The sequence below is a fragment of the Accipiter gentilis genome, chromosome 11 (assembly GCF_929443795.1).
Source record: "Accipiter gentilis chromosome 11, bAccGen1.1, whole genome shotgun sequence".
NCBI lineage: Eukaryota > Metazoa > Chordata > Aves > Accipitriformes > Accipitridae > Astur > Astur gentilis.
Window position 1 is genome coordinate 9,450,313 of NC_064890.1, and position 288,358 is coordinate 9,738,670.

The following is a 288,358-nucleotide window of genomic DNA, read 5'->3' on the forward strand; positions in this document are numbered from 1 at the left end:
AAAGGTACAGGATATATTGAATGTAATGTCAAAAAAGATACAGTCATACTAGAGGAAGTACAGAGAGGGACAGCTGATGATCATTGATTTCTGTATGAGAAGTGTCTGAATAGACAAAACCTATTTGTCATGAAAAACACTGAAGGGAAGAATATCACTGAGTTCTGCAAAACCATAAGCAGTATGGGAAAAAGTGAACAGGGAGTGACTGCTGACAAGCTGCCATGATACAGAAGCTTTGGGGCATCAAATACTTTAGCAAGATACATGTTCAAACAATCAAAGGGAGATGACTATTAACAGATAATTAAACAACGGAACTCATGAAATGTTGTGGACAATCAGTTCAAAAAGCACAACCCACCAATTCATGAAAGGAATGGACCATGGGAGGTTTTCTCACATGAATACACTACGGTCAAACTCGAGGAGGCTATTTTAGCTGTGAATGAGGTCTTTGGCACAGGTTCTTCAAGAGCATTCTTGCATAAAAGTACCACCTGCTTGCCTATTTTCCTGTGACTACCCACTGTTGGAGACCAGATACTCATATGGATGGGCCTTTTTTCTGTTCCAGGAAGATTCTTTTTTTTTTTTTTTTTTTTTTTTTTTTTAATTAGGCATGGTGTTCAATGTGTTAAATCATAAGAGGCCTTGCAGTTCAGATAAGGTATGAAGGGTGGAGCTTAAGGAGGGAAAAAGTCAAAAGTAGACTTGAAATTCTGACTCCCTGGTTGTTTATATGGTAGTTTAACCCAACCTGTGAATTAAGTAAAACAAAGCTAGCCTGGATGTGGGCTGTTTGGTAGGCCGGACGTGACCTTGGGAACCAGCCTAAACAGATGGCCACTATGCACTGGTGCCAATGGAGGAAACTGGCCATTTAGAAAAGTTTCCTCCTGCCCTTCTTCCCAAGCTTGCTAGCGTGTTTAGAGTCAAAGGGAGTAGGCCTTTTGAAAAGTCTCATTTTTGCATCCCTGGAACAAATAGCATGCTCTGACCACTTAACTATAATAGCTTATGGGTTCAGTGCTCCAATATGAACCACCTCATCTGGTGCTTTAATCTCAGTGCTAGAATAGTGCATTTGGCTTAGACGGCAAGAACAAAAGAAAGTGTCTTGAGAGTGTGGAGCTATGAAGTAACCACATGTAACATTTCTGAAGTAAAGCACATTTGTGAAGCTTCAAACTGATCTCTTGCTAAAAAGAGAACACATTCTTGTAGAAACGGTATTCCTTTCTTCTTAAACTTGAGTACAACTGTCCCAGCCTTGACCTTATCCAACCGTATAGAAAGTTTTCTATGTGATAAGTATGACTTAAATTCAGATGTTGAAAATTTTCCCCCCATTTTTTCCAAGCCTTGTTTTTAACCACATGTATGAAACATTAAGCCTTCAAAACTTTATACCAAAATTCTGGGAGCAGGTAATTTTATCATTAAATGGTTATAAGGAAGCACATACTCAGATTTAAAAACTGTGTGCCAGGAAATTCCCTATGCAACTTGAAACAAAAACAGTTTCCCTGAAGTTAGTATTCACAGCTACAAAGTGATGAGACGTGATCTCAGAAGGCATTTTCAGCATCTGAATGCTGCATTAAGGATCCCAAGCCATCATTTAGGCGCCACTAACATTCATCAAATTCCCACCTAACCCTGTAGGTACCTTAAGGGCCTAATTTAACAGATTAAGGGGTTAGTCACAGAACTTTAGCATCGTGATGCTTTTTCTGTTCTTAATGGACAGAAAGTAGCTCCTACAGGCAGACTCCAAGTGGCTGCATTAGGCTTCTGCTCCGAAATGCCCTGCAAGGCAGACCCTTTTTCTCAGCAGGGAATGAAAAGGGAGCGGTGGACATTAGTCTCCCTCATGTTATCCTTTGTGATTATTCCACATAATTTCCCGTGTGACATCTAAATGGAGAAACTCCAGAGCAGAAGAAGGTTCCCGATCTGAGTGTAAATCTTAGCCTGTCCTAACTCCACATGAGAGTGGGATTTAAACACACCCCAGACATCTCCCAAATCTTGTTTACTGGGGAAAGATAACTGAGGCACAGGCTGGCTGTTGTCTACGGTGAACTTTTAAGAGGTCTTTGTTTTGAAACACTGCAGGGTTTTCTTTGGTGCAGAGCTACAGGTCAGTTTAGGATCAGCCCAGTACATTTGCATTTCTGTGGCAGGAAATGTCTATTTTGAGGATGTCCAGGAGCAAGGTGCTAAACTCCTGCCTTCATCCTCCTGCATGACTTCAGCCTCTTGCCTTGCCTAGCCCACCTGCTGACCTGAGCCAATAGACCTGCTTACAGCATGTCTAACTCCGAAACAGACCAAGAAATACAATGTTGGTACCTTCCCACACACTCAATATATTCTAGGTTGTAGATTTCTTTCTTCTGCCTGAGATTAAAACTCGTTTTGTATGAAGTAGTTGACTATTCATTTGAGCGGCAAGTAGAATGTAATTTTCTGTACAGTCCTGTTTGTGTTTTTGTTAGAATTAGCTATAGGTTAATTAAATCACAGGGAGATGCGTGTTCAAGGCTTTTCTTAAAGAAAATCTGTTATACGTCTAAATCAAACTGAAAGATTTCTTTTCAAAACCTCCTGCAAACTGGAACGTGGAGAAAGTTTTTCTAAAATTATTTTTGACAAAACTTAGGGTCTTTTTAATGATTTTTTTGTTGGTGGTGGTGGTGCTTTTCTTTTTCAGAAAAGAGAAAGTTTCCTGAAATCCTGAAAACAGTCTTTGAAATTAGAAAAGGGAAAACTAGCAGCCACCTCTCTCCCCTTCCTCAGCACTTCCCCGGTGCCAGAGCTATCCCCACCACCCTCCAAGCCCTCCCAAACCCTTTCCTCTTCCTCACAGGAATGCTCCAATCCCAAACCTGTTACTTCCTTCCCACTGCCCCTTCCAGGCTCCTCACCATGAGACGTAAAGTGACTTTTTCTACAGGACTGGGCAGCCCAGCCAGCAAGGCGGGCTGGCCCTGCCGTGCCCACCGGCCGAGCAGACAGGGTGCTCAGCAGTGAGCTGGCTACTGCTTAGCAAGGAGGCTGAACAAGGAATTTTAATAGTGAAATAGTGAAAACATGTTGTTTGATGAGGCCGAGCTGTTAATAACCTGTGTGTTGCGCAGAAGTGAACCGGATGACTCCTCTGCATCCTTTTCCCTCCTATTTTCAAATATACTCGCCCAGAGACAACTCAGCCTCTGCTGTTCCCAAGTGCAAACCTGATGATGAAAGAACTGAGCAGCATTCAGGATGGGCTCCAGAGAAGTCAGGGGCACCAGAAACCTTGCTTGCTTTGGAAACAAAAAAGTCTTACTTACCTATTTAGCAAATACAACAAGCAAAACCAATCCAAGAAATCACCTAGCAAAACATTGCACAGGGCGTTTCATTCTCCACCTTGGCAGAAGACAATGGTGGAGATGACTTGCATATGAGAGGTGTTCATCGTATCTAGAAATGGTTATAAAAATGTTGTCAGCATGTTTTCATCTGAAAAGGCTCTTTTAGCAACGGTGATATATTTAAATACAACATGTTACACTGTTTCCAACAGGAGATGCTCTGATCTAGATAAATAAACATTCCATATATCTCTTAATTAAAAAATGTCCTTAGTAAACTGCTATTTTTCATCTTGCATGTTAGTTTTGGCATGGCATTTTACAGAATTTTGTAACTAGCACATATGTAATTTTATAAAAAGTAATATTAAAGGAAAAAGTATTCAGGGCCTTTCAAAGTTCTGTTCAGGTCCGGTAATGCCCTTTAATGCACTTAGTGCATAGTTACCCTTGTAACTATACCTATATACAGGTAGATATATAACTATCCTTATAAAGGTGGACAAGTTGTCTTCTGCTGATTTTGCACCTCTTCCAGCTCTTTCTTGAAACTTAAAAACCTAAACTGAATTTATCTTCTATCAGGTTTAGGTCCTATAACCAAACTTCCTGAAGAGGTTTATTGCACAGGGCATCAGCTGCTGTATTTATAATGGTTTAAAATATATCTTTTATAATTTTGTATATACAAAACTTTCTTCCTCCATTTGCTCAATTTCCTAAAGTTTGAATAGCTTGCTTTGTCTTTTATCCCATCATTTTCCTATGGTTTACTTAAATGTAGTTGATATACTCAATAACTTATGCCCTAGAGTAAAATCCCTTCACAGATTTCTTTTCATATGGAGGAGTTAGATGTCTTTTATGTCCATAAATTCAAGATATTCAAGAATTGTCTTTCTTATAGGCTTAGACTGAGAAATATAGTCATTTTCTTTTTCCCTTTCAAGGTAAAACATAAACTTATCTCTTATTAGCAGCGAGCCAAAAACTTGTCCTGTTCTCATTGTGCTCACACATAATGAATTTTAAGGTTTTCAATAATAATCTTAATGAACAAGTCAGGGAATTAGTTGGCTGTATAAGTGACTGCGATCAGGTCACTTAAAGGGTAAGACAATCTTAAAATTAGTGAGGCACTGGGGAAAGTTATTTAGAACATTTCAAAATGTACATGTTGAGATATTCAAGAAACCTTTTTAACTCCGTCTTTTGCTATAAAGAGAACGTCTCCCACTGGCTGAAAAATCACAAACCGTCCATATGTAATTTGGTTTGTTTTGTATAATTTTACACATTATTTTATTTGGAATAAAAGACACAAGCTTGCAGGGCTCCTCTGCAGGTCTCTACTTTATTTGAATTTCTGCATTTTGGTAGTGCACAGCAGGGTAAATATATGCAGAGTTTTTTTCACCCTTTAAATAATGGAGACTGACAGTGGACTGGAAAAATATGTATCTATGAACAGTGCTAGGTGCAATTCCTTTAGTCAGGCAGGTCAGGGGTGTAGCGGTGGCAGCTGATAACACCTGGTTGTGATGACAGTAACCTGCACATGCGTATGTGTGTCTCTCCCTCTCATGGTTGCTGAGTCCACGGATGACGACCTACTGCTGCTACCCATGACTGGGACTAAACTGTGGGTTCAGCCAGTGGAGACCTCATGCAAAAGTCATTTTTCAGACTCCGACAGCTTTTTTTTTTTTTCATGACCGAAACAAAATGAGAATCCTCAGGCTACATTTAATTTAGTATTTTTTTCTGGTTTTAATTTTTATATATGCTATGTTATTATCAATCAGGACAGAGGGTTAAATCCCATCGAGTATGTACATAAGAAAAATTTTGTGTAGCGTTTTATTCTCATTAGTGGGATTTTTTTATGTTCCAATGGTCTACAGCAGAAATTCTGAGTCTTGTACACATGTGAGTGTGTAAGCATAGAAAAATAAAAATAACAAAAGGAAAAACTGAGATGACAGTGTGGGTTTGTCTGACAAAAAGAAGCAAAATAAAGCAAAGATAGGATCAAACTGGTATGGAACAAAAAAACGTTATGGTTGTGAACACTTAAGAAATGCTTTTATAAGAACAAGAAATACATTGTAAACACAGCTAATGTTTCTCGATTAATTCTCTCTGCTCACAGCTTGAAGAGGATCTGTGGAGAATGAAGATGGTTCAGATTCCAATTCATTAATGAGGGTGAAAAGCCAAAGGCTAAAATCATCCCAAGGAAGTTAATCAAGGTAAAAATGCTTCTGAAGTTTGTATTTTCATTTGTTCTAAAAAAAAACAACCCCAAAACCCAACCCCAAACCAGAACACCCCCCACCAAAACCCCTCTCACTGCAAAATGTTGACACTTTTAAAGTATTTTACGGCTTTCACTTCACATGTCAAGTGGGGTCTGCCTACAGCTAACACAGATTAACCATTCTGTATTGCAACTGATCTCTCTAATGTTATAGCTGGGAACATAGAAGACTAACATGTTTCATATACTTTAGGTCTAACCCAGTCTTGCAATGGAAAATGAGTAATTTATAATATTATTTTTTTTAATAAATCATTTCACCACTTGTTTTGTTGGAGAAAACACAGTGTATTACTTGGCGTAAATGGTAGGATATTGTGCAATACACAACAGAGTTCATACTTTCAGTCCGCTGCAATGTTTCAGCATAGCTTCACCGAGGTCAGTGCTGCTGCAACGAATTACATCAGCCAAGGATCTGCTATTGAACTGAGCTGCAAATTTAGTGTGTAACATACAGGGACAAAAAAAAAAAAAATGCCCTATTCATAATGAAAAAGTAAGAACAAGGGTTTGAGTCCCTAGTCAAAAAACCTCCTGCAACCAAAAAATTTTACAGTTATTGTTGATTTCAATGACTCACGATTCACTCTTCACTAAGCCACACTAGATATTTTTTTGGGGGTATTTTACTTCTATATACTAGATACAGAAAATAACATAGCTTAAGGGTCATGGAAGGGGCAAAGTGACATAATGAAACACAGAAATAGAGAAATCAGCAGAGCTACCTGGGAGACCAAAAATACAACAAAAAACCTCCCAGAAGTCTATTGTTTATGTCAGCAGAAAGGAAAAAAAAAAAAAACAAAAAAAACCCAAATATTTTCCTTCTATTTTATAAATTAAAAAGTATGTTTGCTTTAATCAAATCTAAGAAACTAAAGCATCTAGGTAAAATCATTCTTTCTGGTGCTGGTAATGTAAAAAAGAACGCAACTGTTCAAAGCAATAGCAAATCTTTTCCTCACCCTGGCTCCAGCAGATACCACTTTTTTTCAAGTTTCAGAGGAAGGTGCAAGAATTCCTCTAAAGGACACATGCAAAATAATCTGCTAGAAGGAAAGCTCTGCTTAGAAAAATATATGCCATTTTCAAATGGTGCCCTCAATGAAAAATGGTAGAACTGAACCTTAAGTCTACTTTCACACATCATCTTTCAAAACATGTATCAGGCCATGAAGGAAAAATGTTAGTGCCATTGTGGGGTATCAGTTAAGAAAAATATGTGAGGTTTTTGTAGTACAGTTTCCTTCACAAATTTGTGAGTGTACGTCTGCCAGAAGATTATCTGCTCTTTGGAGAACATATGTAATATGACAGTTTTAAGTTCTATCACATTTTTCTTCTTGAGTGTTCACGGACAGGATGCTGCACTTTAAAGAAATACTGTGAGACTAAAAATTTGAGGTCAATCAGTGTGGTTGGCTGTAACTGAGTAGATTTTCTATATTTAATTAAGTGACTGCTCCTGTGAGAATAGTCATCTGCAGCTTCCACCAACCTGAAGCTGTGACCACTCAAGCCTTTTAAAGTAATTCCCTAAAAGTTGAGATTAGCAGCTGAGGAATCCGTCCTGGGACTCATGGGACCTGATTCAGCCCTCTACAAATCTTCGTCTCCCTTGTTTTGCAGGGAAGTAGTGAAATTCGGCTGGTTCTGGGTATTTTCCCTGGAGCTTTCTATCTTGCCTTAATTACTTTTCAGACTTCTAAGCTGCCCATGTTGCCCTTTGGAGTACCCAGGAAGAACAGTGACATTCTGGGGCTACGGTGCTCCCTGCTTAAAAATAATCTTGAGAGCCCTTATCCTTCTGCTGCAGCGGTATCTATGGTGAAAAAGCGCTATGTAGAGGTCTTCATACAAGGCAAATTTCTGCAGCAGCCTTGAAGGGGGCTCATAGTGCGGTGATTGGAAGGCAGAAATTCCCACCTCCGTGTGGTACACATGCTCCTTCCCCCAACCGTGCCTTTCAGTGAGTCCTGCTAGATTTGGCTCAGGTGTCAATGCACCCCCAGTTTCCCTCCTTTTTGCAACGGTGTGTTCTTCCACACACCCTTCTTCCTCACCTTCAGTACCGTTAGTCACTTTACGCATTGCAGCCCCTGGTGAGAGGTAGATCATTAAGAAATGAAATTGAGAAGAAAACATGTCCTAGACTGAAAAACTACAGAGTGCTAAAGATTGAATCTCTGTAGCTGTTCTGTTTTTCTGATGTTTCTTGTGGATTAAGATGAAAATATGTCTCTCTTGATTGCCTCTAGATGAGAGCAAAATATAAAATTCTGTTCCCAGAGGGATCTTCCTTGGTTGTTTTTGTGTGTGTTTGGTTTTGCATTGAGAAATAATTATAATGACTTCTGTTAATTCTCTTTTTTGTGGAGGGTTTGCAAAACCTCTCATTGTTCTATCCCAGAAATAAGCCTGACGTGCTTGAACTGCTTCTCTTGATGCACAGGACTTGATTCTGATGGCCACATATGAAAGGAGCGGAACTAATGGGCATTGTCCATTTCAAAAATACTAGTTTGATGCATGGTTTGTATTTTGCCTCGTCAGTGGTGTGGTATCACAACCCCAGGCTTAGATTTTTTCAGTGAACTCCAGGCTAACTGTTTTGGAAAAGGAAGAATGTATGTCTGTATAGGCATCCAAAGATATTCCATAAAGCCATGAGCACAGAACCCGTTTCTGCCACAAGCACCACAAAACCCGGGAGTAAGTTGCTTCAGTTCACTCCAAAAACCACCTAGATTCTTGCCAAGTCTGTTTGCCTTTATAGTTTAATTCTAGATTCAATAAACATAAAGAAAAGGCCATCAAAAGAACAGTGGCTATGCAATTTACAATTAGAACATGTAACTGATGTTTCATAAAAATATGGATACAGTTATGCCTCTGGGCTGAATTGAAAGAACCACAAGTTTTGACAACTTGCACCTGCAATATAAATTTGTTGGATTTTTAGAAAAGTAAAATACTACATTACATGTACACAAAGTGCGTATTCCTTAGCTATGGTCTTCTTTTGAAACCTAGCTCCTGAACAATGTTGCCAAAAGAAACAGCTTTTGTGCTTTCAGACGGCCAACATCTTATAAAACCAGGCAGATGAATGATGTTATGTGTAAGGGATGAATAAAAATATCAAAGATCTGAAGTTCCAAACAGGCTCTGCATGCCAAGAAAACTGTATTAAAATTCACCCCATAGAAAATCAAAGCAAATAACATTGGACCAACCTGAGAATTTAATCCTGCTCCAGAAGCTAAAGGCTTGTGAATGTTCCTAAGGCAGAACGATCCCTCATTTTGCAGTCAAATTTCCTAAGCTTTTGAAGCGTGTTGCTATGCTGGGTTTGTTCATTGACAATAAAGGTATGAGCCTATGGTTTATGGAACCTTTATGTTGAATGGGTATCATCTTTATTGTTATTTGAGAGTAATGGTATTCAGAAACATGCTCTTGAATTCTGGCTTTTCAATTTGGGAGAAGCCTTTTACCATCAATGGTGGAAGACTGGGATTTCATTCAGATTAAAGCCAACATAAAGATTTTGATAACTCAGATTGACAGCCTTCATAATTTTAATTGTAGAAATGTATGCAAAAAAAAAATATGCTTGAGTTAGCACCTAATAATTCAACTGAATTAATATAATTCCTCAGTGATCTCTAGAGTTACATCAGTGTACAACTTAAATAAAAAAATATATATTCCCTAATTTATATAAATGAAAGAATTTAACCCAATATTAATCAGCAAAGGCACACACTGCTTTTAAACTTTCTCACGCCAGTAAAATATGCAGGTGAAAATTTCCTCTCTGTTCTTCAAAGCAGTTGTCAGTTCAATCTGCTTTCACTTAAATGCATGTAAAACATAAATATTGATACCATAACTAAAAGACTTCGGAAAGAGTTAGATCTGTTTATCAGATGTTATACAAATGCACAGGCAAATTCATTCTTTTCCTAGGCTACACCTGGTTTTAATCAGAACCTAGAAACTGGCCATCAAAAATGATAAGAAGAATGGCAGTATGCATAAAAAGGTCACCTGTGGGTTAGTTATGGGTGAGAGTCATCTCACCTGATTTTACATATCTGAAGATTAAAGTTCTGAAAATGAACTAGTCACCATAGGTTTCCTTTGTGGGGCTCCTCCAAAGAAAAAGTCATCTGACCTCTCTAGAACTGGTTCACACATTTTTTTGGAGGGGTCTATTTCCCTTCTTGGACTAATTGGTAGTCTCAGGTGACTGCATCATAATTAATGCCTTACTTTTGCCTCATACTGGCATGGTTGAGCTTTCTGCTGGACCAAGGAATATCCCAAAGAGAGGAACAGAAGAAAAGAGGTCACAGACTGAATAATAGGAAGTGAGGGAACAAAAGTGTATTTTCACCGTTTTTTTTTTTTTGAATGCCTTATTTAATCAGCTAACCCTCTATTTTATTTTTTGGTCTCCTCTAGAAAAGGGTTGCTATAATACAGAGTGATTCTGGCAGTAGTCCTCGCTGTTACAACATATATCTTGGAAGAATGTAGGAAGCTGGATCAGTCTCTGTCCCTCAGTCACATAAGTTACAGCTTGGATGTATATTTGAGCTCTTTATGACCTTGCAGATGCGTCTATTGTGAACAATCACTTCATTTCTTTCCCTCATTCTTGTTTATATGTGTTTTATTATTTTCTCTTGAAGCCCAGATTTTTAATCATGGGGTTTTTGTCTGTCTCAACAAATAGCTTCACCAATAGCACAGTGGGATGCTTTGATCCCTTTTGACATCCAAATATAGGATAGATGTAAATACTCCCAGGTAAACTGAGAAGTTATCAGGTACTTTTAGCACTGTTTAGACATAACCTGGAGTTCCCTAACACACATCTGGATCTGCTCTGTTTTTCGGTTTTGCCGACAATACATTAATGTCTCGTAAATGGTCTACAGGGTCTCATGTATTCAGAGACCTTAACCTGCCAAAATAATTTGCTCTTGTACCTTTGCCTTCCAAAAAATCAGGATGATGAAACATACTGCTACAATGTGGTTTGCTCTAACACTACTTTAAAAATCAGTCATCTTGGTAATGATCAGGGTTATTAGCCGTTGGAACAATTTCTCCAGGGTTTTCTCCTCCTTCTAGTTACTTAGCTCAGGATTGGCATTTTTTCGTATGTATCTGTTCTAGCTCAGCCTGAGGTTGAAGGTTGAGCTCAGAGATCATCCACTGAAATTCCTGTGTCAGGTCAGAGATAAATGATCAAATCATAGTTTTGGCCTTAAAGTCTTTCTCTATACAACCTAAGTTTTCTCATCTGACTGACAGTAATGTGTAGCTGTTAAGTAGCTCAGACTGCAAAAAATAATAAGTAATAATGAATTATAGAAATAAGTCTATTGGTATCAGTGAGAGAAGGTATTAGTTAAGCTTAATATATTTTTTTTTTCTACCGCCAATCTAACCAATATTAAATTGTGGCAAAATCAAACTAATAATTTTTTTCTATGCTGAACAAAACTCTTGAAAAGTACCCGATTTGCAAAAATTGCAGTCCTCCTTTTTAATCTAAAGCACTGTTTTCCTTTTTTGCTACTTTTGCCTATATTTCTCTGTGAACTGAAAGCACCTGGAGCTATGCATTATCGTGGTAGGTACAGCAACTTTCCATATACAAATACACTTGGTGTGCAAGCCTGTTCTCAGAAGCATTCACTTGCTGCAGCTTCTTTTCTATGGCCTCAGGTTCTGCTCTCATTGCAGTCAATGGCAAAAGCCCTCATTAACTGAAAGGAGAAAGTTTGAAAGAGAAAATATTAAAAGCCAGCTAACCAAACCAATCTATACAGCACACTTCATATCTGCAGTTTCCTAGGACAGAAGATATCTACCCAAACCGCAGTATCAAATGCTGACTCTGGAATGCACTGGGATCCTTCACGTTTGAGTTCAAGTTAAGAGTCTTCTCATCTGATACAGCCACTGAATATATAAGCATTTTATATAGATGCATGTGGTTTCAATGATGCTAAACTTATTAGTTTATTTTTCTTTTTTTTGGGTTTTTTTTGAATTTTTTAAGCCATAGCTCTGAAGACTGAATGGCGGCCAGGCAGACCCACATCTAGAAATGTTGCTGATGTAAACTGAATTAAACCTAGTATAAACCCGAATAAATGATTTGTACTGAAAGGAGAAATAAACAAAATTAATTAAAAATCTGTTTGTTTAGTTTGAATAAAATGTCCTTCTGTCAGATTCTGAAGGTAATTTTGTTCAACAAGAAACACCAACATGTGGTCACTGTTTCCAGGTTATAATGCTGAGATGAATAGCACCTTTGACAACAGAGTCCTCAATAACCTCTGGACTTGATCCTGAAAACACTTTGTATGTAATTATGTTGGCTTCAGCTGTACTACTTCAGGGTGGGTTTCACTTACTTAACATTAGACATTTAGAAGTAGATATGTAGGCTCCCTCTGCAGTCAAAGGAGAGATATAGAAAGGACTAAGGAAGAAGTTGTGTTCCTTGTCTGAAATATATTTTATTTTTTTTTAAACAGTGGGATGCATCATCATAGAGGGAGATTGGCATCATTCTCTTTTGACTGCATAAGGAGCCTCTATGATTAAAAAGCCTGGAATCCGTGCACCAGTCAAATGAGCTACTTGTGGAGAGAACCAATCAGTGTAATACTCATCACTTTCTTTAGTGTAAAGCATATATTAGTAATGACTGATGCCTCCTCCGACTAGAAAGGCGGTAGCCTAAAGGCCACAGAGATGCTCTAGCACAATCAAACCTGGGTGCAGTTGTGATGTAAATGGGAGTAGCACACAAGAAGGACTCGCTTCATCGTACGGACCAGAACCACAGTAATGGGGTGAGGGGGCTACAGCTCCCACAGAAACCAGTTCATCTGCTTTAAATCTACACCTGACCATATGGGCAAGAGTGAGTTGTGCTCCTGTAAAAAGTGCCATTGAACTGTGAAGCAAAAAAAGACAACAAAACAGTACTGGTGTTTTCCCAACAGCTCCCCACAAAATACACTTCTAATTCAAAATGTAGCTCACTGTGGATTGTCAAGATACTCCAAATATGATGATGTATGGTGCAGAGATTTTGCTAAGCTTTTGGGATTTGGCTTCCATTCACTGGGATTTAGATGCATCACTAACCTCTTTTGGCTAGGCTAGGTTTCTTGTACAGAGAAACCCAGACTTAAACCTTTGAAGTTTCCCTCCAGAGCTCCCCAAATCCTCAACTTCCATGAATATATGCCTGTCTGCATTAGAAATGATGGGGCGACCTTCAAGTTCAGAGTCCATTTCCTTCAAACCTGTTGCACAGGTATTTCGTGAAAGGATTTAAACAGAATATTAACACAGGACAGAGGGAGCATGTAAACAAACGCACTATACCAAGTTACTGTTTTCAGCCTTCTGACAGTGCTGATAACTCCCATCTTCCAGAGGAATTTTGTACTGACTTGGCCAGTTGTATATTGTCTTAAGCTACTAACAACAATCTGTTCTCACTGATGAAGCTATAACGAATCTAAAGTTTACAGTTTAAGAGAGACATTCTTTTAATACATCCAAAATAGCTATTTACCGAGGACAGTGAACATGAGCCCACATAATGTATGCTGTAAATCATTAAGGCATGTGGTTCCATTTAACACTATTTTGCTTGCAAAGTGATCACCTAGAGTTAAGGTTTGCCCTAAACTGGGTAGGAAACAAAAATATCCAAGAATAAATAATAAATAGGGTGTGTTTTGCACAAAGCTATCTTTTAGAGCCAGAAAGAACATTTCTATCTATAGAACCATTGCTTTGATGTTTGTCTTCTGTTAACCACAAGTACATATTTTCACCAGAAAAAAGTGACTTCGGGCATTCACGCAGATTTGTTCATGCTAAGGACAAACAGAACTAGATATCCTGTGTTCTGAGATAAGAAAATACATGGAACCGTTTCTTGTAATAGCACTCATGTTTTATTAAAATGAGGGGGGGTTTATTATTGCTACAGCCACTGCTGAGGGGAACTGGAGTTCTCTGAACACAGCTCAGAGCTGATTTTATTCTAACCCTCCCCTGCTGGTGCTGAAGTCAATAAATCACTACAGCAGTTGCTGCCATTCAGCGAGAGCAGGATAATGCCTTAAACCAATTAGTTCAACCACTGGTTTCATGGGAAGTAGAAACAGGAGGTAGAAATGTCCTTCCTCAGAAGTACAGAAGTATAATTTTTACAAAGCAGGAAAATGAACTTCAGTTAATTTTTTATGGAAATTAATTTCTAGTCTGACTCATAAAATCCATAGAACTGTGGGCTCTCAGGGGTTGCTTTCCTTTCCTATCCAGGAGGTACGTGAAAATACAATTTTTTTTTCTTGTCATACTATTTATTTTGTAGATACTGAGTTCATATCCCAACCACGATCTGTAGATAATTTTTTTATTCTTCCTATCATATTTGGGCCAGATCCCACATGCACCATGCATCAAAGTTGGAACTAAAGCCAGTGGAAATTGTAGGTGTTTCATGAGACAGTTGAAGTTATGAGAGGACAGGGACCAAATAGTGACAAGAAGGTACCTGGGATGAGACATTGCTTGATTTGTACCTAACCCTGTGACGTGCTGAACAAAGTTACACATTGTGAACTCCAATGGAGTTTGAACATGTTCAGTCATTCATTCAGGATCAGATCCTTCATGTCTAAGTTTTGATAATTAACCAGGAATTTGGCAGCAAGACAAATATTGGTATTCTACTTTAGCTAATACTTTTAAGAAAGGTTTTGTCCCCTTTTAAGTAATATCTTAAACTTTTCTCTGCACCTTTCGTAAAACTTTCCCTTTGTCTTTTTTTTTTTTTTTTTTTTGAACATCAACTCAGTGGAGATAGATTATCTCTTACATCTTATAGCAATGAATGAAATGAAATCTGCTCTTATTTGTGAGCCACAGAGGCAAGAAAACCCTCCCTTCATGCACTCTAACCTCCGGTAGGATTTCTGCTGATGCAATCTACAGTGCATGCTGAACTTCTTCACAAACTGGTAAAGTGAAGGAGCCTTGACCTCCTCTTTCTGCTCTGACTTCTTGTTTTCAGTGCTTTAGATCATGTAGAACTTGGGATGACCGGGTAAAAAATAAAATTAAAGGTCTTACAGAAACCCTTGTCAGTAAGGGTTTGCAGGCTCAGTCAGTGTTTGCAATTCATGTTCCTCAAGCACAGTGTGTGGTGGTATTAAGGATGCAATACAGATGCCTGGTTCTGTGATGACCTCCATATATTTATCCTAAGGAAAAAAAAAACAAACAAACAACGCTATTTGAAAAGAAATACAGCTATGAATAAATCAGATTACAACTGCGATGTCAAGGCTCTGTCCAAGATATATCATAAAGAAAAGAAAGGAGCAGATGCTGACTCTGGCTTTATGGGGTGGGAGAAGACACGAAATCAGTGTGCGCTCCTGGGCAGGTGCTGCATTATGATTACCAACACTGGAGTAAAACTGGTTCTCCCCTTCCCAAATTGGTGGGCGAGGGAGTGAGCAGAGTCCCTTGCCTTGCTCTGCAGAGCCCCAAAGGTCAGCCTAGCATCAGCACAAGGCAATGGGCAAACCCTGGCTGTTCCCCTTCAGGCAAGGCAAAAACCCGAGTTGCAGGAAGAGCGCAGAAAAAGAGCCTTTACCTTCTGATGGACTGCAAGGTGCCAATTCAACACCTTACTAATACTATTCTGTTTCTTACTCATCCTCTTTGAAACACCTGACTTTTAGTAAATCTGTGACATTATATATGTAATTCTCTCCTCTATATAGTCCCCCATGAATCTGTGCATTGCTGTGCAATCTGTGCATCCCCCCATTTTTGTCAGTGGAAATAACACCTGCTCTCTTCAGAGCATATTGATCCAGATTCTCGGACAGCGTTGGAGTCTGAATTCGACTTTATTGCAAGTGTGGGACCCAGTCTGCCACTACGCTCGTGCAGTAGCTGGAGGAACTTAGTGACCCAGGGCTCCCCAAGGAGGCACATTTGGCGGCCGAGTCACAAATACAGGCACTCGTGGTTGACTGGATGAGGCAGTTTGTGCCCCCAGCTGATCGCTCCCTCCCCGTCCTTACAAAGGCTTCCCCACTTGGGGCTGAGGACCTGACCTGCACGTGCAGCAGCTCCTTCACTGCTCCAGCTGACAATCCAGCAGATGAAAGTCAATCAGCCCTGGGTTTCAGTGCCTTGATTTAACATGCTGGGCACAGAAGTTGCTCCATGTTTGACGCTTTCATGTCTGCTGCTGGGACATGCACCCAGGGGTGGGTGGCTGGGAATAAGCACTGTCAGACTTCAGGCCATCCCGGTTTGTAGGTCAACACCCAATTTCTTGGGCTTGTCAGTAGAAAGTGGGAGGTTCCTTTGAAAATTTTCAAAGCTGCACAGGAGTTACAGGATCTTCTTCTCATGAAGGCCCTCAAAGGCACCAAATGCATAGTTGTTCAGTTGAAAGAGATTCACTAGGTACATTTTAGCCTTACATTTGGAAAACAGTCTCTCTCCTTAAGAGACTTAAGCAACCTCATTGCACTGCAGAGTGCTGCAGGCATTTCCTTACAGAAGGAATAATAGCGCTCAGCATAAAGATAAATGCCTACAGCGTGGCAGCACGCTGGTGTCTCACATTTCTCCTGCAACCTTTACTAAGAGACCAGCTATCTGCATTGACAATTTATCTCAGGTGAAAACAGTTTTCTCTGCAATATGCCAGTTTGGCATTACAGTACCTGGACAGTGTTCGGACTTCTGATCAAGCAGAAAAGGAAAAGGAATAGAAAGTAACAAAACCAGCTTAACTCTCCTCCTACTTTTAATTATTTGCTAAAGATCTATTTGGTCATTTAATTCATGCTTGCATTATTGTTCAATGAGAAAAGAAAAATGCAGATATCTGATGTTCAACTTCTGCTCTTTTATGAGCCACTCAGCCTTGCAAGGAAATTTGAACAGTTGCCCAGGGCACTGGGTGTGGAATTTGGTTTTAGGGGAGCTTCAAATTACCTAAAGAAGACAAAAAAAGGAGAAAAAAAAGCACTTTTCAAATTCATGTTCATAAGAACCTGTTGAATATTTCTTCCACCCAATAGTCAGTGTCCTTTCTGCAGGAAAAATAATGTCATCTTCATCGCCATCATTATAATCATCATCTCTTCAAAACATAGAAAGGAACCTTTTTCTTCCTGTTAAAAATTTAGGTAATATCTGTAAATTTGTCAGAAATTCCTATAACTTTTGGGGCTTTTTGAACACCATGTAAAGGCCAAATGCAGTCCTGACCAAAAAGGTCACTCAGAGAGGTAGCATTAATGCAGACACTGAGAGAGGTAAAATTCCTTCTAACAGTAAAGCTGTACTTATCTACTCTGGGATTTTCCGAACAGTCGTTTAAAATACAATGCCAAGGAATGCATCGGGTGATCATTTAAAATGATACTGTGCAGACGGTAGATGTCTCCTCAGCCTGTGTCCATGGTATGACTCTGTGTAACCTTGTTTTACAGCCTTAGCAACAAGGAACAAAAAGGCATGTTCGATCTGTGCTGTCTGCACAGAAATTTTATGAACTTTCTCAGTTTTCATTCAGCAAACAGCCACAAGAGGGCATCTTTTTTCTTGGTTTCTTCCACTTCAGTAAATGAAGAGCTTAATTATTTCACAAATTCCTTTTTATAATTCTTGAAAGATGAGTCTTCTGCTATTTATACCACCAAAAAATATGTGTTCTCATAATTTGCAAGAATAAAAAGTAGCTACTAAGATAAAACCATTTCCAAACCCATTTCTTTTACATTTCACAGAGACTGCAGACTGGTTCCACAAATGAGAAAAGGGGACATTCATACTGATTTATTTTTCACAGGAGTCTGAAACATCTCCAGTACATGAAGCAAGCAGTATTTTTCAGCCCATTTTGTCTTGACCAGGATTCATGTTTTCAGGGTATCTCAAAGCCCAATTCTGTAGTTCTAATGAATGCTTAAAAAATCAACAGGGCTTTTTCTTCCATCAACCTGCTCCTCATTTTCTCTTTGTTGAGCTGTTTCTGGTGCAGAAAGTAGTTACCTCACAAGCAGGGTGCCTGCGATGTTCAGTGAGAATGTGGGAACAAGGTAAAGTGCCAGAATCATTCTACAGGAATTTAAAACACAAACTGGGCTCTAATCTCCAGTATACTGATCACAATGGTATTTTTATGAAACACCGCCATCCATCCAGGGATTAAAGCGATGGTGAGTTTTATTGACGATAATGAAGTGAATGTAGAAAATCAGGTATCAAATCCTGTTTCGAAGGCCTTAAACAGCAGAAGTCAATGGCAACTGTGAAACAACCTGTCTTCAAATTCCTCCAGTTATTTAGTGGGAATATAAGACACATGTAGACAAGCAGAGTCTGTGTATCGGTGTGTGCGGAGTTTATAAAAACAACATCAGCTCGGTACTGTAGTAAGAAAATGTTTTAAAAACGTAGATAAAAAGGTGTAAAGCTGGATTCTGGTGAACTTCAAAAAAACCCCATATTTAGATCCCGTCTTGTATGCCCAGACCACCCATCTGACTTCTCTGTGAATGGTAGGTGAGGATGAAGTTCTGCTGAGGTGGGTGACATGGTGGAAACTCCAATATATTTCTCTGGAGTTCTTTGCTCCTGCTGTTATTTCATGGGAGCAACAGTCAGGGTCTGTTCTGCAACGGAGTCGCCAGCTGAAGACTTTCAATCTGAGCTCTTCACTAAGGGAAACACTGTTTTTGAAAGAAGCCCAGTGTGTCTTGTCTGGAAGTGTCTGATATTATCTGTGCCATGTGTTCAATGGCTCTCAGCCTGTGGGCAGAACGGCTCTTCCTCAGGCAGCCACAGAAGGAAATATGTTGGAGAGAAGGGTTTGGTGTGGGAGTGGGTTGGTCCAGGAGAGAAATTCTCTCTTAGGAAGTGGTCTGCAGCATGCGAAAGCTGGAGAACCACCGATGTAGCACATTCCACGGGCAAAACAAATAAATGCAAAGGCAGATGTATCCCTGGCAGCTACGATTTTGCACGTGGGCTACTCTTAAAGGTGCCCGAACCCCTAGCTCTGGGCCACTGCCCAGCTGCTCTCTCCTTATCAGTAAGTGTGGCGAGCCGGCTTTTTGGGGTGGGTTTTTTTTTTTTCACTCCCAGCCTACCGGCCAGCGGCGACCTGCCGTTCAGCCCCAGCGGGAAAATGTTGCGGGAAGAACCTGAGCGGCCCCGAAGCTGCTTTGGACGTTACGATCCGGACCGGCACCTGTGCGGGGTGATGGCCTTACTCTTTTAGGCTGGGATGCTCCCGTGCGAGTGAGCCGGCAGCGTGGGAGAGGTCTGCGGTCCAGGGCAGCGGCGGGGCCCTCGGTCCTCCTGTGCGCTCCGGCGTTTGTGGGGGTGCGCTCGCGTGTTTGTGGGGGTGCGCTCGGGTGTTTGTGGGGGTGCGCTCGCGTGTTTGGGGGGAGGGAGGGGGGTGCGCTCGCGTGTCCGTGGGTGCTCTCCGCTACTTTTCCCGGTGGCCGGGGCCGTGCCCTGCGCCGGGAGGAGCGGCGGTGGGGGGGGGGGTGTGTGTGTGTGTGTGCCTGACACCCGCCCACGCACCCGCCCGCCCGCAGCAGCCCATTTGCTGGCAGGGGTGTGCATGTGCGTGCGAGGGAGTGGAAAGGGGGTGGCGGGGATGGAGGAAGGGAAAGGAGCCAGGGGAAAGGCTGACACGCCGCGCACAAGGAGCGAGACCCTCCGCCGCCGCCGCCGCCCGGGGAGGAGCCGGCCCCGATCGCAACGCCTCCAAAAACCCGGCCACCGGCCCCGGCTGCCCGCACCGGTCTCCCCCCCGCACCCCCGCACCCCGCCGCCGTCTCCCGACCGCCCGGCAGGTACCAGCCAACCCCACCGGGTGTCCCCCCCCCCCCCCCCCCCCCTCCGCCGCTCGGCCGGGCGCTGGGAGCACTTTTCCGCCGCCGCGGAGAACGGGGTGAAGTGGGAGACGGGGGGGGAGGTGGGGGGGTGGAAAAGTGCATGGGGTTCCCCCACCCCCACCCCCCCCCCCCCGGTTTGTCCCGGACCCTCCGCTCGCCTCTGCCCCGACGGCCGCCGGGGTCGCCGCGGAGCGGGAGTCGGTGCCCGGCACCTGGCGGCGGTCCCCGGGCCACCTGCCTTGCTGTCAGCCGGGGGGGGGGGGGGGGGGAACAGCGGAGGTGGGTTTGGGGGGAGTCAGGGAAGAGGTTTTGGGGAGCGGGGGTGGGAGGCTGGGGTTTGGTTCTCTCGGTCCCGGCAGCCCTGCGCCTGTTTCTGCTTCAAGGGGGTGTCTCGGGGGGACGGGAGGGGCGGCGTGGGCACAAGCAGCCCCCCGTGGTCTTCGGAGAAACTGTCGCAAGGCGGAGCGGGGGTAAAAAGCCTTCCTCGCCACCTAAATCCTCCGGGAATTGCCGCGGGGGGCGAGTCCGCCGAGGGCGGCCGGCGCCGGGAGCCGCAGAGCACCTGGCTGGCCCGGGTGGGGGGTGGGTGGGGGGCGCTGGTGGAAGGGGATTATTCGGCCGGTGCCGCTGACAGCCCCCGCTTCGCTTCGTGGGGTAACGCGGGGGGTGGTGAAGCTCCTCGGTTTTGCAGTGGATGTTGCAAAATGAAAGTTGTCGCTTCCCGAAAGGAAGCATTCCTGAACGCGTGAGGTAATCGGTGGCTGTGTGCTGATAGAAGCACGAAGCAGCCACCTATGTTTCCTTTCAAAAAGCTTGGGGTTTATCCGAATTGGGCAAATTTCCCCCAAGAGCGATAGAGATCAACGGGGCAGCGGTCCGACCGTAAGCAGAGAGGACTTTGCTGAGAAAGCAGCAGCTAAACGCCGCATCGGTGGCTCTGGCAGAGGCCACGAAGATGCAGGCACGAATCTTTGCGAGAACTTCAGCGCGGCACTTTCTTTTACTACTTGCTTGCAGATCTAGGGAACAGGCAAAAAGACTTGATTTCACTGTTAACCGTTAGGAGGTGATTTACTGTGCGGAACAACAGCTTAATAATATTTTTCAAACCCGTATTAGCACAGTTGATGCGATTTTCATCCTTGCCTTTTAATTAGTTTGTTTAGTCTGTTATGGGCCTGGTCCAGAAAAGCACTACTCATCACCTGCAAGGTGTGTCAGCATCAAGGTCTTCCCTAAAGCTGTAGAACGTTGGGTGTCTAAGCAGCTTTTTCAAGAGGAATTTGGGTCTTTTAATCCATAATTGTAATCCTGCTGTCAAACAGAGGTACCCAAACTCTGCAGGTGCCACACCTCTTTTTCTGAAAGTTTCCAAGACAAGTCCTGCTCTGAGGTGCTTCATAAACAGAAGCATTTCAGCCTTGATCGGGCTGAGCAGCCTGGCTTCACTTTTATTTGAACTTTATTTTGGCTTCGACATCCAGACTAGCCGGAGAACTAAAGAACTAAATTTACTTTCCCTCTTCTTACCACTGGATCAATCCAACAGGGATTCTCCAGGTACGGTGCAGAGAGTGGACTCCCCATTAGGTGCAGTGCTGAAGCCCAGAGAGATGTGTTCCAAACCAGGCAGAAACGTTTTGAGCCAAAGTCTCCCACAGCCAGTGTGTGGGCTCTGCCCATGGAGCGCTTTAACCAGAAATGGAAATAGAACCTTCACCAGTACCCTCTGCCGCGTCTCAAAATATGAGAATGATTGCAGTTATAAGAGCTGGTGTAAAATGCTTCCAGGACAATAATGCCAGGAAGAGAGAAGTGCCTGCCAGTAGTGCTGAGTAAGGTGACTAAATCTCAGGAAGATATAATTTTGAGTTGTATTCCTGCCCTCAGCTTTGGCTCGGTGGGTAGTGGGTAGTCAGATCCCCGGAAGAGTGGTACCTCTTTTGGACCCCACTCCCAAGTACCAGCCTCCACCTTCTTCTCTCCAGCTGCAGGTTGCGCCATCAGCCGACCTTCCCAAACACTGTCATATCCCTGATCTCACTCTACTACTTTATTTTATTTTATTTTTCTTTTTTTTTTTCTGAGAGGTGATATTTTCACTGTAGATACCACTGTGTTCGTTATGCAAATTATACTGCACCCTTGAAATTATGCTGGGATTTTGCAATTGAATTAAATGAAAGAAGGCCCTAGGAAAAAAAAAAAATAAAATTAATTAAGCTAGAATATTAAATGGAAATAGATGTTGTTCATTGGGAAAGAGCCCTTTAAAGTGTTTGAGGGTACTGCATCATTATTACTCAGAGATTAAATAACGATAGTTAAGTAAATCAGCACTGTAAACACCAAGATATAGAAACTGAAGCCAAAGAATGAAACACTCCCAACAAACCCTGTCCCTATTTTGGTCCTAGCAGAAGGGATATACTCAGCATCTCTTTCCACGTTCTGTCGTAGAACAAGTGGAGGTGCAAGTGTCCCACGCAGTCAGGATCTTTACAGTTTAATCTGCAGAAGGTCATAATCATTCACAGTCACTCTGTGAGCATGCTGTCAGCTTAGGGTGGTCAAAATAATGATGTACTTCTGGATTCTTTTTGAATCCCTGTTTTGCTTTTTTCTCTCATTTTTCTTTCTTGCTGTTAAAAATACACAAGTTGTAATCTCAGGCGTCTCTTCACTGTGCACCACTGCAATGTAGACGTACCGGTTACCTGTGGCTGCGGAGAGGCTGATTCATCAGCTGGGAATCAGCTGAATTCCCAGCACATGCCGTCATTTCTTTGGCTAAAACCCCTGGTGCTGGAATTGGCCACTGAGCCACCTCTATACTCTTTGAGGTTTGCTACATGAGGGAATCCTTCGACGCTGGTTAAGCAGGCTTCCCCACCGCGCTCTCCTGGCAAGGCAGCCTGCGGGATAGCCGGAGCTATATTTGGCCCATTGTCTTTTTAACCCATGGAAAACGCTTAAGGTGCATGCTAAGTGTCGTTAAATCAAATAGACGCACCGAACGTGCGATGTGTTTGTTTTCCTTGCTTTCTGGATATTCTCCAGCTACAAACAAGCAACAGAGAAGCTCATAGCAAAGCCATGTCCATGAGAAGTGAAGTGTGGTAGCTGTATTCAAACTATGTGTGAAGCAAATGTTTGCTGAAGGGCTGTGCTATTTTTATCTTTATTATAGTGCTGCACCTCTGTCGTACTTCTTAACACAGTCTCCCCCCTGCCCCAACATTTCTGTCTGGGTTTTATGTATTTTATAAACTTAGCGATGGCAATGAGTCAGTGCTTAAATTATCCCTGTATAAATCTTTAGTCCTTTTATCTTCTCCTTTCTATCCTTATGTATCCAGAAAGGCTCCTCTCTAGTGTTGTTGTTTTTCACATCCTGGAGACGTGCTGCGTGAACATCCACGTGTTATCTGACAGTGGGTGATAAAAAAAACAACAACAACAAAAAAAAAGGCAAGGAAAAAAGCACTTCTATTCTACTCTCCCCAGCTTAGATGGATCCAACGTCACATGGAGGGGTTCCAGGATGAGTCAGGGAGCAGTGCTGTGGTCCAAAATTCCAGTTTGCATTACAGCTGGGAGGCAGCATTTAGCATCATGTGGATTTATTTTCTTTTAACGGGAACTGCAAAATAAGTTATGGAAGTCATGTAGCCTAATGGGCAGAATAGATAACAGTAAGCCAAGAAGAACCTGGATTCCCATCTGGGTTGAATCATTGACTCAGTTTGACTATCAGAGTGATAGGTGTGGGTTTTAAGCCTAGAACATTATATGGGCCTTAACTAAATCATTGCACTTCGCCACAACATAACTGGAAAATATGATTAATGTTCAGAGCTCTGCTGGTACCTAAGTTTACCTAATAGCCAGCTTCACTGGTCATACTAAACACAGTACATTAGAGGCATTTATTTGCAACCTTAATTTGCAGGACAAATCCTAAAGGGTTCAAGATGTATGTGGCTAAAGACAAATTCATGCTCTAGAGCCTGTATGTATATGGAGACCTGTAACTCTTGAGGACCTTCGGCACTGCATCAATTTCACACTGTATATATTACTCAGCTTTCAGTAACATGGATCCTTTTTGTACATCCCTGCTTATTTTTCTTCCTGTGTTATTATAAACAGAAAGAACAGTCGTGTGACCTTTTTCTTTTAATGTGGTCAGTTTAAAAGTAAAACAAATATCCATAATTAAACCATTTCCAATCTAGTTGGTCAGTGAATCAGGAGACTTGCAGGAAGCAGATGTCATGAAAAGAAAGACTTGTGCCTGTATCTGTGCTTAGTAACTTTAAGGGACTTAGAGCACGTGTTTAAAGACAGACTGCTGCATAAAGTGCTCTCTTGAAAGAGGTACTTTCCTAAAGGCTACATCTAGAGTGAGATCAGCTCTTTTAAAAGTTAAGTGCAGTCCCGAAGGCTGATGTGGCCAAATATTCCAGCTTAATCTTGGCTAGAATTTTAACATTTTGAACAGCTAGATCTAATGGTATGTGCCTACCTAGCTCGTTATATTCCCCTGGAATCTATCAATGACACACTCCATATAATTGTGGTTACTTTTTGTCCGTCTAAAATCCTTTTTTGGTTTTGCAAGGGAAAGACTGCAAAGAGGGAGTATGTAAAAAATTCTTTCTCAACCAAAAGCAAAAATTGATTTTTTTTGTTTCCCTTCCACAACGAAGAATTAAAACAATGTCTGTTGCTCTCATGCTTAATGTCAGAATCTCTGCTAAAAAAATAGTAAGAAGAAATATGATGAATTTTTCATATGGAACTTATTCACTGTAATTTTATAACACACATATGTGTGGTTTTATGAAGACTTACACTAAAAGGCTTTAGAACAGTGTAATAAAGGAAAACTGTCCATAACATCATTTGGTATCAAAAGAGCAAAACAGCTACACTTTGAGAGAAGGAAATAAAATGAAGGGCAAGAACAAATAGTGATAGAGTGCTGCAAACGCAGTTCCTTTTCTTCAAGATTGACAGAAAGAACCAGCCTTAACTCTAAGGTTCTTTGCACTATTTTTCTGACTTTCTTCATAATATATGCCTTTGCAAGATGTGACATTCCTATATCCATTCTCTGACTTCTGAAAGGTATGTCCCACCTGCATATAAAATACCAATCTTTTACTTAATTTCATGACTTATTTTCTTTTTTAAGCAGGTGCCTGAAAACCTTTCCTAAGGACATAAATAAATCTGCAAAGCTACTACAGTATGTCCTACTAACAGTGTGATCATGCTACACCTCTGAAGATCCGTTGTTGTTTAATAGAAATCAGAGGAGACACAGGAACAAATTTGTTTGTATCTGCCTTCCGTATTTCTCAAAATCTTGTTTTTAGTAGGAAGCATACATAAGATATGGATAGTCACGATTTATTACTCCTGTCTGTATGGGCATTAGTTTCAAGCAGTGGACCTTTTGTCATTCAGAGAAGTTCTTATTAATTTATTAGTTATACTGCAGTAGCATCGGGAGGTCTTAGTTAAAAATGAAAGTCCTCTTGTGTTTAGCACCAGTGATGTATCCAATTAAACAAAAAAACGAAAACCACTTTCAACCACAGCGTAGGGCAAGAGTCAGCAAGCACAGAAGACTGAGAGATGTGGCTTCCTCAAGAAGACAGGTAACAACATTTTTCTTTCATAGACTGAACAGAGGTCTCAGCCTGTTTTTCTGTTGTTGAATGATATAAAAGTCAGGGCAAAGTTGAATTTGTAATGGCATTATGAGATCCCCTATTGTGAAAGATAAATAGCAAATTTGGCCTAATGCCTCAATAAATTAATTACATTGAATTAACCTGACTTTTAGTTCCTGTGACCTCTTTAGTTTAGCAGATTAATTTCTGAACAATGCAGCTTCGAGGAATCCACTTTATTCTGGGGAGGTATATTATAAGGAAGTTAGAGGATTTTTTAGAGGCACAAAGTCTCCACATGAATAAATCTGGAATTCTTGGATCCATTGAGCCATGTGATACTTTGAGTCAGAGACTCTAAGCCTTTGTGTTTCAACTGGAGCAGAACTCTCCTCTTCAAAAGAAAGAAAAAAAATCTGCAAGGAATACTATGCAGAAACACAAACTTGTCAAGAAGAAAACATAATTCAGGGTGTTTTTTTTTTTTTTCATCTAGGGAGCAGGCATACCAATTTTTACCTGATCTTCATGTATCTCAGCACATGAATAATGAAGACGGTTGGTGTCATCCAGTTTGCTATCTAAGAGCAAAATATTTTAAAAGTCATTAATTTGTAGAAACAGGTCAACTGAAATGAACAGAAGTCCAAGAATAAAGGGGGAGCTAATAAAAGCAGATATCCTTATTATGTCTGTCACCTTCCTAAAGCTGAAATGTAATACCATTTTTTGGTAAGGATTTTTTTGGACAATGGATCTTTAAATCTGCATGTCTTCGTTTCAGAGTTTGAAGTTAATAAAGTATACTTCCTGAATGGGATCCTGCAAAAGTAGTCCTGGGTGAGGAGTTTCATAATGATCATTAATGACAGGCAAATCATCCACAGATGGGTGGGGTTTAATTTAGCACCAGCCACTGTACATGTCCCATTCATATGATGTACTCGGGAGCTGAGGCACAAACTGCTACAGCTTATAGATAAAACTGCTGCACGGAGGAAGTGGACAGCGTCCATGGGAATGACGGTAGCACACAACAGGTGTTACGTTCCAAAAAAATCAAGATATAACAAGCTGTGTCTTCAGTTGGTGTAAATCAGAGATGCATAACTGAAATTAGGGGAGTGATTGGTAATAGCTAAGGGCAGTGCTATGTCTTTAGAAGAAATGAGCAGCTCCAAAAGCTGAAAGAGAAAAAGCAGAGATTTAAGTTCGCGGTATACGCTGAAAGCATTTGGGGACGAGAGTTGTAAGGAGAAGCTAGAGACCGAAGTACTGAGCAAGTGCTGTCACTTCTCGTGCACTGACTGGGTGATTGTGGTGGGATCCCCAAAAGCCACAAGTCATGAGGAAAAGCCAGCTTGCAGAAAGTTAGGAGGAGCACTCTGCAGCTTAGGCCCTGAGCTGCATATTTAAGTGCCTAAATCCATTTGGGATCGTCAGCCATGAGCTCTCCCAGCAGATAGGTGTCTACATAGGGTCAGTCCTTGTGTCAAAATTTAAAAAGAAAATAAAGTTACAATACATTTAAAAAACAATCTCTAGCATATATTTCAGTGGTTCAGCTGCCTGCTCTTGCCTGAGGTGACCTGGGAGTGCAGTTTTTCCCGTGCGTGCCTGCGCGGTGGCGTTGCTGGTGCTGGGGAGCGTGGCTTTCTCGGCCACCACGGTTCCAATTTGTTGCGAGTGCTCTGTTATCAAAGGCCCAACAGAAAGGGGCTGCGGCTTGCTGGGGCTAGACCATCATCTTTCAGGCGTAAGATTTCTCTTACTGGACCTGCTCCGGTTAATGTTTTGGTATCGGTGTTGATATTTCCTATTGGGTGCTGAACTACTGCCTTGAATGAGTCATTGGGAGTCCAGTCCTATCTGCTCTGAAGGAGCGCACTAACCTTGGGGCTGCAGGAGCAAAGGTGTTGGGAGAGGTAGATCTTCTGGTTTCAGTCTGCGGGAGAAGTGGGCAGGCTTGGAGCCCACCCCGGCTTTGCAAGTAAGGTGGGCAGAGCAATGGCTGCTCTGGAACAGCACGGGCACTGAAGGGGTTGCAATAATCACGACTTTGTTGTGTGTGCACCCGGTGGCCCAGGCGCCGCGGGGGATGTGTTGTTAAGCAGGTTTGGCTACATGCGAAGCCTGGTAACAGCAGAAGACAGGTTTTATACTGGTCTCTAATGCAGAGACAGGCAGCTAAGGTCATAAATCTTTATTAATCTCACCTTTTGGCTAAAACAATTTTAATAGACAAGGATGCTTTACGTAACTACTGCCTGAATCATTGTGGTCTGCTGATCTGATGTCTTCTACAATATATAATGTTGTCGGAACTGAGGTTTTCTCGGACTTGATGAAATCCACGTTTTTTATTTTAAGACTCGATTTATTATTTTGTAAATTGAACTCAAAGTTTTAAAGGCTTTAAGGAAAAGCTAACTGGATGTAAATTTTTGAATGTCGGTCCTACTTAACTGAGGAAAAAGTGAGAGAATTGATGCATCTGAGAGAGTTACTAAGATTGTTCAGGCTTAAGGGTCTTTTAGGTCCTCTTTCTAGAAGAAAAGGTGCATTTTCCTCTGCTGCTCTGTGCTGTCTATCTTTTTAAAATGAGTGTCCTGGGTAATATCATTTGCAGTGTACAGATTTGTTCTGGAGTTATGACTCGATGTTTATAGTCCTCTAGTGAAATCTACAAAAAGCAGACATATATTATCTCATAAAGCTGCCTCGGCTTGAAAAAAGTAAAAAACGAATCTATGGCAAAGAAATATCTTTCCCAATATAACACCCTGACAACCTGTGCAACTTTCAGTGACACTGAAGGACTTTTTGCATGGGAAGATTTTTCACCTTTAGATAAAATCATTATAGACTGCTTAGGCTGAAGATTGATTCAACTCACAAAATAAAATATATGTGGTGGTGGAAATGGTAGACTGATCTTACAGTACTCCTCTGAAAATTCATATATCTGGTTTTTGTTTGTTTGTTTTTTCCTAAGGAGATTTACACTTTTAAGTACAGATCAATTATGCTGCCCTCATGAGCCTGAAGCTCTTGTGTCCTTTGCTTCCTGTGATTTTGCTACAGCTCATTGCTCTCCTAAATGGCAACACAAACACTGTTGTGAAGCCCATAAAACAGACATTGATCTCCTCAATGGTGCTTAAAATCAAATCCTGGCTACTTGCTGATAGATGAATTATTGTGCTTTGGCTCTTACAGCGATGGAAGGGTTGGGGGTTTTTTCTCCATTTGTTGCTGTTGTACATTGGTGTGTAAGGATGAAGAATAAGTACTTAGGCACAAAACACTGCTGAAAGCTCCAATGCCCGGTTCTGTAACAGCCTGACAGAAAAGCAGGAGGTACGTACAGCAAACAGTGCAGGGAGTTTGTCTCTCTTAATCCCATACCTCTGTTTTCAAAGCAAGAGAAAAAGAAAGAATGAAATTGTCATATTCAGTATAACACCCAAGGTGAGATTCTCTGTGGTTTATCCCTGTTTTTTCCACTGTGCTGGGTCTGTGCTGGCTCCCAGCGTGTCCGATGTATGGCACGAGGGCTTGGTCTCTCCTAGCTAGAATTGCCCATCCTCACCTCTTTGCTGCAGCAGTTCTCCAGGTGGTTTTGAGACACGGGGCAAGCTGCTCCCGCCTCCAAATTCTTCTCCCCTCTGAAATTCCATCTCCTTCCTACAGTTTAACTCTCTCTTGTGCTTTTGTAAAAACTTCAGGCACAGTCATCCTGTATCCTGTCACTTCTTAGAAATGGTCCCGACACGATGCAAAAATCTCACTCCCTAGGTGTACTCTACTCGGTAGCAATCTTGCATGTAGGATGTTAAGCTGTTAAAGGGTGAAAATTCAGAGAGATTACAGGTGTTGTATCAGGTTTTCAGGACAATGGTAAACCCGCCTTTGTTTATGATGGCATTGATGCCACCGATACCACAGGCACAGCTGTTCTGCAGTTGGTCAGTGCTGAAATATGGATAGTAATTTTCCTGGTAAAGACAGGCTTTATTTCTATTTTTATCCTTGGTTATCATCCTGTTTTAAGGATAATAAAATGTGCTCTGATGAATGGTATTAAAAAAAAAAAAAAAAAGTACTTTCCATCCTTTCTGTCCTTTCCTTCCTTCCTTTCCCTGCAAACAAGGTAAACGCCACTAAAATGATGTGAGAAGAGCATTTTGGAATGTGTTTGCATTCACTGTGTTTGGTTTTCCATCCAGGAATTCACATGACACAATGGAAAGTGGGATCTGACAACTCCAGGATAAACTATTAGACTATCTATAAAGTGCTACACTCATCTTTACAAGTGAAGTTGTATGTAAGGCCAGAATAGCTGGGAAACAGTGGCTTTGAATACAGGTAGCTTTGTTATCTTTGGTGTAAGCATCAGCAGAGATTACAACAGCCCGTTGCGATGGCCCTGAGGGAATCTCACAAGGCCTTGCAGTAGGCATTGTACTAGTTGTTTTCATTCTTTTCTCAACAAAATAGCTTTTTGATTCTTGGAAGGTGTGACCCTTTTTAAATTGTGCTGTCTCTCTTCGTTCTTCTTTGAGCCACACGGGAGACGAGGTGTGAGCACAAGTGGTTAGAAAAGTTGAGAAGGTGCTGGCAGAGGATGGAGAAATTAATGATTGACACTGTGGAATCAGTTTATTCTGTAGAGCCACCAAGACTCTGTGGGTGTTATGTTCAGATGGATCCAGAATCCTCAGTCAGTGTCTCCAGTGTTTTCTTCTGGAAGATCAGTAGCTTTTTTCCAACTAGTTTTATTAGATCCCACTGATGGGGTCTGGTCTGAGCTACAAATATGTTACGGAAAGCTTCCCAGGCTTAGCCTGTGTGTGCCACCACTCAGAAAGAAAACCCAGCTATATTGTGGAGGCAGCAGCAATTGCTCCGAGCTCTTTTCGGACATGCTCAGGTTGAAGATGTGAGCTCAGTCCCATGGGTGTCTTTTTTGTGGGGCTGTCGCTTCCACCTCCTGCTTTTCTGTTAGGCTGGGAGAAGGTCCCCAAAAAGGCATTTGAGTTCTTGGCAGTGTTTGCTGCCTAACTACTTATTCTTCATTCCCTACAGAGATATGGTGGTGCGTGGGATTCTCTGGTTTGTGTAAAACTTTGAAGTAACTTGTTCCTCGTGTGGTTCACAAGACATATGTTGGAAATCCTGACACAGAAAAAACATGTTTCCTTGTTCTGGAGCTGGGTGATGGGGCAAAACTTTCTCATTTGGGGGTAGGAGTTTTATCTTTTTGAATTTCAGAAGATGGGCAAGGCAATTCTATCAGCAGAATCTTATTTTCTTGATGTCACCAGAAACTGAGTCCTATTTGGACAATAAGTGCTAGTCCATAAACAAGCTACTGGATTCAATATAAGGGTAATTGTGTAAGGTTTCTGTGGTCTGTTTAATACAAGAGTCGGCCAAATGTCCCTCTAATAATCTGAAGTCTGGAAAACCTTCTACAATTATTTAAACATCTTTCTTGAAAGATGCATGATACTGTATGTTTCCCAGAAGCTATCCATACTCTCTGTGTACAGTTTCTGAAAGGAAAACATCGATAGGCTTTGATGATAATTCAAAGTTGATATAAGATTGTTTTGATTAGCTAGAGGTGAAGGCTGCTGTCTTAGAAGGGGAGAACTGCACCTGTGTAGTACCAGAAACAGTGCTTTATCTTGTCATTTGTTTGAATATTGTGAGACTGTCACCTCTCTCTCCCTACAGAAACTTGTTTTTCTGTTTCACATTACTGAGATATTTTAAAAAAAATAAATAATCACAGATGAAATTAATAGAGCCTATTTTGTAAATTGGCCCTTATTGCGACCCAGGTACAAGTCCCAGGAAAGTCGGAGGACATGCTTAGCATTCAGCAGTTCTCCCTAAGATTATTCTAAGAAACACATATCACCCAATACTGAAGCCTGCGCCGGTCTGATAAGGTTTGTCTACATGCGGAAGTCAGCGTGCTGTTAAACTGGAATAACAGCGTACAGCGTGGTATCTTCTTCACACTAACTCTCTGCACGACCAGTCGCAGAGTGTACGTCCTAAGGCTGCTTTCAAAGTGAAGTAAGCTGCTCGCTAATTAAAAGTCTTCCAAGGTACACTTCTGTGTGATGTGATTGCAGAGCAGTCAGTATGCTGCTAATTCACATCTTACTGTATCTGGACTCTCATGTTGACAAGCCCTAAGTATTTCAATTTCAAGGTCTTGGTCAATTATTTCTGTAAGTGCAGCAGACAATATCAGTGCACTGCACTGTGATATGGAGTGCTAGAACTCTGTGCTTATTGAAATGAGTATATTTTCACTGATTTTAATGAAAGATCCAACTTTATGCTGTTGTTTGTGTGTTCACTTGTACCCCAGTAACACCTAAAATCCCACCTGGAATTTTAGCCTGATTGTGCTATTACTGGTAAGTTAACATCTAAGGAGAGCTTAGAGAAGAGCAATAAAAATGAAAAGGGAGTCTTTGAGTCAGGTTTGATTTATGAGGAAAAATTAAAGGATTTGAGTGTGCATAGCTTGTTTGAGTTTGACAAAGAAGACAACATGACTGTAAATACTTCAAAAGTTTAATTTGAAAAACAGAAGAGGATTTTCTTAATGTTAAGGACATTCCAAAGGTTAGAACAGCAGCTCAGGAGACCTGGGGTTAATTCCATAACTTACATCCTTAGGCAAGTCATTTCTGCTTAGATCCCAGCAAATTCCTAAAGGCACCCGACTGCCGCTTCTTTGTCTACATCATTGAGTGTTAGTCAGCTGAGACTGAAAACCACCTAATTTAGACAATTAACTTGCTAAATACCTTTGCAGGTCTGGATCTTGGCCTCTACCTGCCTCAGCTATATATGTCTGTAAATGGGTAAAAACTGCCCTTTGTCATAGAAATAGTGTGAGGTTTGGAAAGTAGGGGTGTTCAGATATTGTAACAAAGGGAGCCATGCAAGTATACTGAGTAGAAAAACTAATTAAGATGGGATTTATTTCACTTGTCCATAGTGTAAGGTGGTCACCTAATCTTCCTCTGTTTTCAGTAGAGAGATGAGGTGCTGCCAAGGGCAATGTGCCCTGTTTGGTGACAGTATCTGAGACGGAGGATGGATTCACCCCAGCAGTGCCTGTCTCCACCTTCTCTGGAGGGAGCCAAGACAATGCCTGAATTTTAGATGGCTGAAATTAGGCAAGATGAATGTTATCTTAAGAATAAAAGGATCAAATAAAATCAACGCAGCTTGATTTTAAGGGGAAAAAAAAAATGTCTTTAATGAGTGAATTTGCTGAGATGTTCTTTTAAAAGAATTCCAGAAACCACCTCAAAGAACTTGTGTTTTCCTCCTGTTATTTCTCATAGAATATTCAGGAAGTCTTTTATTAAAGACTAACTATATGATAGAACTCCTACTTCTGTTTCTGTGAAGCAGTCCTTGTGCAGACTAGCAACATCCCAAAGGTGCTATGGTGGACATACTATTAATGAATGTTGTATCCCGTAAGGCCTCCATGTCCCAAGTTACCTAACACTACGTTTGAAAAGCTAGGCCTTAATAACTAAGTGGGAGCTGAGCTGGTTTGGAAATCTACTCCTGTCCCTTGCTTTAATACAACTAGTTGGAAATACTGTGTTACCTCTAGGTGGTAGCTACCTTCTTGGAAATGACTGATCCTCAGAGAAAATACAGTTATGGGCACTATGAGTTTAAAGAAAGAATAAATGATGTAGGAAAATGAAAGTTATTCAGAGGACAGCTACAAAAATTCTGGGAGATTCTATTAGAGCTGCTGGAGGTCCATGTGCAAAGCAGCTGTAGGATGCTGGGGATCCGAGGAAAGGTTGAGCAATGCAGACTCATGAGGAAGACCAAGATGACCTATCTGAGGTCCCTGCTGACCCATGCAATTGCACAAGTTTGCATTTCAAAGAAAGACGAGCTTAATTAGTTTATCCTGCTGTAGGCAGGACTCAGTGATAGAGACCTCCCTTGTATTATTACAATCATTACCCCGCAGTACAGCAACATCTCTTCATGACTAGTTTACTCTTTGGTTTGCACTCTTCAAATAAAAGGCTCATCTATTGCTGAAGAGGAAGGGATGAGTGAGCAATCAGTCACTTTAGGGACAGGGACCTGGTGTCAGAGAGCCTGTGGCTACATATTATCATGGAATCATAGAATCATAGAATCATTTAGGTTGGAAAATACCTTTAGGATCGTTGAGTCCAACCGTCAACTCCACTGGACTAGACGTATGCTTGGGAATGTGTATAATGTGCTGAATTCAGAAGATCAAAATGTATTTGCAGGAGTTTACGTTTATTGCTTTTTCTTGACCCTGCAGACCCAACACCTATTCCTTTGGGAAATTAGAGATGGACTGTCCTAAGAACTTAGAGGGGGATTTAGGATTTGCACAGAGGATCTAAATGCTGTGGGGATTTTATCTGGGTTTGGAGCAATCCTGACTCACATCGATCAGGACATGAAATAAGAAGTCCCTAATTGGAGAGGTGTATTTGGGTCACAAGGCTATGAGCTTAAAAGCCCATGTTCAACCTGAGTGAGACTTAGTCAGCAAGTTAGGTGGGACATGCGCCTATTGCTGTTCCTCAGAGACCCTGCGCTTGAACTAGGCACTATGTTCTTAGACACTGTAAGGACTCTTGGCTGTTCCTGCCGCAGAAACACAGATATAGATATAGATATGTATCCTGCACTGTCAATGTGTAAGGGAAGAAAGGTGAGGATTATGTGAATTGCACTGAGACCAGCTTCTTGCTGGGCTCCCTTGACACCCCAAAGACCTAATCTCTCCCATGAGTAACTCCAAACATGTGAATTCACATCATCTGCTTTATGCCCTAATTCAGGGGCTCTGAATCATCCTCTGTAAGTACCTACCTCTTTCCCCTGATTTACATCCTCTGAATCTCACCTAGATGCCTGACGTGGGCAGTGGAAGATGCTTCCAAGTGCCCAGTGCTTCGGACACACAGGGGACAACTCTGTGTGTGAATGCTTGTCCACAGGTCACTGCAGGTTCTAAAACACCATACAGAGGACAGAGAGAAACAGGCAACTGTGACAGGAACACCATACGCCTATATATAGCAAAGTAGCTGTTGTGCTCTGCCTGCTACTGTTATTAACAACTATCTCACTTTTTGCTCCCTCTGACTGTTTTATCCATCTGGTGTCATTCATTATATACTTAGACTGTAAGCTGCAAGGAGGAGAGGCTCTTGTATCCTCCTTCATAGTGTGTGCAGCACTACGGGGTCCTGCCCCTGACTGGGGCCTCTAGGCACTATCCCAGTATAAATAAGACATAAAAATAGATCAGCAGTGTAACATCCATCAAGAAGACCATACAGAGACCTAAACAGTGCTTTAGTATTGAATTGCTCTACTGTCTAATGTGGGGTTCATGCAACAGCTTGCTGTAGTTTTCTGAATTAGAAGACAGATCATGCAAAGCCTTATATCTATGGGCAATGTGCAGGGAACTTGGGGGAAATCTATAATTACTAAAATCGGGAAGTGTGCCAAAGATGATTTACAAGTATGGGGAAGAATGCATCTTTTGTGATGTTCAGGACTTTATCAGGTTTATTTTGGAGGCTTTCCAAGATTAATAGCAAAAAACAGCCAAAAATTTTGAAGTGAAGCAATCAGACCAAATTTCAGCTGTAGCAATAGCTGCAATAACCCAGGGGGTTGCAGCAGCTTCCTCTCTCTTGACACAGCACTGATTGTTCATGTTGCACCAGGTAGGATCACATTAAGCAAAACAATTTAACTGAATGATACAGACAGCTTTTGAGGTGTGCAAGAGCAATACACAACAGAAATTATTATTAATATTATCGCCTGTATTACAGACATTGTTGTAAAGTTCATCTGCACTCAGCCCCTCAGTAAACTACACGTTATGTACAAAGAGCTTGAGTTAAAACTCCTCTGAAAAAAAGTCAACAAATATGTTAGAGAACAAAGATATACCTCAGAAATGAGGTATTACTATTCTCATTCAGCCTGGAGTCATGAAGGTGTAGTGATTTGCTCTTGCATAGTTGTAGATAATTGTTCCTTGGGATCAATTTGATGGGATTGCTGAGGGAGGTTTTGGAAGATGGAAGTGGACAAGTCAATGGCCACTGAGGATTCATTTCTTGTGACAGCAAAGCATTGGACCTGTAGCACCAGTTCTCAGATGCTTTTTGAGAGAAACTGATAGCAGTCATCACTTTCAGGCCGCTGATCCACTTTCATTTTAAAGATCCTTTTGTGCAAGTACTTTTCCATTTGACCAATGACTCCACCTGTTAGAGCTCCATGTCCATTTGGTAACCCTGATTGAGGGCTCCAAGGGGCAAGCTCTAAGTATCTCAACTAAGATGGCCAAATAGTTTCTCTGTCTAATCAGCAGAGAGGGAGAAACCTCAGCTTCCCACCCAGGAAGCCTGTAGTGGCTGGGAGTAATAGGTCCGTAAAGTGCCTGTTTTTTTCTAATGACTAAACGGAAACCAAATGAAGTGACACCTAGTTTTCAGATGATTAAATTTAGGATGAAAGAATTGCAGTATTTCTTTAATTCATTTTAACTGCTTTTGTAGACATTGGGATATCAATCACAGCAAGAGCTTGGAAAGCAACATCTCTGACAGTAAACCCTGGTCCAAAATATTTAATTCACTTAGGTTGCAGTGCTCTGAGGCAGCAAGCTAGAGTGAATCTCTTAATTGTCAACATGGGAGCCTGTTTCAGTGCCAGCAGGTTCAGTCAAACTAGGTTCCTTTTTTTTTTTCTTTTTTTTTTTTTCTCTCCCCTTTGTCTTTGGAAAAAACACGCTGTTGCAAACTTGGAGCAGAGGTAGTATCTCCAGCCTCTGCTGCTTAACTGGGATGGGCTTCTATGCTGGTGGACTGGGATGGGTTTCCATGCTGGTGGCTGCTGGCTGCTGGAGGGGATCTCCCCCGTTGCTCACTGACGGTGCTTCAGGAGTGTATGGTATTTAATACAGGAAAACCACATAGGATTTGATTTAGGATCATCACTGCCATGGCTGTTGAGCATCTGGGTGGCTGTTTGTTGAAGGGAGTGTAACAGCTTTCTGAGTGCTTTTATGTCACATCACAAATGACATTAATAAGTAAATCAAAGAGAATGTGATTGAAGAGACCGAGGCGTTTCCCTTAACTTCAAAGAGTTGGATTTGGTCTATTAAATCCAGAATTGTGTCTACAGGCACAGTATACGCATCCAGGAAAACGAAGATAAACCTCCTTATTTATCTGCTTTCTGTAGCACCTGCACCAGTCTTTTATGGTTTAGCTGGAGCCACGGTGGCCATTTTTCTGCTGTCCTTCTACCCAGGTTGGGAGAGGGAGACTTCTCTGTGGCGTCATAGAATTTATTTTTGTTAGCTTTTTGGAGGCCCAGAATCCCTGGAGTCATAAGTGCTGAGAACTGTGCAAGTCAGACTCCTGATTCTTTCTGTATCAGACAAACTAGTGGCTCCTGATTTCAGAGTTTCTTCATACTGAACAAAGTGCTTCAGTTCTGCAGAAGACTTTATATATGCATGTAGGGAGACTATGAGTCCTCGGTTTCCACAGATCCAAATAAACCCATGAAAAGAAAAAGGTTTCTTTCATTGCTCTTAAGAAGAGTTAGGAAAATAACTTGAGCAGCAAGAGAAGAGGTAAGCAGTTGCGCAATCTCCCTTCATATCATTCACACTCACACATTGGGAAAAGAATTCCCAGCTCAAGAGTGGGCTCAAAATTAAAAGAGAAACATCCCTGAGGCTTTTGGAATAGCAAAAAGAAAAGAAGCTGCAGAAGCTCAACTCTCATGAATTGTTAAAACAAAACAAACAGCTGGATGGCAGAAGGGCTGTTCTTTGCCATAAAACATTTCCTGAAACTCTTTCTTCCAAGATCCATGCTGATTATTTATTTGTTTTAGTTTTTCTTTCTCATGAATTGATTTGATTAAAAAAAATAATAGGTATTGCATCTGCTGAATGTGACAAGAGAATGCTACCAATAATTTTGCTCATTTCTTAAGTGTGATCAGTTATTAATCCCTTCTTCTGAGCATGTGGTAGAAGAGAGCAAGGGATTGGTCACATATCCTTCTTTGTCTGTAACCCTACCGTCTTAAAAGTTTATTCCCCATTTCCATTCTCATTTCATCATGAGCCTTCTGTCCTCAGTCCTGCAGATCCACTTCCAGCAAGTACAGCAGCACCGGAGTTAAGGTGTGTAAAGTAAACCAGCCAACGCCGACTGCAGCTGAGAGTGACTCTGTGAACGGGTCCTTTGGCAGAAGAGAAGAGGTGGTGACATGTGGCACGAGGTACTGGCGGTCAGTAATGTCCCCCTGTCACAGCGCTGCCTGCGTGGCTTTATCACCTCTCGTTTCTGAGGTCTGTATCTCACGGAAGGTGAACCAAGAACATCCGTGCAGAAGTCAGTGTACTTCTGCTCTAAAAGTGTGGCCCTGAGCAGGATTTTGTAGGAGGACACTTGTGTGCACTGTAGTGGATATCAGCTGTTTGCTCTTTTTTTCCAAGTTTGTCAAAACTTTTCTGAAAACAGAGTTTCAGTGATCATAGAAACCAGCTGATGTTTTAATCTAGCACTGCCTTTTTTAAAACCAGAGTTAAATTTCGAAGATTTCACCTGTAATTTATCTGTCTACACCCTCAAAAAACCTAGAATCCCCTTCCCTTTTTAATTTCTACCTGACGGTCATGTTAGCCTGATTCGGACATCTGTATTCACACTGTTGGAATATTTTGCATGGTTTTGCCACATCTTGTATTTTCCACAGAAATTACACAATGAAAGGCAGAGGTTTTTAGGTGCTAAAACCTGATGGGATACTTTGCTGGCTCTGTCACCGACTGCCTGTCTTGCTCGGCCGATGGTGTTAGTGGCACGTTTCCCTTGTGGGTGCAGGGACTCTCACGTGGACCGCAGGGGAGACAGATGGGTCACATCAAGTTAAACGAGGCCAAAAGAAGGTGTTGGCCTGCAATAGCCCGGGATATTTGTTAGCGTGCTCACTGGACTGGTTTTTGCTCTTGTCAACTAGCACATTTCCAAACTGCCTTATCGTAAGTTGGGGGGATGCGGAGGGCTCCCAGGAGGCAATATGGATGAGACCACTCGGTTTTGAAGGGAATGAGGGTTTAGCTGTATGGACAGAAGTCCCAGGCCGCTCCGTCTCAGCATCTGCAAATAGTGACTGCCACATTAGATTTATTGATACAGACTAAGGTTTGGGGTCTGGAAGCTCAAGTCAGAGCTGCACTGGGGGTGACTGTACCGTATTCCTGTAATTACACAGGCTTTTCCTCCTCCCATCTTTTGTTTGTTTTGTCTTCTTAGATGTAAGCTCATCAGGGAAGGTATTGACACTTGCTCTTTATTTGTAGAGTATTTAGTACCATGTGGCCCTGACCTGCATAGATTTCAATGCAAATAAAGGCAGTTGAATCTGCTCTTGCCTGTTTGCTTGCAGCTTGTGATGTTTTCCCTGACTATAACTGTACCATTAAGGAAAGAACAAAGGCGAGCTACTTAAGAACTGTAAAACCTGCCTCACTTCAGCCCTGGCTATTCAATTTTGTAGGCTTATGTCAGAGCCTTAAGGTTAAAAATGTTTCTTTTCTTGTCTTGGCTTGAACAACAAATGCAATGTTTCAAAGGAAAAAAAAAAAAGAGTCCATACAATGCAGGCCAGAGTGATGCAGCCTTGCCTGTTTTTCTTGATCTGAAACACTTTATTAGCTGGAGCACAATATGGCCTGTCTGTCTCGGTTTCCATCCCATTTTTGGATGGGAAGTTGCACACCAAACAGGCGCAGAAGCAGTCATTTGCTCATGAACAGGCGGATGTTTGCTCGTTTTCTTTGCAGCATAACGTTTTCTTGGTTAGACTTTTCTTTATCCTTTCCTCCCCCATGAACGCCCCCAAAACTGCAGAGTAAATAATTTTGGCTTACAATGGACAAAGTTCTGAGATGATAATGAGAAGCGGTGAATAAAGTCTCCGTGGTTTACATGATACAAACTTGAACTCTGCTGAAGGGGCCGTATGCAGCAAGGTCAGGAGTGCGATGAAGTCTTAAGTTGGGAAGGGGAATCTGCTGGAGAGGTAGTATAACCCACTGAGTGATAAGTGCTGACAGACTGGCACCCTGATGTTTGAAGTGCTTTCCCTTGCGGCAGAAGCATGTCTCTGATCCTGTTGTGTTATGGCCAGACTCAGTCTGTTTTGAAAGCCTATACTTTCTTCACATTGAGACTCAGAAAGATTCAGGCTGAATGTGTTTAACAGAACCCTGGATTTTGGGCCACAGTTGAAGATACATTTTAAAGATTCGATATGGCCTTCCCAAAAGGCATTTGTAACAATAATCATAAGCATATGTCAGTACATTTACATTATTATTATTACATGTTTACATTAATGTTTTTTTAATACTCCACCATTAAGTTGCTGCGTTTAGCACACTAGTTCATAAAGAATAAAAGCATTATGATTTCAAAAGAATGATAAAACAGTAACACTGGGGAATTTCAGTCATCTTCTAGTGCTTAACAAATTGGGAGCATTATTCAATCTGTCCAGGCAGGCTCTTGCGTGGTTCCTGTTCTTCTCTGTTTCTTTCCTGTGGGTTTAGCTTGTGAGTGCTCCCAGTATGGCCACACAGGGAGAGAAATTGAAACGTGAGTGAGACCCAGAGTGGGAGATGGAAGATGAAGTGAAACATCCTGGGACCTTCCAGGAGAAAGCTGCTCCGCTCTTAACCCAAACCTCAGTGCCAGAGGTAGAATCAGAAGCTAGTCATGGATGGTTTGACTAATATGGGGTCTTAAGAAACAGTAGTGATATGTTTTCAGTTCAATGAATCACTTCGGTTACATTTGCAAATTTATATATATATAAAAGAAAATAATTACAAATTTTGTAAATAAAAAAGCTTGGGAGAGAGAAAAAAGATTTTTCTTTTTTACCTTTCATTTCTAATCTAGGACTGGGACAAGTTCCCCATCCCATTTCCTTTATCTCCAGGACAGCAATATTCTGTCACATTTTCAGAAGATTTCTGATACCTGATATGGCAATTCTATCATCTAGTCTGGGTTTTGACAACCACCGACTTCACTGCTTTGGAAGACAAGAAAAGGCAGGGATATAATATTAATAGCCCCTTAATAGTATACAGGACTAATCAGGCCTCTCTTTAACTACTTGAATACAGAGGGTGTATCTGTACAGATAATAGAAGAAAATAGTGTTTTCATTTTGATTAATAATAATAAAGCACTAGCAGAGATGTAGATATGTCAGTTTTCTGTGATTTGCAGCCATGCTCCCCTACACTGGAAACAATGAGAAATAACTTACAAGTGCTTTCATTAGCAGCATCCCAAAGGATAACTGTCTGCACTTTAATTCCTTCCCACTCTCTGGTGTATATGCACTAGGCTACATTTTTTAACCATGCAATCAGAAAACACGTGTTCCTCAGGACCTCTGGGTCATTCCTGCAGGGTGGACACTGAATGAGAAAGACACCAAGGAAGTAGTAATGTTGTCTTGTTATTTTTAAATAAGCTTAGTAAAATATTTCTTTTGTTTTCCTTCTGCTTCACAGACTTACTGTGAGAGGCAGGGTCGGGTTGTTTGCCATCACATTCCGGCTGTAGTGCTGACATTTGTAACTTTTCAGTTCTTAGCCTTCTAATCTCATTTCATTTATCATGGAATCCCTTTTGTGCAGCATGACATTTTCTTTCATTTCCTCCCAAGTGAGAATACTGCTGCAATAAGGACATGTACACCTAACATCACGAATATACTTTTCCTTTTTAGTAGCAGGATAAGAGCCTGTTACACAACTATTGGAGGGATTCATTCCTCTACCTCCTCCAATAGAGGACCATGCTCGGACATGTAGGGTTTTACGATGGTTCAGCAAATGATACTCAGTGAAGGGCATTACCTAGGGAGTGACTGTACCTAGATCTGGAACAGGAGAAGCAAAAGAAATTTTTCTAGTAATGTTTTTTTGTTGGTTTTGGATGCATGTATTTCAACTGGGTATAGTCAAATAGAGAAACAAGTGACAGCGTAGACCTATGTTTTTTTCTTCCCATATAGGATCTGATACTTTAACTAGAGTCAGCAGAAGGTGCTAAGCAGCTCAGGTTGGTAGTTTCACTTTCTGGTGGTTGCTTGCTGTTTCTCTCCATTGGTTATGAATGTAGCTTCAAGTGACCAGGCTGCCAGCTTCTACTTTTCAGGTACCTAAATTGAATGGAGGTGAGTCTGAACCTTAGAGATATTATCAAATATTTTTGCACTAAATTTACTAAAGACAAACTCTACTTTCATTCAAATTATCTGAATGAATGTGCCCACTAATTATTTTGTCAAAGGAATTCAGAGCTGGAACTAAGATGATAAATTTAATGTTTGTGTACTAGTGAACACAAGTATCACCAGTATTATAGCGTCACGATGGTCATGATCCTTTTGTGCCTAATTAGTGCAACTTCAGTGAAGTCGGTGGACACATGCCAATTTATCCCTTACTGATTACTCTCTGCACTACTCTGATACAGCTCCATAGTGGGGACTTTGTTATAAATCTGTATTATAAATCTCTGCTACTTTCACTAAAAATGTGAAGACATTCAGTAAAATACAAGGAAGTTAAATGCTGGGAAAAGAAAGAAGGAAAATAAGAATGAATAATCAGATAATCACTGTTTGCAACTGTAAGCTTTTCTAAAGTATTGATCATCATGATTTAGGAAGAAAAATTGCATTTTCATGTTATCATGTTTAGAAATTGCATGATCTCAAGGGTCTTGAAAGCCTTCAAAGATACTGAACATGGGCAATAGTATTACCATGGGTAATAGTATTCTTACCAATTTATCTATTTGACCTAAGTAGAAATGTATCTTCTTCAAAAAAGTCAATTAACATTCATCTTTAATGTCATGTGTAGCTTTTAGAACTTGGAATCTTCAATATTTTTTTCTCTAAATTAGATTCAGTACCAAGCTTTCATGTTTACTTCTGCAACTCATTTGCTCAGGAGAATCAATTTACCTGATGGACACCTCTTGTGTTCTGAGACTGTATGCCTTTCTGGAGATCCGGTTCATCTTTGTGAAAACAGAATTAGGCTGTCAGTATGCGGTTGTTTAAAATAAGCTCCACGCTTCACCGATGTGGTGGGTAAGATCATGACATAGTTTACAGATCTACACAGGATTTTAGAAGGAATTCATAGGGATTCCTATGGGGCTTGACCTTGTTGACAGTGTTATTGACATAACTCATTTTCTTCTCTGTTACACGATGGAAATCTAAAATGCAGCCTTATTAAATAGCCTCATTGAGTTGTAGGAGGGTACAACTTCTTACAACTTTTTAAAAAATTTATATTTATTTATTTACGAATACTTTTTCCTATTAGGGGGATTTTCTGTGGACAGAAATGAACCAACTCTTTGATGCATCATGTGTGATTAAGAAATACTTCAAACTGAAGGTTCTGCAATAAATTTCCTACTTTTTCTTGCTGAGGAAGGTGAAAAGGAAAAAAATACGGGAGTAATTCTGGTTTTCAGTAAGAGGCTTCTGCTGTGAGAATTGGTACAACAATTATAAAAAGCTCCACAGGAACGGAAACTGAATCCTATAGTGCAGAGAAGGCAATGTTATTTTGCACCTTGACTCTTATTTTATACTTCAGATTTTCTCAGTATTGCACAGCACAGATTTAGTGCACAGTTTAATAAACAAACGGACTGCTCTTCGATGACACTGCTCGTGTTTCTCTGTTCTTGTGAGTGCTTCTGAAGAATCACTGGGTTGTGAACATTATTTTGCAACAAACTTTGTGCATCTGTAATTAATCATTATTTTGCTGACTTTTTCCTTCTACACCAAAAAAGAACCATGGTCCTGCATTAAGAATAAAAAAAAAAAATAAAAAAAAAATTACATTTCAGATTATATTGGCTTAGTGTATTGAATGTGTTCCCAGACATATGTCCCAGAATCTATCTTGTTTTGCAGTAATAGTTTATAATTAAACTTCTTGCTCCCTGGAGGGCCCTTGTTTTGGCTTTCTAAGAGTGAAAATGCAATGTGATAGATGTGTCTTTGTTTTTTTCACCTCAGATGAATGGAACAAATGTCCAGATTTGCCTAAATTACTGCCAACATGTAATCTTTAAAGATTAAAAAAAAAAGAGCTGTTTGTTTATTTGAAGGAATTCTGCCAGTATTTGGAAGCACCATAAATGCAAGAACAAATGGTTATTTAATTATTTTAAAGCACTAGTATTGTATTTATTGGCCTATTGTTTGTGCTAAATTGAGCTGTTGTCATGACGTTAGTTTTCTTAATACAACACACAAATATGCAGTTAATATCCTGAGGATTTTTTAAAAAAGATGTTTCCTTGTCAGATGTCTTTCAGAACTGGCTTTGTTGTGACAGTTGTGTTAGATGATTGTCTTTTGTTTGGGTATTGTTCCTATAGTCAGTTCACACAGGGTAATCAGCTCAGCCTTTTTCCACCTCCAGCTCTATGAAACCTATTTTACCAAGTCTGAAGTGTTCCTCCCTCCCCCTCCGCTCCTTGTGCAGGTGCTTTTCACAGAGATGCTCTGCAGCTTCCCAGTGGCAGCACTGGGCAAAGTCCAGCCCGGCAGGGCTGAACAGGGCTGTCAGACGGATAAATCAAGGTCCACAGTTTGGCCGATTGGCTTTGCTGCTCAGGTGAAATGGTTTTTGCGAAGACACGTTAGCTCAATGCCTCACTAACGCGTGAGTTCCCAGCCTTGGCTGTAGCTGACGGCACGTTAACTGTTGGAAAGGCAGCATTGCCTTTTGGTCCCCCTCTGAAAGCTCTGCGTTTATTTTGAATGCTCCAATTAGTGGAATTAATGCACGAGGGTTTTACAGGCGACATCCTACCTGGAACCACGTGTTGGACAAGGCTGAACTAGAAGATACGCCCGGGGTCGGGGTTAGTCTGACACACAGGAAAGAAGGAGAGGGGTTGTTGCAGCGTTCCAAAACTTTTCTGCCCTCCAGCTTGGATACCAAGCTGGGCCAGATCCCAGCGAACGTATCCTTTAGTTCATTACTTGCACCTACGGAATGTTAAAAACTAGAACAGGGGTTTGAGAGTGACCAAGCTCCTTCAGTTGTTGTTTTGTTTCTCTCTCTGTCTTCGGATGTACCAGGAAGTCATAGCTAATTCTTTTCCAGCAGTAGCTTTCTACACTAAACATCAGAATTGCGTGTTTAACATGAGCATGGAGGTCTTGGGTGTCCTGTGACTGAGTTTGATAGTGTCCTTGGATAAGACAATCTGCCAGCTGCGGCTGTGCACGTTCCCATTCAACTTCTACCATTTGAATAGCGAATAATTTCTGTTTCATGTAGGTTTTCCTCCATTTTTAAGAGGAAGACTAACAAACATCCTTCCCACACTGATCTCCGTGGTGTCCCGGTCTCAGGCTTGCCCCGGTCCCTCTTGACAGAGCCAAATACAGACGCAGTGGTGGTTTGGGGCAGTGCTTGTGGGGACAGGTGCTGGCCCCCAGTTTGCTGAGGAGGTCTCATCCCTTCTTGTTCCTACCTACCCATCGTCTCCCCCAGTTCTCTTCCACTGTACAGTTTGTCCCTGACAAATGACAGCGCTGTTTCCCGGTCTGGTTTCTCAGCTTTCTTGCCGTGCCTCCTGCTCCCAGAGTTAAGCAATTGCCGTTGCACGGAGCGTTGAACTCTGCGTGACCAGTTTGAGGGATTTCTCAACTGCGGCGTCCTGCGGTACAGCACCAGAGCCTGCCTCCAATTAGCTCGGGAGCACAATTCCAGACGCATGTACTTGGTTCAGCAAATACGATTTTTTTTGTTGGGTGATGATGTTTTTCTAAGCTTTGCTTTATTCATAGCATGAGTGACATTTCTGCAAGAGGTGGTGATGTGTCTCTAAGTCTTAGTTTTTTTCTGGGTTTGGAAATATACATCAAAGAGCTATAGCAGTGCACATTAGATAACTTACGTCTGAGTAAATTTACAGTGATAATGAGGCACTTATGAATTAAATTAAATAAATATAGTCACTAGGTTTTAAAAAAACAATATGGCATTACCATGATGAAAGAAATAATTTTGATTCAAGGATGCAATAGATCTGATTTTTAAATTTAATTTTATATTATTGTTTTGTGATTATCATCGTTGGATTACTCATGGGATTTAAATGCACACCTTTTAAAATGAAATACAGAAATATGAACATTTAAACAATCTATTTCCAGATCACTAGGTACATCATTACTTCATCTACAAGACAATTTCATATTTGCTTTGATCCTCTTCAACCTCAAACAGATAACAACCAGCTTTCAGTAGTGTCTCTTCATAATGTTTCTTTTTCAATATTCCCATGCCTTGGACTAAATTGCTTCCACTGGAGATGTTTGGTGGCCCAAATGACAGTATTTGGATTCTGAGTTTGTTGGATCTCTCTCTCTGGCTTTTCTTTTGGCCTGTTTTCAGATTAATAATGTGAGAGTAGATAAGCTTCAGGGGAAAAAAAAAAAAAAAAAAAAAAAGAACATATATTTCAGCATCTTAGCCCAATAATACTATTATACAGCATCAAAAGAATAAAGCTGTGTGTTTCTCCAGAGCCCTGAGAAGAATACCTTTTTTAAACCCTTGCCTCTCAGAGATTTATATTCCTGTGGGAATGTAAGCGATACCAAGGGCAGCAGCTTTTGAGTGCAGCTGTAGTTATCATTAAAAGAGATAAGTATTTGAAGGAATTTTGATATGTCAGACACGCTTTGATATCAAAGATCTCCTGTGTGAAATACAGAGCTATGCCAACAAAAATATAGATGACCATTGATTGGTACTTTCTGCTTCACTAAAAAAAAAGGCACCTCTAAAATGCATTCTGTTTTTAATATTTAAGGAATAAGGCCATAATAAGCCAGAAAGTCATACTCAGGTGCTGTGAATCACAGTAATTCCTTATGGAACAAGACACACATATACATACCTTGTATGCCTATACTTGAGTATGCACAAGTTACTTTTCTGTGAATCTTGCGTCATTTATGTCCTTAGGCTATTATGGATGTAACAACATTGCAAATCACTTTAAAAATGCTTTTTCACTGGCAGCCAGAAGTTGGGTCAAATACATTGAAAGAAATACAGAAAAGTGGGCATTTCAAGATTCTAGAGTTCACATATTACATACAAAGCAGTACAGTGTATATTCTCGGTTTGTATTTAACTTTTCTTACCTAGTAATATGAAATTATAGAAAAAGATTTTTATATAAAGTCTAAAAGCCGAGAAAATTAATGACTAGTTTGAGGTACTGCCTTCAGCTTTCACAGATTTCATTGATAAGTGAAGAGTCACCGTACTGAAGAAGGTGCTTAATAGCCTCTGTAGGATTGACAAAGGCAATGAAATCTGTGTCCTGCATACATGATGAAACATTAAAACGTAGCTGAAAAAAAGCTAATGTTATATCGAGAGGTTCATTGTAACTCCCGATTCGCCTATTACTTTTTTTTTTTTTTTAATAATTTAAGCGGTGCTTTTGCCAAGTACCAGTCTCAGAACTTTGTGCCCTACACTTTGACAAGAGGCAGTGGTATAAAAGTGTATCAATATCCTTTTTCCTTTTGCCATTCTCCCAAAGCAAAACGGAGACTCTCTGAAGCCATTTGCCAGCATTTACTATTAATCTAAGGTCTATGTCTATATTTTTTTGATTTTTTTTTTAATCCTATCCAACCAATTGGTTATATTAATAAGTCTGCTATCCAGCCATTATTCATCTGAGAAACAATGCAACCTAACTGTGTTGTGTTTTTCCTATTGCAAAATCTTGTCTGTCTTTTTTTTTATTATTATTATTTTATTTTTCTGAAGGCAGAGTGGCTTCAGACACAGTACCTGCCAAACATGGAGAGACTTCAGACATAGATTCCAGTTTTTACCAGTCTCTAGTGTTTTGTGGATCCAGGTTCAGGCATTCTAACCTTGAACATGCTGATATTTTTTAGCCATTTAATAACTGGGAGTCAAAAGTCATATTGGTCATGGAGGAAAATACAGAAATGCAGTCTGCAAGCCCGTGAAAGAATGTCATTGCATTACAGCTGCTTAACAAGTTATCGTCCATCAGCTGAAGTACTGTAATTGTCTGTCCATGCACTTGAGCTTGCCCAGAGTGAGGTAAACATTCATGTGCTCCAGGGATTACTCATTAAATGAAGCATTATGTTTTAGTACTGAGAAGTCTCTGCTGTCCTTCCATTATTTTCTACTTTAAAGACAAATTCACTCTGCATAAGAGTAATTTTAATTATGTGGTTTGCTGTGTGTGTGTTGGACATTTTTCAATTGCTCATGCAGACGGCAGACAAACACATACATATTTGTGCACACAACATTTCACTGCTATAATTAGGTATTTCTGGCACTTCCCAATAGCAGGATCAAAGCCAATTGCAGCTACCTTTGGAAAATCTTGTAAGTAGCTGCTATTGAAAAAGGAGGTGTAACTTTTCTGTTTTAAAACTTAATGAGGATTTTTTTTCAGCAAGTGTAATTTTTTCTGTCATCATTTTAATGTTAGTTTTTGATAAAAAAAGTCAGAGAACTTTTGAGTATGTGTATTTTTTGAAACAGCTCTGAAACTCACTAGGAAATGACAGAAATGTTATTACGTTATCATGATCCACTGCAGATAGTAACTTAACTTGAAACTTAACTTTTGATAGCTATAATCAAAAGAACTAAATAATTTTTTGATTCTAAGTAAGTAAATATAACTAATTTGATCCTTTGGAATAACAGTTTATAATAGTAAGTTGAAAACTTTGTTGTTGTAAAAGGAAAGGAACTTTTTTCTACGGGGCTCACTATAGTATTTCTGTGCGATGTAAGCCATTTGTATATTTAGTACCCCTCATGATTCACTATTGCTAAAGATATTGCTAAAGAAGCCGTATTCTGACAGGCCCTTAAATTAATGACTATGCATGTATGAAGTATAAGTATGGAGTATATAAAGTACAATAGCTTTTTAGTATTTATATTTGTCTACTGATCCACTAGAATATAACAAACTCAAATAAGCAATCCCTTTCATGAGCTGTAAATTCAAGTTCTGACCTATTGACTTCATGAGAATAAAAATTCTCCAGTGGGAGTAACATGTTCATCATGTCTTAACATAAAGTCCAGGAGTCAAGGAAATGTCTGACTGGAATAAACAAGTAGCTCATCCAGTCTGCCATTCTGGCACCAAGAGTGGGTAGAGTGCAGATATTTGAATGGAAGGCATAAATCTTCACAATATTTCTGTTCTAAATTGCAAGATGCTGTTTCTTACAGCACTCACACCTTGAAAAGTGAAGATTAATAGAGATTGTAACTGTATTTCCACATAGTCAGCTTACAGCATAAATCTTAAAATGTATTTCTTAAATTATTTATCCAAACAGTTTTGAGAACAGAAGATTTTAAAGGTGTGTTATCAATCTGTGCAAAAGTAAAACCCTTTCCTCCCTGCTTTTATTTCATTTATAATGAGAGTAAAAGTTCTGGAAGTGGAAAAACCTGGCCATTTCAGTACAGTAAAAATGAATTTTGCTGCAATGCGAGAGAGGCAGAGGGCCTTGTGAGGGAGAGGGGTGACAGAGCTACCCAACTGCAGGGTACTGGCGTGCTTTCTCCATCCTACCGCCTGAAGGTATTCACCAAGGATGAGTGGGCACCCATCTGCTGCTGGTGGTGAGCCACTGTTGGCTGTGAAACCTGCAGGGTTTCGCTTTCACTGATCTAAGCTGTGATTTTGCCCCACCCATGTATTTGCCAACCTTGGCAAAAACTTTGGTTGGATGTTCAAATCTGGTCTTGGATTTTGACCAAAGATTTAGTTGTGAAATGTTACATCTCATCTTGTGCAGTGACCGTAGCAAGATATTTTTCTTCAGCAGCAAACGCTCATTGGAGCTGACCACCACGATCACCTTCTTAATTTTCTCTGACCAATTTTCTCTTAATTTCCCAGCCACTCTGTGAGTCTATTATACAAAGTAAAATAATGAGGTAGCATGCATAATGCCTCTCATGTTAAAACAGTTGGATGATCATCACAACTAAATCAGAATCTTCTTGTTTTTATTGCCTAGTGGGATCTACTTTCTGGCTAATATTATGAAGGTGGTGGTATATGAGGGGAAATGAATATGTTGTCACATTGAATTGTTGGTATTGGAAATGGTTCTTCACACATTGGGTACTAGACATACAAAATTGTTTGCCAGATGGTGTTGCAGATGCAAGAATTTTACAAGGGCTCAAAGGGAGGCTGGACAAGTACTTGAAAGTGATATCTACTTGGGGGTTACAAAATAGACAGGCCACAATAGGCTCAGGAAATCTCCTGAGCTGAAAATAGATGGAAAGAAGGGGGAGCACTAAGGGTGTGGAAATATCATATATAAATGTTCTATTCTTATTCTTCCTTTCCCTTACTATTGAAAACAGACTACTAGACTGGATGAGCCTTCAGTCTTGCCATTACAAACATTTCTGTATTCTTATTTAAGTAAGGAGTTGTTGTGTGAGAGGGTTTTTCTGGAACAGGAAATGAATGTTGAAGGTGGAGAAAACCCAGAACTGCTAAATGTAGAAAATCAGTAATGTGTTTTGTGATACATATTGCTAAGGAAAGCAAATTGAGAGACAACTTGCATGATGAAAGAAGCTCAAATGTGATTACTTTCTCAGTTACTGTCTGCATAGGTTTGCAGTCTTGCTTTTTTAGCTTTTCCATTTCATCTTATATTACTGTGAGGAATGGGTTTGCATTGTTTTCTTGGTGATTTCTCCTGGTATTTTTCCAAGGACATACAGAAGGCATTTGCTGATCTAGCTGCACATCTCCTACATCTTGCGTGCTGCTTTCTAAACCTGTTGCCAAACTTAAGGACCATAAATTGCACTACAGTACACATATACTATTGATAAACAAAGAAACAATCAGCTGTAGCAACTACGTCTGCTAAAGATGTTCCTCTTTTTCAGAAGGGAGATTGTTATGTGGAACAATTAAAAGGGGCATGGTCACCTCATAGTTCATGAGTCAATTCAGTGACTCATGATACTGAAATTTATTATGCACATAAGGCATTTATTTTAATCTTGTTTTTTTTTTCATTTGTCTCGTCCTTTGTTAGGATTGGCCTTGCATGCTGGATTCTTATCTTTTTATTGTTTTGTGTTTTTAGTGTTTATAGAAGCACTTCTGAAAAACAAGAATGTGGCTGAGGTGCCTCTAAAGGAATAGAGATGCCAAAGTTGGAGTGGGCTTTTTGAATTGACTCACTCTGCAAGTCCTGACTGCCAGAGCTGGGTTATAACTTGTAAATGTCACCAGAAACAGCCTACTTTCTTATCATCTATACAATTTAAATTTGCCTCTGTCAGAATTGTTGTTGCAAAAAATGTTTAAAAAAGAAGTCATGGTTATCTGTGCTACTATTGTGTTTCTTAATATGATGAGTATTAATAATGATGGTGAAAACTGTAACTGTTCTTACTCCCTAAATTGCTCTACTTAATATTAAGAAGAACAAAATTCTGCTGAAATGTTTTTCTTTGCATATTTTAATGTTTTGGCAGATGATATCAGCCACAGACTTGTATCAGCTGTCTGAAATAACTGCTTGCTGATCATTAGAGTGATTATAACCCACAAGCTTATAGATACTCTGGAACCTGTCAAGAAAAAATGCTGTGAGAAGGTATTTTTCCAGAAAGTCCATCTGAAAGAAAAACTGCTTTTTGCCTCCTCCCAGTTTATTAACAGCATGAGACGATAGCAGTTTAGCAATAATTGTCCTGGTACAAATTGCTAGTCATCTGTGTTCTTTTTAGTTGATGCTTTCGGCGGGCGCTTTTTTTCGTCATTAATTTCACTTCTGTCACCATATGTCTTAGTCAATCACAGATCTTCAGAATAACAAAACTCACAGTTTACATGTACGTGTCTATGTTTTTCCTGGGTTCTGGAGAAATGTGACTACTCTGTGTATCCTACAAAGGGAGTTGTGAGACCTCACCCTGCACTGCACATTACGCAGGAAGAATGAGCAATGAGTGCTCTCTGTGCCTCAGGAGGAGCACAAAGCAGCTGTAGTGGCACTAAGGCTCTAGACAGTTGTTCTCATGGAGGATGGAGGATGGTCAGCACAACAGAGAAAAAAGTTCGATAGCTTGTCAATTCATGACCCTAAGGTCTAAGAGACTTCCATTCCCTCAGACAAATGCTGATCCCCATTAATATGAATGGTTGAACTTCATTTGACATCAGTCAGTCCTGGGTCTGAGTGCAAGTGCGTTATTCCCTGTGCCATTAACGCAGGTCACATACCCCAGCTGAGCAGACAAGGGAAGCAGAGTTTCCAGTGGTCGCTGTTTTGCTTTTGCAGTACCGTGTGAAGGTGGTCAATAGGTTTATTCCTTTATAACCGTGTTCCATGCTTGAGTATCTTCAAGGTATTTGTTGCACTTTCTAGAGTTCATCTTTCTATTTGTATGTGTTTATTTACAAGTGATATACTGTGTCTCAGGTAACACACTCGACTGGGTGGAAAGAAGCATATCATGTTTAAGATAGTGGCATTGGTAACTATTAATTAATATAATCTGATTCCACTCCTTATTCACTTCAAGTCCTCCTAGGATGGCTACTGAGTACATTTAGCATCAGCTTCCCCAGCTGTGAAACTGGTACAGGAATACATTTCCTTTGCAAAGACTCTATAATGTATGTACTAGTTACAGTGTATTTTAAACAGAATGTATGAAAGGCATTATATAAGTTTTAAAAACTACACCTTATTAGTGTTTTATTCCTCTCCACACATAGGAATTTCAATTTTGCATTGAAGATAAAAAAAAAATAAAAATATCAAGGATTAATTTGTCTAACAGGTTATCACCTATCTCCTCATTTTAGAGGTGGTTATCGTTTAGTTTGCTGAAGGACCCATGGACCAAGGTTCCTTCTGAACAGCCAATATGTAGTTTTTCTCATGATTTATTCCTAATAGTGCTGTTTTTCTGGTTCCTTGTGAAGAAATTGCCCTTCACAGGGTCTGTCCATGTAAGGCTTTTGTATAATGCATGCTGATTTAGTTAGTTGTTATATTTGTAAGCTCCAGCTGCAGCCATCACTCTCTGAATCTGTCATTGAAGGATTTTGTTTTAAATTCTGCCTGGCTTTGTTTTCAGATGTCTCTGAATTCCTCCCTGTGTTGAGCCACAGCTGTGAAAAGGGAAATCTACCTCTTTAATTCAAGGGGTCAGTGGTTTAAAAGCAATAAAGCCTGTTGGGGAATAGCTTAAGGAAGATAGTTAATCATGATGATCCCAAGGGGTTTCATAAACATACATAAGGCTCATCCGACATGAGGAGTCTGGTATGTCTTCAAGCCCTGGTTTCTTTCGGGGGTGCCTGTTTTACCAGGGAGTGGGATCCTCTGTAGGACAAGCACCTGTGGTGGATGTTTGCCACCTGCTCAGCCATGCCTATGGAAACACAACTTAATCTTGTCCACCACATCCCTTTTTCTAGCTAAGATGGCACGGAGGCCAAATCCTTTCTAGTCATTTCTCTCCCCACAACCTTGAGAAGCGTTTAATGTAGTAACTACAGTGGCTTCCACTTCTTGATCCAACTAGGAGATAGTACACTGGCATGAAGGAATTGCTAATTCGAAAGAAAAGAGAGGTCAGTCTGGAATACGCTGCTGATATTTTGTATTCTGGGTGAGCAGAACTCGTTGGCTTGGTTTTGGTGTCAGCAGTCCGTCTAGTGCTATTTCTCACCCAGCTTCCTCTTCTAGCTCCAGTGGGGGAATCCTGGAAGAAATCCCCTCCTTGCTTCATCAGTGCAGACAAAAACATTATTTCAAATACGGTGTCAATAATTCTGACGCTCACTTCTGTGTTTGGTTCTCATGGGATGGGCAAACCAGGACTGCGTGGGTGAACAATATCTGGCAGCTTTGAGATACTGGATTAAGTTGTATAGCTAATTCAGTGTCTGTACCTGTTCTGTGTGTAGTTCACTTGTCCTATGCACACATTACTATTCTTGATACAGGGATTTATTATCTGCTTGTGAATCAGCTCTTGAAATACTGCAGTTTTCAGTCAGTTTTATAAAAGGAAAACATTCCTGATTTCAATCAGAGTTCAGGTGTAAAGGAGCTGATTTGTGACCAGATCAGGCAGGCAATTGCCCTCATCAGAAGAGTTCTTGGAAAGACAAGGGTGATCACTAGAGAGTAGGCAAACCCATTTGATGGCTGTCAGAGCCTTAAGTTGATCAGTGGAAAGGTGTTGGATGTTGCTGAACTGTGTGATCCAGTTCGGCCATTCCTCTGTCTGTTAGCTTTTAAAAGAACTAATGGAAAAATATAGCTTGGAAGGGACATCAAGAGGTCATATGGTCCCATTTGCAGCTCAAAGGGTGGATGACTTCAGCTTTGGATCAGGTTGCTCAGGGCTGTGTCCAGTCAAGTTTCAAATGTCTGCAGTGATGAAGAAACCACAACTCCTCTGAGCCCCCATTCCAGTGTTGACCATTCTTGTAGGGAATGAAGCCTCAGAACTCCCTCAAGATCGAGACTGCCTCATCACCTTAGGGGACAAGCGTCTGCTGAGGTGATGTTTTGCGTCCTACCTTTTTTATATTAATCTTCTGGTTATGGCAACTCCCCAGTAACTAACTGGTTAACTGTCTAAAAAGCTTTGCATTTTTCAGTGAAGTATTGATTCATCTGTGCACTCCGTGTCCTCACTTTGTCCTCACGAGACAAAGGAAAGTTCTTGTGGTTTTAAACTAAAGTGGAAATAGTTCTGCGTTGAATGGAGGTGGTGATGCCTGAATTCTTGTTTTCTTTTTCAGTATGGCTGTTTCAGATTCCAGGAACTGTCATGTTAGCACCCTTCACAAAGCAGTTTAAAAATAGACTAGCAAAACAGCTCTATTGCACCAAATATAAATTGATTTCTGCTGCAACACAAGCAGAAAGTTCTTGTAGGGTCTGATAGCGGCATGTTCTAACCCTTGAAAATAGTAAAATTGGTGATCAGTGAACACAGGAGTATTATAGCTTTGATAACCTGCCATCTGAACTCACACTGGCCACACATTACTCCTTACGCAGCTCTGTCAAGTTCTTCTTTATGGAAATCCAAACTGTGATTGCTTGTAATTTTCTGCAGTTTGCACAAGGGCTTAAATCAAGAGTCAAACTCTGGAAGAAGTGGTATGTGAGTCATGGATCTCACCGCAGGAATCACGGCCAGCAGTCTGTAGTCCCTGGTGAGAAGGGTGGCTGGGTGACTAAGGCACTGCCTGGATGTCGAGGGGATGTGGGTACTGGTCCGAACTGCTGGTGTGACCTTCTGTAAGTGAAGTCATCTCCTATGGTAACATTAAAAAAAAAAAAAATCAATTCACTCCTAATGGCAAGGACGGAGAATAGAGAATAGAGGCATTAAAGCTTTTAAACTGCTCGGGTGCTGTGGCGATACCAGAGGGAAACCCGTCGAGAGGAATTGGTCCACATTAAGTTAGTGAATTGTGTAAGCTTACAGATGGGATGTGTCACAGTAGCTCTGCTGATTCCCTGTCACACATCCTCCAAATATAAAAGAAATCAAACGTTTAAAAAAAAAAACTAGGAAGAAAGCAAATGCATTCAGCCTAACAATATAACTAGGTTAATGTGCCAACACAGATCACTGCACTGCAGTGCACATGCTCATATGTATATCATTTTACATATTGGCTGCACAAAATGTTAATCCAAAATTAGTTGGACAATGGATATAAAAAATCCTCCTCCAATAGAGCTCAAATGTATAGTCATGAATTATTAAATCAAAATTTGTTGGAAGTGTAAATTAAGATCCTTCCGGCATGTCTCTTCCTATACTGTAGATTATATATTAAAGCCCTGCAGACTGTGCTGTACCAAGTTCACTGACAGTGCATCAAATAATGAGGCCATACGTCGATGAAAGGAATTCTACGAAAATATGCCATTGGATATACAGCAAACATATTTGATCAAAGCCCAGCTGTCATATGAAGTATACATTTTTAAACCATCACTAAATTGTATTAGCCTGAATGCTTTTGGAAACTACCAGATCAGATACTACGCAGCTGACAATGAACTAAGTAATACTGGCAGTTAATGAAACATCCTATCAAGATTAGCACAATAGAAATAATTCAAAAATAGTTAATTACGTTAAGAAGCCAACTACAACATGCAGTTGCCTGTCCATTCTACTTTTCTCTGAGAGTCCCATAGGCAGCTTTTAGATACATCTGGGAAATCCTTGAGTGCCTACAAGCATTTAAGCAAAATTCCAAACTAGTTGGCAGTACATTTCTGCGTACATCAGATAAATCTAGCTACAATTTATAGCACAATAAAGCATTTGCTGTGAAATGAAATTAACATTATAAATTTATTTGTAAATGTAAATCTTTGTTCCTTTATTTCTTTCAATTTTGGGAAGGGTTTGTTTGGGGGTGTTTCTGGTTGGGTTTTCCTTTAGTAGGGTCTGCTGGGTTATGACGTATGGATGGGCTGGTTAGCGTTGGGAGAACCAAGGTTTTTCTGCCTGCACACAGAGGTGGCTGGTTGGTGGTTCCTCTGATGCATGTATAGCTGCGATGTGTAATATTTTGTATACTGTGCAATTAATGGGGCCATACAACAGTAGGAGCTGGCTTAAGTATGGATTGCTTGGATCAAGGACAGAAGAGCCCTACCTACTTGCATCTAGAGATATACCCATGCAGACAGCTTGCTGGCTGTCCGCTTTCAGAATATGTACTACTATTTGTCTTGCTGCTGTATCGTGCCTAGAAGCCTGGACTTGATTCATGACAAATTTCACCAGAGTGCTACACTGTCTTCCCATCAAGCTGGGTTTTTCACAAGCATGCAAAATACATGGTAGGGCAAGTCTCCGTGCAAGTAACTAATCTGTAAAATACCCCATTGCCAGTAGTTACTGGTGACCCCACAAATACCAGCTAGCTCAGACCTCTGGTAGTTGAACTGTCACTAATAGCAGACTCATGCTCCAGCCCTGCAGATGTTGGAAGGTCTCCTGTGAAAGGAGGTACAGAGAACTGTTTTTCCATAGCAAAACACTGGCAAGAATTCCTGGAGGTGAAAAAGAGACTGTAATCCTTCGAGTTGGCCTTTGTGGGTATATGTTTCTTCCAGCAAAAGAGTGGTAGCTGCAGGGTCAGTGGTTTAGCTGGCTTGACAGCGCTGCCTGGGGTTAATTCAGGTTTTAGCGGGACAAATGCAATCTGTTAGTGTTTAAATGTTCAGGCAGGTCTCCGCAAAATGAGCATTTCTTTTCTCCGATGGTCATCATGACACTTTTCTGGCTTTTCAGTATTTTCTCAACAGCAGGCCAAGGTTGTTCCACAGGCAAAGCTTCCTGCACGCATTCTCTCCCTGTCTACTTATTCAGAGCTGAGCCAAGCCACCCCAAGTGCTGCAGGTGGTGACAGACATTTCAGAGGAAAATTGTCTGGCTCTCTTCGAAAAACTTCAGACGTCACGGTACTCGGCAGGAAGCGGTTTTCATCTAGTCTACCTTTTCATTAATGTCTCTAGGAATTTGTGTCCTGCTGCCTTTTTCTTTTCTTGGATACCAAAGTTACAAACCCTGTCTTAAAATCACTTTTCATAGCTTGAGAGGTTTTCTTGGTCTGCTGGGGAAACACGCTGTACTTAAAATAATGTAACGCTGAGGTTTGGCTTAGGGTTCCTTTTGATTCTTATGTGTTGCTAAATCGTGCCATACACTGCTTTCTTCTCTGGCTTGTGTTTTTTCTTTTTCTTTTTCTTTTTCTTTTTTTTTTTTTTTTTTTTTTTTTAATGATCAGACATGTAGGGTGTTCTTATGTCATTCTAAATAAAGAGCCTATGGGAATCTGTTATTACAGATGTAACATCTGAAGTCACAGTTCCTTCCACAAAAAAAAAACAAAAAAGAAAAAAAAATCCATCTGAGATGCATATGCATCTAACTTCAGAATGAAAGGCATGTAGATTTTTATGTGTGGAAGACATCAGTTGCACATCTGACTGGTGGGACATTTTATTTATCTGCCTACCTCCTCTTTGCAATATTGTTATCAGATGACAAGTTGCTTTCCATCCCATCCTTTTTCTTGGACAATAGACACTGTGCTTGAGAAACAGGCTATAGAATGTAGAACTATAGCTCTGATTTTCTTTTGCTTTTTTAAGGAAACACAATATACAAAGACTTAGGGTTACAGAGTAGCATTTGTTTTATCATCAGTCTTGGATTTATGCATTCTAAGTCCAAAAGATACAATGCCACAGATAAAACTTCTCAGAATCACTGTTCCTAGTGATATATAACACGTCTGTGTTCACGGCTGTCTGTATGTCACATTCTGAAAGGATTACTTCTATGTCTACGTGAAATCTTTGGGTGTAATCCTGACCCCATTGACACTGACCTGAAAAATATCCCCATATCTTTTGAGGATAAAGTGCTCATTTCCTATGTGTATAATTTTAGGTGCCCGACAGTAAATTTCATGGTCAGATAAGCTCTTCACAGCAGTGTGACACAGACCACTCTATAAAAGTTATCCATTCTTACCAGTATTTATCTCCAAACAGACTACATGCCTTTTACAAATGCTTCCATCACTAGACTAGCTTCAGAAAGATGCAGAAAACTGCAAAAAATAAACCCAATAAATGAGTTCATTCTTCTTCTCTCATGTTTCACTTAGTCACCATTTTTACTTTAGCTTGAGTTTATCTTCATCTTAATGAACCAAAAATCCAATGTAATCCTCAAACATATTTTCTAGACTTTGTAGAGCTTTATTTATTATCAGATGGTTCTCTGCAATAAAAACAAAACTTTTTTGCTCTTTGTTCCCTCAGTTTCATCCTCCTTGTCTCTCTGTGCCTTCATTTTTCTTTGCTCTCTTTGGCTCTTCTCAGCTGGGAAACAGAGCAGAGATTTTTCTTGCCTTCCAAACTACTGGTGTTGAATGGATAGGGTATAAATCCTGTGAGGAGCTCAGTAAAGGTAAAGCCTGTAAAGCTTTGTAAAACTCATTATAAGCTGGGTTATGCTTCATATGAGTCTTTAGTATTCATCTGGGTATTTAACAATAGCAAGCTCTATGTTTGCTTTATGGCAAAACCTTATCTAAACCAGATATATGAAACCTAATGATTTAAGCAAAATAAAACAAAAAAATCACCTACTGTAGGCTCACATAATTTTTTTTATTGTACCATTGTCTTTGTATTCAGTAAATTTTGCTAGTGTTGGGAAGTGATGTAATACTGATCTGGGGTTTTTGTAAAAAGAAGTATTTTTCAGAATCCTTGAAGAGAACATTTGCTGTACTATAAACAGCACAAAAGCTACTTAATAAATGGGAAAACAGTGATGAATAATACTGTTTACCAGTTCTTGGATGGAGTTAGCTTTAAACTGAGATTTTACAATGAAGAGAAAAGCCGTCTCTGCCAAATAATATATCAACAGACCGTCTATCTAAGGGGTACAAGAACGTAGTCTCATTGTGGTCTGGATGAATGTCATCTTTGTTATTTAAGAAGAAAGTTAAGAATATTAAGTAAGTATGGAGATGTAATTTTATTTTTAGTCTATTTTATTTTATGATTTACTAATCTGACTCATGTATGCTTGTAGGTTTCCTTCTTATTAACACAGAATATTCAATACCCAGTTCATGATTATAGTACAGTTTTGAACCACACAGTAGACGGCCGTAATAATTTTTCTTTTGGAATATGTATGATAATTTATAAGTGAGACATCTACAGGTAAATGCATTGGAAACATACATCTGTATATTTGTAGTTAAAGTGAGATGCTTTAAATTTGCATATATATAAAGTACATGTACAACAGCTGAAGTACCTTTCAGTAAATTTGAATTGTAGGTGGAGTACTTTTTGTTTCTTTTTTTCAGCTGGTTAGTTTTAAATCTTTTAAAGCAGTATGTTTGTCTAACAGGCCACTCATGCTATTTGGTTGATGTTTGCAAGGGATATCTTTTACTCTTTTCTCACTCCATGGAAAAATAAAAAAAAACCAAAAAACCAAGATCTCAGACAGGGATAGATGAGGAGAAGAAAGAAAACCTCCGGCATCAGAGATAGTGGTTTACATATTAAGACTAAATGGCTTAAGTAACTTATTCAGTCAACTTATGAGTCCATAGTGACCATCAGACATTTTTCTATTCTATTCTAGCTTTTATTAGTCAACATGAGCCAACTCGAAGGTTGCTCTAGATTTTCAGTAGTTGCAATTTCTAACATTGCTATTAGATTCAATATAACTGAGCCATACTACTTGGTTAATTGCTTTTTGTGTATTTGCTGCAGGCTGTTTTCATTTTCCTCTTTATTGGACTACAAAATTTCAAATTTTAAATTGGCCTCAGAAAACGAGTGCTGGAGACAAGTGTTAAATTATCCTCCAATTCTGTATAGGTTTTTGTTATGGAATTAAACTGAGAGTTACATGAACTACTGTTAAAAAACTGTGTTTGCAAGTGGGTCGCAGCCCTTCCAGCTGTGGACTTCATGATGCCAGGAGAAGTCGGAAACCTGCACAGTATTTGTGAATGTGAGATTTTGCATTTAGATAGGTTTGAGCTGAATGATCTGAAAAAACTCCCATAAGCACAGAACTCCCTACTGTCTGTGTGTTTGAGAAGGCTGAAGAGCTCTGTTTATTGCAACAAAGAGCCTGGAATAAATTATGTCTAGTAAATTGGCTCCAGGTTTTCTTGTTTCAGGCAGTAGCTTTGGAGTAATCTGGTTTATAGGCTCTGGTGAATCTGACCAATTGCAGGGCGGTGACGCCTCATTTCAGGGACGTGACATCACGCATGTGCCAGTTACGTCCAGCCACCTCTCTCCGGCAGGATGGCAGGACACCAGCAGATCAACATTTTGTCTTTTGGCAGTTTTAACCTACAGCCCGCTATGAATTTATGAGCCCCGCAGGGAGGTCCTAGCAGGATGGAGCCAGGCTCCTTGGCCCCTCTTCAGCATCACGCATCCCACCCCTGCATGGGGCAAATAAAAGCTCCTTTATTCCACTGGAAATACCCTTATTTCAGCGAGGTGTATGCATAGCTTCCTGCCCCAGTCAGTCTCACAGGTGATAATTAACAGAGTGCAGATATTTCCTAGCAGAAGCCAAGGTGGGAAAGCAGTTTTAGCCTCAGCATTTTTCTTTTGAAACTCTTTTTCCTCATTTATTTTGGGTCTGTTCACGATGAGGAAACTTTATAGCGTGTTGGTGCTTAGCAGAAGTATCGAAGAACTAAAGGAAACCATAATTTTTCCTCCTCTGACAAAACTCTTCTTACTTTCGAGGGGAGGAAAGAACGGGGGAGTTAGATTTGCTTTTAGGTTTTATATTTTATTTCTGTTCATGGGTCTGATTATTTCTGAGCAGCGTGACTATGGCTTTTTTCAACACAGGACATTGATTGACATTGCACATGTTACAGAGGGGAAGGATATTTCCTGAAGATTAACGGCCAGTTAGTTGGTCTGAAGTTCATTAACCTGAGCTAGTCATTAGACTGCTGGAAGGACTCTGTGTGGAAGCTGGAATTGTATTAGAAGATGATCATAAACTAAAAATATATGTGACAATCTGGCCAGATTGTAATGAATCTAGGACAAGACAGGGTTGGCTCGAGCTCACAGAGCAGCTGCCTCCAGTGTAAACTAACTGCCTTGTGTCAGGAATTAAAGCAAATGGTTTTTCACAGACATTATTCAAATAAAAGGGGAAGGAAAGAAAAAAAAAAAAAAAGAAGAAGAAGAAGAAAGGTTTCCATTAGCAGAAGAACCCTACATGAAAAAATGAAGTTGTGAGGTATGGCCAAAGAGCCAAGTTTGTTGCTAGTCCTCAATCAATTAAGCAAATGACAGTGCATTCAGGCAACTTTTTTTTCCCCGTAAGTGGCAAATTTAGTCCTGATCCTTCACTTTACTTCAAGAAAATGAGCCCCAAATCCTCTGGTGAGATCCCTATTGGCTGAGGCCCAGACCCTCAAGCCGTGACTTCTCAGCATATTTGCAGTGAGACTGGCTCCCTCTTAATTGCTTCTTTTTGAAGTATGGTTTGTCTCTATCGTCCCACTGAAAATGAACAGGGCTGGTGTCTCTTGTCTTAATATAGTCCTCCCTCTCTTCCTTTCCCTTCTTTTGCCTTTCTTCCCCCCCAAATAAATTTCTTTAAGGTGATATAACCCTATGATAATCTAGTCAACAGCAGCCCTTCGTAGTCCAACCACAAGTAGATGTAGTGGCATGGGAGAAGTGAGGGCTTTCTCTCAGGATCCTATACTCTAATAAAGGGAAGGGAAAGATGAACCAGAGGCATTTCATGTTTGTTTTGTTTTCTTTCCCTGTCATCTCGTGAATGGCACTTGGCCAAAAGTAGTGCGTTCAGACACTGGAAGTGAGTGTTGAGGAAGGGCTTGAGAAGAAAGCAGCTCAATGTTCCAGCATAGGAAGGATGCTTCGGGCATTTTACAAATCATTTCCCCCTCTCCCTTTCTCCGTCACACCCTTCCTGCACACTCCCCGGTCTTTTGCTATTGGCAGAAGGTCTGGAGGCTCAGAAAGCCCCAGCTTCACCTGAGGTTTCCTCTGGCAGAGAGAACTGAAGGGGTCCTCTTTCCAGTCCCTTCATGCCAGGAAGGATGTACTGCCTGCCTCATGAGGTGCTAAATTGATTCTGGATGCCTCGGCAGCTCGCAGAGGTGCTCTGGCAGCTCAAGTGCCAGACCTGTGGAGCGGCTCCAGGGCCACGAGTTGTGCTGCGTCTCTCGTGGGCTCACGAGGAGCCTTTCCCTTTCCCTTGATGTCTGTGCAAGTGCTGGCTGATGTGGGCAGGAGGATTGCTCTTTTAATCAGGCGGTTTCAGTACCTCTCAGAAAAGAATTTTCATGGCAAGTCATGAGCCATTAATCTCGCTACTAACCATAACATTTCCTTACTCTTAATTTACAGCATTACTCAAACACTGACTTTTGTCATCTCACTAACTATCTCCCTTGACCTCTGGTATCGTGCACTTGCAGGGGAAAGAATCTGGTCTCATACATATTTTCATGCTCTGACCTCTGTGAATTATGAACCATCAGATTCTGCCTTCAGAACTCAAGATGCCATTTCAAATAATTTCGTAGGCAAAAATGGAGTTCCTGGGCAAAAGGGATCCCTTATAACTGGGTGCAAACACGACTCCGGGAGAACTGTTGCTGCTTTCTGTTCTGCTAGTGGGGTGGCAGTGTGACCTTGAGGAAGTAGGTTCACTGTAGTTCTATTATTCCAGTTTTGCATAGGGAAAATAAGGACAGTGATAATTACTTTCATTTGTAAAACACTTTAAGATTTATGGAATATGCATGACTGTTATTAAGTGAAAAGTGTTGTAAAGCTGGCTTAGATGCATACTGTGCTAACAAAGTCCCGTATCAGCCTGTTGACCTCAGCGTGAACCACTCATTAAAGTTTATAGGACATTTTGGTGGGTGAATTGAGGCAGTTATTCTGCTGGAAATATCATACTGAAAGCACATTTAAATCCATCAGCCGCATTGACTTTTTTCTCTGTTAAAACTAAACACAACTGCTTGCTCTATCCAATTTTCTTAGTTTATTTATGAAAGTTTGTGATGGGCATGTACTCACTGTTAATTCGGCTTGTATGCCCATGGTATCTGAGATATTACAGTTTATTCTAGTTATAGCATAAACATACAATAGTTGTTACACTGAGATACAGAGAGAGTTATAAAACATTAAGCTATCCAATGGAGCAGTATGAACTAATGAGTTCTGTGGTCACTTTTGAATGGCAAAAGTTCTTTTTATGGATACTGCATTAATTTCATTTATGCTTAAACTTTAGCTATGCTAGACATTGGTGTTTGCAAAGTTTACATATTTTTCCAACCTCAAAGTGTGTAAGTTTAGTATTAAAGAAACAGATTTACAACATTTTGATTTATACTAGAGGAACAAATACTTTCATAGCAAACGTGTTAAATGAGCTACTCTTTAAAGATAGGTCTGGCTTGCTTTCAGTATTATTATTCATATAATAATGCAAAAAATCTACAGATGTTTTCTTTTTGCTTCCAGATTAAATTTGGATTGTTTGAAAAGCGGGAAGATATTTCACGTTAGTGCAAAAGAAGATACAGAAGAAGAGAGCAGAATGAGAGCTTCCCAAGTACCACATGCCTGCAGCCTGTTATCTTTAGCGATGCTGTTCCTTCCAGTGACTGGAATGTCAAAACAAAATGTCCCAAGACTAAAGCTTTCCTATAAAGGTAAACTTTTCATCAGTTTTTCTGATTCTGCCACTTTTGTTTTGATGTGACGTTGCCAGCAGTTCATTTGTATTATTAATCAGGGAAATGAAACTCAGTTGTCCCTACAGTTCCTAGAAACACATGCCAGAAACCTTAAAAATGGATGGATTCTGCCTACGGACAGTATTAAATTCTCTTTTTTTGGGTGGAGGGGTAGATGTTTCTGAAATATAACTGGGGTTTTAAATTATTATTTCAGTTCGCTCCTAGAGGATTTTAACATACCATACACAAATTAGGGGGGAGTCATTGCCTACAGATAGGCTTCCACTGCTACTTGAAATGCCATGAGGCCCACTGGAGACATTCCCATGTGGCTGATGGGGCTGACGTGGGACATGGAAGACACTCACACCTTCCTAGAGCATCAGGGAAAATTGAGAGAGCTGCCCCAGGTGTTTAAAATGGCACCGACATTTTAGTTTGGTAATAATTTTGTTCTCTATCACTAAGTTGGTATATGTAATTTTTGAAATGTTGTTTTCTTTCTTTTTACCTCTTTGGTAAAAGATCACAAAAGTGTTTTTTTCTGAGGACTTTCTTAACCTTATGTGTACTTCTTGTTGAGAATATTACAGAGTGAGGGGTTTAAAGACAGATGTATTTTTTAATTCTTTATTGGATGAGTTCTTAAAAAAGGTAGATTTCTCGTTGCTTTGAATGTACACTACACGTCCACAGTTTTTACAAGGCACAGAGATACATCACATTGTTACTGTCTTCTTTAGCTAAAGCAAATGCTCTCCATTTAATTATTTTTTGGTTATGTCAGCACCCTGCCCTTCTGGGAGCTAATTCCGCTCTCAGTTTTTCAAACTTAGGTCTTCCTATACATTACAGAATTACACTGAGGATGGTGTGATGGGACAGGAGGCTGTAAAGCCTTCATCAGTGGTTATGGTATGTTTATCATGAGTTTAACACACACAGGAATTTATTGAGTAAGCACGATGACATACTATTTATTTACAAGCTTCTCTTTTGCTGGATTTGTATGCCACTGTGTATGGTATTCCCCTGTGTATATATGTGTTTGAATGTATGAGAGAGAGACGGAGGAAGAGAGATCAAGGGATCTTGACAACATTTTTATAAATTCAGGAAACAGTTGCACTCGCTTAAGCCAATGAATACAGAAACTGAAAGACCTGACATGAGTTATGAAAGTTAGCAATAAAAAACCCCTAACATATAGCCAGACTTTTCACAGCTAGGCCTTTTGAGATAATTCCCAATAGCAGCATATACCATATGGTGATGGCATTTATTGTGGATTTGACACTCATGATTAGTGAATTCCTCTCGACTTCAAAAGCAGATAGCCTTTGGCAGAATCCTGACGGGTGCATTTGGCAGGTAAGGAGGGGGAGAGAGAAAAATTATTGAGGTCAACACAGGAAAAAAAAATATCACTGAAATCTTAGTTTAAAATAGTGGCAGACACTTGCTGGGAGTGGTTGGGAAAATGCCTGAGCTCGTTTAAAAAGACAATGAGCAAATGATTGATATTTAGGCCCTGACCCAAACTTTTATTAGCAATTTTATAAACCTTTCAGCTTGGCTTGAGGGATACAGTTTCCTATCCAAATTTATCCACCTATGTCCCTGTAGGGGGAAAAAAAGGCAACAACACATACAAAATGGCACATAAATCATAATTTGAAGAGCTGTGATGGAACTGAAGAGCTGTGATGGAACTGAAAAGCCAAAGGAAAGAGAATTATCAGACTTTACTGTGCCTCCTCTTGCCTTTTTTTGTGGGGGGGGAGGGGGGCGGGGGGGTATTTTCCTTTTTCCACAGGGAACAAGAAAAAAGTTACTGCTTTGTTTTCACACTTTTGCATTGTAAATGGTTCAGGTAGCACTTGTCATAATTAAATCATGTTTTTGTTGTTGATAACGGCATGGCAAATGTCCTGACTATTTAATACAGTTGTCAGAATTGAGCTTACCTTCCTCCCTGCCCCCCCAACTATTCCAGCCAAAATAACTCCAAGGTTTTTGAGAATAAGATGTAGGAGAAATTAACTGTCTTTCCAGGTCTCATAAAATTGTTACAGTCATGTCATTGACAAGTTCTGGCACTTCCATTCTTTGGAATTAAGACTTGAAATATCATGAGGAGGATAATATGGGGCCCTTTTCCTTCTTTGTGGAAAGCTGACCAAAATTGGCTACATCAGGAAGCTCTGAAGACCTGGTCACACACGTGTGTTCATCTAGCTGCTAAAGGTGTCGTCCTTCAAGGGATGGTTTCATCCCCTTCCAAGTGCAATGTGTTTATGGGATAGCATAGCTCCATCTTCCCAGAACGGCTGAGGATTTCCTTGGGAAGCAGAGCTGGAAGCAAGCAGGACTTTCCCCTGCAGTTACTCCATCTCACAGCTGCAGCCCAGCACACCTCAGCTGCGGGCTAGGAAACTGCTTCTTCCCATGCCCTGGAGAAGGAGAAGAAAGGGAATGCCCAGTGATGAGTGCTGAGGATGAAGAAATGTAGGGGACAAGAAAAGAGAAAGAAGAAGAGGGAACAGTATTTAAGGAACACAGAGAAGGAGAAAATTGAGAGAGAAAGAAGTCAGCGGTGGATAGAGGAAGGGGGAGACGGAGCAGGGTGGGGTAGCGAAGAGAAGTGTCTATAACCGCAGGAGTGCTTCAATAAACCACAGTGCGTCACTGGTCCTCTGCGTTCAGACAGCAATTAAAATTTTAGAGCTTGTCTGCATGGCAGTTAGAGGTTTTCATCTTCTGTGAAATAGATTAAGGGGCGGAAATCCGCGCTGGAAATGTTGAGAGACAGATATTCCAGTGGATGATGTGGGTATCAATGCGATGTCCTAGGATGGATTTCCTTTATTGTTTGCTCCAATTCTAAAAAATCATACACACATAAAACTACAAATACACACAAGTCAACTAAAATACTTTCTAATGCAAAGTCATGTATACTCCACCTGTGTTAATATAATACTCTATGATCTTTAATTACATACCTTATCCTATATTCCCACATTTTCCCCAATTCACTTCTTGAATAATTCTTCAATAATTCTTTTTATTTCCTTCACTAAGATTTTCGCTTTTAGATATTGGTGCATGTCATTCATATACCAGAAATTATCACTGCTCTCATGATGCTTCTGGGGTGCTCTCCCTAGACAGACCTTGATTAATCTATAGCTTTTAGATACTTTTGCAAGATTATGAGATGTTTTCATTATTATGTTACAGCTTTAATATTAGGAGAAGGTAAACAAACTGTCTCCTAAGAGAAGATTATTATCCTTCGAAAATTAGGGCCAGATTTTTGAGTAATATTCCATATTTTAATGCTCTTTGTGTAACACTACATTCAGTCTCAGAGCAACAGTGTGTATTTATCATTCATTTTCATGTGGCTGGAGATACCCTATGACCGTCATCCAAACTGCAGAACTCTGCAAGCACAGAAGTGACATTCAGCTTCCCTAATCTTACTGTCTGCTACCTCATTTAACATCCTCATTCCTACCTCTAGAGCAAATGCAGAAGGTTTTCGTATACCAGTCTCACTTAATATTGTCATTTACAGGATGGCATCAGTTCTGTTACTGAAGAAGGGAAGGGCCTGGGTCGTAATTGATACATACGAACGTGTTTAATTCCTATTGTGTAGACAGTCTTATTTTTGTCTGTTGGGTAGTAGTCTTTGCTACTTTATTGGCAGGTACTTTTATACAGATATTTTGTGTGTGTTTCTAGGTTTTGCTTTACAGGGAGAGACAGAGAATAACAAGACCAGAAGCTTGATTGCCTTCTAGGGAAAAAAAAAATATTAAAAAATTGAACCTCTTTCAGTTTGTGGCCCTTCTAAAATTTTTCCAGTAGAAATGCAGACTCCTAACTACAAATTTAAGCCTATTGATTTGTTTTATTTTATTTCTTTTCATGGACATCTTAGAAGTAGTCAGTGCACTCAAAGTATTATAGAATCATTTAGGTTGGAAAAGACCCCTAAGATCATCGAGTCCAACTGTAAACCTAGCACTGCCAAGTCCACCACTAAACCATGTCCCTAAGCACCACGTCTGCATGACTTTTAAATACCTCCAGGGATGGTGACTCAACCACTTCCTTGGGCAGCCTGTTCCAGGGCTTGTCAACACTTTTGGTGAAGAAGTTTTTCCTAATATCCAATCTAAACCTCCCCTGGCGCAACTTGAGGCCTTCTCCTCTCATCCTATCTCTTGTTACTTGGGAGAAGAGACCGACCCCCACCTGGGGGTGAGCCCCAGCCCAGGTTTGGACATTGTCACTGGTGACATATCCGCACTGACATTCACAAACAAATATGATTGCCATGCGGGAATGTGACCATGTCCCAAATGCAGGCCACCCTTGCTGTGACCAGTGCTGATTTGGTCAGAGGACCAGGATCCTGCGTTGTGACACAGCACATAGGAAAAGGCGAGACTGAAGGCAACCTTTGGCTTTTAAAACTTAACACTGTTAAAAACAATCATGGCAGTAATTTATATCTAATAAACAAGAACGTTATTCTCAGCTGATTTTTTTCTTCTTTGCATTGAACGAATTAAGATGTATTCTCACTCCCACTAAAGTTATGGCAAGGGTTTTGCCACTGAAGTAAATTGAAGCAGGATTGAATTTCCACTCCTTGCTTTTTCATCTTAAATAAGTGAACTCAAGACATGCAATTCTGTCTCCTCTGTTGAAGGATGACAATGCTAAATCATCAGCTCCACATGGAAATTAGCCACGTCTAAGAACTGTTTAGCTTCATGCAGTGTTTTACATACATGATTTTTTTCCCCCTAAGAGTGATCCATTCTTACAACACTGTGAAACAGAAAACAGAGGATAACATTTTGGAGCCAGGAATTCTTTTGAAAACTTGACTGGATTAGTACATTTCCTTAATGTTCTAAAAATGATCCTTTGAACATACTACTTTACAATATCAAGCATCCTGTTTTCTAAATAATTTTTGCTTTAAACATGTTTGATTTTATAACTGACAAGATGCTTGACTGTTGCGTCAGAGCAATTAGTTTGTTCTGTTTCAGCAAAGCTGGCTTATTTCCATGTCATGCATCATTTAATTATGCATATAAAATATAGTTACAATTGTATAGGTCCATGAACCTCATTTAAACTGTCTGTGACATTGCGGTACTCCCAGTACCACGACGGGGGTGTTGCACAGCTATGAATGGCTGGAATGTGGTAAACTGGCGATGTACAAAAAAGCCTAGAAATGAGCTTGCATTTCTGCAGCTGTGCTTGCTCTACAGGAAGAGGAAGAAAAATCAGTAAAAACACGCTTTTGTGGTAATATCAGCAGCTGTAATTCTGAATGCTGATGAAGATCAAGGAAAACGTGCTGAGTGAGGAAGTGCTGCTTTTCTTGAATCCCTTGTTTGTTGCTTAATTCATTTTTGATGATTTGTGATTTCTCTGAAAAATCTGTCTCAGATTCCTTTGTAGAGTAACATAAAATGTTTATGTAAGAGTTAAGGTCCTAGTTTCAGATGCTTATCTAGTTAGTTATGAAATAGATTTTGCCTGTTTTGTTTCAAAAATACTTTCTGGAGGCAGTGAACATCGAGACTTAAAATGTACCATAGGTTGAAGATAGATGGGCATTGCTGTCCATGTGAGGAAAGCCTCTTGCATATGCTGTAGACTAAGTGTAAACTTGAAGGGGTTTATTATGTTTTAGTAACGGGAAAAACAGCAAGTTTCTTACAGACGTTTTTTTCCTTTTTTAAACTAGTGAACTTGGAGGTCAGATCCAACTATATGTTGCATTTTCTGTCATATAATTATCATATATATAATGTCCTGGAGAGCAGCCTCCAGTCAGTGACATCAACAGTTTACATAGCAGTTGAACTAAGAATAACCTTAGAGAACTGACCCATATCAACCTCTTAACAGTGTAAACAGCCTGTAGCTCACAACAGTTTTCTTTTTTTCGTGATCACAAAAGGGCCTCAATTGGATAAAAAAAGAATTGTGTTCACAAAATACCAAACTATTCTGCTGAATGTTCACTTGATTAAATCTCAGAAGATGAGAGAAAAAACCAAAAGAGTAAGACATTGGGAAGAATGAGTGGTCCTTTGTAAAAAGGAGGATGAGACAACACTGAAAACTGCTTCCCTAGAAGAAGAATGTGGGGAAGATACATGGTCAGTGGCATCAGCTTCGAAGAGGGTACTGTCAGAAATATTTGTCTAACAGCACTTTTACTCGAGACAATTGTAAAGCAAACCCAGTGCTGAGTAGTTTCAAAGATCCCAGCCTTGTTCTCTTTCTATGTACTAATTTGAGGGCATGATCCTCTTGACGTCAGTGTGTGTCTAGCAGTGGACATCTGTGGTCGCAGCGCAGGTCCTCGAGTCACATCCTATTTCCCTTTCCTCCCTCCCCATTTCTGCTGTTCCATTTATAGACGAGTTCCTCAAAGAAGGGCCGAGGGGTGCAGGGGAGGTCTGTTCTGTAGTCAAAGTCCTTTGGAGATAAATACACAAAGAGATTGCAGAAAGAGGCAGAGACAACATTTCCTTTATCATGCCAGAGCGCTATCAGAGAAGTTGGAGGGATTGGCTAGCTGTGGTTAAGAGAGGCATTTAGACACGGGTGGGGGTGACAAAGGTACCTTTTTTCCACTAATTCAAGAAAACAGGCATTCTCCTTCGAGATCCAAATCCTGGCTGTCCCAGAGAAGTATGCTGTGTTGTACCACAGTGTTTAATGGCTAAGAGGTTACTGAAGACACCGAAATTTTACCTTCAACTTCTCTGGCAGCTTTGGGAAGGCTATACAAATCCCTCTGCATCATCCATGCACCCTGGATTTCTTTGAAAAGTATTTCTCACTAAATATGTAACACAACAGCAGTCTATATGACAGCCACCGGTGCCCCAAAATGGATAAATAAATGTAAATAATAAAAAATATCACACACACACACCCTCCAATATTAAATAATAGCTTGTGCCTCTGTACTAATGATTTGCAGGGGGTAATATGACGGTGCACATGGTTATCTTGTGCAGACACACATCTCTGATATCCCTTGCCCTGCAGTTTTTCGTTAGTAAGTCCTATCACAACATTGCTTAAGTCTACAAGGCAGATATTGGGTCCACCTGCACATCTGCACGCGGACCTCTGAATCTGACAGAGGTTGATTGGCACAACTCCAACACAAACAACTAACTGAATCTGACAGAAGTTGCTAGGCACAACTCCAACACAAACCACTAGCATGTAAAGGAGTTAATGCCGATATTCAGTGACCTCTAGTTTTAATGGCTTCATAAGGACTTAACTCCTGTCAATATCAGAAAGTATAACTGATAATTACATTTCACTTTGCCATAGGAGAACATTATGCTAGTCCAAGCTATTATAAAGTGAATTGGCTTTATTTTTGTTGCTGGAAGAGGTCCTTTGCTATTGCCAGTGTAAAACTATTTTGAAAACGTACCTTCACATTAGCCAACTGAGTTACCTTGCTACACTTTCTTGCTTTTTAAACAAATGAAATATATCTGGAAAACTGGAAAAAGAATATAAGGAGAGAAATCTGTGAAGTTTCCCGAAAACAGTCATTCTCTGTTTAAACCACATTTTCTTAGAGAACGTCCATCCTGTGCAGCTGCCCCAGATAACGACTGACTTAAACCGTGCTTCCCTATAGCAATTCCATCTCTCTACTGCTTTTCTGCAGCAATTTAGAGCCGGGTTATTAATTTTGCCTTGTGAGCTCAGCTAGCAGTCACGATGGTAGAAACAGTTAAAACATTAATGCCCCCCGCTGCCATCATAAAAGTTCCCGTGCCTCATTCAGAGCATGGGAAAGAAAGATTATCTGGCCCATGTCAGCGAGGGAACCCCCCCCTGCGGGGCCAGGAACATGCAGTTACGTGTGGGGAGAGCAAGCAGGAACCTCCTAAAGCAGCTTTGCTGCCAACAGCGGAAATATCTGTTCCACTGACAGGTAAATCTGCTGGCGGAGGTCCCTGCCCTTCGCCTCCTTTCCTGTGCAGGCACTCCTCCCCCCGCAGCCCCTTCAGCCCTGCCAAACGCTGCCTTTGCTCCCTGGGTAGCCGGTCACGCTGGTGAGCTGGTTATTCTTTCCCAGACCTGGTTTCGCCTCCTTTACTGTACCTGCTCTGCCTCCTCGTCCATCTGGACCTGTCTTGGTTGAGTCGAGAAACCAGAAGAGCTTTTCAAAGCCGGTTGTGAGGAAATTTCCTGGCCCTCAGGGGGACTGCGGTAAGGGCCATGAAGGACCATCAGCAACTTAAGAGATCTTACAGGCTCTCTCCAATGGTGGTTTCGTGGCAGCTGAGCCAACACAACAGCGTGCTGCTGCTGGAAGGAGGACATCTCCCTCCCTGCTTCCTTCTCCCCAAACACACATATCCACTTCTTTTCCCGCTCATCTGCTCCCAGATGCGTGGACCTGCCCTTTCTCTTGCACCAGCTCCAGCTCTCGTCAGCCCCTTTGGCAAGGACACATGCTATTAGTAGTTAGGACTTTATCTCTGTATCTTATTTAGCTTTTCAGCCTTAGCATACAGCTTGTATGGGCTCTGGTCCAATGCTTGGAGTTGGAGAGAAGAACGGCCCCCACGGCTTCTCGCTATACACCCGGGGCTAGATCTTTAGCTGATAAAATTATTGCAGGTCCCAGTGGTTAAACTGAGGGTCTGGCTCCAAGTCTTGATGCAAGTGCAAGTGCGGTGTGTGTCTGTGGAGCATGCAAGGGTGGGGAAGGGTGGGACGTAGAGCCATTGCATGCTTTCATAAAAATCTGTGTTGCTCACAGATGCTGGTTATAACTCATGTGTAGTATACGATTACACTAGGATGGAAATTGCAAATAGCAATGATAAGCTGCAAATCGGGATTTTTCTGTCTGTGAGCTGTTCTCTTAAGTCTTGAAAACAGAGGCACTAATGAAGTAACTGAGCAAGCAAATCTGTTTGGCATTAACTGTTCTTTGCGCTGTCAACTCACCTTCTTCACGACTAGCTCATGCTGCTCTGTATCTCTCCTAAGCCTGTTAGTATTGATATGAATGTGTTTTCCAGGCCCATGCCATCTGACGCTTTTATTACAAGAGTTGTTCGTGGCACTGCAGTTCAAGGTCTCTCATCTTTTAGCATGAAACCTTGTCTACTTTGTTAAGAACAGTACACTCATTAGGAAGCTGGCAAATACATTTGAACCTGGCGAGAAAAAATGTTAAAATGAACGTATTATTAAGATATCTGACCATTTTAAAAGCAGTATCTTTCATATATAACAGCTGTAGGCTCAATGGAGCGAGTCCTGGCGTCAGATGTGCAGTCTGAGAAAGCAGGTCTGAGTAAAGTGAGTCAGACTCCTAAAAGAGATCTGTCAGCACCTATCAGTAGTGTCAGACCGGCTAGTGAGCCAAATCCAGGTTTCCGTAGCCAACTATACCTCGGATTTACTTGAGAAAACTCCTTGCAGGTTTAAATCCTGGACACTGAAATCCACAACAATATTCTCATTTGCTCCAAGTGTGAAACAAAGTCCACTTATCTTACTTTCTAAGGCTGGGATTTCATCAACAGAGCAAAAACTGAGTAAGGATTTTAAAATGTGTCATGTTCTGTACAGCAGCTACCAGATAGTATGGGCAGAAGAAATAGCACAACCTGCTGTTGCTTTACCAGCCCACAGGTATATGGGCTATAAGATGTAGCAAAGAGCTCCTCTGTCTGTGCTCAGGGTGCTGTCCTTCTCCAAGGAATATCATGTTCTCAGAAGGTTCTCTGAAGATGCAGTTAGTAGAAAATCATAGGTACAGGTGCTTGAAATTACTCTAGCCATTTTTGCATCACTCTGAAGAAAGCAAAGTCTGAAATGAAGGGTTGGTACTATTTTGAAGGCAAGTGCAATATAATGACAGTAATTTGTTTGGAAAGGAGGGGCAGCACTGCATATAATTTTATGAACCATACTTTGACAAAGAAAGAGCTATGTGCCTTAAAGTGCTAAATATGATCACCATGTTACATTTTTAACACCTGGACATACTTGCAAAGTGCAATACATGTCTCCATCCAAGCAGGAAAGAATGAGTCCACGGCTGCAGAGTGGAGTGTGTTCATTCATGCAAGTTAATGCAATTCCCAGATCCCTGAGACGGTTTTGATGCTAGATGTCTACTAGACACAACCTACTGTCAGTGCATTTTGTTTGTGCTGGTGTTCCTCAGAGCGTGGACTAATCTCCACACTTCATTCCCCATGGCTATGTCCTTCATGAGATTCATGCCTTTCTGACTGCAGGCCACATGGTTATGCACCTAAAGGCAGCTGTGATGCTGATGAGATGAGTTGGTAGACTAGTTGGAGCGGTAAAACTGATTCACAATCAGTAAGTCTAACTCAGCTTTTCCAAATCAGCCAGTCAAAGAGGGTTTTGCCATTATTTCCACCTGAAGCCTATCATAGCTCTCTTGCTTTCTATGTATCTGACTGGCTGATAGATTGGGAAGGACAAGAGGCTGGGAAATGCTTAACCAGGGAATGAATGACATTATTTTGAGTTGTTCCAAGGCATCTAAAAATTGAAATTCTAACTAAAGAGAGTGGAAGTAGCAGAATTAATTTAAAGCTGCCTTTTCCCGGACTCAGTAAATTCATAGCCTGTTTGACACTATGGATCTAGTAATGTGGGTTTTCAGAATAGCTTTAGGAATAGGTGACTTTATAAGCCATCTCCCTCAGAATAGGGCAGAGGTTTTATCTCAACTGCTTGACACTCAGGTCACTGGAAGGTAATTATAAAAGACAGGGCTAGAGTGTGGTCTCTAGTTCAGTTGACAGTTCCTCATCTATATGTTCGAGGAGAAAACTGGCCTCTGATTTCAATAATGGCCTAAAATTTTACTCTGCTAGGTATGAGGAAAAAGCCTTATGTTCTTAGAGAGCAATACCCTCTCACCATTAGGATACTTTGAAGGGAATTTGAAGTTAAGAGTGAAGTGGAAGAAAGCAGATTTCAGTCAAATGACTCAGATAATTTACCCATTACACAGGCTGAGAATCTGTGAGAGGTGAAGGGAAAAAAGGCAGAAGTTCCATCCTGACAATTGAAAATGAGGAAATAGAGGTGATGAGCTCATTGTTTGCATGTTCTCCCTTTCATTTAAAGAGGAGATCTGGTACTATTTGAGTCCATCAATATTCCAGGCGTTCTTAATGGATAGGTATGTGTGATGAGATGCCAACAATTATCTGCACATTACCAAAGCTCTTATGCTTGCCAATCATTTATATTGAATTACACTTGTAGTGCATATTCTTTAAATATCCACAGTATCACTTTAAAAAAAAAAAAAAAAAAAAAAGGTGATTTAATTTTGCCTTGCAAACAACCGTGAGTTTGCTTACTTTGGCAGTTTTGCAAGAAAGATAAACTACTTAGGAAAAGGGAACCTGTGCAAATCCATGGTCTTAGGTCTTCTGCAGAAAAACAAATGCTTCACTCAGATACATTTTCAGTTGTGCTGTCTAAAGTTAATTATTTGTTTTGGCTCTGTGAAGTTTGTGAATTGGGCCTTTGCATTTTTTCACCAATAACATGAAGTCACAAAGCAGCTTTTAATCACTTCTGCAATAATAACACTTTACAAGTTATTTGTGCAGCTGGTTCACTAGTCAAATTTATTTGAAGTTAAAACGCAACTAAAATACACTTTGAGAAACATTAGAGAGAACTGTATAGTTCATGGTTTAACTGGGTGTATTTTTGGTGGTAAGCACCTACCTATTTTGTTTTACAGTATTACCGGTTTTGCAGATTTAAAAAACACCAAGTCAAAGACAGAACTCTAGATTGATTATAACCCCCAGCTCTGAAATAAATGAACTAAAAAATCTGAAGTAGTCTTAATTCTGATCTGGCAGAAGCACTTCCTTTCAAGTGAGCTTTATGGTACGAAAAAGAATCAGGTCCCACAGCGTGAGTTACTGCCTTTTTTTCTTCTTCTTCTTTTTTTTTCTTCCGCTTTGTGAGTGGAGTAGCTGTTGTGAAGGTTTTCTGAAGGTAAGATGATCTGTCCCTTCCCGATGAAAGGTGTAAAAAGGTCTTCACAGCACTGCACAGAGAGAGCTATTGCTTAGTTACCATTGTCTGTAATGCTGCTTTGAGAAGCATAGTGCATAATGGAACTACTTTAATTACTTATGAGTTTTCTGGGTTGTAAAATGCTGACGGATTTGACACCTACCAATAAGTATTTGCAAATATAGATGTGCAAAATGTTAAGTTTGCTGATTGCTGAGCAGGCCCATAGAAGTGCCTAAAGCTCGAAGTGAAAATGCCCTGAAATGCCTTATATCCTGCAGCAAACTGTTCCTGAATTTTGAAGCAATCTTTGAAAAAGTTCTCTTTCCAGTGTCACCTTCCTAGACTGTAATACCCTCCTGGAGAACAATCCTCAATCCTGAAAGAGGAATAGAAGTGCCTAATCTCCAAATATGTGGTAGAGTACAAGGTAGTTTGGGGGACTACTCAGAAAGAAAATCAAGATTTTGACACAATATTGTGCCAATAAGAAATCATGTTTTCTCTGTTCCCAGTAATCCATATCCTTTTGGAAAGGCCCTGCTGTGCCATGAATATGACATTTTCCTCCAGGCCAAATAAAATTCATTGTAGAACAATGAGAGCCACATGGTACACACAACAAATCATCACTGTCCATGGTGAGATGCAGCTAAAAAAAAATATAACTTGCTTCTTGCAATATGTAGTAGAGATTGGTAGTAGACTGGAACTATGCTCTTTGCCTTCATAAAAATACATCTGGGGTCAATTGGATCTTTTAAACTCAGAATAGTTTAGGAATTAAGTAAATGGCTGTATTCATGCTATATGGAGATTTTTTTATGCCCAAAATTTAGTCGAGGATTCACACAATAACCGTGTAAATTGTCATGGGTATTTTCCAGCATGTGAAAGGACTTGCTCCTATCTACAGGAAAATGATGTGACATTTGTTTTCTACTGTATATGAAAATTACAGAATTATACAGCCTTTAAATTCGGAGTCCTTCAAAGGTGTCATTAGAAGTAGCTGTTCTGAAACAGGTTGAGGAATTCCCTTTCTGCCAATTATCATCCCAAAAATGTCTGTGACTGGCCACAAAGGCAATTCTGAGTCTCGACCAAGTGGTTCCAGATTGCTGCATGCTTACACCATGCTGGAGTCAAAGAATGGCAACATGGTCACCACACATGTGACTTGAGGCTAAGAAGTCTAAATGTGCTGTATAAATGTAAAGACATATTATCAGAAAAGAATGACATTTTTTCATTCGAAGCCTTTATGCTGTGCCTCTGCTGCTGGAGATTATTTAAGTAAGCAATGATCATGCTGTTGTAAGCCAAGTCCACTGAGATACTTTTCTAAATTAATAAAAACCAGTCACTATTCCAGCTTCTAGCACTCAGCAGTGAAGTATTATTAACCCAGAAAGGGAGTTTGCTGAATATTCATTTAATTACCAGACTGGAAAAAAGTATTTAATTTTCAGTAAAACAGCAAACATGTACTTGTGAAAGACCATCCCTGTAACTAGCTTTGTTTCTGTGCATTGTGAGAATGCTGTTTCTGTATTAGCCTGGCTACAGAGATGCAGTGATTCAAAACAACAGCTTTGTCTAAGCTCTAAGCTTGAAAACCATTGGGCAAATGTGCTTTTCACAGTAAATTTTTCCAGTGTAATATCCTTGGTGACAATAAATATTTCTCACTGTGAAGGGCAATTTCAACCCATAAGATTGGATTTTTTGCTTTTATGGAGTGTGAGCAATGATTAATTTGGCTGTAATTTAATCAGCTCTCAATGTTTACTTAACAAATTTTATTAGGTTATGTTTCAGTAGGTCATCATATCCGTGGCCATGTTCAGAGTCTTATTTCCAAGCTCTTTTTAATAGTTAGTAAATAACTGCCCAGACCTGATTCTTCACCACTTTGCAGCTTGTGTTGTCATTTACATGAGTAAGAAATCAGTGTGCAATGCTGTCATTTGAATCTGGAACATTTTTGCAGATGTTTTCCTTATGATGAAGTGAAACAAATGACTGTACAAGGCACCAGGCAGGGCTCATTCTCATTTGGGCGTTTCAGTCATGAGACAACTTTTTCCCTCCCCATTGTAGCTGTCCTAGGTGGTTCTTTACTGAGAAATACTAGAAGTGTGAAGCAATAGATGACAAATGTCATTTTGGGATGGTCACTACAGAGATCATTCCTTCCAAATAGAAAAGAAATGGGAAGTGGAGAGCAGTTTCAGTCATCTCTTTTCAGGTATGTGGAGAATCAGGTCTACATATTTTGGCAAGTGACACACTTGCAAAGGCCCATGCATTGCATGACTATAAGCGATGAAAGTGCTTTAGAGCATTTGCACAAACATATAATTTATCCTTATTCAGATCAAATTCCTATGGCTGGAGATGAGAAGGAATTTTCCCTCATATTCTGCATCTGTTATCCATGTCCCACAGGTGAGCACTGTGATACCACTGGAAGCTTGTCATCAGAAGAGATTTAATTTATTTGCATTTATTACAATGGAACAGATAATCTAGTAATGCAGCCAGCTCTTATGTCATGGGTGGAGAAGAGAAAGACAATTACTCAGAAATTATGTGCTCCAGCAATGCTCCACTGATTAACAGTGTTTTAGAGATCAACTGAGAATAATTTGAGTAGCCCCAGGGAACTAAAACCTCCTGCTGTGCTGTGATCAGCATCAGAGAACCCTGTCCCAATAAACAGCTCCATCACATCCAGTACCAAGAATTCCCAGTCAGAAAAAACAAGGGAGGAGGTTTGTACAGAGTATGACATCTAATGAAGACACATCTACATCACACACACAAATTAATAGTTTGACGAGAAGTGGCTGTCCTGTATCAGAGAACCCAGGAACAAGTGTCAGGAGCAGTACATCTTTATTTCTTATTGGGTGAAAACATACTAGCAGAATGAGCTAAGCTTCAGAAGTTCTGTGTTTACAGTGATTTTCTTTTTCTTATTTGAAATCTGTATTTATTTATTACACTGGTTTGGCTATTCTTCAGCCAGGCTATTTGTCAGCTGTCTCTAGTGTAAGAAGTAGTTTGGATGGGACTGAGGGTTTTATAGTACTGTGCTAACCATAAGTTGTTCCTAAGTGATCTTGCTGTCAATTAATAAGCAGGTCTTTTAAAGTGTTGCTAATTTAGAAAAAAAACACCTGACATCTTTGTCTTCACAAACGATAGGACAGTGCTGGCGTAAAGCAGTGTAGTGCTTAACATTGGATTTAATTTTCTCAATGTGAAGTGATTTTTTTCAAAGTACTGCCAAATAAATCTCACCTAGGGGAATACGAGCTGCAATACAAGACAATTTGTTTTCAGACGGTACTGTAACAACATTTAGCAGTCAGCCAGACAAAACCACACAAGCTTAAGTAGAAGTGACTGAGCCAAAAAAGTAATTCTCATAATTATATACCAGGTAGTCAGATTAATAATGATAAAATATTTTTTTCTTCCACAGTGCTGTTTATTAGCCAGTAACAGGACTTAATCTTTGCTTTGCCTGTCACATGTTTTTGTGAGAGACCTTGGAGAAGAAAAATTGTTGGGTTTTGTTTTTTTTTTTTTTCTTCTTTATTTTGTTCAGGAGTTACTCTGCAAAACACTGACCATGCTTTTCATCATGATCAGGAAGTGTAAATAACTTGTGCTCTAAGTTCAGCCTCTCTAGCAGGCACTTCCATCCAGTGCCTGAAAGATGGAAATACCCTTAATTTTATGTTCTGATAAATACAGGATTTGCTTTTCTGTCCAAAGATTTCTGAATAGTTTCGCTTGGAGAGCTTGCTTGGGGGGGAACTGATTCACATGTTTATTTTCATTCTCCCCAAATTAATGACTGCCCAACAAGACTAAATTCTTGTTGTGCTCTTTTCTACACGTTGTTTTTGTCCTCATGCAGAGTTACATCCGCAGAACCTTCATTAAGCAAAAGGTTACAGATTTTTTACTTTACAGCCTTTTAGATTTTTACAGGAGAAGCGTATATTCTTTCATTAGATTCATAGAGAAACCTGTTTTTCTTAAATACCTTTTGAAAGAGATTGGAAGGCGCTATTGAATCACAGTAAAACTTAAGTGTCAAATTTGTGCTTTTAATAGGGAAAACTTCCTCTGCAGAGGGGGCAAGGATGCAGGAACAGCCACCCATTGCCACCTCTGTAAGGAAAGTAAAGACCTCAAGATCTTAGAGATGTTGCTACTGGATGCTTCCCTTACTATGCTTCCATATTGCCTTCATTTCAATAGTGTGCCCTAGGGATATACCTCTTCTCGATGGTTGTTGATTCAGATCTCAATTCTCAATTGAAATGATAGTAATTGAACATTTAATTGTAGCAATTCTCTATAATGCCACCAGATCTTAATATTAGACAACGGACAAACCGAGCCTTTTATCAAACTTTCTGTACCCATTATGGACGTTACCTCCTTCCAGTTCTTCTCAACCATATATACAGTTTAATGTCCAGGTGCAAATCAGTAATGAGTGGTGTCCCTCAAGGATCCATACTGGGACCAATGCTATTTAATATCTTCATCAATGACATAGTGGCATTGAGCGCAGCCTCACCAAGTTTGTGGATGACACCAAGCTGAGTGGTGCAGTTGATACACTTAAGGGAAGGAATGTCATACCTCATCTAGTTGGACTAAATGATCTTTGAAGGACCCTTGACAGGCTGGAGGAATAGGCCCATGCGAACCATGTGAAGTACAACAAGGCCAAGTGCAAGGTCCTGCACCTGGAATGGGACGATCCTCAATATCAGTATAGACTGGGTGATGAATGCATAGAGAGCCACCCTGTAGAAGGAGGACTTGGGATACTGGTAGCTGAAAAAATGGATATGAGCAAGCAATGTATGCTTCCAGCCCAGAAAGCCAACCATATCCTGGGCTGCACCAAAAGAAGCGTTGCCAGCAGGTCAAGGGTGGTGATTCTGCCCCTGGGCCCTGCTCTCGTGAGACCCCCCTGCAGTACTGTGTCCAGCTCTGGGGTCCCCAGCACAAGAAAGACATGGACCTGTTAGAGAGGGTCCACAGGAGAGCCATGAAAATTGTCAGAGGACTGGAACAGCTCTCCTGTGAAGAAAGGCTGAGAGAGTTGGGGTTGTTCAGCCTGGAGAAGAGATTGCTCTGTGGGGAGACCTTATTGTGGCCTTTCAATGTATAAAGGGAGCTTATAAGAAAGATGGAGGAAGACTTTTTACCAGGGCCTGTAGTGACAGGACAAGGGGTAATGGTTTTAAACTGAAAGAGGGGAGATTTAGATGAGATGTAAGGCAGAAGTTCTTCCCTGTGAGGGTGGTGAGGCGCTGGCACAGGTTTTCCAGAGAGGCTGTGGATGCCCCATCCCTGGCAGTGTTCGAGGCCAGGCTGGACGGGGCTTTGAGCAACCTGGTCTGGTGGAAGGTGTCCCTGCCCATGGCGGGGGGGTTGGGACTAGATGATCTTTGAAGGTCCCTTCCAACTCAAACCATTCTGTGAGTCTATGATACCTGCCACATCTAACCACTGTTTCCTGCTCCTAGCTGTTCTTTGCTGGCATTGACGTTCTTTGCTGCTTTATATGTAGAGTACCAAATATGGTGCGATAGTGATCTTTGATCACGTGTATTCATGAGTGTGATGATATAAACATCCATTAGTTTTCTTACAACAAAGGAAAGGTATAGCACATAATTTGCAAAGATCTGTCTTTTCTTGTTTCTAATTTCTGTTGAAGAATGTGATTCCTTTGTCATAGACATAATTTATTAAGAAAGTTTCATACAGAAAAATGTTTTTTTGAAAGTAAATATTACCCAATTTGGAAGTAAAAAACCCCAAAGAAAACCAAGGTTAACAGGAACTGTATTATGACCCTGGAAAGGCATGCTCTAAGACTGCAGTTATCTCACCGGCATACTCCATGCTGGTTGCATATATTTATAAAAGACACCAATGAGTCATATGTAAACATTTTGATTATAAAGATTTTCTTCGTTTTCCCACAGACTTGCTGCTTTCAAACAGCTGCATCCCATTCCTGGGTTCAACAGAGGGGCTTGATTTTCGAACCCTGCTGCTAGATGAGGAGAGGGGCCGGCTGCTAATCGGGGCTAAAGACCACATCTTCCTACTCAGCTTGGTTGATTTAAACAAAAATGTAAAAAAGGTCAGTTTATTTTCCAAAGAGTTCATCTCATAAGTTCAATTTTGTTTGTTATTGTCTTTTTTTTTTTCTTTTTTTTTTTTTTATTGTTTCACCGGGTAACTGGCAGATACATTATGCAATGTTGTGTACCAGAATTTGATAATCTCACCTCCTATAGTTATACAGATTATCTTTAATAAATTAAATTCCTCATGGTATATGAGGTCCTGTGAGACTGATGTCCTGCAAGAGGTCAAGTACCTGGAGGAGCCCTGCAGTGCATGAAAGTAATATAAAAATATCAGCAAATAGGCAAAAATGCAGCTCAGAGTGTTTGCTTCTTAATTTCTCTGGTCATGGTCACCCTCCACAGGTAAAAGCATTTGAAAGAAGATACCTGAAGATAGCCCTTTTCTTGCTTCCTGACATCACTGGGATTACATTACTGTGCTATTAAACAGAGCAGAGGCATTTGGGATGGTTTAAATTACAATTAAAATGTTAGTGACAATTTTAATATTAACATTTGTATTAATATCTAGAATTACTAGGGATAGGAGAAGCTTCCACTGGGATCTACTGTACTCCCTTGCCCATGCCCTGTGACAATGTGTTAAGTCCAGATAGTAAGATGGCAATTTAGCCTTCGGTATTTCTAGCAGACACGATGAGCTTTTGTAAGCACAATTGACTGCTACATGTGAAAAACAGATGCTTGCATAGGAACACACATGAAAACTGCTTTCCTGCTTGTTCCAGATATGCTACTTACTGAAGAAAATTTAAATTCTCAGCTGTGTTTGATATTTTCTTCAAGCACCAGGAGGAGGTTTAAAATTACTATGTTCTGCTGTCACCTCTGAGGAGGTAACTGACCCTGAATTAATACAACTGCAGCGTGGGGGCTTAGCAGGTGTAACAGGAGACTATTTTGCCCCACATGTTTGAGCGCAACTTCTCTCATTGTATAGAAGAGATATAGTACAAGGCCGAATATCTTATTTCTTATTTTGACTTCTGCAATGCTCCATATGCCAGTTGCTTTAAAGCTCAGATTCTGAACGTTTCAGGAAATTTCTTCCCTGGGATGCTTTATCAAACACTTAACTTACGTCTGCCATCTCAGTAGTTTACTCAAAAGCCAGCACCTCCTCAGGACATCGCATTAATAACAGCATTATTCATATTGCAGATTTTAGACTACGGATCGATTTCTGGCATAGGCTTTCTGTAGAAAACAAGTTTTGTTTGTGTGAAAAGCAGATTTCTGTTTCTGTGGGATGCTGTTTACCTCCTGAGAGATACGCTGAGTGCTGTCGCCTCCCATTACGTTCAGCGGGGCTTGATTAGTTCAGAGCCTTCTGGAGGTGGCAGCACCCTGCGTGGTCCTCCCCCCTGTCCAAGCTGGGAACATTTTCCCTTTAGCCAAACCACCACTGATCGTTATGGATGTTGTGTTTTCCAAGAAGAGCAAAAGACAGATTGAGCCAGGAGAATTAGTGTGCAACCAGACAGTGCCAATTAATGCAGATATTGTAGAGCAAAGGCTCACTTCATATTGGAATGAAAATTTGCATTTGGTAAGCTGAATAGAGAACGTATGCCTACGTATCTGTGGTAACCTGAAAGAAGGGAATAAAATTCATAACCATTTGCATATCCGGACTAAAGAAGTGATTGCCTGCAGGTTCAAATACTTCTTAGTTTAACCATTCAGGTCTTCTTTAACTGTTCAGACAAAACACTGAGGAAAAGTATATTTAAATAGCTAAAACTGACTGAAAAGGTCTGCAAAGCATTGTGGTGTGTTGATTTCCAAGAACTCCGTGGGCATTCAGCAGCTTTGTAAACTTACCCTCTTAGGTAAATGCCCAGGTAACACGAGATGATATCACACAAGCTTTTCTCTTTGGTTCCTCTGCGCTGGGCTGGTAGAAACTTGTTTGGGGAGGGAAGAGATGAGATGAAGGAAGTTGCACGAGATGCTGTGTATAAATCTCAGTCCCTGACGGGGTTCCAATGCTAAGGGAGACTCTCCAGTAGCAGCGAAGTGTCAGAAAGTAGCGTTTGCCGGCGCTGTGTTTAGACTGACCGTGGTTTGGGTTGGCTCCAGGCCAGGCGGCTCGCTTCCAGGCTTTCCTGGTGTGAGGAAACCACACATGTTGGGACTACAAGGGTCTGAAGTGTGTCCTTTGTACTCCTCTGGAGTAAGAGTCGTCTGGGAGAAAAAAAAAAATAAAAATCTGCTTATAAACAACCACTAAAATGAGAAGTAATTGATTAGAATATTAATTTTCTGCCTGTGATGATATTACTGACTTTGAGGAAGGAGGGTTAAAAGACAGCAAGTTGAGGGGATAAGAAAGGTGTAAGAGCTTTAAAACTAGAATGCAAGACTGTGCATCGTTTGGGGTTTTCTTTCTTTAAAACAAAACTGAACATGAACTGTAGAATGCTGTATGCTGGGTAGATTCAGAGTACTTTAAAAAAGCTCTCAATTTCAGATATTGTTACGCTAGGAACTGCTGATCCCTCAAAAAGCCATGTCAGGATCCCCAACAATTTACTCTCAGAAAATCCTCATCTGTGGATATAATTACTTGGCAAGATTACATTGTAGCGTCTGATGCTCTATATTAAGACATTTCTGGAATAGTCTTTCAAAGAAACATCCAAAGCATTGTATCCTGCTCCCTTCTCTAATGCATACTTGTATATAATTTAATAACTTCCTTTTTACAACCTAATTATTTACCTAAATTAGTTAATTTAACTTACATATATTAAGTTATAGCTTTATTTCCTGGTATATTTTTCCTGATGAAATAAATCAATAGTTCTGGAGTTCCGATTTCTTAAATCATTGTATTTTTTATTCAATTTATTGTGTAATTTGTTGAAAACTTCCTATACAAGCTGGCAGCTTGAACAAGCTCACCCAGTCTCCAGTGCTTGCAAACCTTATTACAAAACAGCAGTAAGTACCATAGCATAATAGAAAAGTCCTTCAGAATGAAAGACAAATTCAGAAAGGTTGCACTCTACAAATATCTAAAGCTTAGCAAAGGATAATCGTCTTTCTGTAGCAGGGATATAATTTCTGTGAAGCTGTCCTGAATAGAAGCCTCTAGCTCCTATCGCAGGAACAGCATTACCAAGTGCCATAGTCTTTTCCTGAAAGATCCTTAAATGCCTGACAAGTATTGCAACCTATTTATAAACTGGAAGATTTGTGGTTCCTTCCTATGAGTAAAATAAAGATGTCCAGCAAAAGAAAGCAGAAGAGAGCAGCAACCTACTTTTATCAGGACGTTGCAAATACGGACAATAAATCTGAAGACAACTGTGCCATAACCAGTAGAAGTGCAGTGTAAAACAAGCACACAAACACGAGCAATAGCATGAGAGGCTCGAAAGCTGGAGAAAAAATTCTATAGGACTCGTAAGCTCTGGGAGCCTGCTGGAAAGTTTACATTGGTACATAGAGTTTTCTCGTGAGTTTGCCTAAAGCCTTTGTTATTTTACTCTTTAAACCAAATAAGTACTGAATGCAAAATGTTGTCAGCTGGGTAAACACTTAGGAAATAGCTGCAAAGAAACGGTGCACCTTTCTGTAAGTCCTGTGCTCGCTAACAGTGCAAGCGGGGTTATATGTCAGCACTATTATCACTGTGTAATCCGCAGGGCGACCCGCCCATCTCTGCAGGAATAGGAATGCTATCAAGGGCTGACAAGCTTTTGAAAAGCTGCCAACCTGCAGGAGCTGTCAGTGCTAGAAGACACAGCCACATGTGGGCCAAATAGATAAACATGTCAGATCCCCAATAGCAGCTTTGGAACAAGTTGTTTTCATCTGCCCCAGTGTGTGTTGGCACAGGGTCACAAATTATCGTTGCTCCGAGCATCCTTAGTTTGTAGTTGCCGCTATTTTTTGGCATTACCAGGTGCAGCTGTCTTGTGACTTATCCTTTAATGCCCCCTCGTATTGATTTTCATCTGTATTTCACAGTAAAAAATACATATGCATAGATAGGTATCAGCTGGGTAAGTGCCTATGAAATAGCTGTGAAGAAATTCTGCACCTTTCTAAACTCCAGTGCTTACCAACAGTCCAAGCGGGGTTCTATGTCAGCACTGTTATCATTGCGCAATATCTGCAGTGTGACCCACCCAGCTCTGCAGGAAGGGGAACATATACACAAATACATATGCATATTTATGTAAAGCAGCACCCTCAAGATATAGGAGCCGAATTTTACCTTCATTGCCCTGGGAAACCTCCTGTCAGTCTATATAAGCATGGCCTCAATTAGCAATGAACCCAGTGGGAATTCAGCCAGTACTGAAGGGATGCTTTGGTTCTTGCCATGAAGCCAGAGCCTCAGGAATACATACAGAGTCTGAGATGTTAATTGCAACCTTGAAACACAGTAATACCGAGATTGGTCCTTCCTAAACAGCTATGTGCTGCTTATTCTATAACTCAAAGGAATTTAGCTTTCTGCCTGTCAGCAAAAGCTGTAGACTGTCTGAGGGTGAAGCTTTCTTGACCTGTCAGAAGAAAAAGCCTTGCCAGCAAACACCATTGAAGGCCAAAGAGTCACGTGGAAGCCACTGGAGATATCTAAAGTGCTGAAAGTGGGGGCATGAGGACTGGGAAATTTTAGAATAAACCCAGTGGAACTGGAAGAGGATGGTCATGAGTCCATCTGGGATCACGTTGGTTGTTTCTCAATCTCTGAGAGGGGAAAAAGTTCTAAGAAACTCATTGAGATGAGGCTGAGATTTGACATGGGCATGGTTTGACCCTCCGCACATGGGGAATTAGTTCCCAGGAGTAAATGCACACTAATGGCCCTGGTTTTAGCAAAGGGAACTTTTCTGGGTGTTGCAGTTCATAAGATACTCATTTCCACCTATTTTAGAGTATTTGCCTTCTTCCCCAAATTGATAGAAATAGAAACCATCTTATCTATTATTTACAATCAAACAAGACTGGTTTTACTGGGTATCCATATAGTTAAGTGTCCTGTCCCTAAAGATGGTCAGCAATGGGCACTGAAAGACGAGTGTAAGAAGAAGCTATAATGGTGCTTCAGGTTAGGGACTTCCAGAGACAGGGGGGATGACTGTGCTTCCTTGGCCTTGGAGGGCTCTTACCATTGAGCTATTTAACTCTTGTTTTGAACCTCTGAAAACCTTCTGGAGTCTATAAAATCGTTTGACAGACTTAAATTTAGGCACCTGTGTAGACAAGGCGGAAGCTTTTCAACAGTGTTTACAGACACAAAACAACAGACAGGGGCAAGACGTGAAGAAAGCGGTATGTAACCAGAATGACAGCAATCCTAGGTGGAAGAGAGTGTCTCTGTTATTTCCTTTTGCATTGTTGCCATAAATTATGTTTCTATAAACATCCGCTGTCATTTTTATATTTTACCCATATGTTTAGGTGTAAAGAATCACTGGTATCCTGCTCTCTGAAAACATTTGCCCATATTGGGCTTTGACTTTTTCAAAGGTAGGATTTGCTTTCAGTCTGAAGCGATAAACATGTCAGGAGCAATGCCATTTACCCTAAAAATCCTGGTGTACGGTTTCCTTTTAGGAGAAACAGACGGTAGTCAGAATCTGCTGTGGTTACACTGTGGAAAATGAAGTGTAAAAGAACTGAAGCCTTTCAAGATTTAATCCAGTGTAAATGAAATCAGCATCTGGTCCATTTTCCTTAAGCTTTCACATATGCTTGTAACATACACATGAACATGCACTTTTCGGAAAACCCTTAAGTACTGAAAGCATTGGCTACTTCTTAAGTCGTGTTGGAGAGTGGATCACAGTTTAAGAGGAGGACTGTGGCATGTGGAGATCTTGCTTCATCTCAGGCAGATGCAATATAAAAAGCCCATTTGGTTCTAATAAGAGACTTCACTCGAACAACCACCTGCCAAATTTAAGCTACCAAAAGTCTGTGAATGTGTCATCCAAATACACAACTGTTATTTCCCTCTGACTTCCAGTGCATTTTACTCAGTTTGACAGCACTGTGACAATAAAGAATGCCATACACTGACACTGGCACTTCCAGCAGCGTTGTAAATCACTCTGAAGAGATCCTCATATCCTCTTTCTGCCCCCCTCCCCGTGCCATATCAAATTATACCTTTCAGAGATCCAATTTTATGCTACTGTGAAATAATTGGAGTTGGAAATTCCAGTCAAATATCTCCCTGGCTGTATATTTCAGGTATGGGAATTAGTGTATCAGGTGTAGGAATGCCTGTTGGAAGAAGGAAGCTCTGTGGCAGATATCAGAGAGATTTAAGAATACATTCCGGGCTTTTAGGGATCTCTACGTATTTCTGAGAGTTAGCTAAACCTTGATAAAACTGTTAAAAAGAAAGCTAGGTGAAAAAACTAACTCTAAAGACAGCCTGGTTAGGTTTCAAACAGAGGAAGAAATTCAGATAAGGAACTTAGATGTATTAACTTCCTTTGTTTGCTGATGACTTTAGAATGTTGAATTCCAGAGTACAGCAAGTACAGTGGGAGTCAGTTACAAGAACTGCTTAGTGTAACCTTCTTCTTAGGATTTGTGTATGAGAACAATCTGTTCAGTTCCCCAAGTTGTGGACTTCCCATACCACACACATGAATGCAACAGATGTGAGGTATTTAGAAAGCAACTGGTATACATGCATGGTATGCTAAAATCAGCTCATTTTCCCATTAATTAAAATACTCTTTGTTTTTAGCAAAATAATACTAAAAAGCATTCAATTCTTTCCAGTGTTTGTTGGGAAAGTCAATAAATTTCTAGTGCTTACAGTAATTTCCAGTGAAGTGACCTGGGGTCAGTATACAGAAGTGACAAATGTCCTAGTTCTCAGGAAGCAATCCATGAACCCCAGTCTTATGGTATTGGTGTGTGACTTTTATGATAGTGTCTTGTGCAGCAGTGTGACAGTCTTACTGGATCACTGTTGTATCTTAGTGCTCCTTGACCTTACTGCTTTTCTTTGCTTTTAATTTTTCAGCTATGAATTACTAAGTTCTTCAGAAAAAAAAGGAAAAAAAATCAAGCCACATTGTCATTTTACTGGTGCGAAAATTGAGATCTGACTGTCACATATAGTAGGGCAATAGCAAAACTGGGATTAGACTGTCTCCTGGTTTACTTAGTGGTTTTGGATCATGCTGCCCTCTTTACTGTACCCGCTTTATGGTCATATTGGGCTAAAGCGTGAATCCTTTTTTTTTTTTTTTTTTTTTTTTTCATGCAGGGGAGTAGTTTCTCATGGAGGAGAGTTTCTCAGGGGGACTATATTGCATATGCCAGCGTCATAATGGGTTTACAGCTCAGTATGGCTTTGCTCTTTGGAAGCTGCTGTTGGGACTGTCATATGGGGAATTCACTTGTACCAATGAGTTTAAGCTTCTGAGTTATGGTCTACATGATTCACAAAACCTTAATGAGACATTTTGATGCCCAGGAAGCTGTAATTTTATTGCATGCCTTCCCTCAAGCATCAATATAATGAACATCTAGAACATAGAATAAAACAAGGGAAGAAACCAGGCTTTCTCTTGCTGCATCAAGCAGCTGTTTAAAATCCGTGTCTTTTCCTCAAAGTGCTTCGACCACCTCTTATTCCTTTGAAATAGGAAGGAAGCAATCCCTTTCTTCACAGGACTCAAATTCAGCGAGTGAGTGTTACAAGACATGCTGATCAGCTGATGTCCTTCCCTCCAGATACGGACACATCCTGCTGGTGCTACATGTACCACTAATAAAACACTTTGGGGTTTCTCGTACCGGAGACGGTACTGATAGAGAAGCACGTGGGCAGCGTCAAGCACGTGAGAGGCTCTAGTGGAACTCCCAGGGCTGATGAAAGCCCTCGACCTCAATGGGACACTCAAGTGCTGCCGCTGGCGTGAGCGTGACTATCTTGGGGACGTGGAGCTGGGAAGGAGTCATGCTGGTCGATTGGCCTCACTCCCTGCTATCACCAGCAGCTACCTCATGTCGCAGTTATTCCGTCCATAACCTGGTCCCAATCTGCCGTAAGGGGCCTTGTGGGATACTTCATGCCACTTCTTTAGCAACATCGTTGCTATAGACCAGAACCGTGTTTCAGATTTTTATTTTTTTTTTTAAATCTACAATCTATGTTTACTTATGACCAGTTGATACCCATTACCTCTGACTGTTTATAATTCTGGTCTTCTTAGCCCTTTGATTCTTCCTGCACAATATTATCAGTCTTCATTTGTATTAGTGATGCTTCCCAACTTTGTGCCATCTGCACATGTTGCAGAGTGCTGGGGTTTTGCCAAGGCTACGGAGGGGTATAGGAAATAAGATGAGCTCTGACACTGTTTCTTGAGGAACTCCATGAGTAACTTTCTAATGTAAGTTCTTTACTTATCAGACCATTTTTTCTTGTAATAATACCTATTTTTGTCAGCTGAGCTAATAAATTTCCATGTGGCAACTTATGAAATACTTAATTGGAGCCCTGATGAAGAGGAGCTCTACCACATTAACATAGTATGCAGTTCAGCTATGTTATTAAAGAAAAGTGCAATATTAGGGTGGAATAACAGCTCTTTACCAACTTATATTGTCTTTTGTGCCTTACTCCATTTTCACTGGAAACTTAAGTTATTCTTTCCATAAGTAAAAATTTGCTCTGAAGCCTTACAAACAGATAAAATATGAACAAGAGGCCTCTAATTTGCTTAGGTACCTTGTGTTCCTCTTCTTTTGTATTGTGACAATATATAGTATTTTCCACTCTTTTGGTAAAGCCCTGCATCATCCCAGATTTAGTAACTTCGTTAGAAATAATTATTGGAAAAGCTGTAATTTCATACAACTCTTTCTTTGGAATTGGAGTTCACTGTTTTATCCTTGAGGCATCACTTCCCCTAAGGATTTATAGTCCAAGTGTTAGCCTAGGAACAAAATTGGATAGGGGAAGATAGATACGTAAAGTGGGGAAAATACTCACTTGTAACCGGTATTGTTAATTCATGACAGATGGCAGCTGAAATGAAACTCTTAGAACTAAGTCCAGCTATTATTTCTTTATACATATAATGACATATTTAGCATCCATGTATCAATTTCTGCATGTAAACTTTTTTTGTTTGTTTGTTTGTTTTTTTTAAATTCACTTTTCCCTTCTCATTCTTTTCTTATAGTAAAACTGCATGTTTGGAGGAGGGAAAAATGTTACTTTTAGAAATAACTCTGGTCCTGATCTGAAAAGGACCTTTGTGGTTTTTAATGTTTTGTTTTAATCAGAAATCAATTTCCAGCTACCCTTTAAAGTGATACCTTATCTGTTCTACGCTTATGTACTACTCAATTTTGTACTCCTGGGAGGTTTTCTTTCACTCTGCTAGCATTGAACTTACTAACTTGCATTTATTAGGAGATTTTAATTTCTTTCCTGTTGCTAAATTTAAGAAAATATTTGTAGAATGATTTAAAAGGAATAGTAAGGGGTTTTTTTTTTATTGGGCTATAGAAGATAAAATCAGGAAATCATGACAGTAGCTGACCTTTGGAATTTTGATACAGATATTTTGCAAGGAAAATAAACTGAAGATTAAGAGAAGAAAATAATCCTGTTTAAGTATATAGTTTGTGTATTTCAATTAGTTACACTCTTCCCCTAAATTCAGTAACCCCACCTAGCTATCCTAAGGTTTCTCCAGACATTTCAGATACAGATGCAACCATGAAATATATTATATATTTAATTTGTGTTGTTTGCAATGTGAAATAATTATAATTTTGCATGTCAGTGTTGTCACTATTATTACGTATTGTATGGTTGTTTGGGGTTTGTTTTTTTCTCTTTCTTTGAGGTTTTACTTTTTGAGGATTTTAGGAAATACTTTGTTAAATAAGATGTCACCATTGTAAATTCAGCATGTGAACTGAAAAAAAATCTGAAACAAAACGACCAATTTCAAAGCATCAAACCATCTACAAGCTCAAAGATTTCAAATATAAAAGAAACTACTGGAGCATCTATTTTTACTTTTTGCATATTATGAAACTAAGTAACTTGTCTGAATAAAATGTAATACCAAGACTTAATTTCACCCCCTACAGAAAAGTCAACACAGATGCATGTAAATAAGATTATGCATGTGAAAATTCAGTGAGACTATTTTACATGTGTGAAGTTACTTGTGTGTCAGTGTTTGAGGGAACCAGACCTACGGTACTGTTACACACCATGTGATCCAATAAAAAATTAAGTTTATGCTTTCTTGCTCAGCACATTGGCTCGTTATTTATTATGCAATTTTCTTGACCGATTACAATTTAGAACTGACAGTTTCTGGGAAACTCTCATTTCTTTTATGGAAAGCAAATAAATATCACTTTAACTCCCCCATATATAATTGCAAATTGATTTTAAAGTTGGATTACTTAGCTTCACTTTTCATTGTCTAATGTGGCCTTGTGTAATGCTAAATACTGAGGCTGTTGAGTAGCCAGAAAGTAAAACAATTGATTTTTTTATGAGAACTGACTGTGGTCAATTAACATAGCAAAGGGGGTGTGTGTATATCTCAGCCTTGTACGACAAACGCTATTTCCCATGAAGAAGTCTGTAGAAGAATTGTAGAAGTCTAATCCATTAATTTATGTGATGCCTTCAAGTAGATATCTTCAAATGTAAGTAGGCCTCCCAAAGCTGGGGTCTGGTTCTTCTGTGTAGTTGGCAAGGAGAGCTGGGCGTTTTCACAAGCCTACAGAGGGACGTTTTGTCTACCTAACTGGATAACTAAACTTTGGCCAAAAATCTCCAAAACCCCTCAAAGACCTCTAGCCTTCTCTGTTAGTGATACAGGGATCTTGGGCAGAATTGGGCATACAGTTTATGTACAAAAGAACTGAAGATCAGATCTCAGCTTAAGTCATCTCGGCCAAATGTATTTGGAGGTCCATGACCTTGTATTCCTCCAGCTGTTCCTTTTCATCAGCTTTTCTTCACCGGCACCTCTTAAGCCTCAGCTCTCCTCTTTAACCCAGTAGTACTTGAGCCAGACCAGTGCTACAAGCGAGACTCATCCCACTCTGCCCAGGCAGAGACCAGAGGAGTTCACTGGTGCTACCTTCAGCTCTTCCCAATGGCTTTGCAATGTTCCCAATACCTTCCTTTGTACTTTCTGGCATTGTACACCGCGTAATCCAGACACACTGGCACGGCTGATTTCAGACTGTGTTTCTGTACCTGGATGCTGTCACGACATCATACTGAGAAAATGCTTCGGGAAAGAAAATTCGTGCTCCAGTGCGGAGATGTTGTTATACTGCCTTATCTCTGGCTTTAAGTAAGTATAGCTGTAAAAGGTCAAGGTTTAAGTAACATAAAATACATTATCTTTACTAAGAGCTTCTAATCAGAAGGGTAATTGTAAATGCACTGGAGAGGAAATTAATTTCCTTGTGGAAAGCAAATACATCCATTTTCACTGGGAGTAGAAGAGGAATAAGTGAAATAAAAAGACTGTTTCCAGATTGGGAGGAACACTGACTGTAGGCTTTGGACAGTGGTAAAGCTATTTGACACAGGACACTCTTTTGCTTTCCTTACCAATGTGGGACTGAGCCTGTGTATGTGGCAAGCCACATCCTACAAGGTGCCAAAAGCTGGGTGAGAGAAAGGGAATGTTACAGCGGTTAACTCCTCTTGCATGTGGTTGAGTTGTGCATCCTTCCTTGATGATGATTTTTTTTTTTTCCTAATGCATGTTATAATAATTCTTTATTCCTATACATTTCACTATTTAAGATTTTATAAAAAGTGTGATTTGAGACTCAACATTACTCTAAAGTATCTGTGACTACTAGTAATCTGCATACTGGTTCCTGGGTCCTGAGGCAATTTCCTAACCAATATTTGCTCAAAAATTTAGTGTGATGTGTTCTTATTATTAGTCATGAGAAATAGTTATAGCTTTGTCTTGACAAAATAATACGATAAAGAGATCCATGTTTAGCATGGTGATTCCGGAAGACTTTATATTTTCCTTCTATTTTGAATTTAATATAATCAAACATATACTCAAAAATGTCCAATTTTGATTGTTTAAATGAAATCAGTGAGCCAGAACCTGAGCTGTTGTTCACTAATATTTCTTCACTAATGTAACTGGGGTGACAGTAACTGATAGTAATTTGTCATCTGGCTCCATCTACACCAAAACCTAGTTTATAGAATTCTGCAGTGCAGAAGAAAGAAGAAAGAGAAACAGTAATAATATATGCTACCAATTATCTAAGGTACATGATTCTCCTCTAAACTTTTATGTCATTTTCTCAGTGAACTCAATTAGTGTTGATGGGTGACATTTTTAAACCGTGCACTATTGATTTCTGTCAAATGTACTTTTTGTTCTACAATTTTCCCTTAAGCTACCTTTAGTTTTTTGAACAAAACTTCTTTTCATTTGAAAATTGGCAGTAACAGCTAAGCATTTTTTTATAACAGCTTTGCCAAGTTCACTGGGCCAAATTCATCACAAATGTCATTTGCCTTGTTTTGCAGTCAGTTTAGTTTCAAGATGATTTGGCTCATAATATCTTTGAGAAAAACACACAATTCCTAATGGTGACAAGGTGTGCTAGCCAGATCGTCTAAGAACTTTTAAAAAGGACATATAGCCAATGAAGAAAGGAACAAAGAACAGGTTTTGATTTAAAGCCGCTTCGCTTTTTTGTAATGGAACCCTGTATTTGAAGTCATGTTCATTTCAATTTACATGCAAATTCCTTCAACATGCATACATCTGTTTTAACTGTTCATTCAAGGAAATAGTTAAACTACAGTCACAGGACAATTGATAATATTCATAATCTTTGTCTTATTTTAACTATGTTGCAGATTTACTGGCCTGCAGCAAAAGAAAAGGTAGAATTATGCAAATTAGCTGGGAAAGACGCCCATGTAAGTAGAGTTCATATTTTTTTATTATTCACAAGAATATTGCATATCTGTGTATTTGTTTCTAAATGCACAAAATGGGTTAGTAAGCTGTTGTTACACTTTTTTTCCTGAACTAATGAAATGTGTTTTTTCTTCGTTTTAAAAAAAGGTACGTGTCTGTTATTTTTCTTTGAATGTTAACTCTTCAAGAAAAAATATTCAATATTGCAAGCAGCAAGCATGCTCAGCCATCTTTGTATGTAAGAAATGCAGTTGAGAGACAAATGGATTTTCCTCTGAAATGTATCCCAGGCAATACTGACCTGAAATCCTTTCTTTCCCATCAAACTGCTTCTTTCTTCTTGGGAATATCCTGACTGTAACTTCATTATAATTCATTAACGAAACAGAGTAGCAGAGCAGAGTACAAATTAACTTAATTTGCAGACAGCTGCAGTTAAGGTTAAAACAAAATCTCAGACTCATTAGCTTTTCCCTGGAACGACAAATCTTCTTTAGGAAGTCTCTTTAGGAAGTGTGTTTAAGGTGCATTCATATATACAATAAAACTTTCATATCTCTTTTGCATAGCACAGATTACATCATGTGTCTAGAGCCCGCTATAAATCCCAGCTGTATAATGAAATTTCTTCCTTTTCTCTCCTCAAATCTTGTGGTTTCTATCCAGCTTGTCTGTTACCAAGGTGGACTCCAGCTCAAAACACTCTCTCAGCTCTCTGCCTGAGGAATTTCAACTTTTTATCCTAACTTATTGCTACCCTTATCTTTACAGCAGACAAAAACTAAACAACACCTCTGCTGAGCACTGGGAAAATGCTGATACTGGTCTATATGGAGGATTTGTGCTGATCTATTTCTACACTAAGACAAAAGGAAAGGGACCAGAGAGGGGAATATTTGTTTTGGACATAGATCATAAATATCTCCTTTTTGCTTCCTACATTGTATCTGCGGCTTACCTCTCACTTAGGTGTAGGGCGGTAGCTTGAATGTAAGAATAGCTCCTGTGTATTCCCTCCTAAGCACCTTGGTATATGTATTTATTTAATTCTGGGGAAGGCTGCAGCAAGCCTTTCCTACCACCCCATGTAGCACCCTTGCAGCGTGCAGCACCCACTTGTGCTCCTTACCAGCAAGGAGCAAGCCCAGCTAGAGCCAGGACCGACCGGAGCATCCCTCAGGACTCAGAAATGCCCATACAAAAATGACCAGCAGGATGTGGTTGGCGCAAAGAAAGTTCACTCCTACACAAAACATGCCCTTGGAAGTATGCTGAAGCCCTTCAGTCCACCACGATGATTTCTGTCATGTAATCTTTGGTGTTAAAGCTTGCGCAGAACCCTGAATTGGGAGGAAAGGCAGGAGGATTGATAGCCGGGCTCACCCAGTGGCTCTCCGACCTCTGCCCAGTTGTTGACAGGGCTTGTTTGCTACAACACGGGCTGAGCAGATATCTTCCAAACTGTGCAGTAACCACACAGCTTCTCGTGGCTGTGAGTATTATAGCAGAGTTAGGCTTGCAAGTCTGATTGATGAACTGCCTAGCAGATAGCCACTGCAAAATTTTAGCCGTCACAACTTTGAACTATTTAGTAAACAGTCTCCGCTGCCGTAGTTCTGAGCTTAAATACACCAATACTGCGGCTATAACCTAGTACAATGTATAATGTGAAAGAGAAGAATAAACATGAAAATTAACCTTTCTCCTTCTTTTCCCAATAGACGGAATGTGCCAATTTTATCAGGGTTCTTCAGCCCTACAACCGAACCCATGTTTATGTCTGTGGCACGGGAGCGTTTCACCCTCTCTGTGGATACATTGAACTTGGAACGCACAAAGAGGTAATTTAATCTCCTCACCACTCTGACATGTCAAGGAATAACCCTCATCTTGTTTAGCATTCATCATAGATTGGAAAATACCGTGCGAGTGTGTAAAAAATGAACTGACAGCAGCTTGCATAAATACCAGGGTAAATGGTGGATTTTGCGGGTCAGACGGGAACTCTTGTTCTCACATTTGATATGTACGTATTGCTTTTGAACAAAGCACTTTCCTCAGTAAGTCTTAATACACAAAGTCCTTCAGAACGACACTTTCATATGATTAACTAAGTGAAGAGAACATTTAACCCAGATGTCTTTCTTTCTAGTAGGTCACTTCTGCACACACTTTCTGCTTGTGTACGCACACACACATGCAGAGTTCAAGATGACACTCATGCTTCTATCTTTTAGTGTACTTGTGCATGAGAGTAATACAGAGTTTGCAAATGGTGTCTGAGCCTGAGTCCAAGGACTGCATCTCAGGACTGCATATGGTTTGCAGCCCTGTCGCGAAGTAGATGTTGGGTATCTGCCATCACTAGTGGCATATTCCTGAAGGGAAGTTAGCAGCTGATTGGTCTTCATTTGCTGGTGCTAAGGAAATCTCTGTCCTAAGTGGTAAAAGTTTGAGACCTAACCCCCACAACAGAAGAATTTTGGTGTTGTGTCAAGCAGCCACTTAGTACCCAAGTCTCTTTTTAACTCCTATATGTATAACACCTTGGCTATATTTGTAACACTGGCTCTGTTCTCAGACAGTGTTGAGATGTGACCTGTCTGGCTACTTGCCTGTGGTGCAAGCTTCCTATGCTGCTATAGAAATAGCTTGCGCTTTTCTTTGAGTCTCGGTGAAATCTAGAGTATAAGAAATGAGGTCTAATGATATGTTATTAAATGCGATAACCTGAAATATGTACACATTGGAGTTATTCTGACATATGGAAACAAGGGCAGATGCTCACAGAAAAAAAAAAAAAAAAAAAAAAGGAAAAAAAAAAAGAAAAAAAGTTATTAATGCCTACCCAGGCTGAGACCCATCACTGTATTCCACAGAGTCTGTAGGTTGGTTGACCAGGCCAGAGGGGCTGCCTATGTTAGAGAAAACTGAAGCTGCCTGAAATCTGCGCAGCGGTGTTCTTTCCCTAATAAGCCATTAATGCTCCTGGTATTGTTTGGTATATGCTGCATAATTGGGCTTGTAATGAACTAATTTTGTAGGCTTCTTTGCTTCGCTCCTTTAAATATTCCAGTTGAAGCAACTGAAATTTTAGATCCCTTCTATCATGCTGATTCCTTAGCCTGAATGATCAAATACACAGCTGAATTGAACAGAATGGCTCTCAGCAAGAGTATAAGCAAGGCTCTGGTTTACCTCTGGGTCGTTAGCAAGATGCCCGATTCACTCTACCATCGCACCTTTAACAACTTCATTTGTGAAGGTGCTTTTCACCAGACATTATGAAATTATGGATTTGGTCTGATCGTTCAGTCTGGCAGCCAGTCTAGACAAGGGGTCTGTCTCAGTTAGATGTGACCAATTACCTTAGGAGAGGAAAAGGAAGAAGAATCCCCGTATTGTATTTCCTAATCCCCTCACTGTCTTCCAGTCCTGCCTCTCCTGCATTCCTCCTGGTCGCTCAGCTGCGGTGGTAGTTGCGTAGTGTCCAGCACTACTTGTGCCTCTTCCGATGGTGCATCTCTTCCACAGCCTCCTGCTAAATTAACAGCTCTGAACGGCATCACGCCTATTTTCCCTTTCCTTCTTGGACCCCAAACACCCTACAGCCACCGTCCTTGCACTCCCTCTCCAGAAAACTGGGAGAGGGCTGGAGGGTGCTGAGGGTGGACCCATTGATGTGAATTTGACAGGCAGCTGAATATATCTCCTCATTGCAGGAACCGAAGCCAGGAGTTCTACGTGGCCATTCGAAGCACTTTTATTGCAGATCTGTTCTTTTAGTCTTTTTCCCTCCAACCCCCTTTCTTTTTTTTTTTTTTTTTTTTTTTTTTTTTTTTTTAATCTCTGAGTTATAAGAATGGATAATGGATGGTTGGTAATTAGCAACCTCTACAGGAAGCTGTGGGATGCTTGGGAGATCCAGGGCCCGAGCTACCCTCCCGGAGGCTGTGCAACCAGGCAGTGCTCTGCTGACCTTTGAAAGCTGCCGGTGGAGCTGCCCAGTGGTCTGCTGGCCAGTGCCAGGGCTGGGAAAACAGAGAGGAAAACAGCGTGGATCAGGTGACTCAAACCCACAGCAGACGCTGCTTTTGAAGCCGTACAAATCCCCTACGGGATCGCACAATTAAAGGGGATTAAAGTCCTGGTCTTGCTATTGCTGAAGTGACTGCCAAAACTTCTCTTGGCCGGTGAAGAAGAGGCTTGGCCCGGTCGGTGCTGTTAGCCACAGGTCTCCAAGGGATGCTCTTTTCTTTGAAAGCTTTGTCTGAAGTGAAAGCAGGAGGTTAATTCTGTGTGAATGCCTGGTAGCGTCCATTAGTTCGTCTGGGGGAAGTCTGAAATACTTGATGTTGATCTATGAAGCCCTCGGTCCCTTGAGTCCTGCGGGACTTGCAGCCAGCATTTTTGCATGTGGTACGGCAAGGGTCCTCCCAGCAGCTCAGGACTGCACATCTTAGAAGAGAGGAGAATGGGCCGTTACCATAGCATCGTCAGCAAAAGAAATTGCCTAATTTTTAATTTAGTTTTGTCCTCGCTGTGCTCTGATCCACCTCAGTAGCCTGAGAATTTGGTTTACCTTATCTGATATCCCACAGATTTGGGAAGATAACAGGGGCTGTTGTTTGACGGTTAAATTCTGCTTTGTATCAGCTAGAATTGCTGGAGGAAATGGAATTTATGTTCATAAATTGGAATTGATTTTTCTTTCTCTTAAGGAGCTTAATTATTCAATATCCTGGGCTTTTGCCTTCTGAGCCTAGAGAGTTTAGGAGACACCTCAATGAAATAGAAAGGTTTTGTCATTTATAATCTGATGTACATTAAGGGTGAATTGAATCAATATGTTGTGAAGTCTGATCCTATGTGGCCATCTTTGAGCGTACTCAGCTGTCGTTTGTACTCTTCAGTCCTCTTGCAAGGCAGAGGTATAGAAACAAAGAATTAAAATCACTTCACCCTTTTTTAAGTAATTGTTTAAATCATAGAGGTGTTTTGATTTTTTTTAGACTAGCTGCAAAAGGTATGTTTCTACAATGGAAATTAAACCCACGGTGATTTGATTCCTGAACACTGGTGGGATTTTATATATCACTGTAGGTAGAAGCGTGTGTGTTAGCAGCACTTCCGTAGGCAATCTCCCTTCTCTAAAAGCAGCAGAATTCTGAAAATCCAGTCTCTGTACCTGCAAATGCTTCACTGTACTAATCTGAGCAATTGGTTTGCCTCCAGAAGGACTCACTATGAATTTCAGGTTAAGTGTGCCTTTAGGAAACTAATGAAAAAGAACAGGTAGAAACATCCTTGTTGGCAATTCAAAACTCTAATAAAACCTCAGATTGATGCTTACAACAACTGAGTTGTTGATTGTCCACTGAAAACATCAGGAATAGTTTTTAAATAATTTCTTTTCTTTATCTTCCTCTATGCCCTTGTTCCGAGACCCAGGAATTAATCACACTGTATTTGGGAACTACAAGGAAGGATCTATTCTGATATCTCTGGTATCATTAGCCTTGTTAAAAATAACAAGAGAGAGCATATGCTGCATTCATTTAAAAGGGGCTGAACTGTGTCTGCTGCAAACATTATTCAGCAGTCCCTGGAGAAATTTAAGAGTCAGCCAGAATCCTTTCTGGGTCTCCTGTTGCAACACAGTCTATCAGCACTTTCTCAAATAGAAGGCAGTGCCTTTTAAGTACAATCCAGCTTTTAATTTGAGTAGAAATGAACAATAGATCTTTTTTATTCTGAAAATAATTGCATTTTTATAAGATTTGTGTTTCACTGTAGAGTGAACAGGTTTTGTTAGAACAACGAGTGAAAAAAATCCAGATATAAACCAGAGACACGGACCGTAAACGTCAATGCTGAGATGATAGCTGCCTGATCTACCACACCTTCACTTTGGTTGGTAGCAGAACAGTTCGTCTGAGTTTTTCTCTGCAGCCATGCCAGGATAATGCATATGTGTTTATTCTCAGGAAACGGTATTCCGGCTGGATACTCAGAACTTGGAGTCTGGCAGGTTGAAATGCCCTTTCGATCCTCAGCAGCCGTTTGCTTCCGTGATGGCAGGTAAGGACCGACCAGAGCCGGGTCTCCTCTTGGACGTGCTTGGATGGCTTCGTAGGCGAGCCCGGGATCAGAGGCTCAGCAGATGTCACTGCTGGAGTTCCTCTGGCGTTAGCTGTGTTTCCGACGGTGGTTTGTGCTCTCGGAGCTGAGGGAGCCTTCAATCTGCAGCCGCCAAAGAGCTGGAAATGCAGCAACACCATCAGAGACATCCGAGCGGCTGAGAAGCCTCTGCCAGTCGAGCAGGAGCGGTGTCATCCTCGCCCGTCATTTCTCCTTTCAGAAGACAACAAAAAACCCACACAGCCAGACAACGTTTCAAGCGCTTCTGGGCCTCTTTCTGCAATTATCAATATGTACTGCCCTTTGAAGTCTGCTGACATCCACTATTTCCATAAATACATTTTTGAGGTTTCTATTTACTCGAGTAGCCACTTCTGAAGCTGGATCCTAGGAACAAGATAGTGCAATCTGCCCGCTGCGTGCAGCGCAGTGCTGTGTGGTCTGACATTTGGTGCCGAGGAATGTCAGCTTGACCTCTGGATTTCAAATCACTATAAGAGCTACTTTTGTCATGGTTTGGTTCATAGCTTTGGACAATTTTCATTTAACTTGTCCGTCAAACATATGAATACAAGATAAGGGTGAAGCACCATGACGTTTTCATTTACAGCCAAAGAGCAGCGGTGACAATGCTTTGAAGTATCGGTCACTCTGCGTTATAAAAAGAATATGAGTAATGTTCAGTCTTTATTCTCAGATAATAAGATAGATGATTTGTGATTCTGACCCAACAGATGGGGCAGGACTTCCTTTATTAAAAACAATAGATTAAAGCCAGTGCTTATTCTTCTCAGGGACCCCTAGTACTGTTCAATGACCACGAAGTCTATTTTTAAAATGGGATTCTAGAAACTTTAACTTTTTTTTTTTTACTTTTTTTTTTTTTTTTAATGCAATAGAACTCCATGATTTATTATAGTGTTGGCTAATTTCAGTAGCACTCTAGTGCTTTGACTGCTCTATTAAATCTTGCGAAATGAAGAAGCTGCCATTTTTTAGCTAACTAAAACATGAACTTTGGTACATAAGAATTTTCAGGCTAGATAAAATTAATGATCAGGGTATTCTAGTATCCGTTCTCTCTGATTATGCCTGGTGACAAGCGCTTTGCATCAAGGTACAAGGGCACTGTAAAGCTTTACAGGCCTGACCAGAGAACGCGTTCTTGGCCTATCTTTTTTATGATTGCGTTATTCCCAAAGTACTAGGAGAGCAGTACAGCTCATGGATGAGGTACTGCCCTGGGACTCAGGGGAGCTCAGTTCCCGACTATGCCACTGATGAGAGGAGTAACCTTTGGCATGTCGCTTCTCTCTGTCTAGTTTTATTTATCTGCAAAATGGTGATTAAGATTACTTGTATCCTTCAGAAAGCACTTTCTAATCAGTTATACATATATGAGCTAAATCATATTTCATTATTTTTTCACTCATGTATATAGGTTGTAGAACTGAGTAATCTTCATTCTTTGTAGAAATACGTAATCTCTCTTTGAATGCTACGCAGCATTTTTCCCCAAGTAAATTCCACAGCTAAATTTGAAAAGCTAGTCTTTTTGACTGAAAATTCACCTGGTCATTATCCATCTTCTATTACAAATTATCACTCACCAAAACTGTTCTGGACATAACTGGAACTTGGAATGAGAGATACCAAAAGCCAAGAGAAGTGCTGAAAACGCCTTGTCAGCAGAGCCTAAGCAAGGATGGAGAATTTCTGTTAGCCCTTCAGATTTATCGATCACTGAGTGCCTGTCAGTTAGCAAACACCAATTACCCTGCTCATTCCTCATTATGACAAATACCTTTCAGAATGCACTATTGTTTCTTTACAAAGGCGACATGCTGTCTGAAAGATGTGCTTTCCAATACTGTCATGGAAATAATACATAAGTAACAATAATAATAAGATAAAAAGAAAGCTGATGGATCTTTTCTGCCAGATAGAGTACTTGTGGATCGTGGGTTGTGGTTTTGGCTTTTTTTCTTTTCCCCTTGATCTTATTTTTTTTTAAGTGCATTTACATCTTTTGCAAATGAAAACACAAACGTCTATGTTGAATGGTATTTATTCTGCATTCACTCTCAACAAAGGACTCCTCTCTAAAAGGTCTTGTGAAATGGTTCCACCCAGAGTGTCAGAAAACCTGGAGAAGGAACTCCTGGAGGGGGATTTTTATGTATGATACAGCGTTTTATATGATTATTTCTTATGAACATGAACCGTTTTTCTTTTTACAAACTCCAGGGATTTATTGTTTTAAGTCATTAAACAAAACCCCAAACTCCTACAACCAATAAAGCTATCTTGTTATTTTGCAGGGAAAAAAAAAAAAAAAAGAATTGTAAAATGCACTATACAGTAAAAAAAAAAATCACAGTGGTACTGTTTCTTTGCTTCTTTTTAGAAAAGTAGTGAGATCTGAAGGAAAACAGAAAACGGTGTGCAATTTTTAAGGTTGTGAAGTTTTGCATTGCACACAAAGCTAGCAGAAGACTAAATAATAACTGCAATTGCAGCAAGCACACTGCATTGTATTATAGATATAGTTTCCTTGTGAGGCAAATTCTGGCTGCCTCACTCAAGTAAGATGTCTCATTTATTTTAGTGGGGCCACTCGCTATGTTAAAATGATCACGATTTGGGTCTGTAGCCATATTCCTACCATTAACACGTTACATAGTTGAGAAGAATTCCCGTAGTGCCTAAATTCCTCTTCGTGAATGAAGTGTTGGACGGAGATCCCTACACCAGGAAAGGGCCAAGCTGCAAAGTTCCCATAGTGAATCATCCATCATGTTTACTAGCTCAAGCCCAGGAGCAGCAAAGCCATCGGGGCTGTGGCAAGCCTGGGACACAAGAGTCTCCATTCTCTTGAATGGAGAGATGGTCGTGTCCTCGCCACGGCCCCCAGGTCCATGGTCAGCGCTCACGGGGCAGGATGCTCAGGTCAAATACACTTTTGTACCCTTAAGAGCCCAGCACCCATTCAAGGCTGGAGAATTTACTTTTCTGAGTGTCTAAAAGATCTGAAAATTAGACTTGGACTTCTTTACTTCTCAGGCGTATAATTACAAATATTACCCTCATTTAAATGTAAGTAACTTCACAGAACCCCAAATCCCAGTAAAATGCAAGCCAATAATCCTTTAAATAAGTTCGCAGGCCGACTAAATGCAGGTGTTGTTCACCCAACAAATCACAAATAGTTTTAATTTTGTTTACCCCACAGCTGTAGGAACCCTGTTTCTTTTTCATTTGCAGATGAGTATCTTTATGCTGGAACAGCTTCTGATTTCCTTGGCAAAGACACTGCTCTAACACGTTCTCTGGGCCCTTCTCACGACCACCATTACATCAGAACTGACATTTCCGAACATTACTGGCTTACTGGTAAGATCCCAAACATATGCTGTTGTCATTTGCATTGTCCCTGCCTCTCTGAAGTTAATAGCCCCTTTCTTATATAAATATATGTCCAGTAACTATAAATATAGATCATGGTATCTTTGGATTACGTAGGCTTTTTTTAAAAGACACTCAGTGGAACAAAAATGCACTTGAGAAAAGTCACAGAGGTGAAAATGCTAATTAAGGAAAGAGTAGGAGCATAAGACCTAATCATTCTTTCCGTCTTTGATCTATACATCTGTATATAGTCCTGTAATTGGAATAATATCATGACTTAAATGCTTCTATTTCCAGTCTTGTTGGAATAATTTTTTTTTTAAACCCTTTTTTTCCGATCACTTGTTAAAAGCTGTTCCCTACAGCATGTTGAAATGACAGACTAGAAATTCCACTTTTTTAGGTAGGAGGTCTTTTTTTTTTTTTTTTTTTTTATTTTTTGAGGGGGAAAAATACCCTTTGTTGTTGTGAGGATCATTTTAAAACCACTAAGGGCATCCTAAAATAGCTTCCCAAGCAAAACACTACTTTTTTCTTGCCCGTTAAAAAACATTCTGAGCTAGTAAACCCTCTAAAAAACTGGCTGCATTTACACCCAGCCAGTCTCAAACCACACACAGAGTAACATGGAAAACTTCACTCACAGGCTAACCCTACTCAATTAAAGCATCCCCCTTTTAGCCGTCAACTGTCTTTAAAGATGTGGCAACACTGGCCCTGATTCAGGATGCCTGTGTAACTATTATGGGTGTATTGTAAAGCCAGGGCCTGCTGACCACAGGGTTAAGTTGTCTTCCCAGCAGACAACTTCTGAAAGGGATAATTTTGCCTCTTAACTCTTTGAGACTTCAACAAGAGGAAATGTTCTTTTCTATTATTACTTTTTTTTCCCCTACCCCTTCTCTCTCTTCTTCTAAGCTGTTGCCTTACGTTTCTGTCTAGATGTAACTCTGTAACCTCAGGATTTCTGCTGCGAGGAGGAAAGGAGAAGCCACTTAAAGTCATTTTACCTTTCCAAATAGGAGCAGTGCTTCAGACAGATAGAAAAATCTCACATCTGACTCTGCTGACTTATCCCACTTTCATCTCCTATGCTCAAAAACTTTCCTGTCCCACCTCTCCTATCTCCCATTTCTCATTTCTATACATCTTTTGTGCAATATAGACCAGAAACGGGCTGTAAGTGATATCAACCAGGATGGGTCCTTCCAGCAGGCAGTTCTCTAACTGTAATTAACTGTGCAACTGAATATCCACTTTTATCACTGGTGACCTGCTGACGGTCAGAATGGAAAGATGGTTGGGGTAGTTGCTTTCCTAAGGGATGCTATAATACCCTAAAAAGAAAGATTTACTGCAGTTTGGTCCTGAGGAGCATATGGTGTTATCATTAGCATAGATCCACCTTGATGAGCGTTACAGGGTCCAGTTCCCTGTCCGAAAGAACTTACAGCTTACATATCCAGTTCCAAACATATCTTTACGCTATTAATGTTTCTTCATGAGCAGTTTGAGGCAAGGGAACAGTACAAGAACACAGAATAAACTACAGATTTGAGAACTGGTTATGTCTTTTAGTTTGGAGGCTGAGTGGAGGGGTCTGCCTTTCTTCTTTCTTTTAGATTGATTCATTTTTTATTCTGTTTTCACTTAAAGCGTCTGTATTTGCGAAAGTTTTCTAAGGAGAATAATATATTAATATGTCTGGGATTGAAAAACAGCTTTAGTGTGCTAGACTGCGACGTGAAAATTACCCAACACTATATAAACACTGAAGACCCCACATATTCTTCAGGTTTATGTTGTTTCCAGCAATATAAAAAACTACAGCCACGCTCTGTCTAAGACTTCAGATACACAATTCATGCAGTGTTATACTAAGAGGCATAGATATAAACTAGGTGCTTTTAGTATTTTGAAATGGTTCTTTTAAAGTTGGAGAAAATTTTGAGAACAACTCTAAATGATGGGATCATTTCTGCAATAAGCTATAGGGTAGCCAATATATTTCTAGTTTATGTGTAACATTACCAATTACATACATTTGTGCTTTCAGCCAATATTGGTATAAAGAAAATATTTACTTGATTTCAGGTTTAAAACTCCCATCTCATCTAAATCCCGTCTTCCCTAAATCTACCACCCATTTACCAAGCATGTGTTAGACCTCCAGGAAAAGTTGTACATACTTGAGTAATTGTACAATTAGAAATAAATTATTTCCAGGCGTGACTCCTGTTTTACTTAGGATAAGCATAAAATGTATAACTTGTTTTTTTCCGGAGGGCTGAGGAGCTTTTGCTATAATGCACCTTAATATTTTTAAAGTTTAGTCTCATGCTGTTTCTGGAAACAGGATTATCCTTTCCTGAGGGAAGGGAGGGAAAGACAAAGCATAAGGGAAAAATGCGTAGGATACTTTCCAGTTCCTTGCAGGGCATCTCTATCTTGACTAATTAAGACATGTCTTAATCTCAATGACTGAATAGCAGCTCCAGAAAGGAGAAAGGGAGGAAGGCAGCTAATCTTTCCCATGACTCACGCTCACACAGGCTCATACTCCTGCACGCGGTGCCACTGAAGACAGAGGGGATGCTGCCTCTGCTCGGACTTCAGCCCTTCTCCTGCAGAGCTGAAGGATCAGGCGCTCCCACAGCCGCCGACCGGAGCTGCCTCACCCACGGCTGGGGCAGAGGACGAGGCACGTGGGGCCGGTGGCCCTGCTCCAGTTGGCAAAGCTGCCCACTGGAACCGAGTCTGCCCCGCTCCAGCCCGGCGGGCAGAGGAGAGCATCCCATGGTGGGACACCCCAGCCCTACGTGCAGGCATGCGCTAAACAGCTGCACATTCCTCCCTCCTTTATAGGAAGCTAAAGCCATAGTTGGAATGAGCGCTTCCCTGAACTGCATTCATCTTTTTTTTTTTTTTTTTTTTTTTTTTTTTTTCCATTGCAATTTAGTCGTCTTTGCCAGGGCAAAGACTTGCAGGCAATGACTTCTTTATATCCTGTGAACTTTGGATGGGGTTCAGCTCACTTAGCTCTAAAAGGCAAAAGTTAGCATCCTGTCTGAGCTCAGTCATTTCAGTTGTCTCTGTAATTTACAGAGAGAGGTGACACTTCCAGAGGGTGACTCACCCCACCTATTGTAGGAATCTGTCTTAAAATAGGATTATTCATTGTCACTTTCTTCCTCGTGTCCCTCCCTGAGAGAGGACCTGGATGAGTATAGGTTAGGAGCTTGACTTCTGGACCATGAAAGGTAAATGAGGTGAGCACCATCCTTTGCATTTTCTCATGCCACATATTTCTGGCAGCCCAGCTACAAAGAGCTGCTGCCTCCCAGTGTTTTGGGTTGCTTTTTCATTTCTTCATGCTCTGGGATTTGCTACGTGTTTGCTGTCCTCTTTTTCTGATCCTAATGAATCTTACTTCTCTGTCGGTCTTACACAAGCACATGCACGGTTGCACTGTCTAAAACTCCTGCTGGCATTAGAAGGGTGTGAGAACCAGCAGGTAGCCAACAGCAAACATGACCACTTTGGCAAACCCAATGGTGAAGGACTAGGGGTAACAGCTCTTCCCACTAGGCCACAAGAGCATGTTTAAAAAACACGAGCAACACCTGGATTTATTGTACCATCTATTGTCAGAGCTCCTGCTGCCTTTAATCCCCTGTTTGGTTACATACAATACAGCTATGAAATTTGTATGTGGGAAAACCTTCTATTGAAGCAACTGGGGGGGGCAACTCTGTGTATGGGAAAACAAACAGTGGTTCAAAATCGTCATCATATAATTTGTTTCCCATGCAAAGAATCCAAAAACCTAATTCACAGTTAGTTTAAACACACTTTTCTATGTTGTATGGATGGATTACAAAAGATGAGACAAAGATCTCACTTGCAGAACATAATATGCTTTTCAGATCATGATCTCTTTCATTAAATTGTTTGCAGTCTCTTTGTCTTCATATATTTTAAGTGTATTTTTGTTTGGATTTAACTTTCAACTTCAGTGTTTTCAATTGTGATTTAAAATCATTAAATATTTGTGTTCCTTTAAATTGTTAGAGATTCTTCTAAACCTGTTCCAGGAATTGGTATTGAGACATTTGTTTTTGCATTTGTCTTGCCAAGTAAAGCAGTGAAATTTAATTTACAAAAAACATATACTCAGAGTTTTGTTCTGCGAATGTGGATTAAAAAAAAAAATCGTTGTGACATTCAAAAGCATGCTACAGAAGTTTTTCACAGGTTTTCCTGTTAAATGGCTATTTAGCTAACCGCATATTTAAGAAACCGCACTGGAAGTGTATTTATGTATTTATTCACGCTTAGAGATCTAATCTTCAAAGTAGCCTTACAGGCCCTGAGGGGTAATCGAATATTTTCTTTAGGCTCATTTTGAAATCTTAACTTAAATTTATAGAGCTTGATGCCTGCATCATTTCATTTTTCTGCTGACGCCATTCTCTAGTGTCAGAAAGGTTTAAAATGGAAGCAGCACTGTGGCTATTTTGACCCATAAATTTACTCTTCTGTCATGAAGGTGCACATTCAGCACTTAAACACATCGCGTTTTTGTCTCAAGCCTTTGACTGCGAACTTCTGAATCAAGGACCCTCCTTTTGTCCTGTGTGTACTGTAGAGTTCATGGTGAAAATTCCTTAAGGCTAATATAAAGTAACAAGCATTATAAAAAGGACAAAGGCATGAAGATACATTAAAAGCCGATAATAGTACTCCCCACATATCACCAGTGTGCTCTGTTTGCTCTACCATCTTACACCACCCTCCTTACTGCTTTCTACTGCAGCCTGCCTGCGTATGGGGGACAAAGACTGTGTATTTTATTGCTGAAAGAATGTATTTTAGAGTCAAGGGTCTCTTTGCAGCGTATTTGTATAGCCACTTCTGTTTAAAGAAAAACATCATTGATCCAAGGGCCCTCAGAAGAGCTCATCTATTATAACACACTGGGGAATGTCTTAAAAATCACTTCCCCGAGTATCTGGTTTACTTGACTAAGACAGTGTTGTTGTCTACTCTGCTGCAGTCAGGGACACCTGGAATTAGTTTAATATCTGCTTTTAGTGCCAAATTTAAAGAAAAAAAACCCAACAAAACAAAACAAAACAAAACAAAACAAAAACATCCCCCCCCCCAAAAAAAACCAAAAACAAACAAAACAAACAAAAAAAGCACAAAAAAACCTGGTCCAGGTAGAGCAGGACCAGAGATCATGGACGAGGGAACTGAGGAAGACAGTGAAGGACATGTATTAAATTCTTGTCCCAATGAGCATGCCTGTAAGATGTAGGCAGAGACACCCAAGCTTGCTTTGGAAGAGACCAGAAGTAATATAATGGCTCAGCATATCAAGGCAAGGCATGCTGTAGCATTTCTTGCAAAAAGCAGTTTTAAATAACCCAAACAAACCGTTATGTTGATATAGCGAATTTGTTTTCATGCACAACAAAGAACTGTGTCCTTAAGACTAACCAGTCAGTTGTGGAGTTTGGTGTGCTAACTTGGGAATCCCAGCCTGGCACTGTATTGGATTTGGTAGGTATAGTCAGTAAGATTGTTACAGCACAGACATGAAGGAAACTTTGAACTTGGGAAAGCTGTCATTTATATTGAATTTTTAATCCCATGGATCAATAAAGGTTCTTTCATTCCTTTGCAAGCTATCTCTAGTAAACAGTAGTGTATTTCTGTCCTAACTGCTGCAATGTGTAATTAATTTAAATTCTACCATGTGATTTCAGAAAATCTACTCAGCTTGGTATTGGTGGCAAGAGCAGTAAGGCAGATTTTTACAGGCAATATATTGTACTGAGAGTTATTCTATTTTCGGAGAATGATAGTACTGCATATTTATGGAATTGGTAGAAACATATATACACAAAACCATCACACTAAGAGTAAATACTTCAGAATCTGGTGGTTTTCTCTTGAAGCTAGTAAGAAACTTGCCACTACATGTCTATATTGTGATATTTTATTTTCACTGGAAGATGCAACATAAATGCAGATATTGATGCAGAAATTTAGTAGCAAGTATTAAGACTTTTCTTCAGATTTTTCAAATCTTTTTTTGGTAACTTCTAGGAGCGAAATTTGTTGGAACTTTTCCCATCCCAGACACCTATAACCCAGATGATGACAAAATCTACTTCTTTTTCCGAGAAATATCACAAGATAGTGGCACATCTGACAAGACCATCCTTTCCCGAGTTGGGAGAGTTTGTAAGGTGAGGACTCTATCTTTTTATTTTATTTAAAGAAAAAAAAATATGTTTGGAATGTTTGGTTTGTTTTCGCCTTCAGATCAGAAGGAAACAGTGTTTTTACCCAATGAGCCATCACAGTAATTTTTCTTAACAGAGATTACTAATGTTGCCTGAAATTTACGCACTTGAAAAACAGACTTGATATTGACTGTGTACCTCTTTGGGAAAATCTAATTTGCTTATAAATTATAATCCTGTTTCTAAATGATGTTGTATTGACGTTCAGATATGCACCAGTGACCTGCTTTGTTTCATAAGCTTTCGGTGAGGATTGACTTGTCAAAGTGTACACAGTGGCAAGGTACTTGGGTTTTTGTGGCAAGCACCCAGTGAATGGCGGGATATATAAACCCATCCCTTGAGCCTAGCTCAGTACATCATTCCTGGGCATTACTGAGAGCTGGGGTCACTCATTTGTTTCTGCACATTCCTGATAATCAGTTGGGGTGGGGGTAGGCTCAAAATGTATATAGTTTCTGAGCTACCCCCACATCTGCCCGGAGGTTTCCTCCCTTGGGAAGAGGTGCAGCCCTTGACCTGTTGACCAGGAGGAACCAGGCCCTGGGTCTGCTGCAGTGTAGAAAGTTTCATTTGGTTGGTGCCTGACCTCCTTTAAACGATTACTCCCTTCACTTTCTCTTTCATTACACCTGGTTTTGCCCCTTAGGAAAGATTTCTGCCCCTATGGCATTCATAATGCAGACTCAGATTTTCATGAGCTGCACTCTTTTTGAAGAAGCATCTCTGTCAAGGGCAGAAGCCTTCTCAAATGGTAATGAGAAGATAAACCAATTTCTGCATATGAAGACAGCAGTCAGCGTGGAGATTGCCGTTTAACAGGCGGCTGGTTTTGCTAAGGTCTCCTTCCCACTCTTGACTTCTGCGTCAGACACACTATCCACTCCTTTGTCCCATAATACTGTGGGAGCAGAAGCAGTCAGTATGTGTGCTCCCATCCTGTCCTTAGGTCTTCAGTGAATCCAGGTACCCAGGAATCACTGGTAAAAGTCAGGAAAATGGGACTTTAAAGTTGTCTTCATATTAATAAATATAAGCTTTGAGCAACTGTTTATCTCGTGATGAACAGATAGCAGCACCACCATCACAGCAATTACACAAGTAGGTACATTTCTGTGATATTTTCTTCAGAAGCTTTCATTTACTTGCATTTTCTGGGCAATGTGACTCTGCTGGCAATGAAAATTATCTTCTTAAGAAGCTTGAAAATTACTAAACAAACAAAAGAGTTTGTGATTTGCAGTAAGATGTGTCTAGGAGAAGAGCACCCAGTGAGCTAATGGACACACACCGAAAAACAAAGAGTGGACACACGTGTATGAACATGTAAATCTACAACTGCTCTGCAGTCCAGTCAATTCCTAACTCCAATTGAGATTTCAGTGACCACAACCATTTCACACTTCTGTCCTTGACCTAAAGTGTTAAGAAAACAAAAAACTCATTCATAAATCAGTTCTCTAGTAGGTTTTTAGCCAGATGAAAGAATGGATAGTCTTTAGTTGGGTATTTCACTGCAGTGTGATTAATGGCAGAATGGAAATGCAAACATACATGATTTGCTGCTAGACATGGCATTTGCTGATTATGAGAAAGCACTTAATGCACTAGGAGACATTGGTAGACACCATTTTCAAGCCAAGGCACATGAGAGATTATAGTAAACTAAGATATATTAGCTAGAGATCTCCAGCATCCTTTACCTAGAGAAAAAAGGAGATAAGATATCATAATAAAAGCAAATGTATTGTAAGGAAATCCTAACGACCATGCGTAATTGTACCTCAAATGAGACTGAATTTATAGAGTAATCATGTTAACGGGAAAAAAAGTCTTGAATTTTATTTTTAATAGTCAAAGCAAAACAATGGAAACTTATAAGTAAGTTGATTATTATTAATGTTAGTTTTGCCCTGCCTCCTTTATTTACTGAGCACTTCCTGATGGATGCAGTATTCTCCTGAAAATTCTGACTCCTGTGTTTTTGTACATTTGTCTTGATTACCTGCATATAAAAAAAAAAATTATAATGCAAATTATTATAATGAAAGTACTATTATGGGGGTTTAATATAAATTAAAATATTCAAATAGACTCCTCTGTTTATGGACTAAGATCCTCTGGATCTGTGCTCTGGTACGAAACATCTGCTATGTTTAATTCTCTCTGATATGGGATCAGTGCAAGAGTTGAAAACATAACAATTTCTACTTGCACTGTCTCATTAAGCTAAGCCTTTGCCTTCTTTCCCTAGCAAGCAGAGAGTAACAGTGGATGGGAGGAGCCCAGCAACGTCTGAAATCATTTGCTTGGTGTAAACCCAGTTTTTTTCTATTAGAATTCAATTGCTTTCTACCTCACTGTGCCTTAGGGCTCTTGTACATTAATGCCAGAGACACATGCTCAAATTAGAATGGGCTTTGTTTTTAATAAGGAGGTTATTCAGTGCAGCCTATTCTTTGGCTAATTTTCAATGGCTCAACAATATGGTCTCTCACTGATCCTCCCCCTTAGGGAAAATCTTCTCTGGAAAGCATTCCCTTTTCCCAGCTACTTTCAGCCCCAGAAGATTACAATACTCTTGCTGGCAGCTCTTCGCCCAGAGTCAAACAGCTGTCACTTGTCCTGTTCGTAAGACCATACTTACCGTCTCGAAGCATGCGTTCTAATAACGCAGCCACTGTAGCGCTAAATAGCACTAATTTAGATTTACGTCATCTGCCTTCTGTATATCACTGGGGGATATCAGTATGAACTGGGGGGAAGTGCTTTCAACAGTCACTTTCAGAACGGGTTGTGTAATTTATCATGGCAAATGGCATTTCCTATTTTTGGTTTGAGGGCGGCAGAAAAAGTACCATTGGCCTGTCCATAATACCTGATACTACTTAGGTATGCTCCTACTTACATTAAGTGTAATCTGTTGGGTTATTTATTTTCTTTTCAAGTAAGGTCATAAGTAAAAAAAGAAAAAAAATACTATTAAAGATTAGCCAGCAATGTTTATTTATTTTTCAAACTCATAAAGATACACATATGTGTATTATATGATCACGCAAACCTTAACTTCTTAAGACCATGGACCCATGTATTTCTGCTTCTAGAAACACAGACATAAGCTTTCACAGCTACATTGTCTTCAAGCCCCTACTGCTGAACCAGTCTGCATCAGCTAAAGACATGACACAATCATTACACACTGAGCCAGATTTTGAAAAAAAAATTGCAGCATCCATGCACTGTGCCCTCTGCAGTCAAGTAACGAGTCAGCCACATTTTTGTATACATATCCACCACAAAATGATGACGGAATTGTTAATTCTATTTCAGGACAGCCTCACATAGGCACAAGTATAGCCCTAGAAAAGACCTAGGTTTCCCTCCTATTTTCCCCACTCAAATAAATTGAGAAATAAAAAATCCTAACTCACAGGAGTCCACGGAAAGACGTTGGAGAGGGAGGAAGGTTGTTGGGGTTTTTGTTTATTTGTTTTCTATATAGAAACACATTTTCTCATAGTTACAAACTCATTCTATTGGAATGGAGTGGAAATTAGCCAAAAGCAGTAGTCTCTCTGCTGCAGTATGAAAATCCTGTTTATTATTAAAGCGGTTTGCATTTGCTGCGTTACAAGCTTCTCTTGAACAGTTTTGGTGATGTATTGCAAAAGTTACGGCCTGCAGTCTTAGAGACTGATTTCCGACACCTCAACTGCCAGGAAATCAGACTTTGGCCCCTGAAGTTTTCCCATATTTCCTACAGTGTGCTGTATCCAGAAGTGGCCTTTGTTCTAGTGGGAACAAGTGAGCTCTTTGTCTTTTTTTTTTTCTTGGTATGCCATTCCACCCTCATATATACCATGCTGTACCTGGGGATGAGGATATAGCAATTAGGCACAGCCCTCTTGGTTAAACTTCGCTTTCTAAACACACTGGAATGTAATCATTTTAAGAGCTCCTGAGTCGAGTGCCCAGGACACACCCTGCATTCCACCTTTGGGTGATGTGATTTATTTCCAAAGCCATGAACATGAGCAGAGTTCAAGGCTATGACCTTGCCTCCCGTCTGGTGCTTTAAGGCAATTTGTATTCCCGGAATGGCAGGAGGGAGCTATTCCTCCGCGACTCGGAGTCCAGGGTCTCCGGTGGGCTCTGCCGTGGGGCTGCTTGTGTGTAAAAGTTAGGAGGTGTTTTTCTTGTCCTGGAAATAGTCTAGCCATGCCTTTAATGTGACTAGGGATAACTGGGTCATTAACATTCTTTGTATTTCTATATTGTGTAATGCATCACTGTGTAGATAATTGATCTATCTCCAAAACCATTTGAGTTGTCCGCGTAGTGTAATGCTTTACCATTCAGCCGTATTAGCCTGGGTCCCGGAAGCGAAATAGCCATGTTAACATGTTCTCAGCAGGGCTAATTAGTCTGGGCTCAGAGCCATGATCATGAAGCTATCCTGCTTCCAGTTCTGGAGGCAACTCATTCCAGACGAGATTTAACTTACTGCTTATTACATGCTTACATACTTTATTTGTCACCATAATATTGCCTAGCCACAATGCTAACCATGGCTAATGGGGTTTTTGTTGTGTTTTTTTTTTCTTCTTTGTTTTCTTTTTTTAATTTCTGAATGATAATGATTAAAACCACTTAAAAAATGTCATCCCTAGAAAAACTCTGGCCCTCATTTGCCCGTTGAGCATCTTTGCAGCGGTGGGTCTTTCAGCAGCCAATTCATCTTGGACTTCCAAATTTGATACTTGAATATAATGTGGCATTTGAAAGTTTTCAAATTATGTAGAAAAGCAGATGCTCATCAAGATGATTTCATTTTAAGGGCTGATGTGTTGGAGACAGGCCAGTCCCATGTAGTATCTGCTTCTAACTGTGATGAATTAAGAGATATAACATCAGGCTTTGTCAGGTCTTTTGGTCCAACTTTCCTTATTGGCAAGGGTACAGGTCTGAGCATAGGAAGTTTTGTATATTTTTGTCCCTCATGGGTGTGTTTCAACAACACAATTGGTGGGGTTTTTGAGGGGGGAAATCATGATTTGCAGATGAAGCAAAAATATGTAAGCTATGCTTATATATAAAGAGGTGTGACTGAAATTTACTGAGCCTCAGGGAAAATGAAAAAGAAATTGCAGTGTCAAGATAGAGCTTTAAAAACTGGATTATGGAAATGCAGCTGCACAACCTCTGAAGCAAACTCTGGAAATCATCCTAGCTGCCAGAGAGACTCATTGCAGAAGACGCTGTCAGTAACCCACTGGCTTGGAAGTGGGAAGCCTGCAGAGTTAATTGGAGTGGAGTTCCTCTGACTAACCCAGAGTCCCTGACTTCAGAATGCTTTCATTCAGATGTTCAAATATCTCTAAGAGTAGCAAATAATGACTTTGTGATTTTGGAAATTTTCTGATGTGACAAAATTAGCTTCCTGGGGTTTTTGGTATCAGTACATTTATTATGAAAATGTACCACAGTTTACAGTTCAGGCTTTGCAGATGTTTCAGGATGCTGAATTCTAAAGGACTCTGTAAGACATTGATCTACCTTTGTATTTTGGTCTCATGCTTACCTAGCTCTCAACCTGTGTTGTCCGTACTGTGGTTGTACTGTCCCACACTAGTGACTTCAGGCACTTCTACGTATCTAAGCAAGGAAAGTAATTATCAGGCATTCACTTCAATCAATAAAGGCAGATGACTATTTTTCAGGGGAAGACTCCTTCCACCTTTAACCAAAATCACTCTTTGAAGCACATATTTTCCACTGACTATAAAGGGAGCTGTGCCCTACTGGGTCCTGGGAATGTGAAATTCAAGGCGTTCTGACTTAAGAATGTGAGATTCTGAGTGGCAAATTCAGGCCTATTTGTTCAGAAAAAAACCAACCTATCCCAGAGCTTCATCTCACACTGCTTCAGTTTCACAGGGCTCTCAATGCATTCAAACCATATAAATACTGATCTATTTGACATTCATTGCATGATCCATCTAGTCACTTGACTTGCCTGTAGCTTCATGATCCCGAATGCTACATTTCATAACCTGAAGGTTTTGTTCTTTGCTTTTGTTTTGATTTTTTTTTTCTCTGTCTTTTTATATCCTTTTAATGTATTTATATCATATAATTTATATTAAGTATATATGCAAGTTCAGATGAGACACAGGTAAGGGCAAATCAAACACACTGGAATAAACCATTAACAGATTATACTCAAAATTTAAGGTAGGTTTCCCTCAGAATTCCTTAACATATTTTGTTAGTTCAGCCATCACCCTTTTCTCACTTCAAATTTCCATTGAAATTGGAGTGAACAGCCTAATGATGGATGTAGTAGAGAACATCTACTTTGTGGCAGCCTTTGAACAGTTTGGGGCAATGTTCTTAATACTAGCAAACCCATTGGAGGTAATCTTAGCAGGACTGCTGAATGGCCTTGTGGTAAAATGGTGCTTAATTTTACTATTTCATTTGTCCCAAACCACATTCAGACTTGCTGTTATCATCTCCCTGTCTCTAGCTGAGCCTGTTAGTTTCTGGCTTTTGTTTTTTTTTTGTGGTATGCTTAGTAACAGTCCAGAATTTTTCTTTGCTGTGTAGTTAGATTTTCCAGTTTGGATCCCATCCAAAGATAATTCAGTAGAAACCTCTAGGTGTGATGTGTAAATACTTTTCAAAATAGAAATCAACATTTTCTGTAGTGAACCAAACAGTTATGCATGCTTAATGTGGGTACACTGCCATTCTGAATGAAATAACAACAAATCTGCTTGAGGAGCAGGAACTCAAAGCTAAAACACTGTTTCTGTCACTCATAGTTCAGACAGGGCTTTTCCACAGCAAATGTGGCCTACAGTCTTGCAGTTGTTGCTATGGTTGCAATAAAGACCCTCTTTCCCATTGTCTTCATGCCTAGAAATCTGTGAACGCCCAAAGTGGCATCCTTACCCATAGGGCTCATGTGGGATCTCCAATGACACTGGGTCATCCTGCCATACATTCAGCTACTTGAACTTCATTCTGGTTTCATGCCAAAGGCTTCTGTGGTTCAGTCCTGCTGGGCTTTTACTCATTTCAGCTGAGGAAGCCAAAAGCAGGTTCGACAGTAGCCACGGCACTCCTGCATGCTGATGACTACAGATATGTGTGCCCTTCTTGCTTAATCCTGCTCTCTAGATAGGCAAGGGCATGGGTTGAGTCAAATATTTAGCTTTTCTGTTTGTTTTGGTTTTGAGATCTGTATTTGACCCTGGTTGTGCAATCAACTTTGGACGTGCACAGAGCTCAATGAATGATTTGGTCCACAGCCTTATAATCTTAGTCTGTAGAAGATACTATTTAACCTCTCCGATTCCTTTTGCAACAAGCAGCGTGGTTTACACTACGGGAGTGAAGCCAGCCAGTACAGAGCAGTGACAGGTTATGAGATCAGTAAATATACTGCGCTAATGGTGAGGACGCTTTAGTGCCTGACACGATGTTTCTGTCTCATGATGGGGAAAATACAAGCTGTACCTTAGGTTCTGGACTGTGACAGATGATGATTTCAGAAAGTGTTCAGAAATTACAAGTCCCAGGGGCCAAAAAGCAGTCTGGGGTTTTGCACTTCTGTGCTCTAGTCTATGAGTTTTCTGTTTCAAGTTGTGATGGTATTGAGCTCTCAAGAAAGATGTGGAAAATTATCACAGAATAATTCTCTGAAAACAGGTTTGCCTATGGAAAAGCTTAATGTCCAAGCCACACGAATCTAGAGGAACTTCTGGTTATACTTTTGGAGAAGATGAAGGGGGTGCAGCCTGCACTCTGATGGTCTGAGGAGCACTGTAGAGGTACCAGGCTGATGCATCACCCTGGAAATCAGGAGGGCTGAGTTTATTCCGGGCATTCTTGTTGAGGTGATGTGCAACCCTGCGATCAGGGGGCTGTACGTGTTTGCACCTTCAGTTCTGTTGTCTGATTGTCTGCAAATGCTACTGCAGTGGTAGAGACCTTGCAAGGCACAGTCTGTAGGCTGAAGAATCGCATCATTCTGCCAGGTTAGACCTGATAAAGCATGTCGCTGTGAGTAAGCATGTAGTACGTGAGGCTGAGTCCCACTCAGATCCTCATCTTTGGATCAACTGGTTCAAGCAGCAGAAGTATTATACGCTAGCAATATCCGCGGTGTCCAGAGGGGTTGGTGCTGTCCTATATGAAGCATTATGCAATCCTATAATAAGAAACTTTCCCCACGAAAGGTTCTGTAATCTCACAAAACCAGCAGAATTACTAGACAGAGTCACCACTCGCTGTCAGATGGGGAGTGCAGGCACAGAGGTGAACTGACTTCCCCAAGTTTACTCAAGGTATCCATAGCAGAGCAGTCACAGATCTAAAACGGCATGTGCCTCCTTTCTCTTGTTTACATTGCAAGTGTATTTTTATCCCCTCTCAAGTCTCACTTCATGTGTTGCTTGATGTTTTTGGATCTGACCCACAGCCTGATGAAATCATGGGAGGAATCTTTCATCTTACATCAGTATGGTTTGGACAAGAAATTTTGAACCTGAATTCCTAGAGGAAGAAATCTTACTTTCCTGTGTTCTGTCAGTACCTACCAGAGCTGAGTAGGGCAAGAATATGCAAAATAAAATTAAATAATTAAAAAAAAAGAACTATTAATTTGAAGACAGAAGTCCGAAGAAGATTGTTGGCTCTTTCTCCATTTATAAAGTCTGCTAGAAAGGTTTTTGGGTTTTTCCCCCCCCCCGTAATATAAGGCTTTGCTGTAGGGGATGCCATTTGTTGCTGGTGGCCCTGTAATGTAGCTGGGCTTCACACAGGAGAAGGGCTCCAGGGTCTTTTGCAGTTTCAGCACTTTTTCTCTCTGTTCTCCAGCATTTCTTTTTATTCAGGCCAGGAATTCACTCTGGATGGTCCTTCTGCACATCTTGCCACTGGCTCTAATTAATAACCTGCTTCTAGAAATTCCACTCATTGTCCTTTTTTTCTTTTTTTTTTTTTTTTTAAGAGGCTGTTCGAGATAATTACTGTCTTTAAAGTTTTATGAATCACAGTGTTTGACATCTTTGATGTTGATTGATTTTCAGAAAACTGCACTTTTTGTTCTAATGTTCAATTTGTCACTGTTACTTACAAACAAATAAGACATTTTAAACCCCAAAGATGCAGATGTTCTTTAGCTTTGTTGCCATCTGCTTTCCTGCCTACTGGATTAAAAAATGTGCATTTTAGTGAAGCTACTTTTATACAAGCTATGATAGAACAGAAAATAGATACAACAGTCTTTAATATAAATTGATTTTTAAATAATTTGTTCATAGAGCAATATTTTTTCTAATGGTTTTTATTTTCATGTTAAACTTATCTTTAACTAAAAGGTTTGAAAAACCTGTTGTTTTGCCGTTATACATAAGTTGCAGATCAGAAAACTGAGATTTCCATGGAAGTCTTCCAAGCAAGGCATATGATATGACCTTAATTTATCTCACAGATTTTTGCATTGTGGCATTTAAACAGCATTCTTCCTGCATGTCAGAAAGCCATACACTTAGCTGCACTCACGGAAGTTGTACATCAGATAACTGAATTCTTAATGTAGTTTGGTAGAAACCTGATTTCTCACTCCAACAAATTATTTTCTAGAACCAGTTCATTGAAAAGGGTTGAAATTTTAGGATTTCTGTAGAACAAAATTCTGCCTGATTTATTAAAATTATCTTGGATTACTCCCCCATTTGTCTAGATAATTTCTCTGTTTAAATCTTTGTGATATTTTTTTGGTAATATTTCCTCAACAGGTGACAGATTGAACTGCCCACCTTCTAGGTGGCAATTATCTAAATCTCTAACTCAGGCAAACACAAGTAACCAAGATTTTACAGGCACTTCTTTCTGTTAAAAAGAAGGTATTTCAGGCGGAAGTGTTGTTATCTATTACAGCTTGTGAGATTACAAAGCAGTAAGTGCTCATTAAACCTTTATTTATATTCAGAAAGAAATATGCAGTCCTAAGTGCCTTCATCTGTACTGTAATGGAGTTTATAGTAAATGCTCCTAATCCAGTGTGCTTAGAAGTGATATTTTGGGAGATAAAATTTCAGATACTCATGGCTGCTCATCTGTTACAAGTGGATTAGCCATATTTTTGGAATGAAAGGCTTGCTCATGCTGCCTTCCCCTTCTCTCAGCAGTTAAATTTATCTTGTCTTCTTGTCTCACCTACCTGAAATATTTACCGTTCTTTGTCTTCAGTACCAGTATCTCTCACCCAAAATCACTTCAGTGCATCCAGTTTACCACACACTTCCAGCAGGGTTGAGGCAAATCCTTGCTTGGTATAAATCAGTCCAGCGGTTTTAGAATTCTGTAGCTTTGTGTTGAATCCTTATTTGTGTTCACCTATGCACAGACTGGCCTTTGCTTTGGTGATCTTCTCTCTTCCATCCATTTTTTCTAATCCACTGACTACCCAGGCTGTACATCTTATTATATTAACATCGTGCTCTACATCCAGCTCACAACATTTGAGCAAGTCAGAGATTCATCACAGACATATTATTAAATAATCTTTTCCACAAAAGAGACTGCCTTCTTTCTGTAGCAGTCCAATCTCAAAAAGATTTTGGGCCAATATGTCCTTTGTCCAGCCTCTTAGAGGCCAATAATCATGAACTATGATGGTCCAAGGAATCTGCAACAGAGTAGGCAGATATGATGCAAAGCTAATGAGTTCATGCCAACATGGTCTGAAGGAAAGAAAAATAATTGCATGTTCTCCAGCACCTGAAACCTCAAGACATGTCAGAGACTGACTTGATATGCACCAGAAATTAGTGTTAGGAAGGAAGGAGTGCACTTTCTACAAAAAATTGAGATTTCTAGATCTTAATAAGACAACTACTACTTGGGAGTCCAGGAGCAAAGGTATGCCTATATTAATAATAGTTTTTGAACCTCCTTGGCCAGAGTTGAGCTAATTCTACCTGTAGATAAAATCGCCATGGCCTTTGTCAATTCCTGCACTTTCTCAGTCAGTGAATCCTGGGCACTTATAAGGAAAGCAAAGACATTATTATTAAGAGATGACATAAAGAATTGAAGAGTACTATATGGCTGCTAACCAACCCCCCACCCTGAAACCCCCCAAAACCACAAACAAAACCAACCTTCTAATAAAATGTACATTTTGTTTCATTCAGCCATGGCAGTAGGAAGAAGCATGTTGGAGGATATGTCAGCATATTATATGTGCAACTGTGTAAATCAGTGAAAGGTCTTTTCAGTCTCTCCATTTCTGCACTGTAAATTTGTCACTCTCTGGCACCAGAAGGACTTGGTAGATCATGGAGTGCTGGCTGGTCGTTGAATTCCCCTTGCTCCTTTATAAACTGTACAGTGTTATTGGCAACTTTTGGATATGTAAGGCACACCTAGTGAATGTCTGTTCTAATGCCTCTTAAATTCAAGTAACATGGTTAACATTGTGTCCTGGCTTGAGAGTGAGGAAATACGGATACATCTTAAATCCAGTGGAATCTTATACTTCAAAGCACATAGCCCTTGCTAAGACTGCTTCCTTTGAGCACAGTATTTGGTTCACACTACTCTATAGGAACTCAGTGGAACTACTGATATATTTAAAATAAGCATTTGTGAAAATGCTGTGTTGGATCACGATGCAAGAGTGGTAAAACACAAGGATGTATTTTCCCATGTCTTGCAGAAGCTGAACGCCTGCGATGACAGGAGCAGGAGCTAGACAAGGGTGTTTTTTCCATTCCAGTCCCATCACATCTTGCTTCCTCCCCACTTTCTGATCCTAGCCAGGCAGTTAGAGACATCTCATCTCCTGTGATGCTGCACCGCATCCACCAGAAATCAAAGTAGAAGCCCTGCAACGTGAGAATTGCTTAGCTAATCCGAATTGCCAGAGGAAGGAAAAGCTTAACCCTTCTTGCTTTTTAAGATTCTTTGTTGCATCTTTGTAGTTGTTTGGTTTTAATTACACCACAAAGTTTATCTGCTGTGCCTTTGAACAGAACACACACATGCAGAGCTTCTTTTTTCTATTGGCTTCAGGCTGCTAATTTTGACACCTTTGTAATAAATCTGTTGGCTAGATGCAAAGCTTCAGGCTTGGCAGGACCTCAGGAAATCAAGAGAGGAGGTAGCAATTATTGTAAGAACCGGAGTTCCAAAGGCGATAGATTAACGGGAATCATTTCCAACTGAGCTAACCTATTTAAAAGTAGCAAGTACGTGAAATGGGAAAACGGTTAGAGTGCATTACCAGAGAAGTGTTACTCCTTGTGAAGTGAATTGCAGCACTTAAACCCATCTTTCTGAATGTCTGTAATATTTATGATACAGCCCTGAAGAGCCAAAAACAATCTATGGAAATACCACGTAATTTCCACCACCCAGTGTTTCCTAATGGCTGGTTCTATACTTCAGAGTTGCAAAGCCAATTAACAAAAAAGTGATTTCTCCTAATGAATCCATAGAGGATAATATTAATGACTAAATCTGTGGTGCTTAAGTTTACAGCCCAGATCCCCTAAGCTCGAGTTTATAAATGAAAAGAAGTAGGCACCTTCATGGGGTAATTCAGAACCCATAGCTGGGCTACTACTGTTGCTGAAAACATTTCTCTTAAGTGTTTGAATTCTTGGTTCCTGCTGCAATATCATTGCCCTTCCAATTTTCAGCATGAAAAAAATTGGGGCCTAAATTCCATTGCGGAACCTAAATAGATCTGTTATTCAGGGCCAAAGGAGACAGATACTTCCAGCTTCTTAAAATTTAAAACTTTCTTCTAAGTTCCACTCTCACCACACTCCTCGACTGGTCCAAGTCACTAGGACACCTACCCTTCAGAAGGGTAATTAAAATTTCGAGTGACCCTTTATAGATTTTTTTCTATCTCCAGTGACTAAAGGAAATTTGGCAAGTATGCTCATATCTTGGAAACCCATAGTAAAATAACTGGGGAAAAAAAATCCCCTTTGTGGGGGATAGGCTGATATTTCCATAACAATTATTATTAAAATAATATGACTGGCTTTTCCTGGAATGCGTGTATCTTTGTACTATGTACACAAAACAAACAGCCCAGTATTTACATTGCAAGAACTGCTGATGAGTATGGTTTTTCTTTTTTGAGAAATCTATTCAAAATGTTCTGTATTATTATTAGGTTTGTAAAGTATTCTTGAAGAGCAACTGTTTGCAAAAATTGGCATCACAGGGAACAAGAAATCACATGATAGAGACATGTTTTTGCAGCATTCCAGCTGTAGAGCTGGTGAGAGAACTTTGCAAACAGATTTGGGTATAATTAGGGAATTTGAGTTGCCCACTCTCTGAGCTAAGTGACTACTGGAGCTACTTATTAAAGCTTTTAGAAAAAAAAAAAAAAAGGCAAAAAAAAGACTTTGTCATTGTTATGGTAAGATCAAACTGTGGAATCAGACTGAAGAAGCACAGTCAATACTGTGCTACCATTGAATATCATATGTTGAAACTCTTCTTATTTGTTTAATACTTAAGTCTTTTAATTATATTTTTATTAGAATGATATGGGAGGTCAAAGGAGCCTAATAAACAAATGGACTACTTTTCTGAAAGCCAGGCTTGTGTGTTCGATACCTGGTCCTGAAGGAGCAGACACACATTTTGATGAGCTGCGTAAGTTGATTTATCTTTAGTGGTCTATTTTAACAGCAGTATTGCTTGGGGTTTTTTTGTTGTTTGTAGAAGCACTTTGTCTTGTTCTGATTTTACTCCTCTTGCAAACAGTACTGGTAATATCTGTGACTGTTATCAAAAGTCCCTGATTTTAACTGGAATTACTCTGATCAGAAATATGGGGTTTTTTTCCCTTTCACTCCAAAAGCTGGAAAGTGAAAATATGATTCTGTATAAAAAACAAACTATCTGCAAATGGAAAAACTTAAGAATATTAGCAGAAATTCACATGGCAGAAATTAAAATTCAGACAAAAATAAAGTTTTGTTATATATTTGCAAATCTCCAAATTATAAATGGTAAATGCAGAAATATTCAATGGCTGTTTAATTAAAAAAAAGCATTTTTCCCATTGCAGAAGATATATTCTTACTTTCTACAAGAGATGAGAGAAACCCGCTTGTATATGGAGTATTCACTACAACAAGGTATGTGTTAGGATCACGTTTGCCTGTGGAAACAAATGCTGAAGATCTTACCCAGGCCTTTTATTAAACCCTTCTATTACCAGATCCCAATTCCTGAGAGCAGTGAGAGACTACTTGAATAAGGTTTGCAGTATTGGGGCTGTAGTCACTAAGGACAATATTTTCAGAAATGGAAATAATAAATTATGTCCCTAAACTTTTGTGTGCCTGCCTTTTGAGAATGATTGTAAAAAAAAATGAAAATTTAACAATCAAAAGCATGCTAGTTTATTTCAACCTTATCTAGTTGAATTTGCAAATTTCAATCATATTTATTGAGCAACCCAATAGTTACTATTTAAGACAAATCATTGTCATGAAGCATTATTTCTGTAAGCAACAACTTGACATCAGCTGTTTCTTAGGATCAAAACCTACTATGCTCTAAAGTGATATTTCAGTGTTTTTATAGACAGGAGTTGATGGAAGAATAACCTGTCTTTATCTCAAGGGGATAGAATAACTAATTAATGAACCTCTCAGCTGCAACAGTGAGGTGCTCTATCTAGAATTGTCAGAAAGGAAATAAATAATTCTTTCTTTTGTCTCCAGAACCTTTGAATTAAGTGTAAATAATAAGGAATAGCCAAATACTGAAGAGTATGAGTGCAATGAAGAATTGCCAAGGCACTCCTTAACTCAGAAGCAGCCACACAGTGGCTCCATAGAATATATAACTACATAAAATATTTAAAATTGAATGAAATGTTGCACAATGAATGAAATGGCATATGAAGTAACTAAGGTGCATGCCACTCAAACACCTGGCATGGTGTTCTTTGGAAAACTGAACTGTTTGGGGTTTTTTGTTTGGTTTGTTTTTTTTTTTAAAGTACGTTAAAAAAAAGGAAAAAGACACAGGAAAAGAAATAAATGTTTATTTCTATTCCCTTCTATTGTCTGTCCAGTGCAACTTGTAATTCTCAGGCACATCACCTGTAATATCACTAACATACGGACTTCCAGATGTGAACACAATGTAAAGGAATGTCCTTCATTTGCAGAAAATTCTAATCAAAATATCAAATAAATGATAGCTGGAAACTGTCAGCCACTAGAAAAAAATGGTGGTCTATCGAGTGGTCCCAAAGGCTGAGTCCAGGTTTCACCAAGCAAAGCTTTGACCAGTAATGGCAGTGACACTAAATATCTGTAGTTATCAGACCTGTACACATCGAGCACCACTTATATCAGCTCTCAGGTGTAGGACTGATCCAAACCCCATTAGACTCTGTGGAATTAGTTAATTCACTGGATGAGGCATGCACGGAAGCGGTGTTTGCAGTATCCATATCAATCCATCTTCTTTTTCAGCTCTGTCTTCAAGGGCTCTGCAGTTTGCGTGTACAGCATGGCAGATATCAGAGCTGTTTTCAATGGCCCTTATGCTCACAAAGAGAGTGTGGATCATCGGTGGGTGCAATATGAAGGTCGCATCCCATATCCCAGACCTGGTACAGTAAGTGTCTCCTTAATTACATACTTCTATTTTTACTCAAAAGCGATCATACTTCACACCCCTCTCCGGACTGGTAATTTATATTTTCCACTCAGGATATTTCAAATTATCCTCTCAACCCTTTCCCTTCTGTTGACAGCTCAGACTTCTACCTACCCTGTAGGTATATAAATATACATGTTTCCATGTCTCTGAGATAACGTTGTATCCAGACTGTCTATTTCCTGATTGTCTCTCATATTGTGGTCTTCTACTGTACAGCTGTATTTCTATCTGTTGGGATCACCTCTAAGGCATCAACACTTCATAAAAAGCCAAAGGCATTTCTTTATGGAGTATTAAGTTATGATGAGGTATTTTATTTGAAGTCTTGTATTTCTGATATCTTTGTGTCTGTTAAAATCCTGTTCCTTGAGATATGGTCATTGATTCTGTGTGTTTGTGCATGTGTTGTGTTTTGAAGTAAAATAAGGAGTTAGATGCTGGAGATTTTATGTGATGAAAGAGAAGTGATCAGAAGAAAAGCAAAGTTTAATATCTGGAAACACTTCTAAATCCCAGACTCTTAGACTTCAGATGTAATAATCAGGCCAAGACAAAGAGGAAAATTTTGAAAGAGTTATTAAAGAATTCTTCCCCCACTCCTGTCTTGGTATTCAATTTGGAAAAACATGGATCTACATTACAGCTGAGGAAGAAAATGGTATTTCCAAAAAATGCATCTACTTTTTTTACAGTCATCACAACTTTGAGCAACTCTTTGTATGTAGAACGTAAAAGAGCAATGATTTAAGTGTAGGACAGATATTATCCAGGATGGCTTTACATTATCTTGGTCAGGTATTCAGTGAGCTAGTACTAGGCAGCTGCATAAATCCAGCCAAACACTGAGTTATGGAGGTCGGGCTGCTGCTGGCACCTTGCCTAGAAACCACCTGGGTGTTTCTGCACGATTTCTCTGGTATCAGCACTGGTGTAACCTTTGCTTCAAGCCACATTATCTAGCTTATCTCTTTAGCTCTTGTTTTCACACATTTCCTTGTGTCTCTGTGTTTTCTTCATCATCCTTCCAATGGACACAACTGCATGATCCAAGCCCCTGCTGTTTGCTGCACTCGGTGGTCCCAGGCTTCAGCAGGTCAGGCCCTGAGCTCTGATTCCCTCCTCTCAACCGCAGGCGCGTGGCAGAGGGCACCGCTCTCTAAAAAGTCTAGGGCAGCTCTAGAGATCGATTTGGCTTGCCTAGGATCTGCGCTGCTAGAGCAAATGCGCTCCTAATTTAGACAATTTGGCCACTGTAGGCTTACGCATCTCTCTCTCATGCAGAATATACGGTGCCCCAGAAAAGAAGATTACATTTAATTATTATTTTTTTTTTTTAAGTATGTGCAACTCCATTACTGGTCAAGAAGTGCAGATGCATTTAGTTTTAAGTACAAAAATGGTGCCAGTGAGAACAATAGCTGGTCCCATGGCATATAAAGAGATTAAAATAACTCTTTTGAAAAACTCAGAGTGCCCCATAAGGATGAACACTCTGCACAGATAGATGGGTCATAAGCTCATTGCATTTTTGAGTGTATTAGCCATCACATGGTTGAGCTGGGATTCGCAAGGAAGGAAACATGTCATGCTGAAGCATGTCAATGCTGATCTTTATCACTGATTTGAATAGCCATGCTTGCAAGTGTTTTAAAAGTTGGAAAGTTTAAAAATAAATTGATATTTTCCATAAGCCACCCCTTAACTCTCCAATTGCTTCCTTTAAGCACCTGCTAACAGCTGTGAGAAAAGGGTCTTATAAAAATCCTTATGACCTCCATACTCAGTGGTTTTCTGTAGGGGTTTGTCTGACCAAGGACCGAGAAGTAAAGTGGATTTTACTAAAGAAAGCCCTCAGAAGAAAGATATCTATAATATTTGCTATGTAGATAAGGTAAATGTATTGCTGCATAGTTATTTATCTTTTGTCTTAGCGACTGCAACATGCTTCATGCTCAGTAGTTTAATATAGGGTATCAAAATAAGGAGATCCATGCCATGCTCTCATCTTAGAATGGGCTGTGCCAAACCTCTGGCTATGAACGGATTTCGACTGGGATCTGAAAAAGCAGTGCAGTGCTCAAAGGCAAGTAAAAGCAGCAGCATGCTACAGCCCTGCAGAACACTGCAGTAGGAATGCTGAAATGCTCTTCCTTAAAGATTACTTTCATCATTTCTTGCCAGCTATAAGGTGGTTCAGGAATGCTCAGAAGAAAGCCAAAGAGGGGTAACCTACCCTTTTTTAAGTTGCTAGAACTTTTTGTAAATGTAAGGTCTGCCTAAGTGCTGCCTACAGTTAGCGTAGCCAGCACTGCCCTGATTTTATATTTCTTACATTTTAAGTTACTGGCAAAGTCTAAAAATGGCTACGCTAGGAAATGCGTTTCCTTTGATGTTTGGCTTTGAGAGAAGCATTGCCTTCCTTTCAGCATTTCTACAGAAGCAGGAGACCGCTTACCCTAATTTAACTTTCTGCTCCGCTGCCTTTATCTCCTAAGTAAATAAAGCTGTTCGCCAGAGAGCCTGCGACCACTTTGATACTGGAATTTTGACAAAACGCTTCCTGCGGCAATTTACGTCCCAGATAAACTCCCGCCACGCCTATGACATCATGCCTCCGCAATGCCCAGCCGCGCGCGGGCAGCAGGAGCCCGTGTCCTGGGGGGGGCGGCGGGGGTGTCCCCTGACGACGGGGGACCCCCCCTTCCCTCCCCACTCCCCCACCGCCCTCCGCACCGTGGGCGATGGACAACGCGCGGCTCTTTCCCTCTGGCTTCCCCCAGCGATGCTAAAGAGCAAGTGGAAATGATGGGAATTGAAGAGAGTCAAGGCTTCGCATCTATTTCAGTTTAGAAGGTGGAAAAAAAAACAACCAAAAAAATAAAAAGAGATGGAAGAAACCTGTAGTGGGCAGCCCCGAAACAAAGGGCGATTGGAACACCGAGGGAGTTTTTGCTCTGTCTTCTGTAACTGGTTAAAAATTGGACTTGCGTATCTGCAGCTGTCCCCAGCCGAGAAATCCAGTTTTCTTCCCATCTCTTAGGGTTTCACCCAGGAAATTGTCCATTGGTAAAGAAATCATCAAGGCCTTTCTTTAAAGTGTGTTCTGTATTCTGAAACAGGGTTTTCACAGCGCCCTCCCAGTAATCACAAAAGGCATTTGAACAAGATTTTCAGTGAATTAGGAGGGAAAAACATTCCTCACTTATTTAGTTAGCTGTAATCATTGCAGTATCAGAGCAACTCATAGTGCCCAGAATTTGGAAATTCTGATAGGATACACAGGAGTCATCCTCATTTCATTGATGGTGAGTAAAAGTCATTGAGGTCAGATTTTGAGAGGAATGTCAGTATATAAAGACGCGGATTAACACTTAGTCTGATCTACTGCAGAACACAGGACTCTAACTGCTAGCCAAGGCAGCACCAAATATTTTGGTAGAGCTAGATATTTACTAACTGATTTGCCAAAGGTTCAAAACAGAGCTCTGATTCAGCAAAGTAAGATTCTTGCTGTCTGAGTCACTTCTTAGCTACAAGAAGAAACAGCCCAGCATGTTGCTTTTCTCCATTTGAAGAGTTTTATGTCTCACGTCTTTCCACTCTAGATCTGAATATGGCCCTGAGTTCCTGAATTCTTTGTGTTTGGTTTTTTTTTTTGTTTTGTTTTTTTTTTTTTTTTTTTTTTTTTTTAAAGTTCCCTTACATGCCCTCAGATTCTCCTGCAATCTTTTTAATCTTTTTTGGTTTTTTTTTTCTCTCTCTATTGCTTTTTCTTCCTTTCTTCAGTGAAACACCTTCCTTTATTTCTTCTGCTAATCCAGTACACAGGCTGATTGAGATGTGGTGTCCATCCCATTGGGACTCAGCTGAACCACAGAGAAATACTGCCTGCCAAAAAGCCTCCCCCTGTCCTCCTGTCTGGTTAGTTTTGCTGCTTTAATAAGTGTGTTCATAAAACATTGAAGGTTGCACAGGTTTCCCTTGTTATTTTTAGACTTATCTTCCTCTTTCACCTGATCTTTTATGGGATAGCCTGCATTCTTTGCTTATCCAAATCCTCTCTCCTTTGATCTCCCCACTGTAAATGGGGCTGCTTAATTAAGTGAAATGTTTCACTTCATGGGTTTATTTTCCTGCAAAAGCCTCCTCCACCTCCCCTTACTTACCAACCTGTTTTCCCCAACATGAATCACCTTTCAGTTCATAGCAGCCTTTCGATACGCTCTGAACCCGGTCATCTTTCACACTGGCAGAAGTCAGCAGAGAATTACGAAGTGCCACCTGCAAAGTCAAGTTCACTCACCTAGCTGGTCTCAGCTCAGTTAGCCTCAGATTAATGCTCTCTTGTCTCAGCCTTTTCTATCAACAACACAGGTGTGTTAAATAGAAAAGCAATACAAAGTGCTCAAGACAAACACTAGAACAGGGTAGAACAAAACTCGCACATCCAGTGGGATGCAAACTCTATGTTAAAAAAAAATGGGGACTTCAATTTATTTGTAGGGATTTTCTGTTTGTTTTGTTTCTGCTTTTTGTGTCAGGGTTTGAGTGAGGTTGATTCCATTAAAAATTTATGCTGTTTGTCTCCTGCAGAACCTGACTCATTCCCCTCTGCCCTACCCTCTTCCAGGCTTGCTGCTGGAAGGTTGGCATCAAAGTCTTCCTGCTGAGTGTCCAGTCCTTCTGGCACAACCCATCCATCCTGTAGAAAAGCACTAAGGCTTTTTGCAGGCATGTCCAAATGCAAAATGTATTGCGCAGCTCTGATGAGACTACAGAGAAGATGCCACGTGGTACTTGGGTCACTCAGGAAGCCGAGTTTCATCTTCAGAATGGCTTATGGTTGAATCTCCAATGGCACATAAGCTGTCATCTAATCCACAGAAGATCATAAACCTATAAGTACCCCATTTTTTAAAGTACTTCTGGGCATCTTGGAAGCTCACACCGGTCCTTAGTGTTACATCTTAACCCCTCAGGACTCAGACTTCATATTTCTTTATAAACTCTACAAATAAAGTTAAATGTGTTGGGTGTGTGAGAGGACCCCTTTAACACAGAAGAGACTCGTTGAAGTTCTTCAGCTTCTCTGTTTTTTCTTGATGGATCAGTGATAAAGGAACTTACTTAGAGCTTGGAAAACTTTACATCATAGGAGAATGCTGACTAGAAGGCCATATCTCCTTGCTTATTAAATACGCATTCACTGAGAGCTTGGGAGAAAAGGACCATGTGGCTGATTCATTCCCTCTGAGGGAGGGTCTGGTGCTCCAGTTCCTACTGCACTTAACATAAAGTAGAGAGCTTTTCAGAGGAAAACAGATCTTCTCCCTTCCTGGTTAACATCTGAGCAACATTCTTACTGCTTTTGGCTAAGCTGAGAGATAATTATCCCATGAAAAGTGAAATACCTTCAATAGGAAGGAGCAAGGAGCTCCCAGGATGGCTCTGGTCCACACACCTGGCTAGGACGGAAGCCCAGACCAGGACATCTAATTCCCCAATATGGGAGAGATTTAAGAAATATTTCAGTCCTTAGTGTTTCACACTGGCTACTTCAGATGGTCCCAAGAGAGTGACTTGCTGGTGTGGTGCCTAGTTCTCCTTGTGAAATGCATGACAATTCCCAGCCTGGACATTGCAAAATCTGCCAAGCAGATGCCTACTGCACTCGATATTATCAAGTCCCTGTTGTGTATCTTGCCTATGGGTGTTTGAGTCTCATTGTTAAGTGGGTTTAAGGCTCAATGTGACAAGTCACTTTTAAAACTGGGATTTTCAACACACTTGAAATAGAAACCCTTTTGAAGCTCACAGGGAACAGCATTCTGTTTTGAAACTGTCAGTAGACAACAGCACTGCTGAACCACAGAGGCATCATTAAAAGAAAAAGGTATTTCTTTTACATACCTTATAGCTAGGTTCCCAAATAATTGTCACAGTTTCAATAGGTGTTAGATCCAGCAGCTCTTACTGACTTCACTGGATGGTGTGAAGCATTATGCATTTTGGCAATTTGGAGGTTTATTTAGGAGCCTAACTTCTGGCACCAGCTTTTGAAAATCTTGGCCAAGGTTCCCACATAATGTTAACACAGTCACACCGTATGTCTCAGTATTGTGCGAGATCTACACACCCAGCACTCTGCTAAGCTGCAAATTTAATAAGACAAGTGAAAAAAAAAGAGAAAAGCTTACATATGTGCGGTGTTGCACACAGTGTGTATTTGCTTTTATTTGAGAAAGATTAACCTTAATTTACCACCTCCTGATTACATTTGGATACAAATAAAAGGTGAGGGAATAAAAGGCATCTTTGTAGATCATCTGGGATCAGGACTTAGTCTAAGGTGATTATTGTCAAACCAAGCTCACACAGAGGGCACTGGAAAAACTTTAAGTAACTACTGAATTCATTCTTTAAAATTTTGTGCCACAGACTTTATACAGCAGTTGAATAGAGACGCCCTTAGGACTTCCAGTTCTGTTTCTATTGTGGTTTTTTTTTTTTTTCTTGGTTTTGTTTTGTTCTGTTTACTTTTCATTTCTTAACCTGTATATTTGTATCAAGTTATCATTCACGGCAGTGAAGGCCTAAGAAACCTCAGAAGAATAAATTATATGGTGAATAAGTTTCTTGCAGGATTCTTCTCTAGCAGTACTAATTTTACTCATTTCATGTGATTCATTTTTCTTGATGTCAGCTATCTGGAAGAAAAGCATCAAATCTGAGCTAGTTGTTTAGACTTCTCTATCAATCAGAAAGAAAAAGACACCTTCTCTGTGCAGTTCCCACACAGCCAAGGTAAGAATCTAGGGCAGGTGAGACGAACCCCACCCTGTTGCAAAAGCAGAAGATGCTGAGAGAGCACAGTGATGGTGCTGTAACAACTTTTATGGATCCAGATTCTCATGTAGTCCACATGAAACAACCCTGCCAGCCTACTCCTGTGACATTTGCTAGAAATGCAAATCTCTTATTGTCTCCAGTGGGAGATGTCACATATCTGAGACAGTAGCTGCTGCTGCTGCTGTGAATAAATGTCCTCTGTGAACTGGGCAGAGAACACCGATATCATTACCACGAGACATGCAACAGGATGTGAACTGACATTTTCAGAGGTGAAAGGCTGCTCCACTCACACACTTGGCCATGCAGCCTTGACCATCATACATCCTATTGATTGCTACGAAAGGAAGCACAAGCCTACAGGAACTGTTCTGCAGCGATGGGTGGACACAGCTTTAAACAGCTGCCTGAGGACTTTGCCAATGGGTGGCCAAAATGAGGTTTTCATTCCCTTGCTCCATCCGTCATGCCACAGTGAGTGATGCCTCTGGAAAGAGCTCCCGTGTCCAAGCATAACAGGGTCACACCTGCCCAGCTGTTCTTGGTGGTCATGCTGTCTTAGGATGGGATCCAAAGCCCGCTGAAATAATTGGAAAAGGCCCTGTTGACTCAAGCGGATCCTTGGATCAGACCCTTAGTCCTTGTTTCTACTAAATTAGCTGCGCAAGCTGGCAAAGATTTCCCTATATCCCTATATCATGCATGGTAGGGTTTGGGCCTTTGGGATTACTGTAACAATTTATAGTTCTATAGTGGTAGACATTTTAGCCTAGTGTTTTCTAGTAAGTGATGTCATTGCTCTCCTCTTCCTCTGTTAATGCATTTTTGGCAAAAATCTAGGACATCTTTAAGACCCATGGGGCTACTCCCATTTTTCACATAGAAATGGACTTCTGGGATTGAGCTGTGAATAGCTGAGCAATCAGTGAATTTCCAGAGGATGCAGACTGTAACTTAGAGTAGCGAGAGAGAACATGAACCACAGAAAATGCACATATAAAGGAAAAATCAATGTCTAGTACATAGTAAGAGGGAAGAAAGTTATTGCATGGTTGGGGAAGTGAAGAAGTGAACTTGTTTCTCATACTGTTTAAAGTAAATTGATGCCAAATTTTGACCCAAAGGCAATTAAAGCACATGTGTTTCTTTCTGTTGATTCCAACAAACTTTGTTTCAGTCCCTGCAAAGATAAACATGCTTTTGATATCAGTACGATTTTTGAGGTCTGATTCTGGTATGAGTGGCAAAGACTGAAACCTTTGTTTTTCAAAAGGTAAGGGGAAAAGTTCATTCCTGAAGTACTGCTCGTGTAGCAAGTGTGCTTGTGATTTGGTTTCTGTGTAGTTATTGTGCTGTCTGAATAATTTATCCTGTATTATGGTTTGTTTTATTTTTTTTTACCACAAAGTCTAAGATCTAAATTTTCCTAATGCAAAAGTTCTGGATAATGCCAAACCTTACATAGTGGAACAAATCCTAACTGCAAGCCTTTAACTGGCACCATAGATTGAACATGCGTCAAACTGGAGATGTGGGAATGTGAACTAAAGTCTTCTCTGTTGAAATTAGCCACGAAGGAGGACTGTAGAGCAACTGCACCACAAATCTTAACTTTCTCCCGGCAGACTACAAAAACGTTATTTAGCCACATTTCTTTCTTCACAGACTATGTTATGGCTCCACCTGGCAGGAAACACAGGGATTACTTAGTTAAAAGTAGTGTTAAAAAAGAAGCATCAACAGTTTATATGTAAAAGGATGTCACCAACTGGAATAGTGTTTCCAGTTTGTCTTTTTATGATCCAGTATTTGTACTGCCCCATTAACACATCTAGATGCCTCTGAATTCGAAAGAAGCTTTCTCAGACTTAGATTAGAGGCCAAGTGTAAAACAAGGGATGGAAAAGAGTTACAAACAGCCAGGGGAAGGAAAGCAGAGATAGCTGGGTATGAGATGATGGGTCACCAACATGATTGGCCTTGCAAGTATGTTCCTGGGCTCACCTTGAGAGGCACAGAAGGGAAAAATTGGAAGGAGTTTGAGGAGGTAGGTTTGTGGGTAGTCTTCAGGCAAGATGTGTGAGAGCCAACTTGCTTTGTATAAGCCAGAGAAACAGCTGAATCGATTAGTTTGTCAGTATGGGTCTCATAGAGGTAGGAGCCGACCCCAGCAATAAATGAGTGACGATGAGGAAATGTCGTGATCGCTGTAACAGTTGTCTGGACCAGAAGAGGATGAGACTGTGCTGTTCAAAGCCAGAGGAAAGGATGCTACAGCACCTGAGCCATGGGGCCGGGGCAAAAGTTTCAGCTATGTGGATGAGTAAGGAAAGTCACTTCTGAGAAATAATAAGCTACAGGGAGCATCCGGCATCTGGAGAATATCCCTTTTTTAGAAAAAAAAATAAACAGGAGGCATAGGAACTGCAGCTCACTGAAAAGTTATATCTTCTGATTGCAGGCCATGTACAGGGAAAAGATAGACGTGGGTGTTTCAGTCTGGAAAAACGAACATGGTTAAAGCATTTACTAGGGGCCTTCTGCCACAGTAACTCTGAGCGTATCTCCCAAGAGCGATCAAGCCATTAGTCTAACATCGGGCCATGCTGGTGGGGCTCTTGCCCAATTCTGGCTCACTGCACCAGCAGGGCAGAAACTCAGCCTCGATAAGAGGAGCAGAAAGACAAAAAGCAGAAAAACCGTGAGAAGATGCCGCACTTTAAGTATTTGCGATTACCCCATAGTAGCCACCGGAGGGCACTCTTAGACTTGCTGTTGAAAGTCCTTTCTACCTTAGTATATTCAGCATGTAGGAAATTTAACCCTCTGTTAGTACCTGTGCCTTCAAATGGAGAGCCAGACAGCATGACAGGGGTCTCCTTCACTCCAGACTTCATATCCTCGTCTTTGTAAAATATCCAACGTGATATTTAATTCACATTTTATCCAAGATCAAGCAGACAAACTCTCTTTCCTAATGCGGTCTTCCTTTGCTGGGTATCTTAGAGAAGCTAAAGTTCATATCCCCTCTAAGTTTTAATTTATGTTAGCAAAGTCTCTGACTGAGAAAGAAGAAAAGCCTATAGGAGTTTTTCTTTAAAACTTGGATATATTTATAGGTAGGTGCAAGTATGGGCATATAACTAACAGGAACTTAATATTTATAATTCTGAGTTGTAGTGCAAATGAGTGAGATGAAACAAATGATCAAGTTTTGGGTGTTTTTAGAATATAAAGGAGAATAGGTGGGAGCAGGATAAAGGAGAATGAAGATGAATGGGAAGTGCTTTTGAGGAGAGGTAAAAATGAAAAGAGAAGAGGAAAGAGTGGAGACATGAGGGGAAAAACGTCCCTTTGAAGAACCAGAGGAGCACACACTGCCAGTGTGCTCCCCTGCTTTCAAAATAACACCGAGCTTTTTCAATTGTAAGTCAAATTACCAGCCACTGGCAAATGTGCTTTACAAACCGGTATAGCTGATCTGGACCAGGTAGCTTTCCTACTACACGAAGACACCTGCAGATTATTTCTATTCCTTTGCTCATATTCCTCTCATCTTGTTCTCTCTCTTTCATTCAGTGTCCAAGCAAAACCTACGATCCGCTCATAAAGTCTACCAGAGACTTTCCCGATGAAGTCATTAGCTTTATTAAACGCCATCCGCTGATGTACAAATCCGTTTACCCAGTGACGGGAGGACCGGTTTTCACTCGAATCAATGTGGACTATCGGCTGACGCAGATTGTGGTGGATCACGTCATGGCAGAGGATGGGCAATATGATGTTATTTTCCTAGGAACAGGTATGAGAGAGGACTTCCACTATCATTCTGCACAAACCACATCCTTTAAGAACACTTTTACTCCGATAGGTTCTGAAGAAACCTGTTGCTTAATATCTTTTTCCTACACATGCAGCTTTGGGAAGCATTTAAGTTGCTCCTGATTCTGTGCCAGGACTTCATGCAAATGCTAAGATTAGGTTAATTTGTCAGCTCAAGAAATGGCTACTATTGGGATTTTAATGCCTCCTAGGTGATAAACCAGTAAAGGGTCAGAGTACCTGGACTTTCTTACCCTCTGACTACTGTTCAGTACTTGTCTTTACACTACATGGTTGTCCAGCTCCAATTCCTGCTGGCAGCACATTAAAACCAATTAAAAGAAAAAAAATTAACCTTAAAAACTTCAGGGAATACTTCCATCAGTAGTGACATGGTGCTTCAGCATTAAATCTCATGTGACAGTGAACAGCTAAGAAAGATTTAAAATTGGGCCTACGGCAACAATTCCACTTTAATACTTTTAAAGATATTACTTAGCAACGTGAATAGCTGCAAACAAGAGGACCAGAATTGAGCAGAGAGGTTAAACTACTCTGTCAGGGAAGAAACCTGCTTTGCAGTTTTTCTATGGATAATTATGTATCTCTTTACATTTTTATGATAGTTATATGCCTTAAGGAAAAAGTCTAGTTTTACCATAGTAATTAAATTTAGAATCACTGGATGAATCGCGCAACAGCATGGTATGCTAAGAAATATTAACATACCTATTCATAACATTTCTGAAGTCATAATCTACAGTCTTACTCCACTGGAATTTCTTGTTCTTAATCCACAATTTGAAGTTCTCTCACTAGTATTACGTCTTATAAAGCACTTCTTGCTGGTAGATCTGAACACTTTACTAAGAAGGTCATTATCATTATCCGCATCTCGCAGCAGGTGAAACTAAGGTACAGGGAGGTGAAAAGGTTTATCCAACGGCAGCGGATGACCCACTGACAGGAGCTGCAGAGAAACTAAGGTTTCTGTTTGAATCCTACTGCAATGCTAAATTTCATGTCATATAGTGTAGTTTGATAGGTATGGATGCTCTGAGGTGATTTGGGGAAAGGAGTGAATTGTTACAGAGCATCGCCTCTTAAAAAGTGTGGGTTGTCTGAGCCTTCAAGAGCTCCCCAGCTGCGTTATCACACACACACGAGTGCAGAGGTAGTCTCTCTTGTGGACCATTTATGTCTTTCAGCTCAATCTCTCACTACTCTTGTTTTCCAAAAAAAAAAAAAAGATGGTGTGAGAGTCCCTCTATGATCCCCACAAGTTAAGTACAGTGGTGTCAGAGAGAAAAGCACAGTTTCATAAAAAAGAACATTAAAGTGCTGTTTGCTCCCCTGCTGCCTGAGAAGGTTAGGAATAAGTTTTAGCAGTGGTGGTGGAAAATACTTGTTGCTTTCTGAATGTCATCTTTCATATAGTCAAAAGACAAGGAAAGGGAACACATTTCCAACGGTGAGATGCCTAGGATTTGGGAGTACTCACTAAAACTTACTTTTCTTCTGATAACAGTGAGAACAAATTATTTAAAACTTAGCTGTCTGAAAAGATGAGTTCACTAGTTAAAATGTACAAAATATTCTTTTAATGGCTTGTGGTGGTTTGACCCTGGCTGGACACCAAGTGACCACCAAAGCTGCTCTATCACTCTCCCCCTTCAACTGGACAGGGGAGAGAAAAATATAATGAAAGGCTCCTGGGTCGAGATCCTAGGGAGACATCAGTAACCAATTACCATCACAGGCAAAACAGACTCAACTTGGGGAAAATTAACTTAATTTATTACCAATCGACAGCAGCTGGATAATAAGAAATAAAACCAAATCTTTAAAACACCTTCCTCCCACCCCTCCCTTCTTTTTGGGCACAGGTTCACTCCCAAATTCTCTACCTATCCCCCTCCAGCAGCACAGGGGGACGGGGAATGGGGGTTGGGGCCGGTTCCTCACCCCTTGTCTCTGCCGCTCCTTCCTCCTCAGGGGAGGACTCCTCACTCCTCCCCTGCTCCACCGTGGGGTCCCTCCCACGGGAGACAGTCCTCCATGAACTTCTCCAGCACGAGTTCTTCCCATGGGCTGCAGTTCTTCATGAACTGCTCCAGCGTGGGTCCCTTCCCCAGGCTGCAGTCCTTCAGGCACAGACTGCTCCAGCGTGGGTCCCTTCCACAGGGTCACAAGTCCTGCCAGCAAACCTGCTCCAGCCTGGGCTCCTCTCTCCACAGGGCCACAGGTCCTGCCAGGAGCCTGCTCCAGCGTGGGCTTCCCACGGGGTCCCAGCCTCCTTCGGGCATCCCCCTGCTCCGGCGTGGGGTCCTCTGTTCCCGGGCTGCAGGTGGAGATCTGCTCCCCCGCGGACCTCCCTGGGCTGCAGGGGGACAGCCTGCCTCACCGTGGTCTTCCCCACGGGCTGCAGGGGAATCTCTGCTCCGACGCTCCGGCGCCTGGAGCGTCTCCTCCCCTCCTTCTGCGCTGACCTGGGGATCTGCGGGGCTGTTGCTCTCATGTGTTATCACTCCTCTCTCTGGCTGCAGTTTCTGTTTTCCCCTTCTTAAATCTGTTCTCCCAGAGGCACTACCACCGTCGCTGATGGGCTCAGCGTTGGCCCGCGGCAGGTCCATCTTGGAGCCGGCTGGCATTGGCTCTGTTGGACATGGGGGAAGCTTCTGGCACCTTCTCACAGAAGCTGCAGCCGTTGCCCCCTCAGCTACCAAAACCTCGCCACACAAATCCTATACATGGCTATGGAGGTTGCTTTCAGATGTTTGCTATCCTCCAGTATAAAATTTTTCATAGGAATAAAATTATGTTGAGAGATCAGCAACTAGAATATTCCCAGTTTAACTGCTACTACCCAGCACCAATGTTAATTCTTGCTGGGTAAATGGTCGGGTTTAGGTGTCAAGGCCAGCATATACCTTGCAGTCACTAGGTGGCACTCCATAATATGCAGAGATTTATTTATCTTCAGTGCCTTCCTTAGAAGTCAGTTTTCTTTTGCAGAAGCACATGTTTTTGTTCTACTTTATCCTCTAAAGTCATCTTACGGAAAAAATAAACTTGAAGATAAAATTTCAAATATTATATAGATAGACTGAATACAGATATACCAAATAACCCAGGAGATTTTGAACAGCAGCAGATCAGAAGCTTATTATATGTTTGAATGTATGCAACCAACTTGTACATAGGCAGGCTTTAGCAATTATGTCAAATAAAGAAACAAAAGAAAGCTCTAATACATAAGGCAAACTGAAATACTTTTGGCTTTGATCGATGATATGACCTCCAGTAGTTTGGGAAAACAAGAATGAAAATCTGATTCTTTCCATTATAATGTATTATTTTTCATCATTTTGATACTATGCATAGTGCTTGGGACTAAGCTGCACTGTGCCCTTTCCATGCTGCACATCCCACCACCCAGCCCACCTCCCCTGAGCAGTTTTTAAGGGTTCTTTTTAAGGCCATTCAAGATTCACCAATGTGTGATGCTCTGAGATGAAATGAGCAGCTATTTCTTTCACCAAGAGGGAATTCAGTTTAAAATTGATGAATAGGTTTAATTTTAAAAAAATTCTCTAGGTAACTCCAAAGAAGTCATTTCTGTCACGATTAAGTTAAGATTTTGACGTTGAATGGAGATTTTGGTCAAAAATTTCCTTAAAATTAAAAGATAAATGAAAAAAGTGCATTGCTTAACTCCCCACATTAAAATGAAACCTACTTCTGATTAAGGTGCTATACTGGATGAAAATTAATTCTATAAAAAAGAGGAAATAATATTCTGCCAATTTAGTCCCTTAAGCTGGATCTCTTTGGGGTCAGATGGGCCCCAATTCTGGCTCAAGGAAATGCGCCGAACCTTCTAGCTGGCAGCATGGACGTGCTTGTCTGCGCTTGTGTTTGTGTAGCAGGAAATTTAGACCGTCCCTGCGAGACGCAGCCTGCAATTGTGTTGGCTCAGCCATACAGTAAAACCACAAATGTATTGTGTAGAGCTGTGTAGATAGCGATAGGGGCAGATAGGGATAGGTGTTGTTTGAAGGCTACATCCTTGATGCATTAGCTTTGCCTTCAGGGGCTGAAATGGAGTGGCACATATGTACTGAAACATACGTGTGGGTTTTACATGATGAATATTTGTTTCAGACATAGGCACAGTCCTGAAAGTTGTGAGTATCACAAAGGAGAAGTGGACTAAGGAGGAGGTGGTCCTGGAAGAGCTGCAGATATTCAAGGTAAGCATTAACAGTCACAACATCAATTAAAAATTATTCAGGGGACTTTAAGGCCCAAACTGGCTTTGTCTGTCTGGTTGTTTGTTTACTGGAACTCATTCAGGTTGCCAGAGGGACACTATGTAAATTTTTAACTACTTTGGTATTCTTTGGGTAAGTCAATTGAAAAAAGTCCAGAACCAAACAGACCGTGATTCTTCAAACCCATAGAAAGTCTCATTTAGCCTTCCTTGTTGTAGTCTGAAATGTTATAAGCCCAAATTTTTTTATTAGAAGTCTTTTCTTTTCATTGCCAATTTTTCTATTGTCTCAGGTTTGGGACTATTCTCAGTACAATTATAACTTTTTAAAACAAACAAACAAACAAAATTCCACAGATACAGACAAATTCTTTAAAATAACAACTTTAGGAATTGAAAACATAAAGAAAATAAAACAAAGTTAGTTTTGATCATCAGTGTGTTTTAATTTATTGGTGAAGGCTGACTCAACGTTTTTGACCATTTTAATTTGGTTATTCTGGCTGAGTGATAAAGAAGAAAAGTAACTGGACCCCTGCTAACACCAATGACTTCTTCATAAACAGAGCTTGTAAAAAGCCCAAAGCTCCTTTCTCTTGTTCAGGCACAATTTCTGATTAACCTCAGTGCTGGTGAGGGAGCTGATGTCAACATACCATTACAGTATGAAAACGGAGACCTGTGTCTTCCCTACTGATTTTCTTTTCCATTTAGTAGCTCCTTCTTCATTCTTTTCATTCTCATTTTGCTTTTTTCTCATTCTGTATAGCTCTTCTTCAGTTTTCACCTTGCTTTTTCATCAAATTTTATCTGCATCTGTGGCATTTTGATTACTTTCTCACACATCCTCTCTCCTATGTGCTGTATGAAGTTTTAGCCAGAATTTCTGCCCACACTAAATGAATTTGGGACTTAGAGACAGTGTTTTCCAAGTGTAAGGACAGCTTCTTTAATAATTATTTCAAAGATTATATTTCTCCATATGCCTTTTGATATGTCATGTGTATGATGAAGCTTTGATTTAAAGGATCTCCATGTCTTCTTCCCACTGTCTTGGACACCAATTATAAATATCACCTTGAAAATTTCAAGATTGCTCAGTGGCCTGCCAAGTAATCAGCAGTTTCAGTATGCGCACCAATTTGCTGCATTCTTAAAACATAACGTCAAGGGCAAATGTACCATATCATATTTAAAACAACGAAAAGGTTATTTTTTTTTTCCTGCTCAGCAGACATTCCTTCACATTTTTATTGGTGACATTTATAACTGTTACCTCTATGTTTTTGAATATAGAAAATTGAAGGGGTTGAAGGGCTGAAAAAACATCCCTTATTTCCTCGAAGTGCATTAACATTAAACAATAGGCTTAGATTAATCATCTTCTATTACGTGATAGATAATAGTCTGAGCTTTGTCCTGTTCTGACATCAGTCACTGGCAAAAAATTCACTGTCTCTCATAGCAGTGAAATACATCCTGGTGGAGAGGATCTGCCTATGTATCCCTTAAATGCCATCTAAGCCTTTCAAATAGTGCTTAATAAGAACTTAAGTTGATGTGAAGGCTCACTGCCAGTCTCCAGGATGGGATAGATCGTGAACTCTAAGAATTAAAGTCAGTTGCCTCATAAGCAGCAGGGAAAATTTATGGGAGGTATTTTTGGAAGCATAGATTTAGTGATTTCGGGTTTTTTTGTTTTTAGTACTTGTTTAAAACAAGCAAATGGATCTGTAATTTTATTTACTTTTTGTATGTTAAACTAACATACCTCACTAATTTGTTTTTCAGCACCCTTCGTTTATCTCAACCATGGAGATTTCTCTGAAGCAGGTAATCACAAGCTCGCTTAATTACTGCGGGATATATGGTACACTGAACACTTAGCTTGTTATTTTCTGGTGATGCCTGTTACTGGCCAAACTTTCCATGGATGACTCCTAAAATATATCTGGAAGGAAGGAGATATGTTTGAACTTGTTTGCCTGCCCCGTTCACATTTGCTTACAAACAGTAATTTGTGTACCCAAGCTGGTAATTATTCACGGAAACAAATCTTTAGTCGTATGGTAGTGGGATTTGTGAAGGAAGTCGATTCACGTTCATTTTCCAGACACTAGAACTACCTGTCTCTTTACAATCTAGTAATAAATTATTATTACTATTATTGTTGTTATTTTTATTAGTAGTCAAGAGAGATGAGGGCCTCACTGTGCTAAAATCTGAGTGCACACAGACTGAAAACCAGTCCCCCTCCTCTAAAACTGCAGTCTAGATCTGGGTGGTCCAACCCTGGCAGTCACGGGAGCCAGTCCCAGTTGGGAATCTCCCAGTGGGAAACGGTTTTATGGCAGCTCCGAGCTCTGTGATGCCTACGTGCACGTTCGGGAGGCAGCGTGACACCAGAGCCATCCCTCCCTGCCCCGCAGCAGTGGCCGGAGCGGCTCCGGCACAACACGCTTCCCTCACACGGCAGGGAGGAGGTATTTTGCTGTTCAGGCATGCACAGCACAGCTGGGTCCCATCTCCCCTGAAAAAAGGTGGCAGGCCAGCTGGAAGTCTTGCATGAGCCAGCTCCGGCTCAACGGCAAGCACTGGGACCACCCTTGTCTCAAGAGGCGATCTACTCGCACGTTGGGGAGAGGGGAGTAATATTATCCCCATCCTACCTACGAAGCAGAAGATGAAGTTTTATTCACACATGGTCATCCCTAGTTCCCAGATTCTTGATATCACAGCTATCCAGCCACTTGTTTTTAAATGTGTTATTGAACCATTCTTTCCACGGTTTGCTGCCGATTTTTTACTACAGCACAGATCTAACGGTGTAAGGTGTTACGTGCTGGTGTCTTTCCAGGACTGCAGTCCCCTTTTCTCCCTGCGTCTTGTCAGGGATGGATGGGGTCTGGCCAGTTCACACTGAGCCCTGAGAAACATTTTACAGTAAAGGAGGGATCCTCCCTCATCTTGTGAAATCTGGGACAAGGTTGAAAGTCTCCGAGCGTGGCGCTGAAGAAGGGAACTTTTTAAACGGGCTACTTGGAGAACGCTCCTAATTCATTCGCTTTGCCTGATTTGCAGCAACAATTGTACATTGGTTCCAGGGATGGATTGGTTCAGCTCTCTCTGCACAGATGTCACACGTATGGGAAGGCTTGTGCAGACTGCTGCCTTGCCAGAGACCCATACTGTGCCTGGGATGGAAGCTCGTGTTCCAGATATGCCCCCACTTCTAAAAGGTAAGAAAAAAAAATACAGCGTGCTGTAAAAGATCTTGCTGCCTGCAAGAATTTTAGAGGTTCCTAATCAGAACGTGTTGCCTTTTTACTTAGCATGTCATTTGCCTTAAAATTCGATCATACCCTGGCCATGTTTCACATTTCTACTCGAAGAGCTGTGAAGACAACATAGCTTTGTTTAAGTGTGTGTGACAGTAACTCGGCTACTGCGGCTAACGTCATAAATCCATCATTTTCCTTTTTTATGCTGAATGCTTTAAGGCACGAGATGCTAAGATGGAGGTCCAGGCTGTGTTTAGCTCTGCCTGAGATGCAAGAGCCTCTCTTAAGCTTCTGACTTTTGCATAGAGCACCACCGTAGTTACGAAGCGGAGTTTAACACAGCATCCCAGAGTGTTCAACAGTAAAATACATTTAATTCCCTGATCTAAACAAACAGTTGCATTTGTGGTCTAGCCATGAGAGGGAGACAGAGATTTGAGTGCTGTGATTTGGCTGCATCAGGAACAGTTTTTCCACAGTGAAAGAAGCTTCATCTGAACTTTCCGTACCCAGCAGCTAGGACAGCAGCATGACTCTGCGTGGAGGGAGAGCACGCTGCAGGCTCTAGCAGTGCAGTGCCTAAGCTGCTGTATGTGTCTCGGAGTTTTTGGCTGGTTTAGCCGGAGCTCTGGGCTTGCTCGTGGAGCCAGAGTCCTTCACAGCCTCTTCATTCCCCTTCGGACGAAGCCTTCCTGACAGTAATTCTTGCAGTGCGGTTGCAGTCTGATCTCAAGCTCTGGAAAGAGACTTTCTGCCTTAGGGGTTGCAGGGCTGGGACCTGAGCAATTAGACAAACCACTGAAGTTAATGACTCATAGGTTATCATGTCATGGTGTCGAGGAACTTTATGCATTTTCCCTCAAAGGCAAAGCAAACTAAACTCAGAGAAGCATAAATGAAAGGAGAAAAGCAAGTGTTCAGGCTCACTGCAAAGTTAGTGACACATGAGGCTTGCTGAAGTCTGAGGTGGGCTGGGACACGGAGATTGATGGTCTGTGCTTTTTAACAGATGTGCAGTTTGGTGGGAAGGCCAAAAGTCTGTGGCTTCAAAACAAAGGATGGGTGACCGGCCTTGGGAGTCCTCCAGTAGATCAGTTACTTGAATATTTTTCTTCTGTGCAGCAGCCCGTGCTTCCAGCATGTCTACAGCTTTTACCACAGCGGACAGCTCGGCCTCGGGAACCTGCTCGTCTGCCGAGGCTGTGCTCTGCACGTAGGAGGTCCCGCTCTGGTTATCTTCAGTGTGGCTGTGAGGGAGGAACCAGTTCCTCCCTGGGCCTCCAATTCTTCTACTAAATAAAACAAAATACAAACTTTTTTTTGTAGCTCTTGGGAGATATATACAATCATCCACAGAGGAAGAGTTGGGTTTTTTTTTAATGCTATTACACCGAAATTACACTAAATCGCAGTGAGTTTAAGTAACACACCCAGAGATTAGCAGGCAAGTTAGTTGTGGAAGGGAGCAGACCATCTCAGACCATTGTCTCAAGCATTTTTTCTCTCCATAAGATGAAAGATAATCAGATTTGTCAAATTTTTGTTACCGAACTAAAACATATGCTTTTCTCTTTTCATTTTAATGATTGGTTATTACCTTGGGCTGATCCGGAGCTCAATTTTGAATATCACCTGTTGAACCTCAGATGTTTTTCATGTCCTACAACATTAAGGATGATTTTAGGTATTTCCAAGACAGTCCACCCCTTCAGGAGACCTGTGTCCCATGCTCCTAAAGCAGGTTTAGATGCTCTTTCTGTCACTATATTGCATGCTGCTTATGCTAGGCAGACTTTTTTCTCTTGCTTTTTCTCTTTCCCCTCTCAGTGGTTTTCTCAAATCACAGGCCCTTCTCTTGATGTCAATTGTACAAATCTCTCTAGGCCACATGCTGCTTTGAGGGTGAGGCTGGTTTTAGTTAAGACCGTAATTGTCAGCAGTAGGGTGGGAGCAACGCGAGTCCACATCTGCTGAGCTCCTCTATATTTTGTTGTTGAATTCCAGCAATTATGCCTGAAGTGTTACAAGTTTGCATGCTCTTCCTGTAGGCGAGCCAGAAGGCAAGACGTCAAATATGGAGACCCCGTTGCACAATGCTGGGACGTGGAAGACAGTGAGTATTTTGCATCTTTCTTGCTCTTTTGTCGCTTTGACAACAGACTTAGCTGTAAGGGTCTCTGTCTGTCTGCGAAAACTTGCTGAGCTCGAGCGAATGGCACCATTAAAGCAGTTGCCTCTCCCACACTTCATATACGTTACCTGTCCTGCAGTTAAATTCGCAGAGCTGGGGCTGAGAAGGCGCAGCCAGCATGGGACGGCACCTTCTCATCCCTTCGCTGGGCGACCCTCCCCAGCACTCGCCCCGGGGAGGCAGATGTGCCCCTGACACAAACACATCACACACATCCCTACAAGTAGCTAGTGGGACGTGTGTGATGTTTCGTCCAGAAACAGGGAAGATAATCCCACGAGGAAACCCCAGGGGTGAACGGGGAACACGCCACCTTCTCCCATTCCGCTGCCTACACTTGACACAAGTCCCAAGGCGCAGCTCCAGCTGCCAAACCAGCCCCTTCGCCTCCCCGCAGCTACTTAAATACTCCTGTTATTAGCAAGAGCCTACCCCGCTCTCTCCATCGACTCCCCCCTCCCTTTCCCACACCCTCTTTTCAGATGCCAAAGGGTCTGGCTGGCTCCTTTGGCAACGGCAGCGCTTCTCTTACAGCGAGCACTGTCAGTATGAAATCCTGCGGTTACGCGGCAATCTCTGCGGCAGCGTAAAATAAATGAAAAGCATTCGAAACCAAGCTTGGGTTTGTCTGGGGCTCTTCTAGCCTCTTATTAAAGCAAACAACCCAGTCAAAACAGTATTGATTGTATCGCTGCGTTGAACGTTTGGTCGGGACAAGCCACCGCTTTCCATTGATCTCTGGTTATTTCCGTGCCGCTGCGGTGCTGGGTGCCTGCTGCAGATCTCGGCGTGAGTCGGTGCAGAAATCAGAGCTGCTTGCCACAGGATCAAAGCCTTCAGTCTGTTGCACAGTATAGAGGGCTCTGACTGTACATGTGTGCTTGCAGACATAGTTAAAAATCAGGGTAAAATCTCATTTCCATTAAAGTCAATGACAAAACTCCTGTTCATCCCCAAGGGCCAGAAATTCCTCGCTTGCTGCTTACCGTGGCTCTCCAAATAGTGGTATCTGAGACTGTGCAAAGCTCAAGGTTATAGAAACCCTAGCAGAAAGGCTGACAGTGTCACATTTTCCTGGAAGGATAAAGAGATACTGGAAGAGTTGGCTTTACTAGACAAATGTAAAATGACTTAGCACAGAAATTGGTATTAATCCTTTGCCCTCACGTAGCTCCACCAGTAGAAATTCTATCCAGCTGGGGATGACTCCTGTGTGCCATAAAACCATGAAGCTGACCTGTGCCACTCCAGGCTCTTGGCTTATTTATGCCATTTGAGATAACTAATAACATTATGACCCCAAAACCTATTTAAATTCAGTGCTCCACTGTGTGAGATTCACTCCCAGAGACTTCATTGGCTGCATGAAGTTGTTTGGCTCTGCTGAAATCTCAGTGGCACAGTGAAATAAAAAAAAAGGCATTTAATGTGGAGAGCTTGAATTTCTATAGATCTCATATAGGTACTTATTATACTGAAAAAACAATCCAAAATTGTATTCATTTTGTTGTTGAGCTAACTTTAGATTTAGGAGACACCACTGCTTTCACCTTCCTTTCTGTCATTGGCAGGGTGTAAGAAACAGCTTTCATCTGATGGTAAGGCAGATATGACACCGATAACACAGGCTGGAAGGGGAAATGGAGATGCAGAGATTAGAAATTACTTGCTCAGGTTTACAGAAGGCCAAGAAAGGAGCACAGATCTACTCATGGCTCCTTCAGTGTTTGGTCTTAAAAATACTACAGAGCATTTCAAATTATACTGAAGGAAGGTAAACCTCAGTTTACTTTAGCCCTGTGACTCCTTTAAAGTGTTTGGGATGAACAAACCAGACCATACAAGCTGCCTTCAGCAGCTTTAGTTCAGGTTTAGTAGTTGCATTACTTAAAGGAAAAATACAGGTCAGATTTTAAATTCCTCAAAGGTGAAAACCTCAACTTTAAAATGGAGCAAGCTTGTGATATAGATTTTATTGACCTCCTTAAAAACCAGTTGCACTGAAGGAAGGTTAGCAGCCGCCTCTAAATCCTCATAGTTATAGTTTAAGCTAAAAGTTAAGTTTCCTTTTGCTTTTTTATAATTCACTCACTCTTATAGCATCTGTTCTGAATCAGGCTATTTTCCCATTGCTTTAAAAACCAGGTCAGGGTTAATCTCCTGTACCATGTTTGCTTTCCAGGCATTAGTCATGAAACTGCTGATGAAAAGGTGATTTTTGGCATTGAATTTAATTCAACTTTTCTGGAATGTATTCCTAAGTCCCAGCAAGCCTCTATTAGGTGGTATATTCAGCGCTCTGGAGAAGAACATCGAGAAGAGGTAAGTTATAGTCATCAAGGCAAGTTTCCTCTATAGAGAATTCAGCTGAGCATTGAAAGGCAGGAGTTATTGGGATTAGTCGATGTTTTACTTTTCCTTGCCTCACCTTAGGTATCACATAGCATTCTGGTATCACCATTTGGGGCATGCAGTGGGGAAGAGAGAAGCCATTTGCACTGTGTCATAACCAGATTTAGATATTTATTTTGACTTACATGTTCATTCTATTAAAAAAAAAAAAAAGGAAGAAAAGATAAATTAGGCTTTAAATAGTGGTAAAAATATCAAAGTACTGAAAAAAAAAGCCCTTTTATCCAGTAATTAATACAACTACTTCTGTAGGTAAAAGTGTGTTCAAACCTCTTTGTTTTAACAAAATCTCTGCTCCCTTTAGTGTCTGATTGCATTCCCTTATCATGTTAAGCAATGTAGCTAGGAATTGCACGTATGGCTTGCAGCTTCTCTCCATCTCTCCCCAGAGAAGGACTGGTCTGTGCAGTAAAAAGCTTTTTATTTGCTTTTTTTCATGTTAGTGGAGTCTGAGAATTGTTCTTAAATGGCACTCTGCACTGATGAAGAGATGCCAGGTTAAAGAATTGCACCTTGCATCTGGAGTAGAAGGCGATGAGACTTGTGATGGCCCTTAATTCCTGCAGGAGGCAGATTTGGGGTCCTCACTAATGGAGAAGCCCTGGAGAAGCCTCCAGGTCCCCACATACCCCCTGCCCAATTTTCTGCTGATTCCTCTCTGATCTAGTGACAAAGGGACCCTCTGACATGCCCGAAAGGACAATGTGCTGGGACTGATTTGGGCTGGGTCTGAGTGAGTTTCAAACCTCAGGAGTTTTCATAGTCTTTGTCTTACATGAGTGATTTTGTGTCTGAGGCCAAGTCCTGCTGTGATGGCAACCATGGCAACGGGGAAGGAGAAGGGAAAAGAACTGCCCTTTCAAATGAGCTGTTAGGTGTTAGATATGCTTTTGTTTGTTTTGTTCATCCAAGACAAAAATTAGTTTAAATAACAGGAACTATCAAACACCCAACCGGTCTTCCACTCTCAATGGTAATTCATCTTTTCTGACTGCAGAAAATGTGCTGCTTCTTTCTAAAGGCTGGGGAGATGCAGGCCAGGGCAGGTGCCCATGAGACCATCACCTCTGCGTGAGGTGGGACTCGTAGCAGTAGTCCCGAAGTTGCAACCTCAGTTATGTCTTGGCCCAGAAAGCCAGAGTAAGGGGATACAAGGCACTTCCGATCTTCCACCAGATAAGACAAACAACCCGCAAGGCTGTATATTGACTACGACACTGCAGTACTTTAATTTACTCCCCTTCTCTTACTCATGGTTTGGATTGACAAAGATTCTTTCCTCTGCTGAGAATAAAAACTTCATTGATTTATAGACACAGTGCTTCCACATGCACTAAACACCAAAAGAAAGAGGTTACTGGTTTGAAATATCACCTCTAACCTCCATTACAGTCCATACTTGGGAAAAAATGTGATCTTCTGATCAGCTGGCCAAGCACACTCTCAGCCACAGGTAGTTGAAGTGAAAACCCAGCTAGAAGTGTATCAGCCTTTAAAGACCTATGGGCATTCATTGTTTGTACTTTAATTGATTTACCTTTAACTGCCCTGTACAGAAGACTCTGTGCTCTACTTCCCTAAGGCAGCAGTTTGTAAATGCACTTACATATTTGATCAGAGAAACAAGTAAAGTACTTGCTTAATTCTAACCATGTGTTTAAGACTCATTTTTTAAGGAAGTTTAAGCAGATAGTTAACAGGTTTTTGTTTGGGGTTTGGTTTTTTTTTTTTGGTTTTGGGTTTGGTTTTTTTTTTCTGTGTGTGCTTTTTTCCTATTTTCTTTTTTCTGAACAGGAAGTTATGTCAAGTTTTGAGGATACTCAATCATTTTTTAAAATAATGTCTTGCAACTACAGCATGTGCCTGAGCTTCTCAAAAGGAGCTACTAACTTTGTGAAAAGCAGACAGTTCTCTGTGAAGAATGTAATATTTCTGTATCATATGAAGTCACACTTTCAGGATTTGAAAGCCTCTTTTGAAGGGCCGCTTTTGGTTTTATCTGTGCCAATTTAGGGAACAAAAATTGTCAGTTGATTTTCTCATAAATCACAGCCTCAGATAGGCCTCTGAAGGTCAGGAAGCCAAGCTCAAACTATCTTTCTTATTTGACTGTAGAACAAACTGCAGGTCAAACCAACTTTTGAACAACGTTAGGGCAGGCTAACCTATATAGCATAGCCTAAGTTAAGGTTATATTCTTTTTTTTGCCACGCTTTATATTTCCAAAAGGTTCATTGTGGCGGCGACCTGGCCTCTGCTACTTGTCCCGGGCCAAATGGCAGTTACCCAGGCACGGTGATGTCCAAAACTACAGGAGGGCCCAACGTGCCAAGGATGTGTGCGTTGAGAGAGAGGAAGGGAATGCATGCATATATGTGACGGCATTTGAAGCTCCAGCAAGCACACAGCATACATCTTTGCACATTAGCAGCCTTCCACAGCAATGTTTACTGGGCTTGCTCTGTGTAAACAGTCTGACATCTGTTTGTATGAGAAAAGTAAAGCTTTGCTAAAAGGCTAGATTAACCTCTGAGGCAAATTTAGAAGAAAATTTGAAGGAGAAATCTGCAGACAGATTTTCTACATTAAGAATGCTAACAGTAGGCAAATAGCTTTTTACCACATATTGTCCCTAAAGCCATAGCAGTGTTTCTGTGATCTAGCTTTGATAAAATAGAAGTTGGAGCACATGTTCTGCAACTCCTTGGGGTGGTTTTGTTAGGGGTTTTTTATTTATTTTTTTTTCAGTATTTGAAGATAACAGCCTATATAAATGCATATGCACACACTGATGATTACAGGATCAGACCACTTAAAGACAGTGTATAGCTATTAGTTTTGTTTGATCCCTGTCAGAAAATTCGTATAGTAACAGAATTTCTAATATTTTGACTCAGGGTAGTTCCAGGGTCCTAAGAACTTGAAGTCCTTCCGAGCAAACTCAGCTTGCACATCTCATATCAGGAGATACCATTTTTAGAGGGAAAAAAAAAGAAAAAAAGAAAAAAAAGAAGCTTTGTTGGCTACTTTTTTAAAGATAAAGATCTTAATCTAGAAATGTCACATTTTCAAATGCATGTACCTGAAGTTAAATCCCTAATTTCATATATGGCTGCCTAAATAAATGACCGGATCTATAGAGGTGCTGAACGATCAGTCCTCCTATTAGATAGAATAAGGTTAAAATGTTAATCTCCAGAAATGGAGATTTTCAGGTTTTCTAATTCGACTTATCAGTGAAAATGAATTCATCGGTATTAGAGCCTAATTGGAGACCTTCCTAGAAAATCCAAAGATTGGCAGAGTAATTTACTTTCTTTTCAAAGTAGTTCAATTTGACAAAAATACCACATGTCACAGAAACAGTGTGGCCGTATTTAATGTGTAGCTTGATCTTTACTCAGCCAATGCCTTACCATAACTTTTCCCATTACAATTATATTTTCTGCTCTCTCTCTCCCTTCCTGCAGCAGATTTCTCAAATAACACTGCACATTATTTTAGTGCATGTCTTACTGGTGTAACTTATTGTGATGACGATACCATGCTATGCAAGTGACTCCGTGCACCTGGAACTTAGGTTACGGACTTTTAGTTCCAGGGCTGTAACTGTAATGTCTCAGCAAGTCTTTAAACCTGGCTTTACAAATAGATGGCTATGCAGTGTCCCGGCCATGCACGACAGCTTCCTGAGGGAAGGAAAAGGGCAAAATCCAGGCTGGATGGGAAGAGTTTGGCCCAGCAGGATGTTCCCGACATTTCACCCTTAGGGTCATGGTTCAGAATGTGACTTCCAGGCAGAGCGACCTGTGGGGAGGGACAGGATCTCCTGTGGTACAGGAGCTGTCACCAGGTCATTTTGCTGCCAGTGGGAGTACCTTTCCCTGTAGTTTGAGGCCATTTTAAGGTCAGGAGTCAAATAGCTAGTGCTTTTGTGTTTGGCGTTGCTCACGCAATTGGTCATGTTTGTTCCTGTGCGTGCAGGGTTAGTCACTGAGAGGAGGGAGAGCGTTTTGGTGACTGCAGTTCATAAAAAAAAAAATGGGGACGTCATCTGTTCGTAACGCCTTAAACTGCTGAGGTTTTCTGAAGCTTAAAACAGATATTTATTTATTTCTCAAAAAAATTCCTATGTGTTGTGTTATATATATAATATGTGTCAGGACTGCAAAAAGCAAATGCTCCCTACAAAGACATCGGTTTTGGTGCCCCATGGCTCCGAAAAGTATTACCCCCCCTGTTTTAGGCTACGCTTCACCCCGAGACTTCTGCAGCTCCACGTCTGCCAAGCTGCCACCTCCCCTTGCAGGGGACAGAACAAACCATATGGTCTGAAGCGACAGAATAGGTGCAGATCGCTTTTAACTCTCTCCTTCCTGCTCTATTAATACCTGGGGGTGAAAACAAATCCACTGAAAGGCAGGAGGACATTCCAGTTTCTTCTTCAGCGCTTTTCACCCCCCATATTCCTGCCCCACAGCCCTGGGCTGTGTTTTTTCTGACAGACCCAGCTTAATGACCGTCTGATGGTTTGGTAGGTACAAGAGTTTGACCCAGTCTTGGACAGGACATCTTGCCAGGCACAAGATTGCGACCTAGCTCCCCCATAAGAGCAAAGAGATGTTGTTTCCATTCCCCATTTTAGCCAGACTGAGAAGACCTTTTTCAGTTTATCCAAGACATAAGTTTCCATGTCTTTTTGCGGCTGGAGGTTTTTTGCGTCATGGTGCTGATTTTCTTTGTTACAACCATCTGGTCAGCAGCATCTTGTGAACAAAGGTCACAGATTCAGCGTCAGCCCTGAAATCTAAGAGTTGGATGAGAGCTGAGTAAGGAAGACGACATACACCAAGGACTGAGTTTCCACTAGTACCTTCTGTTAGAGGAGTGTAGTTCAGTGTTTGAGTCCTTAGGTCAATGAGAAAGGGATCAAGAGAGAGGGAAAAATAAGAGATTCATTCTGCAGCCTAGGCACTACTTACAGCTCTCATGCTTTCACTCTTTTATTTTATATGACTCACTGACTTTTTTTTTCCCTAATACCTTGAGATTCTTAAGTAAGACTAATATTTTTGACAGTTTCCTGGGGAAAAAAAGAAGTAACTCTGAACTGAGATACAGCACATGACATTTCTGCTTTGATTTGGATATATGGGGGGGAGTGGGTAGGAGTTTAAAATGTAGTTGCAGAATAAGTTAGCTACAACTTGAAAATAATAGGAATTTTGTGTTTCCATAATGACATTGAACCAGCAATGCGTTCTTCATTTTTCCTGTGGCTTCTTGGTAAATAAAAAAAGAAGTTTAAAAAAAAAAAAAAAAAAAAGAAAAGAGAAATTAACTCTACAGCTGTGTTGGAGTTAAATGATTATTTTCCCAGTACAAGAGAAACAAAGTCATGTGTAACAATAATGCCAAAAAAACCCCAGAGTGATCTTTATTTCCAGTCAAATGATGAGGATGAAGAAGAAAACAATAGAAAATCAAAGATGAATGTGAATTCTCAGCAAATGTTCCTCATTTTCCTTTCTCCCCCTCTCAATTTGTTCAGGGGTTGCAGCTAACCCATGATTAGTCCAGCTTTACCTCTAACATTTTTTCACATGTTGATTAATGAGGGAAGGCAGGCTTTGAAGCCACTTTCTTCTCCCAGACAGGTGCAGTGTTTTAACTGTGAAAGAGTTGACATGTGAATTATTTGTAAAGAGGGAGCTATCTAAACACATCATTAGCAAAGGACAAAAGGCATTGACCTAACCTGGTGCCACAGCACTTTCAAATCCTTGGTTGTTTTCCAACTTACTGATTGTTTAAAGATTTGCCACGATTATTGGCAATGCCTATTTTTTCTCCATTGTTAAATTCAGGCTGTGAAAATCAAGTGTTTGATTTGTATGGAGATCTTTTCCCTTTTGTCAAATATTGCCAGTATCTATGGCATGTGCCATAATTCAGGTAGTGTAATTTTAGGCAAACTTATGTGCTTATCATGAGGGACGAAAAGTACAAATTGTTGATAAAATATTGTCAAAAATCTGCTCCCACTCCGCTAAGAAAAGAAAGTTAATGGTAATCAGTTGCTTCATTTTTGTGGTTTATAATTTGTTCCTCATTGGACAAAACTGTCTCTCATGTTTAAGCTTTATTGTGTGCTCAAATTTAAGCACATGTCAGCAAGCTTTCATGAATTAAAGCCTTTGTGCTTCTGAATAGTTAAATCCTATTTACAAATATTTTAGGAGAGTTATTGATTTTGACATGGGGGGAGAGCAATGAATCCACAGTTGATGGCTTTTACCTAACTAGTCTTTTCACTCACCCCAAAATTTAATAAAATATGTTTTACATCTATAGGTCAGGAACCAAAGAGCACATTAAGCATTCAAGTGAAAGGTTAAAGATCTACTACCAAGTAATGAAATGCCAGGTGTTTATGAAACTCCAGAGCCCTGTGGAGGGAAAAATAGAGAGGAAAGGCAGGAAGAGTTCTGCACTTATGGGTAAAACAACATAAACAGGATACCAAAAAGAGAAGTGAGGGGGGAAAACAGTAATGAAGTGTTGCTCAATGCGTGTGAAATCGGAGCCATAATTTCATCCTGCCAGAGGATAAGAATGGAATGAAAAATGAAGGCACAGAGAAGGAGGAGGTGACAGTCACCGTAAATCAATATCCAAGGTTAATACAGGACATTCTGTAAGAACGCTGCTTCATTAAAAATAGGAGTTGTGATGGGCTGGGATTAAGGGACACAACCAATTTAGACTCTGTTAGCTTTCTCTGCAGTATCCCAAGGCGGGTGGAGGGGCAACTCTACCAGTTAACACCTTTACAACTAGAAAGTGACGGCTGCGACACAAATGGTAAATAGTTATGAGTAGCAGGGTGCCGGACTTGGGGGTCCAGTGATCTTTTCAAGTCTAGATCTGCCATTATTCTGCCTTCTTTTCACTGAAAATAGGCGAAGCACTAGTGAGGGCTCTTTGGACTGGTGCCCAGCCAGCCGAAACAGCCAGCTGGAGATCGTCCAAGTGTAGGAGGTACACAGCTGTCAAGACACTCTAGACTACAATACTGGCAGAGCCACCGATAGGCAGATGCTACCGCTGCAATTGCATCAAGCCCTGAGCTCAAAGAGATCTGTCCTGTTTTCACTCAGACAATGTGGGAACTCGGTCTTTGCACAGTGCCTTATGAAACCCGAATGTCTGGAAATTAGCTGCTTCTTCCCATCCTTTTCCCTAAGTTTCTCAAACTTGGGTCTTCATGTCGACATGAAGAGGGGCTTCCTTGTCATATTGCAACAGCCAAGCCTCCAAAAACACTTCCACCTGGCCCCTGCTCCTGCTTCTCTCTGTGGAGTACAGCACCACAAGGAAACACCTGCCCCAGACATATTTCTGCCTACAGCTACTTATTTGTGGATTCATTTATACATTTTACGCTCCTGTTTTTACTGCAAGAAAGGTACGCTTACTTGGAACGAAGTGTCGCTCGCTGATAAAATTGAGGTCTACTGCCCTATGCTGTAGGTTCTAGAGGTGGTTGTTTCTAGTCTGTCTCCCTCCTGTCTTCTGTGTATGTACTTGTGGCTTGACCATGGTTTCTCTAATTTAAACTCAGTGTAGTAAATCAAAAGTAGCTTGTGCTCATGTAGCACCTGTTGTCAGGACAATCGATTTTCCAGGAATTTCCTGAAATTAGTATGATTTCACCCTGCTGGTGCCAAGTAGGCATGCTTATATACAGTTTACAAACAAGGAAACTAAAGCTCGGGCTTGACCCAACACCGTCAACTGGTGGCAGGAGCCAAAAAATACTTGGCCACAGAACTAGGCAGCCACAGCCACTTTTAGACCAGGCTTTTGTAGCAGCTGATTTCTTGTCTGTCCTGCAGTCTGATCAATAGCAGTACACAGGCCTATATCCATCCATCCACATATCTATCTCTCCATCTACCTACGTATCTATCTGCCTATCTAATCTGCATGTTACTGAAGACTGTTATAGCTGATACAGTAGCAAGTCAAAGTGTCTCTCTCTCTCTCTCTCTTTCTCTGTGCATGTATTATATACAAGTGTATTGCTTTTTCTGGTGATCTCAAAAGGGTGTCTAAAATTATTTAACCTTTCCAAAGTCAATATCATAGAAACTTAGGAAAGGGTAAAGCTAAAAGCCCTGGGAGGTCATCTCATCCATCTCTTTGCTCCAAGGGACCCTATTACGATAAAGAATCATAACAGATGGAGAATCGTTATGTATGTGTACATTTTTTCCCATGGAGTAGAAGAGGGAATCATGTGCAGATTTTTTACATAAAGAAACAGTGTGTAGCTTACCCACTGTGAATAAATCTAATTTAGTCATCTTTATGCCTCCCTGATCTTCATCCTCTGAAGTTTGCTGGAGGGTCAGATGTGCACTCTGGGAAATATTCCAGATTCTGTGTCGGTTCTCTCTGCCCCCACTCGCTCCGTCTCAAACCCACTACTCGGCCTCGTGCTGGAGTTTTCCTGCGTTAGAGCAATGCTGCCGACAGTGCCGGGGCTGTGTTTAAGGCCTTGGCTTTGCCGTGGGCTGAGCGAACCGCGCTCCAGGTCCTCGGTGCCGGCGTGTGCTGCAGCCTCTGTGCGGCAGCAGAACATAGCGCGCCTGGGAGGTGACGGCTTTGGACGAGACCAGGATCGTTTTCAAAGGAAACGCTGGGCTTGGACACGGAGTGAGGGCTCTGCTTTCTACTTCCACCTCTGCTACTAATCTTTATATGGTCTTTGGCAAATCACTTACCTTCTATGTTTTCCAGCTGCAAAAATACTTGGGTGCCCGGTGCCCCGTCCTGGGTTTTTTTGAGGGGGGTTATGCTTTTTTTTTGACTTAGGTTATTTTGGAAATCATTTTCAGATCACCAGATATGTAACTTACCTGACAGTTATTACTCTAAGGTGCTCCTTATTTTTAACAAGCGAGATCGTGCTGTATTTTTGGAAATATTTCCATTCATAAATGAAATTACAGTTCCACGCTGACAGACTTCAGCTCTCACTTGCAATCTCATTCTTTTCATTGCCTTTTTTTTGTTCCTCTTTTTTTTTTTTTTTTTTTTTTTTCTCTTAAGTTCTTCTTCACAGACCTTAACAATAAAAGAATTGTACTCGGTTGTATTTGTCTAACCTCACTGGGTGCTTTTAATCACATCTCAGTGAGTCAAAGCCAGGATCAACTTCCTTTTGTAAAACCCAGTTGAAGAAGATCAGAATCACAGCATTCCACTTTAACAATCAGTAGTAGTATTTCTTTTCAGCGTAACAGGGCCTCAGCACTCCAGGTGTATACAAGCACACTGGTATATTGGGTGCATTACAGATACATCAAGAAGAGCAGTTAAAAATTGAATGGGATTTGTGGCACCGACTAGCAACCCTTCCTGGGAGAATGTAGTCTAACTTATTTCATTGCAGTGTGATGAGTGTTACTCTCTGTCCTCGCAGCTGTACAGTATGTATCTTTTATTACTGCATGCTGACATGTCAGTGATAGAGATGCTATAGTTAGGAGCAGAACTCAGCCATTGAAAGGATGGATCTCCTGGTATCTGTGCCAGCCGCACGTGCCCGACGGTGTGCTGGCACCCGAGGGATGAGGCATGCCGTGTGCCAGCCCAGCCTCTTCTCCACCTCAGTATAGGGCTGACACGCGGTCTGGTTTTGCTGATGAAACTCACCTACCACATTCTTCTTTGCCCGCAGCTGAAGGCTGACGAAAGGATCATCAAAACGGAGCACGGGCTGCTGATCCGCAGCTTGCAAAGAAGGGATGCGGGAGCCTATTTCTGCAAAGCCCAGGAGCACACCTTTGTCCATACCATCGTGAAGCTGAATTTAAACGTCATTGAGAACGGGCAAATGGAAAGCACTCAGAAAACTGAGGATGAGGAGGGCCGGGTGAGGGATTTGCTGACAGAGTCCCGGCTGAGGTACAAGGACTACATCCAGCTGGTGAGCAGCCCCAGCTTTAGCCTGGATGAATACTGTGAACAGATGTGGCACCGGGAGAAGCGGCGGCAGCGGAACAAAGGTGGTGCCAAATGGAAGCATGTGCAGGAGATGAAAAAAAAGCGAAACCGAAGGCACCATGAGCCAGCCAGGCCACCGTCTACATAGTTTGTAAATGCTATTTAAAGAAAGGACACTTTCCATGAAAAAAAAACTATACTGTGTTCTGGTTTTGTGCATCTTGCCTATGAATTAGTACTGCTTCTTATTGAAAACAGATAACTCACCATCACTATTAATCTGTATGAGACTGTACAATGGGATTCGATACCAAATGAAATGTTCCTTATTGGAGTAGCGCACACCAGGCAATAATTTCAAATGCATTCATTAAAAAGAAAAGATGTACACTTTTAGCTAATTTCTGGGTAGCCTGAGGCTACGTGAGCTGTATTCTGTATTTCCTGCATAATTTTCACCTAGGATTTAGTGTCCGTGTTCCCTTGTTAGTATTTGCTGCCACATTCCACCGCAGGGGTGGGTACATTTCAGGGGAGGGCAGATGTATTTCTAGTTCTTTGGCATCTTTCTGAATAAGAAGCATGGTAGACATGTGTGACAGATCTGCAAAAATACCTGCTAATTTACCCATTGGGCTTGTGTACAGGCTCATGGGTGGGGTTTGCTAGCACAGAGACACACAGCAAAACATCACATTAAGTATTGGCTTAGGGACAACATTCACGCTCCCCATAAAAAAAGAGAAATCATAATCATATTTTAAGAGAGGGGAATTATCGAGCGATACTCATTAGAGTTTGAGTAGCCACCAGTTTGCAGTCCATCTGCTGAAATGAAATGTTGACTCTAATTGAAACTGCCACCGAGATGCTTGGGAGTAAATTTCCTAAGTGGTCCGTGGGAGGTATGTGCACAAATCCTATTAACGAATAATGGGATTCCTGCCTGCACTTCTCCTGTCTCTCCAAAGGTTTGACTCTGACTGTTTCTCTGGCCCTTTGCTAGCTTTGTTTTATGCAGAGGAAAAGAAAAATAAGACAACAAAGCTAAAACAAAAGACGATGAGGGAAAGTATTTGGTGGCTGAGACCAGTGCTCTTGACACAGAGCTGACATTCCTCAGATGTGTGTATTCTTTGGGATTTTCTCCCAAAGGTGTTATGTATTTTTAAGTTGAAAATTTGCATTGTTGGATTTAATACTTTTATTATAATTAAATAAAACAAAAGATGTCCATGTGTAAATAAAACTTGTAAGTTAGAAATTTGCTTTATACCATAATTTCATTTGTAAAGTGTTCCTTGTTCCTTGGTTCATATTTTGGTTTTAATAATGTAAATTTTTCCATATAAGCAAGAAACACTGGCCTCGTTCTTGGCTATTTTACGTCAATGTGATTTCAATGATTTTTATTCCTGATATGCAGCAACAAACACAAGCTCAAAATCAGGCCTACTGTCTCTTCTCATGAGTCACAGCCCCCCTTTCCTCTCTTCCATCTAACCTCCCTCCGTTTTGCCTTTCACGCCTTTTTGAGTGTGAAATGACAAATTAGCCACTTCCTCACATGGAAAGAGAGCTTTGATGGATACCAAAACGACAGACTTTACTTGTTTCTCATGCATTCTACAGATCTTGAGAGCAAAGTCTGTGGGAAACCCGTGTAATTGGTGTGCACCTCATTAAGGAACTGAAAACGTTGGCTCTGAAATTTGTAGATTCGCCCTTGCCCGTGCTAGTGTTTGTGTGCGCATTCAGTCCCCGATCTATAATTGTGTAGATCCAATTTGCATCGCTGTTAATTTCCTCTCTGTTGAAAGTCAGATATGGCGAAGTGTTTGTCAGATTTCAGAAAGGAATCTCAGCTTACCCACGTTCTTGTAAAACCCGAAAGCTGAGTTTGCATGTGTTGTATAAAAGCCAGCGATACCATATGTCATTAATTTTAGGTGCTTTTTTAATAGGAGATGTATGAGTTAATTAGGAGATATTAGATAGCATGCGTACAATGCTTTGATCGCGTAAAGCACTGAGTGCTAACTATTATAAAAGATGTCTGTGGGGAGAAGGGCATTTCTCAGCACAGGACCTTTAATCAGCAGAGACGCTGATGCTGAAGATACTAACCAGTCGTACAGTACTTTGAGAACAGGCAGAGAACTTTTTGGGGTTTTTTGCTGCAAAATAATGCAGGCCGGGCATTTCACAAGAGGCTTGTCATTTTGGGTACCTTGATTTTAAGGCCAATTAAGACTAATTAAAGGAGGGGGGCTGTATTAAACTGCTACATATAAAGCACCCTAAGACAGGGATATTCGATATTCTTGGCTGGAAGGTTATACTGTCACCATACAGAAACTGCCCAATTATTCCTCGTTAGATTTTTATCAGTCCACAAAGTCCCATTTCTCTGACTTGGACATTAAGTAAATGAGTAGAACCACACCAAGGCTGTGGAATAACAGGTGGTCTGCATTCGCATGCACTGACAAAGGACCTACTCTTCTCCCCGGTGGTGACGCAGTACTTCAATTATTGCATTTCAGACAACTCTCATCACATGTTTGCCTATTTCATAAAAAGGCCAATCAGTTTCTTCTTTGGTATTTTTTCTCCTCCATGAAAACTAAATCATCTGATTTATGTTTAGATATGATTGGGGGTATGTATTCTACAAATGAACCGCTCGCCCTGACTTTAGTAGAAATCTGGGATGACTAAGGGCCTCAGTGCTGGGAGCATTAGATTTAAATGGTTGAATTAAAATGTTATTACTCTTAAAAACAACTTTCATTTCTTTTATTTCAATGTTGTTGCAATGAGATTCTTCTTAAAGAAATGACCTCATCAGTCTGGAGTACAGTGGTAGCGTAAAACCTCAAGTGAGATATAAGGCCTCTTCCAGCATGGGAAATAAATTCAATATCCTCCAAACCGGTGTGCTGTATTGGGTTCATGCCACCCCAGGGAGCACATTTAATAGTATTGCGTAGATAAAAGTCTGTGTTTTGATACACTGGGTAAGATGTACGCCATAGCTGGCAGGGCTAGCACAGCTCCTCATGCACAGCAGGTATTACACATGCAAGTTGGCCAGAGGACCTTGGAGACCAGGGAAGGAGAGGGACAGATCAGGGATCGCTGCAGGAGGTAAGACAGGGTTTTGTTAGGCACGACTCAGCAATGGAAAGCCAGGAGTAGGAGCAGGAGGAGCAGTGGGTCATTCCACAGCCCGCAGTCCTGAAGAAGGGTTCAGAGGATGAGCTATCCCAGAAACTGTAAAAGGAGAGGATCCCCCTCTTTTAAAAAACTTTCACCTTCTGTAAGATTTAAAGGCTTAACTCTAAGTTTGCTTAAATTTCCAATCAATGATTTGAGGGTCAGCTGGGCTGCTGTGAGCTGTACTATGAGCCACAACAGGCCCATAGTTAAAATGAAACTGAGCCTTGACTCCTTCAAGAGCTCCATAAAAATGAAGTTAAACGAAGTTTTTGTCCAGAGTGGAAAAAAGTTGCCTCCACCTTAATAACTGTAGGTCTTAAACGGATCCCTTAGCGCATATGATACAACATAGATATCTATTTACATATGCATTCAACCGGGAGTCCAATTATTAATACATTATCTTTTCCTTCAGCAAAACTTTTCCATTGACCCTACTTCAGCAAAAGGTCTGTGTTGGACTGAAGCGGTTTCAAACAGATTCTTAGAATAACCAGCACAATGTGAGCTGTAGTTATAAAAATGCTGAAAACTGACATAAGCTTTAAAGCCCAACAGGGCCCTAAACTTCGTAGCGATCTTGCAGTCAGTTAAAATAAAACAGAAAATGGGATTAGCAGAAAAAGGAATAAAGTATTAACACTTATTGTGATAAACCAGTTCCGTTACTGGAAACTGTTCCAACAACAGGTGTGAATGTGTGTTCATGCCATAAGCAAATACTTTTCTCTCAAGCAGTTAAACTTACATTGCTTGAGGTATCTAAGAACCTGAATACTTTCCAGTTCATACGCAGATTTTGGACCTGGTTCTTATGTCACTTCTAATGAAGTTAAATGCCACAGATTTCCTCTGGTTCATGTGCTTTTGAGATCAGAAGATCCCTACAGTCCAAATGCTATGATCCCTTTGATCTAACCATTATGGGTATCGATCTGCATTTAACATTTCAGATAATGAATAATTATTTGTTATTATTACTCATTCTTCATGTAATGAGCCTGTGTCTCATCATAATGCCTCAATATTTAATAATGACTAATGGAAATTGAGTTTGCTAATGTTTTGTAATATGAGCATATGTGTATAGGAGTGCATATACAAATATCTTATTTTCTGTTCATTTTGTAACAGAGGTTAATTTGCAAAGGCAAATGTGATTTCAAGAGTCAAGGTTCAGCTCAGCTTCCACTGACAGCAGAGACTAAAATCCTTCGGGAACTGAATCGTAGCCTAAGTAGACTATAATCTATTTATAGTCTGGTAGTCAAACACCCAAAGCTATGTATTGTTCTGTAGAGTATATTGGCCTGGTCCTTCTTGCACACAGTTGTAGATGAGATGTGGAGGTCTAAGGAATTACATCTCCCTGAATGGAAAATTAAGCCCACATGTCTCTCTAATATATTCTGTTACATTTTATAAACTTTAAATGGTCTCTACTGTAATATTTTACCATAGTGTTGCTAATATTACCCTGAACTAGGCTTCTGTCGTTAGCTGAAGTGTGACATTCTTTGCAGTTGTAATCCAGATTTCGAGGTTTGTAAAATAAGTTCATTACAGTAACAAAAAAGAAGGCATGGGAAAAGAGTTTAATTATAATTCTACAAGGCAGATTTGTAAGATTTTTATTCCTCTATATAATAATAGTAGTTATCCTAAATGCGTTAGAAACAGCAGTATTTGTTTTCCTTTTTTGGTCAGGTAAGGATACATAACAAATTGTAATCTTGAGTTTATCACTTGCCAATGTGTGGCTGAAACATCTGGTCTGACAGCTGTAGCAAGACTGAATTTTTACTTGCTTGGTTTTTTCTTCCACTAGTTAAACCCATTGTCTCCTGCCTTTGAGACTCTCGGGTTTGTCAGGTAACTCCAGTTTTATATGGAGGAATATTTTGGGATATGGTGTTTCCTCGACATATAAACTTCCCTACAAAGTCGTAGTATCACAGTCTGCCTTCAGTCGATGACTTTCCTAAGCATTAACTTTTGCATTCAGTTGCAGATGCAAACCAAACACTGTGAGGTAAATTGGAGACCAGATGGGGTTTTCATTTACAAAGGAAATTTTTGGGACTGTTGCTTAGAGCTCTCCTTTCCCTTTTTGCTTATGTGGTTGCTGTGTATAATTCTCCAATTTAAAATCAAAGCTTTTTGTCCTTTAAAGCATAAGATTTTCCATGTGATGTAAAAAACCAGAAGAACATTTCCAGGTGATTTTTTTTTTTTTGATTGATATGGACTGCTGGTTAATCGTTTCAAAGAGTACAAGCCAAGGAAATCATCTGTCCAGCCATAGATGGCTGTGATATTTGTAAGGAGCCCAGACACATCTCGGTTTTGGTGGTGTTTCATATTCTGTTCCCTTCCTCTTATGGTATATAAATACTTCGGCTGGGTTTCTGGGGGTGGAGTGTTTTTTTTTGGTTTGGTTTGGGTTTTTGCAAGGTTGTATGGCATTTTGGTTTTATTTGTTTTGGGGTTTGGTTTTTTGGGGGGAGGGGTTGTGGGTTTGTCGTTGTTGTTGTTGTTGTTGTTCTGCGTGTATGTGTGTGTTTGATTTGCTTTTTGTGTTCTACTAATATTTTTCGTGTTATTTTTCCTACTAAAAGGAACCATGCCTAAAGCCAGATGCTTTCTGATGGTGCAACATATGACAAAGCAGTAAGAGGAACAGAAGGCTTGGGCAGATATTTTGGTATGGAGACAACATAGTACATTTGCAAGGGGCAAAGTCTTATTGCTAAAATGACTATGCTGAGAGTGTAAAGACCACTGTGCCATTTCTCTGGGCAGGCTGAAGTCAAGGGTAGATTTACAGAGGGTATATTTTTTAATTTTTGAAATATTGTCAATATAAACAGATCCAGAAAATCTAATCTGTTATCAGGTCTGTTATCTATACTTGCCAGAAATATCAAAATAAAAATACATGAACAGAATTTCACAGATTATCACTTTCTAAATTTATTTTCATATTTTAAAATGCTTTATGTTTTAAAAGTGCTGTCATTTTAATTTAAAAATATGTTTATTAAAAATGCTTTTCACTAAGAAAATATTTTTTTCTTAAAATACTTTAAAAATCTGCACTTTCAAATCTCTCTTTGCAAAAACATCAGGAAAAAAGGTAAAGTTGTAAGTAGAAGTGGAAAATCTTTTATAATTCCATATGTTTTAAAAAAAAAAAGACAAAGAAAAAGCAGCGTCAGAGATTGTTCATGTCCTCTTCTGGAGACTTTATGTGACTTTTTTCAAGGACATTTTCTGTAGAAGTGAATTGTAATAATCCTTTTTTAAGACTGCCTTTGAAAATATCTTGGCTGTAAAAAACAGATGAAAGGCATAGGAATCTATGAAAATACAAATGAAGAATGAAAACAGATTATCTCCAAATGTTTGTGTAATTTTTTCATTTTTGATGATGCATGCATCTCCATTCCCCTCTCCGCAATGACTATCTCAGGATGTATATTGGCTGGGAAGAAAAGAAGAGATTACAAAAGCATATAATCTCCAAATTCCAAATTCCAAAATGAAAAGTCACACTAAATGGACTGGCTGCAAGGATTATGATTAATACCACATATTTGACCAGTAAAGACTATATTTACCCCTAAGGTGAAATTCATCACTCCTTCAGAAGCCCAGCCCAGGAATTGTACGCCACGTACATTCTTTTTTAATTTGTAAGGCATGAGAGGTACTTAGATTGACTTTGTGAGTGAGGCTGATTTTTACTATGTTGTATAACTATTTATAGAGTAATAAGACCGAAACGTTTTGATAAGAGTATCTATTCGTAAATGGTGCAGCTCATTGAGTTGATATGATAACTGAAGTATAGCTTAAATAAGCTATGTGTTTGCCATGCCTGCTGGTTTACTAAATATTTCAATCTTATATGCAAAGGTAACTGAAACAAATGTATATTTCGTTCATACTATAATAAACAGCAAATCCTGAGGTTTTGCTTCTTTTTTAAACCCATGTCAAACTACAGAGTAAAATAGGAGTTTTCAGAGAAACAAAGTCTTCAGCGTGTCATGGAAATGGCAAGAATGTTAATGCAAGGTTCAGTAATCTATAAAGTGTCTTACTTCAGAAGTCTTACCTGAGTAAAGGATGTGTGAGATTCACCCCTCCACTGAGGATGTGCCTAAGACCAACAGAGCGAGTCTACAGAAACAGCTTAGAAAAGCCACGGGCCTCACAGTGATTTAGATTAATACGTGCAAAGCAATACACAGTAGGCAGCTCTGTGCTTATTAATTTAAATTCAGTAATAGCTTTTTAATGTGTGCATTTCTAGATGATTAGCAACTACCGTTGTCCTTAAAGACTGCACTGACATTGTGTTTTACAGTTACTCTCAAGCCAATTGATTGCCCATCCATCTCGGACTGCCTCAGGAGCATCTTTGGCTCTAAGGGAGTGTGACTGTCTCCCGCCCCTCAGAGTGTTTTCAGGATGGGGATAACTGGGGAGAAGGAAGGGTTGTTCATTTTTTTAATCAGGTATTGATGCCTCTTTCCACAGTTATGGGGAGAGGGAATTTTTTGAAAAAAAAATTTAAAAATCTTTAGGCAGGAAAATAAATAGGCTGATCGGCCCACCTCCTCTTCGAGCCTTCAGCACAGCCCCCCCGTGTTTCAGGGGATTTAGTAAAGGTTAAGGAGACTATTTTGTTAACAGACGGTCAGCATGTTATTTCCAGGGACATCCACATTGGTGCACTCAAGGACGCCTGATTCCCGGTCCCATGCTGTGTCCATTAGACCACGATGCTTCTGACCCTTTGTTGGGAAAGGTCCCGGGGTACTGCTGGCCTGAAAGCTGACGCCAAATCCCAACTGCGGCAATAGCATTCTGCTCACCTAAATTCCACCTGCAGTTGCAATTGGATATGGTATTCTTCATTTCCGAGCCTGAACTCTTGTTTCTGTGTTACTGTGTGCTGCTAAACAGCTGCTGTGTTCCCCCACTCCCTCCCCACAGGTGGCTGCATTTGATAATGTCTCATGTAGGATCAATCTTGGTCCCATTGAAGTAGTGGGAATTCTGCCAGCGTGTCCCAGATCTGGTCCTGTACGCAGCTGGTAAAGCACTTTCAGCTCCTGCAGAAGAAGAGGTGTTCTGCACAGGCTGGCTGATTATCCACGTTCATTAGCAGAGGCGGGTGTCAGAGAGAGAGAGAGGGGGAAAAAAACGAGTGAAAGAGAGAGAGAGAAATCATTCAGCTTCTTTCTGCCACCGCTTGCTCAGTTAGAACTTAAATGCAGCACTAGTTTGTGTGTACTCAGGGAAACACAAGCTAATTAAGCTGAAAACTGTCATTTTCTCTGTAAGGATTTTGCAGGGTCAAACTTCAAGACAATTAGTGATGAGTCTCGGGAAGAAGCAAACAAGCTCTTCTGCAGTTGCTCAGAAACGTTTCCAGAATTGATTGGCTTCCTGAGCTCTCTCTGCTCCACTCTTTTCCATGTGTGGTGCCTCTTTCAGGCCCTTAGAAACCAGCAGGGCTGTTAGCTGAGGAAGTCTGTGCTTAAAGTAAGAGGTATGAGGTAAAATCCGGCCCTTCATGATTCAAATGGCTGGAAGTGTTCTGGGATGTGTTCACACGCAGAACGCATATGTACTGTGAAAACAAGCGACTGGGAGCTAACAGCCTGTTCATAATCGTTTATATTTCTGCAAAGTAAAACACGGTGTAGAGGATACTTAGGGGTTCATATATTTCGCACAACTGCGTCCATGTAGTTACCGTGTAGAGTAATAATGATATTGGTGCAGAATGACAGAGTCTGCCGTTCCCAAACACATTTCTGCAGGAATGCTCATCAAATACCGGACAAAAATGTACACCAGCTTACACAGGACAATTTATGAAATGCTAATACACATTATCTCCCTCCCTGCTTTTGCTTAAAATTCTTTACAACAATTTGTAACTGAATATATGATGGAAAAATTTAGCAAGCATTTTTAAGAGTTGCTAGATGAAACTGAAGTGTTGTTAAGACAGGAAATGACAAACCTCGACTCTTTGGCCAAAGTTTATTCTTTACCTTGCAATAAAAGTGTTAATGGCTATAATTTTTTACATCTTCCAGTATCGCAATTACATTACATTACAATTACGTCTTCCAGTGTTAGATATGTTTCCACATGCAGGAAAGAAAATCGGCAGCAAAAGAGTAAGCTTCTCCTTTTCTGCTTCTCTCTTACAGGTAGGTGTGATCCCTAACTTTCTCCCAGGAAAACTTGGCTATTTTTTTTTTTTTCCTCATAAAGAAAACAACCACAAACACTCAGTGTTTGGGCTGTATCTGCTAACACATACTAGACTTGCTTCTCTCTGTGGTTGGGATTATTCTCAGTGATTTCAAGTTGAGCACAGGTGTTGGCATATGCAGCACTGAAATTGTTGTTTTAGCTTTGGAAGTTGTCAGCTTGGGCACAGAGGAGGCTTTTCAGAAATACTCACAGGAGAGTCATTGTCATTAAGGTTTATTATTTAAGGAAACACAGAAATTTTTTACAGAATCAAGGTAATACACGTTTTGGGTAATGCTGCATTACAGGGAAGACCGGTCACAGTATAAAATTGTTGCTCCCCTTAAGGAAAAGCCCTTAGATGTCAGCAGCTAAGGTAAACCTTGTTCCATCCCCCAAAGCACAGCAGTGGACCAAAGATTTTGAAGAGCAGGTTTCCAGAGAAGTAATTAGAAAGTTGTAGGAAACACTGATAATTCTCCCTTAATGAAGGAAATTCCAGTTCTCTCAATTTGACACAAGTCGATGTTCAGAGTGTGTCTTAATTTGTGTCTTCCAACATATTTTTAAGGTGAGGAAGGTAGGGTATGCACGGTATACCTAGGGCATACCAAGGATATGCATGGGCTCCTGGGTGAGAGTTACTTTAGCTAATGACGAACAGGAAGATCTATCTATTACTGGTTATTATGTGAAAAGGGTACCACTGCTCCCAGTTACACAGGAAACAGTGATCTGGCCTTGATAATGTAAAACTGCAGATTCAGTGCCCATCGTTCGCCTGATTCTCCACGTATGTATCTGTGTCGGGCAGTGAATCTAATGTACTGGAGACAAGCCACGTGCTCGGAAAGTCTGTTGGGCTTGAAACAATTCCAAAAGTGACCCAAACAGGCTGTGTGACGGTGACATACACAAGGATTTGTGGATTTGTGTGAGTCAGTGAGGCACTGAGAGCAAACCCAACATGGCATGGTACAAGAAAACTTGGCAGCTGCTTTTCTAGGGAACAAGCAGGATTGCCAGTCATCATTGTTACTCTAACCATCAGCTGTTCCCCCTACCGCCACCACTTTTCCAGCACCTTTTCAGCTTTGTGTAGGCAGCCCAGTCCTAAAATCCAGAACAAAATATTTCATTCTGGAGACTAAGCAGCTAAAGCTCAGGAGCTGTGTCGCAGAGTGGTAGCAAGTTTTTTTAAGGATCTGGCCCTAAATCACATATTTAACATTCGTGGTACAGAGAAATAAGTGAGCTCTAAACCTAGACATTGGCTAGCAACTTAGCGATTGAGTTAACCTTTTTCTGGGTGTATCTGTCTTTTATTGCAAAGAGAAATTCTGAATGTGTGTGAGCTTGTGAGCTTCAGTTGAACATTGCAGTGTCATCTGCAGGATGCCACTAGCTAAAGAGGAGGACGATTGCTTCAATTAGATTGAAATCCAAGGTTTTAAACAGGGAATTTATAGCATTTTTCAGTTTTCAGAATGTTTAGATTTTTCTGGCTGAATGAAGTTGTGGACAAAGCCAAAGCCATGAGAATCTGTTTACCCGGCATTAAGGCAGTTTCAGAAGGAGAGAGTCCAAGTATTTGCTGACGTACCTTTTGTCCACACAGAAGGTAATGGCAGTAGAGGATATGATCCCAGGTCTGAAAATCATAATTACATTCCCATTTTGGATAGAATGGACTATGAGTAAAGCATGTTGCACAAAACAGGCATATTACACCTTTCATTTCAAATTACTTTCTTTTGTGAAAAGAAAATTGTAGAAGAACTTGAATAGGCAACAATCAACCTTTCTGAATCTGTGTATTGTTTCCATTGTCTCTTTCCCCTCCAGCTGGTAAGTATTTTTATTTCCTGCTATATTTTTTTCTTTCTTATTCCTGAGGGGATGGCATATTCTCACGTGGAGCATGCTTCCAAGTGCATTCCTGACTATAGGATTTAAAACATGGTGAAGACGGTAATGATGTTTTATTTCACTTAATACAATCTAAACTCCATTTTGCAGAGGTGCCTTTATGTCAGGAATTCACAATTCACTTGTTGCATACTTCAGCTTCCCTCCTTGGTCCTTTTCGATGTCACTAAAGCAGCATATGAAAGTCCTCTATGATAAATGAAAACGTTCTGGAATATAAGTGGTAGGAAGCACATGCTATTTTACGCACTGATGCAACTCCATTCTGTTCCTATTAAAAGAATTTTTTTCATCATGAGTGCTCTTGTCCTTTTTCTCCACACACGACACTAAATCTTCTGGGTTTTATTTTCTAGCTTTTGTTGCTTGCTTTATATGTTCTGCTTTTGTTTAGACTCTGAGGAGAACGTTTTTATTCATGACAGAATGTAGGATTACATTTATGAATAGAAGTTATTTGAAAGAGGAAAACATAAGACTAAGAAATTGCCAAAATTTCAAACATAATATGGGAAGCTTGTTTTATGCAACGTGCAACCAGTCGGTTAAATGAAATGACAGGAAGGCAAAGACCTGGAAAGTATATGTGGAAGACTGCTGTATGTCTTATACTATATTGCATTTTGTCATACACCATGGGTTTTCAAAGATGAATCTTTTTTGTTTGCATAATACAGCCTTACATTTAATCACAAATCTGAACTTTCACTGAGGCATATATATAAAAAATTACAATAACAGGAACTGTTTAAGAAACATGTTAACAGCATTATATGTGTTAAGAAAGTTGAGCATATCAAGGAAATCTTAGTCTAGAAGAAGCGACCAATATTTAAGCAGCCACACCACCTTCTTTGGCGGTGATTTGATATCTGATACCTGTAAGAGAGAGAAATCCAATATATGGAATCTTGATTATAGCTTTTGGGGAACAATGAGAGATGTATGCATGACTTTCAATGACAGATCCTAAAACATATTAGGACAAGGTAAGTCCTAAACTAGCTGAGTGAATACGACTATGTTGTAGTGAGTGTCATAAGCATCATTGTTTCAGAGGAGGCAGAATGAATAAAAATTCTTATGCTGAAATCAAAATAATAGCAATTTTTCCTTTCTCTTGATAAATAACTAATGGAAATGATAATGTGTTTTCTGGTTTGTATTATTTTGGGAAAAATACATCTGTGGACGTGCTGAGTGTCTATTCGAAAAAAGAAATAATATAGACAGATGTTGCATATTTGTCCCTATGTCTTCGTAGATATTGTTGCAGGAGCACAATACTTAAAAGGAAAATAAAAATCTTTCAAAGCATTTTCTGAAATGCTGTTTTATAGCCCATACACAGGGATCTTATTTTATTACAAAAGATAATCTATCAAAGGCTATTGGCAAAAGCCATCATTATCTGGCTGTGTCATTTGTAGCTTTACTTCCTATTGAAATATGGGATCCATCTGCTCACTGATCGCAGGATAACAGCCACCATTCCCACTTGCTTACCATAAACGATAGATCTGAAAGTACCAGAAATGTGATGCAGTGCAATCCCAACCCGTGGTCATTCCCTTAAATCATTCATAGTTAACTTGATTTAGGCCAGGCTGATATGCCTCCAGCATACTGACGGAAATCCAGCTTCAGTAACCTCAGTCTGATCCACTTGAAATTTCCAAGGCGTGCCTAAAAATCACATCCTCCTTTATTTATTTTCCTGTTTAAATTTGTGCCCCATTTCAATGCTGCATTGGTACATTTGAATCTTTCCCATGTGCTTTAGCTTACTGCTGTGCCATAAATACTTTAGCTTTGCTAAACCTTGAAATGAGTGTATCACAGAGTCTGAAGAACCATAGCTATGAAATCTGGCACACTAAAGGCCAAATCCATGACTTACCAACCACATGGAAGTTGGTCACAGACTAAATGAATTTGAATGTCCCTAAAAAGCATAAGCTACTTCTCTGTAGGCAGGTTGATGTATTTTCAAATTCCAAGAGGCCTGTATATAAATTTTCTAAATAAGAAAACTTTATCTAAAGAATCAGACTTGAGAATACAGAGTCAGCACCAAAAATCTGTTCTTTTGCAGTCTAGTATAGGTGATGTAATAAGCAGCCAGGACTCAAACTGCAAGAGGGAAAGTTTCCTAATTGTTCTGTGATTCATAGGTTATCTGAAAGTTAGTCCCATAAATGGATCTCATTCCACAGCCATTAACCCTCTGTCCCTCTTCCCAACCACTTGTCCCACCTTGTAAACAGCCTAAACTCCCAAATTTTAAAGAGGTGTTTTGGAGCTCTGAAGAGTCTTTTAGATACATCTATCTCCAGCTTTATTTCTATTGACTGCTGTCAATATGAATTTATCTGCTCTGCCTAGCCAAAATGTTTGTTCAAAGTTTATTCACTTGAAAACCTTCTCCTGGTGAACCCACCCATGAGGTGCCAGTGAACATTATTCACCCATGAGTGGCGCAGAAATCTGCTGAGATTGGCCAAGCGCTGCTACCTGTAGTTCCCTATTAACTGTACACAACCAGCGATCTCTCAAACTCCATACCAAAATTGCCTAAACTGTATGTTGAGGATAAAGGGCTAAAGATATGTCCTTTTAGTATTCAAAATTCATTCCAAATTAATTGTTTGAAGTGATTAAGAGAGCTAGTATGATATAACACACTTGGAGTCCCCATCTCCTGCTTTGTGGCAAAGAGAGCACTCTCCTTCAACCTTAATGCAGTATGTGTCAGCAAAGTACAAAATTATTTCTGCTACTGAAAGATTGCTGCTTTGTACCTTCATTTAACACATAATGCTGTACATGGGTATGGTCATAAATTCATTCTGCTTGAAAATGGAAAAAAAAGCCCCAGAGCTGCATGGTTATTCCATGTGACTTGACCAAAGACACACTTTCACTGCATAATTTTAGAATCCCATTTTGCTGTCTGACCTGTGCTAAGTAGGACTCTATTAAGCGAGTTATCTTGTTGAAATCTTTTGACCTCTCCATGATTAGTTAGGAGATGATGTAAGCAGCGCCGAAGAAATAGGTTGTAAGTCATAGTCTGACATTATTCCTCACTAAGCAACTTCTGTGTCAGAAAATAATTCAATTGATTAAAATGAAGCAGCTCCTGTTCTATACCAGCATTTGAAAATGCTCAAGCAAGAAGAGCCTGAGCTGGGGAAGAAAATGACAAAAACCAAACAAAACCCAAACTCTTACCTGCCGAGCAAAGTGAAACTTGCTTTGAAATACCTTTTTCATGCTTTTTTTTTTTTTCTAAAAGCAGTGATTTAGTACTGAATGCAGAATATTTCCATTTGCTTTGGAGTGCAAGAATAAGAATCCAGTGGAATTATATGTTGATTTACATTAAGATATTGCCATAAACTGTGAGTCTGACTTCAAAGAAAAGATTTTCAGAACCATGGCATTAAACAATTGCTAGCATGATCATGAGGAATTGACAGGAATACTTTCCTTTTTCTTATTTCCAGCTAGGAAAACACTGCTAAGCATCATTCCAATGCTTTGTGGAAACAGATGGTATGTGATAGCAAAAGACTATTTCAGACTAAAATATGGTCACTCTTTTTTCTTATCATTCTTATCATTTTTGCCAACTGTCCTTCATTATAGTAATTTGTGTGCATATTTTCTATGGAGTCTTTTTTCAAAAACATAACCCAGACCTTTAACATTTTCTATGCTTCTGTGCTGAATCAGATCAAACCTGGGTCACCAAAGGAAAGATGCTTGTATTTTCTGTGTGTGCATTTTGCCACCCTGTTCATATCATTTTAAAAATCTAGTTAAATCCACACAGATTGGTTTCATTTGTGCATTTAACCTCTGCAAAGGTAAGACCAATAAAGATCATATCCAACTGTCACTGTGTTAGATCAAGATCTTAGGCTAAACATATGGTACAGAAAGGTTTAGGTATATAACCCTCGAATCTGGATTTGCGGCATAGAATTTCTGTTCTTATTTGGTAAAAGATGTGCCTGTCAACAGTACAATTTTCTCAGCTTATATAGCTGGAAGTCTGGCATGACGATATATCAGTATATATTATAAATAGAAAAAGACCAGGCCTCAGTATGCCCTCTCTTCAAATGCCCATCAGTACCACTGCATAATTTAGTAATTAGACCCTTCTTTATCCAATACGGAACAATTTTACTAACTCCTGCTATCCTTACAGGACAAATGCTGCTTGACAGCAGGAGCCTTTTTGTTGTTTGTTTTCTATAGGACAGTACGGAATAGTAAAGTGCATTTCTGTTGATTTCCTCTACTAGACACCTCAACCTCTGGAGGCAAAGTTTTACATCAGGATGAGTGGCTAAACTATTCTAGTCTGGCAACTCCTATGAAAATAAAAATCCCCCTCGAGTTAAATATAAAAATAATTTTTAATATGACACTTTTTCTTTTTTTTTAATATCCTCCTTTCTTCTTCCATCTCTCCAAAACCTAGTACTGTGGCTATACTGACAATGCAAAAGAAAATATGAAGAAACAGATCAGGAAAAAAAATGGAACTTGAAGAACAACAAAAATATTTTTTACTTATTTTTGTTTTACATGCTTAGATACCCTGGATTTCTGCCCTGTATTATGCCCTTGGGGGTGACAGAGGGACAGAGAGAGAGGATGTACGAGACAAGACTCAGTGTACTCAGAAAGGTAGTATTTCAGAGGAAGAAAGGGAAAGTTCTGCTTTCCAAAAGGAGTCAAATTTAATGTTCATTATATTGATGTGCCATTATAAACAGCAAAATCTTTCCTTTACTGATATATGTATGGCTTTTCAGGCTGATTTTTCTAACAAGGGAAAGCTTCTTATTTGAGGACAATTAATCTCACTCACAGATTTTTTTATAGATCACAAGGGTTTTTTCTGTATTTCATGTTATTAATGTAGATTCCATCTTCCACTGTGAACTTATACTAAGTTGAGTAACTATTTAGATAACCCTCAAAGGCAATACTTTCCTGCAGACATTTGACTATTGTGGTATGAATCATTAAAACAATTTACTTTAGGAAAAAGTAAAAATAAAGTCCATTTCTGAAAGAGGAGAGGTTTTCATTCCCATGCTGTCTCAGAATTTATTTGCCTATTAACGATTCCATAATAACCTAACTGGTCATATTGCATTCCTGATTCATCCAATAACTTTTTTGAAAGTTGGAAGGCTAATTGCAAAAGTGATTATTTATAATATCTGAGTGCTTTATTCATGGGACCCATTAAAAGCATAAACAGTGGGGAGAGAGAAAGGTTACAACTGTTTTAATGAAAAGAAACATATGAAAGTTTTATACAAATATCACTCCTAAACTTGTCCAGATTTTAAATAAAGACTTCTAATGAAAATAATGTTTTTATTCAGAGGATCCAGTATGTTTTATACTAACCAAAATAGACTATTTTACTCCCAATATAGCTATTCCACTTTACTTACCAGTGGTGGTGTCAAGATTTTCTCTTGTGGTATTCCCAAAATCAAATGTTTTGTTAAAGCCATGCTGTTTAGTGAAATAGTGAGAATTTCAGCTTGTACTTTTTAAAGGAAAGGCCTCCAAAGCCACTACTCCAACTTCAAGAGATTTTTGTTTACTTAGTGGTGGGCTTTTTTAAAGAATCTTATTACTGGTAAATCAATGTGGTGACTGTCTGGGATCAGAATATTTTACATTAGCACTGTTACCAATCTGCTTTTAGATGAATATAGCACCTCTGAGGGTCAGCAGGACAAGTGGCATTGTACAGCCTCTTCTGTTCCCTTGCACAGACCGACTAATCCAAAAGTATTTTATTTGCCACAGTCATGATTCACGTGCTAAATGATGTGCTGTTTGGAAATAATAGGTTTTACTTTCACATGTTTTCACTTTTTACATGGTGTTAAAAAAACCCCAAAAACCCAAACCAACTATTAGGTCCTCATGCCAATTGTTCCCCAAAAGGTAGGTAACACTTTTGATTAGTTTTTTGTTGTTAAAATGTAGTATTTCATCAAGACAGAAAAGCCCTGCTCTTCAGTTTCAAACTATTTCAGTTTTAGTTTCACAAAATGTGATTTTGAATAGAAAGAGGAAAGAAAGAACAGGCTGTTTAACTCTCCTTTCTTTGTGTGTAGTTGTCTCATGCATTAATGGATAATGACACTGAGCAGGGACGAGACCTAGGTTTAATCCACCTGTGGCAGACTGATATTGCATATCTGCAGAGCTTGAAAGATGATTTGGAAATCTGAATATTTCATATCCTATGTTAATGCCGTATATGCACACTCAGTTCAGACTAATGCTTGAAATCATCCTCTGTGACAAGATCCTGATTTCATTTCCAAAGTGTTATTTAAATACAATCTTAAGTTTTGCAGCTTTTGTGAAGTTTTGTTTTCTTTTTTAATGAAGAATAAAAAGTTGTGAACGTATCCTGAGAGGCAATTCCAATCCCCCATGTAGCCCTAATCCTGAATATTTCCTAACCCATTGGAATCAAATGCATTTTGGGGAATTCAGTGACTCTAAGGTATTTTGATAGTGAATTACTATTTTCCTAATAGATAAGAACATGCTAGTGTAGTTTGCTACAATTTTTCCTTAATTTAACCAGTACTCTAATTTTTATATCACTTGCTGTCCTAAATCATGATATTTCTCACCTCTTTCTTTCACTTCCCAGTCTTTGGACATTGTATGAGCAAATCACTCTTTTACTTTACAGTGCCAGTTCTGTGCTGTGTCAACAGACAGAAATGAGGAGTGTATGGAAACAGTGAGGGAACAGAAACTTCTGTGGATGGACTTGGGAAGAGAAGGACGTTGCCTGACAGTGCCTGGCAATCCATACATGAAGCACATCAATCTAAGTGTTTTATGCTACACCCCTCAAGCTACATCTGTGAAATAATCAAGACTATGACACATAATGCCAGTGTGAATGTAGGTATGATCTGAATGAGGATCCACATCTGGAATGTAGATGCCCTCCTGCAGAGCTAGGTAGCCCAGACATCTGTATCTGGATACATCCTGGAGCAAAAAACATACCCTTACACAGGGAACAGTGCAACGTCTTGACCTTGAAAACATTCATTATGGCTGGAGATGGATTTTTTTAGACAGAATGTTCTTACCAGCTCTAATTTGTAGTTGATGGGTAGGGAGGGGATAGCTTGTGTTTGATGTGGTGAAGAGGAAGCCATGGCAAAACTCTCCACTGAGCTCCTCCTGGGAGACCAGGAATGAATTACGTGTGACAGATGTTAGTCACTTAATGAATAATTGGAAGGGCCTCAGATACAACAGTGATGAGAGCACTGTAAGAACCCATGGAGAATATAATCATGATGGTAACAAAAGATGGGAGCTTCAGAGCAACATGCCAAGAACATGATCTAAGATGTTAAACTGGCTAAAATATCAACAGATCAAACTGAGCAAGGCTGAGACATAATGTCATCCTTCAAATTGCAGATTTGGGACTGAATTTGCACTTAAAATAACAGTTTGATACTCTTCCCACTGAAGTCTGTGGCAAGCTGCCAGCTAACCTCAGTGGGAACAGACTTAGGCCAGAAGCTACTGTGCAAGTAGAACTTGCAAAGTGCTGAATTGGTACATCGGAAACAAAATTTACAATTTGCATGCCAGAGAATGCAAAATGTGGAGGAGGAAACCACAAATGGCTAAACCAAATGAGAAAGGACAACATACAGTCCAGGATGGAGAGTTAATGGCAGCAGGTAGTTGAAGAAGGTAAGGTAATAAAAGATGGACGAGAGAAAAAGAGTGAAACCAGTGCTAGCACCTACTTGTAAGAGTAGGGATTTAGTCTCCAACCAGTCAAGTGGCACAGCAGAGAGGTTCTGGCTGGGGACAGTGGCAATCTGGTGCTGGGGCAGCCCTGCAGAGGGCAGGTTGAATGCAATCTTAAAAACAATACCTCCTACTTATTTCTGTGAGTGTGGGCATGAAGGAGAGTCACAAATATGCTGATTTGTTAAGGAACTCTTTACTCTTGTGGACTGTAGGATTAACCACGGTAACCATATACGAATTTGGAATAAAACATCTACATACCCGAAAGAGTGGATAGAGCAAGGCAGGTTCTGGAAGCAACTGTAATATTGAAGAAAACACCAATATAAAACCAAAAGAATTAATCCATTTTTTAAGAAGACAAAATGCTAATGTAAAATGGAGCTCCTGCACTGATTTCAGCTAGTGATGTGACCTGCGCTTGGAGGAAATCAGCAATGATAGAAAAAACCTCAATGCTCTGACTAAATAACAAATGACATCTAACATAATATGATTGAACAGTTTAAATTAAAACGTCACATTCCCAACAATCTACGCTTCTCTGAATGAATGAGTTAAGAAATGGTCACAATGGATCTGCCTTACAACACAGTACCAAAAATGGAAATCACCCAGAACATTGCCATTGTTATTGCTGATGCTAGGCATTAGCTTCTTGACTTTGATGTGTGTTTGAGCTCTTCAGCTTATTAGCTTCCAAGTGCCAAAGCATTCCTAACATCAGCTTTTCATAGAAATCTCACTGGTATGCAAGATCACTGGAGCATGGATCACCCATCATTGGAGCATATAATAGGATTTCCAGAGCTGGTGGAGATCCACGATGGCCCAACTGGTACATCAGGATGACACAAGCCTATTAGCTCTAGCAGCATGACTGTGGCAGCGGTATTTACTCTAGTATGGGTGCCAGAGTCCTTGATCTGGGTCTCCTCTTTCATCAGAAATGAGCTAGCACGGAATTTCACTCACATAGAAACTACATTGTCCCATTAGGCTGCATTTTTATTAGCAACCAAAATTGCTAGTTGTTTGTAATGTTACTTATGCTGCTAGTAATGGCAACTCTAACATTGCAAATTTAAAGTTTAGCATGTTCAAAACTTTTTTTCCCCTTGTAGGAAGAGCAGAGTTTTTGAGTGTGGGTTGGGGGTTTTCCTGAACTTTGTTTTAGAAGAAAGTTTGTCACCATTTTTGGTACTGAAGATTGAAAAAAATATCATGTTGTCTTTAAAATATAATTCATTCAAAAAGAATGCTTCGTTTCCAAGGTATACCTGACATATACCTTCACCTCACTTTTGTTAATATATATGTCTGAAATCAAATGTCTTATTAACTTGAAAAATAAAAGTTCTCCTTTGAAACCAATACTTTTTTTTAATGTTTTAATTTTCAATGTAGTTCTTTTTTTTCATTACCTAAGACAACACAAATCTGCAACATGCTTCAATCAAAAAAAAAACGACCTTTGTTCCTTTTTTTTTTGTGTCTGAATCTAGATGTGATCAGCAATAGCAGAATCATCATTAACAGAGTTTGTTCTACAGAGGTGACCTGAACTCTACAGGGTTCAAATTTGTCTGTGTCTGCCTGTTTGGTTTCTATGAACTGAGTTGTCTGCTTGTCATTCATCAGAGGTTTGTGAGCAAACAGGGGGGAAAAAAGCAAGAAAAAAGAAAAAGCATTATTTCTTTTACATTGTGGGTGAATTAACATCAGTTGAAAATGAAGCATCTTTTCCTATAGTTATTAGAATATTAATTCTGTCTTTATATATCTGAAGTACAGAAACATGACAGACATATAAAAGAATGGCAGATAACAAGGTGAAGGATCAGAGGCTTAACCAATTGCTCCCTGTTGTCAAACTGAGAATTAGCAGAAATAATCATTTTGGCATCAGACAGGAAAAGTCAAAGGTCAGGATTTAATGCCGTCACAGAAGGATTCTTCAAATAAGCCAAACAGGTGCTTACTAAAGCATGATTATTTGTTGTGTTTAGGGATTCAGAGCAGAGCATGATGTCAATGGGAATACAAGGTCTCCATGGAAAAACTGGGAGAGCTGTCTTATATGGAAAATCTTTCCCACAATCATTTCTTTACTTGAACAAGTCCATAGAAAGTAGGTTGGTAGACTTCTCCCCTTTCCTACTTTTCTTCTCTTTGGCTAATAAGATTTGTATTAAAAGGAGATTTTTTTTGTTTGTTTTCAATGAAATAAAAACCCAATGTTTTTTCACTGAAAACTGGATGTGCTGGTGAACAGCAAATGCAAAATTGCTTGAGTGCCAGCCTGTCAGAGCAGAAACAATGTCTTAGCTATTGTTCCAGCACAGAACAGCAAAATGTGACTCCGAATGCCTCCTGTGGTTGAGGATGCTCAGCTGCAGAGCACCAGCAAATCTGTTGGCTGATTGCTATCCCCCCAACACAAGAAGGTGTCTATTTGTGCACTCCTTCTTCTTATCAGTGGACACGTTACTGCCAAGTCAACCAGAAGCTTGGATGAAGTCCCTGGATTTACAGATCCATGCTTAGGATGCTGGTTCCTGCAGAACCTCAGAATCTCAGCTGTCAACTTGACAATCTGATCAGACAGTCATCTCTTGTAAGTCCTCTAAGTATCCACATTCCTTTGATAGCTACAAAAGATGCAAGTGTGCTACATCTACTTAATTCGAAAAACTGCTATCACACATTCCTCAGCAGATCCTAATGTATTTGACTGTTGGAACTACTGGGAGAAATCAAACAGAGTGGAGGCAATGAACTCAGTTCATGCAGTATAATTTACCTGTGTCTGTTACCAGTCTTCATGTTGAATTTTCAATCAAAGAAAATGGTCAAAGAGATATGCCATTTCTTGAGGGTCGGGGTAACGAAAAAGCAGATCTAGCTGAGGTTAAAACTGGTTAGAGTATTAAGCGTCAAGTCTGATACTGACACACTGTTATTTGATGATGAAATTTTGGATATGACTTAGTTATGAAGTTATCCCTCATTCCACAGAGTGCTTAGGAGAGAGGGGAGGGATTTGAGTAACCTCAGATTGCTTCTACAGGACAGGATAAACTTCTGAGGCCAGACTAAGAAAGCTATCCTCATGATGTTGATTATATCTTCAGAGTTCATGACTCCATTCCTCAGCCTTACAATACAAATTAAGGTGTAAGTGTACGTGCATATACAACCTGTGTAATCAGCTGGAGATTTCAGTTGAACGTTTTGCCAACTGTTGGAGAGAGTCCCAAATTCATTGCCCCTCCAAACTCTAATCCCATTGGAAGCAATGTAACAAATTCCCTTTATATGTAATAGGAGCAAAATACATGTTCGCGATTGCTCAATATCTAGTACATTGAATGTCAGGAGATTAAGAGGGGAGAAAATGACCGTATAGAAACAGCAATTGGAAAGTTAAACAGAGAGTGAGACTGCTACAGGTAGCATTGGCCATGCCATCAACCTTGTCCTCATACTTCTTGACAATTGTAATTTAGGTTCTAAATTTTTAGATCCTTGAGAAATTCTCCTTTCTGATTTTAGATGTCCATATGATGACCATTTGGAAGTCATCCTTGAGTATTTGAAAGTTTTCTATTTCTATTTTTTCTTTAACTTTTTCCTATATTTTTGCTTTATCTTCACCCCCTTTCCCCCACCTTACAGCATATTTAACACACACTGTAAACCAAGGGATGAAGTTGCAGAAGGACTTGAACACCTTCTGCTTCTCTTGACACCAGCTAGAGGGTTTAGGTGCTTTGTAAATGAAGTTCCTACTGGTTTCCAAAATTATCAGATAAAATAACAGTTTCCCATTTGCTATGAACTGAGCAAGGAAGTCTCCTGATTCTTCTTCATGGCTTGCTGTGTTGTGTATGTGAGACACCCAAGTTGGAGCTGCTGGAATCCGCTGCATGAAATGAATCATCAGGTTAAGGGAGGAATATAATAGCAGAGGAACTGCTTTAACAGAATAGATCACTAATCCATCTTATCCAGCATCTTTTCTCAATTCTGGATACTTCAGAGGAAGGTGTTAAATCCACTTAGTACATGTGATATTATACCATAGGGAATATTTCTTCCTTACCCCATCTGGTGATCAATTTATACCCTGAGGCTTATGGATTGAATTTACATTATAACTATTTAATACTTTCCTTTTCAAGATCCAGAAAATGTATATTTCTAAATGCTGCTACATCTGACTACCAGATATGGCAAGTTTGTAGTTTTAAGCAAACTTCCAATACTGTTTTGCTTAAAAAAAAAAAAAAAAAAAAAAAAGTAACCAAAATAAAAACACAACCCCACAAACAATAAAAACAAAACAAACAAGCAAACAAAATGGAGAAACAAAAGCACGGAGAAAGAAAAATTATTGTTAAAGTGTCACTAGTCTTTTCACTTATATTTGAAAAAATTTACAGCTACTATAAACAGCTTTTTGTCTAAGTGCCAATGCCAGGATTAATTTCCAAGGATTTTGAGCTGAAACTCTGAATAATGTTCTTTTAACTAACACTATGACACTGAGAAATTTACTTATGCGTGTTTCCACTACTTAAAAGAAGAATAAAGGTTAAATGTCACTGAAGATGTTCAATTTATTGGGTGGAATCAGGACATACAATGTTAATTTTTTCTCATGATTCTAGGGCCAAAAATTCAGCAATCTGTTGTAGTTGAGGGTGCAACCTGCTCAGAGGACTTCCTTCCTTTGTTCTTTGTGGCTAAGATTTTCAAAGGAGTGGAAGGATGATTGCAATCTAATTCCATTCAGTTCCATTACTAAGTGGTTCCCAGGTCCTAAGATAGCTTTTGAAAAGACTGCTCATTAGTTTATCTAGAAGGATGTATTCCCAGACCACACCTGAATTTTCACTGTTAAAATTTACTGTAATACTTGTCCTAAGAGTGGGCTCTCAAACAATTTTCCAATCCGTGGGAAATTCTGACATTTTGACATTTGTTTTCCTTCTGAGTTGTTAAAAAATTCAAACACTTTGAATTTTTATGTCAAACAAAATATTCTGGAATATTTCTGGTTTGCCCTTAATAACATGTTTTAAGGTAGATTGTATTTTAAAGGTTATTTTCCAAAGCATTCTGATGCTTTCCTCCAAAAAAATTGTTGATGAAAATGTCACATTCCTCTGAAATTTTCAAGCTCATCTAGTGATTTTTTTTTTTGCTGGAAAACCACTCCTTTGGAAAAAAATAATGTCTAACTCTTCTATGACTGATCATTGCAGTCTTGGACTGTCAAACTATGGGGAAAAAGTGGAAATTTATGTTGCTATTGTCATGGATGTTCTTATTAAAATACAAATCACTTGAAACTTGACTAATCAATCATAAATCTGAATAGTCACTTCCAGTAACATAAGTAGGTCTTGACTCTCCTTGCTTAGCTGTTTCATAAAGTAGCAATGTTGCTGATACCCAGTGTGGTTTGAAACTAAAAGTATTCTGCATTTATCTGAGTTATTGAAATGTTAGTTCAAATTACACTGAAAAAGAAACTATGCCAAAACATAAAGCCTTTCAGCTAATTGCAGAGGTTTTTTTTTCAGGACTGTCGTTCTTCAAGTGGCATGTGAGAATTGAGTTATTTTTAAGACTTCTATTCTGTATGGTATAATCTATTTTCTTCATCCCAGTACAACCACCCATGACATCACTAGGAATAGGAAAAGTATGAAAAGATGAGAAATTTGCCCTCAAGCCCTACAACTAGGTTTTAATCAACATGTAAAAGGTGTATGTGGTCCCACTGCAATGAAAGGGAATTACACAAATGGGAGAACTTTGCCCTTACAGCACAAAGTACCACAAAAGTGCGTGTTAAAGGAAGCAAGATTTTCAGGAGCAATCAGCACAGGGCTAACACAACTTCTGCTGAAAGCAAAACAAGCAGGTTTGGCCATAATCTCTCATGTCCCTTCCTAATAGCAAAGTGTCAAAATTGAAAAACATGGTCTGAATGTCTCCATATTTCACTGACTCAGAGTTTATCTTTACATTCTAACAGTAATTTAGAACAAGCCTTCTAAAATTGCTGTGCATTTTCTTGAAGGGGAATAAGTTACAGATGATGTGTTACGTACTAGAGTATTCCCACGTGAAGTTAAACGATACTCTTCATGGCATCCAGTTATGCCATTTGCAGTTGGTCTTATCTTGAAAATGCAGATTGCTCGCCAAGAGGCATTTCTGATCATTCAAGTCTGGGCAAAATCTCACATGATCCAGAGGATGTATGTTTGATTTATGCCCGAGATACTCTTTTACACTCCATTACTCACACACTTATTTGCAAAACACTGCATAAGCACATGTGTTGGAGGACAAGACTCATTTACTACACAGTCCAAAGGGGAAGCATCAGTTGTTCTAGACTGATATTTAGTACTTGAACAATGAAAAATGTTGTCTCAAAGCCAAGAAGCTGGAATGACTGTCAACTGGTGTCATCTTTGCTCTGGCTTTGAGTCACTTTCTGTAATTAGATATTAAATTTTGTGCAGGCTACACTTGATACTCCAAACATGTCAGGTCTATTAAATTAAATACAATCCGGGAGAGAAATGCAGAGTGCCTAGATCTTGTGGCCAGTGTTAAAATCAGATGTTATAGCTAAAAGTCTTCATTTTTTTACCTTTTTTTTTTTTTTTTTTTTTTTTTCATGAAGGATGAAAGTCAAATAGCTCACAAGTTCCTGGGGACTGCTGAGTCAGTTGGAAAGTTACTGAATTATGTTCTTCAGTCTGGTGAATTAGTAGATGTAGATTAATGGTTCTGTAAGATCTTCAAAGACTGATTCCAGCTGAGAATAGTTTATTGCTGTATCTGCTGGCTCAGATAAAAGAAAGTTCCTGGTTTGAGTCTCAGAATTAGACATTTAAATATGCATTTTAAATTAATTCAGTTAAGAGTCTATTACTACCCTGTGATTCTAAACTTGCAAGGCGGTAGCTGTAAAATTAAAAGGTAAAGGGAGATCAGATCTACTCCCTTTGCTGTCTCAGTCTCAGTCCTTTAAGTTCTTACTAGCTTACGCAGTTTGAGGCCAAGTGCTCAAGCCTGCAACTTAAATATTTTTGACAATATTCTGCCTGTAGTATACCTTTATATGATATGTCTTTACTCATATCATAGAGTAAGGTTATTTTAAAAAAAAAAAGAAAGCTCTATCATTTCCAGAGAAGACATTTGATGCTTAACATGAGGTACTGACACTTACAGAAATCATAAAACACTGTTGTAGCCATTTGCTTTTCCAAACTTCTCTGTACACTGCAAAGCTTTAAATATATACAGCTTCAGTCTGAACTACCTGTGTTTCAGTAGCTAGAAATAATCAGGGAACAGAGGCAGAGAAAAATTAAGATGAAATTTACTGTAGATCCAGTTATGAATCAAAGACAAAAGCATGGCTAATATAATGTTGCAGCCAAAATCCATGAAATCAGGAGAGTTTATAACACTTGAACATCTGACCCTTCATCTACCTCATTAAATATAGTGCACAGTTTGCTTGCATTGGTCCCACATCACAATTACATTTTTCTTCCTTTCTAATTTGCTATTGTTATTAATTGCTACTCCTACTATTATTGCTGTTAAGTCTCTATTAAGCACTGACTGACCTTAAATGAACTTCAGGAAAGGACTTCTGAAACTCGGATTTGGTGTAATGAAATGGTATTTTAACTCATTTGCTTTCCTGAGCTATTTCAGTTTATGAAATAGTTTGATTTTACCTATTTATTTATTTATTTATTTAATCTGAATGGGGGTTCTGTATGTGCTGCTTGATCTTCTCACTTCTGAAGAAAGAGGAAGAAAAAGAGAGAGAGAGAGCGCACCAAAAATGTTACAGTGACCTTTCAGGCTTCCTGCTAGATTATTCAGAAGTAAATATCCAAAATAACCTGCTTTGCGCTTTAAAAACCTATGGAAAAGAGATATTATAACTGACCACAATATTTACAGAATTCTTTTGTAAATACATGGGTAGTGTGGGGAAAGACAATAGGAAAGGTGAGAGAGAACTGCAGGGAAAAACTGGGACATAGTTCTTACTTTTTAATAAGCCTCACAAGTCACATAATATCCTTTAAACAATGATTTCACCTTGCACTCCCGTCGAGCCCACCTCACCGTTGATATTGCAAGCATGACACCTCTTATCCCTTTATTAACCTCTCCACTTTATGATCTGTTAGTTATAGATGCACATCTGCTTCCCAAGCCGTAACACCACCACCTGCCTAAACATCTTAAAAACAAGGCGTCCAAGTACATAAGCAGGACACGTGGCAATGGGGAGGGTGTCCTGGTGGTACGGCCAGCGGAGCGGCAAGAGCCTCAGCGGCTCATATGGTGCACACTTGTGGTCGGCTGGCATGGGGCTTGGCTGAATAGTGAGAAACTCTCGGGTTCAAACAGTTGCAAATTATTTAAAGGGAATAGGGGTGTGAATTTGTTATGTGATCACGTAACGGAAGAGCCTCTCACCGTGCATCTGTGCAAGCCGCAGGGTCAGGGTTGCGAACGCTAAGCCGCAATCTCTGGTCTTCCGTGGAGCAGTACTGTACTGTAGCTTTCCGCTCAGTAAAAATAAACTCAGTAAAAGTTCAAATGAGTCCTCTTATTTAAAGCTCGGGGGAGATAGCTTTGGTGTCCTGAATATTCTAGCAATCAGCAGGTCCTGTAAAGGAATACATTCTAGCTTTGAATGCCTCTGTCCCACCTCTCCTTCCTCAGATACTTCAAAAATTCCAGCCATTGCTCAGATGTTGAATGAATATTCTTGCTAGGAGACAGCTATAGGAAATAGCTCCTCAGCAGCCACGTGTTAGAAAGAACCCGTCTGCTGCCCTTTCATTTATTTGTTTGCTTAGCATAGGTGTCCCCTAAGATAGCATTATGGTTCTTGTATATGATAAGTTGAATTAATGTTATGAACATGAGGAACGCTTCTTTCCATATTCCTTTTCTTAGACACAAGTATTGATCAAAGCCTAGAGAGTAGGGGCAGAGAAGCTGCCCTGCTGAACAAGCTCCACCAATGACGGTTATATTTCACAAAAATGCAAGCCCCATGCCCCAACCATGGTTTCTAATGGTGTAACTCGTGAGACAGATCTTTGTGACTGTTTGAAGCTGGAGAAAGCTGGACCCTGACCTCAGCCCCTCTGCATACCCCTGAGAAGTCAGTGGCTGAGAGCAGGGATCGGTCCCTCCTGCTTGCGGTGCAGCCTGCGCCGGGGACAACAGCCTGGGACAGAGAAGTGACCCTGTATCACCCTCCACCTGCAACGAGAGGCAGCCTGGCACCGACCCTGCAATCTGAGCGCTTGTTTGCTCCTTGCAAATGTTCCAGCAATTTCGCTCGTAAGCTCCTGTGTGTTTCCCACTCTCAGCGCGGATCCTTCCTTACCTGCCCTTACACTCTGCAGAAAAACCCAAAGCTAAAATTGGATCATGGAGAGATTTTGAAGTCATTATTGTCTTAAGAGTGAAATCAGCATGGTTTTTAATAGAATCACGGTTTGGTTGATGTTATTTGTTGGTTTAGGAGATATAAACTCGTGAAGAAAGGCAAAGATAAGTTTTCCAGCAATGAGTTTTTGAATGGTTCTCAGTGGAAACACTACTGCCTTGTAACCAACAAAACAGTTCATTTAGCTTCTGTCTTTTCGGGAATCCCTTACCTGAATGTAATAACTAAAACACACTGAGTGAAATCCTGGTCTTTCCTAAAGCTATTAGCAGCATTCCCCTGGACTCCGCCAGGGCCAGGATTTCACCCGCTCCCTCACATTCCTACTTTGGCCTCCAAGCTTTGTAGCTGAGAAATTTTATAACTGAATTGCTCATCTCAGCCCACAGGGCATGGCTGTTGACCCCACTTTTATGCAGCTGGTGTGGAACACAAGGACATTTCAGGAAATTTCATCTACCAGGAGGTGCTTTCCGCCACACTATCTATCACCTTAACAACTGCTGGGGAGCGAGTACATAATGTGCTTGACATTAGCACCTGTTTTTATAACACTCCAGTTAAATACCAGAGGCCAAGACTACTGGGTCTTGTTCAAAATACTACTTACCCTCAAACCAGATTGTTTCCTAGAAAATGCTGGAGAAAAAACCGATTTCCCAAAAGAGAGTCAGCCTCTTTAATCTACTGGCATGATTGCTTGTGAAAAATCACTGATTGCGCCTCTAAGTTGAAATTAGTCATGCTTCAATGTCACTGATTGGAATACCTGACACTGTAAACCTAAATGAAGGAGAGATTGACAAAATATCCTAATCAGGAAAGGAGAGCATTAAATTAACTTAATATTCTAATGTACTTAATGAATTATACAAAGGGTGATTAAGTCAATTCTAAACCAAATCAGTAGTGACAGGCGGTGGATGTTTTAGTTCTTATTCTAGTGTCTTAAATGTTTGTGTGGCAATGACTTTGGTAAAATCCCTGCCCTGTTCTTCATACTAGGATATCCAAATAGAAAAAACAAAATATTATTATTAATAATAATAATAGAATAGAAAATATCTACGCCATTTGCACCAAACAGTGAAGGTAGTTTCATCCACTCAGAGAAGTCAAGCAAGGATAGATATCCAGTGGCTCCTTGATCTATGAGCAAAAAGAGGAGTTATGATCATGTGGTTCTATTCTTGATCCGGCACAAGCTACATCATTTTACCTACTAATTCCCCTGCAAAGCTCACTATGTCCAACCCAAGCACATATTTTGCTCATCATACCTTATATTTAAAGTTCTGGTAACTTTACCACAATTCTAGGAAAATTATTTCAATGACAAATAACCTGACTGCTTGTACTGTATCCTAGTGTCCGGTCTTTGTATTATGGCATTCATGTATTTACCTTATAAATAAAATATCTTTTTCTTAATTTAAAGCGCTCACTGCATTGATAATTATGGGTCATAATAACACATAGTCTTTCCAATTATTAAATTGGATAGGTCTTGCATTCCTAATGCTGTACTAAATTGTACTGAAAGAAGCTTCATCATTCCATAACTGTCTTGTAAGCAAAGGTTAGATACCTTTATGTTAATGAAATTGTTTATCTGCTACCTTTTTCCTGCTATTAAATAACAGAAATACAGCAAAGTCAACTTACTGCCCATATTTTCATATTTAAAAAAAATTACATTATCTTTTGTATATCTAACATTTATGCATGATAGGCAGAAAAAGAGAAGATAAAAAACTAATTTATACCTTATTAAAAGATGTGACATGAGTAATAATAGGTCACTCACTCTAGGATTTGTATGAATAGTCAAAATACTACACGGTCCCATTGTCAAATGTCCCTGAGTTCACATTCATGAATGGTACCTGGCCACCATAGACTTTTACTGAAGACTATATAACCTGTTATGTGTGATTGTTTAGATTTTCCTTTCTTATTTTTCAAGTGAAATGTAATACTAAGAAACTATCATACCTGTACAGGTGAAAAGAAACCCATAATTTTGGTGTGCACCACTCAGAGATTAAAAACTGACATAAGGTGACCCTCTTCTTTGTCTGACCAGATTCACCCTAGTCTTATGATTAAAATATCACACAGTCAAACACAATTACATTGTCAAGGGGTTCAGCAGCAAGGGTAAGATTTGTTGCCTCTTCATTACTTCACATAATTCTTAAGATGTCTATTGGTTTAAATACAGGTGTTTGTGGTTATCAATCACCTTAGAAAATAGACCTCCGGGCCAATTGTCACTGGTTTGTTGACGGGGTGAACACATCTGCCTGCAGCTACTGGTTAGTAAGGACATGTAATTCAGGAAGAAACAGTTGCTATTGTCTGTGTTGGAGAATTAAAATTATAAGGGTTTCCACTATTGGAAGGGTTTATGGGCAGAGGAGAGAGATTGAGCAAATGATTTCCCATTGAAAACACTTTATAAGGAAGCAAATAACATTTTCTACATTTCTGGTTTTTTTCTAAGGCATATAGTTCTTTATTTTGTGTCTCTCAGAGCTGTAGTCTGCCCCAGAAACTTTAAGAGTACCTCAGGTGTGGAACACTATTGGAGAGAATATTTAGAAAGCCAGTATCTGAGACAGGGAAATTTGATTTCTGATTTCTGCTTCTGGAGCTGGACTACCTTGTAAGTCAGGGAGCAGGGACCAAATCCCAGGTCTTCATTTTACCATTTTACCCAATGACTGCCTTAATCACACTTGTTCACCGGATCATGGGTCTTTTTCTGAGAAGTGGAACAAAGTAAACATTTTTGCCTGAAACAGCTCACATACAGTTCTCCTCTGGGGGAGCAAGAAGTGTAGATTTGAAATTAATCCTTTTTATGAGAAGATGAGCTTTGAACCCAGGTTTTCTGATTGCTCCTTGAGTTCTCTGGACAGGAAGCTAATGTACAGGAGTGGTTACACTGGGCTTTCAGAACTTGACAACTTGGGTGCCCAGCCCCAGGAGACAAATCCAAACTCTGAACTCTACGTGAACATTATCATCAACTTTATCATGAACATAGAATCTGAGTCACCTTAGAAGGAATAGGGATCCAGTGTTCTTTTTCTAAGTATCTCTTACTTACTGTCTGTTTTGGTTGGTGATCTCAAGTGGCTTCTGCACCTCACCTGTACGTGGAACTCAAATATCTGACCAAAGGTCTAACCACAGGCTGCACTGTGGGCAAACACTTAGAAGTTAAGCATTGTAGCAGTACATGTAGTGATCCCCAAGTTCCTTGGCAGATTCAGATTTTAAGTCACTTTAATTTCTGAAAACTGGTCATCTAGAGCTCTTTCCATTATCAGTGGAGATGAATAGGCAACTCTGGGGGGAGAGTGACCTCATCCCAAGATAGCTGTGCTATGCTAGAGGCATTTCCTTCAAGAGATTCATCCTATTGAAACTAGGCTTTGTCTTTTTGTTTGTGGAGGTTTCATTGGTTTGGCATTTTTTTTCTTTTTTTTTTTTTTTAATTTAAGGTTTTCCCTAGAAGGAAAAATTTATTTCTGTTGACTAGAGAAGCATAAGTGATCAATTTAGACTAAATGCCTAACTTTCAATAGGTGGAACTGGTTAAATGAATCCTAGCCTTCATGACTTACTTTGCCATCTGTGAAATTACAGCTGTTCTCTGCCTCAGCAGGAGGCTGTAAGGCTAAATACATTGAAGATTGAGAAATGTCCAAAAATAGAGGTTGTGTTTGATTTGTGAACGCAGAAGTCAGCAGGAATTTTGCTACTGACTTCAGTTGTGTCAGGATTTAACCCGAATGATTTAACTTATATTTGGAGGAAGATTTTATTGTTTTTTATGTCCTACTATTGATAGAACAGGTAAAAAAGTTAGTATTTGATGGCTTTCAGAAAACCAGGCTTTCTTATTATGAACTGCTTACAGAAGACAATAATAAAACTCTGAATAGCAACGAAAGCTTAAATAACCTCTTGACCATATCGCCTGTAGTATGTTTTATAACATTTGTAAGTATGATCACTTTTGCAGATGCTGGTCACTATGGTTCTTGCACGGGGACTTCAGCTATTTAGAGATGCATGAAGGTATATAGCAGATTGTTTCACTGCATGTCAGCTACTTAGCCACTAGATACACACAACCAAAGAAAAAATGTTTTGCCATTATACAGGAGTGTGATAAATTCACAGAAAATTTTTGGTCTTGATAATCTCAAAACAGTAACAGCCTTAAAACCATTATTATATTTCCTTAAGCAATAAAGATGCAGACCAGACATGATTAAGTTCTGCCTAATACCGTCAGATGTTGGAGCAGTTCCCAGTTCCTACACCTAGCTGTGCACCCACTTGCACCCCAGCTCCATACCACTCAGAATACACCAATTTTTCTCCCCTACCTTTTGTCTAGGCAGGGGAACGGGCCAGTAAAACCCTCAGTGCACTCTAAAAAGTTGGTTCATCAATAGGGTATAAACACAGAGGTTTTTTTGTCAGAGGTTGTTTTCTTTTTCAATAAAAGTCAAGCTTTTGCAGAGACGTCATCTTGGCTACTGTTATCCTGATGACTGCTGATCCCTTTTCAATGAAGTTTTCTGTCACTCTTTCTCCAAAGTTTCAGGAGAACTTGGGTATCTAATAAGATAGGGCATAAGAAAATACCTATTCATGTAGGTTTACATATGCATTCAAGTGTATAAAAACAGACTCTGCTAAGCATTAGGAATATTCTAGCTAGTCAGTTCTTTCTATGGCAACTATAGTGTTGGTTCACTGCACTTGAAGGATGACATCTTAGCAAGAATATGTGTAGGACACTCAAAGTCTTGCAAGGTGCATAGAGGTAGCCTAAATATTCATTAAGCATTTTAGCTAAAGACAGAATTTAAATTGTCTGGTGGAATCATATAATAATAATACCTTACAAAATTATCAAAGAAAAAAAAAAAGTTCCTTTTATCTCAAACATTTCCCAGAAGATCTTGTGAGATAATAACACTTGGCTTGCATGATGAGAAAAGGACAAGAACTGTTTATATTTTTCCAAATATAGAGAAATTACACTTTTCTCCCTACAAAACTCAGCAGAACTTGTGGAATTTAAAAGGCAAACTCCTCTCCTCCTGGAGTTCCAGAAAAAAATAATTCCTAACAATAAACTACAGTTTGCCAGATCTGACCTCCAAGCTTTTGGACGTGATGTGTTTTCAAGCCCTCACAATCTACAAGCGAAAGCCTGGCAAAGGGAGAAATGTGGGTTGCTAAGGGTGTTCTACAGAAAAAGACCACATGCTAGCTCTGTGAGTGAGAGGGTAACCCCTAAATCACACACTGGAGTAAGCCCAAATTTCGGCTACTTGTGGGTCAGCGGAACAGAATAACACTAGGAGTTTTAGAGAGAAATCTATGATGCTTGAGTTGATGTGAAGTGGAAACAGTACTAATTTAAGAGTGTTTACAGTTTCCTGTTGCTGTGAGTCCAAATCTCATCCAAGGTGAAAGATGACCTTGATGTAAAAAATATGTAGTTATTGGAGGATGATGGTTGGTATCGCTATGATAGAAACCCCTACGTATGACTCAGCACCGTATTAAACCCAGTTGAGCTGTTCAAGCTGAGTCCGTTTTCCTGGAGTACCTGTAAGTTCTTTGTTCAGCAGTAAATTAAAGTAAATCTTTCTGTAATTGCCTATGCCTGACATATGAAAGCCTCTATTCCTCCCCCTTCTTTTGCAGAACATTCCCCTTTTTCAGACATACTATATGCATGCAATTCAGCACCAGGGCACATTCTCAGAGTTGTGTGAGCCTTAGATACATCTCCATACTATTTTGTTTCAATACATGCATGCAGGAATATATTCTGAAATGCCTATGGCTTGTGGTGGCTTGTAAACTGAAACATTTTTTTAATGGGGTGAGGTTAACTTAGTTGAATTTTTTTGCAAACATCTGTCAGTGACATGAGAAAAACAAGAGTCTTGACTATCTGGTAGCCATTCATTATGAATACATGTTGGTGGTAATAAAAAATGATCTGTGTGTTTGGCCCAGGAGTAAAAGCACATATGGAGTCTGTGGGCTTAAACTTCAATGTTATGTTTTCTGAAAAGAAAGAACAATTCAAAGGTTAATGAAGCATTTCTAACCTTTTTTCCCCTTCCAACGTTTCTGTGGAATAGCATAATTTCTATTAAGGGAAAAAAAAACAAACAGAAATACTGGATTTGAAAAACTATTTTAGATGATATTTTAATTGTTTCAGTGTCATATTCCCAGAAAATAATTTATAATATAGCAGCTATCTTCTTCCTGTAACCCTGTAATGATTTCGGATTTTAAACCAGGTTCAAACTACAGCCACCATTCTTTTCCATTAATCAAAAAAATGGAGTCACAATAGGTAGATCAGGGTAAAAGAATTGTACAATTGCTCAACAAAGAGGAATAGAATCCTTTCTTTACTTAGTGGAAAACTGATTTAAAAGCTGTCTGGTTCACATCAAAATGTCTTCCACAAAACTGATTCATTCTACTTTCTAAATTACACAGAACTAAAGGGTTTGGGATTTTTTTTTTTTTTTTTTTTAAACAATGTCCAAGCTACTCACTCAGAAAGTTTTACAATGGTGATCAAATCTGATGCCCAGAAAAAGCTGTGGGAATTGAGGCCCATGAAATCTTGTTTCAACTGCTTTTATATTTGCTGTCGGAGATGGATATCATTCTGAAAAGGAGAAGGGCGTTACTTTGGCTCCTAGTGTATTGCTGATCCCTCCCTTGTGTGCTTGTCTCAGGAGAAGCAGGAATAATTGTATAGCTTAGCCCTCAACCAGTGATCAGTAAAACTATTTATTGGTCATCACCCTATACTCAGTAACAGTACAGTCTGGGAGCCTGTAAAACCAGGAAAGAGTTTCCCAGACTGGAAAAAGAAGGGCAGTTATCTGCCCCAAGGCCCCCCTATTACTGTGCTTTTCAATAATTAAATAGGTTGTTGGAGCTTTCAGTCACTTTCCCCTAGCACTTTGCTTGGACTCCAGAGGAGGGAAGTAAAGGTAATAATTCAACAGTTTCAAGGGAGGAACAAGGCATTTAGCTGGGAAAAGATGGGTCTGCTATAGAAAGCTCAGGTGTTCATTAGCAACCAGCGCTTGAAATTAGGGAAGAGAACAAATATCTAAAAGCAAGAGATGCGAGAGCTCTTTGCATTATTTAGGGCTTGTGACGCATGCCGAGTACTTTTTTCTTCCAAAAGTAGGCCATTGAAATCATAAGGGCTATTAGTGGAGCGTAGTACTATTCCTTGTGAAGAAGAGTCTGACTCATATGGTTGAATTTTTGATGGTTTACAATAAAAAGAAATGATCCAAGTCCTCTGATCATTCTATTTCAAAGCCCAATATACCATAAAGAGCATTAGTAAAGTTTTTTTTTATGTTCAATTAAATATTTTAGTGTGTTTATTTTTGCTTATACTGTAATGTTCCTCTTCTACAGTGGCTTCATGTAACTTATACTTAGTTTTCTTTTTTGAATTGACATTGGACATCTTTTGCAATTCTCAGCAAGAAGCTGTAAAACTGTTTAAAAAGCCATTTTCTAAAAGTGTACTATAGAAATATAGTGTAAATAGTTGCGGTTGCACAACTTCAGAATCTATCACACATGTTCTGCTGCTGGAAACTCCAAAGGAAGGTTGTGTTGTAGAAACACAACAGTTAAGCAATCTATGAGGACATGGGTTTTTCTAGCGAACTCGCTGAGAACTATGTCTTATAGCTTGGGAATGTTTACATCTTTAAAAAAGCACTGATCTAATTAATCTGTGGTCACTGTCAACAAAACTTTGAGCAATAGTCACTGTGTGAACCAGCACAAAGGAAGCAGTCAGATAACCCTGAACCAAGCTGCCTAGCCCAGATGGGTGGTCTTGCAGGTTGTCACTTGGTTTGCCCTTTCTGTTTACATCACTTAGTTATTTTTTCCATTAGAGAATGCCTTCAGATGCAGGGCTGATTGGTGTGTTTTCTTAGTTTTGTACCTATTCTTCATGTTCTAAATATTGATTCTGCAGCTAGAGTCCAGTGTCAATGAAATGCTGGTTACTCAAATCAACAGAGGATATTCTTGTAACTAGGCTGATAGGATCTGGACGTCTGTGACAAGCCTTTTATTTTGACTGCTAAGGCCATCACTATGTGAGATAAATTTCCCCTGAAGGATCTAATTTTTAAGATAGCTGCACACTCAGAATGAACATACTATGTTCAGAGTTGAGTGAGAAACACCTTTTTTGTCCCTCAATCTGAAATCTCTTTCATCTGTTTCATGGTACTGCAGATTTCACAGAGGCTTTGGGGAAAAAAGGGACTACAGCTCACATCCTAGGGTAGGCAGTAACCTAGGACAAGCAAATCAGAAACTTGGAATTTCCCACATGCCTGCTTCAAGCAACATGTTTTGTAAAAGTAATATTAATCAAATAGTTTGCAGTTACACTGTCTACATGACAGGTTGCCTCCGTTCCACAGTGTCTATTGTGGGGTAAGTGAAGATCTTTCCTTCCCTCCCACATACACATGCACACACACGCATTCACTCATCTAATATTGCATTTAGAAGAGATTGCTTCCAGCTTGGACTTCCAAATGTTTCCATTAGGAGACAGTGAATACTCTATTTGTGTAGCAGGAGAATTCAGTGTATATGCAATCACTGTCTAATGAGATAAAACACAAACTGAAAGTCTGAATTGGTCTTGGATATACTTACAAATTAAACACTGAATCATATGTCTAAGAAAAGGAGCAAAACTTCACTGTACTGGAAGAGAAAATGGTCAAGGAAAATATGACAAAACTGTGTTTCTGTTTTATGATGTTTTTTAAGTGGATGTTTACTGGTAAACTATATTTCACTTAAAATTAAGAGACCAGTGCAGATAAATGTATATACATGTATGTATGTATATGTAACATATATGACCCGTGAATTACATTGCACAGAGAAATGGTCCTTTTTGAGAGGCATGAAATCGCAAAGATATAGTTATACCTGTAAAAGAAATATTCACACCAAGAAGCTGAGAGATTTGGTTATGTTAAACTGCAGCATCAATAACTACAAAAAACCTACTCTATAGCTATTTAAGGTTTGGCTTTTACCATTTGCAACCAAAACATTTAGCTATTGATTGAGATACTGAATCATTGTGAGTACAAGGGCAAGGAGGGAGCCAGTTGGGATTGCTTGACTTGCCCACTGAAAAGATGCCACTTAACAGAGTGAGAGAGAAGGGACTGAGCAGAAAATTTCAAATTGGTTTTAACAGTTAAAATTTATTTTTCTGTGTGAGAAGCCAATTCTTTTTATAGAAAAAAAAGTTTGCAAACTTTTCAGCTAGTGTGCAACAGCTCTTCTTCTCAAATCTAGAGGCAAAATTTCTCATTAAAGGAAAAATCTTTTCATGTTAAAACAGTTTCCTGTTGAAAATACCATATATGTTTGATAAAAATTGATCCTTCTTGGTATATGTATATATAAAGAAAAGCAACTTTATATTTTCTAAAATTTTTTAAAATTAGTTTACTGAAAGGAAAAAGTTAGAGATCCACATGAGGGGACGCGATATGAAGTAGGGGCCTACAACCAAGGTTTAGAAAAAGACAGAAAGAAAGGATGGAGACAAGCTTTTTGTAATAGTTCAAATGTTGGACTGAAGCCTTAGTTTGGGTGTTTTGTCTGAATCAGTTCACTTGTCACTAACTCATTTCCGTATAGTGAACAAATGAATACATTCGCTTTTGAGTGCTGGTATGGTCAATATGTGATCATTCTTGTTGATAAATGGACCCTTAAAACTTAAGTGAAAAAGTCATAAGTAAGAGCGGAGTGTTTGAGAATTCAAATAAATAATTTGTCAGGAAACTGTAACCATCTGTCAGTTCCTTGCACTGTTAGGCTTTTTCTTCTTTTTTTTTTTTCCCAGGCCACTAGAGAAGGTGGCCAAACTGCCAAAACAAAATAAAGAACATACCTTTTGGGCTTTTGTTCAAAACAAGTGAAAAGATGATCAGTCACATAAAGGAAAAAATTAAGATCATAAAGAGATTACTTAGACTGTCAAAATGAATCACAGATTTACACTATAAAATAGAGGCCAAAAGTACATTCCTGAGTTATTCTATGTCAACAGCCATTTTAGATGGCAAAAAACTTACTCTCCAGCTCTGTTCTACAATCAACTTTGAAAGAACTAAGGCCAACATGGAAATAACAGGTGTTTGATATGAAACAGCTCTTTGAAAATACTGGCATCTCATTAAAAATGACCCAACTTTCCAAGGTGTAGAGTTGCATGAGAAACCACTCAATCCCTGGCTCCTTTGGAATTTAGATGCCATATCCTGCTTGGAAACTAAACCAGCCCCTGACAGGTTGAGGCTGTTTCTCTACTTTGTTACTCACAGAAATGATAAAGACAATCCACGATGTAAAGAGTCGGTGTAGACCAGCTCAGTTTTAACAGCGCTAACGCAAATGCCAGAAGCAGCATTATCACCGAGAAACAGGAAAAAGTAGCCTCCTAGGCTTGTTTCAGCAAGCAGACTGCTGCTGCCCAGGGTAGCAATGGTCTCATCTACTGCAGGCGTCTACATTTCCTCCTCAGCCACTCCTCTTGGCGTGACAGTGATGTCAGAGGAGAGAAATATGCGCTTTTAGGGACTAATTCATCTGACTTATTTTAGACATCTATTTTAGGAAGAAATCAGTGATGTCTATGCATAAGGGATGCACTAGGTATCTAGAGAAAAGTTTTCTTAAACCTTGCACCTCTTAAACCAATGCTGCGTGGAGATTCACCAAACAGGGAATCAGCCTTCTTGCCTGTAGGCCGTTAACGCATCTAAGGAAAAGGCTGCTAATTGTAGTGAGTCCCTGTTGTAATTAGAAGTTTCTTGACTTAAGGTTGTGGTTGGTTTATTATTTTTCTGCTTTCACTGCTTTTCTTTTCTCCAGTCGGATCCACAAAATACCCATGTGCTCGATATTTCCCCAGCAATGAATAATAGCTGACCAGTAAAAAAATACAGAGTTGCCAAACAAGACAATAATTACAGACTTTGTGTGGTCTTCTCTGCTTGGCACATATTCAGGCTCCCTAAAGACGTGAAGTGGCTATTTGTGATAGTGCAGACCTCTAATACTCTAAAATCTTTAGCATCCTCACTGTAAGCATGAAATGTTCTTAGGTTTTCAGCATTTGGAAATCTTTTTAGCAATGAAATACAAACTTTTCAAGTCATTTTTCGAGGTATAGAAAATTGTGTTGTCTGGGTTTTGAGTCTTTGATGTTTTTCTTCTGATTAGTAAGGAGAGAAAATTTCCTCTACCTCCTTTTCCTCCATTTCCTTCTGAGTGAAAAGTGAGATCCTTGCATACCTCTCAGTTTTAGGAGCAGCTATCTTCAGCAACTAACAATTATCATGAGAAATGGAGTAAAATCATGAGAACTGGCAAGACTGTTTCCCCCCAATACGACAAGATCGTATAAAGAAACCGCACAAAACTTTGATTTTCTGAAATCTCTGCTTTGTTGTGAACAACTAAAATATGCTAATGTAAATTATGTACAGAACTTCCTTGTGATCCATCTGTTAGAATATCTTCAGCACATTCTTAATGTCATTAGGAAGCCATAAATAGAAAGAATAGTGCAGAGCCAGCTATTTAGCTTAGAACATTTTTAGTAAAATATTTATTCTAGTTGTCTCCTTTAGCCTGTTGGAGTGATATAGGTGTTTGAAGATACAGGAGTTATGTATTGTGGAGCCTCTGCCAGTTAGACCATTAAGATTTTCAAAAGCATGCTCTAGGATATTGTATGACTCAAGGAAGTGTCTAACTACATGTAAAAAGGAGAAATATTTTAAGTTGGTATATCGACTGCCCAGAATTTTATTTTAAAGTATTTCAATGTCAAGGCAAGATGCTTGCTTTCTTCTCTTTGAACTTTAGGGCATCACATCTGAGAAAATCACTCCATATATATTTAATTTACATTCTAGATCTGAGATCATTGTATATGGGCACCTCTCTGATCCTATAAATAATGACTTCACTTTCAAACGTGCTATTTCCAAACATTGACACAACCATTATTTTTCATGATCTGCTATTGTGATGAAATATTGCCCAGCCCTGGCCTCAGTCCCATGGATAGGAAAATATTTTAAATTTCTAGGCCTGCTAAAAAAATAAATATAGGAAAAGAGAGAAGTAGTTTGTGGAAAGCTATGTGGAATAAGTCCTAGTTCTTATACCAGGTAATATGTAAACAGCTTAAAACTCAACAAAATATGAAATACAAAACATTATATGATGTAGTACCCATCAGGTACTTACCTTACATAGCAGACTACGCAACTCCATTGAAAGTGCGTTGATTTTCCTGTACAGAGTATATTTCAGAAGCATTCATGGATTTTAAGGAAAAAAAAAAAAAAAAGATATACCTAGTAAATAGATGTATCGACTGGGGTAAAAATTCTTGACTCTGCCTCAAGCTTCGTGTGCAATATTGGAAAAATTAGGAAAATAATGTCACTGTTCTTGCTGTGTTTCTCTTAACAGCCCTGACTTGCCCATGACCATGGCTCTGTGAACACCCCAGTATCACACTCAGCAGCCAGGTGTGGGAGCACTGGCTGTCTCCTGGGGGGCAGCCAACCTCTCCTGTCCTGGTAATCTCACAGGGTAAAAAGTGAATACAATGTCAGGGCCACACTTAATGGCTTCGGTGGTGCAGTCTCTAGATCTAATTTTTCGACATTTAAATAAAATGTCCTGTCTTTTTTTTTTTTTCTTTCTTACTTATATTTTCTTTTGACTTTTCTAGAAAGACACAGAGTAGATGTCCGGATTGTTTTGCAAAGTGCCTTTTGGTACCTTTCTTAAATATTGCTGCTAAAATTTTCCATGTTTCTAAAAGTTGGTGTAAAATCAGTTCAGGGACAAATTAAATAAAGTAGATATTGTTCATATTATGACTATTCAAAAAAAGTTTAAAAGACATCTGCTGAACTACTGGAAAAAACTGCAAAATACATAAATAGGTATGTGCTAGTAAATTCTAAGTTATGCATCCTTTTTATTATTGTTTTGTATCAATGTCTAAATAGTGTAGGATTGTTATTTTGAGCATAGCCAGATTCCAGTGCATTCACATGGAGAAACATAATAATTTCTGTTTCCGTTAAGTACTCCAGTAATTTCTGCTTGACAATCAGAGATGAGCAAACTAAATGGCAAAAACTTGAACTGGTTTAATTGTTTTCCCTCAGGTAGTATCTGAGGTGTTCCATGGCCAACATTTCTCCACCTTAAAATCTCCCCTGAAGATTTTCTCTCTCCTGGAGAAATCATTAACATTCTCTGTACTGTTCAACATCCCTACAAACCTTGTGCAGCAATATAGACTAATATATCAGCAGTCAATGTCCTTGGCAATTCACTATTAGCTCAGCTCTGTATCAGACAGAAACTACATCTCTACCTTCCTCAGAGCCAGAGGAAGGAAGGGAGGAAGGAAGGAACGGAGGGAGGGAGGGAGGGGGTTGGGAGGGAGGGAGAAGACCAGTCAAGGGAGAAAAGAGCACTTTGGAGAAATTGTTTTCCCCGAGCTTCCCAGTCCTGTCTGGAGAGCTGCTCCTTGATGAAGTTGGTAACAAAATGGGAATCTTTCCCGGCAGTGCTACTGAATGCCTGAAAAAGGCAGTTTCCATCTGTCTGGGCCCAAGCACTGTCTCTTCTACCAGAACACACACCTGCCTTTGCTGGTGCAGAAATTCTTCCCTCTCAGACTTGACTAATGCAGTTCTCTATTCCCAGGAATGAAGGAATGAAGCTTCATAAACCAAGAAAGCCACTGTTTGTTTGAAGCACAACAGCAGACCCTGCTTAGCAACGTGCTATCCTGAACACACTACCACGATTTTCTTCTCTGACCGCACTGATCACGGGGGGGGATTTAAAGCCTCCCTCATGAGGTTTTGGTGGAGACCTGTAAACCAATAGTTGGGTTTTTTCCCTAATTATGAAAGGTTTCAAAGGCAATACATTGGTTATAGGGTATCTAAGATGATATTTAGTCTTTTTTTTCCAAAGCAGGGACTATAATCTCTTGAGGAAAAAGGGCAAGAAGAGACTGGGGAAGTGTCCAGAGGGACACAGGAGAACTTCCTGAGGATGGAGGGGACATATTGTAGCCAGAGGTGCTGCTTTATCTTAGAGCATTCTTCCTAGCTGCTCTGGGGCTTGCGTCCCTCAGGACTCTGGAATAATTTCTAGTCCCTGTCTACCCCCTAGCTGGAGATATTTCAGTGAAACGCTATTAGCAAGGCGAGGGCTGGAAGTGGAGCTGGCCATCTGGGAGCCGGTGGATGTGACTCACTGCTGAGTGGATCTGGCCCAGGCAGGAGCAGTCTGGGAGAGAAGAGATGTGTGTGCAGCTCACCCCCTGAGAGAGCACGGCTGCAGGCCTCATCACTTTTGGAACAAATCAGTGAAATTCCCCTATTTAATTTATGGCATGTCTATTCTGCAGGCCACACTGGAGAGTAGGATTAGCCCAAGGTAGCTGTAAAGGAGCCAATTCACGCACGAGACAACATGACCACAGCAGGATGCAACTCAGAAGTATGAGCTTTGCTTCTCAGAAGTGCCTAACAGCCTGAAATGCACTTCAGCTTTGCTTCTTTAAAAGCTAGTTCGGGTATCTCTAAATTATTCTTCAGAAAGAGCATCCTTTTCTTTTTTCTTTCTTTTTTTTTCTTTTTTTTTCTTTTTTCTCCTGAGTTTATACTCAAGCTCACAGACTGAAAAAAACAAAGGCAAATAAAGGAATCAAACCGTGTTCTCTAGACTGGGAAGACAGGAAATAGAGACAGATTTATTGGTTTTAATTTTTAAATCTTGGGAGGTGCTCAAAACCTATGCTGATGGGACCATATAAGTAGCTAGATAGAGACAGTAAATATCAGGAGAAGCAATGATAAATCTCACTCATGTTTTTATTGGGACAAATCCTGAGTTTATATAGCTGAATTACATGCCAAAAACTTTCAAAGTTGAGTGTGTAGAAATAAGTACCTATATCCATGTGGGAATCAGTGAGAACTGTGAATTCTCAGTACCTCTGAAAATTGCTTTCACATAGATACAATTTATAGGACTACCTTCAGACATAGAGCTTTGAAAGATTTGGCCAGGATACCTACCTATTTATTGTTTCCTGGGCCAAAAAGAGTGATGAAAGTAGCTGGCTTTTTATTATTATTTCCATATGCAATGTATTTATAAGAATATTTATGCAAGGAATGTTACAGAAATTCCATGCTTTGTTTCCTTTGTGAAAGATACCTTCCTCATAAGAAACACATTATGCTTGGTCAAATATTTCTCTCTATGGGAGGATTAGATCCACAGAACTGTGGGGTTCTCATTTATCAGAAGCACTTAATTTATCACCTGGCTTTTATTAAAAAAAAAAGAGAGAGATCTATTCTGTTTGGACAGCCACTGTACACTGGATTTAGGAGATTAAGGTTTACTCTAGAAAAGTGTTATTGTGAGATATGATATGAATAGCATGACATCATTTCTGGCAATGCAGTATCAGTGAGTGAAAGAGGGAAAAAACCCAACATGCAGACAGCTTTCTGATAAAGGGAAAGAATTCTTTACTCTTCAAAATTTACTGTGTTTTAAGATTGTGTATGTCATGTACCAGTCTAGAAATAAGAATAGACAAAACAGCAATAAATTCTTCAGAGGGCATTATTTGAAAATATATTGATGTTTCTAAGTGTGGGAGAAAGAGGAATTTAGGGTAGATTAATGAGGAGCCAGTGGGCTGGGGTACATTTTATTACTTACCAGAAAGCTAAGGATTTCCAACTTTTACTTTAAATCTTTTATATCTTTAAAAAAAAAAAAACCACCACAATTATTTGTCATTTTTCAACCAGCTCTATGACCTTGTTCTAACTTGCATGACATCATGGGAGGACATATTTACACAAAAATTAGTTCATTATAGTCGGTATATTCTTCCCCAAATCAGGACGAATTTTATTAAATAATTTTCATTATTATACTTGATAAATTAATTTGCCTGTGATAAATAAATATGAACTACCTATAACAAAGTATATTTAGTTACACAAGATTCTGTTCTAGCTAATAAAATTTTGGTTTACTTATTTTTGTCTTTGCTGTACTATTTTTATAACATATTTTCCCTACTTTTAAAATAATTTAGAATCACTGCAGAAACGTGTCAGGATATTATCTGGTTTATCAATACTAAATTCCACCCCCCAAGTTTGTTGGTTTAGATTCACTGGGTTTAAGGTGTATGAGATACTATCATAAACAGTACTGTTACTGGGTGGTCTCAACAGCAGAAATGGTGTATGCATATGAGGGAAAAAAAAAAGTACATATATTTTCCGGAGCTTTTGGACTGGAGATAAACAAGTGACACTGTATCCTTAAAAGAGCTGAGAGGTATCATTGGTTCTAATTCCAGTGCTAAGAGGTGTAGTAGGTACACTAAGAGATATTATATGCCCCAAAGTTTTCAACAGAAAGTTTAGATACGAGACTTAATAGTTACAAACGCAAAGGCAGAGTGGTTTTGCCAATTTCTTAGTTTCAACGTCTTAATTACTAGATCGCATCGCCTATACTTTGTATCACAACACCATGTTTTAGGTGTTGAGTTTCTGTTGTCATACCAGGTTGCTTTTTGTTCATAGATTTCACTAGATTTAGCTTTACATGTCCTTACTGTTGCTTTTTGTTCATAGATTTCACTAGATTTAGTTTTACATGTCCTTACTGTATCCCCTAAATGAGTTTCTTTACTGTTTGCCATCCTCGAGCTTAACAGCAGCCATGCAGTATGTCTATAAAGTATTAGTATTCTTCACAAGAAAAAAGCTGTAGCTATACATCCAGCCCTGCAGTTCAGCTGAGCTCCTTCGTTATAACTGATTAATTATATCATTTCTGTATCAAGTTATTCTCCTATATCAAAATGATGTGAAAGGATTTTATATGTCCTATGGTCCATTTATCATTGTATTCATTCACCCTGTATTTAAACAATCTTTAATAACTTCCTTACATTCCTAGGATTAGTTTATATATTGCTTTGTCTTATGTTAATATTTGCAATCCGTCCATTATGTCAATTAACTGCTAGGGCATCTATCTAGACACAGTGTACTCAAGTATAATACAGAAAAGAAAAATACTTCAAGATGCTAACAAATTATAACCATGCCCAGATACAAACCAGATGTATGAGTGATAAACACAGAGATACAGAATTGTCACCACCCTTCAAAATCACAATTTAAAATGTCTCCACCTTTGACCTGTGGTAATAAGCTTTACTAGGGTGTAACAGAGATGGAAATCTAGCCTTGTGTTTTCTTATTGAGTTTTTGAAAAGTTCTTCCTTGTTTTTTGATATTTTTTTTTTCCTTTCTTCTTGTTGCTTCTTTAGTAGCAGCATCTCTCACACTATCCCTAAAAACACTAACAAGAGTGGGGAAAAAGACATGGCTAATGGAGCTGTGGTTGCCTGTTAGCAGTGCTCAGTGCAAACATGTGCTTTGGGTTATGAAATGGAGAAATGCTCTCACTACCACACAGCCTTCTTCTTTCACTCACTATTTCACAGCTGTGTTTAGTGCTGGAGAATATATGTGCTGATATAAACCAAGAGCACACATAGGCCAAATACATTTTATCCCTGCTATCTAGTAACAGCATAGTTCCTGAACAGACCTCCAACTTTGAAAGACTGATAATTTCTAAAGACAATTTTGTCACCTTTGATTTGATAGCAGTGGAAGTACATTGACTTTCCTTTAGCAATCCCAAGAAAACACATATCATTTATTGAAAAAGGATTTTTTAATTTTTTTTTCTAATGTCTATGAAACAGTTCTTGTGAAACTTGAAGTCAAACAGTATCATCTGGATTTCAGGCTTTTTTATAACGGTAAAATGAAAGCAGATTCTTTAAATCAAGATTGGTTGGTGTTTTGTTTTGTTTCCTTTTGCCTGGAAGATGCATTTTAGTATGGTGTTTTTCAACCTGTACCCTGTGTCCCCCCAGTGTTCCAATGAAAAATCATAAGGGTTTAGAAAGGGTAATCAAAGAGAGCAAAACCAACTCTCAAAGGGCTTTACTTCACTGTACTTCTACTGTAGTCACTGGTGTCAAAAAAGATGTCAAAGTTTTAGTTCAAGCAAGAATGTTAACCAGAAGTCTTGAGGTCTCTGTTGAGCATGCTGGAGATTCAGTACCTTCCTTCTGACCTTTCAGGCTGTGAGTCTTGGCTGTGCTTCACATGACCTTGGACCAAATTTCAAGCATAGCAGTTCATACTTCTGCAAGGAAATAATGAAATTGACTCATTTAATATAGGTTTTCTCAAAAGTGAGAATACAATAAAAACTCTTGTTTTCTTTTTCTTTTATCAGAGATTAGCAATGGGATAGTCTGGTTGTACTTTCGGATACATCTGTGAAGGATCTGCATTAATATGAAGTATGGGAAGAAAAAAAAAACAATAAAAAAAAATCAAAAACCCACCCCCTACTGTGTGCTGAGGACAGTATGGTTAATGCAAGTGTCATTCATCCAGTCAGTGCTATAAATAAATACAGTACAAGATAATTCTATGAAGGTAAAAAAGCTGAGCACAATTTTACTCGAAAAAATTAGTCTTGGATGAACTGTTTCATGAGCCTGCTCAAAAGAGTCAAACTAAATCCCAAATTCTGCTTTGAATGTTGAAGAATATGAATGAATTCAAATCTCAGTCTAACAGTGACTGAGTGGTATATGCAATGCAAAGAAAAAAAACCACTGATAATTTTCAGGGAATGTTGCTAAGTATTAGCCAAATGTGAGTGTTGTTAGCCAGTCACATTTAAAGGCCATAACTCCTTTAGGACATGAGATACCTAATACCTGTATCATATAGGTGCATTTGCATCTAGGACTTCCATCCTCAAGAGGGAAAGAAAGGATTTCAGATACATGACTCACCTTAACATTTCTTATTTAAATATCCCATTGCTCAGCAGGCTGGCTATTTTACCCTGTTGTATTTACTAGCAGAGACATCACCATAGTGTCTGGTGCCTATAAGTCTGGATGGAGTAGCAAATTTAAGCTGAGATCCTGAACTGAATCTAGATGCTGTCAGCATCAAGAGGCTGCCAACACAGGCATTGCTTATCAAAGACAGGATTAGCTGCAATTTAAAAAAAAAAAAAAAAAAAAAAAAAAAAAATCAACAAAACCGCTACAAATTTTAATCCTTTAAAAGATGGCTGTATCATTTCACCCAGTGCAGACTGCACATATCTATTGTTCAGAGGATATTATGTAAACTGCCAAAGTCCCTGTAACACCAGGGATGGTTAAATGTGTAAACAGAAATAATTCTATATTTAAACATTATAGTTCTTCTGGTTGTTAAACTATCATTAGAACAGGATGGAAGCTGGTTTACAAGCTCCACTGTTGTATTTCTACACTGTGGGTGGTAGAAGCCAAGCCATTTTAAGACAATAAAACTTCTTTGTCAAATATACTGTAGATGACTGTTTATACGTAGCAAGATTTGCCTCTCACCTTCTGAACCTTCAGGATAGAACATGGATGAAATGGATATGTTGTTTTTAGTTGTTGTAGCAGCCTGGAAAGTCAGGACTTGAATCTGCTGACATGGCTGTGGTTATTTGCCAGTTCTTTCCCTCTGTTGGAGAATTAGCCCTACTTTCTTCCTGACTACATAAGACATGCTGAAAGATGTCTCCTTTAATACTACAGGGTGAGAAAATGAAAAGCTGGAGCCCTGCATGGACATAGAGGTGCTCTGCTGCCTAAAAAAAATATCAGTTATTAAGAAAACAATTTTTTGCTATATAGAAGTCAGAAACCTACTGACAATATTGTTAGTGTGATGACAGTGTTTAGCATGTTTCTGTGGTCTCCAAATAAATGTGGTGTTTACCACATAATTTACACTTTAATTGAAAGCAAAATTGATTAATATATACTGACGAAGTCTAATCCTATTAGCAAAATATTGTCTAAAGTCCAACAAAATTCCAACTGTCATGTATCAATGCTTAGATAGTAGGCTGAGACCTTGGAAGAAGTGGGTTCCCAAATCCACAGAAGGATTCAATCATCTTACTGTCATTTAAAACAGTTGCTTTTTAATAGGACTCAAACAAGCACCCTTGTGGATTTGGGCCAAACTACCTTCACAGTTAGTTGCTGCAGCTGAATCTCAAATTCACAGCGGTGTGCCACCTTGCCACGCAATCCTTGCAGAGTTGCCTTTTGGAGATAATTCAGGAAAAGAGAAACATCAGCAGAAATCCAGCTCAGGTGTGTGCCCACAGAGACACAATGCACGTGCCTTGGTTCCTTCCCTCTTGGGAAGCCTAACAGGATATAGGAAATAGGAGTAGAGAAATTTCTCTTGATGGAAGGGAATCGTAATTAAGTTTTGAAAGTGCAGGCCAGGATGTTTATTTTAAAACATGTTATCAACCCGCCACTTTAGTCTGTAATAGCCTGGTGTTTAGTGTCCTTATCCAGCACTGAGACAATGAACTGATGCCCTCCTGACCAAATCCTCGGAAAACGTTTAAGGGCTGTTCTGAATGGGGACGTTCTGCAGGAGCCCATTCTGGGTGGAGTGCTCTGCAGGAAGGACTATGGGATTTGTGATGTCAGAAGAACAACTAAGAGGTCACTGACAAGGAAAAAAGCAATCCTGGACACCAGCCTCCGCTCGCAGATTAATCTCTGCTCTTTTCCTCCCTGGCCCCCCTGCCCCCTGCTACTCACCGATAGCTGTGTATTGTAAAATACCAACAATAATTAATTGTAAAGCATTTGGGGACATTATGGTATTTCTGGGTCTAGTTGCTGTATCCAATGGAGAAACACAAAAATTCTCTTTTTGGAGCTATTTATTAATGAAAAACAGGGAATAAAGTTTTATTTTAAGGAATGTTTTAGGAAAACACGTAATAAATCATGTATTTTTCTTATAGGCATAATTCCGCTTCCTGACATGAACAGTACTATTCAAACAGGGCATTGTTTAAAATAGCATTTACAGTACATTTCAATTCATTTCAGTGCTTCTTTATTTTTGATAGCTTTAAATATACAAATGACATAACTCTTAGACTCTAGCTTAACAGATTCAATATTTGGGAGTTTTCTGTGATTTATTAAAGTCTACTTAAAAAAGGCAAATATCCATTCCACTGCTATATCTAAGGTATCATAAATAGCACCATTAAAAAAAAAAAAAAAAAAAAAAAAAAAAGAACGAACCAGGCTTTGAAGAGAGCACATCAAGTCCTTTCCTGACACATATCCTAGAAGATGTGCATAATCACTGAATCAAGACACTTTATTCTTTGTACAAATAATCCATATCTATTTTTGGTTAAGTCCTTTGATAATATCTGAATTTTTCTGAAAAATCAACACACATTTCTCGCATGAAGTATGAAATCAGGCCAGGGCAAGTTTGCTTACTGAAGTTAAATAGGAATTCAAGTATCTGTGAATTGATGTACACAATTAAATGAGGCTTTTTATTTGTTTTCAGCTTTGTCATGATGCATTTTCAGTTGCATAAAATTTATGACCTCATCATTTGTCAACAATTCATTATTGTGACTTGTATTTATTGAATTCATTATCTCATAAAGTTCAGCACATGTAAGATCAGATTGATCTCATTTTAAGACTGCATTGTTAAAATTTTTAAACACATTTGAAAGAAAACTAAATCATATTCAATCACTGAAAGATCTTCTTTATCATTCCCATCTTAGCTTCCTAAAATAGTTTATAAACTACATCTAGTCAGTCTTCATCTAATGTACAACAGCAAATTTTAGTTGCTGAAAACATTACCAGCAAGTTTTCAGTTACTGGGTATGGAGATGTCTATTTAGATAAGGGAAAGTCCTCAACATTTCCACTCATTTGAAACTGATTTTGGTTTGTGGGTTTTTTTAATTTAGATTGTGGTGGGATTTTTTTTGTTTGTTTGTTTTTGGGGGGGGTGCCTTCTGAAAGCTGTTATGAAATGAAGAGTAGAATGAAGGCATGGTTATCATTGTTACCTATCAACCTGTCTGATCAGCCTCAGCATAATGTGTTGACTGTGCAGCGTGCAAACTGGTCAATTAGCTGGAAGAAAATATTTATTTGTACTGCTCCATTAATTTGTAGTAAATTGAACACATCCCAAAGCTAGCATCAACAGGGCTGCAGGGATGGCCCCTCTGAGGAGAGGCCGGGGCTGCCCGGGCCGGACACAACCGGTTCCAGGCGGTTCCAACCGGCCCACCAGGGCACAGCTGAGCTTCGCAGCCAAGTGGGCGGCACCTCAGGCAAAACATATCTAAGAAAGGGCAAAAAAATGCTACACAGGCAGAGGAGGAAGAAGCAAAAAGAGTGAGAAACAGCAGAGGGAACACCAGGAGAGGCAGGGGAAGAAGTGCTCCGTGGCACCAGCGCAGGTGTCCACCGTGCTCCATGGAGGACCCCACACCACAGGAGCTGGCTGTTCCCTGAAGGACTGCAGCCCATGGAGAAGCAGAGGAAAAGGAAGGAGTAGCAGAAAGAAACTATTACGTACTGACCATAACTCCCTGTTCCCCACTACCCTGTGCTCTTCAGACGGGAGTAGAGAAGAGAAGAATGAAGGATTGAAATTGGGCCTGGGGAAGGGAGAGGTGGGAAAGGTGTTGGTTTAATATTTGTCTTTTTGTTACGCAAGTCTATTTTAATTGGCCATAAAGTTAATTTTCCCCAAATCAAATCTGTTTTGCCTGCGATGGTAACTGATCTCCCTGTCTTTATCTCGACCCATGGGCTTTTTCTTCCCCGTTCTTCCTATTTTCTCCCCGCTCCTTCTGAGGGGGAAAGTGAGTGAGCAGCTGGGTGGGAGTTTGGCTGTTAGCCAAAGGTAACCCCCCACATACAGAAACAGAGATTACTCACTTATATGGGTAGTTAGCATCTGAGAGATGAAAATGGCAGTCTGACATAACAGAAAGGTGCTGTGGACTTGGAAGGACAGTTACAAGATTAATATCAAGAAGAGTGGAAGATCTCAGATTAAAAAAAGGCTTTGTTCCCACATGCACGCATTTATTTAAGGTTGCTGTGTTTATCACCAGAACACAAATTTATCAAAGTTTGAAGCATGCTAACAAATAGAGCTCCAGAGACTTCAGTCCTATTCCTAGCTGTGCCAGGCAGCTTCTTTAGCAACCTGAGCAAATCACTTGATTCTTCTTTCAGAGTTTGCTGACAGTAGTCAGACTGCTTTAGACCAATGCTTAAAAATGCTTACAAAAACAAGTCAAGGTTTCATACATGGAAGCATACCAATGTTATAAGTTAAATACAGGTTGTTATGCCTCTGCTTCCCCTGCAAGACTTTGTCTGTTTAGTCTATTTAGCTTATATGCCCTTGAGGAGGAGTTGTCTGCATATAGTGTTTAGAACAATGATATTTAATCCAACTGTATTACCATGCATAGTTTTAACTATAGGAATGGTCTCAGAGAGGCCATCTGCAAATCCATTTGCGGAATGGTAAGCATGAGCACAAACATTTATGGGACTTGAGCCTCCAAATGCCTGAAAAGGCAATGTAAAATGAGCAAAATTTGGAATGGCTGTACTGAGGTTAGCTGGGAGCTGGTTCTGCTTTAAAGTGAGGATGAAAATGGATTTTATAATGAATCAAAAAATCCGATCTATCTTGAATTGCTCGTGATATGAATGTTTATTAAGTAACAGGATCGTGGTTCTACAGAATCATATGGAGGGTTTTGAATGTGTTTGCTTTTCATGGTATTTAAACACATAGTAAAGGACTGTTGAGCACCACGTTCAATATGCAGTTTAAGGTAAATCCCGTTAGGATCTAAACACAAGACTTTTCAATTAACACACCTCTGCAAGCTAAGACATCTTTGAAAATGGACTTTACATAGGGTTTATCACCATTTTTTTAGTTTCCTTCCATATACAGTCACTGATTAGTCATAGAAACTTAGCTCAATGTTATTTTCCATTTGCTTATGTTTAACTCGGCTGTTATACTCAAAAGGTTTTGCTGCTGAAACAAAGGTGATTCTGAAACACAACATTTACAGGAAAGTTGCTGTCTTTGATTTCTGACACTTGGCTATACACAGATGTGTAACAGGAATCATCCATTTTAGGAAAGTGTTCCTTATAATTTTGGGAAGACAAGCTTGCATTTAAGACAGTATTATGATCTTGTGCATTTTCTCATTTCCCTGAAAAAAATCCCTTGATAAGGCTTTATCGGGAGAGGTGTCGCTGACTTGGTTGTGAGCTGGGCAGAAGGCACTGCAGACCATGAGTGATTAGACCAGGAGGTGAGAAGCGTGGCACTGCTGGTAACATGGCGCTTGCTTGTAGATATTGTTCGGTGTGTGTCAGAGGTGAAAACAAATGCTGTGCTGAGAAATATAAACCAGATTTCCTTTTGTTGGCCTGAGGAAAGGAAGTGGAGAGAAGAAGAGAGAGGGGATACTGTAAATGGAGGCTGAAGTGAATTTTCCACAGTAAGACTACTATATGAGCTACTATAAGCTCCCTGAGGGTGAAATTCACTCTTCTCTACTGGAGTAACACATGATTCGGGTTGAATTTAAAATGTCTTTTGAAGACTTTAAGGCAGCTACAGGTCTGTTCATATAATCCACTGGCTAGTAGCCCTCACTTCCCTCTCTGTGCCTGATTTACAGTGCTGAATCCCCATGTGTTTGACGGCCACCAGTCAAGGTAGCAAATTCAGCACATTAAGAACTAGAAAAAAATATGCTCTGTAGCCTGAGCCATATTCTGAATCTTTATTTCTTGAGACGTTACAAATCTATATCCTTTGTGCATAACGGGGTGGGGGTGGTGCAAATCTTGCTTTCTCAGCAAGCTATATTAGCATTTTCAAGGACTGACAAATTAATGGAAAAGGCACTAGAAAACCTGGTAATACGAAAGCAGTGCAAGAGGGAGAAGGGAAGGAAATTTTTATCATTCATTATTGTAATGCATTAAACTTTGCCTTCTGCAGCAGAAAACCCCCACTAGAGCCAGGTGTGTGGGCTCAGTGTGACAGACAGAAGAATTTGGTCAAATATTTATTTTTGTGCCTGTTTTTTCATTGTAGTGAGCCATTAAAGACATACTGTTCCTTTAAAAAATAAATAAACAAATAAAATTAAAACTTTATGTATACTATCCCACCATTGCTGTGTTAAAAGAAATTGTATAGCAAGGACAGTTTCTGTGGCCACCTCTTGAGTAAAAATAGCAATTTTATTTAGTGTTTATAATACCTCCATGATTCTGAAAGCATAAATGACAATTCTTAATAGAACTATAGATTTCAACGAGGAGGTATTAATCAGCCTGAATAAGAAGAACCGTAATCTACATTCTTAATTTCATTTGCAATGTAAGAAGAGGCTGTATGATCTAAACTATAACATAATTCTTTAAATTAGCTCTAAAAATATGCCAGACTTGGTTTTCTTTCCACTGCTTCTCTAGAACTTATAATTCAAGACCTGTTCTTCATGTGAAAGGCTAATGGATGTTTTAAATTCCTTTAACACCAAACCTGCAATTTGAGGAATAAATGCTAGTGTGTGGAATGATTGTTAATGCTTCCTTCCTCCTCCCAAGGTGTTAACATACCTCTACCTAGATGGTCACCTAATGTCTTTATTTCTCCGTTTTCTTCTTTTATCTCTTCCTCCTCAGTTGTGTAGCCTGCCATCCTCTTGGCATTTCCCTTGAATTTATTACATAATTGAAGGGAATTTCTCCTGCTTTATAGCTACTGTCTGCCCTCCCTTTCTTTTTTTCAAAGACAGCTCAATTCCAGAATGCAGGTGTGCGGTTTTTATTTTGCTTATCTCCATTTTCACAGTAAGATTAATGAGCGAGCCACTTTGAGGTTTTCCAGGTAGGAAAGCAGTTACTAAAAGGGAATGACAAATATTTTAAATTCATTGCCTTATTATGTAATGTCACAATACCATTCAACTTCGTCAGCTGACAACGAGACATTATTGTTCTAGAAGATGTGTGTGTGCTTCAGTGATGTAAAAGTATCTTTTCTCAGACTGAATCACCTCTGTTTTAAACTACACTGTACAAGGCCTTTCTACTCTGATAGAAACCAAGGTGTTGCTAAAGAATAACGTTAGCTGATTTGTACTACTGCCTTATTTCTCATCCCACTGAGACTTTTTTTCTGTATATATGCTCTATTGTTCCAATCTATGTTTTAGCGATTTCTTATGTATTCTGGATTAAAAGAAAGAAAAAAAATAGTTGTATAAATAACACCATAAACAACACCAAATCAAGATGGTTCTCCCCGGAAAAGGCTAAAGATGTTATAGGATCATATTCTCTTTTCTTTTTTTTCTTCCAGGCCCTGTTTTAGGCTCATCTCCTTTCTCTATCTTCCTTTTTTTTTTTTTTTTTTTTTTTTTTCTTTACTGTAATAATTAATCATCAGGTAGAAGTGTCGAGCTAGTACATACAGACAACTAAACCTATAACCTGCAGAGCACCCTTATGGTACAAGGAAAGTAAATTCACCCCTCAGAGGTGGATCCAGCCTAAGGGAAGCTGAGTATGCCCTTTTCCTATAGAAGTGATCCAACCTTGTCTTGCTAAAAAGGGAAACAAAATTATCATTACATTTTTCTCCATGTCTGGCTGTGAGTGAAATGACGTTGCTTCTTCGGTTTGAGCTCAGTGCTGTTGATGCAGAATGGATTTACCTTGTGCACAGTTATTTGTTTGAACAGTTTGGGAAATATATCTATAAGGTCAAGCATCTGAGCAGTTACACAGACTTTTCAGTTCCATTGTAGTGCTTTTTAATAATTTATGTTAGTTTGAGGAAGAAAATAGGTCTTTTTCTTAAATGATTTAAATATAATATTTTCTCAAGACACCTTACACCTTTCAAGGTATGAGCTATGTCTGCTCTTCTCAGTAGTCTGGTGATCACTTAGATGACATTACTGCTGACATTCAGCTAATCATTCTGAGTATTGCCAACTTAATGTAGTGCCCGTAACTTCTACAGTGTCACACTGGGAGTTTTCTATGACAGAATTCTGAAATGTTTTTGCATGTGTGGCAGTGTTTTAGAAATTTAGTTTAATATCACCACCACCTAAGTTCCAGAGTATAACTTATATATCTTAAAATTTTAATTTAAAAATGATGAGTATGCTGCTACTCTAGAATGCTGTAGAATTTCTAGTACATTGCAGTCTGCATAAACGAAGCTAAACTTTCTGTTTAACAACTTGTCATAGATGCCTACTCATTTGTCTCATTTTTTATATGTACTTTAACTCATAATTTATCCAGGATATTTGTAATATTAATCCCATATATTTAGAGGTTGTTCTGAATAAGAGACATGACTTTCAGAAAGAAACCTATTTTACTATGTATTTATTTCATATTTTCTGAAAAATGTGTGTGCTTTAAATTGGATATCAAAGTTCCTGGACTTTTCTGAGGAAATTTTCAAATTTGTTGAGATTCCATTTTGTATTAAAAACATCTAAGTTATGCACTTGCATTACTTGGGATACTTCTGTTCTATTCCTCTAAACTACCTCCTTTTATATAGTAATTGGAACTTTTGAAAGGTTAACAATAGTAGACACTAAAAACTGTTTTAGGGATTAAAATATCAATTAGAGATGGATATGTAGTAATTGGAAACAGCTTCTCAGGTGCTGAATGAATCCTGTTTCTCCTTTGCAACCCCTAAGGATTTCCTGGCAAACTTATCTCTGGCTAATGTAGCCTTTTTCTAATGGGCATTTTATGGCCTAGGCAAATCATCATGGTAATTAGCTTACAATATAAAGCTGAAAGAAGCGTATTGTTTTTGTGTGGAGCCCAAGAACCAAAATAATTGGTTTAAAAATACGATGGTTTTCAAACACTGAGTTATGCTAAACACTCTGTTGTGAGAATGATATAAGACTCATTCTGACTGCCCAGAGAGAATTAAAACTGAGAACCTTACTCTCTGTGATGTTGATTATTTGGAGCTGGGGAATCCAGTTGAAAGGATATAGCTGCAATTTAATGCGATTAGCCTGCCATATCAAGTCGTTGGATAATTGTAGACCTTGCAAGACACTGCTCTTATGGTGTTGATATGCACTGGCCTCTGGGAGCACTGATTGAAGAGGGATGATGGGAGTAAAATAGATTCAGATAAAATTAGAGACAACTGGGGCAAATAGATGCAAATTTTCTCATTTTAACACAAAAGAAACCTAGCTTAGGTGAAATGGAATCTGGCTGTAATATGCTGAAAAGCCACTTATCACAACTCCCTCTGGTATATGCAACAAACATATGGAATAAGCTTGAGGCTTAACCGGTCTACTCAAGTTCTTATGCCAGATTCATTATTTTCTGCATTAGAGAGGGAATGTCAAGATCAAAAACTCAGTTCTGATTAGCTGGCAAATGTGCACTATTGCAGGACCGAGCGTGCATTCATGTACAACTACTTTGCCATATTTGGAAGTCAATTTGTTTCATTCCTGCTGAGGAAGTACTATAGTATCACTTAACAAGAATGAAAGGCCTCAGTTTAATTGCTGGTCATATGATTCTGAACTCTTGTTCATCACCCATACCTCCCACAAAGCGTATGTTGACTGCACTGCTATAATTCTGTCTTACTCAGACATTACACCCATTTTGATTCACAGATACTAGCTTCATGCATACCATTTATCTAAGGACAGAACAATCCAAAATTTGTCAAAATAAATAATTAATTTGATAGTCTATATACAAGCCACTCATATTACTATACATGCACAGCTCTAGTTGAGCAAATGGAAGCTGTGCTTTTGAAGTAAAAGTAAATTAAATTTGGGTTGCTATTTATAATCCAAACTTTACCGTTATTTGTGCAACACTATAAAAAGCAATATTAATTCCCCCTACAGTCCAAGGGATTCAACTTGCCTAAGTGTTTTTATGGATCTGTGTCCAAGTCATTAATGTTTTTTACTTATGTAACACATTATGAATTGCCCACAGTCAATTTATGATGACAAATCTAGATTAACGGCATCATACATACTGCTCAGTGTTAAAGAACAAAATTACAGTCTTAAGATAATCACAAACTGTATCTTGCTACTTTTTCTATTTCCAGATCTTCACATCTGAGAGAATAGATTCCACTAAAAACCCAAATCAGCGTTTGGCCTGATTTCATAATGAGGTATCATAGTGTTATTTCATTCAAACTTGCAAATCATTTGAATCCAGGATTAAAGGATCATGGTATAGAAACACAGAATTTTAGAATCATTTAGTTTGGAAAAGACCTTTAAGATCATTGGGTTCAACCATAATCATCAAGTCCAACCATGTATGAGCATAATTAAATGTCATAGTAGATTTTAAAGTGTAAATAGATCCCTGGAAGCCACCTGTGCTAAGACTTGCGTAATTTAAATTAATAGTGATCAGAAGATTCATTTTATTATTTCATCTCAGAATACAAGTCAAGATTTTATTCTTATTTGCATTTAGACATGGTGCCTCCTGTCATTTGCACTGCAGTAAAGGTTATAGATCATTAGTTAGTAATGTTGTATATTGTATTAAATGTTCTAATGTGAAAATATTCCTCCTAAGGCAAAGACTTTGTATGCAAAGATTGTAGGAAGTTCCTTCTTTAAGTTGATGTTGATAATCTACAGTGCAGACAGTAAAAATGGGAAATTCAGCCTATTTTCTTGTAACAAGAAATTGCAGATGACTATAGCAAGATAGTTTTTTGTATATTTTCACATAAGCATACTCATTCACCCAGACATTTCTAAATAAAAATAATAATTATTTTTTTTTTTAAAGTTATTAGCTCTGGAACTGTCTGCAGCTTTCTAAAAGCTGCCAGCCCTAGCTAGTGGTCATGGTTTTGTGTCAGAGCAGGCATCAACAGCCTCTACAAACCCAGGAGATACTACATCTGCCAGTTAACTGCAGTTCACTGTCTTGTCAGAAACAGTCTCAACTAATATAAATATAATCAAAACTTAGCCCTGTGAGCAATAAACTAAGTTGCTGATGACCACAAGCTGGGAAACTACAAAGGGAAGGGTCATTCAGTAGTTTCCATATTTTCTATGAACTTTTCTATGAACTTTTTTATATTTCTTTGATAGACATAGGACGACCCTTTAGTCACCGATTAGAACTCTTAATTAGTTTTAACCTTTTCAACATTTCTAATTGGTAGTCATCAGGGGGGTGGGGGGGAGGGTATATGTTTCTACCCAGCATCTTTTTCAGTTTTTATTGGATCCTAAACGTCAGGTTTAAATCCTTTTTTTTTTTTTTTTTTTAATGTACATAGAATTTCTTAGTCTGTTCAGAAATCCTTATTGTACACAAGTTGTTGAAAACTACCCAGACCCATTCAAATTCTTGAGAGTGACTGTAAACACAAGGTTTATGAATAGATTCATAATAAAATTCCAAGCATAGGTAAAAAATATTTTGTTTCATAGTGAGCCTGCTCATAATTTATTCCATGGAAAATCTGCTTCTCCAAAAGACATTCCTGAGAATTTACTTAGAGCAAGAAAAATTGGTATTCGTACATTGTGATTTCATTTTATAAGCAATTTCATTGTCTCACTCAATACTATTTTTTGTCTCAGTCTATACTATTTTGAGTGCTTCTTTTACTTTTTGGACATTGTTCCACCAAGGAAGAACAGACTGTTAGTTTTACTTTTGCATCAGTTGTTTTTGATGATATCACTTTTACAGTTGAAACTATTCATCTTCAGACTCAGAAGCTGTATCTGTATGATCATATAAAATGTGAAGAGATCATTCTCTAGTCCTGAGTCCAGACTGCATGGAATGACTTCCATTCATACTACTAAAATTTCTCATTATCTTAAGGTATTTGACTGTAAATTACCGACTAGGAATAATGCATTATTTTGTTATCTTCTGAGCTATTCCCAGGAAATATTTGGGAGACTGCTAAGTGGTCCATGTCAAAAGTTTTGAAAATTTAGCAGTATGAATGATGATGCTTCTCAGTGCTTGGACATGTTTCTTAGTATAATTTAATTTATCAATATAGATTTAGCCTTAGAGAGAATAGGTAGCCTGCATTTCAGAGGTCTGAAAAAGGTGATTAGGGAAAACAGGTTCTTAAATACTGTACAGTAATCTATGTCTATGAAACTCCTAAGAGAAAGGAGCTTTCACTTCCCTTTGAAAAAAGCTCACGGGTCCACATATCATAAGAGTTGGTAAACTTGTGTATTTAGTTAATTATCTGGATGTTTTCCAAACCTCAAATTCCTTCATTTTCAATGAACTGTATCTTAACTACATATATTACTTTTGTTCCATTTAGAATCAACTGCTTGGCTATAGGTCTGTAGGAAATCTTGCGGTTCTTACATGTTTTGTGAACTTTATCTTTGGTTTTTCTCCAAAATCTTGGAATGCCATCTTCATTTTCAATTTTCATATTTGAATGTAAAACCTCACAGCTACGCTTGGTCAAATCTGAAGGGTTTCTTCTGTGTTTGTCTCAGATCTATGATTCTCAAATTATTTTCTTGCAGATTAGAAATCAGATCTGTATTGTCTGAAACTATATCCTATCACAGAAGAAGACGGTGTTTAGATTTCATACCGTTCTACATATTTTCTCCTTTATGGAAAAAAAAAGGGACTTGAATTTTGAATGATATGCATTTATAAATCAAACTCTCATTTTTGTAGACACTCCTCCAAAGCCCATTTATGAACACTTAAAAAGAACATAAGAAATAAACTTTTTCCAATTCGTCCAGAAAATATGATTTTTTTAATTAAAATTTTATGCAGTGTTTTTATTCTCTTGTCTCTTTGTTTGTGACACATATAGATATCTGTAAGATATGGTATTAAATTATTCCCTGTTTGAAGCCAAATACAAAAGTCCTCAGTAAGACTGGGCTTCACTCTATATCTTATCAGACTTCAAAAAGCTACCTTGTGACTTTGAAATAAGTTCCTATAATTGTTTGTGATATTCTGCTTCTCTTCATTCTTGTTGCAAGGAAGGATACAAGGGGAACATAGCTCACATACAATTATAAACAGAACATCAACAGTGAAGGTTATTGAGGTTAAATTAAAAAAAAACAAAACATACACTTTGCTATAGCAGTACCTGTCTAAAACAGTTAATATCTTAATAAGTTACTAAAAGGGTTATTCAGATGCAACAAGCATCTAAATTACTTTTTTAAAAAGGAGCTTATTATGTCAACCAATAAGGTTCACAGATTTTTGTCTTTAGTTCAGTTCTGCATTTCTTTTGGAAGATAACACTAAATCAATATACAAAGAAGGTTTGTAGAACTAGATGTAAGCATGCTTTTTAATGAAAGGGCAAAGAAGAATAAACCTAGTGTTTCTTATGTGCTATTCTAAAACAATTAAAATTTAATTTCTAACTCAAAAGTCACGTTTCTTAATTCTGACTTTACAAAGCCAAATTGTTATTCATCATTTCATTGTTATTGCTTTTTTATGTTTTGTAGTAAAGTGGCATTGCCAATAACTTAAATTCAGAACAGATACAAATAAAATCTTTCCTGTCAACATATATTAAATCTAAATATATAGTAAATATAAATAGTACTTAATAAAAAAGTAAATTGTGTTTCAGTTTCACACTATGTTCCCAGCTCAAAGGTATCTTGGTAATGATAGAAGAGATGCTGTACATATTCTCACATGCATGCTTTAGGTCAATGAATTTGGATATCCTTGAAGGGGACCACGAGGAACCAAGACTCTCATGAACTCTGAGAAGCCTTTCCAAATAGAGTAGAAAGTAGATGAAAGTGTCGCAGGGTCAGCAAGAACAACATGGACACATTCAAAATTATTAGTGATCTTCTAACATCTTTTAGAACATTTAGTAGAGAGAAATTAATTCCAGGGTAAAGTTAAAAGGTTAACGTAGTTACTGAGTCCTTAATGCAGTGGTTCATAGTAAAATTAGTTGTGACGTCAAAGACCTCTGCATTCTCCCCTGGCTTTAACGGATTCCTTCAATACAAATTTATTCTTCCAATAGATCTGTGATGAAGTAGTACCACAATCAGATGCACAGAATAATTATTCAGAATGCAACGAGAAGATGGTGATTATTTTTTACTTTCATGTTCTTTTACAGTTGTAATATATGTGTTATCTTCATTGTCCCCAAACTTACACATTTTTGCTGTTGATGTTTCATTTTTGCTGATCGGAATACTGACACTGATATGATTCAGTAGCTTAAGGAAGGTTAGTATCACCCACCTCTGCTGTCTGGGCTACAGGGTCAATTGTTGATTCAATGACAGTGATGATATTTCTTTTCCTCTTATTCCTTTATCCCAACTAACTGCTGGTTATATTTGGTCTGGAAGTCATGTATTAAATCTGACCTCTCAGGCTTGATGGATCTGGAAGAATACTAATCCAAAGGGAGTTATTGTGCATTGTAAATTATAAATATCTTGAGAAAGAGGAGAAATGTGACAAATTTGGAGCAGACATGAGTTATAGCACAATTGTCTTCATAAAATCAAGTCCTCTTGAGTATATTTTCTTTTATTATTTCAGTGTGAAAGCAACACTGTTCACTTCTAATATGAAATGTATTTTGTTGTGTTTCAGTTTTATTATTATATTCACCCACTAATAGGGAAAAAATTAAATTTCATTAGGGTCAAGAAATGAGAAAACTATATTCAGATTGAAAGTAATAGCCTATATCCATACTAAAACTTAGATGTATTATTGAAACATGTATAGCTGTTTTCAGCAGAACTGTAATCTGGCTGTAACATGTCAGTAACTGCTGGAGTATTGCTGTAAAAATGCAGCTTACAACACGGCCTGAACTAAATCATAAATCTACTGCATCAATTTATTTGTGTGCTGAACCCTGCACTGCTGAATGAGGTTTTTGTACCTTGATTTGCTAGATTAAAGCTTTCTCAGATGTGCTAGATGCACTGATTTCATGCTCCTCAGTTGCATTATTAGGATCCTCCTCCCTAACTGGATTATGCAGTAGGTAAGAAAATATAGAAGAAAAAGGATCAGATTCTGTTTCACTCTCTTTCCACAAGAAAAAGGTCACATCTATTAACGCTTGTGAGATATTATCAAATTATTTAGGAACAATACAGGTATTTGTCTTGTTTTAACTAAAATATCCTTCACTGTAGGTAGCATGGTAAGCAGAAAGAATATGGGGGTATTGCTGCCTGGGTAAGCCCCATTATATTGATGGGAAAAAGTTACAAGGTAGACCCACAAAGAATTTAGCTGAATATCTACATAGCTTCTACTACCAAAGCATGCAATAATCACCAGAAGATGTTGCATTCTCAGCATCCATGTAATTTTGGAAAAGTATTATTCCCTTAAACCATTATGGCAGGCTATGAACTCACAACTCATGAATGTCAGTTTTTTTTTTTTTTTTTAGCCTGTCATTTCTCCATCCATCATCCCCAGAAGGGGATATAAAAGACATGAAAATGTGATCAAGCATAAAAAGAGAATCTCAGTCTACTGCATGAAGCATCCTAAAATGTTTTAAAGCATGTATGTAAACAGACACACGAGTCATAAGTGATATTTTTTTCCATATAGTAAACATAAGGTAGTAATGATTGTTATTTCCATTTTGAATAAGGACTCACTAACCTTACAGGAGAGAAAAAGAGCCCCTGTGACTGTCCATCGCCCCTTTCTTTTCAGTATTTTGTAACCATTTCTGCTGCTTTTATTTTTCTTTCTTTAAAAAATAAAAACTTTTCAAAGATACCCTCTAAACTCATTCTTTCTTTTTGTTCCATGTATTTTCCCTGTTGCCAACATCATTCTGTTAATTAACCTTTATCAGCCTTTTTTAGATCTCTTTTCTAAACATAAGCACCAAGAGAGCTCTCCACAGAAAACTTAGGGAAGAGTTGAGTGAAACAAAAGCTTGAAATTGCTTTCAGTAATAAATTTCACACTGGAATATTCAACTGAACTTGAGGAGATTTAAAGTACATTTTTATTATCCTTTGTTTAAGTTGTGTTACTTAGATATAGTGCAATGTCTTGCTTTAGCAGCTGTTGTTTACACCTGAAGCTATTGTAAAAAATCTAGGATTTCATCAGTTTGGGGGTTTTTTTCCCATCATTTTCTTGATTTTTTTCCTTGTGACAAACGAGGCTTTTATAAATTAACTCAGCTGGTGCACATTTGACCCCAATTTTTGAATGTATTCCCTGGGTCAAGTACTTTTGTGTGTGAGAATAGAGTCATTCTTCCCACCCTGAGGCAATTGGAGTACTCATGCATTTAACTTGCCATCAACACGTTTTTAATCATAAATAATTTTCTACAAGTTTCATCTAAACAAACAAATCTAAACAGTTAAAAAGAATTACAGTTTATTTTCTAGCCTCTGCTTACCCATATTAAACTATTTTACTGAATAATACATTAAGAATAAAAATCTGTTACTTCAAAATAGCTGGTATGTGGGTGTTTCAACATATTTAATTGAAAAGTTATTTTGCTCTGAAAAATCCGAGAAATTTTATCTTCTGATTTTTATGCAAATGTAAGAATGATATTGCTACATCTGTACGTGATTGTCTCTATCTCCCTCGCTTTGTCTTATCAGTTCCTTCCATTGCTGGGGGTTTTGCTTCTACAACCTAAGTGCCAACATATGGTTGCATTCTGTAACATGAACTCATAGCTAAATCTATGAAGTTCATTCTTCAGTCTCCACCTTTGGGACATCAGTAGGTGGTAATCTTAGCAACCTGGATGTGATATCACCATTGTGGCATTTTCATTGACACAGCTCTGCTAGAGAGACCCCTTGCCCCCAAGTATAATTCCTGAAAAATTAGCCTCTCATTACAAAACATTAAATCTCTTGTCACTCAACCCTGTAGCTTGATGGAAGTGTTGGATATGCAGTGGGGGTAAAAAGCTCCCCTAAGGACTCAACTTGGCACTTCCCTGTTTGGTGATACAGGCTCTGGATGGGTGGTCCCTCTGGATCTTCTTTCAGTAACAGGTTCACAGGCAAGTAGACAGCAGCTATAGAGAGGATTAGAAAGCTTTAATTCAGCAGTCCCCAAAATTTATGAGTTTTGAAGTGCCAGCCACATTATTCTTATGCTTTGTTACATTGGCAAGGGGAAAAGATTGCTTTTGATGAGAGAGTAGTTTCTTATTTATTATTATAAAATATCTTACAAAAACTTCCCTCCTGGGTGGTTTGCCTTTTCCTAACTTAACTTTCTAGTGAATGTTCGAGTTGCCTCGTCTTTCCTCCTTGTGGTGATTTAGGTTTGGTGAAATCTAAACAATGTGTTTCATATTTCTTATTTGCCAAGAGAGACTTTCAGGGCAAGGCTGAAAGAAAGCAGTGCTTTTGGTTAACATCTCCCATGAAAGCAATATATCTAGAATAATTGTCCTGGGAAAAGCAAGCCAAAGAAATTTGCCCAGCTGTAGACTGACTGAAGAGCTCAACGATGTGATAAATGGGTTACCTTATCTGAGTACTGAATAATGTCAGCCTGTATATAGCAGATCTGATATTTATGCAAATTGTTATCACATTTAGGTGAAGAAGAAAGTTCCTCTAAGAATGTAAATGTCAAAAATATTCTCACTCCCTACAAAACACCAGTGATTAGGGTTCAATACTAAGAAAAAATAATGTGTAGTGATTATGTTTCTATAAATCCCTTCTGGAATTAAAAAATTATAAAATTAAAAAAAAAATATATTTTTCTCTATCTTTTAAAAAACTAAACAATTTAATAATAATAATCAGCAATCATTAACATAGAAGTTAGCAGAGAGGTAAGACAACACATGATGTTTTGTTCATGGTATCATCAGGAGATGATAATTTAGGACAGCACTTTTAAACATTGCTCAAGGATTATTCAGAAAACCTAGTCAAAGTGATTGCAATCTCAGAATTTGAAATAAACCACACATTTTGTTTAAGCAAATGAACGACTATTAAAAATGAGACTCCTATTTCTGGATTTGAATGGTAAATTGTAAGCACAGTTTAACAAATCTGCCCTACTTTTTGAATTTGTTTTTACAGACATATTTTATGTAAACTACGTGTTAAGTGTGCAGTAAGTCTCCACAGAAACTGGAGAGCAATAAGAACTCCAGTTTAAGTCAAGCAATCAGAGGATCCGGTAACTAAATGATCATGTCATGGCTGGATTGACTTTGTGTTAGTATTTAGATGCATAATTTATAAGAATTAAAAGAGAGATATTTATTCACTTCAAAGGACATAAAATAACCTGCTGAGCTACATTCACTATAGTTTGTTTTTACTGCTTTCTGGAGTTGAAGGGCACTCTTTATCTTCTCCTTTTTTTGTGGTTTAAATTAGAAGGTCATACAGCCCATGGTAAAAAAAAAAAGAAAACAAAACCCCACAACCACCCCTGTGTTTCTGGCTTCTGTTGCCTATTGGCCAGCCTAGTTTGAAACAGTGCTCGGAAGAGATTCATTCCCTTGAGGTATCATGATCATTTTTCAAGCACAACCACTGCTCATTCTCTCTGGAGACGCTTTGATTCACTTTCAGCCTATCAGCTACATATGTAAGGTACCTTTTCAAAGTATGTATCAGTGAAATTCTTCTCCTGGCTTTTCACCTACTAATTGCAAGCAGGGAGCTAGCTCTCTTTTTTCAAACAAAGCCCCAGTTTTGAAACCTTCCCTCAGTTTAACTATGGTTGTAGAACCATATACTGCATAAATTGTGATCGTGATAATGTGCAGCTTTCATCTTAGCTTGAAATAGCATCTGTCTGCTGCAACATCTTTGAAATCTTGATTGATAAAGGATTTAGACCTGGATTTAATTATTGTCTTATGTACTTGGCAAAGGTTAATATTTTTCATGGGGAAAAAGATCAGGCTATAATTCCTGGATTTAAGGCAAGGACTTCAGAATTTTGCTTAACTATGCCTTCCAATGCTAGAGAAAACTTAAATTTTTGAAATGAAGAAATTTACTGTTTGTTTGAGAAATACAGAAGGTTTTTTCATGGCTTGTTCAGTTTATAAACAGAAAGCTTATTAGCGCTATGTAATTTGGAACAAAAATAATTCCATATGTGTTTGTTTAGTAAAAGGAAAGTCCCAGATTGGTAAACATAATAATTTTTCTGTTCAGTGTTTCAAATTCATTAACAACTCATTGGTCCTAAAGCTAAGGGAATTACACTAGTTCTCATTTGGCCACATTTTTCTGTTAAACTGAAGTTGATCAGAACCAACCATACACCAAATCAAAGTCGTCTGCAAACTCTCTTTTGTTTCTTCAACTGCTGCCGATTATATGAAATAGACAAATCTTACTGTGTCATATTAATTCATGTGATGTGATATTTTAGTACACGACCAGCATCAAAAGATAGATAAATTTTTACTTCAACTTTCAGTATGTCTTGAGTAATTTTTTTCTATGAGTATTTTTTTGCCAGCTGGATCTATAATCAAATACCAATACATGGTCTGGATGGATATTGCATGACATATTACTATTTGAAAGAAATAACAAACTCTAAAGTTTTTAAAACAGAAATGGAGTTTTCATATCACCGTAAAGTCACACACTGAGTTCATTTTGCTATACAAAATGTACAAATTTTTTAAAAGTTTGTATGAATCATGTCCCGAGTTTTTAAAATGTTTCTTAAATTCTTATGGATTGATAAAGTGACTGATGTTGAATTCAGACTATATGACTACCATAACCCCATTTCGTAACCCTCAAAAAGAAGTAAATGTAAACTAAATGAAAGCTAGCGTCAACTTCCCAGTCTCAGCAGAGAGCAAGGAACAATTTGACATAAAAACTGAAGTATCTTTTCTTCTGTGAAGGTGATCTGTCCTTATTTGAAAAGAGGAATTTTGAGACTTCAGTGCGATCAAATTGGAAACATTATGAAATTACTTCTATAAAAAAATGAATTACTGCAATGTGGAGTGGGTGGAAGAACTGCTTCAGACACTATTTAGTGTGTAATATGATGTCTTTACCCCAAATCTTCAAACTGACTTGTGCAAGCTAGTAATATTAGTCAGAGACTATAGACTATTTTTAGATTATTAGAGTAGGAATGTTTCTGATCTACTGGTTAAAGAACTGTGTATATACTAATGTTAGTTTAGTCTGAACATTGAAAAAACTCTTTAATTCAGCAAACATCTAAGATTTTCAGAGGCTTTTCTGAGTCTTCAAAACATATGAAGCACACTTACACACTCTGGAAATTATCCAGTCTTTGCGGTGTTGAACATTGGGTTGATAAAGTCTTTGGTTTCCAGACTTAATTTACTTTTTTTTTGTGTCTAAGTCTTCCAGAGTGACACATTCATATAATTCAGTGATTTCACTTCTTTAGCTTTTGATTTTCCTTAATCCTTCCTGCATGATATTATGCAGAACACACCCATGAAATAATTTTTTTGTTTACTAGAAATATGGTATGCGTTTTTAATGCTTTCACAGAAGATGTCTTTGGCTGGCTGACAGTTTATTTGAAAACTGTTTTAACTACTGTATTAATAAACAGTGCTACTTACAGATCATGGCAATATGTTTTGCATTTTCATTCCCCATTTTTGTATTATTCAGACATGTAATGAAAACAGTATATGGGGCTAGATTTTAAGCATTTATTTTTAACTACTGTTTATGTCTCCAAATTCATTCCTTGTGTAAGATGTGCCTAGAAAGGCAATGAATATGGATGAGATTGACCCGTGTTCCTACATTTTCACATAATTTCTGCAAAAGACAGTTGTCTGTGCTAGTCTCTGTGGGAGAACTGTATCATATGCTAACTTTGAAAGAGGATTAAAGAGATGATATAATAGTTTTTCTAACTCTAGTTCAATGATTCTTTATGGTGTGCTTATGAAGTGAGCAGCCAAAAGATAAATAAAAAAAGATGAGCTTTTAAACCCAAGGAATAGCTGTTGTTCATATATTTCTTTCATAGAATAAAGAAAGAGGAATCAAATCACTTCATAGATACATGTCAATTCAAGAGAAGGCAACAAGCTACTCCTAAATGCCAAAGGAGTCTGTAGGATTCCATAATCCTTATTTCTTGTGGATGTGTCCTTTGCTTAAACATAGATTTTTCCAAATACTATGGCATGCCAGCCTGCTACAGCAAGGAAAGTCTCTTTCATGCAGAAATGTCTGTTTTGCTGCATCTAAATGAAGAATTTTCTACCCATGAGCTATTAGATGATGATTTTTTTTCCTCCATACAGTGTGCTTACAAACGATTGAAGACTGGGAGATAGGGGCCTAATTAGAACAAAAACAAAACACAGGGAATTAAGAACACGATTTGATTGGCTTTCTACTGTGACTTTTGGACTTTTGAAGATTCCCCTTAATACTCCCTCTTAAATGTTGAAACATTTTCCATGAAGCATCATTCATTAGTCCACGTTCCCCTAAGGTTAGCTGCTGCCATTCTAAATGTATTCTGCTAATGCAAAGAAAAATGATCATTCCAATTGTGTGGTCTTCTGTAATCTCTGCTGTGAGGTCAATAAACCTGAAATAAGCATTTGCAAAAATGTACTGCAAAACACTCCCCAAAGCCACTGGTGCCAGCTAAAAAGACAGTTTTTAGTCTTTTACCGATAAAGAAAAGCACTTAAGGAATGAAAGGTTTAATTTGCTGGTTTTGTGCTAACTAAAGCTTGGCTCTAATGGTAAATATTTTAACATTGGCTTGAGCAATAAAAAGCCATTTGACACTTAAACTTCCATAATAGAGCCATTTCAGGGATGAAGCAATTTTGTTTATTGCACAATAGGAAAATCATATAGAAATAACTCTGCACAAAAATAACAATAAACAAAGTATGCACATGCTATCAGTATTTCTTCAATATATTTTGGAAGTAGAACCACCCCACAATTATCATAAGTTTGCAAAACTCCTCAGAAGTAATGTTTAGTTACAATAAATTCTGCTTGTGTGCTGATGTCTTGCGATGTGGTCTAATTACAGCTAGCATAAACAAAATGATGGTTAATCTGCACAAAATGTCCAACAGTTTATAGGCTTTGGCTTCAATTTTACATTCTGAATATGTAGGAGCTTTCAACAAAGTCCAATCCTGCTGCAATTCCCCACAATGATCTTCTACCCCAGTGTATATACAGTGACCTACATTCTGCAATAAAATAGCTTCTGCCGGAGGACCCCACATTTGGAGCATGTTCTGCCTTTTAAGGGCGCAAGCAAAAATTTTTATGTGGCTCATGAGGAGAAAGCAGTGTAGAGAGCTCCTACGCTGTGTTTCACTCTCTGGTTTTCCTGGGTTAAGTATGGCAAATCAACACTTCATTGAAGTTCCTAATGTCCATGGAGACATCAGCTTTGTGAACAGGCATAGTACTATTAATACAGGCAAACTCTCCCTTAGCCACATCTAGAAATAAGTGTTCACAAGAAGAAAGCTGCATTTGAAATCATTTGTCTTTCTTCTGTGACTTCTGTCATATACTTTTTATGATTTTTGTAGTTTATATTTTTGTGGGGTTTTTTAATATTCATCTAACAACTCCTTCTGGTCAGACATGCAATGGAAAAGCTGGTAAAAGACAAGAAATGAGCTTTTTGAATGTTATACCTCATCACTAGATTTCATTAGATAAGAGAATTTAATGTGCAGTGTTTTATACTGTTTTAAATTAGTAAAACTTACTGTTAAAACTGTACTTTTACTCAATAAGTGACACTGAAAACACAAATAAAGATTTATGTCTGAAGACTTGCCATCGCCTAGTATTTTTGGTTATCTCAGTCACTAGTAGCTTACTTTTATTAATAGAAAATATTTTGGAAAACCAAGCAGTAATAACTAACAAATGTAGATTGTTTTTCATTTTTACTTACAAAGTAGTTAGAATTCATTCAAGCCATATATAGTTACAGGGATAATATGTAAGATTATCCATCCTATTGCTATGTTGGCACAAAATTATATGTTTAGAAGATAATGAGCTTAATAATTTTGATGATAGGCAGCTGCATGCCACCAATACAAGAATGAATATCACAGGGAAAACAAATGTGAAAATAAAGAAAAACTGAAAGAGAAAATGAAGATGAAGAGAGTAGCTGAATTAATTTTTTTTGTCTATGTCAGTTCAGTTCATTCTATCTTTGTATCACATCTTTTAAGTGATTTTTCCTCTGAGTGTTGAAAAAGCAGGATATTTAACTGATTCATAGATTTCTTTGCAATTAATTTGTAGTTATTACTGAGGTCTATTCTTATTTATTATAACATCAACAGGTACAAGATTACATGTAAAAATATTTTTTAGTTATGTTCTTGTTCCATTTTTGTGTTTCTTCATCCTTTCTCACCATAATATGATTTTCATATTGTTGGATCTTGGGTTTAGATTAATAACTCATCGTTTGACTAGCCTGAAGAAGACTTAGACACTATGCTTACTACCTGCAAAAGGAATTATAAATAAGAAAACAAAACAAAAAAGATCAAAAAAAGGCAAAAAAGGCAAGCAAACAAAAAAAGACCCTTCTCACCCAAACAAAGTGATGTAAAAAAAGAAATAGGAGACCATCTTATTTCCCAAATAACAACACAGATGTTTATCAGGTGTTTGTAGAAGGATTTGTTATGTACAAGCAGGTTATGAAAACATTGATCCCAAAGAATGAGTTAGAAATTTCTTATATAAATTACATATTTTTAGTGATTAAATTTGATGGGGTAAAACATATAGTCTAAAAATTACATAAATTGCAAACTATGTAAGATAGCAGACTGGAACCTTTGAAACAGAATAATCATGGGCAGTTACAAAAAAAGTGATGTTGCAAATGTCAGAAAGGCCATAAAAATATAGCAAAATAGATAAAATGGAATTTTAGGATATGTGTATTTATTCAAGCACTGGCCATTGAAAGGACATTTTGTGATGAATATTGGATTACTTAAAAAAAATAATAAATAATGGAATAGTAATAATTTCTGATTTTAACGCAGTGCTTTTTTGTCTTTTATACTAATTTAAAGAAATGATCTAGAATGAGAATAAGCCCCCTCAGGAACTGAATATAAGCTGAGGGTGCTTAGCAAACCTACAGATCAGATCTTGAGTAGGAAAATAGGTTGTAATCCTACAAATATACATGAACACAGCTTCTTTCTGCATGCAGTGGGAGTCCCAACTTATTTTAGCAATTTAAAATTTATCTTCTTATAGCACCTTGGGACCCTCTTACGGTCAGTAATGGAGCCAAACCCCAATGTTTCTTAGGTCTCACTCTGCTGTATTCTCATTAGTGTTCATGATTTACACTGGTCATAGTTTACAGCAGAGAGCAGCTGAGATGTTGTACCATTAAGGAAAATAATTAAAATTTATTTTTTTAGCTTGTCATGCATATGTCTTTTAAATGCATGAAGTGATTCTTTCCACCACATGTAACCTCTTCAGCTTTCATGGCCTCTCTACAGCTTTGAACAGAAAACGGTGCTTAGTTGATTTATAGTGCGAGGAGGAGATGCAGAAAGAACAATTACTGTAAAAATAACAAAAAAAAGCACGGGAAACTGGGTAGTTTAATGATTCTGTGATTTCAGTAGACCATGTTCTGTCTGGCAAAGAGCTTTGTCAGAAGAAACCATAGCTTGTGGAAACGCCTTTCGTTCTATCAGTCTATTCTTTTGTTGTTTGTTGGTTTGGTTTCTTTTTTGGGGTTTGTTTTCAAAGCTTATGTGAATTATGTTCACAGGTTGACCTGCCCAAAGACAGATGTCACTCTACCAGAAAACACAGCTGTCACAAGCAATGGGAATACTCTCCCTGAATCTTACATTGGCTTCAGCTGCAGGTTAGCTCAGGGCTCACAGAGTTCATGGAAGTTTGTAGACTGACACTGATGGATGCTGAAGTGCTTGGTTTAAGTGCAAGTTAGTCACAGCAGGAGCACTGCCTCTACTCACCTGGCAAGGGAGACACCACAATCAAGAAGGTGACTTTCCCGGGTTGGAACTTCCCTAACACTCTGGACGTGCTAACCCCTTTGATTTCGCCAGCTGAAGAAAACTTAACTGCACACTTCTGCTATGGGAAAACTGTGGTGAAGAAGTTGAAAATGGTGTTTTATCTTAGATACTAGGCAGCTATGGAAGCACAGAAGTAATAGAATAAATTACTTGAGAAGGAACAAAATTGATGACCCATAATGCTCAATTTCTGATGTAGGAAAAGGAGAAGTAACGGTAGAGACATTTTGAATGACAGAGATGGGATTTACTCTTTGCAAATCGACCCTTAACCGCTAACAAAATTGGATTTATGATAAACTAAGAAAGTTCCTATCTCGACCTCACCACTGCCCAGCGTGGTGTTTACTCCCAGTCACTTCACAGGGAAATAGCAGCACTTCTACATGCTGGCCTTATCACCATCATAAGGTCAACCATGAATATTTTGAAGAATTATAGTAGCAGATGACTAAAATCTGAGGATCTGAATCCTGGTTTCTGATGCTGTTATTGTCTGAGTTAATACTGTTCTAGTAATTTATGCTGATGAATAATGTAAGAAGGAGCTTACTGTAAATTATTTTCCAAATAACCATAAATGTTGTTGTATTCACTCTTTTTTACAACTTTTTGAGAGCTATAGCCTATGTTGTGCAGACTGGACCATATTTTGAATTCTCTGTGGATTTGTAACTCAATAAGAGTTTGGGGAAGAAAAGAAAAGATCAACCTTGTAACCAACTGAACATTTAGAACATTAAGGAGGGAAATAATTTACAACTGCATTAAAACCATCTCCTTGCAAATTTGACTTCTAATAGCATAACAAAAAAATCTACTTAATATATGTCTTTTCATTTTATCATGTAACTGCTCTTTGGTATGTGATCTGTTGGAAAAGTTGTCAGTAGAAAGTAGGGACAACAGTTACTTTTGGTCTTAAGTGTTGCCCTCTGGGTCAAGGGAGCCCCCTGGAAGGAGAAGGAATTTGCTTATCCTCAAAGATCAACCAAGATCAGCATAAAAACCTTCCTGAGCCCTCCAGGAAAGTCCAGTACAGTATTGTCAAAGTCAGAAGGGAGAAGGCAGGTGAAGGCATGAGCCAGAACATAAGGAGCTTGCAGATAAAGGGCAGAGACAAGAGGGTCTTGAGCAGAGCTGTGCATGCAGGAGGGAAGAGCTGCATAGTCAGGCTTTAGCGGTGATGGGAAAGGAGGAATTTCCTTGTGGCCCCTGGGGGAGGAAAGGGACTTGATGGAGTTTGGCCAACCCACAAATCATTGAACGTGACTGAAGTGGAGAGAGCAAAGCAGAAGTTGCATCCTGCCGGAACTGAATGGATAGCTTTGTTTTCAGGCCTCTTACTTTGGCTGACTCACCCTGCACAGCTGATTTTTCCCTAATTACCAAGCTACCTTGCTCCTATGTAATGCATTGTAAAAAAGTTAACTCTAGAGATTGGAGGGTATGCCTTCGTATTTGCTCTTCAAGGAAAGAGGGAGAAACTCTACCTCTCAGTTAGGAGTCCCACCACACAGCATTATATTTAATAATACTTTCGTAGCTTCTATTTCTTTAGATTTGGTAATACATATTGGTTCTAATAAAAGCCTGTGAAGCAGACCCATAAAGATTAGATTTTGCGTATTCAGTCTTCCCCCATCTGCAATACAACACCTCAGTGAGCAACTCTATTCAGCAATTTTAATGTCATTTTAATTTAAATAGCAATTTTAATGTCATTTTATTTTTAAAGAATGCTACAAATATAATTAAGTTTCAAAATTTAGATAAAATATAGAACTATTATATACTTTATAAAAGATAGCTTTCACTCAATGACTTGAATAGGATTCAGCTGAAGAAATTTTATTTATTAATTGGATTGATTCATTTGGACTATTTACATGAAGTAAAAGCCTGCAAGTTTGGGACAATCCCCAAATCCTGCAAATTGACAGACGTAGTCACTCTGGATGCTGTTGTTGGCTGCTGTGAATGGGTGGAGCCCGCTGAATTTTGCCCAGGCTGTGGGCATAATGGTGACTGATCCAGTGTACAGTCATTCCTACAAAAGAGGCAAATAAAATGCTCCCTTGATATATCTCATAATTAGAAGCATGGACTCCTTCATACTGCAGACAGCAGTAAGGGTAAATCAACAGTCTTTTTTCTACCATCATTCCTCCTACAGAAGTAAAATGAAACCTTAGAGTTCAGATGCAGCGGTGTTTGTCTCTTCGTTGTTACAAAAGAGTGTAGGCACAAAGCTGATAACTTTCACTAACACAAAAGGCCTGCGCTCGCATGCTTTATCCTATTGGTTTCATTCTGTACAGGAGGGGATATGTATGATCAAAGCAAGGGAGCATTAACTTGCTCCGAGTTATTTGTGTTCTTTGAAACAAGATGCTGTGCTTCGAACAGATTTTTGTGGCAACAAGAAAAGCTATTTTTAAAAGTGCATAGTACAGTGTAGAAAGAGAAGTCATCTTTCTCAATTTACCATTAAAATCCTCTTAATCTCTGCAAAACCAAGAAAGATAATACAGTTAAGCCTTGGATGTTGATGAGTGGAACAGAAAATCTCAGTTAAATTTAAGTTACCAAACACAAACTTGGAGAATAAATCTACCTACGGAAGACAGTTTAAAGGAATCCAATTTTCCTAAACTTCAGAAGAAGTCAGTAATATTTTAGCAAAATTAGAATGCATGGTGACATGTAGTGTAACCATAAATTAACCCATCAGACTTCAGGATTGAATGATTTATTATACTTTTTTTGTTATTGACCTGAGCCAGGGAGAGAACACACTTGCAATGAATGTTGAACTCTTTGTAATAATCCTAACCTAGAATGGACTGTATTCCCTATGTACTTTTATGGTGGCTTTTTTCCCTAATTAAAACGACATGCCTGAATAATCTGAATTATCACACTGACATTTTCTAAATACAGGCTGATGTCATTTCATCCCTGGAAGGTGAACTAGGTTAAATCCATAAACTAATATATGTAGGCACAGATACAGCATGTACTAAACAAATCTCTGTGTGCCCCTTGGGATGTAACTAGGTTCTTAATAATGAAGGTTGTAACACTAAGTCTCTCCTGATTTGTAACTGGTATAACTAACAGATTCAGTCTAGAGCAGAATCTGATTTTTGTACTTTAAATCAGTTGTAAATTTATTTCCACATTTCTTCCAAGCATCTGTAACTTTCAAGTATTTTTTTTCTTGGTGAATTTGAAAACAAATGAGCTATGAAAAGGCTTTGTTTGAAGAGCACATCTCTAAACGAATGTTTTAGCACGTTGCTTCCATTTTGCTGTGGTGTACTTTTCCTTCTCTTCCCATCCATGCTGAGAATTGCACCTCTGGAAGGAAAACAAAGTCACATATGCATATGTCACGCTAAATTAAACTCTTCAGTGGTATTGTAGAAAAATGCTACATAAAAACTAAAAGTCCTCTACTGCACGTGATAGCTAATAAATCATAAAAAGACTAATGATGATCCTACATATATGAAAAGAGAAAAATCAAGGGTCCAGGCTTGAAACATGGATCTTCACTTATTCCAGTTAAACAAGAGGTGGTAAAGCATGAATTCATTTACTCAGAAAACGTGACTGGTAGTGAAGATACAAAGTTAGCTGACTAGGATCAAACCAATTCAAAAACAGCAAGCAAAGCACCAAACAATCCTAAGACAGGGGGACCTTAATATCAATTTAATGTTCATCAGGCTAAGTAGATAAACTATTTTGAAGCAAATATTCTTCCGAGTTTGGAGAAAATTAATTTGAAAAAAACCCTGTATATCACTGAGATTCATTGTGGCAGAAGGCAGAGACTGAGCACTGGAGAAGAGGATGAGGAAAGAGATTTTCTCTATTGCTTGTAATGGCCTTTAGAAATCTACTGGGAACAAATTTGTTTTCTTAAACTAACTGCTCTAAACTGCCTGACTGCAATCCTGACCTATCATCGTAGTAACAGATAATGTCATAACACAGATCCATCACAATTTATTATCTAAATATATTACATATCTTTTTCTCTCTTTTCTCTCAGTGTCCTCCAGCAGTCTGAGGCTGCTTTTGACGACAGTTCTGGAAAATGAAAAAGTCGTGGAATGTGTGGGAACCAAGAGCCTGGGACACCACTAAACTGCCATAACTTGAAAACTGTGTCAACCATGAAATAACACATGCCCCGGTTTATATTGTATTGTTTAGATTAGAACGTAAACTGTAGCACATGGAAACTTTTCCATATGCACTGTGTGCCAGTGCCTAGGATTAAAGCTGGAAGCTCGAGTCTCTAGGTTGGGGACTAGGAACCTCAAAATCCCACTCAGACATCACCTCCGCTTTTCATAGGAGAACTGATTTTTTTACACCGAGATTCTCCTGTTGCCTGAAGCTTAATGTCTAATGTATAATCCAGAAAATGGATAGCCCACAGTGCTGAAATGTTGCTTTTATTTCAATTATTTCTGTTTTGTGTGACTAAATAAATTGCAGGTTGAAGACTGTGGAGTTCTGAATAGGAAGTCAGAGTCTGACTACTGTAAGATGGATATATTGAAGTAACTTAATCACTATATACTATTAGCAGGGAAGTCTAGTGGTAACTTGAACAGAAGTTAGAAGTCAAAAGATCTGTTTTGTATTCTTATCACTAGCCACTGCTTTATTGGTGACTCTGGATAAGGTGCAAAGGCCCAGTTTTTCACAGGAGCTGAGTTAAGAAATGTAGATTAGAGCAGTCCTCCACTTTTGAGAAACTCTGGGAAGTCACGTGGATCAAAACCACAGAAAATTTGTAAGTAGTTTGGAAAGTGACACCTCAGGTCAGGATTGTGCATCATGCATTCTTAGATGCTTAGAAGGCAGCCTGATATTAAGTACTTGAACTTTTCATTGTCAGGCCTCAGGATGAAATTTTCAACAGATAATTATGGTAGAAATTGCCCAGATATTTCTCATTCTGAGACTGAGAATTAAAATCACGTGGAGATCAGAAATTACCTTCAGGAAAGGATTTTGAGGCACTAAAATGGGTATCACTGGGAATCAGAATCATCCCACAGAAATTACAGTATTTTGGAGGAAGAATAATAAGAAGGGATTATTGCCCTTATGGTTTTTTGGTTCTGTTATCAGATTTCATCAGGAAAGAATGTTTAATCACTGATCATGTCACTTCTTAACTTTCAATTTTGGAAACTAAATTATTCTTCTGCTTTTTGTGTTTTGGGTTGGTTTGGGTTGGTTTGGGTTTTTTTCCCCTGTAAGAGATGTTCTCCAGTCCTTTAATCATTTTCCCGGACTTCTGCAGACCTTTTATAATTTTTCATCATCTTTCTTTGAACATATAATTAGATACAATAATCTAGCACTGATGGCTTTGGTGCCAGTGCAGATGTAATATAACCTCTGCATTCATACTTGGCATTTTCTTACTAAAACTTTCAAGGACTTTTGTATTCCTCAATGAAAACTCATGTTCAAGTAATTATCCATGCTGACCTCTAAGTCACTCAATATTTCTCTCATTCCTTAGAATTCCCAATCCTGAAGAATGATTTACATTCCTTGTTCATAATTATGTTCTTTCCACTTGGCAACGCTGAAACACATCATTTTCCCACAGTATGTTTACCAAAAAACTGAGTTCATTCTGCATACATGACATAGACTTTTTGCTACTACTGATTCTCTTGATCTTTATGTCATTAGAAAAATTTATTATAAGGTATTTACATTGTCTTTCCTCAAGTGATTGATGAAAAAGATTAATTAGTATATATTCAAGAAAAATAATCTATGGGCCAACATTAGAAACATTACCTTATGAGAATAATTTTTTGTAATTTTTTAAAAAACTGTTTAGCTTGTTTTAACCTTTTAAATGTGTAATGCTGCCTACTGATTAGCAAGATGTACAAGTCTAAGTGTACCTACACTGATAAATATGAAGCTTATCATTCAACCTCCAGATGTACTCCAAAAACATATAACAGTTTGAAAAAACATTTTAAAAACTGTCAATCATATAGACGTATTAACTGCAGATTTCTCTTTGCTTCCCTTATAAATCTTTTATATTTCCTATCTTTTGCTATATATTTATGAGTACCAGCTCCTCCTCTTCTCTATCATAATTGTTAGTTAATTAACTGATGCTTGCAGTTTTCTTTTATGTCTGTTTTAGCTAGCATAGCCTTCTTCCTCAGCAGAAATTTTGACATTTTGGGCACTTCCCAAATTCCCAATTATCAGTCACATTTAATTACTTTCTCCCAATAGACTTTGCTTATAATTGTTATCAACTTCATGAAGCTAGCCTATAAAATTTAAATGAACTGTAAATATGGCGGAGGTTGGGACTTTGCTCTGCACTCTCAGACGTAATTGACACTTTATTTCTTGTACCAGTTGCTAGTTTTTGCTCTGAGATCAATGCTTCCTTACATGTAGAGACAAAAAAGCCTGCAATTCTTCTGTATTAGATGTCACATTTTTTTGTTTCAGATTATGTTTCCTAATCTTATAAATCCTGAAAATACGGAAGGGCTTCCCGCATGTGACTTCCAACATGTGTCAGTAAGAAGTGAAATCCCTGACAATAGTGCATCTTTTTCCACCTACGCATGATATATTCAGCTTTGAAAGGTTGATCATCCTGTTGTCTAGTGTGATTTGATAATCTGAAGCTCCACATATAGTGCTTTATTTATTACCACAGTAACTCCTAATTACTAAAGTTTATTTGTTTCACAATGTTGGTAACTTAGAAACAGTTAAAGTTATTTTTAACACACTATACCATCCGCCTCCTTTTTTCCCCACTGACTTCTTCCTAAATAGGTTATAATCATCAATGGAAAGACTCCAGTAATGTGAATCTTATAGGGCAATTTCATTTAGGAATTACTGAAATATTACAAAGCAAATTCAGTAATTCCAAAGTAGGTCAAGCTCATCTCAGACATGAGCAGTTCCATTTTCACGTGTTTACTACCTAGGCTTCTCACAGTAACACGTAGGAAGTTAAATAGTTTCTCCTTTGAGTCCATCTGTGACTTGGTTATACGGGATCCCGAATTCATGGTTTAGTGCTGAGTGTATATGTATATTTTTTCACCCTTTCACTTCCCTCTTATGTTTATCCCTCCTGACTAGTTTAGCCATGCTATTCATGGAAGATTGATTCCAGGAAGCCCTAACAAGGGCACATCCTTCTTTTGCTGTACAAGAAGGTTATAACTTCTTCTGACCCCTGACTGCTTTTGCTCATGACATCGGATGAATCTCTGGGAAATGCTTTAATGTTGTTCTCCTTCAATGCCCCTTAGAGATCTCCAGAGTCTTTTACAATTAGTCATATATAGTGCTATCAGTTCTATCCATAATCATGCTCTTAGGACCACTTTGAACTACAAGACCTTTTCCTGACTACCTATGTAGCAAACTGGAGTAATTCCAGTCTTGTAATCGCATCTTCTCTCTTGGCTCCAAGGGGAAAGCACAACATCCTTTTCTCCACTTGCTCATCACAGTGCGCTTATTATGTTCTTTGTAGGACAAAATACCAAGGATGTCGGGTGTTTTCTTTTCTTGGGTCATTGAAGACCTTCCTGTGTCCTTTAAAAAGAGCTTCATTCCTGTTTGTAAACCTCAAATTCCAACAGTGGTGAAGGTCTACAAAGATCTACCTTCAAGGTAAAATGCAGTGCATTGTTTGAATGGTATGTTTTAATGAGATCCAGGGACACAAGTTTAACAATGAAAAACTAACTATTAATTCATCAATGCCTATTATGAGCAACAAAAGAGATGTCTTCTGTGATAAAAATAAAAAGTGACAGGAAATCCACACATAAGTATATATGAGTACCATTCAGATAAATATGGGTTATACTAAAGGCTGATATATATATACAAGTATAAGCAGCAAATTCAAGGATTAAATTATGATAACCTTATTTCTGGAATTTTAGATTTTGTATTCCCTAGTTGAACAATACTAGTGTTACTAAACTGTAGATTTTACATTTTTGTTAAATATTAGATGTAGTTATTAAAAATAAGTTGTTGTCATTGTCAGTACAGCTTTAATCATGATCACACTTAGACATTTTCTTCTAGAATTATTCTTCATTTCTGGGGAGTGGGTCAAAACTATGAAAAGTATAAACCACCTTGAGATCATTAAAAAAAAAAAAAAAAGGAGAAAGAAATTAAATATTTTCACACATGAACAATTCTCTGTAGAGTTCAAAACTCCTTTTCACCATATAGATTCTCTAAGGCCTAGCATTTCATATCCTTTTCTTTCATTTTATATGGCTAAAACAGTGCATTGCACTGGAGAATACTCTGTGATTTATCATTGCTGGTTTAATCAGGGAACTGCTCTTTCAAATAAGCTGTTTGCCTGAAATGCTGTCCCTGCTGGACTATTTAGTTAGATTGGAAAAACAGTGGCTGATTCTGTGGCCCTTTTCAGGTTAAAAACCTGATAATTTACTTTTTCTTTTTCTTTGTAAATCCTTTATTAATAAAATTCTGTGTCTGCTGCTCAGATTACTATCCTGCTTAGCGTCTTGTCCTAGAAGAAGCCTTAATTAGCTGATGAGCTAAAGAGCTGAATAGATGCCTAAACACTCAAGTTTTAAATTTATTCTAACCATATCAAATTTTACAGTCAATTCCAGAATGCTCTTTACAAGTAGGTTTGCCATGTCCAGTCTTACCTGAAGTAAGCCGCAGGTATCGAGACTTAAGGGTACAGGTTTTGAAACTTTAATTTTGTTCTGAGATAAGGAAGCATTTTACATTTTTGGCTTCCCAAATCTTGGGTAGAGAATGGAACTGGGATTGTGGCTGCATACTCAAGGCATTTTTATAAATGTGATATAATCTTGGTGTGAAAACTGCACCGTAAGCTTCCTGATGATGATATCAGAGGAAAATCAGTAGAAAGACATCTGTGAGTAAGACGCCTTCAGTCCTGGGTACCAAAATTCCCATGTATCTTTGTGGATGGTCACAATCCCTTTATTCATGCTACTGCTGAGTGCTTCAGAAATCTCAAGCTTCCTAAATATTGATGGGGCCACAACCTTTTTCCATCTTGATGTCCTCTTCTTAGCCAACATCTGATTATGTAAAGACAACAGAATATAAACTTTGTTGGTTTATGTTGGTTTTCCTTATGTTCAAATTTGATCTGCTGATACATACTCACTAAAGTCTTACATTTTCACTCAAGTCCTGATTTTCTTTTTCCTCAAATTGATACAAAGTGGGTTAAACTGCCTATATAGTCTTCTTTCTTTTGAATTCAAAAATCCCTTACAGATAAAATTTTCTACTTTTACTGTTGTAAGTGCTTACAAAACTTCAGTTAAATGGTTAAGTAAATGCTGGCCTTAAAATGTTTCTTTAAGTGGACAAGATTAATGATTGCTGAGTTAAATGGTGTAAAGGAGAAAATTTCCCTTACTGCTTGTGAGCTTCATCTTGGTTCTGAAGGCTGGCTCAGTAACAAGACGTTTACTTGATCCTCCAGGTTATGAAGATTTTAAGCTAAACTGTTAACTACTGAAGTCTGGGTAACAACCTGAGAAGCCAAATAAACCCAACTGACTTCCAAATGCAAACTCATATCCTCACTTTCACTGGGGCTGACTTTGGTGTTAGAATTTAAATAAGTCTTACTTTTCTTTCTCGGCTTTTAAAAGTTATTTCAAATTGATACAAGCCCCTTATGTAGATATTTTTCATAAGGTTTAACTCTTAATCAAATTGGTTTATTTTGGAGCAGTAAATTAGGAAATTAAATTGTTTAAAGGAATGACAAATTCTTTTAAATATATTTTCATATGGAATTTCACTATGAAATTTTTAAATCTAGTTTAAACTATTTCAGCTCTTCCTGAATGAACAGCTAAACAAGGTGTAACTTTGTGGCACCTAGACCTAGTCACACATGTGGTTGATTTATGATCATGATGAAAAACACTTGAATTTACTGTTATTTTTGGTTTAGACATTGAAGAAAATACAGAAAATATGCATCAAGTCAAAAGCACAAAGCATGTGCCAGTTCTTTCATGCTGTGCTGCACAGAAAACAAGCACTAATATCAGGCAGTGTGGCTTTTCCCAAACCTCCAGTAGCATGTCTGCCACCGAAATTGAAAAAGTGTGTGTTGTGATACCATTTTGGACAGAAATACTTTTGCCTGTAAAGAATTACTGTCTAGGAATTAATTTCAATGATGAAATTTTTAATAACAGTAAATGTAGGTGGTCTTTTTTAATTTTGCTAAGAAACTGTCTCTTTAAGTGGTTCTTAAGTCTCCTGTGTCATCTCCTTCATTAATGTTCACTGAAATAGTTTGTCTGAGATGGTCTTGAATATAAATTACTCTTGTCAGCAAATTAAGCTGTTACTAAGGAATGGCAAAGGTGCACAGAAAGGAATGTAAAGCCAAGCAAATAAGCATTTGGCCTTCTGTCCTAATAGGAGCTGGTTGAAATTGGTTAAAAGTAAAATAAGCTTGATGGTGTCACAACTTTGTAAATGGGTCAAAAAAACATGTTCTGAATTATGTTGGAGGATGTTACACTGAAATTCTGCATGAAAATTGAAGCTGGACGATAGTTTGTAGGACTAAGTTCAGATAAAGATGGCACTATTAATACAAGAAAAAAGTCATTCATTTAAACAGAATTACACCAGATCTGAAACCAGTGATAGGCCAGAAGTTATCAGCAGAATATATTGTGAGAACATTGATTCTTATAAGATTTTAGTACTAAACACATGAGGAAACTTGTATTTTTCTTAACTTAGGGTTCTCTGAAGGCTTAAGTATCCTCACTGTGCTATTAACTGTAGAATGAACCTTAGACATCAGAGGGAACTCCTTTTCTTCTCTGGGCTTTGGGTTTTCAGTTCAATATCTTTGTTCCCACTGACACTGCACTGAGGAATATTGTGTGACTTCAGTGAGTTGCGAAACTGGTGCACCAATCGCAATATCCTTACAAGCATATTCTTTGCATTAACCTCCATAATCACCTCTGGACAGGTTTTTTTCCAAACTTTGCCTCCCACATATTCCCTATCTGTTCCAACAGCACTAGAAATACAACACTTGTCAAAGTGATCTGTGAACAAAGTGGTAATGTAATCAGGGACTAATAATTTTGGATTGCTACAAGTAACACTTTACTAAAACAGGAGTCTTCAATTAAAAAAAAAAAAAAAAAGAAAGAAAGAAAGTTAAAAAAAAAGCCTATTTAGTTAATACGATATAAGTGGGTGATAAGTTGCTTCCTATCCTACATACAGCAATGCTCCTTGTCAAAGAGAGAACTTTCCACAAGCCCCCTCGCCTGGCTTTGTTGGCATCTCAGTCACTTTCCTGGAGACTGCGTGGGAGCTGCTGTCCTGTTTTCTGCAGAGAAGCTCAATACGGCTGTTGAATTTGGTCTCCATGGACAAGACTGCTAAGTTTCCTATGCCTTAGAGTTGTACTTGAACAAGAAAAAGGAATTCAGAAATCTACTAAGAAGAATGTTCTAATGTAGTCGTAATATTGTTGTTTTTCTCTTCTGCTCACTTGTACCCCATTATTTCAAATGCTGAGGGGTATTGGATGACTCAGACTCCAGGGAAGTATGCATGAGTTTCACGCCTCCTCTTTAAAGCATCAAAGTAAAAAGTGATTTTGTTACCTCGTCCTCCAGTCTCTCTCACTTTCTATTTCTCTTTCTCATTTTCTCCCCCACCCCATCTTTCTGCTTGATGTGGCATGACTAACTGGGAAGTATACGTGAACACTGGACATTAGGAGCCTGAATGTCCAGTACATAGGTTACTGCATATCAGTAAGCATAATTAACTTCTGGTTATGAACAAAATCTTTGCACAGCAGATATACTACAATACACATATTTTTAAATAGATTTGTCACGTTGATAAAAACATTGAAAGATACTCAAACCATATTTCAACAAGAAATACATAATGTTTTATAGACTTCAAGTAATACAGCAATATCAACTTCTGTGCTTTTATTGTGACTCAGTTCACTTTTGCAATTCCTGCTAATGCTATGTAGTTATGTGCTGTTAATTTTTAGTGTGCTTCCAGCTGTGATCACTCTCACATAAAAAGTCAACTGCTACAAAGCTGGCATGCTTTTGCTGTTAATATTTTGAATCCTAACACACTCCACATGGGCTACTCCCATGCCATTGTCAAATATTTGTTCAGAACAGAGCTATGTGATTAATTATTTTTCCAGGACATCCATGAAACTTGAAAAGAAATCCTTCTTGAATGAAGTAGTGTGAGCTTTTCATTACTGTTACCAAAACAATTCTTGGCCCAGATTCCATACTTGGCCAAAAAAATCAAATTTTTTCTTCTAATTTGATAAAAAAAAAGAAAATATATTTAAGTATATTTAACAAAAGAAAATTAGTTGGTGGGCTTACCACACTCACAAAATAACAATGGTTTCCACATTACAAATTAATCCATATTCATAGCATTTCTCTTTTTATGGAAGAACATAGCTTTATCATCACGCTCTGCTTCAGGAATTTCAAATCTAAGTATGAGAAAGTTCTCAACCATCATGTTTTCTATTCAAGATAGAGCTAGTTTAGGTCTTTTCTGTTTAAATTATTTTATTTTGTGTAAAGTACTTGGATATTCTCTAGATCTGAGACTGTATATCACATCTCTAGGATAAATTCTAGATCCGAGACTGTGTATCACATCTCTAGGATAAGTACCCTAAATACTGTGTAGCAGATGAATTATCTCACAGCCCTGTTTTGTGCTTCAGTGACCATCCGAATGTTCTGTATGGAGTAGAAAACCTCTCAAATGGACAAACTGAGAAAAACAGCTTAGAAATGTTACCTAAGACAGAGTCTTGAGAGTTAAGAGTTCAAATAACTGATCTTACATAGATATTAAATTTGTATTTGGTATATTTGCAGCCTATTTTAGCAATTTAGCATCAATTTCTCTAGTTGGGAAGGTATTTGGATTGTGCATGAAAGTCTGCTGATTGTGGTGTGCATCTGAATTATAGGAGACAGGGCTTCCTCTCTGTGTTCCAAGTCAGCAGAACAAATTGAATCTGAGTTTTTGCGTCCAGTACAGATCCCATAACTCAGCTATACATACATTCTCTTTGGTTTTCCTCATATGGTTACAAAGTTGTACAGCAGTGTCATGGAGAACAGCCAGCACACAGGCTCCATTCTTGCTTATGAATCGTATGAAACCCTTGAAATAAATATAGGATTTTTTTTTATTTTTTTCAAGATTAGAGACACAATGCTGAAAGTTTATACTCTGTTCCTCATTCTCACTGGAGAAATCCATGTGGATTTAATCTTATCTGTCCATGGGGATGAAGGGGATGATACGGTTTACTTTATTTCTTTTTTTATAGGTCCTCATAAAAGTAAGTACTGTGTCAAATGTTTAAAAAACTTGGGATCCAATCCTGCTGTAACCTATATTGGTGTAGATTTGGAACCACTCTGCTGGAGTTTCAATGACAGAACTATGCCTATAAATTTCAGTAAGTGCCTGAAAAATTGTGATGCTTAAGAAGGAAAAATAGAGTCTAGTCAACTAATCCTCCTCTGTTGTCTCTTCTGAAAGAATTTTTGTTTGGCTGTGTTATAGTAATAATTTAAGTAATATGCAGGAACATTCTTAGGCAGTTGAACATGACTGTCTCTATTATCAAGCAGTTAGACTATTTCCTGAGATTATTTTGGAAGGTGTTAATTGTCGACTCGGAGAATTTCCAAGCATATTCAGGAGCTGGAACTTCTTGTGGTCTAGTCTCAGTGGTTTGCATAGAGCTAGCCTGTGTACAGGGGAAGACATAGATGAGCACAGATGCAAGATGTTCTGGGTCATCTGGCCTCTGTGCCAAAAGAGGATTCCAGAATGTGTTCAATTTAATAATGAAATTAGCATGCTAAAGGTCACATTCTGCATTTGGAGGTTAGTTAAAAATTTCCATTCCTTCATTGTCACAAAATGAAAAAAAAAAAAAAAAGCCCTAAAATGTGGTGTATTTCATGTATTTTCTAAAGAAGAAATGATTGGAGGTTATATAAATATGTAGTATGCAAGACTTTTTTGTGGCTGCACAAGAGAGCAGAGGATCCATCCTTTTGTAAAGCCATTAACATTGCTGCACCTCTTATCATCGGTCAGTGCTGTTGAATACACAGGGTTGAGAATCTAACAGGTTCAGTAGGCATCACGCTGGTGTTTGAAGGACAGAAAAACCCCTCTCTCAGTGATCTTACGGAAGGATCTCAGTAAATGAGCATTATAATATCTGAAACATAATAATTCCTTCTCTTATATCATTATATGAGATGAATTTAAGAGAAATATGTATGAATGTTTCTAATTTAGTCTAATTTACCACCCTCTGTTGGGTATTCCTTCCAGCCTTCCACTGATAAAGCAATAAGGGGAAATGAAGGGAAGGTCACTGATGGAGCTGTTATAAGAAACACTTTTGTAATGCTTCAGTCCCACAAAAACACATGAACAATACCTCATCCTCTTATCTGTTCACCTGTTCCCTTTAATACTCTAAAAGCAGAGAAAAAGCCTTAATTTGATGTCAAGAGAACAGCTTTGTTTACGGCAGCCAGAAGAGGAAGCTGATGTATTTGTAGGACTAAAGTTCTTTTCTGATTCCTACAAGATGAATTTAAAAAACCTGTAGGGACATGATATGTCTGATTTACAGGGATAGAAAGGAAAGAGAGCTCGTGATCCACTACAAAGTGAGTCTTTCCCTTTTGAGGTGAGGGATGCCCGTGCGCTCCCAGGACATCAGCAAGCTCCAACACCTCTCTGCTCATTCCGTCTGATCTCAGACATATTCTGTAGCTGTGTGGATACGTCATCTTGTGCTTTCAAGGCTCTGCCATCTTGGCCTTCGGAAAGCAATCTTGTTTATCATGATATAATCCTCTTGCCTTTTTATAGAAAGATTCTTACTGGATTAGGTTTCAACAGAGGCAGCTGAACCGCATTTTCTGTGCACCAGCCTCTTGCATGGCTGCTGCAATATGGGAAACAATTCACACATTTATTTGGGAGGCTCCTGCTTTTCCTGTGATCATGTTGCCGTCCATACCCTCTGTATATTTTAGTTCTTCTGAATCTCTGTGTTCACTCATGATTGCTCGTATTCAACCATTTGAAGGGAGGATAGAAAAGGAAAGGTTAGCTAATCTGGTGCCATTAAAAAATGTAGCAGAGATGTGTCTAATATGCTTTGAAAATTTAATCTACGATGTTGACACAGACTACTGTAAGTAAACTTGGTTTAGGAATCCCTTTGGCATCTCTGAAAAAAGAAAACATTGATGAAATGGCTGCTTCTGACTCTGTGGAAACACATGTGAGAAAGTAACTGGAATGAGGTCAAGTCAGTGACCTCTTTCTCTATTATGATCGTAGTTTTGTAAACCCTGTGGTAATTTACACTGTAGTCCAAGGCAGTTGCCCATTGGTGGTGTGTTAGGAGGAGGAGGAGGAAAAAAAGTCAGTAAGGGGTTAAATTGTTTTGTCTAACAGGAAAGAAAACGGCATACTAAACTTTATATGCAGGCTTTTTGAATTGCTTTATGAGTCTTTATGACCTACCCTAAAGCAATGCATGATACAGTAGCTGCTGGCTTACTTGAACTGAGTGATTGAAGTTACACATGCATTTATAGAGAAGGTAAGGCTTTTCTATATGATCCTTTCTAATTCTGGTCTTACTACAGATAATTTTTAAAATTGATGCAGTGGTAAGATCATAGTATCTTTTTGATACACAATACCAATGTGTTGAAAATGTTTTTTAGTCCTTCTCTGAGTATCAAAGTCTAGGAAAGCAAAAGATTCAAGCAAACAGCAAATATTTGAAAAATGAATATTCAGGGTTCATTGAAATGATGGAAAGTTCTGGGTATGCAATTCCAGTTGACTTAATTGGGAACTTAACCTTAAACCCATTCATATTTCATTGCTGTTGTTTTTATCTTTAAAGGAGACACACCCCCCCCCCCCCTCGAAATAAAAAACCCTATATACTGTTCCAGCACAAAATATTAGAATGGTGATAACTTTCCCTATTGCAAGTTTGCCTTTGTTTTTATGTTAGAGTTTTAACAAGGCATAAAATATTTTTAAGGACTTACTAAAATTAGTAAAACTGTAAGATTGTAAAGGAACATGAAACAATGGTGCTGAGAGATTTTTGCAGTTTCTTCTTTTTAAGGCCTTTATCACTTGCCAATTTTCAAAGCTGTAGTGGAATGCCAAACATGAGCTGAACCGCTTCCTTTATAGATGGTACTTTATTTCCACTTGTCTTTTCATATAGTACTTAATTTTCCCTAGAAAGCCAAAAAATTCCAGATGACAGACAGAAGACATGGACATTAATATAGATCCTTCCTAAGACAACTGATTGGAGTATTTTTTTATCCAGTTGTAATGAAAGCCACAGCAGTTACAAATAGAGAGCTATGTTTATACGATAATTTATGGTTCTAATAATGCCACTTATATGAATAACATGTTTCTTATAAACTAGATAATAAACTATATGCTAAGACCATAGCAGGCCAATGGCACATTAGTTCCTGCATTTTTAATCAAATGTGGCTCTAGGGGCTAGGCACTACAATCCCGATTTTACATCCCTTCATTGTTGGGCAGGGGGTTGGGGAAGGAAGTCACCCAAAATCATAAAGGGAAAGTGTAAAGCAATATAGCTTAGGCTGAAAGCTCACTGAATCTTTCATTTCTATTTCTTTGCATCACAGGAAGGAGAATATAAAGACACTGTCATTTAGAAATGAATGACCTTTGCACTGAAGTAATAAAAGCAAAGCCCTTCAGAATCCTTCCAGATGAAAGATGCTCTATAAAGGTATGACTGTTAGCAGTGGCTTTCAGCTGCAGTGACACCGCTTACTTATGAGTTCTAGAAAAAATGAGGAGGGAATTAGAATATTTGTAAACTAGTTTTGCAAAAGCATTTTAGGACTATTATTGTTTTGCAGATCCAAACGTGTTTAGACCATGGATGTATTCTTAAAACAATCTTTATTGAAAATAATTACTTTGGATTTTATTCATTACTCTATAGGCCTGTGTATATATGGAAGGGAAAAAGATGAATCATTTAGAAACGGAACACAGGTTTTGTTGAAGTTTTCATAGAGAAAAAAAAAAGGTACTCTGTCCCATCTTACTGCTCTGAAACACTTCTAATTCTAGTCCTTTGCTGCATTTTTTACAACGTTACAGTGACATAAATAACTCAGCTATAAAGTTTAGTCTCTTTTTTTTTTACAGATTGTCTACTAAAACCACATTATTATCAACTAATTTGCTCATTATTGCTTGACAGAGCTCGTTGAAAATAATATGATAGAACAGGTAAAACATTCTTCAGAAAAAACTCAATTCTGATGAAGTTTAATTTAAAAAAGGAAGGAGAAAAAAATTTACTGCTTTTGAAATATTGCATTAGGTATTTCTGCATTACTACTTTCATTTTTTAATTTCACAACAAATGAGGCAAATAAGGTCTTGAAAATAGTTCAGTGTATATAATTGAATGGAAGGTGACAGCTAAGCTGTTTATTGTAATGTCTGAAGATAGTATTTTTATAGCTGAAGGACTAGACTAAGGCTAGAAAAATGTGACTTTAGTGCATATTCTAGAAATTTCTTTTGTGACCTCCTAATGTTGTTTCATTGTAGTTCACAGAAGCTCACAGTCTGTGCAATGGAGATGATACCTCTGGAATAGTAAAAAATTAACATTGCTTTTTCTTAAAAAGTGGGATATACATTTTCCTTTGTTTTTTCACCTTCATATTGAAAACCAGATTTTTTTTTTTTTTAATCAATTGCTGACTATGTAATAATTCTTCAAAATTTCCAAACCACTGTAGGCAGCCCTTCATCCTCCACCTAAATAGCTTTCTTAGCATATAAATTTTTTTAAACCAGGATTCACTCTTGGAATCTCAAGATTTTACATCAGAACAAACAACGTAGTAATAGGTTCAGCTGTTTTTCGGTGAAATTGTTCACTTCTTCCTGGCAAGTAACCATTCGTACAGTTCTGTAGCTTGGTATCTACTGAGGTTCCATGCCCCACGGAGATAAAATTCAGTTCACTTTTATTTGTTTCCATCTAGATTCCTGCTGTTCTTTCCCAGCAGTTCTTTTCTGCTTCATTACCCAAGCAGTACTATGAAATCTGTGTAGAGACAACAAAGTCGATTGGTCTGAAAATGGTTCTTGGTTTGCTTAATGCTGAAGGTAAGACCAGGATGTTTTATTATAGGTTTGTCAAACTGTCATATCAGAAGGTTAGGAGAGCACACAAAAAAATCTAAACTTTAAACTTAAGTATTATCTGTTCTGCTTCTATTGCCTCCGCATTCCTCTTCACCCAAAATATTGCAACCTCGTTCATTCATGACTGTTTCAGATGTTTTTGCAAGGGTAAATAGCATCTATGTAATGGGGCTAATCATGTCTAATCATGGGCTAATGTGTTATTACATCAATTAGAAAAGATGATTTATGGGAAATGGAAGTTCAGCAATGACGGGACTTATTCTCTTTCAGCAGGATGCCTTCCACCATAAAATAGGTTACAGTTTGCAAGGCTGAAGCAAGACCAAACACATGGGTTTGGATTGAATTCACGCACCGATAATTGTCATCCTATGTTACTGAAAACTCCTTGACTGGAGATAACCATAGCCTTTCCATTATTTTTCTTCTCTTTTGTGGGTGACACTTCATTACTGGAAGCCTGTTCCCTTTTTTCCCTTTGCCTCATAATTCAGATTCTTGGCACACCCTGTTGAATTTTATGGTTAAGGGTAGAGCAAATCATTCACAGCTGTCTGTTGGTTAGGTGTGCTCTGTGCTTAAAAAATAGTCAACTTCGTGTTGCTTCAACCCAAAATCAAGTGTTCCCAAGGCTCCGGCTTAAACATGCCAATTTTCATACCCAATTTTCTTCTTCCTTTACTATTTTGAATGTGTGGCTGACACTTTGCAGGCAGTATTGTCCAAACACCGATGCCTGGAGCCAAACTGGGTCTGAATTAGTAGTCAACAGATATTGCCCTAATGGGAACATTAGTATAATTTTCCATTATTGTACCCTTTCTTCAGCAATATAGACTTTAATTTCCAATCAAGGTAATAACCATAACAAAGGATTTGAATTAATGGTATTTAACATTTGGAATGGTGGGCTTGCATGATTAGTTGTAAATCCTTGGAGCTTACATTTTGAAATTTATCTGAGCTCCACTGGCAGCACTTATTCAAATAGACAATTTTTTTTCTCTCGTGTTGGCAAATTGTAAGCTCTATTTCTAAGCAGAGATATGATAATACAACATCCACCCACCATCTATAAATCAACATTTAGGCACCTGTCTGGGTGCTGAAAAGTCCATTTGGACTTACATATGCAGTATTTATCTAATTTATTGCTAGGCCTTATTAAAGGTATTCCAGCTTGTCTTTTCTCCTGTGTTCAGTAGAGCTGTCAGTTCCCCAATTCTCTGCCCCAGAACCAACACCAGGAAGCAGTAAAGCTTTGTATCATTTGGCAAGAAATGCTACCATGCCGGATGCCAGCTGAGCATAGCCAGCCTGTACTGTGGCTAGAGCCATTAAGAAATAAAGCCTGCTTAGAGGCTGGCTGTGTCAGATCTGTGCCTGCTGGAGAATCTGAACTGGTAGCAGTCTAAATGGAGATTTATAGCTAATATCTGCTGCCTTGACACAGTTCAGGAAATGCAAAGGAAATACATGAGCCTGGAAATGGCCTTCTCAGTCACTGAAATGAGGTCCCATGTTCACTGCTTTTTGATGGCTCCTGGTCAAGCTTGCTCAGGTTACAAGTTAAAGGATGGGCTGAGTGTTTTTGTGGGTTTTGCGTAAACTGTCAGCTCTACCAGCATGATCTGGGATGTAAAAGTCAACTTGTGGTCTCCCCGGTTCTCACGTCATCTGGAGTTATGAAGATTCTTGGGCTGAAACTTAGCTGCTTGGGGTACACGCGCCAAAAAAACAAATCTGGTTTGTACATTCCTTTTAGGGTATCTCTGAAAAGTTTAAATTCTGAGAGCTTCTAAACAATTGAGAATGTGAATTATCTTCTCATCTGAACACTCTGACTCTCAGTTAACCTAAATTAATGATGTTCCTTACAGGGAACTTACAGGGATCCAAATGACCGCAGGATACGCTGTCTGAAGAACTGATTCCCAAGTCATTTGGTCTGTAAAGTAACTCATACAGAAACATAGTGAATTATGGTAAATGTGTTTCTAAGCTCTTCTACTCATAAAAAACATCCTTGCTAGAACAAATATTTATTGACAGCATGAATTTTGGTCTACAACATTTAAGAAACACAAATTTCAATACCAGAGGAAAGCAGTGCTTTCGTATATAAAATGAGATGAAAGATGTATATCACCATAGAACCAAGCCTATTAACTTTCTCAAGGGTACCTTTTACCATGGCTTTTCAGTAGTTGTATTTGAAGCAAATAAATCACTTGAAAAAAATTGTAAGATGGGACAGTTATTTCACTCTTCCTTCTATGTATGTCCAGCTTGCATCAATGACGACTCATGCTTCAGTGGATTTCTTAGACATTGAACTCTTCTTTTGGTAGTTGCCATGATTTAGAAAGCCATCCTTTTATTTGGCAAAGCACATTTCAAATATGCTATGGTCTTCAAGATCATTACTGAAGACGTTGACATCCTGCTTTTCTTTCTCAGCAGCTTGCTGACCTCTTAATGCCTGACAAGCTCTTTTGCTTTCACGGATATGAGCATCTTGCTTTAGACCATAAAGTGTAAAATATTCTAAACAGATGGGCATAGCAGTACAATTGTCTACTGAAGTCCAAAGTTATTTTAGATTTCTTGAGACTTAGTCTTATTCATGTGTGTTGGAAAATATTTCCCAAATTAATCTAAATTTCTGTTTATTCACGACACAGGAAAAAGAAACAAAACCTGGCTGTCATTATTCTAGGTAATTTATAGATAATTTAAATTACTTATACCAATTTACAAAAGAGAAGGAAATAATAAATTTGTAAACAAATTAATAGTCAGTATTGAAGAAAAATGCTGAACTAGGTAGAAAAAAAGACACGTACTGAAACCTAATTTTAAGGTAATACATTCACAGAAATATTTTTGGATTGATAATAGCGTTAAGAATTTAGAGAGCTGTGGTTAATAATAAATAATTAATAAATAAATAGATATTCCCAAGTTACTGCAGAGAGTCTGTTTGTCTGAAAAAAAGTCACTCTATTTCTCTAACAAAATAAACTGTTCATAGAAAATAGAACCGAGATTATAGCGTATATACTGCAAACAGGCGACACTTGCCAATTCAAAGTTGAAATTAGGCTCAACACATCATATCCCTGCTTAGTGCTTTGACCAAGAGGTCAAAGAGGTCTACTAAGTATTGTAGATTCTGGATCTCATGCTGCTTTTCCTTGTAAGTGTAAGTCAGAGCAACGTAGAGAAACAAGCAAGTATCTTTAAAAAAAAAAAAAAAAAAAAGATCGAGAACAGCTTTGAAGCATTTTGTTCCATCCCCATGTGGATCAGGACCACTCTTAGAAAATTTTCCCTTTCAGGCTGCACTTTTACTGAAAGCAGCTGTCTGCAAAATGTGGTAAGAAATGGTGCTATCAGCAGTACTCCTGTCCTGGCTAAATGCGGTAGCCCAGCCATTAAGTTGCAGTCTTTTGAGCATAGATAGAGTTAAAGATGTTCAAAGATGTACTTAAAGAACTCAGATTCCAAAAGGCGATATTTTATTGCAACCTATTTCATATATTGACTGAAGGATAACATTCATATGAGTTGTTTATTGGTAATTAGGTTAAGAAAAAGCTTCACTTCATGCTTTCTATCTTGGATAAACAAACTGTTGAGTCATGGAAAGAGATAAGGAGAAGGTATATCAGGAAACTTCTTTAATCATCATAGGTGAAATTAGCTCCCCAGCAACCTGACATAAAAACAAGACAAGAAAAAAATGATATTCCCTTCTTCTTTATTTCTTCTTGAAATATTGGTAGGCATGTTAGTGTTTCTGACTGCTGACAACTGGAACTAAGGCTTGGTATCACAAATTCAGTGAAACTTTGGAAAGAAGTATTGAGGTTCTTTCAGAATTTAGCTGAAATGAACACGGGGATGAAGTTTACATTCTCATAAATCCTAACAACAATTTATATATTTGTTTTATATTAGATAATTTCTAAGTTCTCAGTGTAGTCAGGAAGAAAAAAAAGAAATATTCATTGCTGCCTTCATGAAAAATTATTTTGGGACTACTGAAAAAAGTTGTCTCTTTAAAGAGTATGCTGGCCCAGCCTTCAGCTGATTCACAGCAGTTTACAGCTGCCATAAATATGGTGGTGCAAAATATACAAAAGTTCAAAGAACAGCTGCATATTTGTGATCCTATCCAGCAATGTGATAAAGGCAGTCAACAATCAAAGCAAATAAAGGACCGTTAGTAAATTCTGCAGGACTATGCTCACATTCTTGAAGCATCAGTCTCCAAATAAATTATTGTGATAAACCTTCTATAATAGGGAACCTCCATAACAGTTACATCTCCTTAAACAGCAGAGTGAACGGCGGAGCGTAAAGCTAACAAATGTTCTACATTAAAGCTTCAGGATCAATAACATTTTTAAGATGTTATCACACAAAGAAGTCAGTGTTGAAAATAACAGCCTCAGCTTTATGCAGATTAAAAAAAACGCACAAAAAACCCCCCTAGAACAGCCTCAGTGTCTATGCAGAAATGCAGTTGCAGAGCCAAAGTTCCCATTGTTCCTTAATGTTTATATTGCACTGTAATGAGAAGATGCTCAATAGCAACTGAAATTAATTGCAGATGAACTTAGAAGGAATAAAAGATACAGATAGGTCCAATAATAACGCTTTTCTGCTTTGTACTGTGAAGCAGTCTTCCAAGTGTGGGATACAGTCTGCCCCCTTAGTGCTCTTAAAGGAAGAGGGAGATACTTCCATGACAGGGTTGGATGCTCAATGGAAACCTGAAGTGGAGGTGGCGTGTGCCCCCACTGTCTACCAGCTGCAAAGATCTGATATTGTCAAATTAGTGAACCATTGCTGCCTCAGTCCTCAGAAGGAAAACCCTTTCCAGCTGTTGGAACGAGCTGATGGAATAAGATTAATTAGACGCAGAGAACAGCGTCAGCTTCCTGAGACAGAGACAGCTGAGCTGTTCTTCTTGAGCTGAGATTATTTCCTTGTCTGTATGAATTAGAACTCTACGTGGAAACGTATAAAAGATTAACTTTGTATATGGTATAGAGACAAAACTATAAATTGTGCATGTAATCATTTGGGGTGGAACTGAGTTCTGGAATTAGACACCCAACTATAGACATCTCATGTTTCTCATGGATGTCTCCATATACGGCCAAGATGTCTAAGCTCCCTTTGTAGTCTGTGCAGACTCATTGATATACTTAGAGCCTAAAGAACAATAAGGCTGTGCAAATCCAAAGTGTGTACCCTTACAGTCAATATTTTTCCCTTGTTCAGCACCCAAAATTGATCTTGTTCATTAAAAAGATAAAAGCCACTATATTCTGTTTGGATTAAATCTATCTTGATCATTTTATTCTCACTCTCTGTGATCTTTCTGAAATTTTAACTGTAATCAGGAAAATCATGACAATGCCTGGAAAAATCCATGCAATGATTTGCTAATTTATGATTGAAACAACAGAAAAAAATCCATCTTTTCTTCATCTTCTTTCATTTCTTTCCTTCCCTTTCATATTCCTTCTTTCCTTTCTTCCTTTCTTCTTTCCATCCGTCATTCATTCTTTCATTTCTTCTTTGGAAAAAAATAAAACCATGTTTATCCAGACCTCAGTTTTCAGTAGTTTGGTAATTTTTCTGCAAAATTCTAACATCTGAATCTATATTGAAAAAGCCTTTATCTGATTAAAACATCAGGACATAACCATTTAAGAAAATAGTCCAATTAACTAATTTGGTGACTAACTGATAAGAGATACTGATGATTTTCCTTGTCCAGGAGTTATTACCTGGCAAACAGGGCAAAATACAGCAACTGAGAAAGAAACATGTACTGAGAAACAGAATGGTTTAACACTAAAATTTAAAAAATGCATAAATTCACATTTTCCCTTCTAAGCTAGAGAGTAAGAAGCTAATAAAATTTAGCAGCTAAAATTAGAAGTCAGGCTGATCCTCAGATAAAACACTAGAAATAGATGTGAAAACAAAATTTTGATTTTCACCCTGTCCAGGCCATTGATGCACTCTTGACTACGCTTCATTTTCCTCATCTATGGAATGAAGACATTGGAACACTCTGTCCCCATGAAATCCAATTTAAATTAGAGTGAGAAACCATCTGATGTGCTTAATATTGGTGGTTTTAAGATTTAAAAAATACTGTAACTTTTTTTCCTCATGTTTCTCAACTCTGATGCTGATGCTGTATAAACTAAAAATGGATAAATGGAAAAAGGCAAATTCATGAACTTCATTGCTCTCTCTTTTTATCTAGATGCTATCACTAACTTTTGATCAGTGAGCAGGCACTTACTGTTTCTTATTACAAAGGAATATAACTTTCTCTTGACAGAGAAGAATGAGATTCAGAAAACTGCAGTCTCTCAAAAGTCTGTGTTAATTTTCTTAATTAAATTCTGTCTCACTTTAAAAGGTTACAATGTCTCTTTATTTACAGAGCAGCTTATTCATTCAGCTCTTTTTTTCCCCTTGAGCTTGTCAGAAGCTGTTAATGTTGATACGGTTTGACATTTTGCCCAGACTGCATCAAACCACAAACCTGAGAATAGAATCTGGCCATTAACAATTTAATAACCTGTTGCAATGCTTAATTTTTTTCCACATCAGCAGTGTCACACTTGATAATGGTGTGATTTTTACCTTTACTGAATGAGACGAGACTATTTACTTTAGATGCCATGGTTTCTAAAGTGCTTTAGAACCATAACTAGTCAGAGGTTTCATTTTTAAGTGCTGGCTAGTTGAAAATGTCAGAATCCATAAGTATACTTGAGCTGAGATTTGACTAAAAGGCAAAAGTTTTGTCTGAGGAGTAGACATGAAAGTCTTGATTCAGTGTAGTAGATAAGCACGTGCTTAATGTGAAGAATATGAAAGCCATTGACATCAGTGGAAATGCTTTCACACATAAGCTAGGCATATGATAACATACTTTCATAGCTAAATCTTAGGCTTCTATTCATGTTGTAGTCTTGGTAAAAGTCAATAAGGCCTATAAAACCATTTCACTGATTTCAGCAAGCTTTGACTCTTACATTGTAATTGGAAATATGAAAACTTTATATGGAACATGTTTTTTAGAAGAGTTTCCATAATCAGTGTGCAACAGTAGATTTTTGGCCCAAATGAGAAATATCTCAGGCAAACCATGGCTAGGAAAAAGTACATATTATTTCTAATGGTGGATTTGCCAAAAAGATAGAGGATGACATGAATATTTTCAAAAAATTTAGCACTCCAAGAGTGTTCGGGTGGAACCGGAATATCTGGAGAAGCTGTCCAATATTTTATCAGTGCTTAATATAGACATGCTGTAGCAGGCAATTGTGTAGCTTTCTCCTGTCTCCTGGCTAAGAGTGTGTTTCTTCCCTGATGATACTTATGGGAAACTTTTATAGACCATTAGTAATCCACCACAGTCTACTGCACCCAAACCTAATGCAGTGCTCACAATTCATTTTACGAAAACTGGAACTGCTGTAGTCTGAAGGAGCTCATATCTCTGTGTTTTTTCAAATACATTACCATAAACTAACATCTGATCTTGGTTATAGCTCTATAAATTTACAATAACTTAATTGGTTTTCAAGGAATTCTTGCCAGTTTATATTGGTCTGAGTGCATACTTTGGCCACACTAGAAGCAAATCTAAAAATAGGTAACTTTTCTTCTCTTGTAGTATGAGAAAAGCTTTAAATACAGATTTTTTAGGTACACTTCAAAAATTGTAATCCTTACTGACCATCGGCTCTTAGTGCGATGCTGACTGCTTCACAAAAGTTCTGTCATGATATCCCTAGCTTTTGTAACTACACTTCTGTTCATTTACAGCTGTAGAGTTACCATTTATGGTGGCTGATAATCTAACTTCCTTGTGTCTTTTTTTCCATCAGTATAAAAAAAGTAAGAATTTGTTTTCTGGCTTCTGCTGAGTGAGCAACCTTCTTGTAAGAAGTCTTACTGCTTTGAGAAATCTAGAGTGCTAACATTTCTTTGGGGAAGTCAGTTTTCTTCCTTAGTCAGAGTGTGGCTTTTCATGTAGATTTAGAATTTAGCCTTTCCAGAAGAAACTAGAAAAATACCAAAGTCTGCCTGAGAGACAATGCTATAATAGAGTGTGTATTAGAATATATGTTTTACCTTTCGAAGCGGAGTAATTTGTGACTTAGTTTTTTTCTTGAAACTGTTTAGATCGAAACTGTGTATTCTTTGTCGTATGTCTGAGCTTATTTTTGGCAGAGCTATGCAAAATCCTCTTTAGAGCATCACTGCGATGATCACTGTAGGGTCATTGCCTTAGATGTGAGATGCAGCAGGGTGTGTCTGCTTCAAAATTCCCTTGGGATTTACAGGCTTGCACTCTCGTGGGCTGGCATCATTGCAGGAATTCTTGCACTTTCTGCTTGCAGTCAAGCTGCAAATATCTGACATCAGTCTTCCTAAAGTTAGGTAGCATAGTAGTTAGTAGACAGTGGAATAAACTCTCCCAACAGATAAAATAACCCTGGATTATCTTTGTTTAAAGAACTAAAGATTAAGGTCATCATTTCTTTCAGTAGCTTCATCACAAATGCATATATTGACCTATGAAATACGCATCGCCACTTGTGCAAAAACGTGTACTGGATCAACCTGTACTGATCAAACTTTTCATTAAGACACACTTCCACAACCTCTGAAATGAGATGTTGAGGTGAGATTGCATGTGTGTGTCTCTGTCTATGTGTAAAAGTCAGTGCTAGATGAAAGTCTAAACTCAGTACCTGTCCCCATATGATTAAAAATAGGTAGCAGATTAAATAGTAGCAGATTAGAATTAGATTAGAATACATTCCTTCATTCACGTCTCCAAGCTCCATTTTCTCATTTTGTGAAAAACTTATCAAACTTTCCCCCCAAATGCCTTCAAGTGTTTAGGATAGCTCAAATCAGCTGAGAAATCTGTGAAGCTTCAATTCAAAGATCTTTCTTTTTTGTTTGTTTTTATTGTTGTTGTTGTTTTGTTTGCTGTGTTTTGCTTTTAGTTCCAGTGTGATTTGCCTTTAATTCCTGTTGAAAAAAGTCTAAGTCAGCATGCAGGTGCTGTAAACATTTGGATGATGTGCCTGGAAAGACATCCAGCAACATACCGTGCAGTTCTGGTTTTCTAGTACCAATTATATTTGTTGTTCACTGCAAACCCCTTCAACACCTTTTCACAAATTTGAACCTTATTTTACAACTCCATTTTTTTCTATGAGACAGTAGATCACATTCAAGGGTGTAGCACAGCTGATGGCTTCTGCAGGACCAATAAAATATGATGCGTGCTTTAGATATATTTCTCTGACAGTGCATTCCATCAAGACTTAGCAAATTTCTCCCTCATTTTGCAACTCAGTTTTGTGTAGCAGCCAGGATCCTTACCCTGAAATGGGCTGAGCACTCTTGGACTGTTTTTGGATTTGGACAACTCTGCTTTTATAGCACCTTGATAAGATTATACAGATGCTGTAATCTAATGTCAAGGGGAATTTCCATGTCATCTGAGAAACAGCAACACCTCAAGAACATTAGGAGAAATAGACAATATGATGTATCTCTTCTTGTATAAACAATGACATCTAGAGTTGCCATTAGTATTCCCTAATATGCAACTAAGTTAAAGGTTATCATCTGCTGCAGATTTAATGGATTGCATTAGAATTACAGCAAATGACCCTTGCAGCTCCTTTAAACTTGATCGATCACAATGTAATTGTCAAGGCGGGCTAGCAATTAATTTTCATTAGTCAGGGAAGTCATTAATGCTTGCTGTTAGGGAAAATGACTATTAGATTGAAATGGAAGGGATTCAATCATTTTTTACAATTAAAAAAGTTGGCCTAATTTGCTGGTTCCATATGTGCAGAAGAATATCATCGTGGCTCCATTACCATGTGCTATTCCTGCTGTGATGTACTGGTTCCAACAAAGAGCTGAATGTGTCCCTTTTCATATTGAAAGGGATGGCATTTATTACAAAATTTGTATTGGGAATATTATTTTTAAAGAATACTCCATCGATATTTTTTTTTTTATTGCCTTTAAAGATATGCTGGAATTTAATGCTATGGTGAAAGGCATGTTTCCTCAAGTCAGAGTGCTATTTGTTTTTCCTTTGACATACAGGGTTTTTTTACTGAATGAGGCAGTGGAGTTGAAAGATCCCAAGATCATTCAGCTGCCCTGGTAAATACTAATTCTCCTGGTAATGACAGTTAGCTGTGATATAGCTGCTTGACATCACGGGTGATATAACAATGCTCTTCTTTCATGCAGCACATTTCATCTGAGAACTTAAAAACATTTTTTCAAACTCTATCTTCAAAAGGTCCTGGTCAAATATGGAAGTCAAGTTGAAACAGAAAATCAAACACCGTAAACTCCAAGATGGAATTTTCGTAAATGCTTAGTCTTGTTCAATTTATCATTCAATTTAATTAATTGGTATTTTTTCCCCATATCCTCAGTGTTAGGATGCACTTTGGTGAGACATCTTTTGTTATCCTAAAAGCATATTGTTTCAATGCATCATCTTTAATATCTCTGTAAATGTGCTTTTAATGAATTAGAGTAGAAGAAGTACAAAACTATCTAGGCTTGATGCAGTCCCTCTGAGACTAAATTTCACCTGCATTTTATGTACCTAATGAACTGCTGTCTTTTTTTTTTTAATACATGCCACCAGTGTTTGTAAAGTAAATGCTAGAAAGCTAGAAAGCAGTGGTATTTGAATGTTTTCATAAAATTGTCTGTCTCAGTTTAGGTCAACAAATTAGGTGAACATGATGTAGCTCTAAAGGCTTTCAAAAACACTTTATGCTTTTCCTTGACTAAAGGAATTTAGGCATTGCAATAAGTAACTCACTTAAAATTTATGTGCTTAAAACATGCAAAATTTGAGTAAATTGGCTCTTATCATGATGACAAAAATATATTGAAGAAGATGTATTAATATTACTTATTATATTAAGAAGGGTTTAGAAAGTTTAAAGCCAAGCGTGAAAGTATAATATTCTCAAATGTACCTAAGGGAATATGCACAGGGGCAAAGCTAAGTTTTTAGACTTCAAAAGTTCAGTAAGCTTTTGAAAAGCTACTGAGTAACTAAAATTCCATTGATTTCAGGCCTGGACAAGTTGACTTGCATAGTCTTTTCTAGTAGTTTTGGTGGTTTTTTTTGTGTAAGGGATGTTAACGGGAATTAGCTTCTTTTGTAAATTCCTCTAAGGAACCTTATTTTCACCTTTAGCAATCTAGAACAGGTTTCACATCATTTAGTTTGTTGTATACATTAGTCAAAGAGATACCTGGGAAGTGGAATTCATCTGATCTACTTTGATGTTGATACTATGAGGATGTAAGTGGTATCCTAACATAATTTTTTCATTTCTGCACTGGTTTTAGGGAAAACTGGGATGACTAGCTAAAACCTAGATGTCTGTATTGTGAGTGTTTAAACATATGTGAACAGCCCCTCTACTGGTGTTTATAAATCTGACCTTTCCTGACTCAGGAGCCTGAAACAATTTCAAAAGCTACCAAACACTTAGATGCCTAAAAGTTCTTGAAATGATTTACTTGATTCAAACTTCGAAGTCACTTTTGAAAATGTTATCCTTTGTTAGAAAGTATTTACTTTCTCACTTGGAAGATTTCCAATAACACTTTCATTGCATAGCATATATTGTTCTGTAGTTTGATGAATTGCCTCTTGTATAAAACAAAAATATATTCAAGATGTGTGTTTGATAGTCTAACCCTATTTTTAGGTATGTGGCAATCTAGAAGTTCCACTCTTTAGAAGAATATTTTCAAAGTTGGGAACTAAATCAAAATCCTTTCTAATGTTCAGTGATGGTCAACATTCAGCACTTCCTTTAGACAATGAAGTTCAGCAGTTCTGAAATTTGAATATTTAGGAAACGGAGGCTTCTTAAGTCATTAAATACTCAATTCATACATTATGTGAATAGACATTTAACTTCTTTGAAAAAAGTGACACTTCCACTCTTTTAGTGGATGCTTTAAGGGCCGTTGCCAAATAGCAATTGGCAACAGCCTTATAGTTAAGAAACAGAAAATTATTAAGATGAGTAGGACTGTGTTCTTTGGAATTGATGGAGTGTTCAGCTGGACTCATGTTTCTCACCTTGTTTCATCCTTCAGTTTGAATATGTTTCTGTTACAAGATTGACTAGTGTAAGTCAGACTTCCTCTTGACTTTTATCTGTCACTCAGAACTGAATCCTCAAATCATTATGCACTTTTGAGTCTAAACATTTGTGGTTTTTCAATGAAAGTCAGGGGATGAAATCTGGCATTTTCATGCAACGTATTATATGGTATGCATTAATGGTAAAGCAGTATAGTGTAATCAAAACTTTCTGTGGGAGCTGGTGTAGGCAGACTTTTTGACTGGATAAATCCTTTTCTATTAAAATAAATGATTTTTTTTTTCCCTGAGATGAAACACATACAAGCTGCCATAAATCATATTCCATAGTATTAAAAAAAAAAAAAAAAAAAGAATAAAACCTTTGTCTTCTCACTTTTTATATTTTTACTGTTCTTATTTTATTTCTATTTAAAAACTGTATTCTTACACTACTGGACTGCCTTCACAGAACTATCTTCAAAATAAATAACAGGCCTTTGCTATTTTTGTTGATGTGATTAAAAGTACCATTTTTATTTACTAATTCTCTGTAAACATTTGAAATGAAAAGCTACAAGCTATAGGACCCTGGAAACTGAAAAGACAGCCTACTAGTAGCTCTCTTCTGCTTCTAAGTCTTGTGAGTTTGATGGCTAACCTTACCAAAGATCATGTTAAATGAGCAGAATAACAACATTGACGAACTCCTGAAACCTGGATTACTCTTGTGTTAGAAGAGTGTGTAGAGGTACAAAAGTGGCTAAAACAAATGCCTGGTTCTTCAGAAATTGGTAGTCTTCTAAGCACAACCCCTGGCATCTGGAAAATTATAGATTCTTTTCCTCACTAATCCTCAAAATGCTTAAGTTTCAAGGTTGCACGCAGATACATCTACACCAACAAAAGCACCTCAAAAAATGAACATAATGAATCTACATTGTCATTGCTAGTGTGTGGTCTAACTTAAATTTTATATTATGTAGCTTACTATTTTGCATTATATAATCCGTTTTAAATATGCTAATTTCATAGAGTCATAGAATCATATAGTAGTCTGGGTTGGAAGGGACCTTCAAGTATCATCTAGTCCAACTTCTCTGCCTTGGGCAGGGACATACACCAGGTAGCTCAGAGCCCCATCCTACCTGGCCTTGAACACTTCCAGGGAGGGGATATCCACAACCTCTTTGGGCAACCTATTCCAGTGTTTCATCACCCTCACTGTTAAAAATTTCTTCCTTATATCCAATCTAAATGTACCTTCTTTCAGTTTAAAACTGTTGTTCCTTGTCCTGTCAGTACAGGGCAGGAATCAAGTTATTGATTCTGTCCTACCAAAACATTTGCATTTACACAACAGTGTGAAAAGTTAGAAACTGATGTATTCTTCAGTGATTCAGTCCAGTAAGTAAAAGACTTAAAAAGAAAGTTCATTAAAAGAATTAGCTTCTCTTTGTGTTCCAGTTTGCCTTTGAGTAATTTCCATACATTATGTGTGGTATAAATATCAAGCTGTTAAAGCCTTGATCAGGTTTTTGATGTCAGTGCACATCTCTGAAATTGCCATCTATCAAATACATTTAGGCCATTCTGAATTAATATTAGAGGAGAAGAAAATTATAAACCTTGAAATTGGATCAGAACAGGCTTTTCTGGAGCGTTAACTCTTCTTCCCTTGTCACGAAAAAAAATTCTTGTCATTTTCTGTTCTTGTTGAAATCCTAGGAATAGGAATGAGTTATCAGCATTTTAATTACTCCAGTTTACTTTGAAAATATTTAATTATGACTCTCATTACTGTATGGCTTGGATATTTAGTTGTCATTGATACTCAAAGAAAGTTAAATAAGTTACTATTCAAAATAGAGCATTAATGAGATCATATTTTGAGTCAGTACCCTTTCGTTTTATAAAGTTTCAGTTCAGCAATAATTCTTTTTGTTGTCAGATCTTCTAAAGAAAGGATATTGAGAGTATAGTTTGCAACTTATTGCAGAAGTCTGTATTTTCACAGATCTGCTCTACTCGTGATCTTCAGATGGGCTCTATTCCTACCGTGCTGTATTACCTTTGAATCTTGGAATGTTGGTAGTTTCTCTTCTGACTACGTATACAGAAACTTTATTAAAGGAATATTGTGTAAAGTTGGACAGCATAATAGGATGTCTGTATAACTTTGATTGTGTCCCCTTTTTGCGTATGCTTTGTTACAGTCTTTAATTTCACAAATGCATACCATTTCCCATATAAGTTTGAGCGGTGCTCTTTATTTAAACGTTCTAGCATAACTCTTTCTTCTTCATTATCTTCAATTCTCACCACAAAAAGCACACAGCTTTTTCCAGGGATTCATGAATGATACTTATTTCTGTCATTTTTGAATGCTTCACAAATATTAATTTTCTTTGAGAATCTTTGAGCTAAAAGAAAGATATTTTCCATATGTTTTAGATCAGAAGGGCAAGGTTGGAGAGATTAAAGGTCAAACAAATTTGCTAACATAAAATGAACAATTTGAGACACACATGGCCTAATTTTTCCAAATATATGACAGTAAGGAATTAAAAAATTTAAATCTCCTCAATTTACATTGCAATTTTGAAGCTTAGCACTTCTCCAAATCCTACTCCGTGGTCTTAAAAGGGTTTTTCAGCAAATGGAGAATATGATGCTGTTTGGCACCAGCTGTAAGTCTGAGGTGAAATGTTTACTTACACATACCTCTGCGGCAGAAGGAAAGACACAATTATAGATGGTGGCATCCAGCTCTTTTACCTCTCTGGCTGCTCTTCTCTTTGTGTATGTGAGTGCATTTGTAATTCACCATAGCTAACCAAACTCCTTTCAAGAGTAAATGCATTAAAAGCTATCCACATGATGAGATGTATTTTCAGACTCTTCCTGGAGAAGCTTAGGAATTCAGTATATTATTCTGTTTATATATGTACTGTGTTATGTATTTATATTATTGAAAGCAGATTTGAGAAAATGATTTAACCCACCAAGGTGAAAGGTGTGTATATGCAGGCAGGAGAGGCAACCCCTCATGTCCTCTATGGGTTCATACTACAGTCCGAAACGGCTCCTAAACACGTTCCCTTCTGCATGATGAGATTACCCGGGAGCCCAGTTTTGTGTCTAGTGTCATTCCAATGTACATCACAGAGAGAGAGAGAGAGAGAGAGATCTCATTCCAAATTCATAAAGTAAAAGGTATATGCTTCTAGGTCACATATGTTTTTGTAAATTCAGGCTGTAGGTACTCTTCTTTAAGTAGAATGAAAGAGTTTTTTTCCTTACCAAATTCTGTTCCCTCTTCTTGTAGCAGAAGAGATGGTTCTACAACAGACTAACTTAGACTGGAGGTCATCTAGTCCAAGCACTACTCAAAACAGGGCTAACATCTCAGTTAATCAGGTCACTTTGGCCCTCATCCTGTTGAGTTCTGAGTATCTCCAAGAGTGGAGATTCCACAGATCTTTTGGGCAACCTGTCCCATATACAGTCTTCATAGCTGAATCAAAATAGTAGCTTTTTAAGAATAAAATGCCTTCATTTTTACGAAAAACTGATTTCAATTCCAGATGAAATGTATTCAACTATTTACAGTAATGAAAAATTAGTGAATAATAGCTTATTTCCTCTTTCTAATATTTTTTTTGGGGGGAGGGGAGGGAAAAAGTTCCCTTTCATACTATTAAAAAAAAAATAAAAAATCCCAGCTCTCTTTGTTTTAAGCTCCTAGCACAGCCTTGAATAAAACTTCAGTGAATGTTTTTAAACCCCAAGACAGTGAGCTAAGGTTTTTAAAGGATTAAGTTTGAGTAGAGGCTGGCGCTATGGAAGAATGTTACCCAGATGCTTTATTTCATATCACTCTACATGCAGCACCGTCCTTTGGTGCATCAGATTTGAAGGGTTAACCAAATAGTCTGAAAATATTATTCTGTTTTCCACTTCTAATTATTGGTGGTCATAATTTGTACTTGAAAAGCTTTCTTGATTAATGAAAACATTTGTGAAAGACAAGTCGTTCAGAAACAGGTTTTTTATTTCAACATGTGCTTTCATAAAGTATTTATGCATCATATTTCCCAAGTAGATATTCCCAAAATGTTGTCAAAACAACTTAGCTTGACAGCTTGTTTCCCATAGTTCTTCGTCTCCCATGGTTCCACTTATTTCTTAGACCATGAAGTGACTTGTCCTCAAGCTCTGTCCAGCTTATCCTCATATTTCATGAGATACTTGTGCATTAATAACTTTTAGTTGCCGGTTATATTTAGAGACATTTTCTATACACTTTTTTCTTTCAAATAAGGCATTAGAAAATTATTATTACTACTTGCTGCATACTTAGAGCTTTAAAAGTCAGAAGAGCTTGTGCAAAAGAACTTTGCTTAAGGATTAATCACATCTGTGACCCAGGGGATAAGGGATCCCCACCTGTCAATAAGGCTTATAACTACTTATACCGGCTGAGCCAGAGTGTTTAAATAACTTGACGTGAAAGTGACTTTTACTTGGTTGGGAGCAGAAATGAGGATTTCTCTGGCCATCAAAGCTGTATTTTACAATGAAGATTGCATAGAGATCAGTAATTTTCTTACTCTTTCCACCTGTTAATTCACATTTTATGTAAAAATGAAGTAGAAGCTCCTGTAAAGCTATATTTCAGCATGAACTATCGCTGTCATTGCCACTGCAGTAGTGCAGGATGATGAATGGGGCAGAGAATTGATTCATGGAGCTATGGCTGGGAGGGAACACAGCCTTATGGTCCCCAAACCAATTTTTCTATTAAGGTGTCATCTGTTCTAGAACTGTATCTTCAGTTCACTGCATAAATCAGAAACTCCTTGTATCATTTCCCCTCAACTCCCTTTCCATTTTGAACTGTATGCAACCCTCAAATCCCTTCTGCTTTCAAGGATACATTCTTCGCTCCTCATTTCCAGCCGCTCTCCTTCTTCTTCAATAAGTCAGAGTGTCTTTTCACCCTCTCTTTGGGACATGACTTTAGCTCCATCTAGAAGAGGGGCTCTGGGAGCACTTCTGAGCTCCTCGAGTCCCAGACTTTGCACTCTCCATGCGCAGCCCTGCCTGCCCTGCGGAGACACGCAGGACCTGCTGCTCGGAGATCCATCCCTTGGCCTGGGTGCAGCTGGGGGGATAGAGGCAGAAGGATGGCTGAAGAGAACACCCATCTTGCAGCCTGTAGCTCTGACCTGTCTCTTCGGGGGGAAGGTTTTGAGGTTGGCATCATTGACAGACTGTTTAGGGAGGGGAGATGATGTACGTTAATGGCCTTCATCAAGGTGTTACATGTTAGGGTGCAAAATCACAGAGGCAGTTGAAGCTGTTGGTACTGCTAACCTGTCTAAATTACTTTGCATTCTCCAATTATTATTTTTGGTCTGGTTTTCTCCAAAATTGAAGGACAGATGGCATTAAAGAAATGCTAAAGTGAATGTGAACCATTCTTTCTCTGAGTGTTCACTCAACGGGCATTTTTTTATTCCTTTTGTTAAAACCGCTGGACGTTTTGCTCTCACAGGTTAGCAGGGCAGTAACCTTTGAAGACTTTTTAGACTGCTGTTGAGTAACTTCTTCTCTCTCCTCAATCAAATAAAAAGCACACATAAATGCTCTCAAAGGAGGTTATTTATTATTGCGGTGGTGTAAATGAGGGCAGGATTTGGCCCATCGGCAATAAAGAGGAGTAGAGCATGTAATTCTTCACGCCATTGTGAGGAAAACTCTGTCCAGAAACAGTAAATTATCTGAAATTCTTTCAGGATATGTGAATGACTCCATAGTCAGAGAAAGCTTGTGAGCTTAAAACATAAAAATGACAACCATAAATAAAGGTAGAAACCCCTGATCCCCACTGAAAAGAAATAACACAGCATTCCTGAGGCACTGGTGTCTTTGGAAAATACATTGCCCGGCTGACTAGGGGAAAGGGAGGGAGGAAAGTAAACCCATCATCCTACTTAGAGCTTTGTCTTCCAAAAATAAAATTTAATGCTCCTGCTCAAAAGGATGGTTTTCTCTAGGAAGACCTATCCTGTAAGGATGTGAGTTTATTGAGTTTGTAACACTTTCAAACATAAGTAAATCAACAAATATATGCATATGTATTTTAATAGCCAGGTTTACCAAAAGCATTTAACTAGATGGATAAAATACAGCAAGTATCCATATTCTTTAATGCATAGGGTGCAAAGTAGCAACAAAAGACAATAAGCATTTTCATAGAGAAGTGGAGGGATGCACACAGCTTATCCTGACAGAGTTAAGCTTTCTAGAAAAAAACCTGCTGTACTCTGGACATTTTCAATACCATAACACTGTTAGCCTAGTTGCATTTGTGTTAACATTACCCCATTTCATTGGCATGGCAATGTCCACTGTAGATAACCTGATAAAATAACTTCTCAAAATATGTTCCTTGGAAAGGACAAATCTGCAGTCTGTGTTTTGATTTGGCATATTTCAAAAGCTTCAGCACCACTGGAGCAGCAATTTAGAGGATAAAATCAAAATCTATAAACACTGGTTTAACAGTTCCATGATCTCCATAAGCATCAGTTTACTAATTCTGTATTGAGTTTAAATGCATTATGATGCTATAGTTATGCCGCTTCCTTTCATCTCATTATGCCAGAATGAAATTTTAACTTTGCAATGAATTACGACTTCAAACTAATCACACCGAAGAAATCTGCCAGTAATTTCTCGCTGTTACAGTAACAGAAGTGACACGTAAGTTTTAAAATCAAGACAAGGTCACCAAAAAAAGTTAAAAGCACAAAAGAGTGAGATAATTTTGTAGATGGACAATATTCAGAGATAGGCTCCTAGTGAAACCTAGCCTATCTCGTTTCGCTGTAGATGGCCTAAGCTATGGCTCTGTAGTCAAATTCTCTCTGCAATCAATAGCGGGGATTTGTGTTCAGCACCTCATGAAAATGGGCAACTTGCTTGTTTTAAAACTTTGAACCGTAGATGTTCATCTGCAATGTCAGCATAACTTTTGCTCCTTACACAACCGCTGAATATGCTCCACTGAGTCTATGATAGCCTGTGATGATAGCTTCTTTGATGAAGGTCAGATGTTAAGGAACTAATAAAATGACACAGCAGGTTCATATTAGTCTAGTCCCTATTTCAACATAAATCTTTTTTCAACTGTTTGGCATGTACTTTGTCTCAAGATAGAAATTATATAAAATTGTGTTCCTTCCTTATTAAGATATCCTGGCCTTGTCTTTTTATATGGATTGGTCTTAACCATAAAGTATATATGTGTGTCTGTACATCTACATATAGATATTAGAGTAAACATTATAAACATAAGAGGTAACATTCTTCTATAATAATAATTTTGAAAACGAGTAGAGTTGCATTTCTATTCAGAGTTTGATCTCAAAGAGTAGACTGACCATATCAAGAATAGACTCCTTTTATTCGGGTTTTTGGGTTGTGGGTTGTTTTTTTTTTCTTTCCTCTTCTTAAGTGATCAATGTGTAAATATGATTCAAGAATAGAAAGCAGCAGGAAATATTATTTGATTTTAACTAACACTTGAAAAATTTACTACAGGTTTCTCTTTCTTCTCTTCTTTTTTCTACTCCCTGCTGAAAAACTGTCTTCTTTACTGGGAGAGCCAATATTTTGAAAAGTAGAAAATGAATTTAAATGTCAATTTTAACATATTGGTTAAAAGATACTGGGCTAAGACTAATGACAGTTTCATACAGTGTGAGTATATTTTTATATTCATTATGTTTTGATTTAGTCTTCGAGAAAATACTAGAAGGCAATATCATTATACTGACATATTGATTTTTGGTCTTTTCAAAACAAATATAAGATAGAGAAGCAGTATGTGATGCACCAGCTATAAGTAACACGCTTTTAATTATGTGCTATTACTCTAGAAGGTCTAAACACAGAGTGTCCCTGCGGTTTTTATCACTGTTTAAGACATACTAATTGGTTCCTTTTCTTTACAGTAAGGCATTGGGCTGGGAATTCACAGTGGCAGTGGGTTCTCTTCTCTGCTACACTGCTGATGCGCTAGGTGATCTTGAGTGAGTAGTTTTACCTATCACTCTCTGTACTGAGTACATATAATTCACATATAGTTTTCACTACCTTACCATACTGAGATAACTGTTCAGACAGTGCACATGATATTCTTTAAATATTGACATTTCTGGGGAAATCTGCTTTACCAGTGCAAAGCAAAGTTACCTATGACAATTAATATCGTTAATATTTCTCTTAAAACTGAATGCAAAATAGCAATATGATACAGTGGAAGTACTGTAATGCTAAGTCCTTTTTATTTGTATCAAAGACCTTCCTGATTAGAATTTTTTGGATAACCCTTTAAATGAACATATAAGTTGACCAAGAAGGTAGCTTATCACAGTGAATGTCTTACTAAAATAGTCCTGCTCTTATGATTCATCTGTGCTATGACCACTGGTGAACTCGCCTTATTGATAAATGCATGAATAATGTCATCACTCAATCTTTATTTGTGCCGCCTCATTTCTCTGTTTTCAGGCCTCAGCTGTAAAATGCTGGCCTACGAAATGATGGCTGCTTTCCCGGGGAGATGGAGAACGCTCAAAATTTCATAAAAGGGACACTGAAATGGGGAGGGTTTGTGTCTGAGAGCAGCTTTTAAGACAACGGCTCATCTCAGTTGTGAACTCATTAAAAGGTGTGAAGAGAGCACAAAGTTTTGCCTTAACTTCAGTGCTTAGTGCTCCAGTTTTACTTGGAACAAACCAGCAGCTGAACAGCATCTTTTCCTGTCATAGGTACCCAGTGACAATTGGCTAAGCCTCTCGTACAAATAATACGCGAGAGATCTTGCCCCAGTGATTTGCATACACAAGAGGAAGAGGTGCACGAGAGTGGAAGTGATTTGCTTCGGGTTTCAAGATGGCTCAGTGGCACAGCCGGAGCTGGACCCCACGGCTCCAGGGTGCTTGTGCTGAGCCCACGCAGGCAGCTCCCACGTTGGCAGGCGCAGAGGCTGGGGCAAAACCGCTTGGGGGGCAGGGACGCAGAGAGCGGGTCAAAGCACAGTGCACTACCTGAACGACGTTCTGTGCACACACAGCACAACTTCTCACGACTCAGGTGTGGTTTGGCCATCTTCACATCTGGCAAATACAATACTGAATTTCATCTCAAGCCTCCAAGGTAACTTGTCTGCCAACGTCAGCCACATTGCACAGGTATGGTTTTATGAGCTTGTACCTCTGTGTTGTAGGTCGAAGGGTTCTTTGTCTACATTAACCAGCTGTGTGGGTTCTAGTTTTCCGCATTGCTTTTGCAAGTTCTTTGATAAAACAACTGTCTATGTCTGAACCAGTGTTTTACACAAATGGTCAGGAAGACGTATATACAGATCAAGCGTAAGGTCTGAACAGTTCTTAAAATACCGGGTACTTATTCTGGGTAGAGTCAGAAAATGAGATCAAGCCCATGTACAGCCATTCAACTGCAGAGTAATGCGCAACAAATAAAATTAAGTCAATTTTTTTGTCACTTTTCCCCAGGTATACGAATTCTGTTTGGATTTTTCTCTTCTTATTCATTTGTGCTGGCAGATTTTAGCTGAGTCTCTGAAAAGCATCACGGTGTTATAAAAACTGTGGATAAAACTATGCAGCCCATGAGCTTGAACATTAGAACAACTTTGAAATTTGCATGCCTCTTCTTTTATTTTATAATGTAAATACGGACTAGATACAAGAAACGATTTCTAATTTCAATATCATGCCAACAATCATTTTGCCAACTAGTTGCTAGTACAAAAAGGAAAGCCATTGCAAAAGTATTATTTGAAGAAGATGACAAAAATTTGACAGATAAGTTTCAATGGCGTGCCAAAAAAAAAAAAATTATGTATAAAATTTACTTTTGTAAAATTCTGTGTGAAAGGGGAAAAAAGACTTGTTTTTTTTTTAATAATATGGTCTTCTATTTTACCTTAGCTGGAGACAATTGCTGTATTGAAAAATGTATAAATTAAATAGGCAGGTAAGAGGCTGAAGAAAGAAAATATTATTTTCAATTTTTAGACATAGCACAGGGAAAATTAAAACTTAAGTGAAAGACTTCCAAAGGAATATGCAGAACACAGATAGGAAATTGATGGTGAACTGCATTTGTCAAGGTAGTTTGAAAAATCCCACCTGATCCCATATGAATCTTTCAGTGACACAGTATATCTATAGATGAAAGTGATTTGCTTCACTTCCTACAGAAACCTATGGCAGAGGTAGGGATTCTGTTTCAGCTATCGGAATGCCATGCTAGTGCCTTACTAGCACAAGTACACTCTATATTCACATGAGTTTACAGAAAACTGATTTCTTTGCTATGAACACTCTGGTTTACAATGAAAGCTAAGTTTTGTGAGATGGATTAAAGTCAAAACAGTCCATAAGCCTATCAATCATGGAATCAGACCTTCAAATAGTGCTACTTGTGCACATACAGGGAATGAACCTGGCCCCATATGAATTTCTTGTGGGTATTGACTGATAATATGATATCTTTGGTCTCACATGCTATGATTAGACAGGCTTTCCTCTTTAAACACATTGACGTCAGAAGCTTAGTGTATTATCTGCAAAACCTATTTTAAAATAGACCTAATTTAAAAGGGTAGGTTTTAGGAAGGCAATAGAAAGGGGGTGTCTTTAGGAGGAGGTCTGAATCCTTGGCTTCAGAGCCAAATATTAATTTATTTTTTCAAATGCATCATTGTTTTTGAAGACCCTGTATCAAACAAAGAGTCTTCCACACTCTGTTGCCTAAGTTTATGGCTCAAGAGAAACCATCCCCAGGCTGTAACACAGTCCATATGCCTGGCTGTTTGAAGTGTGCTTAGTACTCCATTAGGGATTCTCGATTTGTACTTCTCAATCTGATTTCGATAAGACACAGGTTTCCTTTAGTGGCCTGACCTGGTGCAAACACATAATAGATTAATTCTATAATAAATTATGCTGGCAGTAAAGCTTTCTGGACCATTTTGCCTTTTAAGTTACAATTTTTTTTTATGTACCCTTATAAAGCTGAACCAATGTTTCATTTGTAAGTCACTTTATGTATATACAGAACTACTTGAAGCTTGGGAATGTCATTTTGCACTCTGTGCATTACTTCTGAGTGTATTCCATTTTATTGTGTTTCTGGAGCTACTGACACATTCTGAGGAATACTAAGAGCTTTCTGAAACAACATTATGGCTAAAAATGTGCTGAACTGCTATTCAGGAAGCTTCAGCTGGTTTCTATCTTAATGGCGGCATAACTACATTATGTCTATATGCAAAACTGCATTTCCATGAAGTCCATTATTACTACTTTTATGTATTGTTTGTACATAATACTGCTATTTTCAACCACTGAGTTTCTTTGAGATTTATTATCTACTTACCACTTTACATAGTGCTGCTGTCATTTCTAGATACTGTTGGTACAGAAGTAGTAAACTATGTTATTTTTGGCATTGCTGCTAGTCATAGTAGAGGACCCCAATGCGCTAGCCATCCTGCAAACCCAAAGCCAAGATCTTAGAGATGAAACATAAAGCCAACGGTGACAGATGTGAGTGGAAGAACAAGAAAGTATGAAAAATCAATGAGACAAAATCTGTTAGCAAGGCTGGCAGCCCACTGGGAATCTATTATTTAAGACTCATTTGTATTTTTAAAGGACACTATTAAGGAGAGCAGTGCAGGAGCCTTCCAGATATTTCCAGGGAATGCTCACAGGCATTAGGGACAGCATGAGAGAAAAGCACTGCAGTGCTTTTATATATGTTTGCCAACCAAGTGACAAAGACTGCTAATCTGTCAGCCTCTTCCACCTTTCCTTTTCAGGCTCATGAGCTCCATGGTATCTCTCTTCTTCGAGACAACCAGCCCCATCTCCTTACTTCACCTCAGGCCTTCTCACAACTAACTAAGATGGTATAGTAGGAAAGGTAAAAACTGTGAGGGCTTTCTAAAAGTGACAAAAGAGTGGCTCTTAATCCGAAGAAACAGAAACTATGCAACAAGATGCAGCGTTTTGGTGTTCTTTTATTATTTCTTTATGGTCACATAATCTATGAAGACACACCTATGTAGGTGTTACGTGATAAGACCATTCCACAAAAACTTAAAGAACATTGATCGTGAAAACAAACATCCTACTGATTCATCAGCTGTCTACCAAGATTTATCTGCATACATTAGAAAGACTCATCTATACCTTACAGGAAAGGATGGAAGAAGAGGAGAAAGCATGGAGTTAATGAAGGGGAGAAGGGGACATTGTGGGTCCTGTGGAAGGACACAGAACATGCAGATGTAGAAGAAGCTGAGATGGAATCTGAAGAGAAAGATCTGAGCTATGGGCGAAGTATTTCAGGTGCAGATGGCATGAAACTTCAGGCACCCAGTAAGCAAGGAGGAAATAGTGAATAAGCATAAAAAGAGAAAGATGCATTAATAGAAAAAAGAAAGGGGGAGGGGAGGAAGAGGTAGGGCATTAAAATAAGAAAATCAGAGAAAAAATATAAGATTATTATAAACAATAGCAAAGGAATAAAATCTACCAGAGGAGGGTAAGAATCCAGCAGAATTAATGGGAAAAGACTGACGCCACATACTAAATATTTTAGGTTATTTATAATGAGCATGAGACACAGAGGATTTCCTGAAATGCATGTAAGCTTTTGATTATTAGAGACAAATAAAATTACATAAATCCAAGTACATAACTTCCCAATTTCCAAAAGAAAAAGCATAAAAAGAAGCAAAATATTGCTATATTAAATACAATTAGCATTTTAATTCAACCTTAATGGCAACATCAAGTTAATCTCTTTATAATCAACTGAAATTATCCTTTCCCCAGATGGAAGTGCTTTTTGTGCATTGCCCAATAGCCTTCAGAAAAGTTTGATTTTTCTTATTAAGTAACATGTTTCTTTCTTATTTGACCTTAAAACAAAGCCGCAGTCATCATTACAAACAAAAGGCCACTGGCTGGCAATAATAAGGAAGGATTTTTTAAATCACTTAGTAAATCCATGCAGGTAAAAGAATGCTGAGAATATTCTTTGCAAAGTCCTGATCTTACAAAATGTCATTTTGTGTGTGAGTAATCCCTGTGAAGCAATGGTATTCATTCCAGTACAGAGATTTGTGCAGAGGCAATAAAAATTCTTGCATAAGGTTTTTTTTCATTCCCACTATCTAAAAAAAAAACCAAACCCTGAAAGTGCTACTATACATGACATCTCTTCAATATAGTTCATTATTACTTGCATTGATTAGATCAAATTGATTTACTTGTCAAAGTAACTGAATAGATATTTATAGTACTAAATAGATATAACTAAATAGATACTCTTCCCAAGTTTCATGGGAAGGCATACTTTGACAATTAATTCCAAACTTCAGCAGAGTTGTCTGATGATTCAGCAGACATATAGGCAGATGTCTACCTGTGAAAAATTACTTTTCTGTCCTTCATCATCCACATTCTCAGCTTTTTTCATAACCACTCTCTTCAAGATGACTTTGCATTGTGCTTGGAAAGTCACCAAGTGAAAAGAAAGAATAGCCACTTGAATAAGACAGTTAAAAAAAAGAAATTCTTCTGTTACTGTGATTTTTGAGTGTTAGATATTGAGGTGGAAAAAGCTGATGAGCACTTTCAAAAATCCAATTTAATTTTCTTGAATGTGTAAAATCAAGGAAACACAGTAACAGACTTTTAACTGAAATAAAGATCTATTTAAGTATGTGGGGTAGTTAAACTCTATACTAGCTGAGGATTCTAAACACTGCAAACAGTTCAAAATTATCGTTACAGTGGAATTCCTGACACGGTGTATAAGACGAGAGCTTGTGAAATAATTCTGACCTCCTACATGTAAGTTAAATATTTCTATATGTTTAAGACACCATAGTCTGATTCAATCCTGCCTAAAATGAGCACCCAGTGAAGTCATAAAATAGATATTAGTCATTCAAACTCTCCATGGGGAGGGGAGTGACTGTGTCCACTGACCCTATTAGGAACCTGGGGTAGCTAAGACAGCTATCTCAAAGCTTCTCAGCTTTGACCAGGTGTATCAGACAGGGCTTAAAATTGTTGCCATAATTCCAGACCAGTATCTTCTAGAGGAATGGAAGAAAATATGTTCTGCATACTTGTGTTACTAGGTTTGTTTCCATCTTTTCACTGCTACGCTGATAGAATGGACTTTGACATAAAAGAAATAATTGCACATTCAGTTCAAAGAGGTCCTAAACTCAAAGCCCCTTTCCATTCATACATGTTGTCAAAATTGAAATATTGGTTTATTCCTAGTTTCAATTTGGATTCACAAATACATTTTAACTGAACAAAACCTTCTACTGACAAATGATTTCCCCTAAGGAATTCCAGATAATGATTGCAATGATCAGGCAGGGATGTTTAATTTTTAAGCATAAAAAATTGGGTCACTTAAAGCTTCTTGGCTGATGTCAGATTGGTTCCTTCTACCTTTTAATATATGTGTCAGCACTCAAGTTTTGCACACAGTTTGTTCTAGAATTTCCTAAATGCATTCCTCCCTCACAGAGAAGTAATATAAGAGTGTCCGAAGTAGAAGGATTTTGATTATCTCAATATCAGAAGGTGCTTCAGAGAACATGTGTCTGCAAGTTAAAACATTTTTAAGGTCCTTTATTCTCTGGAGCTTTTCTGTTTAAAAATGATTTGGATGCACAACCAAGCCTTCCTGGGCGACATGAGATCCATGGGATCTTTGTAGGGACAAGTCCTGTGATTGGAACCACCATCTGTGTTCTGCTTCCCCCCCCCAAAGAACAATGTAGCAAACTCATCTGAGAGGCAAATCTGGAGCCAAAACTCTCATTATGGATCAGGCTTAGAGATTGCTGTGATCTCTCAGTTGGCTCCAAATCAACTCAGATTCACTAATCAGAAATAGTATGTGTCTTAGAAAGCCAAAGTAATTATAGTGAACTTCGCTGAGTATACTGCTGGGGATAGCAATGTCACATAGGACAGTGCATCTCCTAGCTGTTGATGGAGTAAATGAGTACAGAAAATGGCTACCTATTCCCTGAGTTTCCTTGGACAAGGAAATTAAAATTAATTATTGGTCCTGCAGTAATTCATATTTCTTATCATGGTTCTAGACAATCTGCTAGTAATTATGATTTTAAACAGAATAAATATGTCCTTCCTTAATGTCCCAGGTTATAAATCTCTGCGGGAGTAACAGAGCATGCAGCAGGTTAGACCTTTTCTTTCCTGAGGACCGTAGGATCATTCCCATGATGCTCCCAAATCCATAGAAGAGGCCTATTTCTTTTTACCTAAGTGTCTCAGAAGGCTGCAATTGCAATTATGTATCAGAATACAAAAAAATAAAAGTTTACTTTAACAGAATTATAAGCACTGACTGGTCTGAAATTTTTATCATAGTTAAAGCAAATTTCACTTCAATGACTTGTGATAAGGTCTTTTGTTTAGCTTTATTTGTTTATTTATTTTTATGAAAGCTCAAACACCTGTCTGGGGCACAGCATAAAGTAAAATTGGAAATAGATCAGTTCATTTGGTACAGCTTAAAAACCTTGGAAAAACATTATTTGATAACTGATTCTGAATATATATATATAATTGTTGTATGGATGTTATGTATTGTTAAACCCAGGAATATGTAAAGCAGTGTTCAATGAAAAAGAAGCTGAAACACAAACACGTAAGTGATTTGGGGGGGTGGGTAGGAATTCCCATGTACTCAGAAATGTGGTCTCAGGTAAGGTTCTTAAATTGATTTGTTTGATAACCAACATAAACCTTAACCATCCATATACACTGAGCTGTGTTGAAATGTGATACTTTCCTGAACTCGTTGCTATAATATTATCATTATATTAATTGGCCAAAAATTTTGGTCTGCTTTATATCAAAGTTGAGACCATCAGAAAGACTGCAGGCTTGTAGTAGTATTATAGAGGGCAGAGTGTATTCTATTTGGGTTTTTTTCTGAACTACAATTGGCATCACCAGGAAATGATGAAAGAAATCTGGAAAATTACTCGTACTTTTTGACAATTATTTGCATAATTTAGCTGGAGTCTAGATTTCTTTGTTTAAAGAATGTGCCAAAGAAATGCTGAGCAGAATGACGTATTCAGTATATGTTTTGCAAGGAAGCGTTGAAAAGTGAACAATTATTAAAAAAATGAATGGTGTGAAGATTAACTTTAGAGAAAATTAATAGAACTGGTAGTTTAGACTAGCCTCTCCCTGTTAAATCAATAATATGCAGTGACCAACTTGGAGAAGTGCTAAGTTCCAAAAGCAGCGATTGGCTTCCGTAGCGGCTGTGGGTTTTACGTACTTTTTCAACAACAAGACCTCAAGCTGTTAGACCTGGAGCGGAATCCTTAAATTCAACCTAGGTATCTCAAAGACAAAAAGAAGCATCCTGCAGAGCTATTTTTGTCTTATATTTATAGAATACTGTCCTTGATTAGCCTCATCATGTGATCACAAAAGGAAGTCAAGCATAAAATATGAAGAACTTTTGGTTTTTCCTGAGGATCCTGTTCCTAATCTAAACAGAAAAAGAAAAGAAAGAAAGGAAGGAAGAAAAAAAACCCAAACCAAACAAACAAACCCCAAAAAGGCCCAAACTTTTTAATATATCACAAATCAACCTATGAGATTTAAATTCAAAAATTTCAACTTTATGTTTGATTTAGGATAAGGAAGCATATCAATATGTAAGTACAAGTAAAATCAGGTTACATTAAAAGTCCACTTAGGCCAGTACCTATCTTCAATAATGGCTAATTTACAGATGCCTAGAGGAGAATACAGTAACATGGAAAAAACATAATAATATTTCTCCAGAATAGTCACACAGCTTTAAGCGAGTTTTGTGTTAGAGACTTCTTTAGCCAGCAATTGTCCTTGTCAGGTAAAAAGCCATTTTATGTCCATTTTAATGCAATGAACAGTGACTCCAGAATTTCTTCTTCCCTTTTTTTTATAGACTTCTATAATTTGGGGGTTTGTGTTTTTTCCGGTGTGTCACTCTATTTCTTCCTTATGTTGAACCTTCTCTGTAATCTTTCTAGTTTTTCTGTCCTTCCAGCAGGAGGAGGGAACTTGAGCATCACATAGACTCATACCCAGGTTTTCTGTTTGTTTTATTCTCTGTCCCTTTCCTAATAATTTCAGTATTTTTTTGCCTACTTCTGATCACTGAGACCATATTTTCATAGCAATACATATCATACTTCTAAGATCTTGTCCCTGGGGGACAAGAGACCATTACTTTAATAACAAGGTCAGAATTGTTTTTCTCATGTGCACCACTAATGAATTAGTGCATCCATCTGCAATGAATTTTGTCTGCCATTCTAATGTTCAGCCACTTTCTCTAGTAAGGGTCTCTTGCAGTTCTGCTCCACAGCCTTTTGTCTTTACTGCCCTGAATAATTTAGTACCATCAGTAAACTTTATCATCTCCATAGTCTACTTCTTTCCACACTTAGTTTCTGAATATATGCAAACAACATGGAAAGACACAAACATTCATGCAGAAATCCACCTGTAATTTTTATTCACTATGAAAACAGATCATTCACTCTGTTTCATATTTTAATTAATTATATTGCTATGTGAGAATCTTCCATTTTATACTATTTTAGCTTTCTATCCTTTACAAACTTTACTGAAGCAGGTTTTTTAAGTTTTTGAAATCCAAGTGAGGCACAGAGGAAATAGGTTTTGCTGTTGCAGTTTGTAATTGCCAAGGAAATAAAAAAAAGAGCCAAACTTTGTCAGCTCATCAAAGAAATTGTGTAACGAATTTTGTGGTTTCCAAAATCTTTTTTAAATTCTGATCTGCACAAATCCCCCGATAATTAGATTCTGGAAAAGAGGTAGAAGCACCTAAACTAACAGAGAAAAGAAGAGAATTTGCCAAGAACATAATGCCTCAAGACTTTGCAGTGAGAGTAGGGAGGTTCTGATCAAAGTCAGTAATGAGTCAACAATTAAAGAGTTGCTTAAAGAATGCTCCGGAGATCATAACAAATGATTCTTAGTCAGTGAAAAGTATGTTTGAGGGCTTACAATTTATTTTCAGTGGAGTAAGCGAAGACCAGAATTACACTGATGAAAAAAAAATTTAAAAAATAGACATGTGGGAATGTGGTGAAGGAAGTTGTTAAGTACAGAAGAATGACAGGGACTTGGCATTAGAAGATAAAACAGAGTGGGTTGAAGAAAATAAATAAGCAACTAGTATATTAATTAAGGAATAAATTATTAACTGGGAGGGCAATCAACTCTGCAACAAGTAAGGTAATTAAACATTCAGAGAGGCAACAAGAGTGTTAATTTGAAATTTTTGGAATCAATTACACAAATAAACATTTGATAATGAGGCAATTTAGGAAAACGAGAACTATAGACTAAAGCAATAGCTGGTTCTGAGCGGACGGTTACTTATAGTGGAATCCAAGAGGAGTAAGACACTTGCCAGACAATAGTCTTTTAAGGAGAATATGGATGAAGTCAGTATATGGAGCCTGTGCCGTTAATGCTGCACAACCCTATGATGGGTAAGTCCCAGAAGAGGGCAGTGGTGCTCCATGGAGACCATAAAATGATGGTGGTCAAGGGGTTTTGATGACTCTAGCCTGGTGCCCTTCGAAAACAAGTACTTGCCGACATAGGACTGAAGTCGGGCAACTGGGTGCTGCAGAGTCATATTTGAACCTTAGTTCTCAGGGAGGTGTAAGGCTCTCCTCTAGCACAGGAGTAAAAATATTTAGGCTTTCTGTCCTCCAGTATACCTTTTATTGTTGGGGGGTGGCACTTTCTTTGAAATACGGTGAGCGTTGAGCTTCCATAGCACATCAGTGCTTATCTCATTTCTCCTTATGCTTGTCTAAAAAGACTTGATACGAAACAACTTGCATCGTTTGGCCTTCACGGGAGAAATGGTTCACTGAGATTCCTGGGGTCCCATTATAAGTTATAGCAGCTGTAATTTCAGCCAGTTTATGGAGCAGTCCATTCGTGTCTGCTCCAGTTCCTAATGCTACCAGCCAGTCTGTAAAATGATCCTAATCTATTACATTGAAGTCATTTGAGTCATCTTTTTGAAGATTGTTGAGTGCAGAGATACCCATAAGGAAACAATGTAAGTTTTCCATATACCACATATGTTATATGTCTGGTGAAATGTACTGCACACATTTAAAAAAGTGACAGTATTACAAAACTGACAACTTTTCATGACCTTTTGTATTATAATATACTTTAAACATATGGCAGGATTCTGTTCTTCTCATGGATGTGGCAGATACAGTATGAATATTTCATGAATTGTATGTGCATGTGAAAAAAAAAAATGTTCAAGAAACAAGAAATCCAAGAAAACACATTAGCCTTTTACATTTAAAGTGGGAAAATAGTTACTGATTAAATATATTATAATGAATATTTATAGAGAAACAGTGAATATTTACTGAGAAGCAGTGAACATCAAGAGGTAAAACAGTAAAACCAAAATTATGATGCATTGGCATTCTTTACTTTTTCTTCTAGGTTTTGCTATCAATCGTAGTGTGGCATGTTTTGTTACTTCTTTTAATCTTTCTTTTCCATTCTTCATATTCTTTGTTTATTTAAAATACAAGCCTTTTAATTCCTCTGACTGAGGTACCTTGATGTTCACATCTGTCAGTTATCGTACTCAATTAAAGTTCAGAGCAATTAAAATTAGATGCTTAGCATAGCTTGAAGTATTTTGTGCGTATCATAGGGGATTCCCTCTATTAGACATACAGTAACAAAAAGTAAGAATACATTCACTTGTCAGTGTTGCACAGAACCCATTTCTTACATTTTGCTCTTCCAGCTACATATTGGGCAATGTCCACTAGGTTGGAGTTAGGGTGATTTTACTGAAAAGACAGAAGCATAATGCAGATTTCTACATTAAGAAGTACTGCTGTCTAAGGTCAAATATGTTTCGGATAAGTATGCAAATAATTTGACTGAGTCTTTGGAGATTCAAAGCCACATTCATGCTGTACACATAAAGGGAGAAGTTACTACAGAATTTATGATTTAGAAAATATTCATAAGAGTATTAGGAGGCTCAGGGTTGTGTTTCGTTTTTCCAAAGGACACTTGTTGGGCCTGATGTTTCTTTTGGAGCTATTTCTCACAAACACTTTAAAAGGTAATGCCAATAAATTGCTTGACTTCTTTTATGAATCTAAAGAAAAGAATATGTCTGACTTTGGTTTTCACTGAAAAATGTAAACGACTGTTTTGACTGACAAAAGTATTTTGGGTTTCATGTAACAATTTCAAGTTGTATTTGGTTTGTATGGCAAGGTTTTGGTAGTGGTGGGAGCTACAGGGGTGGCTCCTGTGAGAAGCTGCTAGAAGCTTCCCCCATGTCCGACAGAGCCAAAGCCAGCCGGCTCCAAGATGGACCCGCTGCTGGCCAAGGCCGAGCCCATCAGTGACGGTGGTAGCTCCTCTGGGGGAACAGATTTAAGAAGGGGGGAAAACTGCACAGTTGCAACTTTGGCTGGAGTGAGGAGTGATAACACGTGAGAGCAACAGCCCCGCAGACCCCCAGGTTGGTGCGGAAGGAGGAGGAGGAGATGCTTCAGGCACCAGAGCAGAGATTCCCCTGCAGCCCGTGAGGAAGACCCTGGTGAGGCAGGCTGTCCCCCTGCAGCCCAGGGAGGTCCACGGGGGAGCAGATCTCCACCTGCAGCCCGGGAACAGAGGACCCCACGCCGGAGCAGGTGGGTTCCTGAAGGAGGCTGGGAACCCGTGGGAACCCCGCGCTGGAGCAGGTTCCTGGCAGGACCTGCGGATCTGTGGAGAGAGGAGCCCATGGAGCAGGTTTTCTGGCAGGACTTGTGACCTGCAGGGGAACAGTGTGAGGAGTCCTCCCCCTGAGGAGGAAGGAGCGGCAGAGACAACGTGTGATGAACTGACCCCAACCCCCATTCCCTGTCCCCCTTTGCCAATGAGGGGGAGGAGGTAGACAATATCAGGAGTGAGAAGAAAGGAGGGGTGGGGGGAAGGTGTTTAAGATTTAGTTTTTATTTCTCATCATCCTACTCTGATTTGATTGGTATTGAAATATTTTTTCCCCAAGTCGAGTCTGCTTTGCCCATGATGGTAAATGCTGAGCAACCTCTCTGTCCTTATCTCAACCTACAAGGCTTTCATTATATTTTCTCTCCCCTGTCCAGCTGAGGAGGGGAGTGATGGAGTGATGGAGTGGCTTTGGTGGGCACCTGGCATCCAGCCAGGGTCAACCACCGCACAAGTTAACATTAGTCTTAGAAAGGTGCTCTACTATGAGTCTGTTTCTTGACGCTTGTTAGCTCCTCTGGTAAGGACATCGTCTGGTCTTTCTCTGACACTGGCAAAGGTAGCAGCTAATTGTTTTTCTTTGGACAAATGCAACCTTATTGGTCATGAAATAGATCAAAAGGGTACATTGAACTGTAAGGAAGGGACTATGTGAAAATGGAGGTACAAACTTTGTGGAGCATGGACCTGTTGGAGCGAGTCCAGAGGAGGGCCACAAAGATGATCAGAGGGCTGGAGCACCTCTCCTGTGAGGACAGGCTGAGAGAGTTGGGGTTGTTCAGCCTGGAGAAGAGAAGGCTCCAGGGAGACCTTCTAGCAGCCTGCCAGCACCTAAGGGGGGCCTACAAGAAAGCCAGAGAGGGACTTTTTACAAGGGCCTGTAGTGATAGGACAAGGGGTAATGGCTTTAAACTGAAAGAGGGGAGATTTAGATGAGATGTAAGGCAGAAGTTCTTCCCTGTGAGGGTGGTGAGGCGCTGGCACAGGTTGCCCAGAGAAGCTGTGGATGCCCCATCCCTGGCAGTGTTCGAGGCCGGGTCAGACGGGGCTTTGAGCAACCTGGTCTGGTGGAAGGTGTCCCTGCCCATGGCAGGGGGGTTGGGACTAGATGGTCTTTAAGGTCCCTTCCAACCCAAACCTCTCTATGATTCTATGGTAATTACTTTCAGTATCTTAGATAGCCCCCACTTATTTGAAAGGTAGCCATAGATTTAAGGACACTTAGATGTGCACTCCTCAAAGAAGTCATTAAAATTAAATAAAAATTGTATAAACCATTCAATTTAGGGGTGATTTAAAGGAAAGTCCTTCAACTGACTAACACCAAATTTGTTCCATGAATGCTATATCATGACCTCATGAAGTTTTCCAGAGTAATGTTCTTGCACATATAGTTCTGACATAGTTTACATTTTAAACTGAATTTCTTCTTTGAGGAGGACAATGCTTGAAGATGAACGAGAATAAAGGAACTACGCTACTATTTGCAATTTTATTTTAAACAAGATGTCACAACTATTTAATTAATCATGTCATGGCAGTTTTCAAAACAACCACAGTAGCCATCTGTATTGCCAGGCAAAAGGAATAATAAGCTTTTAATAAGAAATTTTGCAGAGCAGAGGAAGCTTTAGTGAAAGAAATAGAGAGGGAAAAGTAACATGTACAATTCCCATACTTAGAAAACCGTTATTATAGGACCAAGCTTACAAAACACATATGTGCTCTTCATAAATGTCTGTAATGTTACCTTCAGCCATGCATGTAGTATTATTTATGCCCTCAGAAGGTCTCTCCTGTCATCTACATGCATATATAATAATGTATCCAGTTTATCATTCTGACCTGAACTAAATTTATGTCCTCCAAAAGTTTGCAATAATTAACTTCTTTGAATATTCCTTGCAGAAAGGTATTACCATTTGTGCTGACTCGTAGGGAAGGAATTTTGGGGGCAATTTTGAAGTAGTAACTGAGGTAGTAACAGGACTAAAATTAGAAAAAAAAAATGGTATTATAATGATTTACTGCACCCTTTAAAGGGTTGCATGGTAGAAATCTCTTGTTCAGATTTGAGTTGTTGTCCTAAAGCATGTATCTCAAGACAATCAAGGAGGCATGTGAACTTCAGATTACTTAGAGAAAATGAATCATCAACAATGAGTTTTTCTTCATTCCTTTCCAGTCATGTCACTGTCTTAGAGTGAAATAATATATCTATGGTTATTGTTAGTTGTATGTCAAGAGTGACTATAACTTTATAGCTGTCACTGAGTTAATGTACAGTATGCTTGTAGAGGACACAGATAGCAAGCTGAGCTTTGCTAACAATGAAGGCAGGTGGACAGATGGCTTAAAAAAGGTTTATAGTTTTAATGAAGAAAAAAAGTCCTGTCATACAGAAGCATAGCAGTGTTTTGACACTGGAATAAAATTCAGGCTCAGGAGCATCACCCAAGACATGTGGAAATCTTTACCAGTTGGAGGGTGACTTTACCTGAACTGTTCTTAACTGCCACAGCATTCCCATACCTTTCCATAGAAAGACTACTTGTGCAACTTGGGATGTAAATAAAATCCCAGTTTATCACACCTGTATTGATAAATATAAACACAGGAATACGCAAATAAATATGTGTGTACTTGTGTGCATACACATGAATTTATAAAGATTAGGCTGTGTATGTAGTGATGCTGTCTTCCAGTAGTCCTAGAAACCATGCTGACGGGACTACGGTAAAAGAACTGTGTATCATTTTTCCCCCTGCATACCTGTGCTTTGGTTTTGCTGGGTTGTGAGATGCCTCCATATGCTGCTGCAGTATATATTATCTTTCCTGGTGGAATCAATGGAAGGTCACTAGAAGGGGAATGGTTAGAGGGCTGTAATACATAGGATAGGAGAGGATGAGGGAGCTGGCAGGGAAAGAGAAGGCTAATGGGGGGATCTATTTTTTGAGTTCAAGTAACATCAAAAGTACAGTCGGATTCAGTCAGCAGTGAGGCTGTGCCATGTCCTCTTCAGAGAAATTCAAAACTCAACTGGATGAGGGTGGGAGTCACCTGATCTCATTGGGATGTTAGTCCCGATTTGGGGGGCTCAGACTTGATGACATCCAGAGGTTCTTCAACCCCATTTATGTGTGGTTCCATGGCTCTGTAATGTAATGTCCCGAGGCAAAAATTTGCCTTTTTATATTGTGTCTCCCTTGGTGCCTGAAAGCATGTGGATGGAAACATAGGTAGACTGATGTAGACTTATAGAGAGAAAGATATAAAATGTTCCAGTGTGGTGTTCACGTTGGGTGGAATTTTCTCTAAAGATAATAATAAAAAAAGTGTAAAAACAAGTAGTAATTTCAAAGCTTAACAATACATTACTGTTGATAACAGAAAAAAACAACATTCTTTTTAGTCCAGGAGGTGTAGTTATTGTTTCCAGATGTTTTTTGCAAATTCTTAACACTTAAAACATTTAATATACAAATAGCACTTGACAGTCCATCTTTGGCAATAAAAAGTCAGGAAAAACTGAAAACCCTAGTAGTAATTTCTCAGTGTTTACAAACAATGAAACTTTGAACACATTACATTTTTATGTTTATTCTTCTACCTCTAGTGCCTGTAGTTTGTGCACTTTTTCAGGAAACACCTGCCTTGTTTGGAAGTTATAAAATAAAAGAC

General features: G+C 38.9%; 1 protein-coding gene and 1 long non-coding RNA gene across 9 annotated transcripts; one reads left to right on the forward strand and one right to left on the reverse strand.

The window, feature by feature from the left end:
• Positions 1-18,858: 18,858 nt before the first annotated feature.
• On the forward strand, positions 18,859-166,983 carry SEMA3D (semaphorin 3D). 8 transcript variants are annotated; one of them, XR_007507700.1, is made up of 20 exons: positions 19,436-19,672; positions 37,629-37,780; positions 63,833-64,023; positions 82,218-82,378; positions 95,275-95,337; positions 97,060-97,179; positions 101,326-101,419; positions 104,744-104,872; positions 111,002-111,144; positions 124,785-124,899; positions 125,318-125,387; positions 126,741-126,885; positions 137,359-137,581; positions 141,766-141,854; positions 143,666-143,707; positions 144,956-145,113; positions 147,204-147,268; positions 149,529-149,668; positions 151,988-156,622; positions 159,507-159,586. XR_007507700.1 is itself a non-coding variant. In XM_049814312.1 (19 exons), the coding sequence occupies exons 1-19, from the start codon at positions 19,454-19,456 to the stop codon at positions 165,640-165,642; spliced, it is 2,349 nt and encodes a 782-aa protein (XP_049670269.1). In that variant the 5' UTR covers positions 19,436-19,453; the 3' UTR covers positions 165,643-166,983. The 8 variants fall into 8 exon arrangements, 7 of the variants coding, with proteins under 7 accessions (XP_049670273.1, XP_049670269.1, XP_049670267.1 ...); XM_049814312.1 differs by lacking the exons at positions 151,988-156,622; positions 159,507-159,586 and adding an exon at positions 165,613-166,983; XM_049814310.1 differs by lacking the exon at positions 151,988-156,622 and having other exon boundaries at positions 159,507-165,582.
• Positions 82,423-86,619, reverse strand: LOC126044539 (uncharacterized). The gene is made up of 2 exons (XR_007507701.1): positions 85,657-86,619; positions 82,423-84,575 (listed from the first exon to the last, which is right to left on the reverse strand). It is a non-coding gene; the product is annotated as an uncharacterized LOC126044539 (long non-coding RNA).
• Positions 166,984-288,358: the final 121,375 nt, after the last annotated feature.

What these genes read in the sequence shown, in the direction of transcription:
- SEMA3D (XM_049814310.1), top strand. Translation starts at nt 19,454, where the DNA reads ATGGAGGAAGGGAAAGGAGCCAGGGGAAAGGCTGACACGCCGCGCACA. An exon ending in TAAACAAAAATGTAAAAAAG is followed by an intron (nt 82,379 to 95,274) that starts GTCAGTTTATTT and finishes ACTATGTTGCAG; the next exon opens with ATTTACTGGCCTGCAGCAAA. An exon ending in GGAGTATTCACTACAACAAG is followed by an intron (nt 125,388 to 126,740) that starts GTATGTGTTAGG and finishes CTTCTTTTTCAG; the next exon opens with CTCTGTCTTCAAGGGCTCTG.